Here is a 242,862-nt window from a genome sequence, read left to right as displayed (position 1 = left end):
GATGGTGGCAAACCCTCCCTCGAGGGCTGTGGGCAGAGAGGGACGGCTGTGGTTACGGGTGACGATAGCCCTCCCTCACATGAGGGCTACAAGTAGTGGTGACAAGCCTTTGTGCAAGGGCTGCATGTGGCGGTGCAGAGCAGAGGTAGTGGTTGATCCAACAAAGGTGACGACGGGTCTCAAAAAAAATAAAATAAAATTTATGAGAGACAAAATAATTTTTTTATATTATCAAGGGTACTCCATGGAAAAATTTCAAACTTAAAACACTATCTAGAAAAATTTTAAACTTCTAAACTTTTTTCGAGAATTTACCTATAAATAAAGAGAAATTATTTTAGGTTGAAAGGAACTTAGGTCTTTAATTGTCCAATGTATTATGCTAATTTTTTTTCTTTTTGTAAATAATAAGTAGTGATATACAATCATCAATCAATACCTTTACTAGCAGCTTAGTTAAAGTTTAATATTTTTTTATATATTTTAATTATATATATAATAGAAAGGATAAGTGATAAATGTGAAATTTAAATCTAGAATTTTACTATAATTTTTTAAAGTCTTTATTATTAAAATTAGACAACTAATAATATTACATATTATATCACTAATCAAAATAGTGTCACATGTAAATTAAAAAAAATAAAACCAAACATTTGAAAAGGAACGAGGTGTTCTTGACACATGATAGAAAACAGTAATAAATATTTAATATGAAAACAATTATTTTAGGATACATTATCAAAAACATAAATTATTATACACAAGTTGTCACAATTATGACTAATTTGAGTCAATAACGACACACCTTATATGAGTGTCGGCCAAATGTCATTGAAAGGTATAATGTAGAATATATTATTTAAAGTTTGTAAATTCATATATTTATATATATATTTTTATTATAGATTTGTACTACATGTACATGTATTGTATATTGATCATCCATCGTTAGAAGTCTATTCACATTGTACATGGTTTATACTATGCTTTTAGACCATATTTTCTTTTATTAGTGAGACAAGAAGAGCCCTAAAAATAATGTTGTGGAACTGATAGCGATTAAAGTCATCGCATATTGGTATAGCACCAATCCAACCAATAAACAACATTAATGTTTGATCAATGTTTTAATCATTGATTCAACTGATTTTAATGTCTTTTCAAAAAAAAAAAAACTCACAAAGAATTTTCTTTTGAATAAAATTAAGCATTTAGTTACTTTAATTCTAAACTGTCGATCACTAATTGGTCATTGGGATATTTGTCAAATAGTTGAATGCTATGTTGATGCATGGGATATTTGTCAAAAAAAATATATATATATTGACGTAGATGTGTCGAACTGAACTAAGTGTTTGACAAGACGTGATATGACTTGATTAAGTTTAAAAACAAAGGTTTTGACTAAAAAAATCTTATGGTATAAAATGTGTTTATGGTATATTTTTTCACCAATAATTTTTTTAACAAATTTGAACTTAATTGACGATAAGATATCTGATTATATATATATATATATATATATATATATATATATATATAATTTTGACGTAAAATCCTTGAGAAAAGGATCAACAGTTGATAAAAGAATACTAAATACTGAAAGAATGATGAATTAAAAATTCATAAATAATTGGTTGATTTAGATATATGCTATTGATAATAAGCATAATAAGACAAAAATCATTAACTATAGATCCCATCACGTCAACAAAGGCCTAATATTTGAGGTATATTTTTTTGTATCATGGAATATTCCTTGTGAACGACTAAGGGCAATCAGTATAAAAGGTAATTAAATAAGAGTATGATTATTCTCACCCAAGCCGAATCAAGACCAAATTGAATTGATCAACCACTTCAAGTCTACTATTAATATTTTTTTCTATTATTTTGGTGCTAACACGAGGGCCAACATGTCAAGCATCACTCATCAGACACCTCGAACGAATATTGTTGACTCGAGGGTAATCCAAAAAATACTTTCAAGGAAGAAGAGGCGGAGTACCTCAATGTCAAGCACCATAATGCTCTCATCATCTCTATTCAAGTGATGCATGTGTCGAATCAAATAGTCATGATCGACATAGGTAGTTCCATCGATATATAGTATTTTGATATCTTTTATTAGACTAATAATGAATAATATTACCCCAATGTCCTCATCCTTGATAGGGTTCACTTGAAGATTCAATTTGCCCCATTGGCATTATTAACCTCCGTGTAATATAGGAGCCCAAAACATTAGTAATGAAACTTATGATCATCAATATTTAATCGATGTACAATGTCATCATTGGTCAACCTACGGTGAATCTGTTGTTGCAGGCAATAGTGTCTAGCTTATCACATGTTTATGAAATTCTTAATGAGATCCAAAGTTAGAGATTTAAAGAGTAACCTCAAGGAGTCTCTATGTGCTCATGAAGTTCATATGCTACAAACATGATCTCCTATGCTCTTAGAAGATACTTTATAACCTCAATTGTCTCTTCACTCACCAAGATTTTTTTACTTTGGAGAGATTTTTTTGCTCAAAAGGTCTTCCAATCATCGACTTTTAGCTCAAGAGATTTCTCACTTGATATCCTTTACCTCATCGAAGAGGTTGACTCGCATCTTGAGTATTGATTGGCATGTGTTTTCTAATATAACTATCAAATCAAATCTTGTTATCAAGTAAACCACCTAAAAGAATATTATCTAATGTACTCTCCTCAGGCTAAGCATCATAGGTCGTTTAATGTACTCTCATTAGACTAAGGATTGAAGACCACTTGATATACCTTTATCAAACTAAGCATTAAAGACTATCCAATATACCCTCTTGAAGCTAAGTATTAAATATTACTTAATGCACCATCCTCGTACTAAGCATTATAGACCATCTATTGTGTCCTAAGGTTAAGTATCAGAGAACACATGATGCATCCTCACCCTAAGCACTAAAGACCTAGTGTGTCTTTGGGAGAACTCAATCATCCGCCAACAAACCATATTCGACCTTCCTTATTTTTGGTTTTGTAGGAGAGCACTCAAAACATATCTTTGTAGAAATAAATGATAGGAAAAACATTCTCCAACTAATCACACATATGATATCTTCGATAGTATAAAAAGACAAAAGCCCTCGATTAGATGAACAAAAAATATTCAAAAATATTTTTATTTTGACATAATATTCCTCCTAATCGTGAACAATTAGTGAGGATTGATTATAAAAGGTAAACCAAGATAACGTCTTCAGTATTTATCTCTTCTTACACTTACTTCCACTTCGCGAGTCTAATTTGAACGTCGAATTCTACCGATATTGATTTTAGTATAAGTGGATTCCATTAGGCATGTAAAAGTATATTTGATAAATTCAAAAACTCCTAGTATTAGTCGGATCATAACCGAATCTTATTTGTTAATTACTTCAAATCTAAAACTGATATATTTCCCTATCAACTACTTATATGTGACCTTTGTGTGATGGGGTTGAACTCAAGTCATTCAGCCAATCATACCCTCTTCTAATGCCCATTTATCTATCTGATTTGATCAAATTAATTTTTTGATACTTATTTTTCAGTCTTAAAAAATGGATGGTTAAGATTTAAATAGAAAGGTGAGATGATCCAATTTGCAAGCACCTTCAAACTTAGCCGCACCGCATCGAACCGGAATCCATAGCTTTGGACTCGCCGCTGCATCGATCGGGTCGATCCATGGAGACCAAAACCTGCTCTATACCATCGGTCCGAACTCCCCCGGTGCAGCGGCGAAGACGATGGCGGCGCTCGCCCGGTACCTCCACCACCCGTCACGTCGAAACCACGGCGACGGTTCCCGGCGCATCGCTCCTCTCGATCTCTCCGGCCGACGCTTTCCGCCTCGTTCGTTCACTAAACCTCTCGCTCCAGTTCCGGTTTCGCCTACACATTTCCACATCCTTTTTGCTTTGTTGGCATGAGGAGTATCTTCGTCCTTATTCGACGAATACAGTGCGTGTTTAGTGGTTTCCCAGTTATGGATCATGTTTTGTCGCTCCTTCTGTCGATCCTGGCGCCCTACATGATGTATCTGCTGTCGCTTAGGGTTTAATTTGTGGGTTCTTTTCTGTTCGTGTTATGCTATGTGGATATTAGTTGAATTTTGATACAGTTATGACGCTAAAGTTCGATTTTTTGAATGTGTTTATATACTTCATTCTGAGGACAGAACACCGTGGCGATTTAGTTTCTGAAGCAGCATGTCGATGATCTACCGATGGATATTAGTTTTAGTCAGTTTCTTCTCTTTGTTTGGGAGAAATAAGGGGAAAGAGGCACATCAAATGGCCTTGACGAATCCTGATTTGTTTGTTTTGTCCTGTTGTCATCGGCATTTCAATTTCTGGTTTTTGGGGGCAATGAATTTAATATCATGTAGAACCATCAATTTCGTTTTATGCTAAAACTGGCCCATGCTCCCACAACCATTCTTATCTCCTTTTCTTTCCGCAAGCCTTGATGGATATAGTTCATGTCTATCTGCACAACACTTTAATGGAACTTAATTTGTTTCTATTAAGCTTATTGGGCTTGATGAAATTTGTTAATTTGTGGGGAAATAGGAAAAGTGAGTATGTGGTTTGTGGAAAAAAGGTCATATCACTTTCTTTTGGAAATGGGATATGCTTCTAAGATGCGAGTCAAACAATACTATCACTCGACCAGAATTATATTAATCTATCAATTTGAGAATACTTGCATGTGCCAATTAGCGTGGCATATACATTGATTTGGCATTATCAGTTTTCCCGAAGGTCCATGCATAGTTTTCCTGATGGTCAGATAGGGAAAGAGAATCCTTTTAAAGAAAAAGACTTCTTCTGCTCTATGTCATAATCCTCATTATTGTTGTCTACCAATTAGGATTGTTTGAAAGTACAAATTACGAGGTGTTTGTCTGAATGCAAACATCTTGTAAAGTTCTCAACTTCCTCTGAACCTGGCTAAACTTTTTTCTGATGGGGAAAATGTCTTTTTTTTTTCTGTGCATCTGGCTTTTACTTTAATTCTGTGGTATGCACTATAGGTTAAAGCCTACTTTTAACAGTTTTTTCCCTCTCAAGCATCTTTCTGATACTAAAACTTCTCTAATCCAGAAATAGCTGTGGCTTTTTCCCAAATAAGGGAAAATGTGACCTTTAAGTTGAATGTTCATGTACCACACCATGAAGGAGAAAGTGCATTAAGCTGTGGATCCATGTATTCTAGGGAATGTGTTTTCCAGAAGACTAAGTCAGAACACATTGCTGTGCAGTTATCAAGATTAAGCGGTCTTCGTGGAAGCTGTATATGGCCATCAGATATCATGGTGAGTATTCCAAAAATCTAATTGCTAAAACAATTCTTGAGAATTGTTGGAGGTGAAACAAGTTCTGAATGACCTCTTCTTATCGACTATCAAGCAAAGATTACCAAGATAATGCTATCTTTGCAAGTATTTTATTAAACAATATTCTGTTCCTCCACTTCGGCCACCTTGGGTCATCTCACTACTTTCTTGTGTCCTTAATGCATTGGGTGCAAATAGATGGTGTCTAGCACATCTATTTTTCATGATACAAAAATGAGTTATAGACTTTTGTTCTCTTCGCATGATCGATTATGTCCAGCAATGTTACCCAGACTTCTAAATTTTGGGTCTTTCTGCTGGATACACACTTGGACCCTTAAAAAGATCTTGACACCATGCCAATTTATCACGTTGACATTAACATTAGATCCAAATCTCTTGATTCTCCTTCATCCATCATTTTCAAACATAACAATTTATAAGGCTTTATTGCCCAGCATATTTACATGATCCTGATGCATTCTGAAGTGATTGTGTCTGATTCTCTTGGATTCCTTGACACTTACTCTTGTTTAGTTCAACTGCCTTAGAGCATCAGAACCAGCTTTATTAACCAAGATTCTTTTATTATGGATCTCCTAATTTAGCACTGTCTCTTTGCCAAGAGGGAAAGTGAATTCATATTTTCATAAAATTCCTTAAAATGTTGATAGATTGCACTGAGTATCAATGCTTTTATCAAACAGTAATTTAATTTCTATATATTGCGAGTTTATCAGATAAAAGTTATTTTATGGTATATTTCCTTTAAAGAAAAGAAATACCTGGTTCTACCATTCTTTTGAAATTATTGCTGCAGGAAGATAAAATGTTTGGATTTCTGAAAGCATTGGTCTTCACAAATATATGGATGCTCACCCTGCCTCTTGAAGTCTTGGCTGGAACATGTGAGAGCGATAAATCGGTTATGAAAATGCCACTGTTATTTGCAGTAGCTATGATAGGTGCTGCTGTTGGCGGTAAGATAATATTGTCAGACCCTCTATTTCTAGTTATATACACTTGTATAGTTTTGGAAGGTGATTTTCTGCTGCTTCTCTGATTATTCCACAGAACTTTTCTCGTATCCTGTGGGTCTATAATTACTTGACTGAAACTTCTATAATATCATTCTAGAATTTCCGGAATGATTCGTTTTGAAGACCTTCCCACTCTGTCCTTTAATGTAAAAGGAATTTTTATGTACAATGCAGAAACAATAGTTGTTTCTTTAAGTATCTGTAGGTTTAGGTCCAAAACAATCCTCAGAATGACCTACATTCTTTTAACGTAAAGCTAGGACTGCTATTGTGGGGATTGCTTCGTCTGTTGTTCTGCTATGATTTTGTTTATACCAAACCTCTTTCTAGCTTGCCTCATGACCTTAATCTTAAACTGTGCTAAGTCAAACAGGTGAATTTAATGAAGATGTGTCAGTTACCTTCATGAAGAATAATTTTTAAACTATTCTAGAGCATGTTTTTCTTACACTTAGCTATATCGCAGAATTGTTATCAACCTCCATAAGGCCATTGAAGCTGGTTCCTTATTTCAAATGTTTATTATCTGAATTCTTGTGATCAAATTGTTTAAGAAACTATATCATAAATTTTCAACTGATAAATTAGTTGTTAAGTGCCTAAATAAAACCTCTTCTTTTCCTTTTATAATTTCTAGGACTGCTAGCAAGGAGGAGAAGAGACGAACTGAAGCGACTGAATGACCAGTTACGTCAGATCAATGAAGCTCTAAGAAGGCAAGCGAAGATAGAGTCTTATGCTCCCAGCTTAAGCTATGCACCAGTCAGCAGGATTAAGGAAACAGATGTCATTGTGGATCCTAGGAAGCAAGAACTCCTTGCAAGTTTGAGGACTGGGAAAAACTTTTTGAGGAATCAAAATCTAGAAAAGGCATTTGCACAGTTCAAAGAAGCTTTTGAACTTGCACAGATTATGGGAGATCACTTTGAGGAAAAAAAAGCTGCACGAGGACTAGGTTTGCTATTGTTTTCATGTCGATTGTTGTTTTTTGATCGAGTAGAATTACACAATGAGTTTCATTTTCTCTTTCAAGTCATGATTGTCATATCTTGCTCAATCATTTGCCGAGGGCAAAGAATTTCATTAGCCAAGATGCTGAAAGTTATCAGAACATGAGCATATCTCTTTGAAGGAAAGAGGGCAATAGAATATCAGGATAGAATTATTAATTATGTGGGATGATCCATGAATATTCAAGTTCTATGCTTCACCAAAAGAAAAACATTATAATCTCAAGTTCATTAACCACATCTTTTCCCCCCTTTTTCATGTAGGTGCATCACTACAGAGGCAGGGAAAATACAGGGAAGCCATAAAGTACTACTCCAAGGTTCTAGAGATATCCAAGAGAACAGGAGAGGATTCAGGCATCACCGAGGCTTACGGAGCAATAGCCGACTGCTATACTGAACTTGGAGATCTCGAACGTGCAGCCAAGTTCTACGACAAGTACATAGCTAGATTGGAAACGGACTGATTGGATTCCACTGTTTATTTCATTTCATGTTGCTTCTTTTAGTGAAGTGTGAATGGAGTACACGCGACAATGAGAATCTGTCCCATGAGGTGTGGAATATTTCTGGTAGAAAGACTGTTCTCAGAATTTGCTGCCAAATCTTCAATGTCACTGTGAGAACTTGTTTACCAGGGAAAGAACCCTAGCATGTGCAAGAGATTAAATCAGTATAGAGTTGTGTTATTCTCTGATGGCACAGGCATGCCTTTTGACCATGTTGTCTTTGTTCTCCATGCAAGCCACTGAAATGGGTCTGGCAAACCTCTCATGTAAAATACAACCATCGTTTTCTAATCGTATGGAATGGAGACCGTAGGCTGAAATGTTTGGTGTTCTGTACCAGATTCTTTGTCAGTTCCATTTGCTAGCAAATGGAACTTTGACACTCTAAGATGAGTTTCATATTCGGACTAATTATAGATTATTTTTTATAATTAGTTATCTTTAGTATCTTGATTTCTATACTTACATACTCTAGCATGTGTTCAGTGCTAAATTGTTAAATGATTCTCTTTCATAACTATATATAGATCCGAATGTAATTTTTGTGAGCCCCTTATATTCTTTGCTTGATGGAAGTCTAACACTTGAGTTTAGTCTTATATCCTAACTAAAGAGCTGGTCATCTATCACTTATCACTTCTCTCCGACACAAAATGATTAGGTGGAATTGATGTGCATGCCAACACCCACCTAAGCCATTGGCGACATATATAATGTATCGTCTTAAATGAACCTTACAAATAGGGGAGTAGAAGCTGATTCTTCTCACCTCAGTGGATGATATATCCACCTTATTCTAGTAATTCACTAGTAGATCGACATTGGCTTCTAAGGCTTTGCTCGTGTTCGGTTTGCTCTTGACAACTCTTAAGTCCGGTGGTTGCCCGGTGAGGTTCCTGATACTGAATACCAAGCTGAGCCGGGGAACTAACCGAGACGTGTGTGTGTGTGTGTTCCAGTAATCGTCATTGCATGATGCTTTCAGCAAATATGTGCTGCATGTTATGGTTCAGAGAGAATAAATGAGGAAGAAGGCCTCTCGGTTTTCTTCATTGTTCATGGTTGCTTGGTTGTGGCACTCCAACCACTCCATCTTTCTGATCGCTGTCTATCCCCAGCTAACAGCATCCTCTCACCTAAAAAAGACAAAGAAATTGTTGAAAGTTGAAACCTAATATAGATTGGATGGTTTCCTAATAACTTAAAAACTTTTTTTTGTATTATGTTATCAGAATAGGTCATAAATTTGAAACTTGTATTTGTCCTTTTCTATTTAATTTAATGTTTAATCAACATTTGTATAATGCGTTCTTTTCATCAAGTTTCGTAGAAATCATCCATTATTTATATTAGTACATATGAATGAATGGTAAAAGTATTTCATCTCGAGGAAAGGTGAAAATACAACTGAATTATATTTATATACTAGCTTGATAAATGTACATTTATCTCAAGATATATTTCTATGAACCAAATGCCATGGTTTTAGGAAATTGATCTTGACTTTTGTTACTGCAAGAGAACCTTTCATTTGATAACACTGTGTTCAACCTGGTGAGTCCATAAATATACAGCTTGGAAATTGTTTGGAAAACAGAGCTTTTAGATTATGACAGTCAATTTCTGTCTTAGATGCATTCTTTTCTGGTCTTTTAAGCTATACTTATCTGCCAATTAACTTGATCAAAAGAGTCAGTTATGTTAATGCCATTTCCATACTTCCATAATCATGCCTTCCACCATTAGAAGAACTCTTTTGTGATCAATTTTACCCATAGACATAGGCCTATTTGTCAAACCATTTCATCTCTTAATTTTGTGAGGTCTAATGTGTGCGCTATCGTTAATTTCGGTCTGAACATATGGTTCAAGTTCATCAAATTAATGAATTAGTTATCCCATCCAGCCAAAGAATGATTAATGCCCAACTGTGATCAAACATGCTTAAAGAGAAGATAGTTCAGGCATGCTATTTCAAAAAATATTGCTATGAAAATGAAGCTTTATGGAGAAACAAAAGCCATTAGATTTTAGCAGAAGAGAAGACATCACATTATATTTACTTTTTCTGTAACAACAAATAGCATTCAATTGTTCAGCAAGCAACCAGCACATATGATTCAGAAAATAACATGCCTGTAATATTGTTTTCAGGAGATGTCTGAGGAATAATACATTAGATTTGTTCTGTCAGAGAGCTTCTGTGCCAAATCAGTGAATGGAGTAAACAGAAACTGTGGATGACAGGGCATGTTAGAGATGTAAGCTAATGCTAATGCATAAATGGTTCTGTAAAATTTCCTGAATCAGTAGCAACAAGGTTGAATAACTGACAGCAACATGAACAAACATAAATGTTATGAAATACATCACAAAAAAATAAAAGGTTCCTGACACATGGAAAAACTAGTTCTTATGGATCAGCAGATTGGACATTCTTGGTCAATTGTCTGGCACTCATTATGCTGTTGATGTCACAGTGATACATCCCATGCTAATGCGTAAATGGTTCTGTAAAATTTCCTGAATCAGCAACAAGGTTCTGCAAAATTTCCTGAATCGGATAGTCTTAGAGATGCGAGCTCATGTTAATGCCTAAATGGTTCTGTAAAATTTCCTGAATCAGTAACAAAAAGGTTGAATAACTGACAGAAACACGAACAAACATAAATGTTATGAAATACATCACAAAAAAATAAAAGATTTCTGACACATGGAAAACTAGTTCATATGGATCAGCAGATTGGATAGTCTTGGTCAGTTGTCCGCCACTTGCTACGCTGTTGATGTCACAATGATACATCTCAGAACAAAACAGGATAAACATCGGAAAAACTAAGCACACTAGTTGATGTCACAGATACAGATATTAGTCCGTCCGTCCTTTTGTTAGAGCTTACTGAAACTTCTGAAGAATTTGTAGGCGCAGAATTAAGACTTCTCTAGATGGACACTATCAGTCCGTTGGTGCCCATTCTTTACGGATGTCAAAGGTGTAATTGATCTCCAAGTAACACTTGCCATCATCATCAACAAACTGATACAAGAAAGTAACAGCATTAGTAAATGAATAAAGACTCAACAAAGATGAAGTCATAGGGTACACACTACACAATGACTCCAATTAGAACGCTAGCTCTAAGGTAGCAATTGTGTAACAATTAAGGACACAATCTACTTATGGTTCTTTCCCCTGGTGTGCAATCTAGTTATCTAGATTAAAAGAGTCAACTAGTTGGATAAGTAGATGGTTGCTGTGTAACCTGGATATATGACATTTTCTAAATCAAAAAATATATAAAGCACATGATCATAACTAGAAGGCCAAACACAAAACTCCTCGCTAGTATTTTAATGTATCAGCACAAGAGCATGACCTTTCCTTTGAAATTAGGCAAAGAAAAATAAGAGAAGTAAACTAGTGGTACCCTTTGAATCTTTTGTTAAAACCACATTCTTGTTCACAATGGTTATGGAAGTAGTATCACCCATGGCTCAAAGACTCATTAGTCATAATCCATGAGCCAGGTTCAAGAACTTGACTCAATTCAGATAAAACAGTTACTTAGATCAGTCAAGGCACTTTAATGATCTCACAAAAAAGTTCAAAAAAAGGGATATGCAACCAGAAAAATAAGATGGTGAAGGCAATATTGATTCAAGTATATATAGAGTTAAGATTTTATTCAGTATAACCACAATAATGTGCTGAGTGAATTGTTGCACAAACAATGAACATCTACTTTGGTTCTAATAGTCCTAAACATAATTAAACATGGTTAATATACCATAGTTCTTGCAGAATATGATCCTCTTGCAAATAGACCAGATGGAGTGGTCTCTTCTGGTGTCTCATATGTGTAAGGCTCAAGCTGAGGACTGAAGGTACCTAGCATTTCTTTTGTTCGATCCACTGAAATGGAAATTGATCTTTTGTCAACATCATGCAGAAGGAAAGAAACTATATAACTTACACCAAAAGAAAGAAGCAGAATTGATGGAGACCAAAAGAGCAACCGCATCGTTAGTGTTCATAATAAATAGGATAAGAAGCTCCATGATAAATTAAAGTGGCAAACTCGGATAAGAGAGCTAACTTTTGACGCCAGTCTTCCATACTGTGTTGATGTATCTCAGACCGGAGACAATGTTGTTGCTGACGGAGAAGGAAAATTTCAATTTGTAAGGGCTGCCTTCCTTTAGAGTAAACCACACACCCTTGGAGTTTGGAACCATAGGAAGCGGGAGGACTATGTCAGCTCTTCCGGGAGAGATGATCGAAAGGCACAGAATCGTAACCTCGGGCTCTAAATTTTCTGTACGATCATGAAGAACAGAAAACCAAACTTAAGGCTCATCCTAAGCGTGCCAAGAAATTAATCCTCAAACATTTAATCAATAAAAATGAGTAAAAATTTCAGGATTTCTCTTTTTCTCTTTCCTTTTCTTTGGCAATTCAGGTAAGCTTTGTGAAGATTACAATAGAACCAACACAAAACCGAGGCGCTTAACAAAGACAAGAAGGCCACGAGAAGGAAAATGAATCAAAACCAGGACTTTCAGTTCAAGTTTCAGAACATTAGATGCCAAATGTTTCGCTTACTCGATGGAGGTTGAATGAATTGGACACCAAAACATAGGACTAAATAAAAGACTTACTAATCCATTTAACAGTTCGCTAGAAATGCCAAGATGGAGAAGGATGTCGAACGATAAAGGAGAGAGAACACTACCAGCGAGTATGTCGAACGATGATGACGAACAAAAAGTTGGCGAGAGAAAGCTCAGACTTACCGCCCACAGAATTCAAATCCACGCTTCCCAGAAGCTGTTCCTTCCACTTCCTGAGGCTCTCATCATCCTGCTCCCAAAATACGCACGATGAAACGGAAACGAAAGCCATGGGGTTGAAAGTTACGAGGAAAGGAATCGAAGCCAAACCTTGTCTTTCTCCAACTGGTCTTTGATGCTGACCTGAGGCCCCAGATCAAGCCCTTTGGCGCCTTTTCCATCCTCCTCCTCGTCGTCGTCCTCCTCCTCCTCCTCGGTGGCGTGGAGAGAGATCTCGCTCATCCGCCTGTCGAGGCCCTCCCCCCCCTCCCCACCGGGACGCCCATGCTCTGACTTAATTTCCCTTTCGCCCTCCCTTACCGTCAAAATCCCATTTTGCTCAGCCTTCCCACGCTTCTGCTCCAAACCCATGTCCCTCGAACCGGGAAGATCTCCAACGGCAGAAGACATATCAACCTCACCACATCCACAGCAGGAGACCCCAAGAAACACAGCCAAAGCAGGTCAAAAGGAATTCCCTCACCTGCCAACGGTCGGAACCACAAAAGAAGCATTAGAACCCAAAAGGAGAGACGACAAGGAGAATGGACACAAAAAGGAGGCAGCTTGGAACATACCTTGCAATGTGCAGCCCTGCAGGAACAAAACTAACGGGAGAATTTGGCTAAAGAGGGAAGAACTGCTGCAGCGAGCTTTCTCATTCGGCGGGGAGAGAGAAAAGGGAGAGGCTTAAATTAGGATTTAGAGGGAGATGGAGAGAAGGGGAGGGTGATTGGACGGAGGCGAGCTGCTCGTTTGACCCATTCTTCGAGCTTGTGGGGAAGTGATTGCCGATATAAATAGTTTATAGCGGATATATATTTGAAGTGATATCTATCGTGTTACTACTATTGCTGCATTGATGATGAGCAGACTACAGTACAGTACAGTACAGGATGTGCAGTATTGGTGGGGGAGGGAGATAAATGCCCGATTTGATGTCCAAGATTCCATTCCAGATGAGAAGATTTGGTGCCCTAATCAAGCTTGGAAACATGATGACTTCTCTCATACATATATTGTTAATTGACAATAATATAGATAGAAATTTTGTGACTCATATAGATATAGAAAATATAAATATCTTACTAATCATTTAAGTCAAACAAAATTGATAAACTAATTAGCTCATAAATTATGATTCATAATACCTTCATAGTTTATCGGAAATATGGATTGAGGATCTATTCGAAATGATTGAATTATCTGAAATATGGATTGAGGATCTATTCGAAATGATTTATTGAAAATTAATTTTAGCAAAGTCGAGAAGTTTATAAAAATTTTTCTGATTTTTTTTTTTGACAAAGACACTCCAAATGTAAGATTTTTAATATTTGATAATAAATATCTTAGACAAAAAAAAAAATTGAATCATTAAATAATTGAATAATGATGTTGGTCGATATAGTGTTTTTAACTAGCTTAAGATTACATAACCTGACATCACCTTGGTGATTCTGTCCTACTTGATAAAACACATATGTTAAGGATCTGCTAGAGAGGAAAGTGCCAAATATGAGTCAAGGATTCATTCCAAATGATTTGTTGAAAATCAATTTTATCGATAAGTTTATAAAAAGATTTTTGAATATTTTTATGGGACAAAGACACTCTAAGGGTAAGGTTTTCAATCTTTGATAATAAATATCTTAGACAAAATTTTTTTAAATAATTAAATGGTGTTGATGGTCGATATAGTATTTTTAACTAGCTTGAGATTATGTAACCTAAGATCACCCTAGTGATTATGTCCTAATTGATAAGACACATATATCCATAGAGATGGGGAGTTATGCCAAAAGAATCTACCAGAGAGAAATCATCGAATATGAGTTGAGCATTCATTTGAAATAATTTATTGAAAACCAATTTTAATGAAGTCAAAAAGTTTATAAATTTTTTTTAAATATTTCTATGAGACAAAGTTTTCAATATTTGATAATAAATATTTTAGACAAAAAAAACTTGAATCATTAAATAATTAAATGATGTTGATGGTCGATATAGTGTTTCTAACTAGCTTGAGATTAGGTAACATGAGATCACCCTAATGATTCTATCTTAATTGATAAGACATATATTGTTAGAAAAATTTATCGTTGATATTTGTATTAACACGACATGACCTTGATCTGAGTTCGAGAAGTCATTTGAGATGATATAAAATCTTCTACTCCTTATTGGTCTTTTGATGCCTAATCTTCTACTAAAGTCGAGAGGGATTCTCTTGAGTTGGTCTTTCGATGCCTAAGTTAAACGCCTTCTTTTTCTTTTAAAGCTTTGAGTGTATTTTTATACTAACCTTGAGGGAGAGGAGTAACCTATGTGGATCTCGTGGATGAAAAGTTTTTAGTGATATACCAATAACGAAAGATAATCGATCCGAACTATTTCCTAATCTTCTTGGAATATTCTGATATTTCGAAAAAGAAGTTGATTCATATAGTGGTAATAGCTGCATGTAGCGATAGTCGTGTTGTCATTGTAGACAATGGCACTGTTGCTACCTACGACCGAGACAAGTTAGCTATCATAAGGCTATCACACACTCTACGACACTTCCGCTATGTATGTAGCCATTGCTCGTGACTAGGTTGGTGATCACTAGATACCATCACCCTCAACACTATTGTCGTTGACAATAAAATGTCGCCAGTTGTCCATCAATCAAACACAAGGAACCTCGCATCGATTACAAGTAAGCGACAAGACAAACGAGATAAGAAAGCAAATCAACAACACCAACAATCATTGAAGTATGATAAATCAAAATCGAATAACATCTTTTTGACTTATGAGATTAAATATGTGCAAGTTGTGAAAAAAAAATAAGGTTAAATATTTTACTTTTATAAATATAAAGATACCAACGTAATGTTTAAAAATATAAATATTGAAATGCTTAATATAACTAATTACTTGAGATATTTATCTTATATGTAATTAGCCCGATATTTGATAAATGAAGTAAAGTTTCTGATTTGATGGGGACTGAGTTGAACCATCAGTGAAATATTCAAAGTTAGAAGAGGAGTTAAGTTTGGTTCGACTTTGAATAAGAAAACTAACAAAATTTATAGAAAAATGAATGAGATAGTTGAAATGAAAAATAAAAGAAAAATGTGTCAATATTTATATTACTAATAAGAAAAATGAAAGAAACCTCAAAGAGGAAGAAACAACTTCCCAAACTGAAGAAAACTAAAATGCTAATCTCAAAACAGGGATGATTTCTTTCGTTAATAGATAAAAGTGAGGAATATACCTTTAATATTAGATATAATTGTTAGTCTCTTTGCTCAGTGCATAGACAGGCAAGTCTCACTTCTTTGATAGGCAGACCATAAAGAAGGGCATCATATAAAAAGGCACCCGAATAACTTAACATTGGCTTAATGGCTATATCATGTATTTACCATACAGCATCGCAAAAATGCAACATGGCTTCATCTAACCGGGATACGACAATAGGCTTTTCGCACAAAAATTGGCTCAGATGATGGTTTCATTTATCAGATCGCGGTGACTTCTGATTCCTGAATTAAGCTGCAAGAATGATGATCACGATGAGTAGAACGACGCCAAAGATCACCAACAGCAAGCATGTCTGCAGAAGTAAACCTTGCTGAGAAATGGACATTCGCTGGCAAGCTGGATGCACAAATTGAAGCTAATATACCAGAGAAGAATTGGACTTCTGTGCTTTAGATGCTTTGGTGAGCTGAGTCTTTGCCTGTACGGCTGCTGCAAGTGAGTTATCAATGTGGGAATCTATGTCATCTGCAAGTGGTGTAACTGCTTCAGTCCGAGAAGCCAATGATGAAAGCTTCAATTGAAGATGCAACAAAGAAAATTTACCAATCATAGCTCCTTGATCATGAACTAGCACTGCAAGATCCTTGAAAATTTCGTCCACCTCACTGATCTGCTGTTGAATCTCCTGTATGCCTTGCTCTCTCTCCTCGATTATGGCCTCGTTGAAAACAATTTCAGTATCCAACAGAAGTCCTTCTTGTCTAACATAAGTACATTTTTAGTTGACATCGAAAAGTTCTATTAAGAACTTAACCAGTCTAAGACATCAACATTACTATTGTAAGTTCAGCAACAAGTTCAAGGAATGGTTACCAAGCGTGATATTGTACCCTCTTAAAGAAGATTGAAATTTGACTAATGCTAAATAATTCACACACAGACAACCAAAGCCCATCTACTGGACATGACATCAATGGTCCAAAGATTAATGTAAAAATATCTTGCGTGAAAGTTCCTAGCTGAATTTTAGGCACCATGTTCAAGATATCAATTCTATATACGAAGTTGATTAAAAAATCTAAATTCAAACAACAGCTTATTGAACGTACAATGTATAGTTGTCAAATGAAAATTCTAAAAATAAGTTTGTCAAACGAAACATAACCATCGTAATTTTTAGCAACTATCCAAGCCCGTAGATCTTAAGCAAACAGAAGTAAGCAATTTACTGACATCCATGGGCCCACATACCTTATGCAGAATAAATAAGTCATTTTTTTATGACTGATAAATAGATAACCAAAGCTCTATCAATATCATAGAAATGTATTTTCAGAATAGCTGAATTACAAAAACCATCACATAACTGTCACACGAAAGTTACTGTGATCAAGAAACTAATATAACAGTATGGTAATAGCTACAAACCATAGTCTGCTCAATGTGGGTGGTCCGCATACCGGTTCACAAGCGGACCAGTACCGGGCGGTACGATTTGAAATCGCAAACCTTGGTTTTAGTGCCTTAGCACTAAAGCCTTGGGCTTAAACATTTTGTGTATAGTTAGATGTTCCATACATATTAAAACATTGTGCTACTCAGATTGTAACAATTTTAAAAGCATAAGATCACAAGATTAAAGAATGAGGTTGAGTCCTTCTCTTACCTCCTAGATTCTGCTAGCATTGAGCATGCCTCAAATATTTTATCAGAACTACCATCTACCCCACTCGACGCATAGCTGCACAGCATTGATCAGGCCATAAGAAATAGTAATAAGGAGGTGAAGGTAGGATGACAACTACAAAGACTAAGAAACTTAAATGAATGAATTACAACATTCATATGGAAACCTCAAGTCAAAGACAAACATAAATTAGAAAACTTATGCCTAAAATTAACTATAAAGGTCTTGCTTTCAGTCATTATTATTTATTCATGCATGATGAAAGAAAACTACAGAAGCTACACATCTAAAAATTGTAATATGAACAAACAAATACAAAGAAAAAATTCATCCTTGAAATGTTGAGATGAAGAATGTGTCCCTCAACAATCGGAAGCTATCACAAATACCCATGAAAGACAGAATTTTGTTCTCTTTTTGGAACAAGATTCTGTCAGAAATACCCCTCAAAAGTGAAACAAGGATTATTATTATAAAAATATCACACTTTTTGAAAGGCATGCTTTTTTGAACTTTATCCAAATCATTTGTAGCACAAAAAATCTAAACTCAACTAAATTGATGAATAGGTTGATGCATGAAGATGAAAGAAAAATGACTGACAAAAATCAAACTTTAAAGGCATAAATTAGCTGATTGACCATATGAATCCGACAAATACCACCTTGATGGAAGAACTGCTTGGGGAACAAAAGGGATGTAAGCAGTTTCCCTCTCAGCTGCAATTCTTTGAGCTTTCTGAAACTCTTTCAGAATTGCTTGGAAATCTTTTGCGAGCTTTGCATCAGCAATCTTTTTGCTTGTCTGCAATAAAAAAAGCATGAGATAATAAGTATGAACAGAATTTAGTTATTCTTTGCCTCCAGCAATAAAGCATGAAATTAACATAAAGAGAAACAACATGTTCCATGTCCAACTTAATGGAACAGAAAGACATCACTGATTGAAAACTTCAGCTTATTATTGGCCAACAGCAGAGCTGATAATGTCTTAGGGCCACACTTGGTCTCAGGATTCCTCACAGCCACACAATATAACAACTTTCAGAGATAACTACCGAACATCGATTGCTGTAACTTATTGACAAGCAACTAACAATGAAGAAAAAAGAGAAAAAAAAGAAGTGTTTGCAGACCTTTCTGATGGACAACATAGCACACTTCAAATACACGATAGAACTTGATCAATAAAAGAGCTGTGCCTGCTCAAGCCTTCTATAATTTAATATAAATAAAATACAAATATTTGATTATGTAGTATTGAAGGACTTCGTTGGGGAACTGATATTGGCATGGCAAAGCATGGTTGACAAAATGGACCTCTAGCTTTGTTGTGAAAAATATGAAAACCTGGGCTGAAATCGCCAGCATTCATGGAGAGCTAAACCATATGTTTGGTCATCAATAGACCTTTGATGCTTTAATCTTTTCTTCAAGACCTCCAAAATTGATGATGATGTACAAGATCCGAAATCAAAATAAATTGAAGACCAACAGAAATGACAAAATGGTATATGCATGATACTATTTTAAAAAGAGGGTAACTTAACAAAATGAGCCTATTAAAGGTGGTAAATATGAGAAATCATGAATATTGATTTGAATGCATGAGACTAAGTGTTAACTTCATAACAAGTAGCAGATCATGTTCACTCAAGTAAAATTAGCCCCGACCAAAACTATCCCAAGCAGCTCAATTCAGTGAATTCTAACTAATATAAGCTCCAACCCAAAGTATTGAAAGCTGATGAGGATGCTTAGATCAATTTCTCACCTATAACATGTCATTGTCAGACCATGCAAGACTAACTCTGAGCAGCCAGGCAGTATTATAGTTGAAACTTAATAAATTGCCAAGAAATAGAAACAAAGATGGAGACAAACAATTATACTCACACTAACTTCAGCATGATGATCTGTTTCACTGGCTTGTTTAAGTTCGGCAGCTGTATCCTTTACTAATTGTTGAATATCTAGCCTGGTTTTGTGCCTGTACTAGGACATGGACATTTAACAACAGAAAAAATTAGAAAGGCAACTTGTGCAAATGCAACATCTTTCAATTAATAAAGAATTTGTCATAGCATTCAATGGACTTGTATGATATAAAAAATATGAAGCAAATCTATGAAGCTCATGCAGGGGTTTGGTGATGAAAAGAAAAAAAAGGTTATACAGCCCAAGGTTTACTTATGCAAGAGTGCTAGCTATGATGTAGCTAGGTCTTGTTTTCAGTATTGGCTCAGGTCTTTCTTGTGATGATGTCTTTTGGATTGATGAAAGAATTCTCTGATCATTCTGATAAAAGATGCAAATCAAGTTTCTGTAGTGGATTCACCCCTTTGCTGAAGTGACACCTCCGGGATGTTTAAACTTTAAAATGGTCTGACCATAATGATCTCGGACCAAAATAACTGTAGTAGAATTTTAGATTGATCTGGCCAACAATACACAAGATTTTAAAAGTTGATGTGCAGAAACAAGCTGAACAACTTTTCCTCTCAATGGGCAACTTTAAACTTATTATTTCAATATTTATGATCATTTCTAAGGTTAAGATGTTAAGACATGCAAATAAGAAGAGCCTAAGTGTCAAAAAAATAGATCTTGATGCCTCATTTCGTATTTTCCATTATATTCCAGACTAGTCTAGTTTATCAGTTTAAATTGTTTGAGAATGCTTTTATATCCACAAAGATAGCTCATGTTAAAGACATATAAGGGGCATTTTATCACACGTCACATACAGTTATTTTCAATAGTTTCTGACAAGATTCTTTTAGTGTATTTGGTCAGCCAACATTTCTTTTAATCCTAAACGTAATGGCCTTCATCACACTTTTAAATTGCATATGTATAAGGATCTAGTACACAAGAACTTCAGCAAGTGAATAAGAACAAAGAAAATGGTATTGCCTATGCAAGATATATGGAGAAAAGAGATTAAGATCATACTTAAAATGATCAGGGACATCCTTGCGAGAAGGCAAGGATATGATAATCAAATGCACTAATCAAAAACCACAAAATCCAAATTTAATTATTATAACACAGATCAGCCCTGGCCTAAACCAGGACTAACATGCCTTTGAAACCAACCAGGCCGGCCATGTGTGGGGACAAGATGAGACTGGTTCAACATACACTCAGAACAAAATTGTCCTTCAAATACCTGAACAGCTCAAGTCAAACACATCAGAGACTCTAGATTAAGACCTGGCCAACACAATAAGTGGTCAGCCCCGTCCTACTTGAGTTAGGAGTAGAGAGAAGCACAACCACGACTAACAGAGTAGGACTAGAAGTGGAGGCAGCTGGACAGTTTAGAGAAATATGGAGAGGAGAATTCAAGTGGAACAACACTTTATCTAGGATATTTTCCATAACAGGCACATACTTGTTGCCTCCTTGAAGGTTATGAGAGCTCTATTTAGGAGAGGATCATGCCACCATTGAGCCACAACCTAACAGTAGCATGTCTACATTCCACAAGCTTGATGCCTTGATGCTCTGGACAAAAAAGAATCTGCTCTACAAGTACTTCCAGTACCTTGCTAGGAACAAGGCTTTCTGGCCATCCTTGGAGCTAAATAATTCATGTCAATCAATTTCTTATATGCATACCTCTTAAAGCAAAAAATTGACTAAAAGCCTTGCCACTAGGACACTGCTGTAACAATTGAATTTACCCATCAAGCAAATGCAAAAGTGAAAGTGGAAAACCCAGATCACCATTCAAGAAGCAGGACAAAAACATAAGCTTCTCAACGACCAAACGAACAGTCAAACAGATTCCTCATGAAATTCATCTTTATTAAGAGAAACAATCACACTGCTTTTTAATGTATGAGAAAATTCTAATGCAAAAAGACTAGGTAAGTGCGACGGCCATACATCATGAGGACCTAGCCCACCTAATCGAGCAGGAACAAGATCAATCCCCTGTACAGTCCCGTACATTCTTGACATAACACGACTGCCGATCTCAGAAAAGACAAAAGCAAAAGGATAGAAAGAAACCATATTGCCAATGCTATCCAGCTAATGAATCATCAAATGCGCAACCACAAGCAAAATGAAAAACCCGGAAGAAGAAGAAGAAGAAGAAGAAACTCACAGCCTCTCGCGGAGCTCGGGGGTATCCTTGGGGGTGCCGAGGGTGTTGACGAGGCGCTGGAAGGTGGAGACGGCTGTGTTGATCTGGAAAACACCAGCGACTACCGCCTGGGTCGGATCCTTCCCTCCTCCACCTCCATTATGCATCGAATCTCGCCACCGTTTCCCCGACAGCGGCCGGCCCGACTCAAGATCCTGAAAGCTCATCTCCTCTTCCTCTTACACCTTCCCCTTTCCTAACCAAATACGAACCCTACAAAGAGAAGACATCCGGCAGCAGCAGGGGCGGGGCAGAGCGATCCGAAGCAGAATTGTGAGAGGAATTACGGTAATAACAGGAATTGATGAATTGGAATAGGGCTTCTTTTTTGTTTTTTACTCGTTCGCTGTAAAGGCTTCTAATCAAGCAAAGTCCAACCGAGCAAGGGAAGCAAAGGCGACCAGGAGCCGACGAGCCGCGGGGGGTTCGCACCGCACAAGCCCAACGCGAGAGAGGTGCATCCTTTCTTGTGAACGGAGGTGGAGCGTTGGGTAACGAAGCCCCGGCACATGTCGGTCGCTCTGCCGCTTATGAGTTACAAGGATGCGTGGAGTCCCGGCTGTTCCGGTTGGGTCGTGTAAGGTCTATGGCGAGTCGATGTTACGGTGTACTTGTTATTGGACTTTAAATAACCACCGCATGATGTTACATCTATGATGATCGGCCCAAGATTCGTTTGGTCAAATTTTGACTTTTGGATTGAAGTCAACAAGACCTGCTCCATCTTGACCTTTCGCTTCTGGATTAATTATTTTGACACTAACATAAATTACGACAATTGAAGATTCATTCATGCACGTACAAATGTAAATTATCTATTATTTTACTAATAATGTTTTTTATCTGGATACATCAAAACTCCAAGAATTTGATAAAAAATAAAAATTAATTACAAATTATCCTATATAATTATCGTTCCTAAACTTAAAAAAATTATAATAAAACTTTTATAATTATAAAAATAAAATAATTAATCTTATTTATCTTAATGATTAAATATTTAATCTCATCATAGATTTCACGAAAACATTTTACTGTAGTTAAACCTCATCTTAGATTTCAATCAATCGTGTGAGAATAAATGAGATTAAATATTTTATTTTTATAATTATAAAAATTTTAATATAAAATTTTAAAATTAAAAATAAAATATTAAAAAATCTAACCGGATAATTTCTAATTAACCCGACAAATAGAAATAAAGGTTTACTACAGATTTTTCAGCAGCTTTCTCCAAGTCTGTCCTGAGGAATCAAAATACTACAAATAGTATGTGAAGGGACGCTATCAGATATAAACCTTATAACTAATATTAATCAGAAGAAAAAACTTAATATACATATAGGCCAACTGAAGGCCAGAAAACAAAACTCTCTTTTGTTTAACACTGCCATAAGAGTCACTTGCTCAAGCTTTAGCTGCATTGCTTTGTTGATGAGGAATTCCCTAAGAACCAGCTGCAGTAATCCAGTAAAACATGTTCAGCAGAATCCCACAGCTCCATGCCCTATAGGAGGTTAGTTGTTGATTTCGATCTTAGCAACAATTTGAGAATAGCACTCCATGAAGTAGGGAAGCCAAGAAAGAAGAGGAACGAGTAATCTGTACAAGTCCACAGATCCAGACAGTAGCTTCCATGTTTGTCATTAGAGGGTACATCTGCAGCAAGAATAAGGGGACGATCTAGGTTGGACCACCAAACACTGGCCTCATGTACTTGTCATCAAACTTCCTCCAATATGCATGTATGGTATGTACTGGCCTCGCGAGCAGCCGTGACAAACTTCTTCTCGCTTGTTGAAGCCCAGACTCAGCAGAGTCCTCAGGAGGAATTAAAGAAAGGGTAATGTCATCGGTTTTAGGTTGTTGATCGCTGCCGTGATGCACATGATGAGGTAGTACAACATTTATGAGTGGCTTTGTCAGAAACCCGAACACCTGAGATATAAGGTAATCCAATCATGTGACTAACAACAGCTGATAAATGAACAACGGTTGGGCATCCTCAGTTGAGAAGAAATTCTGTAACAAGAACCAACCAAAAAGAGTAAGACTGCAACTTTATAAACTGATAATGCCAAGACTACAACGCAAACCTGGATTATGCAAATGACAGTAACTTCTGTTATAGGGACATCTTCGTTTTTTTGTTTCCTAATGTTGTCACTCTTACTAAAAATTGATAACCTCGATCAGAAACATGATACAATGCCTTTAGCCAAACCTGGAATCTATCAGTCACACTGCCTTTAGTTTTGGTGCAGTTCCCTCAGGTACCAAGAACAAACACCAATAACAGTTTGCAATCTAACATAACTAAACATTATATTAAGCAAGTGTTAGAATAATAACCCATGGCAAGATTTGCCGCATTGAATCAGCAGCAAGTATGTTAAAAAAAAGAAAAAAGGAGACAAACCTATAAAGTATACAGATCAGGTTAAACAGCATAAAATACAAATAATAAATCAAGGCATGATAGTTATGATTACACTAAAATGGACAAATTTAACCTTAATATTCAGATTGCAAATAAGGTAAATATTAGACTAACTTGATTATTACTGTTTGCATTGTTTGTGATCAGACATTTAGCTCATCTGATGCCAAATTGTACGAAGTTTAATTCAGCAGTTGGCCCTCAAAATGATAAACGAAAGAACAATTCAGTTTTTATTTAAAATATAATAATCTTCAAGAAGAAACTGCCACATGGTTGTATCTGCGTGCCTGGAATTTGTCAGCTTTGGTTGACGTATAGTATAATGTAGAACAAATGGGAACAAACAGGTGTACTTATAATATCTCAATATTAAAAAATAGTCACTTCCGGAGAAACAAAATTACATATATGAAAGTGTTCGTATGTGGGGGTCATGACTTACCAGAGTGCTGAAAAGCACAACTACCATTGTGCTGGTGATCATTGTTGCATAAACTGGATCCCATGTAACACCAGAGTGTGCAAACTGTAGAAGATGGAGATTTGAGTTGTCTCATACTGATTGATGTATTATTGTATTTAGAATAAAAAATAAGCTCACCTGACTGAATGCCAATGCAATAGACACAGCTCCCCTCGTGAGACCAGCCCACCAAATCACGACCTGGCAATTCAAATTACAACAATCATGCCGTCGTCAGTGGAACAGACAATGCAATAGATAAAATTTTATAAGCAAGATCATTCATTTCTATATCCAGAGACTTGGTGAATGTCAAACAAAGAAGAGTGAACATGTAACCTGGTGTCTGAGTGTTATCAGTGATGTTTCAGAATGCGAACTTATGTAGTTGGATAAAATAGAGAGAGGGAAGACAAATGCAGCACGGCCCAGCAAAACTAGAAAAATAATGACACCATAGATGCCAAAGCACGTCTTCAAACTGCTAAAAAGATGACATTCTTCAGATTGGAAAGAATCAAATTATAGATTACATTGCCAGATGATAATGTAGATAAAATTTGAATATAATCTTGGAAAAGCAGAATCAAATGATTGAAAAGTAACTTTGAACTTATTTTATTCCTACTTTCAGGAGTTAAGTCTGAGATATTATAGCACTGCAAAAAAGTAATTTTAAAACACCAAAGAGATCAAAATTTCCAAATATGGAAGAGTTTATGGTTTCAAGTAATTTTCTAACCAAATTTTCTGATAATCTTAGGAAACAATCTATTGTTGATTTAACTCACTAAGTTAAATTCAATAAACCTTCCTCAGATGGCACATATTCCATGATGGACTTATCATGCTGAAACCAAGAAACACTGCACACATTCTACTACTGCATTCTACTGCTGGAACCAAGTAAATTTCTAACCAATTTTTTCTGATAATCTTAGGAAACAATCTATTGTTGATTTAACTCACTAAGTTATATTTAATAAGCCTTCCTCAGTTGTCACATATTCCATGATGGACTTACCAAGCGGAAACCAAGAAACATTGCACACATTCTACTACTTCATCTCATGGTAGCACAAAGTTACAAAAGAGAGTATCGAAATACATCATACAGAAAGAAAATGTTATACATAGATCATAGAAACTATGATAACAGAATTTAGGATAACAGCAACATGTTCCATGTGAATAATTAATTAGTTTTCCACCTCTTATTGCAAACCACAACATGTAGATAAGTTTACAATCTGTATGTATCAAAATGGAGATACCTACTGACATTGAGGTTCCTATCAGAAAAGTTGGTCAGCAGTCTAACAAATGAAGGTTTTCTTATGAAGTCCAATGTAGAAAAGAAAATTTAAAAAAAAAATCAAAACTGAATACTAGACCTCAAAACATGTCTAGATTGCCCAAAAGAAGGCATCATATACCAACAAATCATACTCATGCCGCCAAGACAACACAAAAATAAAGCAAAAAATTATACAATGAAGCTAACAATACCTTGTTTTCATTGCCTTCCACTTCTCAATGTCAAGGGCATCCATTCCCACATAAAGAAAGATGAATGTTTCTGCAATGAATGACATGGTAGCAAAAATATGCCTGCCAAAAATAAGGCAAGTATCTAATGAATATCATTTTATAACATCAACAAGCATAAGAAAATTTTTTTTTACAATACATGCAATCAAGGCCAACATACTTTATACCATGAATCTAAATTTTTTTTTTATCAGGTAAGGCCTAGCCTACTAGTTTTAGATCATTGTCATAATTAGAGTTTTGGAACCCCTCCCAGGTATGATCCAAAGGTCAAGTATTTGTTTCCCTGATAACATAATTAACATAACTACACAGTAAATGTGCCTTCAACTTCTTAAATTATCCTATCAATCAAACTGAAAATAGTGGTTCCACTTCCAAGCACAATACATATGTTGCTATCTGATACTGGTTTATCAAAGTCAATAAAAATTTCCAAAAACTTGAGAATATTTCTACAAGAGAATTCATAATTATATTTGTTGACCAAATTATTGACTAATAATGTCCGATCACAAAAAAGTCCTGAAAAACCAGATTGAATCAAGTTACTTGTTTCCTTGATCAATTTGCAAATCCAGAAGGTTCCCTCACTACCTTTCATGTAACATGACAACAAGCCCTAACACTTCAGTTCTACACCCTGACCCAGCCCCTTTCATGCTTCAACTAGCAACTCAATGGGCTGAAATTTGTTCTATGTCATAACAGGACCATATCAAGCTGCTGACAATATAGAGTCCAGAATCAACAAGACAACCGAGAAGACACACATAAAATAGATGAAACTTATCTAATTAAGAAAAAGAAGATAATTGCCACATTCCAATTCTTTCTGTCACAAGCATTAACAGGATACCTTGTAGTGATCCTAGAGTTTTCAGTTACATTATGCCATGCATAATGGGACATGACAATCCCACAAAAGAAAACAGTCAGAATCCCGCTCAACTGAGACAGCTGCATGAACAATTTGTGTTAGAGAAATAAACTTATCCCTCACAACTGAGCAGTCACTTTGATATAATTGACCAACATTATAAACAGAAGTAAAGAAAATGGTATCTACATCATCAACTTGGCCCTGACTTAAAATTGAGACAGAATCAAATTACTTAATGTTAATGAAATAACAGCAAAATGGTGAGATGTCATAGACAAAGCAAGGATTTTTTTTTTCTTTTGAACATAAAAGCAAGGAAAAGATAGTTAAATAATTTATTTTGAACTAACCTCAGCCATCATGTAGGATAAATATGCCATTAGAACCATCAAAGCTATTTCACGGTCAGTTGAATGCCTGCTGACAACATTGTAGTCATAATGTCAAACAAATATATAAGGATAATGCCTTCTTCTTTTTTTCCTTTCACTCACCTACCAAAGTAAAGGGCCCTAAGAGCATAAGAAGTCAAAAGCCCAATCTGCAAAAACAAGGTACAACAGTGAAAACAAAACCATGAGCATAAATTATCAATTTGAGAAAACATGATTGTACTTGGATAACAAAATCCAGTAACAATAAAGCACAATGGCATGACTTCACTTAATAAGACATTTAACTGCATAAGTTATCCAGATGAAAATCATAAAAAGAGACTAAAGTTGTTTACTTAGATATTAACCAACCATTCTGACAGACAGCACTATTCTAATTCTTTGTACATATGGTGGCAAATAAAGCTTACAGCAATTCCCAAGATTGTGCTTGTGGAAAACAAGTATAGAAAATCTCCAAAAACATGTAATACAGCCCAGCCTTCTAGTTTAGAGACATCAAGCTTCTGGATTGTGTTGAAAAGGACAATAGATGTAGCATCATTTACAACTCCTTCACCAAACACCAAGCTGTACAGACGGGGAGTCTCATCTTGATGAAGTACCTACAGATTACATATAATTGGTCCTGGAAGCATATCTGACAATGACTGGATTAAAGCTAAATCTGAGAACTGGTAGAGAATTCTGGGGCACACCAACCTGTAACGTACAGACTGTATCGGTGGAGGAAAATATCGCCCCAAGAGCTGAACAAAAGGAAAAATGAAGAGACGATCAATTCAAAAAGATCTATTCCACAAGGTGAATATGAAAAAACAGTTGCAGTAATATTTTATCATATGTCTCCTCAAATATGAATTTGACAAATAATGAGTAATAACAGTGCTTGAAGTCATACCTAAATATTCCTGAATGCTCAGGCCTGTAAAACCAATTTTCGGAAAGAGCTTCCAGCTACCTGAAACAAACAAGTAATACAACAGATACAAGAGAATTAAGTTGCACACAGCATAAATCCACCAATTGTTTAAAACTTAAAAAAAATGATTTGAGGGTTTAGTTGAAATGTAACAATGAAGAGAAATGTATAGTTATGTGAATTTCAAAAATAGAAGCCTCACTTGTCAATTTATAATAAATAATTATTAAAAATACTACTGAATTTTTTGATTGACTATTACCCCAATGGATTATTTGGTGGTGTGCACCAACTTCATAAAGCACTTTTGGTCAAGTGAATTACTCATCATTAAAAGCATATAATTGCATGTGTTGTTTTGAAGAAGCATGTAATATAAACATGGAGACGGACTCAACAACACCACAACTGATAAACATGTATCAGATATGCATCTTGGTAATCTTGTTAATTAGGTTATAAATGAACAATTCAGAAAGTTGTGATCCATGATCAATAGTATATGTATATATATATATACACACACACACTTATACGTAAATCAAAAGAAGCTTAAAAGATTCTTAACGAATTAAAAACCTTTATAGTAAATACTAAATACAACCATTTAATAAAGAACTTCAAACTAATATACAAAATATTGAAGACACATTCTGCACAATAGGAAGTCAAAAATCTAAAACAAATACACGCTGGCCCTGAATTCAACATGTCTAGAAGTTTTTAGCAGTAAATATGTATTTGTCAAGGATCACAATCTTCGACAACACCACATTCCTATTGGCCAAGGGTAGATCAATTTAGTATGTTAGTATGAGCTGAGATTTTAGAATGTTGCCATAGACAGCTGTCAGGAAATAGTAAAGTGGGAAAATTAAAGGGATAGCATGCTTCAGACTGCCTTGTTCTTCTCAACCTTGTGGCTAGAAGGAAAATGCCTTCAGATTTAGGTTTGCCACCGCCTAATCGCTATGCGATGTCCACTACTCAGACTTGGAAAAAATTGGATTAATTGGAACACTTGACAAGCCCAGTTAGGTGTCATTGACACAGAAAACACTTAAGGGTTCCAAGTCCTCACACCTGGTTTGGATACCAGGCAGGAAAATGAATGGGCCACTACTCATTGATTTTATGCCAGATATACTGCAAAACCAACTTCCTTATACAGTGATAATATTTGTTCAGCTTCCTGTTCCTAAATAATCAGTCAGAGATAGAAATATACTAAAATCATCTCCACATGCCCTGCAAACTATCAAAAGAACCAGCCAAAAGAGATAATCTTTAGGAATTTTGAGTAACACCAGCATGACTTAAAGTTCAAACTATGATGTAAGTGTTTTGACACTAATATGTTTTTCCCAGGTAAGGATGTAAATATAAGCAGATATGTGGAAGATGTAGTTTCATTATCAGTATATGGAAGCTTCTTGATGACAGAAATTTGGCTTAGCGCAATTTGTTTATCAGAACAACTGTGACTTAAAAAGGTGTAATGTCAATTTTGCTACCATAGCATTTTCGCTTCTACTATTAATTCTATAGTTTAGTAAAAAACTTGTAAAACAGGAAAAGTATCACTGTTAATCTAAGCCTTTTTTCATTAGCCAAGAAAAACATTCTGGCTTCAGCAGGCAAAGCGTAATGGAGATCTCATAAGTGAGATCTGATGGAAAGTTTGTTGGTGCTGAAGAGCAAAGGATTTCCTGGATCTAACCAATGAGAAGGAAATGATTTTGTATCTTAGGACTATCAAAGACAAGAATTTATGACCAACGGTTCTCTATGACCATCAACAGTGTGCAGGTACTATAGAACATGATTGCACACAGAATACGAGTACATGTCCACATAGGTATCCATGTGTTGCACAGGATTTCCTCACAACCACTAGACAAGGAGGAGCGTTAGATAAGATGGGCCAGCTAAATTATCAATTTTGAGGTAGCAGCCACAGAACCAGGACAACTTATGTTATTAGAAAACAGAAATTGCACTCCACATCACCATGACATCAGCCTGCAAGTGCTTCAATTCCTTTAAGATCGGTGATGAGGACATGAAAACAATATTTTTTAGCAAGTAATACATTTTTTCTTGTATTTACCATCTTATTTATCATGATCCACAGTTGCAATATACAAGCAATTAGTCATAAACTTGAATGAAAGAAAGATTACCTGCTGAAATGATGACAAATGAAATGAAAATGCCAACTACTCCAAACAACAATATTGTCAAAAAATTATGGAAGAACTGTTTCTTCTTAACCTGAAACCTGAAGCAGTATAGCATGTGATTCAAGTCAATAAAGACATTTCAGAAATTTTCTACAAAGGCGATACTAGAAACAGGGTTTTAAAGCACTTACCCAGCATTGAAGATGATTGGTGGTAGAAGATACATGAAAAATAATTCCTGATCAAACCTGACAATGTGGGAATTTTTTCCTTTGCTAGCGACCAAGATTATGGTACCAACGATGCATCCCTAAGTTAGACAGGGAGTTTAAACCTTTGCCACTTGGAAAAAATTTCTGACAGGCTGAAATATATAAATTGCTCAAACATTATGGAAGTATTAACAATATCATTAAACGAAAGATATAAGCTAGGGAAGTGTATTTCTATAACGTTTGTCACTCACTTCTTGACCGCCTGAAAAAGTAATCTAAGTTTAATTTTCCATTTTATTCCAGCCCGAATTGTCAATGCACTCATTGTGCCTCCTTTTCTTCTCTTCCACCTTAAGGTTTGCTTGTTTACAGAAGATTGTAGGAAATCAGAGCATGAACTATACATAAACTTGTTCAACTTGTTATCTGCCTTTATGTACCAAAAGAAAGAACATTCTTACACTTCCTCTGGACAGAGCACAACTGCCCACGGATCAGGCCATTAAAATTCATTTTCACTATTTTTTGACCCTTTCTTGTTCAACTATTGCTGAAAAGTACCATTTTATCTACTTCTTCCTCTTCATAATCCAATAACGTACAACTCAAAGAAACTGAGGAATAGTTCTATCAAGTTGAAAAGAAGAATCCAAGGAACTGTGCACCAAATAACCAACCTTCAAGAAGCTGCATGTATAAACATCCTGTTCCAAATCTACCATTACATATCTTCTGGATAACAGACATGAATGCCGTCGTCACATGGACACAGATATTGTACCAAAACCCAGTTAGAAATAGAAAAAAGCAAAAGGCCGTGATCTTTTCCAACGAACATTTGCACTACGTTCAACTATTAGTCCAATGGGAATTTCGCACTTTTGGAAAGCCAGATGACACGTTTGCACATTTCATTCCACCAACAATAACTTATTCTGCTACTCAGCGGAGGATAGATCTTAATAAGGTTCTAATCACTTCATTCCACAGATGGATAGAAGAACTCTACCCTTTTTCACCTTGGACAATCGCTTCGGCGCATCTGACAAGATTAGCGGCTAAGGAAAAGTCAGGGATCAGTGCTTACGATTACGATGGAAGTGATGGACTCGTTGGTCCATCGGCTTTCTTCCAGCAAGTGCCCCACGACCATGCACAGGCAGAGCACGGCAACGAACATCGAGACGGAGACGACGCGGCCGCGATCGGCGGCCGCGGCGTTGTCGTCGAACACCATTCCCGCGAGGGGGAAGAGATCGAGCGCCATCTAGACGGGATCTCTATCGCATCGCCGGCGACGAAGGGGTTTGGACAAGGGGACGATCAAATGGCAGCAAATTTATGGCTTGGGAGAGATGGAGATGACGAAGAGAACAGTTTTGGTGGGACCCGGGAGGGGGGTTTAAGGAGATCGGTGGCAGCCACGTGCCGCCCCTATCACGGACAGACGTGCCACGTGTTTGAGTGGGACCCACGACAGGATCCACTACAAGCCGAGGTTGCAGTGAGTCGCTAGAATTCCGTACAGATTTATATTTTCTATTTTCTCTGAGGAACATCTTATTTTACCCTTAATAACCATCCCTTATGATTTGATCAGAGCAGAATTGTAACGATTAGCTGCAAATTAACTTTGCAGGGGATTTGAGCCCATAGCTGGTCGTTCGTCGTATTTTGAGAGGTGGCCAATTTCTTGTGGGCCGTTTGGGCCTCGAAGGATCTAAACTCGAAGGATCTAAACATGTAGTGCAAAGAGCCCAAAAGGCCCATGATGGACCCAGTGACTTCATGCCTTGTGAGAGCCAGACTGAGAAGTGATTACGTGTAACATAAATTTCATGTAAATATAAACTTAAAAGGACTTTGATCCAAGACATCATCATTAACAAAAGTATTTATATCTAAAAATCAATAGGAGTTAGTTTATTATATCGATCTATATGTGAATAATATTTTACTAACTAATAGTGAACTTGGTTTATTATACCAAACCAAGAAACTTTTCACCAAAAGAAATATTTTTAAAATGACTAGAAAAAATTAGATAAAAATAAATATTCCTTATATATATGCATAGTTAGAAGTCTATTATATATTCAAGTTTATACTAGGGTAGATTTCAATTTTATAATTAAAATATTAAGTATATATTAAAGTTGTTTAGGAATAATATACTAAAATATTACAAAGAAAGTATTAAGATATTTGAAGAGACGATGAAGTATATACTTATATACATGAAATTATATCAACTTGAATGATGATATTTTCATATGCTGAATTTGGAAATTATCTCTAAGAAGTTCACTTTACGTTTTATATTTATATTAGTTGAAGGAGCAATTTATAAAAAAAAATAAAGTAATATATTATTATATCATAAATAATAAAAGTTGATCTTGTGACATACTTTGAAGCCATTAATCAAGATTTATGAATGTGAAATTTTATCTTAGGGCTTTGTGTAGTCAAATTTAATTACTAAGTGATAGAAGATACTTTGTGACATATTACAATAATTTTTTTTCTCTAAAAATAACAAGTACTCTAGCAGTGCTATACATTATGGAATAAAGTACTTGATGGTCAGAAAAAAAAATCCATAAATAACTAATATTAATTAAGAACTTGAGTCCTATTATATTAATTGATAATCCATTCACTTAGGATTTATAGCCTAAAGTGTTTGAAAGAATATATTATTATGATTGTGTTTGTGAGCAACTCATAAAAGATATGATGATGCATAGAGTGTATATTATAACTGATATTTTTATTTATATAATTAAAATTATTTATTTTTACTATCCTGTTCATATTTATATATGTACATATTATGATTGAATACGATAACACGATTGTCTTTGCAAGATAGATTACAGAAGTTATTTTGAACTGTATTACAAAGGGATAATAATATTATAATTCATACAAGGAAGTATGATATTCATACAACCATTATAACTCATATTAGTAGTCATACTTAATGGTATTATATTTAATAGATTTATTGATCTATTTTATAAAATTTATATGCACGTGGTTTTATGTTTATTGGACTTATTAAATTATTTTATAAAATTTATATGCACATATAAAATATTTTTTCAAAATCCAATAAAGTACTTTCAAATAAATTTTTATTTTATTATTTTAAAATTTTTTATATTTTATTAATTAATGGCTCGGTAAAAGAATATTAGATTACGTGGCCCTCTCTGATTAGATAATATATATTATAGATATGATCGGATTCCGATTACTTTTATCGGTCAATAGAAAGGACTCTCGAATAATAAAATAATCATTCTTATATTTCTTTTATTTCTAATCTATCGTTCATGGTGATCCTGTGATTGTGAATGATAGGAAGAGATGAGAAGAAAGAGTATAGTTTTTTTTTAGATCGATATTATTATAATTTTCAGATCGATGGTGTATTTATAAATCAACAAAGACTTTCTAAATGATATTGAAACGTACACATCATAAATTTTATCTATTATTATTTTAATTTTTAATATTAAAATTTTTTTATGATAAAAATATAATGATTTTTATGCTTTCTGACGTGCCACTAGTCTGCGTGTCTCACGTCTAAGTGATGCTTATCACACCAAGGCAATACCTTTACTCGGTCACACTATCAAGATTTTGGATTTTTGATATTGGATTACTATGTGGCATTAACTTCGATATGATGTAGAATGAGAAGTAATTTGAATCATAGTATAATATATTAAATAATTTTAGTATGTTTTGATATCATCTGGCTGACTTACAGCATGTTTTAATAACATTATATTTTTTTGATTGGTTAAAAGCACCATGAAACTATAGAAAAATATTATAAGTGACTTCTCTTTAGTTATCATTACGAGTGATTATAACATCCTAATTAGTTCAACATTGAAAATGGATAATGATTATGATTAACTTATATGGGTCTGATAAGTATATTATGATAATTTCAGCTTAGATCCGTGGTTGAATGATAACTTCAGCTTGATCAATTAGCTTATTAGGCTCGTGTCGTAACAATTATAAAACCAAAATTACAATAGTCTCAATTTGGTTTGATTGAGGTTATGAATTCATTTATATCATTTATAGTGTTTTTAGGTAAGCTTTGTTATGATAGTTAAAATAGTAGCTAGTGAAGAAAAATATCATTATGGTTGGTGAAAACTATTTTAGGCATTATATTAGACATGGGACACCTTTTGAAACAAGCTAAAAAAAATAGACTTTTTTTTTTTTAGTGAAATCAGTGTGTCTACATTCCACCACTAATATATTTCAAAATAACCTATAAATTAAATTCTTAGGCAATTTTAATTAATCTTTCCGGATTACCATCAGCATGTCTATTAATAATAATAATAATAATAATAATAATAATAATAATAATAATATTATTATTATTATTATTATAACACATTCTTCAGGTTAAAGATTAGCTCAAGCCATTACAAGAAACAAAATTATTTATACTCTTAGCACTACGATTTTGGGTTTATTATTAGCTACATGACCATTAATATACATAAGTTGTTAGAAAGCTATCCAATTGATATTTCATTTTTATGATAGCGATTAAGCATTAATCTGAGATAATGATAACTCAACTAAAATCACAGGTTTGACGGGAAAGTCACGTGATACTGTCATAAAAGGAGTGCATTCTATAAATTGCTTCGTGCAACTCACCACTGCATCCTCTTCATGTTTGATCTCAACCCAATCCAAATCCAAAATTCTTTAATGGGAGTGCAATCTCAAAGAATTTAGCCAACATTTATTATATGTATGTAATAAAAAAATAAATATATATATATATATATATTTCCAGAAATACAATCAACAGTAAAAAAAGAACGATCTCAAAATAATAATAATAATAATAATAATAATATAGTTGACGTGGCAAAGCACAATGGTTTCCTTCCATGAATACATGACAAACATTAACATCATCAAAAGAGCACATTAATGCTTTACTGAGATGGCCACATATCAGGGGAAGTGATGATGCGTATGTAATCCAAGTTAGCTCAATTTGCGTTGCGACCATCTCGACATTGTTTAGTCCAGACGTTGGTGTATGGTCTACTATGGGACCCACAGCGGATCCGATCCTTTACGTACTTGGACTAATCCGACGAATAGCCAACCCCATATGTCTACTTCAACGCATTCTCGCAGTTGCCGAATGCGAGAACTACCAACGTCGCTCCACGAAGACGGTTGGTTACACTGCGTTCGCATCAGGGCGGTTGGTGCGCACGTGCTTCCCTTTCTGGATTCACGTGCTTAATATCCCGTCAACGCCTCCTTCCGTGGCAGATCAAACCCACCGAATCGGATGGAGGGCCTAGATTGAAGGCTGGATTTGTTTTGTAGAGCGTGGCCCCACGTGTCACCTTAATTCCTTCTCTCAACCATGCCCTCGTTTTCATTGTCGTGGCTGTGACCACCGGCGCCATTCATACTGTAGTACCATGATGCCCCCCTGCACACCGGTTAGGTGAAGAAGTTAGCTGTAGCAGGTGCGGGGCATCCGCCCCTGGTTTCTCCGCTCACGTTTGCTGCCAGTAGCGGAAGCTTCTCCTATATATGTACTGCAGCCTTCCTCGTTGGGACAGCAGCAGCAAGCAGCAGCCCTCTTGGAATTGTTCCGACGAGGACCGAGAGAGACCAGATGGCCACCAAGGTCGTGTCTGTGGCGCCCAGGGTGGAGATCCTGGCGAAGAGCGGCATCAACGAGATCCCGACCGAGTACGTCCGCCCCGAGTCGGAGCGGCTCGACCTCGGTGACGCGTTCGAGGAGGTGAAGAAGGCGGCGGAGGGGCCTCAGATTCCTGTGGTGGACCTCCAGGGTTTCGACTCGCCTGATGAAGATGTGAGAAGGGCGTGCGTGGAGGAGGTGAGGAAGGCGGCGACGGAGTGGGGGGTGATGCACATCGTGAATCACGGCATCCCGTTGGAGCTCGTCGAGCAGCTGAGGAAGGTGGGGAAGGAGTTCTTCGACCTGCCCATAGAGCAGAAGGAGCAGTACGCGAACGACCAGTCATCAGGGAAGATCCAAGGGTACGGGAGCAAGCTGGCGAACAACGCGAGTGGGCAGCTCGAGTGGGAGGACTACTTCTTCCACCTTATATTCCCGGAGGAGAAGATCAACATCTCCATTTGGCCCAAGCAACCAACCGACTACATGTCAGCTTCCGTCTCCCCGTATCCGTATTCCTATTTTTTCTTCTCGTCGTCTTCCTTCAAAGGTTTTCTCTATCCGTCGGTGCAGTGAGGTGACGAAGAAGTTCGGGAGGCAGCTGAGGGCGGTGGTCACCAAGATGCTGGAAGTTCTTTCCCTGGGTCTTGGACTGGAAGAGGGGAAGCTGGACAGGGAACTCGGAGGGATGGAGGACCTGCTGATGCAGTTGAAGATCAACTACTACCCTATCTGCCCACAACCCGATCTCGCCCTCGGCGTCGAGGCGCACACCGACATCAGCGCGCTCTCCTTCATCCTCCACAACATGGTGCCGGGGCTGCAGATCTACTACGGCGGTAGGTGGGTCACCGCCAAATGTGTGCCGGACTCCATCATCATGCACGTCGGAGACTGCCTCGAGATCCTGAGCAATGGGCAGTACAAGAGCATCCTCCACCGCGGGCTCGTCAACAAGGAGAAGGTGCGCATCTCCTGGGCGGTCTTCTGCGAGCCTCCCAAAGACAAGATCGTGCTGAAGCCACTGGAGGAGCTCGTGGCCGACGGGACGCCGGCCAAGTTCCCCCCGCGCACCTTCGAGCAGCACATCCAGCACAAGCTCTTCAAGAAGACTCGGGGGGACTTCAAGACCCCAAACTGAGATCATCGCCTGTGGTGCAACTGTCCTTTTAGTACATCGTCACGCTTCTACCGTCCCGTGTTAACCACGTTGCTTTCCGGAGTCCAAGTATGTGATTTAGTCGGTCTTCTCCTTGTAGCACCGTCCTCAAAGGTCCATGGAAATGCTCTCCAATAATATGCTATGTATGTTCTCTTGTTCAACCTCATGTCTTAGTCTACTTTGAAATCCTACTCACAATAAACATCATACGATCAGTGGCTGGATGTGTGTTGGAATCTCACTTTGGTCCGCCAAGAACATATCACTAGAGAATGGCCAACACTTTAAAGGAATTTGACATGCAAAGTAATTTCTTAAACAATACATAGCTTAAATTCGTTAATTATAATTGTTAAAGATAAAGATTCAAATTCTGCATGCCCCTTTTAGAAGACCTTTCACCCTATTGGATCGAGTAGTTTATCAAACATATTACTTACTATATTGTCGAAACAAATTTGAATTATGTGGATCATGATTTAATTTTATATTTGGAACAATGAAGATCATGGATTATTTAGATTTTCATCATTGCATTAGGGAAAGTAAACTCGTATTAAGTGCAATATCCTATTGAAACGTTAAATATATTTGTATCAGCTAACTTTAATTAATGGGGACAAGGAATGAGTCAAACTTACGAACTTATGAATGCAACCATTCTCTCTCTCTCTCTCTCTCTCTCTCTCTCTCTCTCTCTCTCTCAAAAATGACCTAATGTAACTCTTCCTATTCTACATCATGACAAACATCCCTTTCTTTTATAGTTTCTCACTTATTTTTTTGTTTTTTTCAAGCAAATCCCCCTCAAAATTTTAATTTTCTTCACTTTATTATTATTATTATTATTATTATTATTATTATTATATATATATATATATATATATATATAACAATGTTAGAAGATCTATTATTATTATTATTATTATTATTATTATTATTCGAAAGGTGCGGGGCCCATGCAACTAACGCCCGTCTCCTCTCATTCGTAACCCCCTCCGACTCTTTTTCGCTTCTCTCCTCTTCATGCTCGTCTCCGATCCTCACTCGTAACCCCCTTCGACTCTTTCTTCTCTCTTCTCCTCTGCTCTCTCTTTCGCATTCCTTGTTTTCTCCTTCCTCCACACTCTCTTTGCTTGGATCGATCTGCAACCGCTGATTCGGTTTGGTCTCTTCTCAGCTCCGGGGTTGGCTTTGGAAAATCTTTTGAATGACACACTTGGTTGCTTGAGAGGTCGTTTTGCGGTGTTGGGATTCGTGTGAAACGGAGAGGAAAGGGTCACCGAGAGGTATGGGACTGATCTCGGGGTTGGTGATGGGGTCGTTGGTGGGGATTGCGCTAATGGCCGGTTGGAGCCGCGTGATGAAATCCCGGAGCATCAAGCGCGTCGCCAAGGCACGAATTCTCTGATCTTCTTGGCGCTCTTTTTTTTTGTTTGATCCTTGCTTAATCGTCATGTTTTTCTGAAATTTGCGTAGGAATATGGCATGTTGCTATCGTGATGTCTTTTTTTTTTTTTTTACCGTAATGATGAGGCTCTCTGGATCTGGTCTGTTTGATTAGAATGCCACTGCTTTGGAGTTAAGATTGAGAATGGAATAGGGATTTTGCAGGCGGATTAGGAATTTATGATAGTAACTTGCACTTATATACTGGTTTGGTATGTTAGAGTAGCAAAAAATGTATTTGGTAAACCAACACAATTTAAATTTTGATCTGAAGAGTAGTGTGCGTTTTTTGTTATTGTTTTTTAGGTGGATTTTCTTGTTATTCTTGCAACTTATTTGGTGAATTATTTGTCATTTGTGTGTGTTAAATTTTACAAGGTGAGAGAAATCTAGGAATGGGTTGAAACCAAACCTTTCATTACCATCAGAATTTTGTGTTAATTGCAATTTATTTTTTTATAATAATTTTTTACTATATTAAATTGTGTATATGACACACACATGTGGACTCGAACATGAGACCAACCAATCACTTGTGCAACAATGCACTGATCATCGGTTGTCTCAAACTCTCAATAAAGACTGTAATTTATTTTTAAATTTGACCCTTTAAATTAGTATAAGAAGCGTTTATTGCTGATTTGACAAAAGCCCGATTGAAAACTTAATCCCCACCTCCCTTTTCTTTTCTGGCCATACAATTATCACCCTTGGTTTCAAATGGCAAATGAACTTTCACTAATTGATATCTGGCCATAAGTAACATCTTGGTATGACTGAATTCTTATACAGCCATATTTCTTGGATTTTAAAATTGTTGTTTGGGCGAGGATGTGGAAATTGAAGGATAGTCAATATATGCTGCAAGTTAAACTGTGTCAACGTAGAAGGTCGATTAAGTCTTATCTTGAAGCTTGAGATTTCTACCTGTAAACTTTACACTAAAATAAAACCAACAAATTTTCTTTTAGATGGTAGCTTATAAGCCTTATATTGTTCAACTTGTTTCTTGTATTTTTCTGTATATTGATATAACTGCATTTTTGTGTTAAATTTACAATGGTCACACTAGATGTCCATGGTTAGCTCAGCAGTGGTTTTAGTGGAATGGATATCTAATCCAGATACAAACAACATGCTTCTATCTCAGATGTCCATGGTCATTTTTATTAAAAGTTGAAACCATTATGCTTCTTGACCAAAAAAAAAAGACAAGGAATTGAAAAGGTGAGTTCCATGCTGTTGCTTATGTTCTCTTCTTTACAGGCTGTTGATATAAAACTTTTAGGGTTTCTGGGCAGAGATGATTTGAAGAAACTTTGTGGTGACAGTTACCCTGAATGGGTTTCCTTCCCTTTATTTGAACAGGTTAGCTCAATGGATCATTACCTTTTATTTATGACATGCCTGTTGGATGGATATTTTTAGTCATCAGGTACCTTAGGTCAGCTTCCACTAGCAGTTTGAAGTAGTCCAGCAATTGATTTTACCAAATATTTGAATGGTTCCTTGATAATGTTAGCAGAGTAAGAGAGAAAGAGATGCAGATGAAAACTAAAATTATATGGATTGACAATATTTTAATCACATTGTGAAGTAGTGTTTGTGATTTTGACTATGAAGGATACTTCAAAATTTTAGATGTCATAACACAATTTGAAATATTTTTGTTTAACATTTTCTTTAGCTGGATTAATTTTAAAACAAAAACTGTAGCCTTTATATGGACATTTGAATTTCATCTTTTCATACCTTAGTATGGTAGAAAAAAGCCTATAATGGTATAGAAATAGTAAACTTCACTTGCAACTGCATGCTAGAGAAGCATAAAACAGAGCTACGATTCTACCACAAAACTACTTTCAAACTATTCTTCGAAAACTTCAAAATCTGTGTTATAATTTTTAGATTATGTAAGTCATTGTCTATATTTTTTCAACTTGTGTCTTATGGAAGTTACTTTGATTATCGAAGTATTTTAGTTTTATTTGTTATCCAAATTTGAATGAACATGGTGGTTCCAACTCTACTTCCAAGAAATACCTAGGACCATTTTTTGTGTAAATAAATGTAATAGAAGATTAGAACAAAAACTTTACCACTAGATTACTTTTAGACCATTCCTTGAAAACCTCAAAATCTGCTTAATTTAGGGATCATGCGAGTTATAGACTATATATCTTTCATGTTTTCTGAAAATTAGTTTGTCTTGTTTGTTTCATGATTTTTATAGTTACTTAGACCGATAGATAATCTGAAAATCTTAAAGGAGACCATAGATGCTCTTGATTTAATTAGAGATCTTTCATTTTATAGATCTCATTGGTGGGAAAAGATGTACATGATATTATGGATTTTATTGTTGTAGTTAGACCGTGGAAGTTTTAGGTTCCAGTTTTCCACATGGTGCCAAAATATCCCTCATGTTTACAATTCAATATTCTTTTACATGGTTGACATTGGAAAATAGGATGTAATTATAGGAATTTTTTTAAAGTAGTGGATTCCTGAGGCATTATGTTCGACTTACAGTTAACTAAGTGAAAATATCGATCAAATTTTTTTTATGGCTTGACCATTTAGAGCATAATTGACTTCACTCAGTCAGAAACTAACTGGTTCTTTTGCTAATGCTTTAAATCAAGTGAAGTATAAAAACCTTTTAGAAAGATTAAGTGGTGCTAGGATGGGTAGTTGATCATTTTAATGGTTTTATGGAGGGAGAGTAATAAGAGGCTATTTAATGACTTAGCCATACAAACTTTATCTATAGCTAAAGAAGCTATCAGAATTCTTCTTTCTGAAGCCTGATAACCTGTATGGAATTGATCAACCTTTGAAGATTCTTTCAAATGCAATGCTCTTATCTTTGTGAAATCAGTCATAACAACTTGTGGTTGATTCTCTTTCTGTTCCTTTGATCCTTTCTCCTTCTCCCCCTCTTTCCCCTACCACCCCACCCACCCCCTCTTCTCTTTTCTCCTCTGTCTTTTCTCTGCTCTCTTGCAATTATTTCACCACTTCAATGAAATAAGCGCATAGTTTTCTGCCTTTCCCTTATAAAAGGTGTTCATATAAGGGAAAACTTTGTTCCCAATCTGCACTTGTCACATTTGATAAATTTCTTTGTGTTTTACTTAATTATAGTTTCTGCATTTGTTGACTTCAAAAAGTGGTTTTTTCTGTTTCATGGCTTCTACAGGTGAAATGGCTGAACAAGCTGCTGGGTAAATTGTGGCCTTTTATTGCAGATGTAAGCTACTTGTGGTTTTTTTTCTCTATCTGAATATTTTGAATGCATTAACCTATATTGCACTCTATTGACTAGAGAATATTTATAAATGCAACTTCATTCCCTTTTAATTCTTGTTTATTGGGCTGAGAAACTTTGGCTTTGGATGTTCCCAAAATGGATTGGATTTGGCTTTGGATGTTCCCAAAATGGATTGGATCAGCTTTCAGGCCCATGTCTCGTTTATTGGGGTGAGAAACTTTGGCATTGGATGTTCCCAAAATGGATTGGATCAGCTTTCAACCCCATGTCTCGAGGTACTGCAGAAGAGAAAACTGCAAAATCTGATCTAGGGATCGATTTGGCTCTCTCAAATTTTCTTTTAATGAAGCAAAAATAAAGAGATGTAGATAAATGGAAGGTTGTTAGAAAGAGAGAATAAAAATATCAATCAGACCACAGTTCCAATAAAGGGAAACCAAGGAACATATGTCTTCACCTGTAGATGTATATACCTGATGTGAGTCGACTTTAAATCCATGCATAACAAATACAACAACAACAATAACAAAGGTGTAAGTCCAAAAATCCATTTATAACAAATCATGGAAAAAATACAAATGAAGCATCATATCTAAATTAATAAAAAAGTCCAAACATGGTGCTAGTTAGATTGTGTTGTGAGCAAAAGAACTGAAATGGTGCCATAAAGGAAATATTTACCAAGTAACAAAAAATGGTGCTTTAAATCTACCACAAGTATGTAAGAGTCAAAGTTCCCTAATTTTCTTCCTTGAACTCCATTATGCTGATATGGTCACTGGTTGAACTTGGATCAATTCCTTGGGGTCAATGTGAAGTTGAATTAAGTCTACTGGTCATTAGGTCTAGTGTAGTTTATTCATGTCAATAAGATGGAAGTGATGCAATCCCAGTAAATTCATGCTTAGTTTCAAGCCAAAATCTGGATCAGTTTGAGGCAAGTCAGATTTTGGTTCATTATGGATCTTGATTCCCAATTTTGGTATTTATGGGTGGAATTTTTGTCACTTTTTTTATTAGTATTTAGAAGTTATAAATAAAACCAAATTGGTAACTTGTCCCTCAAATGATATACACTGTCAATCAATCTTTTGATCAGTTATTTTCTTTTCTCCCTATTCTTTATATCATTCTCCTTTTTTTTTAACTATTACATTGCTACTAAATTTAACTTTTTAAGTTTTTATAGAACTGTTATCTCTTTATTTTTTTCCCTGTTAGTAACAACCTGCTCTTTGCTCATTAAAGCTGCCTTATTGCTGGAATTCAACCTGATCATCATGCTATCTGAACCCTAAACCCTATTTCTTAGATGTATCCTGAATTTGCCACTTGAATTAAGAAGTTGTGATGGTTTTATTTCTTGAGATATTGGATAAGAAGGGATGTTTTAGAACAGATATGAACTACCGGTGGTATGATTAGTCTGACTTTGAGCAGCGAAGTAGCATATAATCTGCTTATGATTGAGATAATACCAAATGACCAGTTGTTATGTTGGAAATAAGATAGTAAATATGGTAAAAAGAGAACTCAATTGATATATATAAAGAATGAGGATGAGCCTTGGTATAATGGTAAGATTGCTCCTTTGTGGTTTTGCGGACCAGAGTTGGAATCACAAAAAACAACCCCTCTACTTGTAGAGGTCAAATTGCATACATCAACCCTTGTCAGATGTCACATTGGTGGGTGCTTGGAGCATTAGGTTTGCTCTTTTTAATAGATATCTATAAAGAATATTGACATGAAATAAAGAATAAAATAACAAATATATAGGTATCCATACTAAATGGAAGGTAGAGGAGCCTAGATATAATCTGAACAAATTTGGACTCACAAAGAATATACCTAAACTTTTAGAAATGAGGGGCAATGGAATAAGTCAATGAACACTTAGGAAATATAACAAAATTTCAGGGTAAATCAAAAGGTAAAATGAATTTTTGCATTTGAGTATCAGTTATTAATAAGAGGAATTTGTTTCTATTTTCAACAAGTATCGGCATGTATGGAGGATAATACGAAATTCATTGAGCACTTGGAATCAGGTACTTATAAATCAACTATCTACATGGTAGAATATTAATGTTTTACTTCCAATTTAGTGAACTAGTTCTTCAATAAAAGAAATAGTTCTTTGCTCACATGTTCCGTGCTCGAAAAATGAAAATTTGCAAGCACCATTTATCTAATACTCATATCCAAGAAATAATACATAAATATATATGTTCCAGAACTTGATCTCCTACCCTAGCCATGGACACTGAAGGTAGAAAAGTAAATTGACTATTCAATGTGAGTGCTTGCATACTGCTTTTGTCTTGTTTTCTTTTATGCAGGCTATATAGCAAATTCTTGCAGCTGCTGGGTAAATGATGTTTATTTGGTATATCAATTCTGCCTACAAGTTGGTTTATAGGTTTTTATGGTCTTAGGCAGCAACATTGGTAATCAAGGATACAGTTGAACCATTACTGGACGATTATCGACCACCGGGAATATCTTCACTAAAGTTCAGCAAGCTATCTCTTGGGAATGTGCCACCAAAAATTGAAGGTTTGTACAGGATGCAGTTTTAGTTTGCAGCTTCAAGTAGTTGATAATTATCTACTATGCTCATTAATTGTTGTAACTTTCCTGGTGCTTAACAGGTGAGATTAATTCAATTGCATTGGACCTTTTCTAGATTGCTTAAAGAATGAACTAAGCAATGCTATTTTAGCATCAAGATTTACCATGTGTTTTATTGAATCATTTTGAAAAATTGTGAAGATTCTACTTTTTGCAGCACTGGTGAAATTGTGCCTATTTATGCATGCAAGGGCATATATGACTATTTGCAATGCTTCAAGGGACACAACTTTGGAGGAATAAATACTAAAATTGATACCTTTCAGGAGTACATGAGAAAATTGCCATTATAGAAACAGTTTGTCATATACATGACTAATGCTCATACAACATCTTTTTTTTATCTCAGAAGAAATTTTTTGATGATGTTTATGGCTTGTGGATCTAGCCTTAGTTCTTTCCCATAGTCAAATAGATTTACTAAATATTTCTTTCAGTTATCCACTTTTGGCACAGCTTTCTACTTGTGGAGAATCAGTATTCTCATTGATTCTCACTTGTTTGCTTATAATGATGCTAGTGTTGTGTTCATAAATAATTATTGAGTTTTGTCAAAATGTTCCTATCACATTCCAAATTTCAATATTGTACATATCTTTTGTTAATTCATGAAGAGGAAAAGGTTAATTCTATTGCTCACTATAGAATAGCTGGTTTTCTTATGTTAAATGATACATTATATTTCATGTATTTGCCATTTTGCAAAGGAATCCGTGTTCAAAGCCTCAAAAAAGGACAACTTATAATGGACATTGATTTCCGTTGGGGTGGAGATTTAAGCATAATTCTTGCAGTTGAAGCACTTGTTGCTTCATTGCCTATTCAGGTTAGTTTGTTTGGTTGTAACAATTACTTGATATATATTTAAGCAGATGTATCATACTCAGTTTACATCACAGTTCGGTATTGATGAGGTTTTACATGTTACTTTATATCTGTGATTACAGTTGAAGGATCTTCAGGTCTTTACTGTGATACGTGTTATATTTCAACTTTCTGAAGAGATACCCTGCATTTCTGCTGTTGTTGTTGCGCTTCTGGCTGAGGTATGTTTAGGGCTATTGCTTGTTTCTGTTGAGAAATCTAATCTATACTGATATAGATGTATATGGTCTTTTCCTATTTTTATTACATAAAATACTTGTGACGTATGATTAAAATGTTGGGATTATTAAAACCAATGAATTGTTTGTTATGATAATCTCATGTTTTTTTATTTGCAATGAGGGGATAAGATATATATTTAGGTACCATACCGGTATCTAAATAGAACACTGTTTTAAATGATCGAGTTCATTGTGAATTCAGTGTTTGGTTCGAGTGAGTTGAGAAAAGAGTTGATATACAGCCATTTATAAGGTAAATTTATTTGGAAATTAGCCAATGTTTTAATTTATCATTGATATTTGAACTTTAATCCTGAAATATGGAATCATATTATACCATGCTAAAATCACTAGAATGCTAATCAGTCATTCAATAATACTTCATGCTTAGGATTCATTAATATATTTATTAGTTGCTTATGCGATAGCCGCAAAGTTGCATATTCTGATCCCAATAAAAGTTGTGGCACGTTAACTTAAGTTTACGAATCACTAGTATGATCAATAAGCTTTAGTCTATGACCACTTCTGTAATGATTTTTGTTATTCTACTAGGCTATCTTTAGTAGTTTTGTGTTGCTAGCCACACAGAACTTTGAAGAACTTGCTGGAAGTCAAGTGACAATATAGAGTTCCTTGGAATTTATATTGTGGCCATATTACTCCATATTACTTGATTGAAATGGTCAAAATATGACTTCAAATTTTATTTTAAACTTTAAATTTTGAATCAGGAGCACTAACAACATATCTAGTCTTGTACAATCTTCAAATTGGTGAAATTTGGATATTAGATAGATAATCATGTGCAAAATATTTTAAGCTACAAATTGTAGGTATTAGTCACAAAATTATTGCCATATCTTGTCATCTATCTTCCTAGATGGCTTCTAGATATTTGAGTTTAACCAATATACGCAAATAACAGTTCTCTTTGTTCTGGCATCTGAATTGTTTTATGATAGCAGTGATGCTTGGAACTTTTTGGTATCCAATATTTGCAATGATAAAATATTTTTCTTTCAGCCAAAGCCTAGAATAGATTATACATTGAAGGCTGTAGGAGGGAGCTTAACTGCTATTCCTGGGCTTTCAGACATGATTGATGTAAGTTTAGTTTGATAACTGTACAAATTTTCAATTAGTGGGCTATTTGATGCAAATTTATCTAAATCTTGTTATATAGGACACTGTCACCTCAATAGTCACTGATATGCTTGAATGGCCACACAGAATTGTTGTTCCACTTGGTGGAGTGGATGTCGATACAAGGTCTATTTCCGTTTCTTGTACTTCTGTTATGATGTTTTGGTTTCAGTAAAGAGAGTTAGTTTGTATGTTTGAAGGTTGTAGTAGACATATTTTAAGCTGGTCTTGCAATGATTATCTCTTCTGTACTTTCTAAAAGGAATCTATTATTTTCATCTTGAGATTATTTAGAATTATTTAATTTCTATAAACTTATTAACAATTCATCATATCTACATATATTGCATCATGGAACTATTAAGATATTGAAAAGTTATTGTCAAGATTTCCAATTTCAGGTACCAGACCTGTGACAATTCGTAACCGGACCAGCATGAGTCCAGATACCAATGGTATGATATAACATACAATGGTACAAATACGAGGGGAGGGGAATGGGGGAGGAGGTGGCGAATGATAAGAAGAAGAGGAGGTGGTGAAGAAGAAGAGGAGGAAGTAGAGAGGCGCTAAACAAGGGCTGGGAGCAGTGGGCGGGGTCCAGAGGCAATGGGCAGCAAGATAGGAGTTAGGTGTGAGTAGACTTCGTGAAGAGAGAAAGAGACACGCTTTGGGGTGGCTGTGTGGGTTTGGTATTAGGGTTAAAAAATTAAATTATTAAATTAATAAAAAAATCAGGCTTATCACTCGGTTCACAGGGCTTACTGGTCAGTAAGCCTGTTTAAGAAGTAGATCGCCCTGTTTAATATTTGCTTCTCTGAAATTTCATTAGTCAAATCTATTATATTGTGAAATGCACTTAAAATTTTATTTTGTTACCAAAAGTATTTCCTAATTGAGTTGCTTAAATTTTGAAGTGCTAAATAAAGAAAAACTAAAAACAGTTTGAATACGAGTGTTCACATTACCATTGACCATCTTTATTGTCCATTTATGGGATGATAATGCATGAAGCATATAATTTAGCATTTCACTATATAAATTTGTAGTTGTACTGTCCCTTTTGCTGGCACTTATTAGTAACCACAAAACAAGGATTTAAATATCTGTTTGATACCAATTTCCATAACCTTTTGGTTTGGTACGATGCCAGTAGGATGATATATCAATCCATACCTTCTGATATTGGTTAAAATAATAAAAAGTTAAAAATGAACTGATATATACCAATATCAAGTTACACATTTCAATGTCAACACCTGGTCGGACGGGTAAATAGTAGTAGGTATTTATTCACCAGTCTGATTGATACTCAAAACTTTGTACCAAACTGAAAACCACCTGCACTTTCAGATTCAGATGTATGATAGTAGATGATTTAAAAATAGGTTAGGCATTGACCCAGCATATGAGTTATATGTTCTTAGTGACACTTTAATCCCTATTCATGAGGTTATTTTTTTTGTTGTTTCCCATAATGAAGTTTCTTTGTTTTCTTCTCTTTTTTGGATTGTTTCCATGTCTGAAGGAACCAAGGTTCGCAATACCGTATCGTACCGGAGTTTCAACCTGGGCTCGGTACCGATACGGTACGGTATACTGCTCGGTACACCCAGGTGTACCGAGCGGTATATTCAGGCGTGTCGAGCACTGTAGCAGTACTACGCTGCTACAGTACTGCTACAGTACCGGACCGGTAACAGTGCTCTTTTACCGGTCTGTACCAGGCGGTACGGACCGGTACTGCAAACCATGGAAGGAACTTCAAATTGTCTGCATGTAGTTGATCTTTTTTACTTCCCCTATACTGATGGGAAAGGGCTCTTGTTTAGAAATGCTGATGACTCTTCATGTAATTAAGCACTCTTGATGTTTTCATCTTTCTGTTTTGGTGATTACAGTCTAGTCCTATCCACATCTATTGTGTTTAGGTAAATTTAAAAAATGAAATTTCATCTTCAACTTTATTATTCACCCGAAAATTTGACTCTGTTTTTCAGATTCTATCTCCTCTTTGACAACCTATACTTTATTTATTGTGTTGTGCAGTGAACTAGAGCTTAAACCACAGGGAAAGCTCACAGTAACCATAGTGAAAGCAAATAATCTGAAAAATCAAGAATTTGTTGGAAAATCCGATCCGTATGTGGTTTTATTTGTCCGCCCTGTGTTCAAGGTTAAAACAAAGGTAGTTGATGACAATCTCAGTCCTGTATGGAATGAAACTTTTGAACTGATTGCTGAAGACAAGGAAACACAATCTGTTACTTTTGAGGTATGATTTCGCATCTGACTCTTCTTCTATATACTTGGTGATATTTACATCATAATTGCGAATAGCCGAATATAGACATGGGTATTTAACTCATATGCATGTCCAAGCTCCAGTTTCTCAAGGTGATGAAAAGGAGATAGATATGGAGATGTGTAGTAATAAATATTAAATAATATATTATGATATTTGTTAAATTATATTTTAATATGTGAAAATGTGACAAGCATAAGATATGTTAAGAAGACTCAATAACCCAAAAATTCCACTTCGTAGTAGGATGACCTTGTTGTTGAATGTCCACCAGCTACTTAATATTTAAAATTGACAGCCAAAAGTTCCAAAAGAAGTCCAGTTTATGAATATGCATTCTGTGGACATGTATCATACACAAATTTCCGGGGTGGGCTGCTGGCTTTGAGGAAACAATATACTTTTTTTATGAACAATTCTTTTTGTCATTTGTAGCAGAAGTCTCTTGATCTTTCACTTAGCCGAGCATTTTATGGAGGATTTTTTAATATGCTTTTTGCTGCTCATGGGAGATTTGTCATTTTAGATCCATTCCAACAATGAATTTGAGTTTAATCATTGTTGATTGTCTCTATATATTCTTTTGATTTCAAAGTGTGGCTCTATATAGATGTGAGTTGTATTTTTCAGTTGAAACAAGTCTAAACATGAACAATGTGAACAAAGCTTGACATTGGAAGCTAGCAATGCATAAAAAACTATTAAAGACATCCATATTACCATTACTAGTGAAGGAAAGGCAAATATATTACCACTTGTCTTCCATCACAAGTATGGACATCACATTTGCCATGCTGCCTTTAGTTATAGTCTATTGTATCTTTGAGAAGTAAAAGTTCAGTTCTTGTTCAATGTGTTAGTGTAGCCCTTTGTTTGTGAATTAAAACTTTTCTTACACTTGATGAACGTTAGGTAGATTTTATTGACATTAGTGTTTGTTGATTCTTTTAACAAAATAAATCTTTTCAATTTAAATTATGACGTTTGACAGCTATTGCATCAATCTTACTACTGCTACTTCATATGTTTTAGATGTAGGTCGGGTTTTAGGTTAATCCTTCATCCATCCTGACTTTGGGATCATGATGGAATATACGAGTCCCAACCCCAATCCGTTAGTACTGATTAGGATGGCTGGGCTGATTTTGCCAGAATCGAACCAAATCGCAGTCCATCCTTAATCGCGTTTAAGAAACTTATGTAATTGATTTAGTAACATTGTGTTTGCATCCCTAAGCCTACCATTTGTGAATGCAATTTGGCTTTGTTGTGAGAAGCAAGAGAGCTGCCAATACAATGTGAAACCAAGGTTAGAAGTTACCGGCTTGATACAAATACTAAATTTGATTTGAACCACTACAGTACCCACATCAAGCCATAGTAGGTGCTGGTATGGCTAGGTATTGACAGATCCGGTCGACATCTATGTTGGACTGGTTCTTTCCTCTCTTATCTGCTGATATTTGTATGATGAAAAAAACATAAATCAATTTAACTAAAATTCTAAAATTAGAAAACATTTTTAATAATGAGTCATATATCTATAATGAATAGTATGTTTAATTTACATGAGATTACAAACTTTGTCCATAACATGTCTTACTGTCCCTCACTAAATGAGTGTTTGTGCTATCTCAGGCACTGCCTGTGACTAGAGGTCATATATTGCTCCTAGGTCATATGCTATTGGTAGACATGCTAATAAGATGAACAATATCAACAATGGAACATCAGTCAGGTAGGGATCTGTATACCTTTATATGATGCTTTACCCCAACAGAGTTGGGAGGAAAAGATATGGTAGTAGAGGCCATCCAGACATTGGTTGTTGTAAATCTTTAACTCAGCTCATTAAAACTAGGTTTCAATACTATTTTATGGCCCATGAAATAAATGCCTGTAGAAAGATAGTGAACATGAGTAATAGCATACTCAAATTTTGGTAAGGCTCTCCCTAATTTGTCAAGGTAATAAATAGCCTTTCCTAACTCTTTCCCTTCCTTTCATGAACTCTAGTGGATTGTTTGGTGCCATGATATTGATCCTAGGTGGCGTGAGTAAATATCTGGTCCTCTATTCACATGCTACCACTTTGGATCATGGAATAAGATCCTTGCCATGGTAATTATTGTTAATATGAAATACAAAATCCTTAGTTCAGTTAGGTTTGACTGTCACTGGTCGATGGCCGATCGAGATGTGGACCAACCCCATTTTGAGCTGTCCACTTTGAGTTAACAAAATCTTAGGGCTCATGGATGAGCCCTCCATGCCTGCTCGTGAGCTTGTACTGTTGCTCTCTCACGTTGCCCACCTGTTGCTGTTGCTCACTGCCATTGCCTGTCATATGTGGATATCTCTCCTCCTTTTCTTCTCCTCCTCTTTCTTCATTGTTTCCTCTTCCTCCACCTCCTCTCCTCCATTGACTCCTCTTCCTTCTCCTATGTCGCCTCCTCTTCCTCCTTTGTCTTCTTCCTTCTTCCTCTTCTCCTTCCACCCTAAATTGTTCCACAATATATGTATCAACATACGGACATATAGTATACTGATATGGTTTGGAACCGTACCAGTTTGAGCCAGGATGATACGGGTCTGGTACCTGAGATTTTGATCCTTTATTGTTAACAACATTATTGTCATTGAACCAAAACTGACCTGAATCAAACGGTGAGGCTTGCTATCCTTAAATTGTTGATAAGCCATCTTCTAACATTGTCGTCACTCCTTGGAGGACTTACTTCTCGTAAGACACTCAAATCTTGCATTGTCATCCTCCCCATTTTGAACCGTGAAGGAGGTTGAGATTTGGTCTTGTTGGTCTAAGAATCTAAATCTTTGTTCCCCCTGATTTGTTCAACATTGAATTTAGATGGACGTGGTGAACCTCTTCCCTTGTTGAGCAATGGATAGTCCTGATTCTTCACTATGCATCACTAATCTAGCATAGCATGTATTGCATTCTGCATATAATTGGAGTCTACCTTGGCCTTCTCCCTCTCTTGATCCTCAATGAAGTACTGCAGACATGACACATATTATGGTAAAATATACTAATTTCTCCAAGATTTGCATAAAAGACAGTTTTTCATTCATTCATGGACCAAAGAGAAGGTCAACCAATTTCAGTGACATCGACTTGGTGATGTGTTATACATTTGAAACCACATAATATATTTTTTCAGATGAGTTGTGTTATACAATAGAAACCACAAGTTTCTCAAAACAGATGTCTCATAAAGGTACAATAACTCAATTAATACCACATGTATTGTCAAGGATGATGACTTTCAAACATGTCGATCATGCCTTCATGCTAGGTTGACACTTTGCTATGATATGGTATCAGTTCCTGGGAACATTGATGAGTATGCTTAGCAAACATATTGACATGTAGATATGACTAATGCAGAGCTGGCCTAGATATTTGTAGACTTTGGTAGGATCCACATTGAATATGCACGGATCTATGCCTAGATGTACCAGAAATTATCTCGGATCCACATGTGTAGAGGTTGGATGATCTACCTCGATATAATTTAATAGGTCTAGCCCTGTTCTAGGCTAGATTGGTGCCAATTCTGATACCAAAGCGAGGTCACAGGTCTAGGCTGGATTCGTGTAGATCTGTGCTTGATCTAGTCCAGAATTATGATATATGTCAACATTAAAGCTTAATGCTAAGTCGATAAATGAAAATCAATGCTTTTAACAAAAATCTTATCTTAAAATTCGATGGTTTGGAGTGAGAATATTTCTATTGAGGATGCAGCATCACTGGATCTTCGAAACAGAGCATGAAAACAAGAGATGGGAAAAGAGGGCTGTACTAGAATGACAAGAAGATTTCTTGCCTGAAATCTTCTGCCCACGGGCTTTCAAAATGATAATAAGATGCTATATATTGGGTGGTAAACCTAATCCTCCAGCACAGGGTTAGCAGTATGTCTTGTATTTGATAAATACCAGTCAGTAAGCTCAGTTACAATTTTTACCAACTGGTATCGATGGATCCTTGTACCAGTTTGGGCTTGGACCAGAAAAAACCAGTTGATGCTTATCAGTGTGAGCAGTTTTTAACCTTCTGTAAAACAGTGATTTAAAAAGCACTAGGCGTCAAAAAGCACCAAGATCCATAAACGCTCGAGGCGCTAGGCGCTCGCCCGAGCGAAGCGAGGTGCTAAAATATTAAAATATATAATATAATTATTTAACAGTATTAAAATCAAAATAATATATCATTAATCTAATAAATACAAATACATTACTGTTACTAGTATACTGTTAACAGTATACTTTCGAAAGAGGAGAAGGAAGAAGAGTGTAAGGGAAGACCGAGGGTGCAGCGATAGCGGTAAAAGTGAGCAGTGGCAGCGAGAGCGACGAGCGGTGACAGTGGCAACGACATTGGCAGCGGGAGCGGCGAGCGGTGACAACGGCAGCGGCAAGCAGCGGCAGCGGGAGCGGTAGTGTGAACGAGAGCAGGGTTAGGGTTGGGTAGTGGCAGTTGATATCGGTGCTTTAGTTGGTTCGATTGAACCAACTAAAGCACCGGAGACTGAACCAGACCTAAAACGCTAGTTCGGTTGCCTGGTTTAACCCAAGCGCTCGCCCGAAGCACCAGGCGGTGCCTCTTTAAAGCGCGCCGCCTGGAAGTGAAGTGAGACGCTCAGGCCTCGCCTCGCCCGAGCGCCTATTGAAATCACTATTGTAAAACAAATTTTATGTGAATAATAACAACAAAAATATGTTTAAAGATTGCATCCTGTATTGAGACCTGAACTCTAGTGGTCAACACGAAACAACTAGCATCTCAGCATTTAAGGCCAACATCAAGGGCTACTCCTGTGTGTCAAGGGCCTTTTTATTATGCTTTAGTTTAGCATAGCTGTAGTTGATAATCTTTTATGACTTGTCAAGGGCTACTCCTGTGTGTCAAGCATCAAAGATTAAAGTCACAGAAGCGGCCTATGCTTGCAGAACTAAGGCTGCATATGTTGAGCATTCCTTCCTCCTTTCTGACAACTCTGCATTAGCAGGAACGTCATGCATTTGGTCATCCCTTTTTGATAATCACTAATGCATTAGTCCTAGTTTTAGACGTACCCTGCATTCCATAATGTGAACAAAGAAGTGCTTTCTTCTTTGAAGTATAAACTAATTCAGATTTATGATTGCTGGTCCTTTGCACAGGTATATGATGAAGACAAACTTCAACAAGATAAGAGAATGGGCATTGCAAAGTTATCTTTGAATGACTTGGAACCTAAAACCTTGAAGGAAATTGAGCTAAGCTTACTGACATCATTAGATACACTGAAGGTTAAGGATAAGAAGGATAGAGGAACTCTTACGATAAAGGTCAGTGGTTTATATTATCTCCCTCCATTTATTTGTTCTCTGTGTATGTGAGAATTGTGTGCAAGAGATTATTCACGATGCATAATAAAGATGCTATGGTTATGAATCTATTTAGTATTTTATGTCATCAAATAAAAATTTAGAGTTAAACAAGGCTACTTGAAGAATGGCTTCAAAAACTGTATTCATGCATTTAGTTCATTTTGATGTGCATGGTTTGATTGAGATACACAGATGACTCTTTGTTTTAGCAAAATTGCCTAAGAGAACCTACATGTAGTTTCTACATATTTATTTTTTTATTGATCAGTTACTCTACTATCCTTTGAATTGATTCACCATTCTGTCTCTTATTTCCTTCTGTAGCCAGCCTACTTAGCGCATGCCTACTGGCTCAAGATGATCTAACAGTGTAACGTATATGAAGGTTAAAACAGAAATTTGAACCCTGTTTCAAAGCTTAGCATGAGGTCCATATAGTGCATTAACTCTAGAATTGACATGGCAGCTCACTTTACCTTGTGATATGGAAGTTGCATTATTTAGATTGATCCCCTATTGGTATTCGTTGATGTGTTGCTTGTTTTTTGGATTTTATTCTTGTGCAGAAGATTCATTGACATTAACAATTGCAAATGTCAAATATTCTGACTTAATTGTTTCCTTTCTTCCTTTAACATGATTATAATAGAGTAAACTAATTGCTCCATGCTAGAAGCAGTTGTTAGTAGGGTTGCGCATTCTATGACGACATAATGTTGAATCCTCTCATGACTTCAATTCTTGAGCAGCATTTATTTCTGTAATTCTTTTACTTATCAACAATAGAAAACTTGCATACTGTTGCATGTTGCTTAATTATTAAGTTGAAAGATCATGGCATTTTTCTAATATGTTTTTCTTTTTCAACCAAACAGGGCTCCTTTGAGAAAATAAGTCTTCTACAATAAATTTAATTATGTCTAATATTCTATACAATTTTTTTTTGTGTGTGTGTGTATGGTGGGTTGCAGGATCATTGATATCTTCAACTAAGAGATGAGTTTTACCAGGAACCTTGGATAAATAAGTTGGTTGGATCCATGGATGAGATTTCCTATGGACTGCCATAGGGCACTGCTTTCTGAAACATGCATTTCTATTTTCATTATTCAACTAGAAAACCATGTTGTGCGATTCTTTCATAGGGTGAATGGTGAAGAAAATTACTTCAAAAAATATATACAATTATATTAAAAAACCGAAAAATAAACAGGTAAATGACCATGGATGTGCAAGATCTTCTTGCCATCTGTAAATACTGGTACTGGTACTGGTGGTAGTGTGCGTGCATCCCATAGTATATACGATGAAGTTACTGACGATCCTTGCAGGTGCTGTATCACCCATTCACCAAAGAGGAACAGCTAGTGGCCCTAGAAGAAGAGAAGAGAACCGTAGAGGAGAGAAGGAAACTGAAGGAGGCCGGAGTTATCGGGAACACGATGGGCGCGCTCGGTGGGGCTGCATCCCTGGTTGGTTCAGGGGTGGGGATCGTCGGCACAGGCCTGGAATCAGGTGTCGGCATGGTGGGCACAGGCATCGGAACCAGTGTTGGTATGGTCGGATCAGGTCTCGGTGCTGGTGTTGGGATCGTAGGAACTGGACTCGGTGCTTTCGGCAGTGGTCTCAGCAGAGCTGGAAAGTTCATGGGCAAGAGCGTGACAAACCAGTTCAGCAGTTCTAAGCGGAACTTTAGCGGCCCCTTCCCTGCCGTGCAAGGAGATGGAAATGCAAGTTAGCTTAGTTGTGTTTTGCCATTTGTATGGTTTACTTCTTCCCCCTATGCTTATTGTTTCACTTGCTTTCGATTGTTCGGTCTACCTTCTGTGGACTGTTTGCTTCTTGCCGCATTCATCATCTTTGAAGATTGTAGCTGATAAAAGCAAGGAATTATGTTATTTGTTGTACTACATAAATCATCATAACCTTGTTATGTTGGATTATTCGTGTCTAGATAGACTTGGAAAAGAAAATACTAGTAAAACCCAGCAGTACATATAAAGGTTACCTATCCCTAATCAGATTCTTCTCATCATAGTTTGACGGGAGCTACGCTTTCTCTGGTCAAGCTTTTGCAAGAACACACTTGATAAAGCATTGATTTGATGAGAACATCCTTCCATAATTTCCTGATGCCCCATGAAGATTACTACTACCTTCAAGAAATTTGAATGTCAAACCAACTTTTAAGAATATTTGATGCATATGAATCATCAACCAATCTGGCCTTAAGAGGCCGACTTACCAACAACTACATGCTATTTTCTAGGCCGAAACCTGAGTCATTGCTCATAAAGAGTGTTCATGAAGTTCCATTATCATGCTGCACTATTTGAGGAGTATTATTGAAGTATAACGATACAACTTTCTCTTGTGATTTTTGTCATAAGTCATTCATTCGCTTCTGTCAATATCGATGTCGATGGCAAGACGGTGGAAGATGCAGCTAGTGGCTCATGAACTACTGAGTTGGTTGAAACAAACACAGGGTTCCCCTCCAGTTGCAGCATGATGCTCCCAAGAATCTCCGTCAGTGTTCTCTTGAACCCTGCTTCCTCCACAATTTTACCATCATCTCCTTTTACCATACCGATCGCCTCATTGATGATAACATCAACCTGCAACATTACAGATGGCAAAATGCTTTACGCTCTGAAGTCCTAATTCAGCCTAGATTGACTTGAGATCATAAGTTGTCATGATTTCTAGAAGTTGTCGTGATTTCGGAATAATCTATGCATCTAGATCATAAGTTTACACGATCTAGGCAGTTGCATTACCCGATCAACAGCGCTGTAAGGAGGTAAACTTGCTGATGCAGCCATGCGATCGAGTGCAATTCGAAGGTACTCTTTTGAGGTTTGTTGATTGTGATCTTTCGGTAGGTCTCGCCAGACAGAATCCAGAAGCTGTATCATTAAGTAAATGAAGAAATTAACTGAAGGGTAAGATAACAATCTGCCAACTTCTTGGAATCAGTGGATGTATAAATTAACTGAAGGCTGAGATAGTACTTTGCTAAAATCTTTGCATCCGCCAACAATGACATAAACAAGCTTGGAGTAAAAATAACTCCAGTTATGAGCCTATCTAGTAGAATTTTTAGGAGAGTCTTATGCATCTCACAATGTTGTCTTCTCCATCTACCTCCTCATAATTTGTTATGAATAATTAAGAAATCAATATATGCATAATTAAATGCATAGTCACATCAGGCTTTGTTATCTACATTCTTTAACAGAACTTGAATATCATGCCTCTTTTCCTGCTCACCAAATGTTTACGATAAACTGATTACTGCAAAACAAAGCACATATTTGTAGATCTCTTTTTTCCTATTTATTTTTGGGTAAGTTGTAAGTACCATTTATTTCAAAAGCTTTAGTTGTAAAAAATAATATATATATATATTAGAGTAGCACAATTGAACAATTCAGAAACCATGCATTAAGGTCTGGAAAAGAATACAAAATTCAATAAACTGGACAGCGACTGACCTTATCCAACTCAAACTTGTTCGAGAGAAGTCTCTTGATGCCACTTCCATCAAAGGTGTTCTCACTGTGAGCAACAATGACAGGGTGTTCCTGAAGTCTTCGAATGACATTACCCAAAAGCTTTTTGAAGTTCTCCAATATGTCTTGAGAAGCTGGTTGTTCGAGCAGATCAGAGGAAAAGGATTGGAAAGATGGTTCCACAATATTAGTTATGACCTGCAATCATGAGAAAGCTTGAATCATATTCTTTCTATTCACCAGTAAATGAACATTGCTCTATCAATTCACCATATAAAATATATCATGCATATGATGATTATATCAAAACTAGAATTACCCAGGAGTCTGAAGCAGGTGGCATTCCATGTTCGACAGTCAACTGTTGGAGAGCAGTAGTCAAACACTTTCTCAAGGAGGCATGGGCTGATTCCATCCCTGAGAACATCGAAATTGCCTCTGTTTCGAACAGAGGGCTCTCAACAAACTCCTTTAGATCTTCGCCATCGATCCTGAGGATAACTATGGGGTCCCTGTTAAGCCCAGCTGCCATGCCCAAAAGAATGTCTGAGAGTACCTCCTTGAACTCAGATTTGCTTACTTCTTCTTGCTTACCATGAGTGAACTCACTCAAGACCTTCATATAATGACAACAAATCAATCAAAGATAAATCCGCAAAAGTTAAATATAAGTTTGAAAAATGTTATAGACCAAATGGAGGAGAGCCTAGAAACCTGTTCATCGCTCATTCTTCAATCAAGCAATTGTGTCTTTATATCAGTTAATTCACCTTTTATCTTTAAACTAGAGAAAATTATGGTAACCCTCATAATTCAAACATAGAGACTATCATTTTTACAACTAAAAATGGCGTTAGTGTATTGTGCTATACACATCACTCTCCCAGTTTTTTACATCATCAAGATGTCATCTAAACAGACTCCCAAGTTTATCTCCTCAAGAAATTCCCTGAGCAGTTCGTAAGTAGTGTGCTAATGACTTCGGCTGTCATTCTAGTGTATTATAATAAACCATTACATACTAGAAAGAAAAATGGTGTGCATGAGTCTCCTTCTCACTAAAGTTGCAAAAGAACAACCTTTGTGGCATCATTGCTAACCTTTAATTACAAAACACTGCATACCAACACTAAATAAATATACAAGAAAGAAATGCTACATTTTACTACAAGGTTTAGTTAAAATAACTGCTCTGATCACATAGAAAAATGATATTAAATGATTTTTTAGTACTCAAAATTCATCTTTGAAGCCAATAAAGGAATCACTTTTGATGCTTTAGAATATGTAAGAATTGCTGCTATTGTAGGTTATATTGCTTCTTCCGATGATCATGATATACGTATGTCAAGCCTAATCCTAGTAGGAGTAGGAGACTTCAGCATGATCTTCCTTTATAGGGACACAAAACTGCATCTTAGGTATAATCCTATTTTAAGAGGCAATTTTAGAATGTCTGTCTCTAAAGTTCAACTCATGATCTAATTAGTGCCAAAAAAACACTCCCGAACGCAATCTAAAAAGCTTAAGCTCATTAAGTTGCCTGCCAAAACCAAAGTAAGCCATCTGAGACTCCTCTTAGTCTTATCTCAGTCTTTTACTTATCAACCAAAGAAATTCATAATCTGGCTTACTTTGCAGCTTAACTTGTCAGCCTCAAACAATATTACTGAATAGAAAGTTTCTATAACCAGTCTCAAGCTCAATCACTCTACTGAAATCCATGACAGTATGAAGCAAAGCATGACATCATTACCAAGTTGACTGTGCACCCTATGGAGCTGTTGAATCTTTCTGCCACTCTGGTGCTCCATGTTCTGCCCTCACTCCGTTTCCACATTCCATGGTCAGTAATGCATGGTTAAAATTCTACCAAGGAGATCAATGTTATACTGCACAGTCTGATAGGTTAACCTTGCAACCCAATCTGCCAACTCGGCCTCATCTTCTTCCCCAAGACACTAACTGGGGGAGTGATGAGGAAAAGAACAGGAAAAGAGGAACCAAGTAACCTACAGAGAGAAGGGGCTCACCTCAGAGTAGATGTGGTCAGATTTGGGGGAGCTGCCCGGTGCCGGAAGCCCGATCGCGGCGCCAATATCGCTCACGGCCGGCTGGAGCTCCTTCACGGAGAGCCTGCCATCGCCGTCGACGTCCAACTCCCGGAACTTGCTCTCCACGAATCCGCTGAACGTCGCCTCGTCCTCCACCAGCTTCTTTATATCCGACCCATCCAACACTACCGCCTTCCTCGTCTCCTCCTTCCCTTTGCCTCCGCCACTCTTATTTCTCCACCCGAACCACCTACCACTGGCCATCCTGTTCACGTATCACCTTCCTCCCTTCGTTTTCCACCCAAAAAGGGAAATTAAAGAGCAATCTTTCCCGTGACGCTCTCGTGACCGTGCTCTTCCTTTGGCTTTATAAGGGGTTCCCGATCGCGTCCCTCTCTCACGATCCACTTGAGTCAACTCCGTGAGGGAGAGAAGTGTGTGGAGGGGATGGGGCGGAGGAAATAGCAACCGCCTATCCGCCACCCACCGGCCTTGAGTTGAGACACGTGTGGTGTCTGGCTTTTCCGTGTCTAGATTTTTCATCTACGGAAGAGAGGTGGGTGGATCGCCGCTTTCGCCACCTCCCCTGTCCTTATCTGCTGCATAAAACCTCCGATAACGTCAGAATGCTCCGCCAATTCATCCCATTGCAACGATCATCGTCATGCTTCACGGTAATCCTGTGCCTAACTTTACGTGTGAAATGGGCGAGGAAGAAGATGACGATCGTCTCTATCGGTACTCCAATTCTCCGATTGTTCTACTTCACAGAGCTCAGAGCTTTGTGTAGCACTGCGAGTCTACGACGAGCGCTGCAATCCACGTGGCGGACAGGATGAGGAAGGGACGGGACTGATGGGCCCCTGGGGATCTATGGGGGAGTTCGTGGACAGAGATGTGGGCGAGAGGAGGAGGAGATGGGGACGACACACAGACATCCTTTTGTTGTATTGGTGTCGTATGCATTCATTGTTGACTCAGTCAACACTGATCCTTTTGTTGTATCAGAAATATATGGAATGCGAGAGGGTGTTTTGGGAAATAGCGATAATAAATATGTTGGAAATTATCATCTTTCTTTCTCCTCTCCTCCTTTAAAATTTAATCTAAAATAGTATTCTTATTCTTCACACCATCTTCATATATTTAATTGATTTCCATGAACCTAAAAAATATATAATAAAAATAATAAGAGGTCAAATAATTAGATCAATATAGAAATAATAAAATATGAAATAACTATTGAAAATATTTAACAAGGAATTCTAGAAACAATTTTTTTAGGAGCGTGAGGGCCATAAAAGCAAAATATGGTTGGATGCTTTAAAAAAAAAATCAATGAGAAATGTTAAATTTATAAGAGAGTTAGAAAACATGGTAATAAAAAAATAAAGCTTTTTTGTAGAATAGCATTTGATATTTTTTTACATGAATTTAAATATATTTATGTACATATTTGATGTATTTCAACATTATTCGAAAATTAGTGCAGCAATACTCAATTCAATTATACCTCACACTTTCACCATAGAGGTAATAAAATCCAAATAACAATTCAATATTTGTTTATGTTTTCGTGTAAACTTAAGGAAAATTATATTCAAAGATAGAACTATTTTAGTATGATTCTGAAAACGAGTGCAATTGGTAAAAATATTATCTATTTTATCTTATACTTTCACCATAGAGGAGCAACAACATAACTATATCAATAGCGTTATACTTTTTGTGTGAATTTATGTATATTTTTTATAAAAATGGGTTCAATGATATTCGTTTATGAGTGTAATACTATTAATTCTATTAATTCACCGTAAACTTTGACCATTAATGAGTAACTACGTCTAAATAATAAATCATTTTTTTATTTTATATAAATTTTAAATATAATTTATATTCAAATTTAATATATTTATAATATGAATATGTAATTAAGTATAATAATATTCATCACAAGGAAAAGCAAAGAAAGACGATAAGGAATCCTTTATTGAAAGAATCAAAATTATAATAGAAAATAAGATGAGTGAATAAGACAACGAAGAAAATTGGAGAGAATGAGATGATCATCTCTTGTCAATGGGAGAAATCGAAATCGTTCTTAAAATGAAAAGGACGACGATTGAGGCAACATAAAAAGTCAAAAATTTCATACAAAAATAAGAGTTGAGTTTTTAAGGACAAAAATGATATTTGGAAATATATATATATATATTTATAGATAAATTATTGAGAAGAGAATAATTTTTTTAGAAGAATTAATATATTATTTATTATTTTTAATCTTTAAAAAGTGTAAAATGTAGAGTTACTAAAAATAATTCCTAAATAACGACGCGAGAGTTGAGAAAAAGGTAAAAGCGAGGGATTTTTTTGGAATTTGATTCCCAAACCAAAAGATTGAAAAGCGGCGGCGCAGCCATCCTTCTCGCACTCCAATAGTGAGAGGCCGGAAGACACCGCCATGGTTTTAGGGTTGCAGCACTTCGATGACCGCGTCGGCGACGAGAACGGCGGTCCCCGACTGGACTCCGACGCTGGCGAGGAGCTGATGCTCGTCGAGCGTGGCGTCGCCATCGCGCTCGGGTCTCGACCTCCGGATTCCCCCGGAACACTCTACATCACCACTCGGTGTGTGGCCCCAATCTCTCTCTCTCTCTCTCTCTCTCTCTCTCTCTCGCTCTTATTCTTTCCTTTTCTGTAGCCTCTCTTGTGTGAGTTTGATGGAAATAGATTATTGTTGATTTATTGGTTCGTAGGAGGGTGATTTGGTTGAGCGACACGGACAAGGGGAACGGATACGCGGTGGATTTTTTGTCGGTCTGCCTCCATGCCGTGTCGAGGGACCCGGAGGCATACTCCTTGCCCTGCATCTACACTCAGGTACTGATCCAATAGTGAGTTGCATTCGTTAGGGTTTGGATATTTTTGAGCGTTGGGCTTGTTTCCGCCGCAGCACTTTCTTTTGCATATAATAGCAAAGCTTTTGAAACTGGAACAGTAGAGATTTTGAGATAGAATTATCTTTCTGTGCTTGGGGAAATTCTCATGTTTTATGCTTGAGGTTGCCGATATAATTTTTTTCTTAGTTTGTTTAAAATTTTGTCTAGAAATGGTAGATTTGCAATAATATTCAGGAAGTCTAGAATTCTGAGGAAAAAACTTCAGTACATGACTGATATAAACAATTTTCTTTTCTGACTGTTGCTATAGTGATTTTAGTTTTTTTGCTGAAGTGCTAATTGTTTGAACGTTTTTAAAGATCGAGACTGAAGATGGTGAGAATGAGGAGTCTGAAAGCTCGGATTCAGAAAGTCATGGTGATTTAGAACTGTCAAATGTCACTGAAATGAGACTAATTCCATCAGATCCTGGTCAATGTATCCTTGCTTTTTAATTTCTATTGTTTTCGTTTAAGATGAGAATCCAAGATTCAACAGTTATGCTGCATGTGTGCATTTTGTGTTTTTACTTCTAGCAAATGTTTGTTTATATGTCATGTTTGCATCCTGAAAGGTTACTCTTCGGACATGGTTTACATGCTGAATGTATATATTATCTCTTCTTTCTGGTCTTTCTATTGCATTGACCATTGAGCCTTCATCAGGCCTTTGTGTTCATGATTATAAAAAATATTTTTAAAATTCCTGGCTATAGAACCTCTTTAAGTATTAGGAAAATTTTTCGTACTTATATTTTAAAAATTCTGAATGTTTTCCTCTGATAATCAAATACTCTCCATAATTAAATAAACCTTAGTGATGGATCTGACGGTGCCTTTTGCCTTTTCTTTCAGGTATTAATAATATAAAAATTCTGCACACCATGACCCAGAGAGCCGCTTAAGGCATGAGCCAGACATTGCATACATCTAGGACACTGCCCCCACCACACCACCCCCATCCATGCTGTCTGTTACTTATGTATTAAGGCACACATTTCTCCATAGTTCTTTGCATTGCTCTGATTATATGTACCAAGATGATAAAATATGTCTCTACCCATCAGTTTGCAAAATCTCAGTACCTCAGTCAAATGCCGCGGAGTGTGTTCAGGACCATAAGAGTAAACAACACATTATAGGTAAACTAAACATTTTTATACTTACGACTAAAGTTGGGTACACTTGGTTGTCCTAAGTCTATAACGTAGTTATGCCTTTTTAATTGCCAACCCTTCTTTCAAGTTCATATTTCATAGACTAGGATCAAAACTTTTGTAGGTTGCAACATCATTAGTTGTACAATCCATCTCATTCTACTCTTAGTTAAAATGGAAGCTATACGTGGGAGTTAATTTGTCACAATTGTATGCAAGTTCATTAATCAAGTGACATATTTGATTGTGGCACTTGTGATGCTTATGGATGTTTATGTTTGGTGTTGATCATTTTGCTCATGAATCTCGTGAATTTGTTGCCTGAACCAAATTCTTTTTATTGTTATTATTATTATTATTATTATTGGACACTTGACTAGGCTTCATAGTGGATACTCTCTTTGGCATATTCTGTCAATGTGCTGAACTAAATCCTGAGCCTCAAGAAGGTAATAACAATCAGAGTATTTGCTTTTCACACTGATGCATATATGTATATGTATATTATACACATACATACATATATTCTTCACTAATAATATTGTTTCTGAAGAAGAGGAAGAAAATAGCTGGGTTTTTGGCAATGAAGAAATGGCTGATGATGGTAATTTGAATCAATATATCAGATAAAATCTTTTGCAGTTTTTATTAATTCTATTGTTTGATTAAGCAATACATTCTAAAGCATTTTTTTTTTTCAATTGCAGGAAGTGATTCGGAGTGGCAGCTTTCAGAACATCATGCCAATCCCATTGGTTATGCAAATGGAGATCATGACCTTGCTTGTACGGTGCATGAGGTTTGTTTACTGTGCTATGATTTTTGTTTTTCCTCTTTCTTGGTTGTTGTTGGTTGCAGGATGTTTGCAAATTTAGTTAAGCAGTGTGGTCATGATGGATAGTTTTCATCAGAGGATAATGTTCATGATCATCAACTACTTCGTGAAACACATATATTGAAATTGCTACCATCAATATTGGCTACTAAAGGAACATGAGCTTTGATTTGCCTAAAAAAATAAAAATTTGTGAATTGCACATGCTGTCATGTTTTTCAGTTGCATGATATTGTTATTTTATATCTGAAGTTTACATTTGCTTGATTTATTTGTCATCCAATATTACAAGCAATATAGTCATGTATTCATTTTCTACAAGGTTCCTATCATGCATCAACATTGAAAGGTAACTTCGCCTGCTTACAAGGAATTACACATTTTTTCAATGTTGTTTTGATCATTTGTTCATGTACTAACTTTTTTTTTTCTTTTAGTGTTCCTTTTTCTTTTGGTGGAAGTGCACACAGGCTTTTTGGTGGAAGTATGCATTGCATATATAGACATGATGAGATATGGATAAATTGACATGACAAATCTTAGAAAAAAGTAACATGCTATATGTTTTCAACACAATATTTACTAAATATGTTACATTTATGTAACTTCTAAGATTTTGTATAAAAGGGTGGTCTTGGTATCATGGTCAGTTCTGGTGATTTGGTTCTAGTTATGAAAATAACCTTTATGCTTATAGTGGTAAGGTTGCATACATTAACTTTTCTCATATTCATAACCTGATTTTTTATAAAGTAGGTGGGCCTTTGTGTCGTGGTAAATCTGCTGTGTAATTTAGGAGATAAAGGTTCGAGTTATGAGAATAGCCTCTTCGCTTGTACTGTTGCACAGTGAAGTTCATGGGTGCTCGCCTAGGCACCCAGGTGAAGTGAGGCACGACTCGCATGCCTGGACCCAGGTGCCTGCCTGATTCAAATCAGGCAAGAGTGAGCCAAATCATTGGATCTTGGATCTGGGCCCAACCAAGTTTACTGTATCTGGTTTGATCGAACTCACTCCGGAGAGGGAAGGTGGAGGGAAAGGAGGAAGGGGAAAAAGTTCTTTCTGCAGGCAGTAAGAAGCCACCATTCACTTGCTGCCAAGATTTGCCAATCATTGTTGCAGTGGTTTGCAGCATTGCCTGTGCCTTCGGGGAATTATGTGTGTGAGAGAGAGAGATACAGAGAGTTACCCTCCCCTTAGCAATGAAAGCCAAGAATCGCTGAAAAAGGGTGTTTTTGATGTTAATTTGATTCATTCAGACTGAGACAATTAATAAAATTCATGCCTACCAAATGGATTTGAAGCCACAATTTTTTTTAAAGAATTTTTTGTGCTAGTCAATGTAGATCTTAAACTCTCAGTTGTCATGATCCATGTCTATTTGCATGGAGGCATGTGACAAAAAGGTGTGCTTTATCAATTAGGTTCATGTGAATTGTTATTTTTTTTTTTTTCACATTTCATACAAAAGATACTCCTGAATTTGAGATTGCTCTGCATATTTCATGAGTACCCTAATTTGCAGGCTTTTCCCTTTATTGCAGCTTCGAATCAACGATCAGCGGTTTGAAGATGCAGAGGAAGTTGAAAGTGCGTCTCGCAATGGTCATCAATTCTCTGGTTAACGACATTACCATCTGTGATATTTATGGTGTCATTTCTGCTGTTAACTCTAGTTAGTAACATCTTTCTGAGGTGTCCGACTGCTGGTTTCTAAACTTTTTTGGTCACTAAAAAGTGAAACTAGGTTTGTTCAACCTACTACCAGTGCTTACGATCCAACTGGTGCAGGAGTTGTATGATGAGAATCTTCTTGGAAGGTCTTGCTATTGGTCAAGAATGTGTCTTCAGTAATGATGACTCCAAGAGTCATATTGTCTTTGTGATTCAATATCAACTTGGAACTCATGCTTGAGAGAAGATTTCCCCTAACCAAAAGCTTGGCAACTTGCAATAGATGTAACAACTCTTAACCTCGATGCTTGCGACACATTCTAGGCCAGCAAGGATCTCGAGTAGTAATTTCCAATTGTGCATCCCAGATTAAAGCCGAGGGTCTTTACGTTTAACCTCTATATGGTTGCCATGATCGAGATGGAGCTTATCTACTTTGCACCGGCATCCGAGTTTTTTACAGGTTAGTTTGTCACTGCCTTCTCCGATGATTGTTTTTGGTTGTGTCATTTACTGAGAAGAATGTTCGGTTATTTAAATTGTGGAGATCATAGATGTGATATATATATATATATATATATATATATATATATATATATATATATATATATATATATATATATATATATATATATATATATATATATATATGGACTTGGCATACTTATGTTAATTTCCTCCTGCATTGAGCATTTTAGATTTTGTTGGGGAGGTTGACTTCAAGCACATTTTTGTTTTAATAGGTCATTAGATACAGAAACTGTATGAACAAACTAATTTTTTTTAACTAAAAAATATTATAATATTAAACTTTAATGAGTTAATAATTTATTTTGTAACAATGTGAGCTTTGGGTAAAAAAAATAAAAAAGTGAATGAATTATCTTGGTTTTTTTTTAATATGAATTAGTAACTTGGTATTTGAAGCCTCTTTAATAATAGAAAAAGTTCAGTTGATGTTTGTAAAGTATACTATTTTATAAGGAGGAGTGATTAATAATTCCAAGCTGGGTGTAAATGCTTTGGAACTGCCAACTGTGCACGTTAAAGATGACGAACGGCTTGCATGCTTAACAAGCCTGGATATGATAGATGATCAAACAGTTGTTGATCTCAAGCCTTGCAAAGAATTAATATATATTAAGCTAGTCAGAATCTTCAAAAAATAAATTTTTTTTTTTTTATCTTCCTAGATTTTGGTTATTTGAGCTGCGATGGTAATTTAGATCCAATCGAGGTTTATTCTAACTCAATCTTGGTCCGATCAGATTAGTTAGACTAGTTGATCAATACTCAAGTGAAGTCGTATCTATCTTGGAGAGTGTACACACCTTTTATGTATGATTTTAGAGATGATTATACTTGGGATCACGGATGATTGGAGGGGAATGTGTAGAGTTTTGGGTGAAGTTATGTCGTGACTGGTTGCACCAATCATGGGGTTCGGCGGTCAATCGTTTGGCTACATGTTGTATCGCGACACCCGATAAGGTTCTAATATGGGATTCTGTCTTTTTATCTCATCTCGAGATCGTGGAGATCGAGTCTTATCCCCTCACACACGTTGGAATTCGACCATTGTCATCAATGATACTGGTGGAGAGTTGTCCTTAAGTCTCTGGTCATGTTGTCTTCAAGAATCACAAATAACATCATGGAGTGATGGCACCATTAGTCCTTTTCTCTCACTAAAATTGATTTGATATCTAAAAGGTTTCTCTGGTCAATTAAATCCTAATTTTTTTTTAGTATTTTGCAAATCGGCCATTAAGTTCTCCCGTTTATACTAAAATACACAAACAAAAATCAACCTGCTGCCACTCCAATGTATGAATAGCTCATCTCAATTCAAGATCCGAAAGATAAATAAGTAGAGGAAGATTGGTCCATTTCATGATGTATTCGACTTTGGTTCATCATCTAAATATAAGCATCTACAATCTTGAAAACTGTTTTCTGCATGACCAAGAAAAGTTCTGCTATTAAACATAGACAACTTCTAAAATTTTCCTATCTCAATAACCTTTCCTCTCTCAAGTTATCTTACCTTCACACAGTATTAGTGTTGCAAGTGAAGAGTGAAAGGTGCAGGAGAGAGGGTTGCAGAACAGCACTACAAGGCCAGTGGTTTGCATGTACACAGCTATTTCGGGTAGTTCCGACAGGACATCGACACTTGAGAGCTCTGGCCTGTCAGTATATTCGACTCCTTGCAGCGCAGGCATTCTTCTCAAATTCTCCTCAGAACATGAAGGTACCGACGATTATCTCTATCTGACATCACCATATTATAACTACTGTACATCGAGGTGTGGCTTGGTGGGGTATTCAAGCCCTCGTAGAGCTGGCATTCTTCTCAAATCCTCCTCAGAGTATGCAGGGATGAACCAGTACCTCTTATTTGTTCCGAACACCTGATTCCGAAAAATCAATTATATGCTTAAGCATCACATTCATACTATAAGAAGCACAAGAGAATAGGAGAGTACCGTGATAATAAAGAATATAATGAAGAGATGAACTCAAAGGCATGAAAAACATCACATGTACTACAAGCATTTGCTAACTGCGGGCATTACTTCAGAAAATCACTTCTTTGCTTAACAAATGACTACTATACCTCTCCTATCATTTGTCAAGTTTGTCATCATTTGTAAGTTTGATCTAGTTGCTGTACCATCATGTTCTAACTTCTAATCTAGCCTTTCAAACTCCATAATTATAAAACATGAGAGGTACTGAAATTGCCATCATGCATAAGGACTAACCTGCTCAAAGTTCTTCTTTCGGCCCAGATCAAACTTCCATTTTGGAGTTGTTTTCTCATATGCCTGATGACAAAAGGATATGTTTGTCTTTATAATCATCAGGTTTGATTAATATTATACTGGTAAATACGTACCTCAATAGTTGTAGTATTTCTTGCCACCAAGGTTATATGCATGATCAGAAATCCAAGAACACTTAATGCAAAAGCCAAATTCAGCACTAGAGCATAAAAAGCCATTATCAATGCACGACATAAAACAATAGTTGCTTTAAACACAAGCTTTTGTTTAAGACGAGGAGCACACATACCAAATGCGAGAAAAGTAGTTGCAAGCTTTCCCGGTGTTCCAGGAATCTCCACATCTTTAAAGAAGGCAATAAAATGGGGAAAGAGAGAAAGAGTAACAAGAGTTGTCTCAAGAAAAGTGTAAAACTGCATCAATAAGAAATAATGGTGTCAAGGCTCAAGGATTACATTGCAATTATGCAGAGAACCATATAACTGCATAACTAAATCAAATGTTTTGATGAAGTACTTGCATCTAATTGATACTCTCAGATACAGGTACAAATGGATGAAATAATATTGACAGTTCCAATGATTCAAGCACAAATTCCACGACTGACAATACCAAAAATATAGTACACTCAAACATTTGAACAAATTAATGAATCACAGTACCATCAAACTGGACACATAAGTACACACAGAACAAATAACATCAATAGTTCCACCAATTCAAGCTTCAAAACTAATTTCACAACCAAGAATACCAAATAAATGGTATGTGATACTGAATTCTGTTTAAACAGTTAAACCAGGTAATGATTCACAGTACACTAAACTGAAAATCTGGGGAACAAGCTCCATAAAGGTGAAGCTCCAATTGATCAGAACCATCTCCATCCAGCCTTCAATTTGACCCTTCCCTAATCAAAATCCAAGAACTTAAAAGTCCACATCCAAGTAAAATTTATTTATGGTGCGGGCTGGATGGTAGAGGTAAGTGAAAGATGGTGAACAAATGCTTCCACCCTCACAATAGATAATCTTTGAAGAGTTGCAGAATGCAAAATTCAAGGAAAAGAGTATTTAGATCCTCCACAATTCTCTCAACCATGTCATGTTCATCTTAAGTTCATAACATACAAGTCACACCTGTTAGTTATTTATCTACTTTATTTGCCACTGCTAGTTCGTTCTACCACACTATCCATAGACTTTTATGTTTCTTTACCTTGAAAAATAAATTGCAACCAAAATAATTACAAAGATACATTTATGTGTTTGGGAAATAGTACTCTCATCACTTCAACCATCTTTTGTCATACAATAGATCCATAATACAAATAAACTCATGCTTCTCTCTTGACTCTTTCTCAGTCGTTGGTTCACATGATTAGTCAGTAAATTGTTGTTACTACTTACTAGACAATGGACAGTTACTATACAAATGACCACTTGGTGGTGATAAGCAAACTTCACAATTACTAGCAGACTGAGAAATGAACAATAGCCATCAAGTATATGATGAGTTGGTGATCACCAATTAGTAATAGACCATAACATTGGCAAAGCAAATTGATGATAGCTAACCACTAGCAATCCATGATATTGGAAGATAGTAAGCCACCAATAAATCACTAATGGTGATCATTAGTCACTAGCAAATCACTATCAGATACTGGTTGATCTTTAACTCTTGAGGGATCGTCCATTGTTCCATCATTAGCAAACTATCAATCAGCAATCACTAGCCATTATCTAACTGAGGTGTAATAAACATATACTGACAACTAGAGGTGCTCATGGTATTTTAGTTAACTATTTTTGTGGAACTGGTGCAAGCCTATTGCTTTGGAAAAAGTCTAACCTGAAGCCAAATTGATTGAACCATGTTGATACTTGGATTTAAATGGAACCACAGGGGTGTGATGTGATGATGTTGCTGCCTCTGCCAATCTGTTAGCCAACGCATGGTTCCATGGTAATAATCAGTTAACTTTGTGTTTCAGGCATGTAACTGGGTACTTTTTTATTCTCTAGCTAGCCATGAGCCTAAATGTAGCTAGCTGGTTTACAAGTGCTAGGTTGTGGTTGCATCATTTGGACTGTCAGATGCATAACTGAACAATCATCTATGTTTGGTCAAACTCAGTTGTAAATAGTCATCTTTTAGCCTTCTTCCCATGCATCATGTAATTGGACCTCTACAATTCGTGCAATTAGTGATTCTTTTGCAAGGAGGACCAATATATTGGCTGATCTATACTTCACCAATCTTCAATGTCCAACAAACCCATGATGGAAAAGAAAATCATGGGTTAAGGCTTAAGGCGAATTTAATTATTTAAATCAACCTATCACTGGGACATCCGACATTGGTATATAACTGCCCAAGCATGCTCGACTAGGAATAACGAATCCGGTCTTAGGTTAGTGTTTCTCGAGTATTCTCAATTAAAGGAGAAGCACTGACCTGCTGAGGATGAAAGATAATAAAAAGCCAATACCAAAATATAGTTTCTACAGCTTACAACATATCATAGATAGTAAACTAAGACATCTTATGAAAGAGAAGTCTTATTATAAAAAAATCAAAGAATCTAAAGACACGTGTAAAACACTCTCAGCAAGATTCTTAGTGGCTTAAGGACTTACCCACCCCTATCTATATCCTAAATAGGACTCTTTAGCATTAACAAATGGTCAAGATAAAATCATGATTTGCCTCATTGGTCTATACCGGTGTACCGACCAATCATCGGTATGATATATACCGACATATTGACACATGGTACAGTGGGGTGTATCGACAAACTAATATGTACCGCTCATATCGATTCCTTATACCAGACAATATGCCACGGTACGGCAAACCTTAGGTAAAATGATAACAAAAAACTGAATAAAAATCACAAAAGAATAAAAAATTTATCCAAAAGGCACCTTATCTATAGCTAGACATAGTTTTCAAATTTGGTTGATTCCAATCTACATAAACTTAATTCGGTCGAGATCAACTAAAAGTGGTCTGATTATTCCAGAGAAAATCAAGTATATGCCAGTAATTAGTTGGAGTCGAGAATAGATCGGAGAGGATTGGCTGATTTTGGAAAAAAAAAAATCAGGTGATTCTGGCCAATTCCAACCAATTATGGCTGATCTTGAAAAATTCCAGCCTGGAATCTTTCCATCCAATATGTATTCTGACCTTTCAACCAAAATATAGTCAGTAAGAGAATCATCCACTTTGCATTAGGATATATAAGTTTGAACAAATAGAATACAGGTGAAAAATAGTAATCCAAGATCAATAGAAAAGACACCCTCTCTACGACTATCAGTCTACCAGCAATAATTTCCGCGTAACTGAAGGTGCATGTCTCCAAATATGCTGGAAAAAATTGAATACGGTACACTTACCAGAAAAAGAAGAAAAAACTTATAATTTAAAGCGCCCACACAGTTTACGACCCATATGCAGTGATGATCCATCTTAAGTACACATCTCCCACCTAAAATAAGAAAAAAGGATCAAATGAAAGAGGCAGACAAAAGAGAGACCCATATACTCAACATAGTTATTCAGATACATATAACTTAAGAAGCAAAGCCTTACAAACAGAACAATGATGACAGCGAGGTGGCTTCAACTGGTTGCACTTCCTGCAGTATCTTATCATTTGACTTCCAGTGTCTTCAAGGCGTCCTAGTTGTTGCAAATTAAGAATATGATTACTGAACTCCAAGCTGGTTAACGGAGCAGTCTCTCCTCTCTCTTCATCTGCAGGAGGCTTCCAATTTGATGGGACCCTGCCAGGGTCTCGGAATACAACAGAGAAATAGCTCCACAAAAGCAATCCCAACTGTGTAACCATACACAAAAATTAGACAGAGTCATGTACAAGATGCAACAGATAGACTGCAAAAACGTTCAAACTCCTTTTTCCTTTCTGTCCTACCTCCTTCCTGCATCAGCTTTGTTTTCTCCTAACTGGTTCTAAGCTAATATAATTCTGATCATAATAAGTCAACAAAAAACAGTAGAAGATGGTTAGATTTCTAACCCAGAAGGCTCTTTTTTTTTTCAGTCATTGATGGTTGTTCCTAGATTCTTAAACTAAAATTTGAATTGACCAACAAAGATCTTGATATTTACAGAAGGAAGAAGAAGAAATGCACAGATAAAGTTTGACAACTAGATCACCTGTTCTAAGAGTAGAGAAATTTGGAAGAAAAAAAATATGTCAATTTTTCTGACAAAAGAAAAAGGATATTTCCATCTAATGCAAGAAAAGAGGAATTTTAAGGGTCCGCACAGCTCAAATCCACATCCTGAAGTCGAATGCCTGATTGATAAATCATGAATCAGATGACTGGGGGGCGGTTAGAGTTCCACCAGGAGTGTTTTGTTCGTCTTTTATGTTCCGAAACAAAACTAGGCGCTAGAAGAAAGGAGAAAGGTGTTGGATCGAGTACCAGGACATGGAAGGGCACCAAGACGGCGAGGGCCATGAGCGAATCGACTCCGCCAACACTGAGGAGTACGGGGCCATAATTAGCGGCGACGACGGCGTAGTAGCTGACCCCCACGATGCCAAGGACGAGAAGAATCATGAGGGATCCGAGAGCCCGCAACGCGGTGCAGAACTTGAACACGTTCCACGCCATGACCACCGCCACCGATCTGTGCATCGGCCCCTTGCCCTCAGGGCGTGAAGAGGTGAGAGATGCCTTCTCTCCTCTATTCGCCTCGTTTTCCGCCTCCCCTCCCTTTCCCTCGACGATCCAATATTTAGGGTTTCACTGCAAGCACGTAAAAGGAGCCAGCGGTAGAGATGAAAGGAGATATCATCCGAAGCAAGATATGATCTGAAAGAAAGCATGGCTTCTTTTCTCGTTCCGTTTTCCTTCTTCTCCAGTGGGTAATTCGTAGACTGGTCGTTTTTGCGGGTTGGTAATATTCTTTTCCAGTGATTAATATAATATATAGCTGAGGGTGGCAACGCATTTAAAACGTGGTTTTAGGGATCAATCCATGTGAATTAATATTTTTAGAAATATTTTTAAATCATATTTACTTTAAATATTGTATTATAAATATTTAAAGATTAATACTATCCCAGCAATGTTAACATTTATAAAATATTAATATAATGTTTAAAAATTTTAAGATACCTTATGATATCTAAAATCACTTTTTTTATTTTATTTTAAAATATTTATTTTTATCTATTTAAGTAATTATATTATTTATCTATTATATATCTAGGTCGTACCAAATTTTATACATTCATTTTTAATTTATTTATTAATTTAAATAAAAATATACATTTATTTTAAATAGATAATAAAAATATTTGAATGATAAATTTATCACGTAATATTCATGTGTTACTTGACTCTCACCTATTTTGAACTATAATTACCATGTCAATAGAAGTAAAAATAATATGTATATATTACCCTCATTTAGTGATGTGATTTGTGATGTCTATATTTTATAAATATGACAAATGACATACTCATATTTTCGACCATTGAATTACATGTTTTCTAAAAATGTCATTCTCAGTATTATATGAAATATTAGTTGAACATGGATAAATATTAATTTTTATATTAAGCACAGTACAACAAACCAAAGTATACTAGCATATGAGGTTAAGTTATTTAATAAACATACATATAGTAACTATATGTGGTAATTGAATTTTAATCATCATAAGTGAAACTTAACGCTTGAAGGAGTTTGATTATAATTAAAATAAGATGTATTGTATAATGAAGTAATAAAAAACTAAATGCATATGTATTTATATATTTAAGATACATAAATGAGATTGAAGGATGAGTTTAGATAAAAATGTTCTTTGTCAAATCAAATTAAGCTCGGTACAAGTTGTTGTAATATTAAAATTATATTAGTAAAAGAATAAATGAAAAAAAATAAAAGTATAATTATAAATAAGATATGATGGGATTGAACAGAAGACCTCAAGTTAACCTCTTAAGCACTTTTATCTTAGTTTGGTTTTATCTATTTTATCCATGCCCCTTTCTCTCGTATTTTTTTATGGAGGCTACGAAACCTTAGCTCTAAGGAAGATTGAGATAAAAAAAAAGTCCAATTCTTCCCTTGCTATACTTAGGGTTTTAGTTTTATAAATTATAGACTAATTTTTTAATTGCTTTTGCGTAACCTAGACTTTGAATTAATATTTGATTTTTAGATATTTTTGTATGATTCTCTTATGGTTATAAGGCATCGTCTAGTATGACCTTAATATCAATGCATAGAGTTATGATTATCCCCAATAAAAAATACTCAAGATCTCCTATTTTCTGATAAGGGGTTTTATTTGATCTAAATTGACTACCTTAGGGATATGATTAGGTGTTGTCCTAGTGATATATTTTAAAAGTTATCTTAGAATTTTATAAGATTTAAAATTAAGTAAATACCATATCTATCCACTAAGATATGAGGTTTATAAGTTCAGACAGTCCTAACCCAGTTTCAACAAAATTGAATAGGTATTGATAGTTGAATTAGGGGATAGTTTAGCCTTCAAATGATTCCATTTTAATGTAATATCTGGTATATATTTTATTTTATATGTCCTCTAGTTATATAAATATTTATAATAACTTAAGATCATTTGATCAGTTAGAATAGTGAAGAAAATTTTCTTCATAGAATGGTGTGATAGTTTGATTAATATTAACTAGTTCATTTGATTTTAGATTTTAAAGTGAATTGTTAAAAAATTAGTTGTGAAATCTAGATGAATTTTTAGGTTACATATAATTTATTTTATAAGAGATTTTATCAAACTTATTCTACGAATTATTATAATAAATTATCATTAATCAATAATTCAAGAGGTAGGATTCTTAATTAAGGGATCTCATGACCTTATGCTCCTAATAGGTGTATCATTTTTTAGCACATTCAATCATTAAGGAATATGGTCTTTCATTAACATCTTCATTTTTTAGTTCAATCAGGTAAGAATTAGTTTAATTCACTATAAAATGGAGTCTTATAAATTATCGTATACATTAGATATTTTAAAAAATATATTTCGATTGATATAATCATTATAAGAAAAATATGAATATATATTTTATAAGTATAAAAATATATAAATTATGATAAAAATATTTTATATATATGCATATATGATGACATATAGTGTGGGAGTACACAAATATGTTATGATGTACAATACACGTATATGCTATGACATAAAATGTTAGATTATATATATATATTATGACGTGTGGTGTAGGAGTACATGCATATAATATAATGTGTGATGTTAAAGTGCATGTATATATTCCGAGACATACAGTGTGAGAGAGTGTATGTATATGTTATAATATGAAATGTAGAAATCCATGAATTTATTATATTTCCTACATATGCATATAAAATATTTAAATTATTTTAACATAGAATTTTACCTCCTTATTGTGCGTATATGATGTTATAGGTTTATGATTGTTAAAGAAATCATAAGATGAGAAATCTACCATTAAATATATTATGTTAATGATTTTAAAATATTATATATATGACATAATGTAATCTTACCTGAATAAAGCTATAATGGCTTATACCTATGAAGCGATTATCTATTATAGATCATGTTTTATAAGTAAAGATACTAGTACCTCGCAAGTGATTAAGTGGGAAAATGGGCATATGTAAACCTATGTGCATTTATAGATGATGCCTTATAGAAATTATATATATATAAAATTTGGACCTGTTATATTTATATTTTCTTTTAGTTAAATGATATAAGTATGTACAAATGTCAAAACACACTATGTATAAGAAAATTTATATTATTTTATTTAATAATTAGTATGTTTTAACTTTAAGATTACCTTTTTTTTCCACTATACTCCTATTAATAGTAATAATGAAAATTTAAAATTTGATATCGTTACAATTCAATTTATTTAAGAAATATAATTTTATCAAATAATATTGACATCAATACATATATAAAGTATAATTTTTATTTTTTATTTAACAAACACTCAAATCATTTTATAATTACACATTCACTAAAATCCCTTTACATTGAAAATACAAATGTCTTTCCAAATACAACCTAAATTAAAATATTACACCTTGTGTTCTTGGAAAAAAACTTATTTAATGAAAGAAAAAAATATAAATTAATATTATAAATTAATAAAAAAAATAAGTTAATATTCTTACAATGAGTCATGATTTATGTTCTATAATAAATTTATTAAAATATTATATAACTATTAAAAAATATTTATAAAGCACTTGTATTATATATAAGAAAATATTATATTTCATAGAGTTGCATCTAGAACAAAGACATAAACAAAAGAGCCTCGTTACATTATAATAGGGTCATAAGTATCGTTGACTGATGAGTCGACTCGATTAGTTCACTATCGAAGATGTAGACTCATCTAGGGGCCTCTCCTTCGCTCACATAGGAGACTTGGTGATGTGAGACTGCATAGGTTACTCAGTTGGAAACCATTCTACTGGTGAAGACCTGGTTTAGGACGACCAAATAGGCAGACTAGGATCTTCCTAGTTGTAAAGTTCCTCTCCTAGGGTGCTAGTCATAGGTGTTTTACAAGCCAACCATGTAAGTGATGACACGTGTGATTACAACGTAGTGATCTAGTACGTCCGTAGCCGATGAATCAAGTGAATTATTATGAAGATAATAATTCATTAAGTTAAGAGGAGTTATGATAAGTATGACTCATGACTAGCTCGATATTGGGTCTAGAGGGTCACACATATATTGTAGGTGTTGTAATGAGTAAAGGTTCGAATATGAGATATCCGCTGGAGCTTTAAGTCATTGAATTATTGGATTTTGTGGATAAGAGCAAATGAGAGATTATTAGGTAGAGATCTACTAATCCAAGTGGCTTGGGTAGTTGGTTAGAGATCCAATACCCAATATGGTAGGATCCATTAGGGTTAAATTGATAGAGATCTATATAAATAAGAGGGAACTAAAGGAGCATAGACTAGACCCCTTTGGCTACTACCTCATGTTCTCTTTCCTCCCTCTCCTCCCAGCTAATAGCTCTAGCTTGAGGCGTGTGGATAACAAGAAGGGTCGACCCCTTCCTAATCACGTGGTGCACGTGGAGAGGAAGATCATTTAATGATTTGAGGAACGTCTTCGCCATAACTATCATGTGGATCACTACTAAAAAGGAGGACAATTGACCTTCTTCATCCACTCCTATAGATCTGAGATTTTATAGGGATATACAATCTTCATATGTAATAAATCTCACTTGATATGTGTAGTTTTGATTTTGTATTTTATTTTAAGCACCAATCTTAGCACAACGATAAGAATATTTTTCTTTTGAAAAATTTGAGATTTTATTTTTCTATTTTTTTACTGCATATGTGATGCTCCATCTTGGTTTCCCAACAACAATTGGGGGAGGCCATTGAGGAAGGCAAGTAGTTGAGGGAGCGATTATCAACCAACTCTAATGAACCGTGTAAGGAAATTTAGGGGCAACATCATATGCGTAGTGAAAGAACATTAAAACAAAAATCTCAAATTTCTCAAAAGGTGTTCATCGTCATGCGAAGATTGGTGTGCAAAAACACGCAAAACTGAAAACCACATGTGAGATAGTTGTGTTACCCAGAGAGATCCTATATGCTAGTTATAGGTGCCCTACAAGCCCATAATGCGAGTGATGACACATGTGACATGACACACTCTTTTTGTTTATTATATTATTTGATATTTTATTATTTTATATTACTTATTATATATATGCATATATATTGTGATATCCATGGATTTGTGCAATAGAAATCGGATCGTGATAAGATCACGATAATAAAATCGATTTACCTTTAAACATAGACCCTAAATAATCCTAATCATAGGTTGCTCGAAAGGAACATCGAGATAACCGGACAGACTAGTGTGTTGTATACCCATCCATATGATGGATGTCCTATATGAGTAATCCAAGGATGTTCTGATCATTGGGAGTAGCCAACCTTACTTGGTCCTTAGACTTGAGACACCAAGGATGTCCTATATGAGTACTATATTCTTAATATCAAACTTATAGACCGGAAAGTTCTAGATCTAGCATAACTGATCATGGGGAGTAACAACTAACCTTACAAGATCTATTGAGTATCGATAGATGATCATCCACTCTTGCTATTATAAGAGGAATATCTCATATGTTCTTGCTCAAACAAATCCTTAGCTAGAGTCATTCGAATTGAGAGAGAAAGATTTCTCTGGGAGAATCCAATTAGAGCGAGACTCAAGTAGAAACCGTATGGGTTTGATAGCACCATGCCCGATGTATGGTCTCTCTCTCGCCTTTTGCGTTAATAATTTTGACATCAAAAGTCTTTCTAAAACACAACACACGTAGTTCAAAACTAATCTTTCGCACGAATAATCCAGCTCTGATACCACTATAGGAAAATCTAGGGGCGACATTATATGCACAACGGAAGAACAAAAAATAAAAATCCTCAAATTTTTAAAAAATATGTTCATCGTCGTGGGAAAATTGGTGCACAAAATCCGTGAAACTTAAATCCACGTGTGAGATAGTTATGTTACATAAGGAGATCGTATATCCCTAAATCCTTATAGATCTATAAGAGAGGATGAAGGAGGTCAAGCGTCCTTCTCTCTAGCGGTGATATACACAGTAGGGCTACGACGACTCTCCTCGAATCACTGCCTAAAACTTAATATCTACTATCTGAGGAGGAGAATGGGAGAGGAGAATAGGAGGTAGGAACCAAGAAGCCTCTAGCCTATGGGTCTTTGATTCCCTCATATTTATAGAGGTTTCATATCAACTTAACCCTAATAGATCCTACCATATTGGATATTAGATCTCCATCCAACTACCCAAGCCTTTTAGATTTTTGGATCTCTATCCAATAATCTCTCGTTATCTCTTATTGAATCTCATCCATATGATCCAATAATTCAAGAGCTTATTGGATCTCCAACAAGATATAACATCTACTCGTCATAATGCCTACCATATGTGTGTGATCCTCTAGACCCAATATCGAACTAGCCGTGAGTCATACATATCAAAACTCCTTCTGACTCAATGAATTATTATCTCAATAATAATTTACTCGACTCATCTAATATCTCAAAGACCGTATATCAATCATGGTACTATTTATATTTTATAAATTCGTCTAAATCAAGACTGCTGGTCTCCAATACAATAAGTCTTTCAGGTCTTACCAACATGGGGTGGGATGGCTATATGTTTTTTTCTCTTACAGGGCATTGTAGATCGGAAACTGATATGCAACAGCCTGATTGGAAAATTATCTTGTTCACATCATATCCACTGGTGTACAAAAGATCAAACTAATTTGACGCATGAATGTGGTGATGGTGATATAGGAAAAGTACTCAATTATTTTTCTTTGTTATTCACCACATTCGAACGATGGCGGCACTTCAGAATCTGCCCTCAGAAGACCAACCCTTCTTCTCCAGTTCCGACCGCAGTGCCTGACGCAAATGACAAAGTAAAGGAATATGAGGAATATGAGTGAATCTGCAGGCTGCGCTAACAACATCGAAATTATTCACTGGAAAATGTTTACCTTTATCCTCTTCTTATTGATGTCGAAGTCAAAGTTTCCGATACGAGACGCCGATCGGTATTCTACAATGGATTTTTTTCCCGGTGGAAACCAAAACTCAACATCATCTACAAACTGAAGCCAAATATTCATAGATTAGGCTCATCGTTTGATGAGTTTAACTGTGTTAAAGAATGTCTTGGTGGAGTAGTGACAAACACCCCCATTATGGGACTCTCGTATTCGACTCGAATGTAGTCTTCCCTTCTCTCTGCTACACGAGGAGTGAAATTGTCAGGCTTCAGTGAGGTCACCTGAATACACAAAACTACAAACAGATATAGCTCCTTGATGAGAAATTATATGCACACAAACATTGCTACTCTTTTCTTGCTTCTGCATTTTCATGCTTGACCAAAGATGATCCCTAGTGCATTTAAGATTTTGGATATTTATCTCTTTGACTCACCACCTGAAGAAGCTCTGCTATCGCTTCATCTTTGTTTATAGGCTTTTTCCTGCGGCCATCTTCAGGATTGTAATTCCTAGGATTCAAAACACTTTCAAAAGTTAGAAACTCTCAATTTCCATGATCAAAGTCCCTTCTACCCCTTCAGAAAGATTATTGTGGAAGATTGTGAATTACAGAAGGTAGTATTATTGGAATGACAGCAGCAACTATGTAGGAGAGGGCATTAGATGGAAGAGCCAAGATCCAACTCTTATACGAACAATATAATTAAGATTTTCAAGAAAAAATTGTGATTGTTTAGATAATTTCCCAAAATCAGTTCTACAATTGTATATCAATCGCCAGTGAAACTGCACAAGAATAACTTATTTCAGGTCAACTCTTATTTCATAAAAGTGATAACAAACATGTATCTACAGATTTGCAAAAGAATTAAGTAGGACTAGTCAAGATCTTGCCACTAGATACATACATAGTGAAGCCTCTATTTGGTTCCTTATCGAGAACCAATTATAGAAGTCACTCTGATGAGTAGAAGTTAGCTTACCATGGGGGAGCATAGTGGTTGGCATCACTAATCTCCTCTGAAGTAGATATGCAGTTATTGGTTGCAGGACACAATGCTAGAGATGGAGGGTTCTTCTGAATGCCGAGATAGCTGGGCTTTGTTCCACTATTCACCTCGACCAAATTGTAGAATAACTTAGATATTTTACCTTTAAGAAACAAGATGAATGCACAATCCAATCTTAATTAATGAAGAGATCTCACTATAAATTATTAGAAGCTTCTTGATCTATGCTCTCTTTCCTTATGATATAAAGAATATTCGATAACAAGGAAGCTATAAGTAAAAGAAAACATGCTAGAGGCTATGTTAATTATACAGAAACGAAACAAATGAAACTGTCATAAATTAATACTTCTTCTTGCACTTTAAGCTAGCCAAGTTTTTAATGCTTTGATATTCTCTCCTACATTAATAAATTTCATTTATGCTTTGCAAAGATAGGAATTAGAACAATAATTGGTAGCCTTCTCTGTTTTGTTGGGGTTGTAAATAATGTGTGCAAATCAAAGAAACAGACTTCGTCAAAAATTCAAGGGCCTACTTCTTTTCATTTTCCTATTGTCTTGGAACTTCCTGTTAATTCATACATGCTAAATTGAAATTTAAATTCTCAATTAAAACACCGAGATGACTTGCTCAAAACCTAGATATTGTCTTTCTCAGCTACAAGTTTATCTTCAAGCAAATAATTTTGTTGATTTTGTTCTTCTTACTGAATTCATGATTTTCCATTTATACTCCAAGTCATGGAGATCTTAAGTCGAAAGTGTGGAACGAATTGACTTCAGTGGATTGCAGATTAGCTTCCTAGCGCTTGAATCCAAGAAAAAAGCATGATGATAGTACTGTCTTATTCCAGTTAAAACATTGGCATTACTTTAAGCTAAAAGAACCTCAATAAAGCAACAATTATGCATATCTCCTTTCATGTTTTACTTCTACTATAATATTCGTTTTAGTTATTTTGACTTCCTAGGGAACCAATGTGGTATAATTAACCTTTGTCAACAATTTTCTTTGTGTGAAAAAAATAAATGAAGAATGTGGAGAATGCAAAAAGAAGTTCCTGGAAAAATGACATGCCATTTATATGGCCGAAAGCTACCAAAGAAAACAAATTTTACTTTTACTACTTGGTTTGAGAGACAGAAGGTGTCTTGCATTTAGGACTTAACTTTATCATAGAAAGTGAATATTCATTTTTCTTGATTATTGAGATAATTGAATTGATAGTGACTCATCACAGTAGTAGTTTAGAAAATTTTCACATAGTTTTTACATAGCTCCTGAATATTTGTTGTTATACATGCCCAACTTGCGACATGGTCATTAATAAAAACTTGGTATAGAAAGTATCCTAGTAAATCGAAGGTATAATTGGCATATTCAAGCCAATCTTAAATTGCTTTATAACCATTCCCACCTAATATTCTCTTTTGCACAGTGAGATTTCATTTGCAGGAAGATACCTCAAAATTCGGACAAAAAGTGAGAACAACTTACTTTAGTTGGATAAAATTGGGTGGTAAGAGCATCTCTGCAATACCATAAATTTTATGCACACAAATCAAACTCTCTCAAATTCTAATTCCTCTTTTGGTCCCAAATTTTAGCTGGTTCCCCATCAGCCCTATGTCAATTTAACCCAAGTTTGCAGTAGGCAACCAATTCTCCGACTGAATCATATTATGGTGAGGCATTTCCTGAGTCATAAGCCATCAAACAGTATCTTGTTCTCTTATAATTCGCCTTGATCGAATAATAAGCTCACATGGACAAGCTCCCTTTAATGCATTTTCTTCCCTCCTGTTAGGAATTCGTATTCTTCTTAACAGAGTTGTATTGTTTTCACTATGATCGTAGCACCATGGTAAAGTTGCTACCGGGACACAATATTAAATACATTTAATGATCTTCATGTTGAGATTTTTAATTAGATAAGTATGTGTTAAACGGGTCAGGGCTAACATACATACATGGGATTAGACATTGATGCAACACAAAGTTTAAACTTTTCTAAGTTGGTAGTCAAACCCAATACATGATAGGTGACTTCCGATCTTTAATAATACGAGACTATTATCTATTTAGTCCTCTGTTCATGTTAATCTCACACATAAATAGTTTCCTAACAGCCGTAGGGTGGTCCACAAAAAGAACATCTGCTACCCTAAATGCAAAAGAAGTTTAACATACCAAAATGACCAGAAAGCATTGCAGGCAATCTGAGGAGACGGGGTCCAAAATGCAAGTAGCGACTACAGGAGTTGGTACAGTAGAAGAAGAGTACCTGAAGTGGAAGATAGCAGCTTCGCTGCTTCTCAGCAACACCTCCCTTGCAACCATACCCCACACCACATCGATCAAAAGGCAGTCCAATTACAACAAAGAGAGGGCAAGGCGCTCTCGGTGGAACGATTTGCAACGGAGGAGAGGATCGTGTTCGACTTTCCGTACCTTCTGCCTGGTCTGGGCTCGATCGAGTTGCTCTGAATGGGGTCGGTAATGGCAAATCTCGGACGCGGGCGAAACGAGCAACCGAGGACGAGTGCCTGCGGCGAGCCCATCAGCAGCAGCCTCGGAACGGTGGGATGGCGAAAGAAGAGGATGAGAGATATGATCCGGTAACGACAAAATTACATATCTATACTCTTTATTGACCTCTCGAAATTTAAGTTGTTCGTCGTCCATATATATATATATATATATATAAAGTGTCAGAAAATATATTATTAGTTAATACACATAATTATCATATGAAATCCTCGATGAAAAAAAAAAAATTTCAGTCACTATCATAAGATCCAAGGTCGGTCTAGATAGTTCAAGATTATCTCCCCTTTGTCACTCACGTAAACAATAGGTCGAGAGGGGTAGAATATTTTATCTTCTTGAATATTTTATCATTTTATAATCAGGTATAAAAGCTTATTTTTACTACGATAAGAGGGAGCTTTACTCATTTTGACTACTCGAGTCCACACTCGTACACCTTAGGTTACTAACTTGGGTGTTGAAGGGACTGAGTCAAGAAACCTCTCTTGACCTTTGTCTTCATGCGGTTGGCACCTCGAGAGCTCGGTATTTTCATCTCAAAAAGCATCTCGGATAACCCTGCACATACAGGTCAGGATCGTGTCGGGCCGACAAAGACAATGACATTTTTCTTTATCATCTTAGTGCTAGAAGGAGGGTCCGATGTCACATAAATGCTCACTCGTTAACCCTCTCAATAAATGCTCAAGCGATGAGGGTCTACCCTTGACCCATAGTACTTTCACTCAAGAGGAGTAACAACTACCGTTCATGCACATGGATCCATCCAACTTGACGCAAAACATTGATACGATACTGGTGCCTATTTAATGACCTAGGCCTCTCACTCATTGGGACGATCTTGAGTCACTTATTCATCCTTACTAAGGTGTTTTTGAACCTCACCGAGTAGGTGCAGATGCTAACGAGTATGATATAAGTCATCGCCTCACCTTTGCCCTATCTAGCCCAATAAGCGACGTCGCTGACTCAACCACCATCATCACCCATTGAGGTTCCCCCACCTGACGTGGTGTTGTTAGCCATGACCTAACTTACCATCACTTCATTGCAGTAGCAGGTGTCAATCAAAACCTCTGAAAGGGAATGCTAGATTTGCTTCATCACTGCCAAATACAATGACCCACGATAGTACTGCTCTAAAGCCACACCATCGCCCTACACTTTCTGCCCCTCCTATAAAACCTCTCATCTCGGTTGTAGTGATATATCGGGGCTCAATTCTGATAGGTCGGCTAATTGTAAAGCCACGAAGGGCAAGGGCTTGCCCTTGCATAGCTCAAATATCAACCTCTGCCTTTCCTCTCTTTTCCCCAAAGAAGATCTGGAATTTCGAGGACCCTTTGAAGGCAATGATGCTTTAGAAGTAGGAGGTACTTCATTCGGTTCTTCCTATGAAATAAGCTCCTTGGGTTCCTCATCCCTTCGGGTGTAGATTCATGCATACAAAGGATCAGAACCATAAGGTTGCAGTTGATCAAAAATAGAGGTAAGGTGAAGTGATGGGGTGTTTGGGTCGTACCCCAAGGAGTTGGGCTGAGGCTCGCGTCGATCAGCAACTATGTTACATTACTCTACGGGAACAAACAAGTAAAGGGTTGAGTCAGCAGTGACGTTAGCAAGTGTTGTTAGTCAATTACGAAAATTATGCACATCTTTCGGATGACCTTGGAGAAAGAGAGTATATCCTTCAATCAAACCACTTGACCTGCCTCCTCATTCGACAAGAGATGACGGGTGTTATCTATATAATGTGCCGACCAGGTGAGATTGAAACCTCAATCCCAACTTGAACCTACGAAAAGAAAGCGCTTCTTCTAACCCTTGTGGTTGGTAGGGGCACTATGAACTTTGAATCCTCCTTGAGTAGCTAGGTAGTAGCCACTTTTCCCCTTGTACGGTCGAAAACAAGCAGTAAAAAATTTACGAGTCGAGGTAATATCAATATGCTAGCATTATCCGATGAACACTATTATGCAGCACCATGAGTTACTCTCTTTGAGAGGGCGATATCGTCTACCATTGAAGGCGAAAACCTACTTGTTGTAGAACCGATGCTGGGGCTACAAGGGACTCGATGACTTACTTGCCCTGTAGGGAACCAAGACGAAGTAGAGAAGGCTTGACTTGGAGGTGAAGCAAAAAGCTTCTGAGGAGGCCTTGGAGGCTCAAATGAAAGAATAAGTTTCACTCCATATGGTAAGGGGAGACTTATAGGGAGGGAGCCGATCTCTCTCCTCTCACAATTGAGACAAGTGTCACCACGAAGGTGTAAAGAAAAATATGCCCGAGGCACATGAGTCGGAAAAACCCGACCTACATGAGGAGAAACCTATCACGATAGAGACACAAGACAAAACGTGCCCGAAGTGTGTGAGTCGGGAAAACTCGACCCGCATGAGGGAATCCCAGATGTAGTTGTATCGAATAAACTAAATGTCACACTTCGAACCCCTCTTACAAGATCCCTGAAGCATGCCTTACGAGGGTAGACAAATGATAGGTCCACTATCAGCTAATCATCATCCGACACATAATCACTAATGTGGAGTCCTCGATGGGAGGAAAAGGTCCATTCACTATCCACCTATTTGCCCACATAGATGAGAGTTCAAGACAAGCCTATGGGAGGTAGTTCGGGTTGTCGCTTACGTGGACAAAAGGTCAAGAGAGGACCGTTGGGGGCAGTTAGAAGCTGCCTCCTCACGAAATATTCTACTCCTTTGTGACTAGATATAAAAGCTCATCTTCACTATGATGAGAGGGAGACTTGCTCCTTTTATATACTCGCATTCGTACTCATACACATCGGATTACTAACTTATAAGCTAAAAGGACAGAGTCGAAAAATCTCTTCTGACCTCGGTATTTATGCAAGTGGCACTTTGATAGTTTAACATTTTCATCTCGGAAACACCTCGAACAACCCTACGCATATGAGTCCGGACCATATCAAATTGACTAAAACATCAACGATATTTCTTCCTCAACAAAAAAAAAGGATATGATAAAATTATATAAATTAACGTCATTGTGTTTATCACCAACCAATAATCTTTATATTCGTACTAAAGCGTTTCGAGAAGCTCATAATAATGATTTTAAAAACATTTTAAAAAAATTAATTTTTACAATAGTTTTTCATTGTCTTGGTAGAGCTTATAGTTTACTATGCTAAAGGAGGATCAAAATTGGATTTAGTTCCATAAAATACACTTTATATAATATACAAATTATTTAGGGATGGATCCGATTAGCACATATGGCAAATATAATTAGTTCACTTTTGTGCTGAAAGGAAAGGGTAACACCTGTTCCTATTATCCACCGACTGCCACTAAATATAAATTAAAATAATTCTAGAAATATTTAAAATTTTAAAAAGATCTTGTTGTATTTTTATTATTTTGAACACAATTCGGTATATATATTACATGACGCCCACGTTGAAAATGAATTTAGCATTAATGTACTGTTTCTACCACCCACCAACAAGCTATAAAAACACATGAAAGCACTTATAAAAGTTTATAATAATAATTTTAAGAATTTGCATAAATTATGCAGAAAGAGTATAAACTACTTACGATTTTGGGGTTGATATTATGTAAAGGGCCATATATAATATTTAAAATTATATTCATAAATGGCTTGGACAAGAAATATACGACTTCATGACAAACACTAGCTGAACTCTCTGTTATGCAAGTGTTATTTGTGACCCCTACATATCACCTGGTTCAGATAATGGTATCATGCTATGCTTTGGAAAAGAGATGCAGTCTATGATCCCTATCGTGAGTGCTTCATTCAATTGTAAAGGTAATTATTTGGCAACATATAGATGGACTTTGTCTAATCCATGCACGGAGAGAAGCTTTTAAATGTTACATTATTTTATCTAATGCATCTATCTGACAAAATTTTCCCTAATGCTACTCGAGGAGGATGAATGATAGGAAAACCCTCAAACTCTATTGGTTAAAGAACAAATAAAACACTGACATGGTTTTTCAACCATGTCAGTATAATTTGTAGTCTTCTCGGCATAAAACTGGAGTCTGGTGATGATTTGAGTCCATATAATAGATTGCCACAATCATTTTATCAAGAATGATGTGATTCTCAAATTGCTTGAAGCCCCGGAATCCTGAGTACAAATTCCTGATATATTTCTCCCAGAAACTTCCACAGATTTTGTGCGCATTCAATGATCCCACAATTAAGTATAGGTGCACTTCATCCTACTTAAGAACCAAAATTGAAGTGTAAGCAAAATGTTGATCTTAATTACATGGAATAATTCATGTGACGATTCGACGGTTTGAAAATACTAACCCATTGATCTTTAATCCATGCTGCATTGATTTCCTGGGGATCAAAATATTGAAGACTTCCTACGCTGCTGTAAAAAAAGATTAAAAAAATATAATTGACAAAACTAAAGTATAGGTTGGAAACCAACATCATAGATTTGCATCATGACAGACAGATACCTCTGGATTAATCCCAACTGCTCCTATTCCTTCTAATTGCCTTCTTCTGTGAGAGAGCTTTTTTGCTCAGCAACCTCTTCTGTTCTCCGATTGAGGCCCTTCAACAAAAGAAAAAGGAGTAAATCTTGCAGCTCATTTATTGATGACCAACTTATTATGGCTATAGTAATGGTCTTCAGAATTGGAAATTTCATGGGCAAACATTTCAGAAACATCACATTAAATGTTAAGAATAGGACTAGAATTTTTTTTATCAGCCTGAAGCAAGGTGATTGAGGCATTCATGAAAAAAAAAAACAGGTAGATAACACAAACAAACACATAAAAGGGAGGTCATTTAGGGTGGGATGCATACAATTTTTCAATCCTTTTCTTTTTTTCTTCGGAGGGGGGTGGCGGGACATATGATGCAGCATCAATAATTCCCTTCATGCAGAAAGGAAACAAGATGTAGTGTTTAGAAGTGCCAAGAATTTAGAGAGAATGATGGTAAAACTTGAAAATTATTGTTTATTGTAGTACAAGAAGGCAGGAACAAGAGGCTACACCTGCAATTTCTCCAAGGCATCGTCAATGTTACCCCTAGGGGAAAAAAAAATCCAGAATTAACAATCTGTTGTGGCAAATAGAAAAAGAAGGGGCAAACAAAATAGAAATCAATTAGCATACTTCTGTGTTCTAGTCTTGGTAGAGGATATCACAAGCTCCCCATCTTTATTTATACGATTCTTTTCCTGTTATTATGTAGCACGATGATCAATTTGTGCATTATCGAATAAACACTAACAGCATGAAATCAAAAGAAGCATTGAATATCCATTAGCAAATATGTAAGGAGACAGGGAACCACAAAGCTAAATGAATAACCATTTGAAGGATTCTGTCACGGACTCTTTCGCTCAGCCAATATGCCTTCTTAACATTGAAGCGCATATCTACCTTAGTGTTCACTGCAACAATTGAGACTACATTATGAAGATATCCAGACACCTTGTGAAACGGCAACTAAGACAACAAAGTGACCATTTCTTAGAGAAAATTGGAAAGAGGAGAAAAATCAACTTATTGCCATCAATAAGATTTGCATGTCCAAGTAATACATATTTGCCTCAGTAAACCTTAAAAGTAAAAATAATTCAATGCAATGATACTGACGATTAAGCACCAAATTCTAGAAAGGGAGAATTCTTCAGTAATTGAAATTCCAAATGCACTTGTACATTTAATTCATGAATTCTTGGAGTAGTTTCATCCATCCCTTGAAAATGTTCAAAAATTCAGATTTATTCTTTGAAATAGAGAAAGAATGAGCCTCATATTCCTCCAAAACTCGGAGAGTAATCATCTACATCACTGCCAGGGATATTCATGAAAGACCATAGATGCCTTCCAAGTTTTAGAGGGAATTGGGGCTTCTTCCAAATTTTTGAGGGACAAATCTGAGCTATTTTTTGCGAGATATGTATGAAACTATTATTTAAAAATAAATTGCAACTGGAAAAGATAAAATGGAACAAAATAACACAGTTAGTTGTTTCTCAATAACGAAAGAGCAAAGTAGCAAAGCAAGAATAAAACAAATGAGAAGCAATATGTATCCACATACCTTTGTTCACATTCTGCCCACCGGGGCCCCCACTTCTTGCATAACTAATAGTGACATGTTCTGCAAAAATAATTTGATCAAGATCAAATAAGGACACTCATGTGAATACACACAGAAAAGTTACAAGATGCTTCATTTCACATATATTATGAAGAATATAAAATCTAAGTCTGCATTGTTGACTGGTACAGAAAGTAGGCTGACAAAAGGGACAAACCTAATAATATGTATATTTCACCTAGAAAATTAGTTGATTGCAAGACAAAAACATGGAAGACAGAACAGGAGTTCACTAAAGTGCTCAAATATAATGCATTGAGTACATAATAATCTAGGAATATCTATTCAATTCAGTCGAACAAGATGAGGGAAACTTGACCTTTAAATATGAAGTTTATGAATAATTGAAGATCGTAGAGGTGGTTGGATGCATTCAATGAGGAAAGAAATTGACTAGAAAATGAAAGTGTACAGATGTGATCATTTATTTCTTCTGGACAAAACTTGGTCAAACTGTGACAACCATAAAATAAAGGAATGAAGACCTTCAGCAGCAGTATTCTGTCCATTGTATCACATCAAGAAGTGAATTGCAAGTGAGTGAAAATACTGACAATTCATATTATATTGTCAATTTTTAGTAAATTGGGATAAGGCATTTCTGGCAGGAACACAACTATGCTTTTTTTGTCTGCTGGTTAGGATTAAGGATAAAACTCTGAAGTTATGATCTGCAATTCATATCATTAAGAAGATAAATGCAACAGTTACACAAAGAAAACAACAGTATTTGAGTTGCAGTTAAAAAAAATCTAATGAACTAGAGGGAAAACAAAATAAATACACTAATTTTAGGGTTATTTAGCAATTTCGATAAAAGAAGATTAAGATATATGGTGGTTAAAAAAAACTTTAAGGTTTAATTAGCTAAACAGTGTATACAAAGCCTAAATTAGAGAGAATTTGCAGACAAGGGTGTTTGTAATAAAATTCAAGATTATTAAAGGGAAGGCTAAGAAAGTCAAAGCCAAAAAAAGTAAGAAAGAGAATGAACTAGCAACAATAATATAACCCTAAAAATCTAGAGTTACTTTAGATCATGTGAGAAAATGATAAAAAAACATGACATAAGTCTTCGGTCCAGAATATCCAACAAAATTTATACCCAGAAAAATTTAAAATCAATTTATATGAAACACAGATATTTTCAGTCAATACAGAAAATGTACAAGGATAAAATCTGATAATTTACATCAGAAACCAAGAAAACAGAAGTGAACAAGTGAAAGACAGAATCTCCTATAAAGTGAAGACAAGGTATTAAAAATGAGAAGAGAGGTGAGAAAAGAGATGTGCACTTAAGTGCTGGAAAAAGAAAAAAAAAAACCTTCAATATTTTTCATATGTCCATCAAAACTAGTATTTACAATACCCAAAATATATATACATCCTAACTGAAACCCAAAGAAAACTGGAAAGGAAGTGGCATAATCATCCACATGAATCATCAATGTGAGTTCCACCAGCCCAAAGAACCAATCACAAAGGAAACTGGAAAGGAAGTGGCATAATCATCCACATGAATCATCAATGTGAGTTCCACCAGCCCAAAGAACAAATCACAAATCCCATTTCTTCACCACACAAATAAGAGTATCCAATTTTACTTGTGTTGCAGCCACCTAAAGTAGCTTGTTGATCCTTGACTTGCTCAAGTTTTATTAATCTGAGCTACACATTACATAGAACCATTAAAACTCCTAAATAACATAAGAAAAAACTAAAAAAATTCTGATCCTGAACTTGATTGAAGGCTTTGGGATCAAATCTGATGCCTAATTAATTATTGGGTTGCTCCCCTTAGAAGACTAGAAGTAATATTCAGGTGAATGCATCAACAACTTTCACCGCATGTGACCAGCTGGCCCTTAAATTATGTTGAGAAACATCTGTCTCTAGAACTAAGATGCATATGTAATTGTTTGTAAGTCTGCAAGAAACCTTTATGACTATATATTTACTCTTTCCAAATTGAGGTTTTCTTGTTGGCTCTCTGATATTAATTGGATAAGGATGTTGCCTTCTGTTTTCTTGATGGTCTAGATGTTTGTGTCTAAGTGGATAGCATCTCTGTCAAAGATATAGGTAATCATGCCATGAATCCCATCCATTTTAAGTAGCAAAGAGCAGTATTCTATGATAGAATTGCCTTGGTTTTCCCATCTTAGCAGCATATACATAAAACATAGACTACAAAAACTGTCTCAATCTGTAATAAAAGCACAGGGGTGAATTTTGACATAAGAATCTAAAATACTTTTCAGTGATTGGTCCACTCATCATATAATCAAGGATGATTCTTCTACATGATCATCCATATTATATGTAAAAGTATCCCTCTTATCATCTCTTTCCTCATCTTCCTCACCATCATCTAAGAACTCTTGCTCCTTTACGACAGCTATAATGGTTCCCTTTCCTAGACATAAGCCAGCAAGATGGCCTGTCTTCCCACAATGATAATGAGTAACTCCCGAAATCTTCCTTCCCTCAGACACTCACATGGTGTTGAGGAAGAAAGCAACAGCTGTTTCAGATTGTAAAGTGTTGAAATTTACCATTAACTTTATTAAGAAACAATTTAGTATAACAAAGAAAAACAGTCAACGCTTTCAATTAGACTCAATCAGGATCTAGGCAATTACATCATTTTGGAAGAAGACAAAGAAAAGAAAGGGGAAGCTGAGGCAAAAAAAAGGAAAAGAACTATGACCATGAATCGGAGGAGTTGCTGATACTATAGTGTTTGTTATTCACGACAGCCATCAGATTTGTCATTTGCCAACATTGTTATAATGTTCGAGCACTAGCAAAACAGAGAGTAAAAAAGGATAAAAATAAGAGAAGGGAGATGATATAGGATTCACAATTAATCTCAACTTCCAAATCATTATTTTCTCACTTATAATCCAACACTTACCTAAATGGCAATTAAAGAAGCATCAGAGCTATGCTGAAGTTAATCGTTCTTTAAATCTGAAAGCCTAAGTAAAGCTTTTTCTTCTTTCTTTTCATCGTGGCTGAAGGATGACGATTGTTAAGTACCGGTATACCTAAAGAGATCTTAGGGGTGGGTTCGGAGCCGGCGGAGAGAGCACGCTCCTCGGCGTCCCGCAGGACCTGCTTCATCAAAGAAAGGCGCGCCGACGTCTTCCCCTGGGACCCGCCGTCGCTCGACTGAGCCGCCGCGCAGCGGATGCCACCGATCGCGATGTGGGCGGTGGTCGAGGGGAGGACGGCTGGAGGAGCACAGCCGCTGCGTCTCAGGAACGGAGAGAAGAGACATAGCTCTCTCAAGAACAGATTGCTGCGGATGCCGCTGCCCATGGTCGCCGCTCGGTCCCTAACATAAGAAACGAGTCTTTTATGGGGGCGAAACGCTTCGCGGCGGAGGCGAAAGGAATAGTTTGTGGAGAAGAGAGAACGACGTGTTGCTGTTCCCAAAAACTAATTAGATGGGTGAAAATTGCGCTACTTTGAGATGCGTGATCGAGATTTGATCGACGCATCTTGGGTTTGCCCAAGTACCCATGAACGGCAGGGATAAATAGATAATTATGTGAAATCATGCATCATCATTCAATTAAACAAATGTATATTAAATCATATCAAAAGCTAATGGATTGATATATCGAGTGAATAAATATTTGTTTTAACACTGATTAAACATTGAACCCTCACTCCATCTAATCAAAAATATATAATAGTCCCTATAAATTTATTTTTTTATATAAAATATAATATTACTAAATAAGTGTTGAAAAGGAGGTATTTGAAATAGGCCACCATATATTATAGACTCGACCGAAGACCTCAAATATTTATTGTTAATTTCTTTTCTTTTTTATTTTCCCTCAAAATTTCTGGAAGAGTCTCAGGGTTTAGATTAGCAAATCTATGGCAGAAAACACTCCCTCTATTTAAGGTTCACAAATAAAGTAGTAAAAGGAAAACTCCAGAGTCTAATACATGTTTTAAATATAAATTAATATTTAATAAAATTTTAATCATATCTGACTTGAATATTGCATTGGAGATGCTCGAATGACATTATGATAGGATGTTAATATATTTTTTAAATTATAGTTATTTTATTTATTAATTTAAATAAAAATATATATTTATTTTTGAATAAATATTAACAAATATTAGAATGATTAATTTATCATAAAATATTTAATAATCTTTTGAAATATAATTTTAGCAAGCAACACTTTTATCATTGCACATTTAAATTATAATTTTTATTTATTATTTATCAAGCACTTAAAGTATTCCACGATTCTACTATATTCACTCAAAAATTTTCTTTAACTACATATCAAAAAATATAAATATATTCCGTAACACAATCAGTATAAAATAGAGAGTGAAGTAGTAGACATCAATAACAAGAGAAGAAGCTGTACGTGTCGAGAAATATAGAAAGGGGAAACCGAGTCCAGTATAAACAAGCCCATGACGAGAGTAGAGTAGTAGTAGACATTAGACATCAATGAGAAGAGAAGAAGCTGTACATGTAGAACATTTGTATCACAAAAGGGATCAAATCAAGGTCCCCACATATCCTGGATGCTCGAGTGGAAGTAGACCATCACGAGCAACAAGACGAGGACCGCGGCGATGCCCCACGGTGAGCTTCCCTCCTGCGGCTGGTTGTAGCCGTAGTAACTCGGACGACGACGATCGTACCGGAACAGCCCCCGCAGCGTATCGTCGAGCCTTTCGATGGAGGAGAGCCACCGGATGACGAGGATCAGAACGACGGGGAGCGTGAGGAGCACCCAACTCATCTGCTCCTCCGTCTCCTCCATGAACGACTCGTAGTCGAAGAACCATGATAGGCTTAGCAAGAGGAAAACCATCAGCAGTATCAGCAGCACGGGGTATGGGAGAGGTGAGAGTGTGAAGGCATCAAACAAAGAGGACCTTCTTCTGTCATAGGCCATGAGGGAGAGATAGAGAGGTACCGAGGCCGTGGAGAGTGATGACTGTGGTGGCTTTTTGTTGTAGAAATGGAGGTGCAACCTGTCCTTTGGGGCAGCATAAAGAGTGAGATGCTGGATATGGTGGGTTTCACACGAATCTAAAGAAATCAATGAGCACAGAAGCGTGAGGTTTGGAAGAAATCTGCTTGGTAACGCGTAATTGAAATTTGAGAATGCTGGATCCAATCAGAGAGAAGGGTCGGTATAAGTCATCGTCATTCCTCGTCATGAATGCTACAGCTCGATGTTCGCAGTGAACGACGGTGAGCCACGAGTCCGTGTCCCATGCAAGCATTAAGGTGTGGTGGCTTCTTGTTTTGGCTGTCTATGATGATTGAGTGGAACACAATTATTTGACAGTCGGTTCAGCTACAGTAAGCCATATGAGAGAAAGTTGAACTGCAAAACAGTCGTGTGGAACACTGAGAGCAACACTAGAGCTATTAATTTGTTGTTTCTTATTTTCCAGTTAATAGTCCCGAGAATGGTTTTAAAATATTGAGAACCGAGGAAATGTAAGCTGAACAATTTGTTAAGCTTTTAATTTTGAAACCAAAAGAAATATTTTCTGAGAACATATCTAAAGACGGCCTATATGCTTGGGTATTTTACACTGATTTATTGCAAGCCACAAAACTGACCATTGAACATGTTATATGGGGCAAATCAGCGTTGCTTATTGTTTTGCAATCACTGTTTCTCTCAGAGTGCACAAGTTTGAACAAGAATGAAAAAGAGCAAATAAATAAAAAGAAAGTAGAATGAATGTTATTCGACGTGCTTACAAGTCAAATGTCATAGCTGAATGCTACTACTTGCATTACCGGATAAAACTTCAAAAGTGCCCTATACAATGATCTTTGATATCTTCCTTACTTCATATTAGGTATATTTGACACCATGAAACAACCATTATCAAATAAGCAAATGGTTGTTTCCGAGAGATATATATGTATATATACAAGCAACATCAAGTAGATGGCCGTAATTCAGATCATCGCACTTCATAAACAGGCAATACCAGCCACCAAATTCCAAAGCTTCCTTGTTCGCCTTCCAATCTTCTGCATCTTTTTCATGACAAATGAGACGAAGGAGTGGGATGGAACAACAACAGAAGAGCTGCCATTTGCTAGTTCGATGCTGCTGCTTTGTGATGTTAGGTCACTGGCTTCACCTGCGAAGTGGAAACTGCTGCTTCTGCTGCTCGTCCGAAGATAAAAATTCCTGCCCCCAACTTCACTAATTTTGTCACTTTTGCTTAAGCCTGCTAACACAAATGATTTTTTCCTTGGTAAGATGCAACTCAATACAATTTTGTCAAATCATATAAGAAGTTAGATGGAAACCAATCGCTAATTAGTTTCATGGAACATTAGGATGATAGAAAATATAAAATTACTCAGAAAAACTACTCAGATAAGTCCTTCAATTATGTCAAGATACCTAACTGATCATTAATTTGTTAAGTCATGATTATGAGATACAATCTTAATGAGAATGCATAATTTGGGTATATTTTTAAACATCATAAAATAATTGTCATGCTATAAAGTATCTAGTTCATAGAAACAGTCTTAAGTGATTAGATGATTACTTAAGTCGTTCAGCTATTGTCTTTATAGTTAAATGGCAACTATATTTGTCAGTTAAAATCAACGGAATGCAAGACAACAAATCACTCAACGATTTATTTGTGAACAAGTGATATGAAACAACTTCCGACTATATGGTTTTACTTTTACCCTCTCTACATCTTCTAAAGAGAAAGTGACATAACCAACAGGACCACTGATTAGCCTATCCAAGAGAATTAAGATTCTTTATGTTAACTGATGGATGAGGAACTGATCACATGGTAGCATGAACACTATTAAGCATATTGTAGGGATGTTGTGTAAGAAATGTTCACAATCTTGTTCATGGTCATACTGCAGCTTGTCTTAAAACTTGTGTGGGAGAAACATCCAAAAGCCACATATAATTCAAGGAAATAAAGTGTCCTTCAAATTTTCAGCTACTGACATATAGTCTCCTATATAGAGAAAAACAATGGCTTGAGTTTGGTTGTTAAATTGATATATTGTAAGAATGAAGTATAGTTACCTTTCCATTAGACAAAAGACCACATATTGAGCAAAAAAGTTTACTTCAATTTGGTAAGCACTGTCTTCTCATATTTATGAATGATTATATTGAAAGTAGGTGTTCTCTTAAATGAAATCAATAGATTTGTATCCTTCAAAGAAGTTTAAAATGTGTGAAGGAAACTCAAGGGTTCATTCTAAGAGACTTTGAAAATACTATGAAGAATATAATCTTCAATATTTCTTCTTTGTAATCTACCAAATAAAAGAATGGTTATGAAGATAAAGACTACTGTGTTGCTCAGGATGGTCGGAGGCATGCCAACAAGTAAAAGATTGTCAAAAAGCAATGGACAGAATTGATGGATTGTCTAATTTATGTATTAACCTATGCCCTACATAAACATAGATATTCCCATAAGAGACATCAAGTGGATGCCAAACTATATATGTATGTGTGTGTGTGTATACATACATATACATGTATACATATATGTACATATATACATATATATACATATACATATATACATATATATACATATATACATATATATACATATACATATATATATATACATATACATATATATATATACATATACATATATATATATACATATACATATATATATATACATATACATATATATATATATATATATATACAGGGCATTAATAATGCTCACATACCTGAGTAGAGATAGAGCAAGTTTGATGATAGAGTAAACAATTATATCTTTTTGGGTGTGATGCCTGTTTTAAAGATGGTAAATTATTTGGTGTCCATGACCAAAAATAACAATTAGAAATGATCTAAAATTTGATATGATGAGAGTTTGAACATGCATATGGGAGTAGAAGAGCATTGCGTTGAATATGAAGTACCACAGAGTTTCATAAGAAGATACATCAATATAATAAAAGACCACAAGTCATTGCAAATCCTATGAAACAACTGAAGAATTAACAAAGTTTTATTATTATCATGAGCTTGAAGGTTTTGAGGAGATCATGCAAAATAATATGCTAGAAGTGTATTGATGAGAACATCAATGTCAAACCACAGTTCTAAACCAATTATTATTTTACCATTGACTAGTATTCTCCTCCTAGAATCCTTTCTGTTTTCCTGTTCTATAAGCCAATTAGCAATCCTATTTAACTTGTTCTATCATATTGTTGGCTCAAAGATAATCTAGATCAGACTGGTTATGACCAAAAAATGTAACCAAAGCCAAGACTTATGTTGACATCCAATCCAACCTTACAAGTTAGTTATAGCTTTATTTATCTAAAATGCAATTTTTTGAGAATTGCAAATATCCATTACATGTTAAAACTTATAAGAATAATAGGGTCAAACTTTGTCAACTCGGCTCAGATGAAATACTACGGCTCAGATTAACAGGCCCATGGAATAGGCCCTAATGGTATTCACAAACTCAATTAACAGACAACCAAGAACTACTCGACTTGCATTTGTGTTGCAATTTACCTCATTTACAAGTAGAAGAGCACTACCAAACACTCTCTTAATGTTCTAAACCTACATTGTGTATAAAAGTAGAAGATATCTAAGCTACAACAACTACAAAATTAAGAAACATTGTGGCCCACCACACAAGATCAGTCTAAAAAAAAGTGACAATTCTAATTAAACAAAAAAATGTTTCAGTGCACAAAGGAGTGACAGGACAAGCCCAAAGACTTCAGAGGTAACAGCCTCAATTTGTAACATTAATGCGAATCTCTCTCGATGGACTAACAGACATGAGATTGAAGATTAATCTAACCTAAAGGTTTAAGTTTTCATGAATCAAAATCATATCATCTGACTCTTTCAATCCTTGACAATATCAATGTACCTCAAAAACTTAAATGGTCAAGTTGAGGGTCAATCCCAACAAATACCTACTCTGCTAATTCTTAGTTATTCTTTAGTCTTTTTTCCATCTTCATCACACATAATTATTTCTTAACACTTACTATGACTATGGTATCCCACGACACAATAAGTGAAAAGGAAATAAATATCAAGAACCACCAAAAGCTTCAATACACCAGCAAGAAACTGATCATCCAGATGCTCCAGGTCTATTCTAGAGCAGTATCCCATAAATCGCAAATGCCAGAGAGAAATCAAGTACGAGCATTACAACGTCAACAACTTAATTATTAGCCACCTAAATCAGTCAAAATTGATAAACAATTGTATATGAAAGAGGCGAGGGCGGAGAGGACGACAGCATACGTACTCTGGAGGCTGAAGTGCGAATGGTGGAGCTGGAAGGAGGCAGCGGCCTCTCGACCCAGAAAGGGAGTCCGCCCCTCCCTGCTGTATTTGTCCACCACGGCGGCGATCGCCTCCTCCACGCTCGCCCCCGTCCTCACCATCGCCCTCACCGGCCCCGGGCTCCCCTCCACCGTCACGCTCACCACTACTTTCGCTCCCTCCTTCAAATCATCATCATCATCATTACGACTATTAAAGAGTAAAAAGGAAAATAGACAAATAATTATATCGACCCAAAGCACCACAACAAACCAACAATTACTTACATCAAACGACAGCCGCGAATCGAGACGCGGAAGAGGGGACGGCGCCTCGAAACAAGTTCGGAACCGAGGAAGGAGAAACGCCGATCGTCCAATCCCAAAATCACCCCCCAGGCTCTGCTTGATTTCTTCCGCGCAAAAGGGGACAGTCCGAAGGACAGGCTCGGAGAAGGAGCGAGGGACGACCTTGACCGGTTTCCGGAATTTAGGTCGACGAAGAGGAGTCGCGGCCCCGCGGCGAAGGGCCGAGGGGGGATTCCGCGGCCGACCACCATGATCAACGGTGGTTGCGGCGGCTGTTCGGGGACAGCGGTTGCTTCTTTCGGCCATCGCTTTGTCCAAGGCAGGGGTAATGCCTTGGACTTTATTTGCGGTGGGGTTGTTCCGACCCCTCTACCGGTCCTCGTGCTTGCCGTTGAGTCACGCTGTTGCCCGAGAACAGTAGCCAGCGTCGAAGGGTTAACACGTCAACGGCGTAGAGCGGAATGCACTCCTCAACGACCCCACTTTCCAGTATACTAGCATTAGTGTCATCAGCATGCACGGGGCGGTCGGTGGCGCAAAATATAATTATATTCGGCAACGCGGCCTCATTGACGCTGAACGCCACCCACCACTGTTACTCTTGGGGCCCACCTTGTTTCTCCGTGGTCATGCGAAATGTAATGGTGGGTACGTGGACGGATGGATGATTCACGACGTGGACATTTTTTAGTGCCCGTGGGCCCTGACGAGAAATTGCAGACGTGTACCTCGATTAATCCTTTTCAATTAACTGTATTATCGACGATATCATTATATGAGAATATATTTTAGCGGTTAAAGCAGATTATTTGCAATTAAAGGTTAAGATTCTGTTATAAGTGTATCGTATGAATGTGCGGTGTAAAGTTAGTTTGAAAGAAGATAAGAAACAAACGGATGAGATCAAATGCCAAAGTTCACAAACGAGTTGTCCTCTTCTTTTACACAATTTTTTTTTTGTTTTATCTATATAGAAATTATGTTTATGTGATTGTTGTTCGAGCAATTTCTCCTAGAAGTGAGAACAATCTTAAGCATGCCATTCGGTAAGTTGGGTGGCTGATTGATATCATCATCTACTTTTAGATTCCTATCGATTCATCAAAAAAAAAACTTCACAAAATATATTTAAAATTATAATTTAATTATTTTTTAAATATCTTATATTTCTTCTGATTTTGATGGAGAGCAAAATGTAATAAAATATTTTGAATGCTTATAAATTTCTCTTATATATATATATATATATATATATATATATATATATATATATAGTAAATCAAATACCTTAATAAATTCAAAATATATGAACCATTATATATAGTTTTCTGATATGAAATTTTCTTCAAGGAAAAAATTAAAGATCATGTTGAACCGGTCGATCGAATCGGATTAATTGGAAGCTGATCGGCCGACCGGTTCGACTCTTAATTATAACCGGTCGGATCAGAACCGGCAAGAACATTTGATCGAACCGGGCCGGTTTACTCTTTGTCATAGAAAACCAACCCGATGTTTTCTTTCCGATCGGCACAGATGAAACAGAATCGAGACCGTCTTCTTTCCCATCGTCTTTCTAGCCCTTTTATCCCTCGGTTGAGATCCTCCGCCTTCGTCGCCGATCGCTCCAAGTCTTCCACCACTCACCAGCCATAAGCCGCCGCCATCTTCTTCCCTTGCGACAGCAGTATCCGCTAGATGAAAAGAATCTGACATCCCCTTCTACGACCACGACTTAGTTTGGTTTTTCTCGATTGATTGGAGAACCGACCACGCATCAGGAATCGATGACGGGTAGGTAGCTACTTAATATTGATTCTGAAAATCGATGCTTCCCACCTTTTCTTCTCTTTTAGCAGATTGATTTATGGGTGTGGGAACGATTGGGTTCGCAGGTGGTGGTCCGATGATGATGCTGGAGAGGGATGATAAGGTGTCGATGGAGCTGACGGATGAGGTCTTCAAGAGCATGGAAGTCGGCATGGCATTTCGAGATTACGTAATATCCCGCCCTCGTCCTTTACCCTCCAAATTTTAGTGCCTTCATTCATTCTCTCTTCCCATTTATGCGTCTACAAGTATGTTGTTGATTACCCAAATATGTATTTTTGCGTTCGATATCATGGAGTGAGTTCGAGATTTATGATGCTCGTTCTTTTAGCGGTCTGTTCAGACTGTCCGAATTAGGGGTAAGAGAAAAAACAAATTGTTTTTAGATATATTTTAGCAAAATCTGAAGGCTAATTTCTTTAAATAAAGAAACAGATTGGACTGGGATTGCAAGAAAACAAGCTAAGCAGCCTAATATGATTTGCATTGATAAAGGTTTTCACTTTGAATTTGAAACAAACATTAGTAGATATCCCTTCAATGCCATGGGGAGTCCATTAGATTATCTTAAACTGAAAAAAAATACTCCTAGACCATAAATAAGCCTATGTAGACCTACTGTTCAGCTGTCTACTGTGATTTTTCCAATAGCCAGTGTGGAAGATTAGTTAAATGGGGTAACTCTCAGCAGCGGGAGTTATGCAGCAAGAGGAAGTAAATCATATAAACTGGGGATATTGAGACAAAGAAACTGATACAACAAATCATGGAAAGGGTTTGATTATTTTGAGAATGCTGTTCCACACGATAAGCCTTAAGCTAGAGTTCATATTGGTTAGATCGATATGGTTTAAGAGGAAATTACAAAGAAGGAAAAGGGATTCATTTTATGGGAGCCTTAAACCCAACAAACCAAATTATAAGCAAAAACTGAACCAAACTGAAAACATCTATTTTGGTATAGTTTTAGTTTGACAAAAAATAGATTCACATGCTTTATTAATCATACAAATTTTTATCTTGGTACCAATCGAATGACTTCTCTAATTATTCCAATAACAATAAGAAATAGTGAAGTACTAGATCTTTGATAATTGCTTAAGTGTAACAAGCTAAACAAACGAACCCTCAAATTTACATATTTGGGGTTTTGAATGAAGTGTTCTAATGGAGGAACTTGGACATACATGTGATTGAAGAACTGCTATTGTCAGTTATTGTTCATCAGGAATATTATTTGTTCAAAGGTATTGATAATTAAATTAAGGAGAAGAATAAGAGGCCAAGGTGCAAAAGAAAACAAAGCAAAAGTCTATCTAAAGTGCTGAGTCCAGGGAAATGGAAATAGTTGCCTATTAGAATAGTCAATGTTGCGTTACCTATCCTCAATTTCTCTGTTTGGGATTTTGGAAATCCAGGAGATATGTATGTGTTTAAGTTAATGTGTACTTACCCAGTTCTTGAGTCATTCATAGAAATTAATCGAGACAGATTTTTTATTTAAATCTGCATTCGTTGGTGTTCATTCTAATAGCATTGACATATTATTTTTCATTCCAGAATGGTAGAATCAGTTCAATGGATTTTCATAGGACAGCAAGTTATCTGGTAACAGCAAGTGATGATGAATCAATTCGCCTTTATGATGTTCAAAATGCTCTGTAAGTATTGTCTTGTTGCAATTCTTTATTCATAGAACTCGTATATTGGTTTCGAATAATTCTTTGCACCAGTGAGATACTTGTGTATTCTGATTATGCAGTGATACTTTTCATGAGGACAGTTCGAGCAGTTGAAGTGTCATCTTAGACATGACTTAGTATTGCGACTGGTTTAGATGTTTCAAAGGGAAATTTCTATAAAATTTTAACACCATGAATCACTTTTGCTTATTTGTACCTAAGCAGCCAATATTATTTAGTTAGTTAACAAACATTCACAGTGTTAAGGACATACTTGTCTAGGTCATGAAGAATGAGTTCTAAAACTGTTCAATACAGTGTGCATCTTGCAAGACCATAGACACAATGTGTGTTATGTGACTAAAGTTCTTTTGTGGATATCTCTATGAAGATCTTATGTGGTATCTTCCACAAATAGGATACTATATCCTTGAACTTGACAAAGCACTTGTTTCTTTTCCTTGAGAAAAATAATGGCAATAGGCGAACAAGCTTTATTTTGTTCACTGTCATGTTAATTAAATAAAGACCACATACAAAAATCTGCTTATGGGTGGGATAGCAACAAAAAGAAGAGAGGAAAGAACTGAAGTGCCAGGCTGACATCTCATGGGATTACCTCCTACTTTGCAAGGAAAGCAAAATTATTGATATGGGAACAACAAAGTCAGCAAGCATCTGAGTTCAGTTTCACAGAGGAACGACAAAGGGGGATTTTCAACTATGCATGTCTCTTAAGGAGAATGCCTGGGTTTCAAGGGAAGAAGATTGTACTAATACACCTAATTATACATTAAGACTACATACTGTGGATAAATTTCTACAGTCCAGGCTTGGTTTTTGACCCAACAGATTGAGAAATCACAGTGAGTGAAGATAAGTTTTAGGAATGTTTTTTTCTCATTAATAATATTCCCATGTTATCAAGTTGCTTACCGTACAATAATGAGGTTATTTCATTTGATTCTCCCGTGTATGCTGTCTTCCTCTGAAATATCAGTCTGACTTTTTCTGGTTCCATATAATAAACATTACAAAATTTTGCTACTCCAGTTAGTGGGATATGCTATTCCATTGAATGATAGTAGAAATTCAATCCAGATATCTTTTTAGTCTGCACTTCCACTTTTTTCATTTCATGTTATACTTGATTTTCCCCTTCACTACCTTATTTGGTATATAATAGCTCTTTGGCATTTGTAGTTCCTACTTTATGCTAAATATGCTACTTGACAATAATATTTCTTATCAAAATAAAGTATCTGTAGTCACTCTTGCTTCTTTAGTTAGATTTGCAGCTCTTTACGTGTCCATTCTCTTTATCTCATCCTGGTACTTTCTGCAGTTATTTTTATTTTTTATGGTGAGCTTGTTGTTGTAGGTGTTTGAAGACCATCAACAGCAAGAAATATGGGGTTGATCTGGTTAGCTTTACTGATCATCCGGCAACTGTTATATACTCCTCGAAAAATGGTTGGGATGGTAAGTTCAGTCTGGTGAAGTATTTCTGTTCTCTTATTTGGTCCTTAGGCATGTATTCACTTTAAAAAATTGTGCAGAGTCTTTGAGGCTTCTTTCTTTAAATGATAACAAATACTTGCGGTACTTCAAAGGTCACCACGATCGGTATGCAGCGGTTTTCTTTTCTTGCCGCTTAACACAACAGTGAAGTATGAAAAAAAAAAAATAATGTTCTTTATCTTTTACCATTTTTTTAGGGTTGTTTCTTTATCATTGTGCCCTCGTAAGGAATACTTCATCTCTGGTTCTCTTGATTGGACTTGTTTACTATGGGATCAAAGGGCAGAGAAAGCTCAGGTGGGTGATTTGGATTTCTAATACATTAGAAATTCTGATGATCGCCTTAATGTCATAGCTATTTTGTTGAGTGTTGCAGGGCCTTTTACGTGTTCAAGGCCGGCCAGCAGTTTCCTATGATGACCAAGGCTTGGTTTTTGCAATTGCATTTGGAGGTCGTATTCGATTGTTTGATGCTCGGAAGTACGAGAAGGTTGATAATCCTGGATTGCATTCCTAACATCAGAATTTGAACTAGGAATTTTATTGAATTTGTTCTCTTTAATTAGGGGCCATTTGATATCTTTCCTGTTGGGGGCTTCGATTCAGAGACCCATGTTGTAAAATTCAGCAATGATGGGAGGCTTATGCTATTGACTTCTAAAGATGGGCATGTCCATGTGCTTGATTCCTTCCGAGGCAACGTTGTTAGTACATCCTAACTTACATTTTTTACTCAGTTGTGACACTTGAGACTTGGTTTTCGGTATATTTAGGACTTAATATTGTTTATTAATGAATTTAGGGCATGCCAAATTAGTAACAATGTCAACCCAGTCAGTCTGAAGGGGTATATTTTCTGTTCTGCAGATTTCCACTTATAATGTAAAGCCAGTTATAAGCAAGGGAACATTAGAGGCTTCTTTCAGTCCTGATGGAATGTATGTTGTATCAGGTGAATCCATTAAGTTTCATGATGTCATTGGTTTAGAATTATCGTCACCTATGTTTGACTGCACTGTTGATCTTGAGCCTGTTGATAGTCTCTATCTGATTAATCAAAGAAATACTTTTATTTCCACTTGATTATATTTATAACTGTTTAATTGTAGTTAGCATTTGTTTCTGTCATCAGGTTCCGGTGATGGCAGTGTCTATGCTTGGAATATCAGAAGTGGCAAGGTATGGAAATACTGTTTATAAAATTTGGTCCAATGACATTATCAGTAGTGGCATTTGGCTGTCATATATATATATATATATATATATATATATATATATATATATAACACGACTAGTTTAGATTCTCCTATGACATATTTGAATGCCCTTTTTATTTTAGTTATTTTACCTTCCTTGATATAGTTACAGTAACTTCCCATTATAATCTGATGTCCAGGTTGCTTGTTGGGCTAGTACTGATACTGAGCCACCACTCATAAAATGGGCTCCAGGAAGTCTTATGTTCACAACTGGATCATCTGAGCTATCTTTTTGGGTACCTGACCTATCTAAGTTAGGATCATTTTCTGGTGTGAAATAATAATGTCCATCATATTCCAGTAACCCTATTTTCCAAGGTTCGTGTTTGCCTAAGTTGTTGCATCAGACTCCAGTTTGTTGATATCAATCAAGTCTTATTCATTTGTTGAACTAACCTCTTTTTGTCAGCTCTTCTTCCTTCACTATGTGCAGTTTGGAATACCATTGTTTTCTGGTATCCTTGAATGAAATGCTACACCTGCTGACCGAGGAATCACCTTCTTACTATTGATGAGGGATAGTTATCTGCCCGTCTCATTCTTCCTTCATGAAGCCATGTGAAAAATGAACGTATATACTCACCTTATCTGTGTTTCTTTATCATGTCTTCTGAAGCCTCCGCCGTGACGGGCTGAGAATTTCTAATGTCATAGGTTAAATGGCTAATCTTTTTTGCAGGTAGTAGGACAACTAAATCCATGGGAAAAGCTTTATTTTTTCAAAATGCTAATTGTATGTTTGACCAAGTTCTTGCAAGTCACACAGTTCCACATCTTTCATGCATTGAGCTAGGATGATCCCTGAGTTGTTGCTTCTGGATTATGTATGGTTGTTAACCAGTTTCTATGAAAAGAGTATCTAAGTTTGAATGACCAGCCTCATAATAAAACCTTCTCAAATAAGCTGAAGGTCCAAGCTCTTATTATTATTATTATTATTTTATTGAAGAATCATTTGTTTAATTCAAAGACCTTGAGGGCAATCAAAATCAGAGTTGTTACGAAAGAGCTGAGGAGCGTTACTTCCGCAGACATGATGGGAGTTGCTTGCTTCCTCTAGCAGAATTGGTAAGGGCTAAGTGCTATTGATGAAGGAGAAGTTTAAGTTTGACACTTGAGCTGTTGTGTCAAAAATAGAATGTCAGATGCTCTGATCTTGGACTCCAAGGGACATCATTTGTTTCATTTAGTCAAATTGAGAACTTCCAAAGCATCAGATTTAACCCACAAGGTCGGTAATTCATCTTCTTGGTTCTATTTGAGGCATCCAAGATTCTACTTAAATGTTTCTACCTTGAGAAGCTATATTTTCTTGCAGCTATAAAGTATATTTTGGATATGTTCAAAAGGACACAAGTTAATAGTAGTATCCAAGTCTTATTCCCATGTCGGGTTTGATTAGCGTCTTATAAAATTGGATAAAAATAATTTGTCATGGTACTCACTTTCATCGTAAAGAGTAGAATCGACAATGAGAATTATGGTGAAATATGTGATCCATAGAAACCAGAGAGAAATACCAATCACTCCTTAGTTTTTTTTGCACCTTGCTTATGAAGATCTTGTCTCTCAAATAACTGATAACAATAGGGCTAATGGGAAAAAAAAAATTTTAAGTTGTACTGCACTTGTCGCTAACTAGTTGCGAATAATTATAAGCATAGGTGCAAGCCCTTATTACTCATTGCATTTGTTTGCAGGAAAAAAAAAAAAAGCATGTGTTTTGTAGGATCAGCGTCATAAATTATCTTCAATAGGCTGCTGGAGAAGAATGTCATAGTGAGTTTGCATTATAGATACTGATAAGATCCTAAAGGTCTTATCGTCGCTCTGATACCAAATGATAAGACCCTAAAGTCTTATCGTGAAAGAAAGGGAAGAAATGAGGATGATAATGATTGCTTCGAGGGGGATCGGCCTCCTTGATCACTTCAAAGCGATCATTATCATCCTCATTTCTCCCCTTTTTTTCACGATAAGACTTTAAGGCCTTATCATTTGGTATCAAAACGACGATAAGACCTTTAGGGTCTTATCATTTGGTATTAGAGCCTACGATAAGACTTTAGGGTCTTATCATTTGGTATTAGAGCCACGATAAGACTTTAGGGTCTTATCATTTGGTATCAGAGCCTACGATAAGACCTTTAGGGTCTTATCATTTGATATCAGAGCAACGATAAGACCTTTAGGGTTTTATCATTTGGTATCAGAACCTACGATAAGACTTTAGAATCTTATCATATACCTGAAAGAACCACTTCTCAGGTTGTGCAGTAGGTACCTATGTTTTTCAAGTACCACATGTATCAAGGTCTTGAGGCCTACATAAGATAATCTAATAAGAACGCCTTGGTTCTCTCTTGATATGAATCATGAAGCAAATTATGCTGATATAACAGGAAATGTAGACAGAAAGTACATGAAGTTGGACCCAAAGAACCCTAGAATTGCACTGCACAGAATGTAACAATTCCATTTTACAAAGAATTAGCATTTGCATTTCATCTGTCAAATTACATGAACATTACTTCCATGAAATGTAAACCCCGGGAATCAACCATCTAGATGCAAAAATTAAACAGTTACATGAGATTGCTACAAAGTGAACTAAAAGATGCTTAGACCAGAAGAACCAAGGCTGCAACTCTTCTCAACGAATCACAGACTTTATGGATGTCCGTCTCCGAGTGACCTGCTGAGACAAATAAACGAATGCCAACCGGAAGGCGGCATTTGTCCAGAACTGACCTCTTTGTGCTCACAATGAAAACAGAATCTTCCTTCAACACCTGTTGGAGAGCAAGAACTGTCAAGAGTAGTTTGAGATGCACACCGCTTGGCATCTACCGAAGGACACTCGAGCAACTTACCCGATCAGTAATAACGTTAAGGAGCTCTAAGTCACTCTTGGAAGAACCTGTTGATTTCTTTAGCTTTAAGTAGACGATGGGTGATAAGGGATGGCTTGCAATTGCCAGTCCTGGTATATCTGACAATCCTGCATTCCCATGGATTAAAATATAACTTCAGCCCCATACAATTCAAAGCAGGGTTATAGATATAAATGTAGGCATAGCACATGGATACAAAATCATGTAAAGAAATTACTGACTATGAAACTATCGATACTTTACAATCTCAACGTCCAACCACATGAAAAAGAAAGAAAAGAAAAATCTAAACCATCATATGCTGCACCACTTCATACTCTTTAGTCTTGCAGAGAAGCATTCAGAATGAACTAATGGTGGCCTGATTAGTCATGTCAAAACTGTAAGGAGAAGAAATTATGATAATCAAAGTAATGAACGGTGGCCTGATTGGTCATAACAAAATGATTTTTTTTTCTTTTATTTGTTTATTGATATTTTAGTGGGTGGATATACATTGTTGGGGGTATAATACTATTTACACTATAACAGGTTACAGCTTTTCTCCCAGTTGCCTTAGAATTCCATAAGAAGCCTTTAAGACTGAAAAAGGAGAAGGGAGAAGCAGGAAGGAAGAAGTAGGAGGAAGGCAGAGGGAGCTAACAGTATAATTGCAACACATTTAGCACCCATTAATTATATCATTATGTAAAATGATCTACAAAAATAATTATATGGCCAGCAAAGGGACTGTACAATCATTTGCAGATAAATAGAGCTCACCTTTTTGTAACAGGTCAATGTTTGCAACACATTTAGATCTACAGAAATATAAATAAAGCCAGCAAAGGGACTCTGCAATCAATTGCAGATAAATATAACTCACCTTTCCAAAGCAGGTCAATGTTGCTCCTCAGTTGTGTAAGTAAAGAGGGATTGCCCTCCAAGTAATTGACAGCAGAAATAGCAGCACTTGCAAGATAGGGAGGCAAAGATGCAGAAAACACATATCCAGAGCTACTGAGACGCTGCAAAAATAAATTCCACAAGTCAGTTGAGTTAAACCATAATTGTGCTATTCAAATGTCCTATCAGTATGTTCTCCTACTTGGTGGTCAACAACTCTGACACTTCCAGTGCAAAAACCTCCATCAGTTGCCAAGGCATTCCCCATACCGGCAGTTATTATATCAATTTTCTCAATCTGTGATATATATCAAATTTAAAGGTCACAGCAAATAAACATGCAGAATATTGACAATTCAAATATTCAAACCAAGACTTACAGGAACTCCATAATATTCAGCAAGACCTCGGCCAGAGTTTCCAAGTACACCAAATGAATGACTTTCATCCAATATAACCCGAAAACGATATTTCTCCTTTAGCCGCACAATCTCATTCAATGGGGCAATTTGACCAGAATTCTGATTTTATTCAAAGACACAAAAGTCTTTTAGATGAAAAAAAAATTGAATAATACAGATCCTTTATCATTTAAAAACCCATATGTAGCTTGCAAATTGAAGACCAAAATAGTCACTGGCTGCAATCAAATTCTTTCTCTAAATAGGCTTCAGAATTTAAAGTGAGGTAAATCATATTCAACTTGAATGAACAGAGCAAAAAGTCCAGTACAACAGCACAAACAGCTACTAATTGCTTCACTTAGTTATGCATACCTGGTATATAGCTTCTACAACAATGTAGCGCCTAATCTTTTCAGCTCGCTTATTTTCACGAGTCAATTTCTCCAAAGTGCTCTCAAGTGATGCCATATCATTGTGCTTGAAATAAACAACAGTACTTCTTGAAAGATAAAGCCCATTTTGCACTCCCCAGTGAACACCCTCATCTCTAAATACCAAGCAAACATAAGAAAATTATTCAGTCATGCACAAATAAATTAGCCATAAATTAAAGTGCTAAATCATGATCGGAATAATACAAATCAAATTTTCAGTTGATTGATACAAACAGGGAAATTTGAAGTATATACAACATCAAAACATGTGATTCATCCTTGTGAATGAAAAAAATCTAGGGTCAATAGTTTTATTATGTTCTTCCTCTGTAAAAAACACAATCCAGTGTAGAAGGCTCCCACCTTAATTAGACCAACTAAGATTAAGACTGAATATATGATGCATAATTAGTAAAGGAAAACAGACCAAATTCCTAAAAAAGAAAGTTTAGATATCATTTGCACTCCTCAATGATCACACTCATCTAAAAAACAACAACCAAAATTAGTGCATTAATATACATTCACAAATAAATTTGTCAAACATCAAAGCAGTACATCAACGTAGGAATAATACAAATAAGTAACTCGGTTGGACTTACATAAACAGACAATCTTGAAGTCTATAAAACATCAAAATATGTAATTCTTCTTTGTGAATGAAAAAATCTAGGTCATGTGTTTTATTATATTCTGTACTATATGAAAATCACAACCCAATTTTGGAGGCTCCCACCACTAATGGATGCTAGAGAGGATTAGATGTATAAAGCCTTATATTCACACCATGCGAGACAATTCGTGGGTACCAATGAAGATATTGTTTGTACAAATCAATGCATGATCTCCTCCTATCATGGAGCAACCTTAAAAATGAGAAAAGCCCCACATTGGTTGCAGACAACAATATTCATACAGCAATTTGATAATTGGTTTCTGTTCATATCTAAAATAAGAGCTCATCTGTGCTTATTGTTAAATCCTTTTCTTTGTCGATCAAAGCCAAAAGAAAGGAGGATTGAATTAGGTAGTGTCACTGTGAAAACACTAGAAACTACAAGTTTTAAATTACGATTAAATCATATGCATGAGGTGTATTTCAGTAATTCCAAAGAAAAAATGAGAGTTTAGTTAAGATAAACAGGTTAAAAATTCCTAAAAGTGAAAGTTTCTAATATCTTGGATTTATCATATGGTAGTAAGGAATTCATTAACTCATTATTGATAAAGTAAAGATAAGATGACTCTTACCCTAAAAGTAGTTCAATGTGGGAAAGATCTATGTAAGTGACCCCAAATAGTTGGGATATTATAGTTTATTGTTGGTCTAAACTATGGCATATTATAGTTTGTTGTTGATCTAGACTAACATTGGAAAAGAAATGTCAAGATCAAGGTAAATCACAAAAATTTAGAAGCTAGAAAATGTCAATCAAAATGAAAAAGAGAAAATGGATTGGCAGTCCACACTCTTGTATGCCAACAACATGCACATCTAGAGGCAGTTTGATTAACATTGAGACAGAAACAAACATATACACAGAAATTTTATGTGGAAACATTTAACTTACGCGACAATAATATCTCCTTTCTTACAAAATGCTGGAATAACACTGAATATAGTTGAGATCCCGTAAGAGTAGAGGATTGAATCTGGGGTACCCATAAACTTTGCGATTCTTGTCTCACAATCAAGGTGCACATCTACAAAGATGCAACTTTGTCATCTTAGAACAAAGATTTTAGTGAATTCAAAGGCTAAATTACAGCAGAACATATAAGAATACTGATAAAAGAACAAGACATACCTATTGTTCCATAAAAGCCACGAGGACCACAAGAACCAACACCATATTTCTCCAATGAACTGATACATGAATCCTGAAATAGATACTTGTTAATGATAACTTCACATAGAAATAATAACAAAAAATGGTGCAGAGCAAAATGTCAGAATTGATTCTCACAGCTATCTTCTCATTCCCCAGTAATCCAAGATAATTTGCTGAAGCAAAGTTCACAACTTCTTTTCCGTCAATAACTGTATGAGGCCCAGCAGCACTGCATCAAACAATATCTTGTTAAAAGGAACAAAACAAGTATACACATGATGCTTAAACTTTGAAGTCACTTAAGCTCAATAAGGACAACAACAAACTCAATTTGTAAGCAAAAATTAAAAAAACACTTAATGTAACTTGTTCATTTTAAAAACCCATCTGAAAGAATAATGAGGTCAAACTGAAATAGAAGAAACTAGAATCTTTTGCTTTTACATAAACATCATTTCTTTATTGACCTAAGGCTAAATCAATAAATAGGCATCAAACCCAATCAGACAATATTTTCAATTTAAACAAATATATACATGTTCTGTATGTACTTACACACGAAAAGAATAGAAAATGTTATGACGAGAGAATGTTAAAACAAAATGAGAAAGAGAGAGATGTAAGACAGAGCTCAAATACTCAAAATTTTCAGCTTAATGGACATTCTATTAGAGAATGATCAATCAGACAATTCACTACCCAAATTTGTACTCAGTAAAATGATAAATAAATCTTTTCTTAAACTAGAAAATTTGGTATCCCACAGATCATACAATGGTTTCTTGTATGAATCAAATATGCAGTTATGCTTTTCTAAAACATGGATTCTTATCATTTACTTCATTTCATATGTGCTTAAAGTGCTAAAGTATCTCAAGGTCAGTTAATATCTCTATTGTGAACAAAATTAAGAAAGAATATGTAAAAAACCTTAAAATGTTTCTTTTTTAACCTACAAATCATGTACTATAATGCAGAAAACTTATTATACCATGTGATTCTTTTAGATTAATACAGTTTATCTCATGAACTTCCAAGGTAGTAATTGAATAAGTAATTCTTTACAATCCACGAATGTCGGAAATAAACTCAAAATTCATTTTTACCTCTCCAGGATTGGGGGTTCAGCCTTCATCTCTTCCGTGATAGGTGGGTGAAGGGGTTCAGGAACCCATTCCTCACAAAGATCATCTATTTCCTGCATGAAACATAAGATTCTCAAATTTTAGTGATTTGTTTCAGATTGGCTAAAAACAAACGCATTAACTGAACAATATAATATTTCAACATTGGTTAACAACAAAAGAAAAAAAAAACGAAAGAATATGGAAACATATTTTTTTCTACATGTACATAGGTAGTTTAGAAGAAGCACACAATCTAATGTTTACACAGTTGATTCGTACAAGAAACCATTAAATTGGATTCCCAGTCATCATTATTGCAAGACAGCAGATATTCCACAATAGTAGACGAACCTTCTCCGTTAGTGGCTTCTTCGGAGGCTTATAACTTTTCCTGGTCAGCTGGAACAGAATGACTGCGACAAGTAGCACTTCAACAACTAGGTGCCCTTCAATCACAAGTGAAAACCAGCATAAGGGTGACGTGCTACCACTTTATTGAACTCAACGAAATGCAAAATTATAACAAAAAGGAAGAGGATTCAATTTTCATCGCAGGAAGAAGAAAACCAACCATCTATATGAACTCCAAAAACAACCGCTCGGGCGAGCGGAGCATCAAAAATCACCGTTACCCAATCCAGTGCTGCCGTTGTCATGTTCATGACAGCCGAAGCCATATCTTCCACCTTCAACTCAATGGAAGGCAAAAGACGCCAAGACACTCCCAGTTCCGAACCACCAAGAACAATTTGGACAAAAAGTAGTGAGGGAACCCTTCACAGCTTTTTCTACCGGCTCCCCGTGGATCTGGAGACTAAAACAAGGAACGTTCATTAAACTTAATTCACCACTGCAGCAAAGTATTCTTAAATCCACCTCCAACAAAGCAAAAAAACAAAAAAGCGCTTTTTCATATAGAATGGTGAATGTCTCTATTTAATTGCTCGTAAATCCCGAAACAATTCATACATTTACCTACAAATCAACATACGTACAGATTGTGTAAAAATAAAAAATAAAAAAAAAAGCTGATTTTGGAGAATGCATCGATCCAAAAACGTCAAATAAGATAGAAAAAAAAGGTGATCTTGAAGGAACTGGGGAGACCTAACCCTAAATCGAATACGAAGAAGTCGACGTCTGAGATCTAAGCTCCGTAATTCGGCTGATATATAAAGAGAAGTGAAGAAAGAGACATCATCGAGGACGCAAATAGGAGGGATGAATTGGGGAAAGGGTCGCCCGTGGAGGGCTCGACGACGATTTGAAGGTCAACAACGGATGGATATTCTTTTTCTTCTCTCAAGCAAACGCCACTCGTCTTCCTTCCATTTGGCCGAGAACGGACCGCATCGGCGGATGGGGCGAGGGGCATTTCAGGAAGCTTGCGAGGAATGAACCGGCTTCTAATTCGACGTCGTTTCTCCTACGACAACGTCGCACGCGCTCGGGGGGCGCCACCGATGACGTGGCGGGACCCACGGGCGGAGTCGATTGACTTCCACAAAGGCTTCTTTTTCTTAACGGAGCGATCCGTTGACCGTGACTGAACTTTCACGGCGACGACCGCCGGTATTAACGCGTTGACTATAGTAAGTTGCAAATGACCGCCTGACTACAGTAAATTACTGCGCTGGTCAACTACTATCGTGTTTATTATTTGGGTGGCTGAAAGAGTCAACAACCACTGCTTCCTATCACAGTAAATGCCTCGCAAGCCTTCGAGTTAGTCGCAAACGAGGAAAGACCTTTTGGGAGGGATGATTGGTACGTAAATACTGTGATCCAATTTGTGTTTGGGCTTCCTTAATACTGCTTTAAATGGAAGACTCAATTATCATCTTATAGATATCATGAAAACTACCAATAACTTAAGATTTCTAACGGTTCCTTGGAAAAAAAAATTCAAATGATTTAGAAATTAAATCATATATTTTTCTTAAATCAGTTAAGGGATGCATGATGATATAGAATCATTAAGTCGAGGAATGTAAATTATCCTTAAGTTGAGGAATTAATTCGTGAGACGGCTATATAGAATCTTTGATCGTCATTTAATCGTGTGGAAGTGCAACAAACTATGAAGTATTAACTCAACTCATAGAATATAAAAGAAGAAATGTTAATAATACATTTAGGTCCAAATTATTATCTCTGAATCAATCAATTAATTGCTCTTGTTCTATCAAATGATTAGTTACAAGACTCGAGATTAGGAAAAATATACATCTACTCTCTCTCATGGATTCACAATAGAAAGTAAAGATATTAGAAATGTGTGTGATCAATTATTTTTTTAAAATTTTACATAATTCAATTGTATGTATGACAAATCTCTTATAAATCTATTTTTGGCTAAAAGTTTTTCTTTAATTTTTTTTATTTCAAGTAATTGATTGGTTATGTCCCAAATGAATTGGCTTATTTGAAAAAATTCTTATTCTTTGCAGCATCTATATTCACATAAATAAGAAACTCAAGATACTATATCTAATAAATATAATCTCAAATCACATCTCTATATCATTACCAAGAACCTCCAAAAATAGAGTTGATAGTATAAACTTCATTTATTTTATTTATGGAGAGGAAGAGAGGTGATAGAATATTCACGAGTATCCAAGAAACCATTATACAACGGTCAAGTAAGTGCACAAACATTTTTTGATCAAAAAATTAAGAAAAGCACATTTCATACACATAATATAAATAAATAACAAAGGATGACCTATATACTTTGAGCTTGCATATATCAATATGGTAGCAGATTTATAATAATTATAGGGTGTATTATTGAAAAAAAACTCGTAGCTTTAATTTTTTTTCGTATAACGAGTCTTTTTTAAAAATAATTATTTTACTCATGTTAATCACCATGCTCCGTTGTGTCTCCACCCGTGGGCGCTCCCCGTGATCGGCTACAACTCTTGCACAAGGAAGGAGGGGTCGATCGTGACCCTCACACGATAGTTACACCGATAATCATCGACTAAAGAGGAGGGAGAGGAGTCTAGAGAAAAAAAAGGTGGCAACAAGTCCAGTGAGGAGGGAGAAGGCCAACGAGGTTTGTGGAGGAGATGATAACACTCTCACATCCCCTCTTACTTGGTGTAAGGGTCAAGGTCAATCACAACGAGAGCTGATGGGTGAGCTGAGTGTTGACGAAGACGTAGCTAGGGTTTGAGCTATAAGTATTTTTTTTAAAATATTACAATGATAATGATCTTTTTACGTAATCAAGCACGTCTATGAGATTTTTTCAAATTTGAGATACTTTGTGAGAAAAATTCAAAGTTTAAGAAATTGTTTTCAAGAATTCACCCATATGTGTGTGTGTGTGTGTGTCATATTCTTTTTTTTATATAAAAAATTCTGAATTAAATGGCTAAATCCAGTATAACAAATGTGTGGAACTAAATGGCATTGCACATGTTGGATAATAAGTTTATCATACAAGGGTACTTTTTTTATAATATTAAACGATGTGCCTTTTATATACATAATATATATCTATTTCCATTTAGAAAATAAATATTTTTTGTTGATATTGTCAACTCAATACATCAAGATTGATCCAACTTTAATTATTTTTAGTATTATTGTTGATATTGTTAACTCAATACATGGAGATCGATCCGACTTTTATCTATTTTTAGTATCATTGCATGTAGAACACGTAAAAATGCCCTAAGGAGATATGGTTTGTGAATCAAGAAAGAATTTCTCTGAGAGTCAAAATAATTTATATCCCATCTTAATCGATTCCTACAAAACTATTATACTAAGGGTGCCCGTTAGTGCATTTTCATTACAGATGAATATGAATAGATCTCATAACTAATTTAAGTATTAGTGTTAACTTGTTAAGTTTGGAAGGAGAACATATATGAAGATGTCGTTGTATACAATACTTGTCTGACTGATCTGTCAAGTATGCTTGATCTAAAATAGTGATCAGATCAACTATTATTTTTATTTAATAATTAATTTCTTATAAAAGATAAATAAAGGAATATGCGATTCAGTCGCATGACGATAAACTATCAATGTCTTTATCAGCTAAATTATTTATTAATCTTATGCATCGTAAAACATAAAATGGCATTTCGATCCCTTAATCCTGCAACATGGGCTCTCTGAATCCAACATAGTTAAAGTGGTATCTAGATCTAGTTGAACATCAGTTTATTTAACATCAATGTTAGATTGATTGTCTCAGTATATAGGAATTGGACCATCTTCTTAATGTTGTTAATGCCCTCTGGATTTGATTTGCCCAACCCAAATCGTTTCACATGTTGCTTTAGTTATAGAAAGACACTTAGCTTCATAGGATGATAATAATGGCTATGAGTAATTCATCGTCGGAAGAGCAGTAAATGGCTCATGATCTTAGGGTTACACAAACATGCTATTACCACAAAATTGTATTCTATTAAGTGTAGATAAATATTGAAACATGTTCGATTTGATGCTCAGATCATTCATGGCTCCTCCCACCTGCTAATGAGTGATGCCATGGATAATAGATGGATCATGAAGTCTAATTTCCAGTGGATCTACATAGCCCATAACGTTTTATATGATCCAGTCATTGACCATTCCCAGTGGAAAAGATAGATTTAAACCATCAGCTTGTTATGTGAGTGAAATATATTTCTCGAATGAACGTATCGATCAAATTCATCTAGTTGATGCTCCTGAATAAGAACATAATAAATAATGGCGTCTACCGACCAACTTCTCTCACTATCCCTTTTTCTCTTTCTTATTATTTACTGACTATTTAAGCATCAAATTATAGAACCAATGATTGCTTATCTCGTTCTGCAGCCACATTTTTATATCAGTTGAAGAGGATGTCCACAGCAAGTTCTCAGTTGAAGGAATCTTTCCATGGCGAAGCCGCCCTAATGCCTGGGTTAACTAAGCTTCTCAGGTTTGCGTGCTGCTTCTATCTTCCTCATCAACCTGATTCGTTTGGCACGGTGGTCATGAAGAATACCGTCAAAGCTTCCCAAAGATAAGTAGAGGTCCGTCAATGGAAATATCGAATTGCCTTGTGCAAATTAATGTATTTCTCAGTCGTCCGACATGGACACGTTATGCATGGCATCTTCTCCTGTAGATGGACAAAGGAAGACCAGATGCATCATATCAGGACCCAGCTCAACCGATCGAAGGGCATATTAGGTGAGCCATGAATGTGTTGTCAGCAGTGAAACGGAGAAGAATATGGCATCACCACACACTCTCTCTCTTTTTCTCTTTTCTGAAACCTACTTTGGATGCTGGTAGTTGATGAATTGATTACTAGTATGATGCATGTGAGACAATGTGGGAATGCTTCCTATTGCCTGAGAGGTAGGGATGGATGCATTGCACTCAGAAGCTGCATTGATATATGCGACCCCCCTCGTATTAAAACACATTTTCTGCAGGAAGAAGGGACAGGTTTCACAGATCATGACTCCCTTATGGAAAATGACTGTCATCATGGAGCAATATTATAGTATGACAAGTGACACTGTTGGCAACAAGGGCACCAAGGTATATTCTCGTTATCTTTCTTCTACCAGTCCTGGAGAGAGAAACTTCATTATTAGTGCTCGCAGTAATGGAAGAATGCATGGTGAAGCTTTTATCCGGGGGAGGTGGGAACATAATGTATGTATATTAGGGCTTCTTTTAGATGCGCATATGTATGGCTCTTTGTATACAGGTGTTTATATAGGACCCACCGTGTTGGCCCAAGTGGCGGACAGCCTCGTGCTCCCGGTCCGTGCGGGGCCCACTTGGCTGGCCACACAACGTGGTCGCGTCCTGAAATGGGAGGCGGGACCCATTCATCAGGCGACGCATCACGTAGATCACTTGGTATGGGATCTACGTGCATGGGGGAACGTTTAATGTGACATATATATATATATATATATATATATATATATATATATATATATATATATATATATATATATATATAAACTGCTCGAGTAAAAATATTTATTATGAATTTGTATTAAATATAATAGTAATTCTTCCAACGAATAGTGATAATAGAGAGCATTATTATGTGCCAACAATGGTTGTTGCAATGATCAGGTGGCGGCTATGCACTTACAGGAATACACTGCAAGTCATAACTTACGTACTCTCTCTCTCTTATATTATATGTATGTATGTGTACACTTGTAATTTTTGTTGCAACATTGTAAGCGAATGGAGGAAACAATTCTTATTGGAAGCAAATGAAAGCAAACACTGGTGGACGTCTTTAATGTTGTTGTCATCACTAACCCATACGCTATACCAAATGTGGACGGTGTGAATTTAATATCGATGATGATCAAATGAGTGACTTGCTTTGTCGCAGCAGATGTATAGATTAATTTTTTTCTTTGATTAAATAAGAAATTCCATGACTAAAAACATTGGATCTGTCATTTAAAAGTATTACATGATTATTTTTTTGAAATCAGTTGAATAAGATGAACATTTTCCGATCAATACTATGGCTTGCGTAGCTATAAGAGCAAACAAATTCTATGGGTCAGTGATTAAAATTTCTATTGACAGGGGGAAAAATAAAAGCCAAAAATAAAAATAAAATAATGAAACTGAATCGAGTACATAAAAGTGGATATTACATGCATCACTAACTCAGCTTTACACTATTATCCCCGATTTAAATTCACATGTAGTGTCACATGCACTTATAATTAATATTATTTTCATCGACATAGTCTTCTGTTTTCACGTGGTGTCACAGTGTTTGAAGCTAAGGAGACTTCCATCTTATATTCGTATTGTACAAAGATACGTAAAGGTATATTAGAAGAAGTTGATAAGAAAAATACCGATGATATCCAAATTAACTCGATTAGATTGAGACTCGTGTTCGTAAAAAATTTTGATGTGATCGATAAGGTGGCTCAAATACTCTTCGGGAGTCGAGTGCATGCTCTATGATAAATCAGCATAAAGATTTTTTTATGCTTAAGTTAATAATCGATGATGGTATAGTAATTTTAATGAATGGTTATCGAAATTAATTTCTATGACCTGATGAACTTTTTATGATGAGCTAAATCCTGATTGGATTACCACATGTCAAACACTTATTAGAGCAAATATTTTTAATATATTTTTCTTAAAAAATATATCAAATAAAATTGTTATATTAATGATTAATTTATACTTAAAATATTATCTAGATGGTATATCAAACCAACAATATATTCTAAAGTTGTTTGCTACTTTGATGGTAAAAACTTTATCGTATAATCAAATTTTTTTTATCATTATCCTTTTAAAAAAATATAATTAAATATAATGTAACTTTTCTCATCCAAAAAAAATTATGGCACTTACTTGTTATCCTCCTATGTTAAGGAAGGTATCCCTTTCTCTAATCCTTCCCTTAGCATGTAGGAGCATAACTCCATAAATTATCCTACAATGTTTAAATGACAAATTAAGGCCTTCACTTAATTATGAACTACATTTTAGAGAAAATTAATGGGTATCATGTAAGGTATTACTGTAGACTTTTTATTTAAATTTTAAATTGAGTCCCTAATCATTAACAGATTAAATTAGGAAAAATATTTATAATATTGAACGATGTATAAGAGCTCACACCAACTCGAATATCAAATCCATCAACTGTATAATAATATATTAATCATTAATATGTCTCAAGAAACACTCATCAAAAGAGTTCATAAGCTCGAAATTCGCATGAATTATAGTCAAAACATATCTAAAGATATATAGGTTTTTTCGCATGGTGACAAGTAATCAAAACAAATAATAATTATGAAATGACTGTACGTAATGAATGACTGGATACTGCGAACCATGGAAACCGGTGCTGATCTGATGGGGATGAGAGCCGCACTTCCTGGAAACAATGGCTGTAATCTTTGGTGTTACTCTAAAATTGAGAGCCGCTTTATGACCCAGGAAACCAATATCTGAGGTCGGCGTCGTGTCTGTGGTGATGTCCGGTCAAATTTCGTGGCCTAATACGGCCAATAAATGGGAAGGACTCGATGTGTTGACTTACAGGACTTTACTAAAGTCAAACAGTTGCTGACAAAGGAGAGGCTCCCAAATAAGAGAAAGATTGATCTATTTGGTGCTTGATTTCTTTGCATTGTTTAGTACATGCTAATGAAATGAACTGGATGACATAGCTAGGAGGATTGTTATAAGTTGCAGAAGTTGTATATTTGTGCATTGCATGTATTGATTCCTTTTTAATGCTTGATGTAATTTTTTAAGATTTATTATATTAGTTGATAGAAATAGATATCGAAATAAAATATATTTATAATTCGAATAATTAAATAATGAGAGTGTTTGCTAACTTAGAGAGAGAGAGAGAGAGAGAGAGTGTGTGTGAGTGTGTGTGTGTTAAGTCAGATACTAAGTTGGAGAATATGGAGTAATAAATGCGAAGTAGGGAAAGGTTAGAGAGAGTCTGTAGGATTCTCATGAATTTTACCCTAACGAAGCTCATAATTTTTTACATATCTGAACTTTTCTGGTCATTAAGTATCATAATCTAACATACATATACATACTATTTGGATAAATATGCTGCGGGAGAATATGTTGTGGAGATATGACAAGAATCCAAAATCCAACGGTTCACTTGTGTTTTTATTTTTGGGGGACATAATTAAAGAATCATGATATATAGTATAAGCTACCTTAAGATTATATATTTATTTGATCTCCGAGCTCATACACATTTATAGAGCAAATCAATTACTCTTTTGGTGGTTGTTGTAATGGAATCAAATTATTCTCTTCCAACTAGCTAACTTCTTTATTATTATTATTATTATTATTATTATTATTATTATTATTATTATTATTATACTTTTTTAGTTGCTAAATATTGTCTTCTTTAGCCACAAAAAAAAAGGGTTTCTCTTAATCAACCTCTTAAACAAACTATTTTGTCTTGAGTTATCTACAATGTATCACAACAATTATTCTTATGTTTCAATAAGCTTATATATATATATATAATTTAACCTAATATAGTATGATTTATAATATTTTTATTTATTTATTGTCAGTTTAAAACTATTATAGCATCTTCATTGGTCTTATTGAGATATTGAAAACACTATTAATGCTATTGAAAAATACTGTAAATGATGTTATATTATGCATCATTGGTTATAAATCATTACAATATCAAAATTTTAAGCTTATAGTTGACTTGGTTAAGATTATGAGTTTATTTGGATTATTTATATTATTTTTGAATAGGTTTTATATTGTTTTCATTATTAACCAATCAAATTTTAATTTCTATTTGGGTAATATTATATATATATCTATTTGAATATATATATATATATCATATGATTTCTATTATGTTTTGATTCTATTTGGCTCATTTATATTATTTTAAATAAGTTTTAAAGTATTTTTATTGTCGTGATCAAAACACTATAATAAGTCAAAATAATGAAAAATAATTAAAAGATAATTTAGATAATTTTAAATTAAGAGAACTATTTTAAAAAAAAAATAAAAAAAATATAATAGATTTAAAAATATCTAAACTATAAATATTTTGTAATAAAATCGTATTTTTTTTATTCAATTTTATTTTGACTACAATCTACGTAAAGATCCCTCATGTACGGCCACGTGAATATAAAACTCAGCCGGTCTCACCTTCTCTGAAACTGTCATTAATTGTAATGGTGCATGGAAACACCCGCAGATCCACCAGATAAGAATAAGGAGGAACGGGTCGTCGACCAAAGTTAAAGCCGCCTCTTCTCGCCCTTTAAAGCCCATCTCTCTCGATCGCCTTCTTCCCACTCCGACATCCACATGGATCAAGAGGAGAGGCTAAGCTTCTTCCCCCCGGACTCCTACTCCGACCTTGACAGCAGCTTCACCAGCTCAACGACGTCCGCCTCCACCTTCAGTGCTCGCAGCAGTCTCAGCTTGCCCTCCTCCGCCTCGTTCGCTCTGAAGCCCCTCCCCCATAACTGCTCCGATCCCCACTGGTCCGCCCTCCGCGCCACAGCCAACCTCTCCCCCGATGGCCTCCTGCACCTTCACCATCTCCGCCTCATCCGCCCTCTTGGCTCTGGTCACCTCGCCCGTGTCTTCCACTGCCGTCTCCACGGCTTCGACGACGGCCATTCTCCTGCTGAATTCGCCCTGAAGGTCATCGACCTCGATGCGCTCTCCCGAACCTCGTCCGACTATAAGAAACCGGATGATTCCGAGTGTGATGAGGAAACCGGCGAGGGTGGCGGACGGGGGAAGATGTGGCACGTGCGGGCGGAGGCGCGGGTGCTGGCGGAGATGGACCACCCGTTCCTCCCGACTCTGTACGCGCGGCTTGACGCCGGACACTACGCGTGCTTCCTCATCGACTACTGCCCCGGCGGCGACCTTCACTCCCTCCTCCGCCATCGCCGAGGCCATCGCCTCCCGCCGGCAGCAGCCCGGTTCTATGCAGCCGAGGTCCTGGTCGCCCTCGAGTACCTCCATGCCCTCGGCTTCGTCTACCGCGACCTCAAGCCCGAGAACGTCCTCCTCCGCTCCGACGGCCACGTCATGCTCTCCGACTTCGACCTCTCCTTCCGCTCCCACGTCTCGCCAACACTACTCCACCGTCGTCGCCGTCTTCCTCGCCGAAGGAGTGGCCTCCTCTGCTGCCTCGTAGGCTGCAGCGCCTCAGGCGAGGACGAGGAGCTCGAGTGCGTGGCGGAGCCGTCGTCGGCCTTCTCGAGGGCATCCGTCGGGACCCACGAGTACCTTGCTCCGGAGGTGGTCAATGGCAGTGGCCACGGCAACGCCGTCGACTGGTGGGCGTTCGGGGTATTCCTTTACGAGCTCTTATACGGGCGAACCCCCTTCAAGGGCGCAACCAAGGAGGCGACGCTGCGGAACATCCTGACGCGGGAGGTGAAACTCCCAGACACCAACGGCGGCGACGTGGTCGAAGGGGGCGACATGGCGAAGGCGAGGGACCTGATCGCGCAGCTCCTGGTGCGGGACCCGGCGAAACGGATGGGGTCCGTGCTGGGGGCGGCCGAGATCAAGCGGCACCCCTTCTTTGCAAGCGTGCGGTGGCCGCTCATTCGGTGCGCCCGACCACCGATACCGTGTGGCCCAGCCACCGGGCCCCTGGTGCCGGCGACCAATGAGGGTAGCGGGCGGTGGTGGACTGCTGGGAGAAAGAACGCCACCCTCGATAGCAACCATAACAGCAGTAACGATCATAGGAAGACGACGAAGAAGAAGAAGAAGAAGAAGGGAATCAAACTGGGATTCGGGGCTAAAGCAGCAGCACCTAACAATGTAATAGTGTAACTTTGACTGTACAAAGTAGTTTCTGTAAGTACACCAAATCTTCCTCAACTTCTCGTGTTCTAATCGGCGACAGACCGACGACGACCTGAATGGATCGGTCGCCATGTTTCTTGATAATGAGATCTCAGATCTCCACACAAGTTGTGACGGAAGGTGGTTCTAGTTATTAGAGACGGATCATTTCATTTCCATGTCCGACATGCGTTGGCTTATTAGCAGCATCGCTGTACGTACAAGCTGGGAGAAGACCACAAACTTCATTCAGTTCACTCAAAAATATTTATTATTATTATTATTATTATTAATTTAAACATCGAAGGCATCGAGTTAGAAAATCAAATTTATTATGCACATAAATTCAAATCAAATCCAACTGATAGATCTATCACCGATAGTTTGCAAAGCTTTTTGCTTACACATGAATCTAATTCTAGGTGATAGTGTAGGTGTTCGATGGTCCAATCAACTCCACGTAGCAACACAAAGACCTCTTCTTTAAACTCACCGCTGAATCATTCATTCAAAGGAGAGAAAGGTTGCTTCGTCTCAACGCACAAGTCTTTGCTTTTGTTTCAGCCTTTTAGAAGAAATTGACAACTGATACCCAATAATGGTTTCGAAAAGTCCTTTTTGGATGCGAAAAAATAATGTAACGATATCTATGAGTAATAAAATACTATACATATTAAATGCATATGACTATTTCATGCAATCCTATTGACTTCAAGCGTTACTTATCCTTTTCATGGACATTGAAACGACATCTGATTTCACGTCCATTCGACCGACGTAGAATACGTGTTGATGATAAAATAAATGAATAAATATGAAAATAAAAATAAATTATATTTAATTGTGTTGTTACAGCTAATTTTGTCGCATATAATTAATTTGAAATGACACATAATTCTTTTTTCATTCAATATGTTATATTATATATTGCGTAGTTATCCATTCGAATCCTACCAATGGAATTAAATATTGGCATTTATTTTGAAACTGGTTTATTCTTGGATTTGGCACAAAGATAAATATGTTTAGAACAATGATCAAATTTTGCTCTATGTCTTGTGATGAGGATATAGCATGATTGTAACAATAGGTGCTGAGATAAATAAACTAAGACCTGTATTCTTAGTTATGGTTTTATGTATTCATTAGTGAAAATGTATTAAAAAAACAATGATTTGTTTTACATTTATTTATCATTTTATAACTTTATGATTTCTAATATATATAAAAATTACATTTACGATCTTTTTTTATAAAACGAGTAAGAAAGCATATTTTTAAATTTTAGACAAAATATTTACATTATGACTAGTTTTGCTAATGTAAGTCTTAGTGCATATTAAGTTTGGATGGACTAATATTCTTGTTTTACAATTTTTGGATCTAGACATCATAATCAATAGGATATTTTGAACATCTTAAAGTATCACATCGTAGATCTATATATAAATGTTAGATTTTTTTTTCTTTTCTCTTCGTACTTTTCATAAGACCTCTATAATTGATGTAATAGGTCTAAAATGATATAAAGATCATGATAAAGATAAATATAAAATATTTTTTATATACTCTAATTCTCAATTAATGTATGATTTGATGATCAATCATTGATTTAAAGATATGATTTGAATGCATAACTTGAGTGCATGATTGAGAAAATCTCTCCCTTAAAACCTGTATAAATATACATTATCATAATAATTTATATCATGTCTTTTATAATAAATTCTTCATAGTATTATGATCCTATTGCTTTAAGCAAGACTCTTTCTTCCTCTCTCTCCCTATTGCTGCTTTACAAGTTTTTCTACTTCTCGCTTTCAGATTTTGGCATTGCACTAAGGATAGCACCCTCTAGTGATCGACTTACTTCTCTAACGATTCTCTATCACTATTCAGGTCTAAAAACTTAGTGAGTTTACATTTTGCTCCTACACCAACAACTACTACCCAACATCTTCACCAATGTCATCCCCTTCTCACTAATCGTCAAACTCACTGATGCCTCAAATCTACGATTAATCTCTCAGCGATAATTTACTGCCTTCCACCATCCTCTCGACTACACTATTAGTACTTATGATCGAGAGAAGGACTTAGGAGGGGAAGGAAGAGATCACCCTTTTTGAACATCCTAGATATATAGTTTCACAGATATGATCTCCTTCAACAAATCAGATCTCCACCATTTATGCATTAAAATCATATTATTAATTGATTCTAGAATTTTCTTATCGATCACAATATCTTCCCAATATGTCTTTCTCCTTTATATCTAACACTCCAATAATTGTTTTTATAGGAAACAATAATTCATCTCAACCTATAAGGCTTATGTTTTATTAATACAATAACTCTAATCTCCTTCAAACTCTTTAAAGGTGACAACTATGCAACTTAGTGAGCACAATTCACCAATCTTCTCTTTGTAAATGACTCTCTTAGTTGTTTATTAGAAAAGATTCAAATATCAATAGAACACATCTCAATAGTAAATCATAATCATAAGTTATGACTATGGAAAATATTTCTTATTCTATAAGCTATTCAAGCCTCGGTCACTATAGCACCACTAACCTTTTTATGCAACATTATAATAGAAGCATGATCCAAGTTATAAACCATCTTTGTTAATTGCTCTCGAACTCGTATACTAAGTCTTTTATTTACGTTGAACAACACAAGTGGGTACTATTATTGTTGATTATATACAAAATCTAAAAGTTATTATATATGGTTTAGCTTTAATAGATCATCCCTCTAGTGATAAAGAAGTCATTGTTTATACTTTCAATGACTTATAAAACGAATATAAGAAATTAACGGTAGTAATTTAGGAATATGATTCACCAATATCATTTGAAGAAATGTATAATAGGTTGATTAATCATAAAACATATATGAAATAAGAAGAGACAAAGAGGAGACTATCATAACTCAATTCAATAAAAAAATATAAAGAAAAAGATAATTAAAGCAACAAGAAATTTAATAAATGATTGAATAAGATGCCTTATGGACATATGGACAATAGATAGAGCCATCATCCTCCATTACATTATCAACTCTCCAACCATGATGACAATTTTAATCCAAATAATTCTGAAAATAACTTCAACAATAATCACTACAACTATCAATAGTTCTAACGTCATAATAATAATAATCAGCAAAAAATCATATACTAGTTTTATGATAAAATTGGAGCCATAGCAAAGGTTTATCGATCTCGACCCAAGCCTATTATTACACCCAACTAGTGTTAAACAAATATAACGACTACTTCGACTACTTTTCTAATCAATTAGATTGTTGACTTTGGTACTTCTTATCATATCACTTTTAATCTATAGAATTTGTCTATCTACACTGATAATGTAGGTAGTGAAGATATGATAATCGATAACGATAACAGAATCCCTATCACTTACATAAATTTCATAATACTTAATTTATATATAAATACTTTTATGCTTGATGATATTTTGTATGCACCTCATATAAAAAGAAATATTATTTCTTTCTCTTAATTTTATAAATAAAATAATATATATATTGAGTTTATTCTTAACTTGTTTCTTATAAATGATCTGAGCATGGGAGCATTCTTGGGCTGAAGCTAAAATAAAGACAACATCTATGAGTTATCATCAACTTCATAAATCACTCAACTAATCACTCTTACTTTAGTTGTTGCTCTAGTTGATGTGTAGCATCTTCGTCTTAGTCATTTGTCATCCTTCATTCAATAATAATTAATTTCTCATGACTCTCTTTCAACTTTCAAATTAAGTAAATACTTGTGTTAGTAATAAAAATTATAGACTATATTTTTAGAATATCATTCATATCCTACTCCAAACCATTTGAAATTATTTACCTTAATATTTGAGGCTTTGCCCCAACCATGTTTTTTGATAAGTTTTAGATTTTGTATTATTTTCATAGATTATGTACATAGTTTTATCCTCTGAAACATAAATATGAAGTTATGATAGTCTTTACTCATTTTAGAAAAATGATCAAGAATTTTTTCTAGTCTATGATTAAAATAGTTTACTCTAAAAGAGAAAGTAAATACTAAGCTCTAACAATTTATCTCTCATTATATGGTATGCAACATCTCACGTCACCACCACATGTACTTCAACTAACTAGCTCCGTCGAATTAAAAAAATCAATATATAGTTGAAACTGGTCTTAATCTCTTATACCAAGCCTCTATACCATTAATCTTTTGATCAATAACCTTTTAAACCATAGTCTACCTCATTAACTACATATTCACCCCAATCTTATAACACTAGCAAAAAATTATTTTACAAAACCTCAAACGTTCAAAAACTTAAAGTATTTGATTATTTATATTATCTCTAACTATGCATCTATGCTTTACACAAGTTAATACCAAGATCCAAACCTTACATCTTCATTGAATACTCCCTTAAATATAATGTTTTTCAATGCTATAATCCTCAAAGTCAAAAGAATTTTATATTACATCATGGTATTTTTATTGACTCTACTTTTCCTTTCCAAAATCTTGTTCATTTAATAATACGAGCCACTACAATAACTATTCATCATTAGGTTCATATGAGTATACTTTAAATCCCTTAAACGCATCTCTTACCACATTAACCAATAGTTCTTTTCTAGACCTATACTCCCTTATTACTCTAATTCAGTCTAATCAAGTACGTGTCACTAACTCTTCACCAATTCTCATGCCTTTAACATAACCCAATAATACCACCGAGCTTAAATATCACATGATAATACGCTTCAAAAATTACATCTTCAAACCATATCAAATCCTTAATCTCTATGCTATCGCAAGCTCTCTACCTGACCCTATTGAATCCATAACTATCACCCAAGTTCAAAAATCTCCATATTAGTACAAAGCTATGAGGAATATTATGCCCTATTCTATAATGTCAAATAAACTCTTATACCATCTCTACTCACACAAAATATTATTGGGTGTAAGTGATATTTTGAATTAAGAAAAATCCAAATGGATCCATTGTTAGATACAAAGCACGTCTAATGGCTAAAGAGTTTCACCAATGATCAAGTATTGATTTTACAAAGACTTTTAGTCTAGTTATTAAACCAATGATAATTCGACTCATCATAAGTTTGACTATCACTCAAGACTAGCATGTATGCCAATTAGATATTAACAATGCTTTCTTACAGGGACCTTAACTGAAGATATATTTATATAACAACTATTGGCTTCATCCATCCTTAATATCCAAGTAATATTTGTAACTACAAAAAGCTATTTATCGACTTCGTCAAACTTTAAAAGCCTAGTATACGGAATTTGGTTTGTTTTTTTATGTTAGTCGGCTTTGTCAACTCTAAATCTGACATCTCTTTATTCCTATGATAACAAAAGGAATGTACTATTTATTTACATATCTATATAAATCATATTATTATATAAGTAATAAGTCGATTGAGATCAAGCAATTTTTTAAGTAATTAATAGACCAATTCACTATCAAAGACTTAGGAACTTTAAGTTATTTTCTGGAAGTAGAAGCAACGTTTACATCTTTTGGGCTTTCTCTATCTAAAAAAAAAAGTATATTCGAGATATATTATCAAAGACAAGTATGTATACCGCCAAAAAAAGTCATCGACCCACTTTCTATCAATGAGTCACTTAAATTATATGATAATAGCTCTACTACAAATCTCATATAGTACCAACAAGTACTTAATTTCTTATAGTATTTATCTCTCACACGTCTAGATATTTCATTTATAGCCAATAAAGTATCACAATTCATGCATCAACTTTCCATTATGCATTAGTCTACACTAAAATGTATCCTTTAATATCTTAAAGGGACTCTCAATCATGGACTCTTTCTTCATAAACACTCATCACTTCATCTCCATGCCTTTGTTGATACTAATTGGATAGGCAACACTAATGATAGAATATCTCTGTCAACCTACATTATCTTTCTTGGAGTAAATATGATCATTTGGAGTTCCAAAAGGCAGAACACGATTGTAAGATCCTAAATCTGAATACCAAGCCATTACTACCATCGTTGCAAAATTCAACTGGGTCACCAACCTACTACATGAACTTGACATCATCTCTTAATCCACTCCTATAATATATTGTGATAATATTAGTGCCACCTACCTATACTCTAACTCAGTAATTCACGCATGAAACATAATGTTATCGACTTTTATTTTGTTAGAGCAAATTGTCATACGTCAACTATATGTTTCTCATATTCATGCTTCTAACCAACTAGCAGAATCCCTCACAAAACCTTTCACTAGCAAGATATTTTAATTGTATTAATCTAAGATTAATATTCTTAGTTCAATCTTGTGGGGCGTGATAGGAGATCATGATAGAGGTAAATATAAAATGATAACTTTATATTTCCTACATGATATAATCCTTAATCAATCTATGATTTGAGGATCAATCATATATTTGAGTATATGATTTGAATGCATAATTTGAGTGCATAATTAATATATCATCTCTTTCATAATGAAATTTTAAGTTCTTTATAAGAAAAGATAATTAGAAAAGTTTGATATCTTCTAAGATTTCTAAAATAAGTGAATATTCTTTCCATTAGTTAATAACTTTAATTAAAATTTATTAGATCCTTAATATCTTTATCCTAAGTTAATTGAATAATATGATTAGCAATTAAAGAGGAAGGAGAAGGTTAGCTGAGGAAGACAACAGGGAGAGAAAATTGAGAGTGAGCTGGTATTAGAAGGGACACACAACTAAGAGAAGGGTGTGAAGGGGGTAGTAAAGCTCAGGGTGGAACAAAAAAAAAGAAAATGACAGAGAGGGAAGGAAGAGGATGTATAGGATTTAGAAGGAAGAAGGGTTACAAAGAAGAGTGAGAAGAAACAAAAGTTAAATGACATTTACTTGGTTGTTTGACTCATTAACATTTATCTATAAATTTAATCTTGATTAGGTTTTAATCTAAGAACATCAAACTATTATTTGATTTAACTATGGTATTATCAGATATGTTAATTAGCTTTGAATTCATTGAAACATTGGATAAATCTTATCAGATATATGCCGTCGTACTGTCTTGGAGTTCCCTTAATTTAGAAGAGTCCAGCATTAAAAGTTGAAGGGTGAGACACAAAGGAACAGTTAGTTCGGTCGAACCGATGGAAGTATCTGACATGACCATAATAATAATAATAATAATAATAAGAACCTATCAATTTTGCCCTATGGAATTGAGGATCATTCTACACACTAACAAGTTTAGAATAATTTTTTAAAAATATTAATATAAATTAGAGTTTGAAATATTCTAAATTAAGGATAAATAATGAAATTAATTGATTTGGTGGAGAGTATATATGAAATACAAGTTTGCAGGGAAAAAAAAAACCATTTGATGAAAGATAAATCGTAAGGTAATATTTTTGGGGGGTTTTTAACTTTTTGGAAGAAACACAATAAGAAAGGAAACAGGGAGGTGAGACCACGGAAAGGCCGGCCTAAGCACCGTCTTCCGTTCCGTGCTTCAATTAAAGTCCACGTTCCTGGTCGCATGTGTCGTGCCATCAGCTCCGGCGACGACGAGACGACGAGACGACGAGGCGGACAAAGATGAAGAGAGAGGGGGCATGGCCAACGGGCAGTCGGCTGACACGACTGCCCACTGTTCCCCTGTCACGAGTCCATCGGATGCGTGGCCCTCCTCCCACGTGGAAGTCGGGCCCACCGTGTATAGTTATCCTTACCATCGAATTACACGCTAAATAAAAAAGATAAAATATAATTATATTAAAAAAACTAAATACTTAAAAACTAAACCAATTAAACTACAAGATATCGTCCACTGCAATCAAGTAACAGAATCGTCTTAACCTTCTGAGACGAATGAGCATACATTATATATTTATGCATAAATCATATTTATGAGGCAGAGCATCAAAATAGTTATGTCTTGTCACTATAGCATCAAAATTAGTTCCTAGTTGTTTGATTCAGGCAGTGATAGAAACAGAATTGCCAATGGTAAGAATGCTATCAGTCAACCTAATTAAATGACAACATTCTGCTGTTGACGAGAAAGAGAACAGAGTCAGTCACTGATTCTTAGTTCAAAATAGATAGATTTCAAGATGATGCAGTCAGTACGTCGAGAGGCATCAAATACAACAAGAAATAGCAATTCACAGTAGGCTGATCTATTCTGATAAACCACAATTGATAGTACGTTACGTAGCCATTACAGTTTCACGAGGCAAGCAGAAACCAGGAAACAGCCATCCTAAGCAAATACATCAAGGACAAGTTATGCTACCAACTGAAAAGAAAGGAGTGCAAACAGATTGACATTTTGGGTCCCAAGTCAAATCCAGTCAGTTTGATTACACAAGACAACTTGAGAAAATGAAAGCTCAAACTACGACAGAACCTGATTTATCCAGTCCCCATGGGGTTTATCAATCAGCTGCAGCACTCTAAGTTTGCACTGAGTGATCCAGGTAGTACAGAACTGGAGAACCAAAAAGCAGTGGTGATTATGATGAATTAGATAATACAAACATATCCCAGAAGCCAATTTTCTTTTTAACGTTACTACTATTATTTAACAACAATCATATCCATAATCCCCATCTGAATAAACTGGTTTTCATTATGTTCAACAGCAGTAATCAACTTCATCTAAATGCAAAACCAACTGAAGGAGGAAAGCCTAGATGAAACAAACTGTCATCAGAGTCTTTCACAAATCTCAACCCTAGCATTTATCCATCGTAATTGATCCTGAGAAAGTGTACGACCTCCATATATATAGTTAAAAAAATTGAACAGTTTGTGTTTTCATGTAAGCATGAAAAACATCAGGGAAACGGGCTGTGCTTTCTATTACAGATGCATATAATAACAATTTCTAGGAAGGCTAAAGAAGAACGACATGGATAATCCTGTTAAATCAACCTGACTTAAACAGTTTAGGTTCATAGATTGATAGATTGGAATGACAGAGGACTGGCTTCTGGAACTTAAAAGAACTCATAAAGAAAAGTATCCATGAAGAAAGCACTGAATGAGATGTTTTCTCATTTAACTACACATTTTGATGAGATCTTTCCTACCTTCCTATGTCGTCACTCCCTGAATCAGTTGATATTGTCAGCCTCCGTGCCGTTTTCATGAACTCACTGCAACGATACCATAATAAGATCCATAAGACACATTCTTTTAGAATGAGACCATAGGCTCAAAATATTTAAACAAATGACTGCCGCTTATGACATAAAGGCAAACTAAAAGTGCAGCCAGACCAGAAGGCTGCAACCATCGTGAGATCTGAGGAAAGTAATTACAAGTGAAAGGTGTAAATTTTAAAGTTTTTATTTGTGATGAAACCCTTAAAAAGAAAGAAGTGACAACCAATTAGATTCTCATATCTATCACATAGTTCACAAAATACATGTTACCTAAAATTTTCAATGGAGTGCTAAACAGGCTAAATTTTCTCAGACATCTGTAAAAATCATAACAAGATAGATTTACAAGCAACAGTAACCACCCATATTTGCAAAACAAATGTGAAGTTGTGACAACTGAGATAGAAAACCTTGAAGTTGAAGTCACTGGCTATAGAATCAGATCATGGATTAGAACAGGAAACACAAAGAAGCAACGTGGATGATAGTAATAAAGTAGACGGAGGACACCAGAGCAATTAGGCAAAAAGACTCGATATAAGAAAGCTAGATGCAAATGAGTGGTATGGTTTAAAGATATAAATGCACCGTGATGACCATCTAATACCATCACAAGTTGTTTGTTCATGCTAAGAATGACCCAGATTCTAACCTGTAAGGTTCATCTCCAGTGTGTTTAACTGCACCTGCTGCATCATTGTAAATCATGTGGCTTCTAATCTCTGATTTTCCAATCCCAAACATGTCAGCTAGCTTTGTGTATAGTTCTTCATAAGATTCAAACATGGAGAGATCAAGGGTGCGACCAATATCAACTGATTCCATAAAAATCTTGCAATGGCCAGTCTCCAGTCCAAGCTCTGATATATTGCGGTACCTGTGCCTGTCCCATTTGAATAATTCACAAGATGAACTGTCCACAACTATATTCTGATTCATTGCAGAGCCAGAAACATCTGACATATTTGTTGTCTTCTCAAGATTCCCATCAGCAGAACTGTTTCCAGTAGCACCAGGGAAAACCATATCCCCAGAGTTGCTCAGAGATATCTGATCCTCAGTCAGTATTGTTTTCCCAAAGAGCACTAATTGTGGCGGTTTATCATTGCAGAGCTTTTCTGTGCTATGAGAAGCATTGCCAATTGTTAACAAACAAGAGATGTTATTACGAATGGCAGGGTTATCAATGAGGAGGCCAGTCGTTATTCTTGAAGGTGGAGTGGTCTGATCAAGGCGGTGAACGCCAGCATGGAACAGACCTAATTGCAGTTTGTTAAGGTGGATATCTGATAAAGATACACCAAAATGAGCATGCCTGGCTCCCTGTATGCCTGCAGGAGCACTGTCTGGGAAACAGCACAAAGGACTAGTGCCATAACCAAGGGGGTCCCTGAGGAACATAGGCAATGGAGGTTGACCTTCGAGGCAAAAATCAGGGTATTGGGAAATACAAATCTTCTTCTTCGGTGGAGAGAAGGGTGCTAAATGGATAGTTGGCATGTTTGAGACCAGTTCAACCAACCATGGGTTCACACACTTCACATTTTGTAAAAAATCTGGTTCATCCCATGTAACCTGCAAACCCATTATAAATAGTGATCGCATTTTGACAAGGAAGCAGATACATTCATAGAGAAGGAAAATAAGAAAAATGAAGTGAGACATTTGTAGTATCACAAGAACATTTCTGAGAAATATAGCAACACAAGGAAAACCTGGAAGACAAAAAATAACTTGCCATAAGCAAAAGAACTGGGGAAGGTGTAGAATAGAATTTTGGTTCACTCCGCCATGAATGGATTTGTATCTTTTTGTAATGGTTAATAAACGTTGATTTTTTGTCTTGGAGAAAAAAAAGAAACTGCGGTAGGTGCAGAATATATGAAACCACAATGGATCTGCTTTTCTTGGTTCAATAAATTGGAAGACACTAAATCTCTCTATATCAGTCCCCCTCATTGACGACATAGACTAAATTGCTTTCCAAGAAACAGAGTCAAACAAAAAAGGGCCAGTCTGATGCTAAATATTCATACTGATATATCATTTGTCTATAAAGACAAACAAACTTCCATTTATTATTCTTGTGTTGATATCAACTTTATACACAATCATACTTGCCATGCCTCTGATGAAAGTAATATATGCCATTCAAGATAAATTGTTGACAAAATATCGGAACTAGAAACAAATATCATAAATGCATTTTTAAATTTAATTATGCTTGATAGCCAAGGAATAAAATTAAACGACTTTGAAATAAATCAATCATCATGTAAACTGTTGAAGGGACCTAATTTGTCATGCCAGCAAATGACAAACATGACAAAAGTTCCAGAAAATGGAACTCCATCCTATGGCATACTAACATCAATAGCAAACACAGGTAAAAATTTAATACCATGTGCATAAACCATGCGGAAAAAAAAAAACAAAGGAAAAAATTATTTTTTTAAAAACATTATCTGACACACTCATTGGTATTTAGATTTGCTGCACCTGCCCATCTAGTATTTCTTCATTAGAACAGATATCTAGAAGAAAACAACCGACCACAAGCACAAATAATAAGAAATGGAGGCAGAAAGCATGATAAAAATGACACGAACTTTGGGTTAGCTTCTGTTATTGTTGATCAGAACAATGATTTGTATGAATTTAAAAAGGAACATGACGACATCAACCAAATTGACATCGGGTGCGGATATTATATGGACAAGTCATAAAAGATGAGAAGAGGTGCAAGCAAACTAACACCATAAAAAGCAAAATACTGTATTATCTTAGACTCACAAAGAGCATACATGCTGCATGGAAAAGGTACCTGAAGAAGTCTCCAAGGCGAATTAGGCCACTGCACGGGATCTGCAATCTGAACAGAAGATGTAGTTCCCATAAACCAACTAATCCTTGAGGAATCCTCAGTTTCGAAAGCCATCTTAAACCTCATTCCGGAACACCATTGGATCCTCATTGCAGCTTTTACTGATGCAGCCTTCACACAGAACTCCGGCGTAGTCACCCTAGGGTAGTACACCACCTCAAAAGGTTGTCCTCTAGCTGCAAGTGTTGCTGCCTCAATGACAGAGTCTGCCTTCACCCTACCTCTTATCCTCATGCCCCGACTAGTTCTTAAACTACCACCATTTCCGTTTTCCCTCATTAACCTACACTCTTCCCCCCTTGAGAAGACAGAGAAGTTCCCATAGCTCGTCATACAATTCCCATTGGGAAGGATCCATCCTGAAGGAACCTCTGGCCCGCCACCAATCCCACCTCTTTTAGCCCGTCGGATCCCCATGCAAAGATCCCCATTCTCGGTTCTCAAGAACACAATCGAATCCCCTGCCACAAGCTTCTTCTGGTTAACAAAAGTGCTCCACCCAGTTGTGAGCAGATGTCGGCGAGGGGTTCCCCTATAGATGTGCCTAAACTTCCAAATCTCACCATGCACATCCTTCACAAGCACAGTCTGCACCGGTGGATCCACAGTGTAGTCCAACCTTGGGAAGATGGTCTCAGCGCAGTATCGTGGGACAGAGAAGCCCCCACCATTGTTTGCATCCGATTGAGTCAGTGTCTTTGCAAAAGATGCCAGCTTTTCTTGTGTGTTGCTTCCATCTATAACAAGTCCCAGTGCGTCATCTTGGCCACACTCCAGCTCATCGACCGTTAGTGGAACCATGCGGATCTTAGCGAAGACTTCATCAGTCTCTGGTTCAGCCAAAAATTTCACGGCAGTCACAGTGGCAAGGATGAGAGGTGGGATGCGCTGGGAGGTTCCAAAGTCCACGCTGCCTTGTGCATGCTCTGCGTGACCCTGGGGGAAGTAGTAGACCTTGGAGTTCACTGCCGGCATCTGAACCATTCCACCGGCACAGGCATGCCATAACTGGGAGTCGAGGCACTTGTTGATTTGCTTCATCGATTGATTCTTTGGTTTATTTGTCAAATATGAGAATCGGAAGGAGCAGTTCCAACTGGGTTTTGAAGAATACTGGTGTTGTAAGAAGAAATTGCTGCTGATTTCAGGCACAAATTTACACAAGCACTACACGTGGGAACAGAGAGATATCCAGCAGCATTAGCGAAAATTGTTACCTTTTAGCGAACCAGTGCAAGTATCCAAACCAATTACTTCCTTCAAGGGCTCCTGACGAACGTCGTCTTAGAATCGATGAACTAGAAGAATAACCTATAAGTATATAAAGTTGGGATTTTGACACCAAAGAAAAAGGAATAAAACTTCAAACTCCCTAAAATATACACTAATTTATAAACTGATTCGATTTCTTACCTTTCCCGTGAAGAACTGCGTCAATCAGGGAAGGAAGAACAGAAACATCAAAACAAAGTAGAAATACGCCGACTCCATTTCATTCCAAACTTCCATCTGAAGACCCCTCACAAGATCGTGGAAACCCCAAACTCCGGCTCAACTCCACTAACCCTAAGGAAACGAAGATCCCCCGGGAGCTCAGTTAAATTCCCCGACACCACTCCCAAACCCTACAAAATCCAGTTAATGACTTCCAAAATCCTTTTTCTAAATCGAAATATCTCAGGCTTCCCAGCAAAATACCACCATCATTTCTTCACCCATTACTCCAATCATCCGCAAAAAGGACATACCACCAGAAACCGCAACAATCATTCCTTCCAGCTGCGGATCCAGCAGATAACACGTCCCGTGGTGGAATCTCTCCCCCTCCTCATCTCCTCTCCAGGCTAAGATCCACCCGATTCCAGATGCAATTCAGAGGGGCTTCGCCGCTGAATTCGTCGGCGATCAAAGTGGGGAAGAGAAAGAGAGAGAGAGAGAGGGGAGAGGGGGGACATGAGACACTCCGACTGTTCTCCCTTTCAGATCTTTATATGAATCCGCTGTGTCTCTCTGGCAATAGAAGAACCAAAAAACACAGCAGATTAAATATTTTGCATATATACCCTTTAAACGAGAAAATGAACAAAAGTCGACAATACTTAAGATTATATTTTACACATGTACCCTTATCAGGGGCTTATTTAAGAATTTATTTTCCGAAGAAAGATGACTTCTTCTATAATTTAATTTTTTGTGAGGGGTCAAACGAAAAAGGCAAAAGCTTTACGAAGGAAATGGGGAGGAATTATTGATGTGATGTCGCGGTTACTGAGACTGCGGTCGTGGCAGGGGGAGGTAAGCGGAACAGGAGGAGGATCAGCTATTGGTGTCGTCGCAGCGAGATTGCGATAGGGTTCTTGTTGGATGCCACGTGCACCACAGAGGTCTGGCGCTTCGGACGACGGTTCGCCGATTAGTCGCCGATTCGAAGCACTCGGAGAACCCCACGGTGTCGGATGGATTTGGTTCACTTTATTTGGAATTAATTGATATTTTGAGATGGTTGTGTGTGAAGGGAAGCATATTTAATTTAATTGATTTATAATGATTTGATTTTAAAAACTATAAATGGGGTATCATTTTTTTCATATGATTAATTGGTTCAAATCAAATTGAATCGATTTTAATTTAAAAAATATCAATATGTTATCATAAATTTTTAACTAATTTCATAAATATTATAGTATCGTCCAATCGGATCAAGATTAAACGATCTTGAATCAAATCAAACTTATTCGAACTAAAAAAATATTCTTATTTTAATCAAATCAAAGTAAAAAAAAAATGATTCGAGCATTAACGATACCGTTGAATCGATTTGAGTACCCCTATAATTCAGCATAATAAATTTGAAGAAGAAAAAAAAAACCTTTCTCTTCGTTCCATTCCATTCGGTTGCACCATACTCAATATCTTTCCACCTCATTTGTTAAAAGTTCATATAGTTCGTTCTTTTATTATAAATAATTTTTTATTTGAGTTTTGTTGTGTTTTATTATAATTTTTTATTATAAATAATGTTAAAAGTATCATCTATTGTGTTTTGTTGGCATCCCTCTCGGAAGATCGCATGATTGATCGAAGAGGAAATTTAAACTAATAAGCATTAGAATGGATCTGATCGGCGAAGAAGAAGAAGAAATCGATGCCCCATCACATTCAAAAGAAACATAAATCGTAGAACCAATCACGTCATGTCGAGTACGGAGTGGAAGGATTACCTTTTTCTCTTTCCAATCGTTTTGAGTTTTTGGCAACGATGTGTGCCGGATAAGAACCACAAGCCCAAATCCATGAGACGCTACATGTCGTTTTCCTTTCTTTCTCATTCTATTGGCTTCCTCACCATGAATTCAGCTCATAAAGAACTCAATGAGTTGTCAAGGATCTTAAATGCTTCCACATAATAATCTTATACTTTGTCGTCAACCTTCTATCATCAATTTATTGCTCGGCGTGCAACTTTTAAACACGATAAGATCTAGGCAAAGAAAAGTCGTTAGGTTAATTTTGTTTTTTTACTATTTTAATTTCTTTTTAGTAGATTCTTTTGTTACTTGTAGTTTTTAGATAATTTGTAATTTAATTTATGCGATCTTAATAAAAAAACAACAACATATATACGAGTTGACAAACATTTAGTTAAGGCATGATGTAAGAAGAAACCTATGCATCCCAAAAATACAAACAATATAGTAAATCAATACGAATAACTCCCATGACATATAAAATAAGAAAAAATTAATAATTATATGATAAATTAAAAACTAAAAGAATAAACACAAAATCATTAGGGTGAGAGGGCTGTTTTTGTAATTTCATATTTTTATATTATTATTTAATCAATTATTACGTTGTTAGATTGAGGTGGCACGGTGGATCCCAACACACGTCATTGGAGCGTGGACGACTTTGGACTGATGTGAGGGCGGTGTGGTGTTGTGCAAATCTTTTGCATTTAATGCTGATAGATGTGAAGTTTGATCTCAAACTGTAGTGGTGGCTCGTGCATGTCCTCTTCTTGATAAGATCGTTGACGGTATCATTTCGCCACCATTATCAAATGGTAAGTTGACGTAAAATAGTGTAATATTATTTTTTATCTATTTTATTTAATTTTTAAATATTGATTCAATCGATATACTACTTCAAGTCTATCTTAGAGAGAAGTGATGTCGGGTGAAAGAGATCTTTAGGACTAACCTTCCATTAGGACGTACGAAACAAGACCCATTAAGTTAGTTTAACTCTTTGAGGATTCAACTAAATATCAAATCTATTAGAGAATAAATATTATGAGAGAGTTCAGGTTTTTGAAAACGTAATTGAGTGATTGTTATATTTAAGGTCATGATTAAATATTTGGAATAGTTAGTGCATTAGATACGACTATGTATAGCTAAATACGAAGGACATAATATAACAATTAGATTCTGTGTACTAATTTATCATCTAGAGAGTGATATGTTAATCATATGACGATGAGTGAGACATCAATTATATGATGATGAGATAAGAGTGAAATATCAATAATCATATATATATATATATATGATTACATCAAAACTATCATTAATATTATTTATTAACCATCAATAGCGAAGACTAGATTTTTGATTCCATGAACTCACTATCAATAGTCACAATTTTAATGAGCTCAGGGAGATGTCGTCATATTAAAAAAATTATCAAACGTGGTCTCAAATTTGGTATTATATTATTCACATTTATCTCCAAGTATAATTAAACTCATCATGTATTTGATCTATTTCTTTGAATCATCATGCTTATCTTTCATAAAGCACTTACTGATTAATTAATTGCATCACACGAAATATAAATTATTTTCATATTTTTATTTCTTTCTAGTTTTCTTATCTAATAATGTCTAAGATTTGAACATATGCATAAACTAATTTGGCCAAAAAAAGAAGAAGAAATATGATACAATATCTCTTTTATATATTTTCATATAGTTTACATACCTAATACGATATTTTTTAAAAAATATTTAATTACAATACTTGATATCGAGCCATATGAATCCATTTCCAACATTCAATCAAAATATGAAGTGACAGCTCTAACACGTTTAAGTTTGCAATCCATTAACCTCTAACTTCTTACGTACACATCCGTACGCAAATAGTCGAAGCATTTAATCGGATGGAAACGTTGTTTCTGTAGATGCAATTATGAGAGGTTGACTAAGACGACGTGTGGGATGATGATGTTGTTTAGGATTGCACCAATTTGTTGTGGCCGTCCATATGGACACATGAACAACATTCTTTATAGAACCGAAGCTCTCGTGTGCTATTTTGATCATGCAATTATATTTGCATTTTGCATTTGGAATTAGGTTTTTATACCGATATAAATCGTTGTGGATAAAGAGAAATGTTAATCGCATCCATTTGTCAAACGCCAAGCCATACATGTCCTGCTGCCAGATATAAATGTGATCAAATTATTTCTCTAACGTCATCATATCGTAGTATTTATTACATAGCATAAATAAAGCACTCCTTAAGCTATTGATATTATACTTCTTCTAATAAGTTTCGCACAGCATAAAATTTTTTACATAGGCTAAATGAAAAGGAATGGGGTGGAAGATTTGGAGCCATTGCGGAGTTAGAGAAGGAAGCCAACTCTACAAGTTTGCATGGCGAATCGTGTGCTTAGAGATACAAGGTTGGGATTACAAGGTGGGCTCTCAACTAATGCATTAATTTCATAGCCATATATTTTGCTAAGCCTATTAGATTATATGATTCTATTATAAGATATATTATGGATATGATTGGATTTGATTATGATAATCGAGCAATAAAAAAATCTAATTATGTAAGAATTTTTTAGGAGATGATTTTGATGAGAGGGACTATCTTAATTACTTATTTTAGACCGTATGCTCTCATTTATAAAAGGATAGTACCTCCTAGAAACTCAGCGTGAATAATTGGATATGCAATACCCAAATAAACTGATACACAGATGTATGGATATGTAATATTATTGTGAGATTACAAATCTTCTCTCATCTTCCCTTAGTCACGTGAACTAATCAATGACATATTATAACTCTTCTTTCATCTTAATTTTGTCCTTAAATCCATCACTCATAGCAATCCTGTAAAAGATAGGAAGAGATGAGAAGACATGTCTAGTTCTAATTCTATATTGATATCATAATAGACTTTGGATCTGATGATGGTGTGCTTATAAATTAGATAAAGACTTTCTAAGAACCATCGAAAGGTACACATCATAAATTTAGATATATTTTTATTTGATTTCAGATTTTAATATCAAAATTTTAGCATATCAATAATATATTATGATTTTTATGCTAACAATTGGTATTACAATCATGGTTATAAAATCAAATACTTTAGATCTATTTTTTAGCACCTTTTGCTCACGAAAATGTGTTAATCAATTTTTATTTATGATGTATCAACAATTCGTCTATAATGTCGATATGCTTTTCTATCAAGCCCATCCTATCGCTTGCTTGCAAGCGATATAAGGTTCTTTATGCTTAATCGATGAACCATTATCGATAGCTTACTATCGACGATAGTATTATTTGAGGGTGGCGGCTTACGGTGGTTGCTAGCTAAATTGTGAGCAGTGGTTGCGTACCTAATACAAGCACTATAGGTTGCGATAGCCTTATGATGGTTGCGTGGTGTCATTGTATGTGACGATTGTAGCAATGCCACTGCTCGTTATGTCTATGGTGGCTACGTACCTGTGTGTGGCGGCTACAGTAGCACCATCGCTACTTACAACGACTATAACGGTTGCAGCAATGCCATTGTGGTGGCATCTGCTAGTTGCAATTAGCGTTACTAGATGCCAAAGGTCAATGGGGTCATTGGGTGGCGTGTGTGTGCACAACCATGTCATAGTGACTATGGGGGTCACTCAATGGCGTGCACACACAATCGCACATGGATGTAGAGGCTATGGGTAGGCAATGGTTGCAAACTATGGTGACGGTCACGACCACAGTAGCCGTGGATGGTGGCTATGATGCCTCATGCAAGTGGCAACCGTGCTTCATGCTGTGACTGTGCACAACGATGGTCGTGCCTCACACAACGATCGCAAAAAGGGAGTGACATTTAGGGTTTTTTTAATTAAAATTATAGTTTTATTTTTATAAATTTATTTAATTCTAATTTATATCCTTTTAACAGTTCTACCCTTAGAAATAAATTTTTTATTGTATATCCTAAATAAAATTATAGTTTACCTTTAAAATTTTAAAATTTTTGATTTATATCCTTAATTATAAAATTAATTAATTTGATTTATTTTAATTAAATATTTTTATCGAACTTAATCATTATTATATTGTGATTGCTCGACTAGATTTAGATTTGATCAATCAAGTCTTGATCGAATTTGAAAAAAAGTCAAATTTTAGTCTTAGTCAATTTTAATTTTGACGGGCCTACATGAGTGAATAGTTTAGCCTAATTTTGAATAGCCTAAATTCTAGGCCTACCCAATTAAATAGGGTTGATTGGTCTAATTTAAGGTCTCATACAAAATTTTTAAAAAATATAAATTATAATTTTCTTTGCTAGTTTTCTAATATGACATATTGATAACATTTTGTATATGATGAATAAAATTTTAATTATTATTCTTGGATATTTATTTTGTTATTCACATATATATATATATATATTTTTTTTAAATTATAAAATAATATTTATTTTTCATATAAAGATATGATTTATGTTTCATCATGATTATAGTTATCATATGAGTTTTTCTTTATATTAATTAATATTCAATAATTATTACAGTTATTATTTTGTTATTAAACTATTTCAACATAAATTGGATTGAAAAAAATTGATAAATATTATTTATAACTCATATCTCTAAGTTTTATCTAATCGATAACTACCAAAGTAGTTTGGGAAGATATACTTATGAGATGTAATTTACAATAAATAATTTATTATTTTAAAGATATTTTAAACTATATTTTATATTATTGTATTGGTTTTATAGCAACCTAAGTAGCCTTGACCTAAAGAAAATAATATTCACAATAGCACACATTATGAGGAGATTTAGATAATCTCAAAAAGGAATCTATTTTGAATAATTATGTGATGGGATAAGATGATACTGTTTTGGATATTCTTGTAGTGTATGGTTGTATACCTATCCACGAGGATAGTATCAGTTTTTCATAAATATTTTTGTATAAATACTATATATATATCAATATTTAATCTAAATGTGAAATAGAGATGCTATCAATAGTTTAATATTTATTAAAAAAATTAAAACATTAATATTATAGCGATATTTCCTTCATTACATCTTGATAAATATCTCTATAGTTTCTGAATTAAATTATTATGAATGACCTAAGTATATACAATTTATACTAGGTGTGTATAACCTTGATTAGATTAGTTGAAAGGATCATATGCTTAATTATTAAAATTTTTATGTAATAAATAATTGAGATAACTGATAACAAAAGATATAAAGGACTTAGTTTTATGATAATTACTAATAATATTTAGACTTTATTATAGTTTACAATTAATGTAATAAAATAATTTAAAGATTAATTTAAATTTACTAACAAGTTATTAGTTGACACCTTAATGAAAAAATTGACTCAAATTCAAAATAATAGCATATGAGAAATTCAAGATTATATCATCAATACGATTGACAAAATTGTAAGTTCAAAAACATTAAGCATGAATGTAACAATAAAAGAAAGTTGAAGTGTAAATTACTTGAGTTTATAAATACTTTATAAACTCATAAAAAGAAAATCTTCATAGTAAAGTATTACATGAAGTAGAATTATAAGGTTTGGTTTGAAAGAGAAAGTTATAAGTTTGACATTTGTATGTTTCAAATCAAACATTATAAAAATTTTTTTCTAGTATTTGATGGATTGATTCTGACGCTTCAACATATATTACTAATAATAAAAAAAATATTTATCATTATAAGAAATCTTTGAAAGCGAAAGTGATAGTTGTAGGTACTTATCGCCTATGCCAAGAGATGATTTATTTAATAGATCTTGAAGATATATGCTATGTTCTTACAATTCTATAAATTTAGGTTCTTTGCCTAGAATTGTCAAGATATTATTTCTCTTTTTATGGTTGTAAACTCGGTATGATTTAATAAAAATTAACCTTTGAATTATGTATAATAGTCTATACAGAATTAATGTGAATCTTGAGTTTACAATGATCTTGTAATTAAATATTGGGATAAAATATAGTTTCATAAACTCATTGAGATTATATATGCTTATATCTATGGGTCACTTTATATTTTTGTTTTAGTAAAGAAAGACATTTTATCACTTTTATAGATAACATGTTGAGATTTAAGTATATATATCTAATTCATATAAGGTCTCAAGCTGTCGACGCCTTTAGGTATATATAAATGAAGTAGAGAGAAAATTAGATAGAAAAGTCAAAATTATTAAATCTGATAGAGGTGATAAATTTTATGATAGTTATGATATATCCGATCATAATTATAATTCTTTTGCTAGATTTCTAAAAAGAGTAGGGTATTTATGCTCAATACGTTTTATCAAATGTGTCATAGTAGAATACGATGCTAAAAGGTGAAATCAATGTGATGTGAAGCTTTTAAGGATGATTATGTATATTCAATTCTATTAACTTCTTTTGAGTTATAGACTTGATAGGAAGCCAAACTTAAGATATTTATATATTTATGATTGTCTTATAGAGATAAGGGTCTTAAATTTATATAAAAAGAAAATAGATTTAATGATTATTTCTAGATATTTTATTATTTAATTAAAAAAATAAAAAAGGTATATATTTAATTTCCCTAATCATAGTACAAGAATAGTCGAATTTGATAATGTAAGATTCCTAGAAAATAGTGAATCAACGAGAGTGAAAATATCAAAATTTAATCTTGACATTAAGGGGATATAGGTTAATACTAGCATTCGAGATATTATTATTACTCAAATTATTAAATGATATAATAAAGATGAATAATAAAATAATATTAGTGAACTCCCACATAATATTGATATCACTGCTAATGATATTATAGAATAACCACAATTGATATTTTTGATAATATCTCAAAGGAAAATGAGACTTATTATTTTTTATTATTATGTGATATGTATATAAGAATTAGATTATGATATAGGAATTAAAAGGAACTCTTATTGTTTTTACAAGAAAAGTAATGATTTTGAAAAGTGATATGATGTAATAAAAGAAAAGTTAAAATTAATGATCAAAATGATATCGGAGACCTCGTTGAATTGCCTAATAATTATAAAAGAGTCTATTATATAAACATGACTGAAAGGATAATATCAAACGATATAATAACCATACTTATGGTTTAAGGTTTTACTCACAAAGAATGAATCGACTATAATGAGATATCTTTTTTTTTTTAAATGAACTTATTAAGAATCGTCATAACATTAGTGACTAATTATGATTTTGAGTTACATCATATAGATGTAAAAAATAAATTTTTTGAATGGGGATCTAGTTTTATATAGGTTAACTTAAATGATTTGTAGAGAAAATGAAAGAAATTCAAATTTTAGTATGTAAATTTAGGAAATTTATTTATGACCTTAAATAAGGCTTTAGACAATGATATATAAAGTTTCTTAATATCATTATTTTCTTTAGATTTTAGAAAAATATTGTTGATCCGTATTTATATTTGAAGATCAATGGGAACAAGTTTATTATATTGGTCTTATACATGTATATTATTTTGCTTGTAAATTGTGATCTTAATTTATTATACTAAACCAAGAAATTTCTCACAAAAAAATTTAAGATGGTCGATATGAATGAGGCATTTTACATTATTAACATTAACATATTCAATGATAGATCTCAAAGATTACTAGGACTATCTAAAAAAGGATATACTAACTATGTCTTAGAAAGATTTACTATACAACTTTGTTTAGCAAATGATAAAAATAAAAAAATTAGTCAAAATAAGTATTTTTAAAATGGCTTAAAAAATCAAATAATGTATTATATTTTTATACATATGCAATTGGAAGTCTATTATATGCTCAATCCTATGCTAGATTAAATATCCGTTTTATAGTTAAAATGCTAAGTAGCCATTAGAGTTACATAAGAATGAATATATCTAGAAGATATCTAGAAGAGACGAAGGATTATATGCTCACATATATGATATTAGATCAGTTTGAAATGATGATATTTTTCAAATGCTGATTTTATAAATTATTTCAATAATAGGAATTCTATTTTAAGATTTATATCTATATCAATTGGAGAGATAATTTATAAAAAAAATATAAAAAAATATATTATTATATTATTAATAATAGAAGTTGATTTTATGACATGCTTCGAGGTCATTAATCAAGCTTTATAATTACAAAATTTTATCTTATAACTTAGTATGGTCAGACTTAATTGTCAAGTCATTAAAAATACATTGTGACATATCATAGTAGTTTTTTTCTCTAAGAATGATAAGTACTATTATATCTCTATGCATTATAGTATAAAATACTTGATTATTAGAGAAAAAAAAGTCTATAAATAACTAATATTTAATTAATAACTTGAGTTTTATTATACTAATTGTTAATCCATTCACTTAGGATTTATAGCATAATGTGTTTGAAAGAATATGTTTTTATGATTATGTTTCTGAGCAACCCATAAAAAAAAAATGATGATGCAAGTTTGATTGGACATTATAATTGACATCTTGTTTACATACTTAAAGTTATTTATTTCTGCTATCTTGTTTATATTTATATATTTATATATTATGGTTAAATATGATAGTAGGATTATCTTGATAAGATAAATTACAATGATCATTTTGGATTACATTTGAAAAGGCTAACGGTGTTGTAATATATAAAAGGAAGTATTATATTGATGACATACAACTTTTATGACTCGCATTGCTAGTTAAACTTAATATAGTATTATTATAATTATTAGATTTATCGATCTATTTTTTAATTCATATATATATAAATAAATTTTAAAATACAGAATCCAATTGAGTAAAATTATTTTTAAATAAATTTTATTTTATTTATTTTTGATTTTAAACCATTTTTATCTTACAAATTAATTAGTTAATTGAGAAAATATTAGATTATATAGCCCTATCTAATTAGGTAAGATATATTATAGATGATTGAATTCTAATTACGAATATCGAGTAATAGAAATGAAATCCAATTATGATAGGATTTCTCATGATATTACCTTAATGAAAGAGATTTTTCTAATTATTTATCCTAGACCCTCTGCTCTCATCTATAAAAGGACATGACCTCTTAGGGACTTAGCATGAATAATTAGATACGTATATATGTAGATAAGCAGCTATACAAATGTATGGAGAGATTATAAATTTTCTCTCATCTCTACTTAGTAACGTGAACCAAATAATGAGATATTACAGATCTTTTTTCATCTCCTTTTAGTTCCTAAATCTATTCCTTATAGCAGTCCTGTGAAAGATAGGAAGATAGGAGAAGACAGTCTAATTTTTCTTATATATCGACATTACTACAGATTTTAAATTTCGACGATGGTACACTTAAAGATTAGATAAAGATTTTTTGAAAACCTGAAAGGTATGCATCATAAATTTTGATCTATTGTTATTTGATTTCAGATTTTGACATTAAAATTTTTTAAATAATAATAACATATTATAATTTTTGTACTTACATATTGTTTATATAATTAATCTTCAATACATAATAAGCAATGAGGCCTCTTAGAACTCTAACCATGAGCTAAACAGGGCCTAATGATGGGTGAGTGATGGATAACCTTCATCCCGAGGATTACGTGATTCATGATTACAACATGGATTCCTCACCATGATTTCTATGCATCATTTGGAGAGAGATCCCAAGGCAAGGCAAATCCTCCTTAGATGAAACAACAGCGAAGATGCAGGTAGAATTAAATCCATGATAAATTTTCATATCGTTTTAACTTTAGAGTCTTTTGCCTTTTGTGGGTGTTACTTCAACATTTCATACCTCATCGAAGGGGTAGAGATCCTCGTTGAGGACGAAAGTGATAATACGCGTATAAGGCACCCAATAAGTGTTTGATCCATGAAACGAACAACTTATAAAGATTAAAGTTATTCTTTTGGTTTTATTTTATATAAAGTCAATAAGATGGAGTCTTAAAAAAATAAAATAAATATGAATATGATAAGATAAGATAATTTTATCGTAGATCAAGGTGATGTGATATCTTAATAAACTCAAATAAATTAAAGTTCAATAGATTTTTCTATTTCTATCTTGGTTCGTTGTTTTTTTTTTTTTTTTCTAGTTTTAGATATTAGACTAGTAGTACCATGTTACTATTATTTGAGAAATAATTATGATTTGTGATCCTTTTTCTTTAATATAATTTTAATTTTTTTGTTGACTAAGATTGTTGTATATGTTTTACTAATTTTAATATTATAGGTCTTATGATACAGAGAAACTCTTTGAATATTCAAGTAATCACGATGGAAATGTGACGATCTCTTTTCAAATGCAAAAGTTTGTTTGATCACTTTCCCTCTCTTCAAGATAGTGTTGGAACGTTTCAAACCCATATACATATGCGCCAATTCAATGATCTCTTCTCACCTCTTACGTAAATAGGATTTGTGGCCAAATGTATATTAGGCTAAATTTGAAAGCTAAATATCATATGTCATAATATTTCTCAAAAATGTCTTATTTGCGTATTGATAGGAGGGCTAAACACATACCTACAAATCATTATCTCAATAATAGATCTACAAACTCGATTGACAATATAAACGTGAAATCGATTTGACTCATTAAGCTAACTACAAAAATAACTATGTCGAACTTTAGTCATTTGCCTATTTGGAGAGCTATAACATGACTCTGTGTCGATCTATTTCATAACATCTATAAGAGGATCGCGAATGTGTCCAAAGAAGATCCAAGGACTATTTTTTTGATTTTTTTTTATATCTTTGATTGACGTAATTATCAATCAAAATAGCCTATCAATAGGCCTTTCAAGTCTCTTTTCTCCTTCTTGTCTCTTGTTTGCTTTCTCTTTAATCTTAATCTTTCAAGGGTATGTTGTTACATCGATATATACACAATCATCAAGAAGTTGTGATTGTCTTTTACCAACGAATTATGTTGTTTGAGGAGACAGATGTTGAAACTATATCTACATTTAATCTTTTAATATTCGTAAAAGTAAAACTTAAGATGTGACAAGCTCTTTTGTTGGTTACGTTAATATTCTATGGCTTTGTCACTAGAAGATGTGTTGTTTTTATGATTCCCTGGCTTTGTCACTAGAAGATGGAGATAGATAATTTAAAATTGATCTCACATTGCTAAGAAATGATTTTTTTTCTATAGATAGATATAGGCAAAAAGTATCTAACCATTTTAATTTAATTTTTTTTTCTGATATGTGTTTTGATTATTAATCTCTGAAAATTCTTTTGGTTTGAAGCATTCTTTCCCTCCCGACAATAAGAACATATATAATCCACATTTAGATTCCTAAAGCAGGTTTCGATCGTTATTATGTTTGTCATTTAGAACTTGAATATCTTTTCCTTCAATCATATAGTTAATGAGAAACAAACATTTCTAATTAGAATGAGTTGCGTCAACATTTCTAATTAGATAGTTGCGGATACACGATCCTATTCCTTTGGGCAGCCGCTGGTAATTCCATTCCATTCCATTCCATTCCAACTAAGAAAGTAGTAATACATGCAAATAAAATTGCCTCAGACTCAAATTCCACATGGTCTTAGCATAAATCGCAATGTCATCCAGCTTAAGGTCGATGCTTAAATCCAACTATATCCAACTCAAGACATAAACAAGTTCATTTCAATCCAAATCCAAACTCAAATTCCACTCGCCTAATTCCTTATATTAATTAATAGGTTTAAGCTAATATTAACCCGAAACTGATCACCGATGATAGGAAAGACATGCATGATCTGATCCAAGTCTAAAATAGGTAGATGAACTAAGATCAATCCCGACCTAAATAGTAGTGCTAACTATCTCATCAACTATATCAATGACTCTTCTTTCATTCCATGAATTTTTAAAGCTGTTGTAAATAACATCAAATAGCTGGCTTCCTCCTTTACAGCCATTTCCTTCATTTTTATTCCTAAATTATCAAACTGTAAAGCTTACTGACCAGCTTTTTTTCTCTCTCTCTCTCTCTCTATCTCTCTCTCTCTCATTTTTTAATAATAAAAGTTTTTTTTAAAAGAATGAGAGAAAAGAAGATTCTATTTGTTTGTGGGTGTTACAATATCGTCCCAATATTAAATTAGCTATAATACCAATTATTATGATGTTAAGATTTCTTAATTTTAGAGATTTGATATTATTTTTTTTATTTTTTATTTAATTTTGAGTTTTTCCTAATTATGGTAGAAGTAGTTTGATGTAGCAAATTATGTTATTTTTATTTATTTACTTTGGTAGAAATCCTAGTCCTACTTGACTAAGGATTAAATAACTATATATATAATATCTTTGATTATTTTTCTTAAGCAATCAAATATAATTCAAAGCTTTGGATTAGTTTGGAGGTTGATCGTCCATCGAATCACTGTCTTATTCTTAGTTTTCTTTTTAAATTTTTTATTTTCTTAGATAAAACTTCATGATTTTAATACCTGGTATTAAAACTTTGAAGGAGCCCCCTTGCTTCTAAGCAAGTGTTGGGATCTTTTTTTGAGCTTTTGAATAATGTTTATTGAGTTTATTTAGTCCAGTCGTTTATTGAGTCTGTTTAGTTTAGTTAGAATCATGTAGAGGTTTATTTAATATTTATTTATTATTAAGAGTCCAAGTCCTTGGGGACTCTAGATGGAACTCTATAAATAGTGATGTAACCCTTTTTTTTTGAAATCAATCAATCCATCAATCAATGAAATGTTATTTACTCTATGGACAAACCCTAGGAGACCGATCCCCTCAAAGTGATCAAGGAGGGTCGATCCTCTCGAAGTGATCAAAGAGGGCCGATCCCCTCGAAGCGATCAAAGAGGATCGATCCCCTGTACCTATAGACTCTGATCATGAAGGTACCGATAATGATGATATTATTAAACCTACCACACATATTGTTCATATAGTAGCTGACTATTCTAATCCTCAAACTATGAAAGTTGAAGGGCTTTTGAAACATCAATATGTTATTATTTTGATTGATATTGATAGCACTAATAATTTTATGGATGATAAGATTGATGCACAATTGGCCTACCACATTGAACGTTATGATGAGTTAGATGTGAAGATTGTTGATAGGGAAATTTTAATTTGTGATAGTAAGTATTCTAAAGTAAAGCTTGTTATATAGGATTAAGAGTTGCTTGTATATTTTTTACCATTGAAGGAATGTGAGGTTATGCTTGGAATTGAGTCACTATTAACTCTAGATAATATTTCTTAATTTTTTTAAATTGATTATAATTTTTTTGTCAATGAAAAGTAAGTGATACTAAAGGGAAAGCATGACAATAAGGTCACAACTGTTACTAGCCATATAATAGAGAAGGTTTTTTGAAAGGCACACCATGAATTTTTAGTATAATTATGGAGCATTGAAGAAGAAGTTGTAGTGCCTAAAACATGATGAAAATATTCAATCATTGCTTGGAGAATTAATGGATGTATTTGCAGAATCACTAGGACTTACACCTCTTCGATCATATGATCATTGGATTCCGTTATTGCTTGGAGTGCACCAACTAATATTCGACCCTATTGATATTCATACTTTTAAAAGACAAAGATCGAGAAAATTATTAAGGAGATGCTTGAAGCAGGAGTCATAAGGTGTAGTGTCAGTCTATACTCTTGTCTAGTCTTATTAGTAAGGAAGAATGATAGTTCTTGGTATATGTGTGTAAATTATTGAGCACTCAATAATATTATAGTGAAAGACAAGTATCCTATTCCAGTGGTAAATGAGCTACTTGATGAATTGGGAGGTTCATAAGTTTTCAGTAAACTAGATTTTCCATTTACATAAAGAGGACATTCAAAAAACTACTTTTAGAATACGTGATAGTCATCGTGAATTTTTTATAATGCCTTTTACGTTAGTCAATGCATTATCTACTTTTTAAAGTTTAATGAATAACATCTTTCAAGTTCATCTTCATAAGTTTTATCTGATTTTCTTTGATGATATTCTGATATATAGCCCATCTTCAAAAAGTCATTTATTACATTTACATGTTGTCTTTACCCTTCTTCATGAGCATTATCTTTTTATCAAAAAATCGAAGTGTACCTTTGCACAATATGAGGCATAATATCTTGGCCATGTTGTTTCTTAAGAGAGTATTACATTTGATCCTTCTAAAATTTAAAAGATTTATCAATTTTAAAATCAATTAAGATTGGATTCTTGGGATTCATTAGTTATTATAAAAAATTTATGAAGAATTATGGGAAAATCAATACTTCTTTGACATCAGTTTTGAAAAAAGATGTATTTAAGTAGACAGAAAAAGCTACTCAAGCTTTTATTTTTCTTAAGTATGCAATGAGCTCTTTCACTTGCAGGGTATTCAGTTGAATATAGTATTGTTTATCACCCACAAATAGATGGGTAAATTGAAGTATTGAATAGATGCCTATAAAATTATCTCAAATGTTTTACTAGTGATAAACCAAAAGAGTGGATGAAATAGCTTCCGTGGGCAGAATGATAGTACAATACTACTTATCAATCTTTTATCAAAATGATTCATTTTGAAGCTGTTTATGATCGACCTCCTTCCATGATTACAAAATATATGTCTTGTTCTTCTAAAGAAAAGGAATTGCTTGATAGGGATAATATTATTCAACTTCTAAGAGATAATATTATAGTTTCACTAGCTAGAATGAAGCAGCAAGCTAATAAGCATTGTAATGAGCGCGAGTTTGCAATAAGCGATTGGGTTTTCTTTCGACTTCAATCTTATAAGCAAACTTCTATAAACGTTTGGTCTTCAAACTATCTCCTTGATTTTTCGGGCCTTATAAGGTGTTCGAAGGTATTGGCTTAGTTGTTTATCACTTGGACTTACTAGTAAGCTCTAGGATATATTCGATTTTTTATGTTTCTTACTTTAAAAAGAAGTTAGGGGAGGATGATGTGGTGCAACATCATTGGCTAGATATTTCTTCTACTAGCAAGATTTAAATCTTGTCTTAAGCCATACTTGATCGACATATTATGATGTATCATAAATATGCATCAGTAAAGTGCTTGTTCAATAGACCAACTTATTGATTGAAGATGTCACTTGAGAGTTTTACAAAGCATCGATGGAGAAGTTTTCAAAATTCATTGCTTAGCTCGGCCTGAAGGATAAGACTATTTTACAAAGGCGAAAAATGTTAGGATTTTTAATTTTAGGGATTTGATATTAGTCTTTATTTTTATTTTATTTTGAGTTTTTTTTAATTATGACAGGAGTTCTTTGATGTAGCAAATTATGTTAGTTTTATTTATTTTCTTTGTTAAAAATCCTAATCCTAGTTGACTAAATATTAAATAACTCTATATATACATAATACTTTTGGTTATTTTTATTATGCATTCAAATACAATTCAAAGCCTTGGATTACAAATACAAATTCAAATACAAATACAATTCAAAGATTGATCCTCTCGAAGTGATCAAATCCCTATCTTTGGTTTTTTTTTTTTTTTAATAAAACCCTAGGATTTTATCATATGATCATAAGGTTAATTGACTTATTAACTTCAGTGAGTATAAATAATTAAGTTAAAATATGTTATTCTAAGTTACTAGTACTATATGCATTAGACTCTTATACGTGAATAATATTAGTCTTAACATACTTCTACTAACTCAGAGTATTACATCTCCCTATCAAATTATTTGATCCTTCTATACTTGCAGGCGTGGGGATGAGAATAACTAACAAACTGAATCAAATTATGCATTAGCTGCTCTATGATTAAAAAGAAAACGTAAATAACACAATAGCACATGATATATTGGAGTGATGCATATACAAAGCATGTGACAACCATCTATCGAAAAGTTCAATTTAGATCATAGCAATAATCTACAGCTTTTGAGATCTGCAACCTTCCTCTTCCCAATCGAGCCAGTCAAGCAACCAGCAGAGCAGCTTCCCTAGTTCTGCAGCAGTCATACTCCCACTTTAGGTTCGATTCAGGAATTGCAAGAACAACAATATTTGTTCATTCTATCGAGTAATGTAGAATCATATCTGACATAATAAATTTTACTTTATAGTCATTAAAACTTGAATAGCACTTGGCTCAGTCATAAGGAGAAAAGGATAGGTGAAAAAACAGTAGAGGCATGAAAGCATTATAGAAATGTTGGCTGAAACTGTGAACAATGAATAGCTTATCCATGTTAAAAGGGGTTGCATTTGATCCAATGGGCACTCAACTAACCAGTCTCTCTATAAATTAAATACTGTTGGCTATGTTCTTGTTCAACCCTATGGGACCATATGATGTGGCATTCCTATTAGCCATGGTTTATATAAGAGCTAATACAAGCTCAATTTCAAATGCAAAGAAAGTAACAAGTCGAATCATCTTTTTGTCTTCCCACCTATTCAAATTACACGTCAAACATGGGTTTGGTTTGTCCAAATATCATCGACCGATGAGTCAGTTCGATTGGTTTATTATTCAAGATGTAGGATTCATCCTGATGTCTCCTCCTCGTTGATCTGGAGTGTTGACGTGACGAATCGATGAGGGAGGCTCGCTGGAGATGATCTAGCCTTGAAACGGAGAGGCCAGATAGAGGAGCACGGGTCTCCTTTGCTACGGGTCATCAACATCTTTCCTTTAGGGGGGGGAGTAAAGGATTCATGATAATGTATTAAAAGTTACATTAGAATAAAATACTTTTGAATCAATATCTCACGAAAAAATATTATACATTATTTATACGATAAATCATGACAATTCTTGTATCGCATGTTCTTACAGGATCAAATTTAATCTGATATATAAAATTCATAAATACAATTACTGATCCAAATTTGTCCCAAACACTGCTATGTAGTCTTTAAAATATTTAATTGAATTCATCATATCTATAAAAAGAAATCACACTATCTTAATTATGTCATACATACAGAAAATTCAATTTGCTCCGAGGACACAAAAGAACCGATCATGGACAAGTTCGTGGCAGATCTCAAGTCAAAGCCAAAACACAAGTTGATTCTTGCAGATGTTCTTACTCTCATCTCATCTAGTATGGTACTGCTACAAGGAATCACATGCTTCTACATCTTCTCTCTCTTGTATTTAGGTTGTGGTTGGTGGTGTGCGTGAGAGAGAAGCCCCCAACTACTGCATGCAAACTCCTCCTTACCTACTTCTTATTAGATGCACGTCCATCTCGGGTGATTTGATGGTGATTGTTTGGTTTAGTCTGTCAAGATAAAAGGATGCAGTGATGCTGCATGGTGGTGGTCGTTTCTTCTCTATCTTCTTGAGCTTATCCATAGGCACAAATATCTACTATATGATAAATATGAGATGTCCTCATGCATTATGTGGACTTGAGGCTGGAGTTGGTGGTTCGTGACAACACAACTAGTCGTATACATTTGTCCTTCTTGCCTCCATATTAGTGTAAACTGTGTGCTATCAAGTTGGATTATGCTCAAATATATGATTTGTTGTCTTCTACCCTATGTTTTCGGGTGAAAATTTTACTATTTTTGATCGATCAAAATTTGACATATGGAGCTCACTTAGTTTGAAGATGTCAAAGAAAAATCAGTGTGATATGTAAGAAAAATATTTTCTTATCAAATCAATAATTACAAGATCAAAAGTATATAGGTATGTTTTCATTCTGAACTCACTAAATAAATATTGAACTCCCTAGGAGTGTTTTACCAGAGTAATGAATTAAGGAACATTAACTTTATTGTCTGAATGATTTTGTTATACATATCTTCATCATAAATTTTTACAAGAGTAGATTAAAACTAGATAGAAATATGAAATACAAGATACAAATGTTTTTATATTCTGATTAAAGCCGGATATGAGATGTAGAATATGACTTTGTATCACATCAATTCAAGAAGATATTGTTTGACTCAGGATAACTCAAAAAACTAATGAGTTCAAATCAATTTTACCTTGTTAGATTGACAGTTAAAATTTATCCCAATGCCATTCTAAGAGGAAAGAAAGAAAAATCAAAGTGGACCAAAAAGAGCAACCTAGCATGAAGTTCCATTATTAAATGTAAAAATTATAGTCAAAAGGATAAAGTTTGGTTGGTGTCAGCTCGTCAAGGCCTGCATCACTTGGATAAAATGAAATGGGTTTGGTGGAGACCATCCCACACCAACCACCCATAATTGTATTGAACGCAGTTTTGTGACGCCGAGGAAGCATTCGCGACGTCCCATTGCAATTGCCTTCCAACTATGTATCTTTAGGTCGCTCGACGTGGGGTTGGTGGGAAACGACTCCTCCCATATCTACCAACATTGTTCAAAGGTGCAATTATTGAAGTCGTAATTATTGAAGTCGTGGTCGACGGCTGCAATGTTGCTACTACTTATTGTTTATTGTGTGGCATCACATATTGCTATCATAGACCATATGGGTAACAATATGATTGTTTAATCTTTTAATCTTTTAACAACATGTGGATCGAGATTTAAAATCTTGATTTTTATAATTCTAAGAAAAGATTATCATTATATGATTAGTAAAATTTTATCTTAGTTGATAAGAGTTTAGGTAAATTTAATCATAAACCGGAGATATGAAGATAATCTTTGAAAACTAAATATTTTAGATTAAGTACCATTAAAATTGAACATATAATATATAAATTTAATAATTTTAAAAATAGAATATAATTAAATTGAATGGGCAAGAAACTTTATTAAGTAAAAGCTTTAGATATTTTGGATTAATTATTTAATAAGATGGAGAGATCGATTAAATATTATTCATAAAGGAAAAATATGATTGTTAAAATGGTGAAAGGTGTTAGAAGTCTTGTATGATCATCGAATACCCTTAAGATTAAAAAAACTTTATAAGACATTTGTTAGACCAACAATATTTTCTAAATATGAGTATTAGATAGTTAAGAAATAATATATATATATATATAATTTGTATTGCTGAGATAAGAATATTGAAATTGATGTGTATAGTTATTAGGAAAGATAGAAAAAAATATTTTTGTTCATGAACAATAAGATATTATTTTGATAGAAGATAAGATTAAAGAAAATTATTTAAGATATTATATGTAAGTGCTTAAGAGACCTGTAGATGTGACGATCGGAAAAGAGTGATAAAGGAAGACGTAGAAAAATTTTAATAGAAACTATAGATAAAAACTTAAATATTCTAAACTTAATTAAACATATAATTTTTTTATGCATCTTAATGATGATAAAAAAAATTTATATAGTGAATCTTAAATAATTAAAACTTATGATTTTATTATATTGGTCTATATGATTAACAAGATTTTGACAAAAACTATTATGTGCATCTCTTTTTGATTTTTTTTTTTCCTACTTAATTCAAGAGCATATGGATAGTCTTCATTAATAGTACTTCCCATTGAAAAAAAAAGAAATTTGATGTTTGTCAAAATTACATATATCTAATATTATGGTTAATATTCGTCAGTTGACTATTAACTTGATGACTTTAAAACTCAAATTGACATTAATATATCTTAAGAAACTTATTAATCAAATAATTGGTAAAAATTAATAAAAGCATTTTAGGTTATTAAAATATGAATTATTGGACATCTGTTACATATGAAAGATTTAAATAATTGCAAAGTCTAAACTTTTTATAGACTTGTATATAAAGACTAAAATAAGCGAGCTTTCATACATAGCCAAAATTGCTTTATCAGTACAAATAGTAATGGCACTTATTTCATCTGTAGCAACAGCATATACAAGCATTAATCCAATATATTAGCACAATAATTTCTCTTTAGTATCATATATTCAAACATATACCTTAACAACCACCCACAAAATAAGATCACTCAAGAAATCCTTCTTGCATGCTAATGCAGTTGCTTGTGCCGGCAACACCATTAATGATGTAAGAAATCAAGGTCTTAAAGAACCCAATAAACTAGACTTAGTCCAACTGTTGAACTGTTCTTTGAGTTCTTCCCATCTTTTTACTCTTCCCACCTGCCCACGTGGGTACCGTCTCTCCACCTACCAAAGTCTACTCGCTAGTCAAAGTTCCATTGTCGTAATAAATTTTTTTTTATTTTCAAGAAATATATTATCCTTTTGACATGCTAAATTATATATATATATATATATATATATATATATATATCACAGAATAACACAGTGTGTGGGCTGCATCAATCCTGTTGTCCACGTGTCATTCATCCGCAACGTGTAGGACCTGCTGATCCGGCCGGCCACAGCGCTGCCCAACTACCCCTCCCTCCACCAACCACCTCCAACTAAACTCTATATAAACCCTCCCTCGGGCGTCTGCTCTCTCAGGGAAAAGGAAGCAACAATCGCATCTCCACCTCCACATCTTTTTCCCCTCGAAGCCCTTTGCTACCTCCTCCTAATACCTGATGGAGTTCGAGCGCAACGGCCACCACGCGAACGGCGGACTGTGCATCAAGGACCCCTTGAACTGGGCAGCGGCGGCCGAGGCGCTGACCGGGAGCCACCTCGATGAGGTCAAGAAGATGGTGGCGGAGTCCCGCCAGCCTCTCGTGAGCCTGGAGGGCACCACGCTCAAGATCGCCCACGTGGCGGCCGTGGCCGGGCAATCGGGGGCGAGGGTGGAGCTGTCGGAGTCGGCGAGGGGCCGGGTGCGGGCCAGCAGCGACTGGGTGATGGACAGCATGACCAAAGGTACCGATAGCTATGGGGTCACCACAGGGTTCGGTGCAACTTCTCACAGGAGGACCAAGCAAGGAGGCGCCCTTCAGAAGGAGCTCATCAGGTGATTGCTTATTGCCTCCCTTATTTCAAGCAGTCGTCGGTAGATTATGGGAGGTGGCCGTGGATTGTTGGGAGCAACTTTTGTTTGCACCCCATGAAGTCCTAGTTTGGTTTGGTAGGTAAGGAAGGCATATTTAAGGAGAGTATAGTAAGAGCAAGTGCGTGGCCTCATCACTTTAATGGATGAGTGCTCCCTGAGACAAAAGTCAGCAGGTTTGGCATTCGCGCGTTCCAGGCAACAAACTCAGCCCACCGACTGAAGACAAAGTGCCAAAACATGCATTTCCTCCCAGCTTTCTCCAAGCTTGGCAATATATTTCAGTTTTGGATCACTCTAAATGAGGTCTTGAGAATAGATGCATGATATATTACATTTCAACTTATGATAGATGCATGAAATATAATAGATGCATGATATATTATATTTCAACTTATGATCACTCTAAAGGAGGTCTTGAGAATCTTCAAGTACTGGTTGTTCTTCGGATTGAAATCGAAATCTTATGAGCTGTTGTGCTATAACGGGCTCACACGGATTCTTCTTGTGTTGCAGGTTCCTCAATGCCGGAATCTTCGGCTCCGGCAGTGATCAATCGGGGCACACGTTGCCGCCGCCTGCGACAAGGGCGGCCATGCTCGTCCGGATCAATACCCTCCTCCAGGGTTACTCCGGAATCCGGTTCGAGATCCTGGAAGCCATCACCAGCCTCCTCAATTCCAACATCAGCCCCTGCCTCCCTCTCCGCGGCACCATCACCGCTTCCGGTGATCTCGTCCCCTTGTCCTACATTGCTGGCATTCTCACCGGCCGGCCAAACTCGAAGGCCATTAGTCCAGCCGGGGAGGCAATCGACGCGGCTGAGGCCTTCCGCCTCGCCGGAATCCCCCACGGGTTCTTCGAGCTGCAGCCCAAAGAAGGCCTTGCGCTCGTGAACGGCACCGCTGTCGGTTCCGGCCTGGCCTCCATGGTCCTCTTCGACGCCAACATCCTCGCCGTCCTCTCCGAGGTTCTCTCTGCCATCTTTTGCGAGGTGATGCAAGGCAAGCCAGAGTTCACCGACCACCTCACCCACAAGCTGAAGCACCACCCGGGCCAAATCGAAGCCGCCGCTATCATGGAGCACGTCCTCGAGGGCAGCTCCTACATGAAGATGGCGAAGAAGCTCCATGAGCAAGACCCGCTCCAGAAGCCAAAGCAGGACCGCTACGCCCTCCGCACCTCACCGCAGTGGCTCGGCCCCCAGATCGAAGTCATCCGGTCGTCCACGAAGTCCATCGAACGTGAGATCAACTCGGTGAACGACAACCCCCTCATTGACGTCTCCCGGAACAAGGCCTTGCACGGTGGCAACTTCCAGGGGACCCCGATCGGTGTCTCCATGGACAACACCCGCTTAGCCATTGCTGCCATCGGCAAACTCATGTTCGCACAGTTCTCAGAGCTCGTCAACGACTTCTACAACAATGGGCTCCCCTCGAACCTTTCCGGTGGAAGAAACCCGAGCTTGGACTACGGCTTCAAAGGCGCAGAGATCGCGATGGCGGCTTACTGCTCCGAGCTCCAGTTCCTGGCAAACCCAGTGACCAACCATGTTCAGAGTGCAGAGCAGCACAACCAGGATGTGAACTCCTTGGGACTGATCTCCTCCAGGAAGACAGCCGAGGCAGTAGACATCCTGAAGCTCATGTCCACAACATACTTAGTCGCGCTCTGCCAAGCCATCGACTTGAGGCACTTGGAGGAGAATCTGAAGAACGCCGTAAAGAACACCGTGATCCAGGTGGCGAAAAAGACCCTGACGACCGGTGTGAACGGGGAGCTACACCCATCCAGGTTCTGCGAGAAGGATCTGATCACGATCATCGATCGGGAACATGTCTTTAGCTACGTCGACGACCCATGCAGCTCCACGTACCCTCTGATGCAGAAGCTAAGGCAGGTGCTCGTGGAGCATGCACTGAACAACGGAGAGAAGGAGAAGGACCCGAACACCTCCATCTTCCAAAAGATCACTGCCTTCGAGGAAGAGCTCAAGGCTGCCCTGCCGAAAGAAGTGGAGGCAGCAAGAGCGGCGGTGGAGAATGGCAACGCGGCGACCGCAAACCGGATCGAGGAGTGCAGATCGTATCCTCTGTATAGATTTGTGAGAGCAGAGCTAAGCACGGGATACCTCACGGGGGAGAAGGTGCGGTCGCCGGGCGAGGATTTCGACAAGATCTTTGCGGCCATCAACAAAGGGATGGTGATCGATCCCCTTCTCGAGTGCCTCAAGGAATGGAACGGTGCTCCCCTACCCATATGCTAAGATATAGATCACATGGAGATGGAGGTTTATACCTTACCACAGTACTAGTTGGTGATGTAGTTGCACTAGCAACAGCAGGCATGAGACGTCCAAGTTCTGCTGCTGCTTCTGCTTTCGCATGTTCTTTCTTCGTCTTCCCCATATTATTCCAGTTGTGTGTGCTTATGCATGAATAATTGCAACATATTTACTGAAGCTGTTAATTACGTATTGGTAAGAATTCTATAGGAATTGTCCTTAGCAATATACAAATCAAAGGTTTCCAACATGATAATATATGGTGCTTGAGGATTCTTTTCCAAAGACAACATGGCTAGCCGACATGAACGGAGGCCGATGACAGAACTCAAAAGTCTTCTTTATTAATTGCCTTAGCTTTGTAAGATCAAGTTATTTGCTACTGACTAAATTTAACTTCTTTATTAAAGATTTCAGACTAAATCTTTAACAAAGATCAAGTTATTTGCTTCACAATAGTTGCACAAACGGTGAAGTAACCCCCTTTTGTTTTGAACATTCATATAAAATCTTACATCGTATGTACTCTTGGCAAAACAACTTTCTGTCCCCCCAAGCTGATAGAATCACTTTAATCAGCTTTATCGTCAACTCAATCCCCATACATTCGCACTTGGTGTCATATGAATGTCGACTATTATTATCGATAAAATTGAACACATCATCAAATGCTTTCTTTGGCATGCATTACATTTCTTGGAATATTGGCACTTTGGCCAAGCAACTTGGGGGATTGGGGGTACACAGTATGCAGCTAACTAAAGTTGGCCTCTATGCTAAAAGGGTTCGAAGATATCTATGTCAAGATAACAGTCTTTGGTTCCAGCAAATAAAAGCAAAATGCGGTGACCATTTACCTTGCTGCCTTATAAGCCTTGTAGTATCGGTTGGGCTTGGCATCTCTTCCTTGATTCAATATGATATTTCTAAGTTAATTGGGAATGGGACATCTATTTATGTTGTTGAAGACAACTGGCTTTGTCATATTCCTTCAGCTAGAATGCCCATTTTTCTTAACACTACTAATCGGATTATCTTGGGTTTCGATCTTATATCTAATGGTTATTGGGGTAAGGACAATCTTCTTTTTTTTTGGCCTCATTTTCACTTATCAAATATTAGCGATTGACGTTTCTTCCCAACCATATGATGATGAATGGGCATGGAAAATAAATTCTAATGATCTCACTTTTTCTTAATCTATTTATCTCTTTTTTTTTCTTTCTTTCTTTCTGATCTCTACTCCTCCTGTTGACCTTTGGGAGGAGTGGCGTGAGTTATGGATGTAAGAATAAATATTTTAATCATGTTATTTTTTAAAAAAAATAATATAAAAAAATAAATTTAAATAACAATAGAATGTATATCTTTTAATATCATTAAAAAATCTTTATTTGCTCTGAAAATATGTTTTGTAATTCAGTCAACAGGTAGCAATAGCACGTATCTATAAAATAAACTAGACTCTTATTTTCTCTAATTTGGTCATTCATAAGATCATTATAAATTATGAAAATAGAGACTAAGGGGAGAGTAAATTAGTTTGGATAAATGAGTAAATCCATAATCTATCTTGTATCTTATCACGTGATGAATCCATACGAGGTCTTATCTATTTATAGATAAAAGTAGAGAATTTTGGATAAGTAATTAGGAAGATTTCTTTCATTAAAATCATATTCTAAGGAATCCTATCATAAATAAACTCTATTTCTATTAGTTGATAATCATAATCAAATCAAATTTATAATATATCTTATTAATTAAATAGAACCACATAATATAATATTCTTCATGTAATGCATTAATTAGTAATATATAATTAAAATTAAATTAATAAATAAAAAATTATTTAAAAATAATATTACCTAATTGAATTGTGAACATTTTAAAAAGTATTTTATATTGATTATAAATTTTATAAAATAAGCTAATAAATTTAATAAATTTTATAATACTATATTAAGTTTGGCTACTAATACGAGTTATAACGATTATATGTCATTAATGTCATGCTCTCTTTTATATACAATAATACTATAATCTTTCTTAATATAATCTATAATGACTCTTACAATTTATCTTATCAAGATAATCTTGTTATTATATTCAATTATGATATACATATATATAAATATAAACATGATGATAAAAATAAATTATTAATAAAATAAGTAAGAAAAATATTAATAATAGTATCTACTTTATACACCACCTTATTTTGTATGAGTTAGGCACAAACCTCATTCCAATAATATATTTCTTAAATATTTTAGATTATAAAGCTTTAGTAAATAAAATAGTAATCATTAAAGTAGTGCTTAGGATCTCAATTGACACTTATTTATTTTTAGACTATTTATCTAACCATTAAGTACTTCATCTTGCTTAGAATCACTAGAGTACTTATTATTTTTAGATTAAAAAATTACTCTAGTATTATCATAAAATATCTTCGGCTTGACAATTAAATTAACTACACTAGGTAAAATTTCACAATCATGAAACTTAATATGTAGTCTTAAGGCATGTCACAAATTCAACTTCATTATTGATGATGTAATAAATAATTAGTTTATAGTTTTTTAAGAAATTATCTCTCTAGCTAACATTAATGTAAATCTTAAAATGGACTTTGAGGTAATTTGCTAAATTAGCATATCAATATCTCATCATTTTATTTATTTTTTAAATATTTTATTCTTGGATTACTTTGGTATTTACCTAGTATTCTAATTATAAAATTAATATATGGTGTCAATAGATTTGAACATATAATTGACTTTCAATTAAGTATGTATAAAAAATATTTTTCATTTAATTTCTTTCTAAGTCATTCTTAGAACACTAACTTTGACTGAATTTTTTACCTATAGTAATAAGTGTATTATTAGTTGAAAATAATTGCATACTAAATCTCTCAAAGACTTGATCAATATCCTTAAATATTTCTAAATTTTTGAGACAGTTTTAATAATCTTTAATATATATCCCTTAATATCTCAATACTAATAACATAAACTATTTCATTCATATCAATCATTTGAAAATTCTTAATAAAAAATATTTTAGTTTTATATAATAAATCGATATTACTATTGATAAGCAAAATATCATCTACATATGAGACTAATATAATAAACTTACTCTTATTGATTTTCAGATATATACACTTATTAATAGTATTTTTCTTATATTCGAATGAAGTAATAGTATTATGAAACTTTATATATCGAAACTTATTTTAGGTCATAAATGAATTTCTTATGTTTGTAAACCCAACTTTCCTTTCCGTTACCTGCAAATCATTCGGTTTATTATAGATAGATTTTCTCTATTGAGAGAATATTATTTTCACATTCATCTGATATAATTCAATATCATAATCAACTACAATCCTCAATAATTTTTTTTTAACTATAGAAAAATCTTGTTATAGTTAATGTCTTCTTTCTTAGAAAAATATTTGGTCATAAGTCTGACTTTATATTATTTAATATTATCATTTGAGTTACATTTTACATTAAAGACCCATTAACATTTGTCTATTTTACAGTTATTAGGTAATTCAATAAGTTCTTGGATCTATGGATTTTAGCTATTCCTTCACTGCATTCCATCTTTTATAATCACTACTTTTCATATCTTACAAGGGGTTTCTTTTAATTCTTATGTTATAATATATTTTTTTAAGATATACCATATAATTATTAGAAAAAATAGTTTTCTTTTTCCATTGTGATCTTCTCAAAACTATTGTTTATGATTATTTTACAAGATCATTAGTAGACACATGAATATCATATGAGAATTTATTAATATTATTATATTATTCATCCTTATCAATTCATTCCGTGATTTGAGGAACAACTTCTTGAATAGGATATAATAAAGAAGCATTAACCTATATTTCCTATATATTAAAATTAATCTTTTACTATTTTTCACTTACTATTATTATCATTTTTAGAAATTTTGTATTATCATATTCTACTATCCTTATACTATGATTAGGGTAATAAAATTTGCTTCCCTTAAATTTTTTAGATAATCAATAAAATACTTAAAATAATTTTTGGATCTAATTTTTTTCATATGAATTAAAAAAATTTATCTCTACAAGACAATTCCAAATATGTATATGTCTCAACTTGAGTTTTCTACTAATTCATAATTTAAATTGGGTTGATAGAACTAACTTACTAGGAACCTTACTTAAGATATATATAGTTATCATAATGCTTCATGCTACATCGACTTCTAATCATATCCATCAGAGTATGACTTTAACTTTTAATAATATTATTTTGTCATGACACATTTAGTAAGACTTACTAAGTATAAAATCTTTTTTAAAAGAATATGACAAAAGGATTAGGATTTTGACCTAACTCATCATATCTGTCATAAAATATATTACTTTTGTCAGATTTAATAATTTTAACTTTTTAATCTAATTATCTTTTAACTTTATTTTTATACACATCAAAAGTATCAATAGTTTGAAACTTTTTATATATTAGATATACACAGTTATATCTTAATAGGTCATCTATAAATATAATAAAATATCTTAATAGGTCATCAAAGTCACAAAGTCAGATATGTTTTGCTAATTATGCCTTGATCATGCACTTTACAGAAGGTGTTTTTAACTCTTAAGTAATACATGACCATACTTTTAGGGAAATTATTTGTTTTCTAAAGTGTAAAGAGAAATTATATCTTGAATTGCAGTTCATCCATTTTCTATTGATGTACTAAGTAATGCTGGGAACAGTTGAGTAAAGGATATTTCAATTCTACTTTTTAATTTTGCTATTCTTTAAATGGTGGGTTTTGTCTATGCACCCAAGCCCTCTTTTAATTGGGTGAATAGTTGGCACTTGGCAGCACCAAACATTATTTTGTTTTCCCTGGAGCTTTTTGTGTTAATCTTAAGTTGATAAGAGGGAGAACTATGTGTTGTGTGTAATGCAGTCAGCTATCATTCACTCAAGTGCTCACTCTTGGTGAGAGGTAAACATTTAGTTATGTCTAAGATTTGAATTCTTAATGTTTTAAGTATGTGTACTTGAAATTTGTGTCCAGTCTATTCATTCACCTTTTCCCCTTAGTTTTCAGCCACATCTTTTGCACTGTGAGAAGCTCCAGTGATCTTGACGCATGCAGACATGAAAATTTCTACCATATGGCTTTCTTTCTTTATAATACGACCTTTATGAGCGTGATCAGTGATGTCATCGGTTCAGCATTAACAGTGAGATGAAGGAAAGAATGAACATGGACAGATCGGGTCGCAGATGCAAGAAATCATTGGGGCTAAACTATTTTTTTTACAGATCTTGGTGGCTTGTATTTATTCGGAAGAAGACGTTGATGTATACAAGGAAGAAGAAGGAGAAGAAGAAACAAGGAACGAGATATGATTGTTTATGGAGCAGGTAGTGCGTACGTGTGAGAGGATTCCCCCACCACCTGGAAGGGATGAGATGGAGAAAGAACGGTACTGCATCTGAAGGGGAGCTCAGCCCCATTCTTTGTATGTGTCAGCATATTTTAGTTGTCATCATCATATGATGATAGCATATCACCAAGTTCTTCTAATCCGAGCTTGCAATAATGGGCATGAATCATGATGGCACATACTCCACAGGATATCATCTGGAGCTTCATAATAATTCAATTATTTTTACTTAATTATATAATATATAATCCAAAGCCCTTATCTTGAATTCATTCATGGATGGTATGTGTCGGACAGTTTGGTAGTTTGAAGCAACATGTCTTGTTAGGTACTACGTAACACCATGTGCTCTCCTTTGTCTCCGCTCGACAGAATGGCATGGCATGGCAAGGCGAAACCACATTGACGTCATCCTGCTGTGAGGTGCTATCTGCATTATGAGCCACTGAGAAAGCAAGGCACATACAATTTCCACTGGCGGACAAGAAACAGGTGTACCAATCGCATGCGGCAGACACTCTACAGCATCTGGTTTTGGAGACTTAATCCTGTGGGCAGAACAGATATCTGTCCCATTAATTGTTTAGTCGTTCAACTGCCACCCAATTCAATAATCACGATTTAATTTTGATTCTAAAAAATAATACTAATACAAATGTGTCAATGCGACGAGGATTTGAATGGAGACCGCCTGTGGACTGCCACTGGAAACGCATGCGCGGTGACAGCCCGGCATGATTTGACATGGAATATTAGGCCCGGTGCCGTCATTACCAATGCATCGATAGACGTGCCCAAAGGTCTCCCGCATGCGGGGGTGGGGGAAGCCCCAGTTTTGTGTTGCGGTGTGTAGTAAGTCGACAGCAGAATTATTGAGAGTAAACAAAGGGCCCAACGACAACCAACAGGACAGCATGGGCAGGAGTCGCAGTCCTGTTGTAATGGCACATTACGAATGTAAGAGACGGCAGCTATCAGGTAGGAAAGGGTTCTCTTTATTTTTATACAAGCAGATAAAGGAGATGCAAATTCTCACGTCTTCCTCCTCTTCATACGTCCCGACGTCAACGAGTCAAACAGACGAGTAGAAGGAACATCACACGACGTATGGGGGGAGGCTTTACATTTTTATGTACACTCCAGTGGAGAGGAATTCTCACACATCTCTCGATCTCATCGGTTCTAAAATCGAACCAAGTGACTGTAAATGAAAACAAGATATGCCGTATTTGTACACGGTATGCGCTATGCGCAGAGCCCAAGCAGCGAGCCTTCCGGCCTCTCCATGGACAGTGAAAGATCCCGGGTTGTCCCCTCCACCGGACTCATCCCTCCGTTTAAAATCCAAGGATGCCCTGGTCATCAACAAAGAATCATCACTGCGTTAAAATCCCTAAATCTGAACAAAAAATGAGTTCTTGGCAGAAAGAAAGATCCAGAAACAGAACGATTAGAATCAAATAAATCAACAGTAGGATTCGACAACACGACGGTCTGGTACTGAAATCAAATGGGATAGAATCGATCAAGATGAACAGGACAACTTACCGAGGATTTGTTCGGCGGAAAGCCTTCTTGCGACGTCCCTGCAGAGCATCCGCCGCATCAGGTCCTTGGCCGCCGGCGACAACGAGCGGAAGACCCTCGACGGGAACCTCAGGTTGGCCCTGGCCACCGCCTCGAATGTCTCCACCGCCGTGTCCCCGTAGAACGGGGGCGCCCCGCCGGAAAGCATCATGTACATCACCACCCCCACGCTCCACACGTCCACCTTCTCCCCGTACGCCCGACCCGCCACCACCTCCAGCGCCACGTACCACGGTGTCCCCACCAGCCCCCTCATCGGCGCCCATTCCCCGTCCGCATCGAGGAAGCACTGAGCTGACCCGAAGTCGGCCAGCTTGAGGTGGCCCAGCGCGTCGAAGAGCACGTTGTCCGGCTTCACGTCCCGGTGCGCTACCCCCCGTCGGTGGCAGCCAGCTAGGGCCTCCGCAAGCGCCTCCACCACAGCTGCCGCCTCCGGCTCGGGGAACGGCGTCCCCCCCCGGGCGGCGATCCGGTCGCAGAGGTCGGGGCCCTCTAGGAGCTCCACCACTAGGTGCACCCAGTGGTCATCCTCGTATGCGTCGTGGATCTGCGTCGCGTAGGGGTTTCCGGCAGCAGCGACGCCGTGGACCTTGGCCTCCCGCGCCGCACACTCACGGTCGACGGAGTCCGCGAGGAGCCGCTTATCGACCGACTTCACCGCAAACTCCTCCCCCGTGGCCACCGACCGACACCGCCGCACTACCCCAAAGCGCCCCCGCCCGATCTCGCCTCCGATCTCGTAGTCCCTCGTCAATGCCTCGCCCATAGCGCGTCGATCCGATCTGAACAATCTAGAATTCCCGTCTCCACTCTCTCACCACCTCCCTCTTTTGCCATTGAATTCCAGTGTCGCTTGGAATATTTATAGATAGATAGGGAAACCCTACGACCCGGACGGCGGATTCCATGGTTCTTCTAATCGGACGGTTGAACAGAATCTTAACTTCTCCTGTGTTGTATGTTTTCTTCGGGCCGACGGCATCCTCTTCTCCCATCACAAAGTTACCCTTAACCATACCGCATAATTACTGACATCAGGTGGAGCGGACAAAGCAACTTATTCATAGATAAGCTATTGCATTCTTAGTTTTTGTATTCGGTAAGTGAATTGGGCCCGTCCGATTCAACTTCGCCGGATGCTTTAGGAACTATGGGGTTATAGTGGTTTTTAGCTGGTACTCGATTATTATTGAGCCGTGGCACTGGGCCCACCGTTTCGATTGGGTGATTTGGACTCTTTCGGTGATCACCTCGCCAACCGGCACCGTCGGATCGGATGGTTCGCCAATAATGCGCCGCAATGGACGGTCAGCTGTTGCTTGAATAGGCCCGGGCTGGGGACCGGGAAAAGGAAACGTTACTTTTTGTGGGAGGGTATTCGGCTGTCCCTGTCGGTAGACGTACAATTGGGATAGCAAACCAATTGGAAGATTACACGTGTAAAAAGCTTGGAGACAAGAACCAATGGGAGAGCAGGTTGACGATCGAACTGGACTACTGCGATTGCCGTATTAAATAAGGAAGAAAGGGACTGGGCGAGGCGTGAAGTGGACTGCGATTTCCACTGAGTTATCGTGTTCGCGTAGGTGATAAGCGGTTGTCGTTTGACCGTTCCGGATGGGCTGCCCGCGGCTCCCCCCATTGTTGGAGAAATAATAGGCACGGTGGCTTATCGTGTCCAACAATTGAATTAAAAATAGATCATGTCATGTCAGGATCTTTGAGATTCGTGTCGAAGTTGATCTTCTGTAAAAGTCCAATAAAGGCTGGACTCGATCAAAATATTTTGACTTTCTAATTCCATATTCTTTTTCTTGCTATTTTTTTTTCTTATAATATTTTAACTAAAAATATACAACTTGACACACACACATACATATATATATATATATATATATATATATATATATATATATATATATATATATATATGAGAGAGAGAGAGAGAGAGAATTTCTCACTATCACGCAAGATAAATGAGCTCCTTCCTGCACTCTATTGTGCACCGATCTGTGGCAGAATAGAGAGCGTTGCTTTCATCCGGCAGCCAAACCAAGGACAATTATTCCTTCAAGACATAGTCGTTGTAACACGGTGGCAGGAGCACGTGATAAGGTCCCAAATATCTGCACCGATCTGTGGACCTTTTCTATGTCGTTCCAAACAAGCAGGATATGGAGGGGCCATGAAATGGAACGGCCAGCTACCAAAGCCCCAAAGCCATCGTGTTGGAGCACACTCACGCCTGCAGCCATCATTTCTGCTCCCTACCTTTCTTACCTCTATCAGCACATCTACTCTACGCCTGCCCAATGATGCATTCCTTGAGCTGTTGTTTATCCTTTCGTTTTCTGAGTTCAGATAAGATTATGATGTTGGGATTTGAGAGGGAGAGAGAGAGAGAGAGAGAGAGTCAGGGAAGGAACTTATTCCTCACAGTTGCTTTGGCTTATCCATTGTGTTGTCTTCAGCTTGAGGAACTTGAACCTGACATCTCAAACTATTATAGCATCAAGTACTGATCACCATACATATTGGCCTTGTTTTCTTCATCAACATCCAAATCATGAATCCGCCTTAATAATTATTATAAAGAAGAATCAGATTTAGCAGTGCAATAGTTTGGCTATAGCACTGGCTATGATTGTGGAAGATAAGAAGCGAACCATTTGGAAGAACGTTTCTTTCGGTCATTCCGGATCAGTAAAGTACAATAAAAGTGGCTTTCTTTGTCCAATAAATAAATAAGTTGCTTTGTATTAGCCAATGTTTAATGGTCACCTCATAGAAGACGACAGCTCATGTGACTCTACCTATTTATTCCTAATCCTACTTTCTCTTTACCAAACAATATTTAATGATCGTTTTCTTTGAGTCATGTTCTAGGGATTCCATCGTGAGGTATCTCAAAGCTAAGCCATCTCATTGGAATGATAAGCTAATTAGATTTTGGTTCTCTCTCTCTCTCTCTCTCTCTCTCTCTCTCTCTCTCTTCTTTGCTCTTTGAGGTTCTACAAGTTTGGCAATGGTCGCCAACGATGCAAACAAGTAATTACATCTACCTTTAATCAACGACGCAATAATTTAACTAATTAATCAACTTTCTTTTTGTGATTGAATGCTAAAAATTAGACCACCGAAGGAAAAGAATTAAATAATACACCATATTTAATGCATGTCAGATAAGTTAGATCAAAATCATATCAAACATCATATATATTCTTTTATCTACTTTTCATATCATATGTCGTATTATATACATATTTTTTTTATTCAAAATAAAAATAAAAATTATTATGAAACTCAAATAAATCAAGAGAACCAATCTTATCCTTGATCGACTTAAATGTCATCCCATATGTCAAATCATAAATTTATCAATGAGATGTAAACCTATGATAAGAAAACTATCAAGATTCTAACCTAAAATTAAAATTATATATAATAAATATTAATACTCAATCACATATGTCTCATGTCAACACTGCATTATTATGCATCATTAAGAAAAACCAATACATGATTCATGATTTTTGATACATGGAAAATAATAAAATAATAAATCATTTTAACTATTTCATAATACATGAAATAATAAAATAATAACATCACATATCAATAAAAAAAATTAATACTTTAAATACAAGATTCATCATAATTAAATAACTCATTAAATAGTAAAAATTTTAACAGCTTGACAACATTAAGCCATTCATACTTCACGTTAAATAAATACTTAGGCAGATGCATGAGTTATGAATATTCATTAATTAATTACTTAATAAGACTAAGAATGTGTGGTTGAAATTTGTGTTCAGTCTATTCATTGACCATTTTTGCTTAGCTTTCATCCACATCCTTTGCAATTTACTGTGAGTTGGCAAGCCATTTCCTGATTACATTGCTTCACATTTTCCTGTTGGCATTAGGACAATGCATGAAACAATGATATATATATATATATGTATATATAAGCTGTTCATAGCAATCACATAAAAGTTGTGGATATAAAGATAGGATCGGAAAGAAATAAATTAACTTATTTACCCCCAATAAAAATTAAGATTTTATAGATATGCTACAACAAATGCAATTATTGGTTTAGTCAAACAAAATAAGGTGATTTGGAGTTGTAGTACAATTCAACATAGAAAACAGTTCTTGTCAAATAATTGTTGCCTGCATTATCCATGCACTGTGAGGAGCAGCTCCAGTGATTTTGACGCATGAGGACATGAACTTTTCTTCCATATCGCTTTCTTTATAATCCGACCTTTGTGAGCGTGATCACTGATGTCATCGGTTCAGCATAACCAGTGAGATGGAGGAAAGAGTAAACACGGACAGATTGGGTTACAGATGCAAGAAATCAATGGGGCAAAACTATTTTTTTGCAGATATCGGTGGCATGAATTTATTCGGAAGAAGATGTTGATGTATGTAGAACGAAGAAGAAGGAACGAGATATGCTTGTTTATGGAGCAAGTAGTGTGAATGTGAGAGAGGATTCCGCCACCACCTGGAAGGGATGAGATGGAGAACGAGATATGCTTGTTTAATTGTCATCATATGATGATAGCATATCACCAAGTTCTTCTCATTCGAGCTTGCAATAATGCGGGCATGAATCATGACACATACTCCACAGGAATCATCTGGACCTTCCCAACTGTGGATTGAAGCACTGAAGTAGAACATGGTTTGATTTCTAGGATAAGCAACTCGTGATGATCTAAATTGCTACAAGTGTCGGATGCGTGGGATTCATGATCTTACCCCCAGCAGGACTTCACCTCATGGTGGATAAGCCATCATTCGCCACTAAAATGAAACCGTGCGCGAATGGTGGTACAACGCGTGCTCCAACAGTGTCACCATATCATTGATTCCTCCAATTCGAGTGTTTCACGCAACTCACCACTGCATCAAAAGTGTGTCCACATCAGACCCCACTAAAACTCATGAGTTAATATGAATTATTTTTCATAATAATTCAATTATTATTTTTACTTATTATTTAATATATAACCACAGGTCCTTATCTTGAATACTTCGGGATGGTATCTGTTCGACAGTTTGGCAGTTTGAGGCAGCAGGTACTGCGGAACACCATGTGGTCTCCTTTGTCTCCACTCGACAGAACGGCATGGGCAAGGCAAATCCACATTGATGTCATCCTCCCGTGAGGTGCTATCTGCATTACGAGCCACTGAGAAAGCAAGGCACATGCAATTTCCACTGCCAGACAAGAAGCAGGAGTCCCAATTGCATGCGGCAGACACTCTACAGCATCTGGTTTTGGAGACTATACTGTGGGCTTGAGATCTGTTCCACTAATAGTTTAGTCGTTCAACTGCAACCCAATTCAATAATCACGGTTTAATATCGATTCCCAAAAATAATCCTAATGCAAATGTGTCAATGCGACGAGGCTTTGAATGGAGACCGCCTGTGGACTGCCACAGGAAACGCATGCGCCGTGCCAGCCCGTCATGATTTGACGTGAGAATCTTGCGCGGAGCCGTCATTAACAATGCATTGATAGACACTGCGGGGTAGGGGGAAGTCACTTTTCTGTTGCGGTGTGTAGTAAGTCGACAGCAGAATTATTGAGAGTAAACAAAGGGCCCAACGACAACCAACCGGACAACATGGGCAGGGCACATACGAATGCAGAGACGGGAGGAAATAAGAGACCGCAGCTATCAGGTAGGAAAGGATACACTTAATTTTTATACAAGCAGATACAAAAGATGCAAATTCTCACATATCTTCTTCCTCTCCATACATCTCCACGCCAACGAGTCAAACAGACGAGTAGAAGGAACATCCCACGAGGGATGGGGAGGCTTTACATTTTTATGTACACTCCGGTGGAGGAAACCTCATCATCTCTTATCTCATCGGTTCTAAAACCTTCTTCGAACGAAAGTGACCGTAGAAGAAAACAAAATATGCCGTATTCGTACACGGTATGCGCTATGCGCAGAGCCCAAGCAGCGAGCCTTCCGGGCTCTCCATGGACAGTGATGGATCCCGGCTTGGTCCCTCCACCGGACTCATCCCTCCACTTAAAATCCAAGGATGCCCTGGTTATCAACAAAGAATCGTCACTACGTTAAAATCCCTATATCTGAATAAAGAAATGAGTTCTTGGCGAAAAGAAAGATGCAGAAACAGAGTAACTAGAATCAAAGAAATCAACAATAGGATCGAACAACAAGACCGTCTGATACTGAAATCAAATGGGATAGAATCGATCAAGATGAACAGTACAACTTACCGAGGATTTGTTCGGCGGAAAACCTTCTTGCGACGTCCCTGCAGAGCATCCGCCGCATCAGGTCCTTGGCCGCCGGCGACAACGAGCGGAAGACCCTCGACGGGAACCTCAGGTTGGCCCTGGCCACCGCCTCGAAGGTCTCCGCCGCTGTGTCCCCGTAGAACGGGGGCGCTCCGCCGGAAAGCATCATGTACATCACCACCCCCACGCTCCACACGTCCACCTTCTCCCCGTACTCCCGACCAGCCACCACCTCCGGCGCCACGTACCACGGTGTTCCCACCAGCCCACTCATCGGCGCCCATTCCCCGTCTGCATCGAGGAAGCACTGAGCTGACCCGAAGTCGGCCAGCTTGAGGTGGCCCAGCGCGTCGAAGAGCACGTTGTCCGGCTTCACGTCCCGGTGCGCTACCCCCCGTCGGTGGCAGCCAGCTAGGGCCTCCGCAAGCGCCTCCACCACAGCTGCCGCTTCCGGCTCGGGGAACGGTGTCCCCCCGCGGGCGGCGATCCGGTCGCAGAGGTCGGGGCCGTCGAGGAGCTCCACCACTAGGTGCACCCAGTGGTCATCCTCATATGCGTCGTAGATCTGCGCCGCGTAGGGGTTCCGGGCAGCAGCGAGGCCGTGGACCTTGGCCTCCCGCGCCGCACACTCGCGGTCGACGGAGTCCGCGAGAAGCCGCTTATCGACCGACTTCACCGCAAACTCCTCCCCCGTGGCCACCGACCGACACCGCCGCACCACCCCAAATCGCCCCCGCCCGATCTCCGCCCCGATCTCGTAGTCCCTCATCAATGCCTCGCCCATAGAGCTTCGATCCGATCTCAACAATCTAGAATTCCCCACTGCTCTCTCTCTCCCCACTCCCTCTTTTGCCACTAAATTCCAGTGGAGCTTAGAATATTTATAAACAGAAAGGGATCCGCATCTCACGACCGACGACGTGGACGGCGGATTCCATGGATCTTCTAATCGGACGGTTGAACAGAATCTTAACATCCCCTGTTTCTCTCAATTTTCTTTGGGCCGATGGGCGTCCTCTTCTCCCATCACCAAGTTTACCCTTAACTGTACCTCAAAATTACTGACATCAGGTGGAGCGGACGCAGCAACTTATTCATAGATAAGCTATGGTATTGTTAGCTTTTGTGTTAGGTAAAGTTCCAGTAGTTTATGTATCGTTATGCTCTGTTTAAGGCGACGGATGGAGCCTACCCTATACACTAAGTTAATTTATACTCTTTAATGAATCGGAGAGTGAATTGGGGCCGTCTGATTCAACTTTGCCGGATGCTTTAGGAACTATGGGGTTTAGTGGTTGTTAGCTGGTGCTCGATTATTATTGAGACGTGGCACTGGGCCCACCGTTTCAATTGGGTTGATTTGGACTCTTTTGGTGATCAAGACCCCTTAACAATGCCTCGCCAACCGGGACCGTCGGATCGGATGGTTCGCCAATAATGCGCCGCAATGGACGGTCAGATGCTGCTTGTTTAGGCCCGGACTGGGGACCGGGAAAAGGAGACGCTACTTGTGTGAGAGGCTATTCGGCCGTACCAGTTGGCAGTCGTACAACACGGAAAAAAAAGGCCAATTGGAAGATTACACGTGTAAAAGTCCGAGACAACAACCAATGGGAGAACAGGTTGACGATGGGCCTACGAACTCGTGTACTTTTTGGATTGCCGTCTTAAATGAGATAGAAAGCGACTGGGCGAGGCGTGAAGTGGACTGCGATTTCCCATAACTTATCGTGGTCGCGTACGTGATAACCGGTTGTCGTTTGACCGTTGCGAATGGGCTGCACGTGGCTCCCCACATGGTTGGAGAAATAATAGGCAAGTTGGCTTATCGTGTCCAACAATCACAGCAGAAATAATCATGTCATGTCACGATCTTTGAGATTCGTGTCGAATTGATCTGCTGTAAAATTTAATCAAGGACCTGAATATGTGACTCTGGACTTGATCAAAATATTTTGACTTTCTTATTTCATTATATATATATATATATATATATATATAAGAGAGAGAGAGAGAGAAAATTTCTCACTATTATACAAGATAAATGAGCACCCTCCTGACTGAGAAGTGAGGACGAAGCTCATGGGATGACACTCAGTTCTTCTGCTGCTTCTGTGCTCAATTGTGCACCGATCTGTGGAACAATAGAAAGCCTTGCTTTCATCCAGCAGCCAAATAAAGGACATTTATTCCTTCAAGACACAGTAGTCGTAATAGGTGGCAGGGGCACGTGATAAGGTCCCAAATATCTGCACCGATCTGTGGAGCTTTTCTATGTCGTTCCAAACAAGAAGGATATGGAGGGGCCATGAAATGAACGGCCAGCTACCAAAGCCATCATGTTGGAGCACACTCACACCTGCAGCCATCATTTCTGCTCCCTACTTTTCTTACCTCTATCAGCACATCTACTCTACGCCTTCCCAATGATGCTTTCCTTGAGCTGTTGTTTATCCTTTAATTTTCTGAGTTCAGATAAGATTAGGATGTTGGGATTTGAGAGGGAGAGAGAGAGAGAGAGAGAGTCAGGGAAGGAACTTATTCCTCACAGTTGCTTTGGCTTATCCATTGGTTTGTCTTCAGCTTGAGGAACTTGAATCTGGCATCTCAAACTATTATAGCATCAAGTACTGATCACCACACATATTGGCCTTCTTTTCTTCATCAACTTCCAAATCATGAATCCGCCTTAGGAATTATTATGAAGAAGAATCAGATTTAGCAGTGCAATAGTTTCGCTATAGTGCTAGCTATGATTGTGGAAGATAAGGGGAGAACCTTTTGGAAGAACGTTTCTTTGGTTATTCCGGACGAGTGAAGTACAATTAAAGTGGCTTTCTTTGTCCAATAAATAAATAAGTTGCTTTGTATCAGCCAATGTTTAATGGTCACCGCATAGAAGAAGACAGCTCATGTGACTCTACCTATTTATTCCTAATCCTACTTTCTCTTTATCGAACAATATTTAATGATCGTTTTCTTTGAGCCATGTTCTAGGGATTCCATCGTGAGCTATCCCAAATCTAAGTCATCTTATTGGAATGATAAGCTAATTAGCTTTTGGCTATGTGTGTGTGTGTGTCTCTCTCTCTCTCTCTCTTCTTTGCTCTTTTTAAGTTCTACAAGTTTGACAATGGTCGCCAACGTTGCAAACAAGTAATTACATCTATCTTTAATCAACGACGCAATAATTTAACTAATTAATCAACTTTCTACTTGTGATTGAATGCTAAAAATTTATATTTATATTTAAATCCTTATCAACTAATAAACTATATATATATATATATATATATATATATATATATATATATATATATATATGAAACAAGTATCCTTGGCTTTGATTTCAAGTTACATGAAGATGAGCTCATCAAATATTATCTCTAGCGAAAGATAGCTAATATATGTGTCGTTGGCTTTGATTTCAAGCTACATGAAGATAAGCTCATAAAATATTATCTCTAGTGAAAGATAGCTAATCTTCCCTTGTACTTCAATGTCCTCAAGGACATCAACGTGTACAAGTACCATCCTAACAAGCTTGTTGGTAATGTTTACTTCATCTCGGTGTATTGTTATGTCTTTTAATATCATCAAATTAAATGCATATTTCATGGATTACTGACAGAGAATTACCGACAATTTAGAGAAGACAAGTGGTACTTCTTTATCTCTCAGAAGCGCAAGTATCCCAATGGGTCACGATCAAATCAAAAGGCCATCGATGGATACTAGAAAGCCATAGGAGCTGACAAACAAATCAAAGTTCATGGCCATTGAATCGAAACCAAGAAATCTTTGGTTTATTGTACAGGAAAGGTGGGAAAGGTGAAAAGATTGATTGAATCATGCAGGAATATATGAACTATGATCCCATCTCACAACCTCATCAATTAGATGGCAGCATAAAGGTTCTAACATTATGTTCATGATCTCACGATCTTTATTAGTGTCATATTTTAATGCCGCTGATACTTTGTTTTGATCTATAGTTTAATTCCTATGTGTTGTGCTTGATTCAAAAGAAGCATGGAGCTCACAAGAGTATCACCACTTGTTCAAGTTCTTCCGATGAGATCAACAACCCTTCCCACTAGAAAGTTCCTCAGACGATCACCAGCAACAACCCTAGAAATGCCATGATTAGATCACAGGTTATCCAAGAGGAAGATGGTGGATTGGCATCAAGCAATCATCAACTTCAACCCAGGGGACTGGGTGTTCTTGTAAGCTCCTACCGCAGTAACTTCGCACCTATAGATCCTACCAATCTTGTACCAAGCTACCCAGGAATGTAAGCATACTAGGTTTTTGCACCAGTTCATACTAATCCATCAGGAACTGTATACCCACCGATTCATACTAACTTCACACCTACATATCCTGCCAATCTTGCAACAACCTGCGTAGGAGTGCAAGTTTATGCACTAGTTCATATTAATCCATCAGGACCTGTATACCCACCAGTGCAAGTCTACCAATCATAATCGATCCCTACAGTGCAACCACATCCGCAACAAGTATATGCATTTGCACCAGTTCATGCTAATCAATCAAATCCAGTATACCCAACAGTTCAAGTCTATCATTCACAGTCGATCACTACAGTGCAAGCCCATTGCCAACAAGCATATGTTTATGCACTAGTTCATACAATCGACCTACATACCCATCAGTACAAGTCTACCCATCACAGTCGATCCCTACAACGGAAGCAGTCCCGCAACAAGCATATCATCATGATTTCCCTACACTCTACAATGTTAATCCCCAGAAGTGGATAACCACCTAGCATTGAATAGTTATTTGGTAGATAATGGTTATGATTTTGTGGGCGAAGATTACGTTTTTACTTACGAGGACTTGAAGATTTCATTCTCTGATGAAGTGCCATAAGGGCCTGCAGGCCTTTTCGAACAAGACCCGAGAGATGATGTTCCAGGAAACAATCCAGTTGTGCCACCAAGTGATAGTTGTGGTCTTCTAGGAAACAATTTTACTGTGCCTTCAAGTGATAGAGGTGGTGTTCTAGAAATGAATCCTATGCCTCCAACTAATCTTTGGCATTATACGCGAGATGATCTCAGCTTCCTTATTAATTTTCATTATCGTCCTCGCATAGATCGTAGAAAACCTTAAAGCTGATTGTGGAGATTGGTTTTACTAAGATTAGAAGATGAGTTCTATAATGATAGATAGTGCAGCTGCATTTATTATGCTTCGGTTACCCAAAGCATAGGCAATAGGAGTTGTCAACATTTTATATGAGATGTATATTTATTTATATTCAAACTAATTATTCTGATTCCATCACAATTAGTTTTCGATCAACTTGTTGTTTGATTCATCAAAATTGATAAATTTTCTTTAAAATTTGAACATGCTAGATTTGTGTATCTTTGTATTGAAATAGATTCAAGGTGTGTGTACTGTGTACTGGTAAAATACTTGATGGGTTTTTTCAAATTGTTCCACATGAAAATCTATCTTTTATTTGCTACACTTGTAGTTGTGTCACAAGCAAGTTGATTGTCCTTTTAATCTTGGACGTTGTTTTAGCCCCCTTCAGGAAGGGAAGAAGTACATCTATCTTCTTCTAATATCTATGGTGGAGGAGATTCTAAAAATTAGGATAATTATCTTCCCTATTGAAGCAAGGAGTGTGGATTGGTAAAATGCCTAATGGGTTTTTTCAAGTCGTTACAAATAAAAATATATCTTTTATTCATTTTCGCTTGTGGTTGTGTTATTTGTTTGGCTTATGATTGTGTTGGCCATAGGCAAGTTGATTGTCTTTCTAATTTTGGATGTTGTTTTAAGGAAAGAAGTACATCCATCTTCTTCTAATATTTGTGGTGGAGGAGATTCTAAAGATTAGGATACTTTGTTTGTTCCTTGGATTAAAGTTCAACAATGAGGATAATTTCTTTGGTCAGTAGATTAGAGTACAACGATGAGGTTTATCTAGGGCATCACCATCATCGATGTTCATATGGTTTGTCATGTGACCTAGTTGCTAACCTTAATGAGTGTGAAATTGGTGCTGGTTCAAAGGCTTTGGGTGTGTAACAAATTGATGATTCACACCTCATCATCACCTCATTAAACATTACAACTCATCGTCACGTATGATACCAAAAATAAGTCAACATTACTTTAGGCATAACATACATGATATCAAAACAATAAAATTTTTCATCATTCACCATTACTTATTGCTTCTTCCCCTTTGTCATCAACAAAAAGGAGAAAGTGCAACAAGTAATTGATCATGCAAGGTATTATTTGAGTAAGTTATATATTACTTTAGAACATGCAAGCTAGCAAAATTTTGAGATATGCCGTTAAGTTCTTAAGATGTGTAAGATAGCAAATTTTGCTTTTTGATATGGCAAGTTAGCACTTCTCTTTAGATGCTCAAGTACTTTTGATTCTTTTGAGATGTGCAAGTTAGCATTTTTACTTTCTCCCCTTTGTCATAAAAAATAAGAAAAAGAAGAAGAAGAAAAAATTTCATTCATCACATAAAGAAAAGAATCAAGTCATAAATTTTGAAAGTCCACGAATCAAAGTTCTACTTTCAAAAATAGAAAGAGGAATGATTCATAGGAAATAATTATCACATAAAATATCAAGTATACCAAAATTCCATGAATAAAATTTCTACTTTCGTAAATAGAAAGAGGAAGGATTCATAGGAAATAATTATCACATAAAAGATCAAGTATACCAAGAGTCCATGAATCAAATCTCTTCTTTTGTACATTGCAAGAAGAAGGAATGATAGGAAACGATCTTGATTTCAAAAGAAAACTGAAGTTATAAAAATCGAGAAATCCAAAAGATGTATAAGAGGAACTCATGCATTATTCTAATTCTCTTCTAATAAAATCAAATTATTCTTTATTCAATTATTTTATAAAAATATTAGCTAAATTGATGTTTTGCATCAATAAATTCTAAAGATAAATCATGGTTATTAATATGATCTCTAATAAAATGATGCATAATATCAATATATTTAGTTCTAGAGTGTTGAATGAGATTTTCTATTAAACATATTGCACTAGTATTATTATATTTTATAAGAATATTTTTTAAATATAGTCCATAATCTTCTAAAGTGTTTTTCATCCAAATAATTTGTGCACAATATGCACCTGCTACTATATATTCAACCTTAGTTGTAGATAATATAACTGAATTTTATTTCTTGGAAGACCAAGAAACAAGTGAATAACCTAAGAGTTGACATATTCCAAATGTGCTTTTTCTATCTATTCTACATCTAGTAAAATCAACATTGGCATAAGCAATCAATTCAAGATTTTAAATTTTTAGATACCATAATCCTAGATTAGATATCTAAAAATCTTTTTAATAGTTTTTAGGTAAGATTGCTTGGAATTAGATTAAAATCTAGCACATAGTCTAACACTAAATATAAGATCAAGTCTAGTTGCTGTGAGATATAGTAAACTACCTATCATACCCCTATAAGTCTTTTGATCAAAACATTTATCCATTAATATCCATATCTAATTTTATAGAAATGCTCATTGCTATATTAAATCCTTAGCACTATCCATATTAAATCATTTTAATAGATCTAATGCATATTTAGTTTGACTAACAAAAATTATATTATTAAGTTATTTAATTTATAAATCTAAAAAAAAGGTTAATTCCCTCATTAAACTCATTTCGACGTATTATTGACAAAAGATTCATATAAAGATTCATTTGAAGATCCAAAAATGATATAATCAACATAAATATGAATAAAAAAAAATTATTTTTAAAATATTTAATAAACAATGTAGTATCGACCTTGTCTTTCATAAAATTATTTTGAATAAGAAAAGAACTAAGCCTCTCATACCAAGCCCTAGGAGCTTGTTTTAACACATAGATAGTCTTAGATAACTTAAAAATATGATTAGGAAATAGAGCATTTTCAAATTTAGGTAGTTGTTCAACGTAAACTTATTTATAAATAAAATCATTTACAAAAGTACTTTTGACATCAATTTGAAATAACTTAAAATTGTTACAATATGCATAGGCAAGGAGAATCCTTATAGTTTCAAGTCAAGCCACAAGAGTTAATTTTTTTCATAATCGATACCTTCTTTTTAGTTGAAACTTTTGACCACTAATCTAACCTTGTTTCTAATCATAATACCAAGTTCATCTTGCTTGTTTCTGAAAACTCATTTAGTACCAATTACTGAATAGTCGCTAGGTCTAGGAATAAGCTTTCATATCTCATTTCTCTTAAATTGATTTAACTCATCTTGCATTGCAATAACTCATGAATCATCTTTTAGGGTTTCATCAATGCATTCTGGTTCAATTTAAGACAAGAATGTCTCATTTGCACAAATTTTTTTTTAAAAAAGAATGAGTTTCAATACTTCTTGATGTATTTCCAATGATTAGCTCTATGATGAGCATCTATATACTTCCATTTCTTATATAAGGATTCATTAGAAGAAGATGCATCTAATTTACTTGTGGGAAGAGAGTTTTTATTCAAATTTAAAGCATCAAAATTATTTTTTTAATTCGAGAAGCTTATTAAAAATAATATGAATGCATTCCTCTATAAATATGATAATTATGATAATTGAGTTAGTAGGATTACTCCCTAAAGTAACTCAAACTGACACCTAAATATGATAATTAAGGCTAAAACAATTATAATACTAGTAATGTTCTTCCGAACTTCCGATGAACTTCCAACGAACTCCCGATGAACTCCTAGTGAGCTTTCGGCGCATCGTCCAAACCTTCGATGTAACGGCTGATCCATCCATTCTCGACGCATTGTCCGATTCTTCCGACTCGATGCCCCATCTTTGACTTCGACCCAATGTTCGATTCTCTAATTATTTTACCTTTTCATGATCGTAGTTAATCTTGTATCACTTTTCTCAACACATAAATTAGATCATAAATCAATTGTTTTAATCATCAAAATCCGAGATTCAATAAATACTTCTTAGTTTATATATTTTTAAAAGATCTTATAATTTTTTTTATACTTCAAATTTGTCAAAACTTTTACATCTAGAGGATAATTGATACATCTTCGATTAGTAAAACTAGACATATTAACCATAAACATTCATAACAATATAAAACAAAAGTGAAAAAGATAATCAATTATTGATCATAAAGAAACTACACAATAAGTTATAAATATATTCTTATAATTTTTTAATTAAATTTATCATATTCATAATTATAGACAAAATAATATTCCAGAATAAAGGATAATAAAAGTAATATGTTAAACTTAATAGAAATTATGTCAAATTTCATTCATATATAATTTACTTTAAATTTATAACAAAATTATATGAATGAATTTTGGGTCCACATGAAGATATGGTCAAAATAAGAAATGTTATAAGATTCATGCAATAAACTTAATTTACTTTATTTTAAATAAAATAAAATTTTAAATTTTTCATAGTGAACATGATCATCATATAATATTTCTAGTCATATTACCAAAATATTATTATTAGTTTGAAAAATATTAGATATAAATCTAATATATGCATCTTCATGAATAACTAAGTCATTGATATTTATTTTTTATTATAAATATATCTTAAAAATAATACATTCTATAATTAAATTAACAACACTTATCTACTTTTCAAAATATGAATGGTAAAATTATATTCAAAATGTAAAATTTATGAGAGTTCCTATGAAAAAGCATTACAAGACATATTACAATTAAAAAAAAAACTAAAATTTAACCTTTTACTCAATAATGTCAGTTTAAGTCATTTAATAAGATTCCCTCTTAGTAACATTTTTAATTAATTAATTTATTATTAAAAAATAATCATATTTAGCTCAATAAAATATTCTTAATCTTTTAAAATCATAGTTGTGTAATTTTCAAAATCTAAATCTAAAAAACTAATTGGGTCATCTAATATTCTAATCCTAGGATCCCATATTTTGAGTATTCTTCTCAATTTCTCTTTTAATTGTTGAATATTTCTGTCTTTCTCATTCTCAGAATATCTATTCATAGAAATTAAATCATGACATATGGATGTTGCAAAATACCAAGACATAGTTCTATGCCTTTAAGTTCATACATATCTTTTATCTGGTCCAAATACTTGAGAATCAATATCTTCACTCAATGCAATATTGCTTAATAAGAGTTCATAATATTACTAGTGCTTACTGTCTTATTTAATGAAAAATTAGGAGTAAGTAAAACACATCCATAATGAAAATTTGAAGTGAGATATAATTGTTTTTTTTTTGTTTTATCCTATTTTTTTTCCATGAATAGTTATAAAAATATCACCCTTAGCTAACTCTTCTTATCTTCTTGCTTCATAGTAATAAATAGATCCACATCTTCCACCATCTCTTGTTTCAATGAATCAGATACTTGTTTCCATGCCTTCAAATTTAGTTTGACTGCCAAAATCTCACTCAATAATCCCTTATGAGGTCGTACAATTTACTTATAGCTAACCTAACTACAATATGCTCTTTCAAGTACAAAACTCTATGCATTAGTCAGGCAAGTCTATCATAATCTTTGTTCTACTACTATCTCAATAGAAGGTACTAATATGATTAAGATAAAGTTAACAATGTAATGGAGTGATTAATCACATACTTTAATTTAAGCTTCCTTCAGTATGCATCTCAATTGAAGGCTCCTATCTAAATCTTGACCAAATGTGAAATCACATATTTGGTTCTCTCACAGAAATGCTAAATATATACACAAATTGGAATATGTAAATTAAAGTAAAACTAAGAGTATAAACTATTTAGTATCATATCATATGATATATATATATATATATATATATACACACACATTCTTCGAAAAAATCAAATCTTTTATTTTATAAGAATAATAATATATAAAGAATAACTAACTTTTTTTCTTGAATTAACTCAAACCAAAGCTCCAAGTGGCTTCTACCAAGAAAAACAAAATGAAGTTGTTGATGTCAAAAGATTAATCCAAATAATAATAATATTTATATTATTCAGAACTTTTCACATGCATCCATTAAGAAAAATCAAGTCCTCCGAGACAAAATGAATTTCAAAATTATTTATGTATCCTCTTATATAAATTCTAAAAAAAAAATTCTCGACGTCAAAGTTTTGTTGTACATGAATTTTTTTTATACTCCAACCAATATGAAATTATTGATGAACTCGTTTGTAAACATACATTGATCTCCCAAGACCTCACATTACATTGATGGAAGACTTATTAGGCACACACTTTCGATTAATGCATGCATCATATGGATACGAAGATAAATAGACGCATAAGGGAAGATAAATTAATGCACACTTCAAAATAATCTTCGTAAAGGTACATAAAGTTGGTGAGTATAAATAATAGGGATATTAATAAATATTAAAATTATAATAATCCAACCACTATGATTTCAAGAATATTTTATTCTTCTACATCAAAGTTTTTTTATGTACTTGAATATTTTTTATACTCCAACCAATATGATTTCAAGAATCCAAAAATTATTTATCGTTGATCTCCCAAGACTTCACATTGATAGTAGGAGCCTTTGGATGCATACTCTTAAAAACACCTTTGTAAAGGTTAAAAAAATGGTGAATATAATAAATAATAGGGATATTAATAAACATTAAAATTACAATAATCCAAACAAACAAAAAAGAAAAAAATTCCGACCTGCCGGATTCGAACCAGCGACCTAAGGATGTCTGAACCGACTACAGTCCTCCGCTCTACCATCTGAGCTAAGGTCGGTATTGTTATTATATTCGGCGCTTTTATTTTAAATATATAATTAATAATATATAAAATATATAACACATGATTATTCCACTTGGTAAATATCATAATATATATATATATATACATCATTATGATGTTATTATTGAATCAAACATCATTATTTTTTATTATTGTTATCATCATTATTGGGCCTCCTTTGACTTACTCATGTGCTCTAATACCATTTGAACCATGTGACATATAATAATACAATGTTCGTAAGCGAATAGTATAATGGGTCAATGAGGCATGCTTTGGCTTCATGTTTGTTTGACTAATATGATTAGTTGAGATCACAATTGGTTGGGACATTTAGCTCATCATCGAGTAATATAATAAACAATTATGATAATGTATATTATATATATATATATATTTATATTTACTTATGTGACTTCTGTTTGGTATTTATGCTAATCTAGCATGTGGATTCCTACAATACAACCAAATTAGTCATCAACTAATCATTGGACTCCATTGAAATGTTAGATCAAAATTTTTCAAAGAATCTAATTGACACTTGAAGACGACTAAGAATAGTTTGAATGATTGGGCCATCCCGATAAACGTCTATTTTTGACTATCCAAACATCATGTCATATTAAAAGTCTATTATCAATATGATTAGTATTAGGATTGATTGATTTCTATAGTATATTACAATGGACACCCTTCTTTTACCTCGATATAAAATATATTATACATTCCGATTTAAACATAAATTGAGAAATAGACTAATCATATCTCTTATCATTAAATTCAATCAATAAAATAAATAATAATAATTTAATATATTTAAGACTTACGCCGAGTTGTATTCATCAATATACATCACGTCAGGTATGTTTCCAATCTTTCTTCACTATATTTTTTTTTCCTTATACTTTTATCTTTCTCCATTGTCATATATTTCATCATTAGTATATATCATCAATATATCATATACCATTGAAATTAATCGGTATCATGTATTATGATATCAAATTGATCAGAGTTTAATTCTTGATTTTCTTTTCGACTAAACCGTATGATCTCAAATATTGTTTGTGGCCTTATGAAAGTACCTAATTAAAAATAAATAAATAAAAAAAGAAGATGACGAGGCTATTATTAATGGGATTGGTCTTAATTTTCTAGTAAGATGGCAACTCAGAAACGAGAAGTATGACTCACGTGCGGAACGTGTCTCGAATGCGGAAAACCTAATTAAATGTGTGGCAGAGCACCGAATGATTCGAGTATGGGAAAAAGCACGAGTACATGGGATTCTGTAGCACGACAAGATCTTGATGTTGGTGGTCACAAATCTAAGTGCAGCAGCACCGATATGAGCAGCCCACACATTAACCCAATTCTTTCCCACCATAAATCTTCATGCGGGAAAGCTCCGGCATCCATTTATTGACTTGCAATGATCATGCCAAATCTCTCTCATCATACCAATCCAATCTTTATGTCGATGATGTCAAACATGACGCACCCACTTATCTCAGCAACCTCTAATAATTTATATGTGGATTTTTAACCTTATGATATTTCATATTATAATTTCTTTTATATATATATATATTCACTATTTATTTGACAATCCATACTAACTAACTTCCCAATAGCTTTTAAAGCGGTTATTAATTCAAGTATTATATATATAACTACATGTTAAACTTAAACTTTTTTTTTGAGATTATATATATATTTTTTGTAATAAAAACATGCTATTAATCCAATGGATTCCACCAATGAACTAAGTCTTTCTTATTGACCTAAAATCTTCACATGCGTTTGACTACAATGGTTTTGTATGTTTGACGAGGTTTACATTTCAGAGAGAGAGACAGAGAGTGTGTGTGAACGCACTGACTGATGTGAATATTGACTTGACCCCACCACATGCTTCCCACCCATTCAGACGTGAACGTGATCACCCCGCTCCCCCACGTTTTCGTTGACCATGAACACGTGGCAGAAGCACGACTCTCCGATCCATGATCATCACGATGTCAGTCAACCTTCCAATGTTCACGTCGCCTGTGGCGCCGTAGTTACTGTTCAGAATGTGGACCGAATGCGTGGCCGGAAAATGACTTTTTACTTTTTATCCGCCGTGCGATCCATTCACATTGTCTTCTTTGGGACTACGTGATGGCTTTGTCGCATTTCGACCGGTGACGTTTGATTGCTTTCAAGTGTGGGTTCGGATTGAGAAAGCGACAAATCAGCTACGTTCATTCAACAGTCATTCATTCACTCGGCTTTCTCAAAAGGTCTTTCTTTTTTGCGTCATATATGACTATCTACCGGCGAGTAGCCCGGTCACAAGCTCGGCAGGCTGAACGTGTCTGGACTTTTAGCTGCGGTTTAGCCATCTGACTTAGTCAACTCCAAGACGGGGTAATGACAAGAAAGCGATGCCTTTTTGTGTTATACGAGAGGGTGCTGCTCGCTGTGAGATTGTTTCACGGAAGGTGCGGAAGCCACATCACCACGGATTCGTTCGTTCACGTTGGCAATTTGGTGCCCATATAAAACTGGCTCACGCGGTGGTGGGAGGGCTCATTCTGTCCTGCGAAGCCTCTTGAACAAGTGACACAGCGAGAGAGACTGGGAGGGCAAAAGGAAGTAGTGAATCCATTCGCATCATGGTGAGGGCTCCTTGCTGCGAGAAGATGGGTCTGAAGAAGGGGCCATGGACACCGGAGGAGGACCAGGTTTTAGTGGATTACGTCCACAGATATGGCCATGCCAACTGGCGAGCCTTGCCGAAACAAGCCGGTGAGTACAGACTGCTCCTCCCTTGGCTAGGGTTCTTTCTCTCTCCGGAAAAGAAATCATCGAAATCGGGTCTTCGATCTAATCTCAGTTCGTTGCTATGCAGGTCTCCTGAGGTGTGGGAAGAGTTGCAGACTCCGGTGGGTGAACTACCTGCGACCCGACATCAAACGCGGGAACTTCACCAGGGAAGAACAGGAGACGATCATCGGATTGCATGGGATGCTCGGCAACAGGTAACAGCTCCAGCTACTGGATTTGGATCGCTTTCAGCGAATCATGCATTCTGAGATCAAAGCAAGATTTTGCATGTGAGAGTAACGAAGAGGAAAGCAAGTGTACTTCATGCTTATTTTCCTCTGCTCTCGAGGATGGGAAGGGAAAGTTCCAAGAGACCGACCTCTTGGGCTGCCTCCTGTGGACCACACGCAGAAGCTACAAATCATACCTTGTCCCACATTTTATCACCGTGCACACGCGAAATCTTTCTTCCTGCCATCAATTACGTGATTTCGACTGGCGAGTCTCTCACACGCGGTACTGTTCCTCTTGTCGGTAGGTGGTCTGCCATCGCTGCCAAACTACCTGGAAGAACGGATAACGAGATCAAGAACGTGTGGCACACCCACCTGAAGAAGCGCTTCGTCGGCCCCAACATGTCTTCCTCCGGATCGTCGAAGAGGAAGACGACCGGTTGTTCCAGGACTGACAGGACGGTACTGTCCCAGCCATTGTCCACGCAGCTGGAAGCAGATCACAGAGGCGCAAGGCTTGCGTCGATGTCACCGGAGCAATCATACAGCGACTTGTACTCCTTTGCCACTGATTGGTCGGGGGCATCAGGAGGGATCAGTAACGTCAAGGAGGAAGGATGTTCTTCTCAGGAACTCCAAGAGATTGATGAGGGCTTTTGGCTGGAGACTTTGTCGACGGATGAGCCTGCTACACTAACAATTCCTACTACTACTCCTCCTCCTCCAACCAACGACCGGTTCGACCTGTTCACCTCATCCGACATGGATGACACGGACTTTTGGCTGAACGTCTTCATGGGAGCTGGAGATCTGCAGGAACTGACGCAATTGTAGGAGAACATGACATTCTTCGGATTTTTTTATAGGACATTTTGGCGGTGGTGAATTGACTTATAGAAGATTGAACCACTGGATCATCAAAGCTTCATTAATGGTGGGTGGTGGTCTTCGAGAGATAGACATGCACTCTTCTTCTCAACGGGAAGGTGGAAGAAGAAGGCCAAGGCAGAGAATATACATACTTTCCTTGTATGTAAAGAGAGGAAAAAACCTGAAAGTGTGGCCTCTTACGTGCTGTCAAAGGCAACAACTTGTAGTTCACATATTTCCTTGTAGTTTGTTTTCATTGCATGAACACATGGTTTATGTGAGATATCAAAGGAGATCAACTCCTTCATTCCTAGTAGTTTTGAATGTTCCAAGTTATATGCTATTGAGCACTACTGCATCGAGTCATGAAAGACCCAATCAAGCAGGCTATTGACAAGGCTCGGCAACTTTGGCAGGCAAACAGCTGACACTAACTCTAAAGATTGACTCATTCTAAGCACATCACAATCAATCAAGTTCGTCTTTGCAATAATCACTCTCTATTAATGAACTTTGGCAACTTCTGGACTTCCGTATCAATCGATAATTTATGTGCACAGTGTTTGTATGTTTGTCGAACTTGGGTGTATGCCAACTGCATCTAGAGGAGCTGATAAGAGAAGAAGAAGAAGTAGAGTTTGGTGGTTTTGTGAAGGTTTTAACAAGTCATGAGACCTTTAAATATGATGATTTATCTTGGCCCAATTAGGCTTTCCTCGAATAAAAAGTGCCAACATGATATAATATATTTGAATAAGAGAAATGATTTTAACCCTGATTGAGATCATAATAATATTAGTCCATTCCTAATTCCTTTCGAATATCATTTTTCACATATGGATGGATGGGTGGGGCTACCATGTGAAGGCTTCTAATTAATGGCAAATACCTGTATATCATTTGTATGTCCACAATTAATAACATATTTAGATGTAACCATCTAATGTGCCTGGTCATCCTTTTTTTTTTTTTTTTTTAATCATAGTTGTTGGGTTTATTGTATTGTATGGGTTTGGACGGCACAGGAAAGACAAATTGGACGAATATTATTAAACTCAACCCTGTGAGAAAAGATATTTAAGAAAAGAGAAATCTAAAAAAGCAAACAATTTCGTTTAGAAGAGTTGTGCAATGAGTCTTCCATCACATAAAAAATGTTTCTTGTCTTCCACAAGGATGTTTGGAGATTTCGTACATTGTAGACCTCTATACACTCATTGTCGTTGAACAATGGATCTAACATGATGATATCTCATGGTCTTTGTTTCCACATTGTGTTTCTTTCATAATGGTTTTTGTTTGGTGTGCATTATATTACCCTCTAACCAAAGAAGGGGATTTCGAAACCAGACCAATTTGTGCACTAAATAGATCCAACCCAGTTAAACCGGATTCGATCAACTTTAATTGGAAGAACGAAGCGAGTCAAAGATACCCATCTTGAAGTCCACACTGCACTATGCGTCCCAAGGGTGGGGGAGAAAAAACAAAAAGGACTCCTTATGGTGAAAAATATAATGGTGTTACTGTTCAACGCCAGACAGGGTTGACCTGAGTAAGAAGACGTTGAGTTTTTGCTAGCACCGACCAAGAGACTCGTTCCTAATGTGGTTTGAAATCCAAATGCAAGGCACCAATTTCATGGTTGGAAATGTTCTGCAACAATCCAAATGTATTGTTTGGAATGAAAGAGACATGATGAATTGGTTTAGTAATTTTCTCTGCTGGCCGTGACTCGATGTCATAAACAAGACAACAAAATATGCTGCTTCCTATATTTAAACATATCTATATTGACATGGCTCTTACGACCAAGCATACATTATTGACATGTAGAAAATCTATACATAGAATAGGATATAAAGTCTAAAGCCAATCTAATCTATCACCTCGTGGATACAATTAACCAGCCTAAATTTGTCTTGTTAAGGTGCGCCTATGGTTTGGATTTATCCTGTAGCAACTTCACAAAGGCAAATTTCTTAGGGGGGGGGGGGGGGGGGGGGGAACAAAGATAATGATGGCCTGTCCAGAGTGTCTTTGAACATTAGTTTAAGAAAGAACATCCAAGAAAACAGGAGATGACAAATCAGAATTGGATTCAAAATTCTATATATATATATATATAAAACACAAAGCATATGCATAAATAATTGTCAGACTACACAGGTCTTCAAAATCTACTGTCATGGCACTAGGCAATTTCATTCGGAATTACATCATAAATTAATGTAAAGGAGATACTAAAATCATAAATTAAACAAATCAATGAAAAACCATTGTACAATTTAGTGAAGTAACTAACACATTTTATATAGCATTCCTCAGAAAATGTTCAAGATTAGATAATATCAGCTTCATGCCTTGTGATGAAAACAAGACGAACATTGTGCATCACATCTAAGTTATTCGAAGATAGAGTTTTACAGCAAAAATTCAGTAAAAAAAATTAACTAGCAAGTTTATTCAAATCTCGATCTCCATGCAGTTTGAAAAGGTGGCAAAATAGAAACCCACTAGTAACTCGAGGAGAAGCTCAAGACAGGCATGAATACGCAAGAGCCTTCTCCTCCGTTAATTCCTTGGCTGTTGCATCCATTTTCTTCCTTGAGAATTCATCAACAGAAAGTCCTGACAAAATTGGAAGCCAATCAATTATTTTCTTCCATTTTATGTTTTATTATAACAGCAAATACTCCAGAATATCAAAAGAATTTTGTAATTGCTGCAGCAACAAATAATCCAGTGCCAACTCTCCAACAATAGTTTGTAATGTTAATAATTTAAGAACAAGGTCATCCACAGAGATACCCGATCAACAATATATTCACTGTTTGATTTGCGAAGAAGGCTCTAACACGATAAAATAAAAAACAAAAATAGACAACTCATAAAAATGGCCACAATTTGAAGGTTCTTTGCTACCAGCACTCTCTTTTCAAGTTACTTCATCTTTTCATATAAGAACCTGTGCAGTATGATCTTTGGATAATTTGGAAACACAACTTCAAGGTCTTCTAATTGAAAAAGCAAGTTCTAATTGATGAAAGATGATGTTATGTATTCTCATTATGTTCATAAAATGGTATAGCATGCCAAGCAACTATCATGGTGTCAGGTCTTCAGTCCAACCTATTTTAAAGGAATATTAAAATATGCATCGCTGCAATCTGAGTTGACGTATTATTTTGATTCAATTTTGGCTGGGAATATTAAGAACAGATGGGCTTAAGTCCTTGATAACCATGGAAGAGCATCTGATAAAGTCGCTATAATATCTTGAGGCAAAGGTACCACCATTTTTTTCAGGAGTTTAATCAAATGGCCATGTGGAAATTTCCAGCACATAAGATTAGCATATTCTTTAGAAACTTGCTCTCAACAGACCTCCCTTGAGGGAATACCTTCAGTTGTTCATTCTTACTGATTCTGGCTGCCCTTTTTGTGGGTTAGACAATGAATCCTGTGGCCATATATTTAGTTGGTTAAGGGGAGTGGCTATGTCAGTGAATGTAGAAGTCCAACCAGAAGTAACAAAAGGAACTCAATTGTAGTCTGATTACTACTGATTACTGTCTCTGAAAAACACACGATGACTAAGTGTTTAGCAACCATCAATTTCAGAGAATTTGCAGATCTATGCCTATGGAGTTTTATAGGACTTCAGGTTTAGCTGATGGGTACCAGTATAAACAAACATCTGCTTGAAATATGGGAACTAACCCTGGTTGAATAGTCTAGTGGTTGGCCTTCACTATTAAGTAATTCTATGATGGCATATGGCAGTGAACAGAGATTCTAAGGTGTCCAAGAAAAAGATTTGAGAAGTAATTAGAAGCCCAGAGAAATCTTGCAATAGAAGGAAAGCATGAGATCTAGCAATAAATATACTCAATATACTATTAAGAAATTATCATTGACTTATTGAATCATTAAAGTTTCAAACTAGAGTCCTATTTATATCACAGGCTTCGACATGTATATCCTTATAAAATTTAAAATAAATATGTAACCTTTATTTTAGTATAGCATGTGACTAAACCTCCACAAATAACCCTCCCATTAACATCAATATAGACCACTCATATTAGCCACATCTAATAAGGTCAACATTAAGATGATTTGTGGTCTTAAATATCCCCAAAAATTTATATCTAACTAAACCAAATACTTTTACCAGCAAAATTTGTTTTACAATGTACAAATGCCAATTAGATTTAAACTAATATTTAAATGATGGTAAGTATGATTAACCACAAGGATGGATATGTAAGCTTTTAGAATTTTCGGGTATATATATTAAATCTAAATTTAAAGGAAAAAAAAATATGAAAACCAGTAGCTTTAAAAGGATACATATGTATGCAATTTTGCCTTCATAAATTATGCCAATGAAAGAAAAGAGGATACAAAAAGTACAGAAATTATTTACCTTTTTCCTTCATCATCTTTCCAATCATAATCTTCAATATTTTATTATATAATGGCTGATCTAATAACAAGGATATTCAAGCATCTAGTTTGAAAACTAAATAAAGACGATATTCAAGCATTTTAACATTCAAAATCCTAAAAGAGCAGGGACATGTCCAATCATCAGCAAGTACTAGTTATGGCAACATATTAACGAGTAGAAACCGAAAAGCATAGATTCTTTCTTGAGGTAAGCATTGCAGATTCGAGGTATGTCATGTATAATTTTAAAACAAGTACTACCATGCTTGCTATAAGGATTCACATCCAGATTAATACCGTGTACTTAACTGTTATCTGAAACAGCATTAAAAATTACATATGTTGAGCTACTCCTAAGAAATGCAACACAAGTACAATTTCCAAGGAACTTTGACATTTTGTTCCATCTACAAATTAGATGTTCTAATGGCAAGCAGAAAGATAGAACATAATTTGTCCTGAATATTAATTTAAATGATTCTTGCAATGCTCTGTTCAATTTATGGGCCATCTTCTCACCAAAAATCATGAAAGCATTACTATTTTCGACCAGTCAGTTATGCATTCAAGTATAAATTGTTGTATAAAATGTCACATTTTATGCACCTTGGACAATGGTCCACTCGGCAGCACGGCATGTGACTGGAAAAGAGTAAATCAGCCCAGCTGGTACATTATATGAACCATCCGAGTAGACACCCATGGAAACCCAAGTTCCCTGCCACAAAGGAGAGAAAGACTTGATACATTTAGCCAAGAAGCATATGAAGTTTAAAAAGAAGAGATATGAAAAGTAACCTCAGGGGTACCAAGAACCCAATCACGTATGTGATCACAAGCAGCACTGGCAGCAGATAAAGCACTAGAAAGCTTTCTTGCTTTGATTATTGCAGCACCACGTTGTTGAACAGTCTTGATAAATTCTCCCTTGAGCCTGTAAAAGTAAGATATAGCAATAATAAACTGGTCTAATTAGAAAGTCTTAAGAGGATCTGAAATCCAATGAGTGCAAAAGTAAATTTTCAAATGTCAACCTACCAGTCATCATCAGAAACAAGCTCACGAACAGGCTTTTGTCCACTTGGAGTTTTAATGGTTGCATGACTTACATCAGGATACTGAGTAGAAGAATGATTTCCCCAGATGATGACATTCTTGACATCACTAACTTGAATGTTTAATCGCTCAGAAATCTGACCTAGTGCCCTGTTGTGATCCAACCTTGTCAAACAAGTTATGTTTTTTGCAGGGATGGATGGAGCAAACTCTTTCAGTATAAGAGCATTAGTGTTAGCAGGATTAGCGACAACCAGCACCTGCAAGGAATCAGAAAAATGATTCATATACAGTTAAAGAAAATAAGAACATATAAATCTGAAGCATTTCTAATTGAATCGTATAAACATAAAACTTTGCATCCAATATTCCAAATCATACTTTGCAATTTGGAGCAGCATGTGCTTCTAAGGCAGAAGCTTGAGACTTGTATATGGAAACATTCTTTGACATCACATCCTTTCTCTCCATTCCTTCTTTCCGTGGAAAACCACCAACCATAACAGCTACATTGACTCCAGTGCAAGCCTCCACAGCATCAGTTGTGGCCACGACACCTAATTTATAATTGTAAGAGCAGTTGATTTGAAAAACTAAAGAATAAGAACAGACAGTGGAATTATGTACATGAGGAAAAAAATACCCTTAAGAAGAGGAAATGCTGCATCAACCAGCTCCATCTTGACTCCATTGAGTGCTTCTGCAGCAGGTGGAATGTCAAGCATGTGCAAGATAACAGGCTGGTCTGGGCCAAGCATCACTCCCCTAGCAATCATTGGTACAAGTGCATAACCAATTTGTCCTGCAAATATGAATTATGACAAACATTTTATAGTTGCTGAAGATAACAAGAAAATATTAAAAGACCAATTTCATAGAAAAAAAGGTATCTAAGACCAACATGTTTTGACTGCTTTGCCTTGTGACTAAAGTTCCATGGAATTACAGAATATCTTTAAATTATTTGTGTGGTAAGTACAATAATTTACCAAAGAGTACTCCATAAGCAATAAATATAATGCACTACTGATTTTTTAATGTTTCCATGATGTTTCTTATGCAGTTCACAAAAGCTTGATTTACTATGATTAGATTATCGTTATTCCAATATAACACCAAATTGTATGCAATGTAGAGAATCAAAAGATGCCATGGATTAGTTTTGAAGAATCACATAATATATATCTAAGAAATTAATAAAAGACACAGAATCATAACCAAAATAATGAAAAATACATAAATATTACTATCCAATTATACATAAATGATAAGAGCATACACAACAGGGAAACACAAAACTCATGGGAATGAAGAAAGCTCCATTAACAATGTATTCAACAAGGTTTAAGAACTTTAATCATGGAAATGTCTTTGAAGTTACTACTCATTCCATCTTAATCAATTAAAAAGTACAACAAACCAAAGTTAAATAATCATGTCAGACATCTGTTTATAGCACAATAAAAGCTCCAAGATGTCTCTCATATTGCAAAAGTGATAATGATTTTTTAAAAAAATCACACTAGTGCGTATAAACCACCAAGTCATATCCTAATCTTTATTTTCAGTTACGTTTTTGACAAAGAAAAAGGTGGACAAAAATAAAAGCCTCAATAACATGAAGAACGCACATGCCTTCAAGAGAATGTTGAAGCATCAGTTGCGATGTCTCATAATAGTGAATTTGAAAAGGTAAAACAAAAAATAGACTACTGCATGATGATTCTTTCAAACCATATCTTGTGAACAACAGAAATGTTCTACATGGACCATTTAGTTTTCTCAATTTTTCATGGTTTCCGCTAAATCTGAGACCACATGCAGGTTATATACATGAATACAATCAAGTGTAATATATACAAAAATACAAGGAAAGCAGTGATTACTACACATGGTAAAGAAGAATTTAAGGATTTGAAACTCAAGTGAGCTCTTCACGCCTATAACTAAATTCCAGATGTAACAGAAAAAAAAATTAAAGATTAACACATCATAAAGGTGTCACCAAGAAAATACTATAATAATTAACATCACATTATACAAAAGCTTAGCTTGGGAAGGAAAAAAAAATCTCTCATTCAAATGACCAACTTTGAAGTGAAAATCTATCTAAACAACCTTTGCCAGCTTTTGAAGAACCATCATAGGAATTTTATCTTACTAAATAAACCAAAAGATATCTTTATATAAACAAGGACTTGATGAAATATCTAGAGTGTCATGAATTCATAAAGATATATAACCACATATTTGTAAAGAAATAGACAAGTGATCCCTTTCTTAATGGAAGGTAAAGCGTTATCATTCAGGACAAAGGGTAGAACCAAACATGATCTTCTTTCCAGATGTGCTAAACAAGACTTTCTAAATCAAAATACCACTAAAAATGGACAAGCTTTCCGGATCGACTAAGATCAACGCCAGTCCCAACGAAAAAGAAATAAACAAAAGATGAAGAAACAACAAATAACAGAAGAGTAAAAGAACTCCCAAAGCATCTTTAAACACCTACATAGCATGCCAACCCAGATCGATTCAGCACATCGTAAAACAACAAATCATAAAGCAAAACGATCAATATAACAAATAGAACTTGAGATTCTTCAATAAATAAAGAGCAAATGATCGATATAAAACCCCGTCTCTGTTCCAAATCAGTAAACCGAAAGCACCAATTTAGACCGAAGGCGCGAAACGAGCCCATTTCACAATATCGTCAAGTGATTCAGAAACCCAACGAAGATCGTAGCTGCAGATGCTACGTAGGTTCAGATCCGACATACGAAATCAGATCCGACCTGAGATCTGTGACGAATGAATCCAAGAAACACTAGACATGAAACAGAACAGATCATTAGATCGACACCTGCAGCGCCAGTGACAAGAACTCGAACCGGATCCTTCGCCATCTCGACGACGATAAAAGGCGTAGAAAGCAAGAAAGGTTATTGCAGAGCGGTAGGGAGGAAGCGATATGAGGCTCGACCTCGACGAGTAGCGAAGGGGCGACGATGGGATATTTATAGAGGAGAAATGTGGCAACAAGCCAATTGGATGGACGGATATGCTCGAAGTTTCCATCACTGTGAAAGGAGATTCCGCCGTACGGCGTATGGTGATTGATCATCACGATGGATGGACGGCCGGGATTTCTTCTGTTGTACGTTATGGTGTTAATGTCCTGATAATATTATATTATAAATATAGTTAAAACATATGTCGACTATTATGAGCGAAATGTCCTCTTGACTTTTTTTATACTCTTTTATATTTATCAAAAACTACATTGCATTCGCATAATCTTGAAATATTCTTAATCATTAAAATCACATACACTATCAATTAATAATATTTTTAAATAGATTTTAATACTTCAAATGCAATTTAAGCTAATCTTCATTGATTTATAAATAAAAATAATCAAATAAGAAGATTTTTATTAGTTATAAGATTTGTGATTAGGTTTAGGATATTTTTAAAATATTTTATATCTATTCAAAAATAGTATAAACCGATGAATTGAACCGATTCACCTTATAAATCGATTTACTCCATGGATCAGTGAAAGGTAAGAATTATTTGGAGACACTAAATTTCTTGAATTTTTTTGTATTAACATATTCATAATGGTATTCAAATTGTTTTTGGTCACCTTCCAAAAACAAATTAACTAACTGCGGATTAGTCTTTGGATTCCGAACTCGGTTGCAAGACGCTGCATCGCCGTGGTTTTAGCGTCCCGCTAATGGATTGGATTATATTAATTAGGAACATTAACTATATTTAAATCTAAATTAGCACTTAGCAGTCAGCTTTAATGAATGTTTTTGTTTTCCGTGCCCGACTCAGCTACCTTCTTTACCGTCCGGAAACAAGAACTGCAAACCACTAAGGGGTTCGGTGCTGCTGCTAATGACGAGGGAGGTACCTTTTAAGGTATACCCGAACACGTAAGGTAGTTTTATTTGGACGATGTTTTAATTATAAATACAGATCTGTCACTCGGTAATTTTTAACACGATGATGCCACGTGTTGTTTTTCCAACTCCGGATGTTCTTCGACCTGTACAATCATCACGATTCTTTTTTATCTTTGGATCTTTTACATATATATCTTCGCAAAACTATGAAATAATATATTTATCATAGAAAATAATATATTTATCATTGGACCCCGCACTCCTGCATCGATCCCCATCCGTTGATCTCATTCTTCCGCCAACCTCGAGACCCCAAAAAACACTGTGTACCAAATCCGAGCGGGTCACCGACTGTAATTATCGAACGTCAAATCGGTTCGAGTTTAGGCCCCAATTCATATATATATATATATATATATATATATATATATATATATATATATGCTACGACCGCCCCCAATTCGTTCTCATGTGCGAACGGCATCAGCGAGACCACGCCGCTAGGTATCATTCGTTCTTCCTCCTCCTCTCTATTCTACCACCGTCACCGCCACTACTCTTGCGCATGGATTTCTGCCAACACTTACGCACGCCCTAATCGCAACCCTAAAACCGTTTAAAAATCAGGATCGAAATCATTATTACTTTTTTCTGGTTTTCTTTCGTCTCCTTAGCAAGATTATTTGGTTTTAATTGAAAATTTTTCGGTATGTAATTTACAGGTTTAATTTGGAATCCCTTGTTAATTGGACCAAAGCTGACTGCGCGTGCCGCTCATGGCGACGGCTTCGGGTAAAGCATTGTGCCTTCCCTTGTTCATCTTCTATTCTTGTGGTGGAATCCCCAGACTTTAGGTCTGAGGGCATCGGATTTAGTTGTGGTGTTTGCTGATTGAAAGTATTTGGTGACTTGGGTTATGTGGTTTTGGTTATCGGTGTCGGTTATATCGACTTGGCCTGCATTTAGGGTTTCGCGTTTGTGGAACTCTGCATCTTGAATTTATATCGCTGAGAAGAATTATAATTTTCTCTAAATTTTTTGAAGAAATTCTGCGTCATGTTAGATTTTGACTCGGAAGTAGTGATTTAAATACGAAAATTTATTAGCATCAGGTTGTAAAATTGCTACTTGATGGCAATTTTTTCCTCACAAAAAAGTTCTTCCTTTTTTTTTTGGTCTGCTGCAGTTTCCAATTTCAGTTTTCCTGCGAGTTTGTTGATGTTGAGTCGTGTGGTTATATTTTGGGGTGTGTATACACGTTGATTTAGTTCGTGATTAAAGTTTTTTTTTTTAACATCTGGTAGAATTGTCTTTTTCACATGCTTTAAGAATAAGCTAATGAACTCTACATGGTTGTTCCTCTTATAGTTGTACTTAATGTAGTATTTGAAGGAGCACTTCGCTTAGTTGATTTTCTATAGAATTGAGAAAGAAATATGTATGAGGTTTCTGTTTCCAGTTGCAATATATTAGCTTAAGAACTTTCTTATCATGTCTGTTTAGTTTTCTGAGAGATATCTACTATATATGTGCATTCTAAGCAAGTACCTGCACTGTGACACATACCAACAGTGGATATTTGATGAAATATGTTGGTCTATAAGTCGTAGTTGAAGAGGTTTGCTGGAGCAAGCTCTCTGGATTTTTGGTTTATTCATGACTGTTAACTCATTGTTCTTATTATTTTTACCTCATTGGAAGATACGTAGAATCAGAAAAGAAAAGAGACAATAATAATATGCCCACAGGAAAGTTAATAAAAAGAATTAATGTGAAAATGAATTAATCCTCCAACTTGCATTTACTGGACACTTTTATCCAAAAAAAATTTACTATTCAGCCATTTGTAGGTTGTTTTTCACTTAAATCAGAAGATGCAATGGGAGCTATTAGTATCTAAGTTGGCTTATGTATTTGTCATGAGAATTGAGCTATTGGAGATCACCTATTATTCTTGTCATATGGTTACCCCTTGCTATGTTGCTATTTCAATATTAGATTTTTTCTGCAAAGTGTGTCTGATGTCTATTAACATTCTTATTCAACTTAAGTTTACATTTTTCTTATAACTTAAACGTCCAAAGATAATCAAACATTTTTCTCAATATTTGAAAACATGTTTGCACTGCAAAGAAATTTGAAGTAGCACTAAATATTAATTCGACATTCATTTGCTTTTCTTCTTCTTTAAGGCTTTATAATACTTTGAATATGCATTTGTCTTTTTAGTGGAAAAAAAAAAACATAGCGTCCAGAAGATTTATAGTTAATAACTTTTTAGTACGTTAATGATAGGCACAAGTTTGGTGATCATCAGAAGCTACCAAACACAGCAACAGCCAACACATGTAGATTAATTGAATACACAAAATAAAACAATTAGAAAATGTATCATAAAGTGTGATGATATCCTGTTATTCTTGACCAATTTTGCTCAATTTGTAGCATTTAGTTACGTGCAATGACTTATCTGTTGGCATGAGTTGGTACCTCTTTTGGCATTGAATGAATTGATGCCATAATGTATCCTATTGGCATAAACCAAAAGTAGCCACCAAAAATATGGTGACCTCTGAGGAAAGAGTTGCATGGCATGGTGCTGATAGTTTGTTGGCATGACAGTACGTTCTTGACCCATGTCGATGCATGCTGATCAGAACAACAATTTGTGAACCATCTATTAGATAAAGTTTAACGGAATTGTTTCTCTTGTCTATTTTTTGTTGATGTAGAGGTGTTGACATTCTTTGTTTACTGTACTGCAGCATCTTTCAAATCACGAGAAGATCATCGGAAACAACTTGAATTGGAAGAAGCACGTAAGGCTGGACTTGCCCCAGCTGAGGTTGATGAAGATGGAAAGGAGATCAATCCACACATTCCTCAGTATATGTCATCAGCTCCCTGGTATCTTAATGCTGAGAGGCCAGTAAGTTCTATCGTGAAAATTCATTGTTTTCTCCCACTTACCTGCTCTGACTCAAAAAATCCATAACATGTACCCACTGTATTTTACAGAGTTTGAAGCATCAGAGGAAATGGAAATCAGATCCCAATTACACCAAATCATGGTATGATAGAGGTGCCAAGATTTATCAAGCTGATCGGTATAGAAAGGGTGCATGTGAGAAGTAAGTTTGTTACCTTTAGTGTATGTTTTTCTCTTTAAGTAGTACAAAACCTTGCACTGTAGACTATCATGCTATTGCAATAATGTCCTGGTTTTTCTGGAGTCATGAAATCTCGGTACTCTGATTATTGGTGCTTGGTACTTCGTAGCTCTGGCTAATGTTGCACTAACATCAATTCAGCAATGCTTTCTCCTGGTATACCTTGTAATCGCTTGATGTTTGATTAATTATTTTCTCTGTTTCAGTTGTGGGGCAATGACACATGACAAAAAGTCCTGCATGGAGAGACCTAGGAAAGTGGGAGCTAAGTGGACAAGCATGCACATAGCTCCGGATGAAAAGATTGAGACATTTGAGCTTGATTATGATGGGAAACGTGACCGTTGGAATGGCTACGATGCTTCCGCATATTTTCGTGTAATTGAGCAGTATGAGGCTAGAGATGAAGCCAGGCGGAAGTATTTGAAAGAGGAACAATTGAAGAACCTAGAGGAGAAGAATAACAAAAAGGATGACAAGGATAGTGGTAGCGATGATGATGATGACGATGATTTTTTAAAGGTTGATGAGGCTAAGGTTGATGAGAGCAAACAGATGGACTTTGCAAAGGTGGAGAAACGTGTGCGTACCACTGGAGGTGGAAGCACTGGAACTGTCAGGTATTTTAACATCAAATTGCAGGATCTCCATGAGCTAAGTTTTTGAACATCTGATGAAACTTTTTGTTGTCAAGGCATTGAATTTCCTGGAACTTGGTGCATAATTGTAAACTTTTTGTTATGTCAGGAATTTGCGTATTAGAGAAGATACAGCAAAGTATCTTTTGAATCTAGATGTCAACTCTGCGTACTATGACCCAAAAACTCGTTCTATGCGTGAGGATCCTGTACCTGATAGTGATCCAAATGAGAAGTTCTATGAAGTGAGTTTTTTTTTCTCTTAACACATGCTAAGTTTCTTCTTCCTAATTTTTCATGTTGTTTCTACTTCACAATAGATAATTTGTTCATTTATGGTACACACTACAGGGTGATAACCAAAACAGAGTTAGTGGACAAGCACTGGAGTTCAAGCAGCTCAACATTCATGCATGGGAAGCTTTTGAAAAAGGACAAGATATCCACATGCAAGCTGCTCCTTCTCAAGCGGAACTATTGTTTAAAAATTATAAAATCATCAAGGATAAATTGAAAAACAAGACAAAAGATACCATTATGGAGAAATATGGGAATGCAGCATCTGAGGAAGCACTACCTAGGGAGCTTCTTCTGGGACAAAGTGAGAGAGAGATTGAATATGATCGTGCTGGTCGAATAATAAGAGGCCAGGTATGGTATTTCGAGTGGATTGATATATTTGTTATTTTATCTGTGTTCTTATAGAAATCAGTAAAAGAAAGATGTTATCCTTTTATAATTACTCAAGGTCTACTCAAACATATATAGAAATTTGCTTTGGGGTCTTTTCCCTCTTCGATGAGCGACTTATCTGCTGCATCTGGTCGATTTTATTTTCTGCATAATGTTTGGTCTTGTTTTATGGTTTATTGAATTTGGTTTTGTCTGCAATTTAATAATCAAAGTTTTGTAGCTAATTCAGTTTATAAATGTTGCTTATTTCAAGGAAGCTGCCCTTCCTAAGAGCAAATATGAAGAAGATGTTTATATAAATAACCATACGACAGTTTGGGGTTCATGGTGGAAGGATCATCAGTGGGGCTATAAGTGCTGCAAGCAGACTATCCGTAATAGCTACTGCACAGGCTCAGCAGGCATTGAGGCTGCCGAAGCTGCAACCAAACTTCTGAAGACTAATATGGCTCGTAAAGAAGCTACTGATGGTTAGTAATTTATGAAATTTCTTGCTTCTGTAATCGATTTTTTAATGAAGATAATTTTCATTTTGTCATTTTTGCCCATCTTTGTGAGTCTCATAGATATGTTACCACCAAAGGAGACATAATACATACACGATGATGTCATTAATTAGATTAGTCCTATCATCAATCATGATATAATTTAATGAAATATACGATGTTTGGTGTATCAAACTGCGGCCACAATATTCCTCCAGGGAGCCTCCTTTTAATTTTGACCTCAAGTTTCTGTTCATTTCAAAAGGTTAGGTTTATAAAGTTAGATTCTTTTTAAGAGCTTTTCATGTCAAAAGAAGAGTGGGGGAGAGGTGTCAAACTGTCAACTACATGCTTTGCTGAGGAGAAACTGGAGTGTAAACAATAGAGATAACAGTAAGAGGAAGAGGATGAAGTAGTCAAAATCAGAGGCTAGAGAGATCATAGTCTGTTTTGGCATATTGTGTATATCATATAACATATTGGGGTTTCATTTTGTTGGCTTACGTTCTCAGACATCTCAGTGCTAAGCCATCTCAGAGTTGTGGCAGATTGTTTTTCCAACCTAAGCCCTGTTCAATTTTATCTGCTCTATGTTGGGTTGATTTGGTTTGGCTCACCTAGTATGGACCCTAGTTTTAGAGAGCTGGACTCTTCTATAATTAACCTGCACCATCCTTTGTACTATGAAACTCATCGTGGAGAAGTGCGAAAAGAACCGACTGATTAAGACTTTTTCTTCATGTACTCAATGAAACTGTCTTGATACTTTTACCAGTGCTTGCGGGATTAAAAGCACAAGATAATCAATTCTAGCTCAATTATTGGTTATTTAATTGTGCTTTGCCTCTTGGCTTTATATTCTCGTAGGATACTGTGCTGTCTCTACCTTATTGTATACTGTTTAATTCATGTCTCTTTTTTTTTTGTTGGGAGCGAGTTTATTTCATTGATATTTTTTGTATAACATTCAGTTTTTGATAGAAAAAGAAATTTACCTGTTTTAAATGGGAACAGAAGTTACAGAAGTATTAGGAAAAAAACCGAAAGTTCATATTCAACTGACAGCTCCCATCTGCATGTTCCTCTTGAGTTTGAGGAACAAAACTTAATAGAGTTGACTAATTAAATAAAAGTACTTTCTGCTTGATATAAATTTGTTTTATAAGTTTTGGCTTCTTTGATGGAAATTATATTATGTTATTGAGACCCACTGTATAAATTTATGTCAAAGATTGTCAATACATGCCTGCTGTTGATATCGCTCTTCTCTTCATGCAGAAGTGCAACAATCTATGGGGCTTGTTTTGTTTCAGAATGTGTGAAGAATATGATTTTGTGCTTTTTTTTTAATATATACTGCCGATTTGAGACTTACATGTATTTTTCTTGATGACTTGGGAATAATGCATTCCTTTGTGTCCTTCAGATATGCCTGTGCAGCACGAGGAAAAACGGCATGCCACCTGGGGAACCGAGGTTCCTGATGATTTGGTGCTAGATAAAAGACTACTTGCAGAAGCATTAAAGAAGGTACATCAGTAATCATGTATTTTGTGTTAATCTGTAGATGCTAAAACTAGCTTTCTATTCGGTACAGGAAGATGAAAGAAAGAAGGAAGAGAGAGATGAAAGAAAGCGGAAATACAATGTCAAATGGGAAGATGAGGTATTTATTCATATTTTGACAAACTAGTCCTTGTTCGTTCTGTTGCATTTAATTCAGAAACAAAAGATCCTAGAGTTCCATATAGACTTGAACCTATAATGGTTCATTTGGGGGAAATAAAATTTAAAAAAACTAGGTCCATTATTGTCAAGCTGTCAGCAATTCCCAAAATCAATCATTACATGTGACCTTATCATCAATCATTATTGACACATGATTGGAAAAAATGTACAATTATGATAATGTTTGTTTACGAAGCATGTAGACCGGATTGCTGCCCCTTTTAGGATATGGTTCTTGATGGCTTTATGTCCATGCAGATCACCGCTGAAGATATGGAGGCCTATCGGATGAAGAAGATCCATCATGATGATCCAATGAAAGATTTCCTCCACTGATTACTCTAGTATTTTTTTTGGCTTATGCATCATGTATGTTCTGAAATTATTACAAAAGCAGTTGGAAGTTTTAAGAATGTATGTATTTGCTATGATGTTTTACCCACTTTAGAAACTGCATTTTGTTGGTCAAATATGTCCCCAATCATTTACGGTCCCATAGTACAAATCTTGTTTGTCAAATTGGGTATTTAGAGGGGCAAAAAAAGCATATAGACCTTCGTAGGAAGAATCGTTACGTTGAGAATCAATTTAGCGTTGACATGTTAAAGTCTTTACTAACCAGTGCATACGATGTTTTTTTTATTTTTTTTGTGGAGGGCTTCACTATTTCTTTCTGTTTTTTTCCCATCCTCCTTAGGATAGCATCTAACATCAGAAAATTATGTGTGTGTGTGACATGTTAAAGTCTTTGCTATCCAGTGCATTCGATTTTTTTTTTTTTTTTTTTTTTTGGTGGAGGACTTCACCATTTCTTTCTGTTTTTTCCCATCCTCTGTGTGTGTGTGTGGGGGCGCGCGCATGCGTGCGGGCGTGCGTGTGTGTGTGCGCGTGCGTGCGTGTTACTTTTTCCAATCAGGGCAACCTGATGTCCATGTTCACCAGGTAGTTCGTGGGTGTGGCACCGAGATCGTGGACGCAAGAGGTGGACAAGGCCTTCGAGCGAGCCTTGGTGGTGTAACAAGAGGGCACCCCAAACTGATGGTTTACCATTAGGTGTAGCTGGCAAGGTGGAGTTCTGCTAGTGCGTGGGATCGCTACCAAGCCCCGGTGGAGGATTGCGACATAATCGAGTAAGGGATGATCGAGGTGTCGGATTGCTAGGGTGAGGCAGATGGCGGTGGGAGCAACAACGAGTTCAATAGTGGCATACAACACTGCTAGCAATCGACCGCTCAGGGCAAACGAGAGGAGTAAAAGCATGACATCCCCTAAGCTAAGTACTGGAAGGGAGATTGGAGAAACATCCTGCGCTAGGCGAAGAAGAAGAGAACATCGACACAGGTCGCCAATAACAGAAAAAACATCCATGATATCATATAAAAATTATACAAGAAAGGTGACCATACGAGTTTACATCCATGCATTCTTGCTAACGCCAAAAATTTATATAAAATTATTTTTTTACCCTTTCCGTTCACGACGAAATTGACGACGTGAGGAGAATTGAGATTAAATATTTCACTTTCTAAGTATTGGGATCCCAATGTTACTTTTTAAAGTATAGAAACCGGAATACTAATTTTATGTAACTAAGAGGGGTAATATGTAATTACCCCTCATAAAGTATATATAGTCACAAAAATTTTAGCACTACAAAGTTTCATATTTTGATGCACCGTCTCTGTTTCTTGTTAGAATCTTAAATCTCACGGCTTCCTAAAACTATTCCCAGACTCCCGAGCTTGGAACTGAAATAACTCACTCAAACCTATAATTTAGGACGACCATCTTTAGACGCAATAAACCAAGACAACATGAGAAACCTCTTTGTCTGAATGCCAACCTCTTTCGTTGCTTTTGTGGGCACAATTAGCAGCTAAAATAATTTAAGGTCACGGAAACTCATGGGAATATAATGCAGGCCCTAATGAAGATTACTTTTTTTTGTTTTTGTTGAAGCCAACAAACATATGAATCTCTAATGTATCAACCATGGTATGTAATTTCGAATGGTACCATCCGGTACAGATGGTACGTTTCAATCCGATGGTATACCAGTATGCGGACCGCCCACAACCGGTATACCAGTATGCGGACCGCCCGCAACCGGACAGACCGTGCTGATACAGTAATACACTGTAGCAGTACCACAGTGCTACAATAAAAGAAAATAGCTCAACCCTGATGTACCATTCGGTACGCTCTGGTGTACCACTCGATAAGCCAGTACCGTAACGTACCGTACCGAGCCAACCTCGAAACACCGATACGATACGATATTGCATACCTCGGTATCAACCAATAGAGAATAAGCTGTCATATCAGAGCCCAAAAAGTACAATAGTTTATCAAAGAAAAAAGTACATACATAAAAGATTGTTTTAATCAAATTAATTCTTCTCTTGAACTTAAAGGATGCAGTCTTCCGGTTCCTCTGTCCATGCATTATCTGCACACACTCGGCAAACCAGTCCTCTTTTCTATAATTGTTGATTTTTTTTTTTGCTTTTTGATTTTTGCAAAGGGATATATGGTAGTAGTAGCAGAAAACAACAGACAGAAAGAATACTTGGACTAGGGTTCATCAATAAAGAACATTAGGGTTCAATTCTGAAAGGCTCTACCAGAGATTTCCAAATGTTCTTGATATATCATTTAATCATACTCTGATGCAACAGAAATATGATAAAAACTTAGAATTAAAAAAGCATAATTCAGTCCATCCCTCCAAAAATAAAAAGATTAAAAGAGACAAACATAACACAATGAATTGCCCAAGACAGAGAAGGAGAGAACATGACCGAAAACACAAACAATGTTAAGCCACCGACTGTTTTGGGCGAAATATAAATCCTTTCTGCAAATGAGCTAAAATAAAGCTGAAATTGAATGTAAGCCAAATAAATTTCAATCTGTAAGTTTAGGCTATCCTAAGGGAGCAACCAACTACTAATGCAGCATTTAAGACAGGATTGAATCATCCACATAGAACCACTAGACCAACAGCATTATAATTAGCTTGAGAATTCTCTATAAAGATAAGTGTAATACCCTACCAATGCAGACAATTTAAAGTACAAAAGTCATTCTTTTAACACCATAAACACATTAGTCTCTTCTGAGACATCATTAGTGCATTGTTGCATAATGTTTCAGTCCATGTGTGAGCATCATTTACACCATTTAATGTAATAAAAATGCTTTCCAATTAAAAAACAGCATAAATTCATTCTAGATCAAATTCTTCCAAATAACACCATAAATTCTCTATAACAATAAGTGTAATCCCCTACCAATGCAGACAATTTCTAGGTGCAAATTCATTGTTTTGACACCATAAATTCATTCTAGTGAAAATTCAGCCAAATGACACCATAAATTCTCCATAAAGATAAGTGTGATCTCTCCCAATGCAGACAATCTCTAGGTGCAAATTCATTCTTTTATCACCATAAGTTCATTCTGGTGCAAATTCAGCCAAATGACACCATGAATTCTCTATAAAGTCAAGTGTAATCCCCTACCGATGCAGACAATTTCTAGTGCAAATTCATTCTTTTGACACCGTAAATGAGTTCAAATGACACATACCCATCTATCAGCTCCTAATTCAGTCAATACATCACAAAGTCATCTGCAGCAAAAAAGATGAAATGATTCTAATAAACCACCAAACCAACAGTAAGTAGGTGGAAAGAAGACAATTTCTACGACAATCAAATGGAAGCTAAGTAACTCCACAGAGACATGATAGTCTGAATAGTCAAATACATAGCAAAGCTATAGCCCCAACTTTGTCTTCAAATCACAATCCATGATAAAGATAAAGCACAATTTATTACTTCTATCAGCAGTCAACAAAATCAATAGGCAAACAGTGTCCAAGACTACCTTAGCCGCAAGTTTCTCACTCCCCGGAGGCCGAAGCTGGAGCTGAAGCAGATGTACCTGCACTTGCAGAAACTGCATTCTTTGCCTCCACTGAGCAGCAGCCTCCACGGTGATGGTGGTGGTGGTGACCATGGCCGTGGGTATGAGGCCGAACCTTGAATTGTTTGCGCATGTCATAAGCGTCCTCGCCGTCAGCGTAGTACTTGGCCTCGACGTCGTGAATGAGGTAGCCGAGGGTGGAGGTGTAGAGGACGAGGGCGGCACGGTTGCTGCGGCGGACGTGGAGGGAGACGTACTCGGCGCCGAAGACGGACTCCATGGCGTTCTGGGCGGCGGTCATGAGCTTGGTGGCGATGCCGAGCTTGCGGTGGGTGCGGAGGACGGCGAGGGAGGTGATGTGGCCGTGGCAGGGCTCGGAGGCGTCCTCCTCCATCTTGGCGAGAACGTAGCCGACGATGCGGCCGCCGTAGTCCTCGGCCACGAAGAGCAGCTGCGGCCAGGAGAGGATGTGGTAGAGGTAGTACTTTATCTGGTAGTTCTCCGGAAGGCATAGCAGGTTGCAGGCCTGCATCGCCAGCAGATCCTCCACCGTCGCCTGCCGTATGCAAACCATATCCTCCTCCAATTAACAATTCGATCGACCGATTGATGGATGGGTTTGATCGGCCGGCGGAAGGAGGAGAGATCGGCTTCTTCGTCTACGCGTCTCTCTCGACACGTTAGGGTTAGAAGGAGCCGATGATGCTGATAAGAACTCGCCAACGTCTCAATCCGCCCCCACCTATGCATTGAAGTCAGTGTGAAGGGAAATTTGGAAATTAGGAAAATTGAGAAGAAATTTTTTTTTTAATTTGAATATATATATATATATTTATTTATTTATTTTTCAAATGGTACCTTATTTTCGATAATACCAAAAAATATTCACCACCACTCCCAATTAGACCAAAATTTGATATATTATAATATTTTTATAATCTAAAAAATATTATAAATTTTATTTTAAAACACCATAAAAAGAATATAAATGGACCCCTAAAACCAAATCAATCATTTATCATATTCTTCAATATCTTTATGATATTTTCAATATCTTAACAAAAATATTATAACGTTAAAATATACTATAAGTCATTTAATATATCATACTAGAATTTAAATAAGTATTTATAATATATCACACAAATAAAGATTAAAAATAGGTTTATATTTTTTATCATTATATAAGAATATTATAAATGATCCAAATTGACTTTTAACCTCGATCAAACTAGCCAGCCACAAGTCTCCAAATGTAATATCATACATAATGACTTATAATATTTTTTTCTTAATAATTTTATAATATTTTTAAAATATTATAAATAAGTCAAATGAAAATACTATAATAATATATCCAATTAAACCATATGGATTGGTCCGAAAACTAAAATGAAAAAGAATGGTCCCATAGGGTGTCTCCCAAAATAAAAAGGAAAAGTATCATTGTGGCAAGTGAGGTATTTTAGGCATTATTCGGAATAAGGATAGATACCATTTGTAAAAATAAAAAATGATCCATTAAATTTTATAAAATATAAAAAAAATTATTTTTTGATTTTATATCATGACTAAATATATAGGTCGATCAATGATTTGATTCGATTTCATGAAATTGTGAGACTCAAAACCAATCAATTTAATTAAGATTTAAGTTATATGGTCGAACAACCGTATCAATTTCTCTATAATCTCAATTCCTTTCACACGACCTCTTAGATTAAATTATTTAAATTATAATCTAATAATATGATATCGTTCATTAAAAATATATTATATAATATAATTTTGTCATTGAATTCCCCAACTGCATCTGTCCTATCCAAATCAACCTAATGATGCCATACATTGGGGGATTTGATCCTAAGAACCACTTTAGATTAATGCCCTTACTTAACCCTTAAGTTATTTTAATTTACATTTAGTAAGGAAAGTTAATTAGAACTAAATGCTCTCACATGGCTCGTCTCATAAACACCTCAACTATCTCATAATCTCTCCTTCTTCTTTTTCCTCCTTTTTTTTTCACTATTTCTTGTGTAAACGAGCAAATTCCGGAAACAAATTGATCGTGGCGAGGCATTCAAAGCAAGAAAGATAAAATTGTAGAATTAGTGTAATCCGAGAACAAACTTTGAATCCTCTTCAAGCCATAAATGATATCAAGTGCATTTGATATCATTTATGGCTTTGGTTTTATGATTAGATTATTCTTTAATTTCACATTTTTTAGTCATTGTAAGATATTACGTGAATCCTTGGATTACATGGGATTTCTTATGCCTAATTTTTGGTGTTTGTAGATCCAAAGTGTCCATTTGAGAGAATTTATTTGTTCTTTCTAACTCTAAATATATTATTTTAATTTTAAATTCTTGTGTCCGAAAGGACTACATGAGATCTTTCTCTGATGTAGAGATTTAATAACTGAGAGTTCTCATTCACCTGAGTTTACTTGTTGTACTCACAACTTCTCAGCTGCTTGTGGGTGTAGTCCACAGACCAGTAGTCAACCAGAAGTTAATGCCTTTTATTTCTGGTTGCTGATCCACTCTGCTAAGTGCAGAAATTGAAGAGCATGTGAAGTTGAGTTATTGAATGTTCAATGAACCCCAAACTTGGCCATCTTAGAGCTGACATGAGCATGCATGATGCAGAACAAGTGTGTGGACTTCTTCTTGTGCCAGATATGAGATTGATGGATTGTGTGATGACCTCATTTCTAAGTTATTTAGAGCTTGTGAGGGAGCAAGTGATGCATTCCTAGTCAGTTTTTTCTGTGGCTCTTTGGGAGTTGGGCTTGTTGAAGAGCTTGTTTATGATAGGCTTTTGAGAATTATTAGCTCCAACTCTTCATGCAATTCATGGTCTTAATTTCAACATGAAATCAAGCACAGATTTAAGAAGAAGAAGAAGAAGAAGAAGAAGAAGAAGAAGAAGAAGAAGAGAGTGAAAAAGAAAGTGCCTTTGTAGGTGACAGCTCTCAATTAAAAAGCTATCGGATTCTATAGATCGAAAGGGAACAAAGGTGATATTTAGTAGACATGTCAGCATCATTGAAAAGACCATATGGATAGGAATGATAAGAAAGTGAAAGAATGTGTTGGTCCAATAGAAGTGAAGCAGAAAAGCAAGCACCAATCAACAAGAGAGCACTACGAACAGTCCGAATCGGAACTACTGCTGCAAGTAGAAATAGAATGGTGGCGATTGAGAAGAACAGTTAGGTGGAAATGGATCAGCAAGATCAAGTTGTACCTGTAAACGCACAAATCGTGCAAGAAAGAAGAAGAATATATTGTGTTTATGTTACACGAGGATCATAAATTCCACTGCAACCTTCGTTTGGTCCAAATACATTCTGAGATTTCTTAGGATTCCGATTCTTGACGCGTTCACTTCCCAAGACATGGAGATGTTTCATAGAATATGGCTTCAAAGAGACGAGCAGGCAAATGTCAAAGAGAAATATTATATATATATATATATATATATATATATATATAGCTGGAACGAATCAGCCCTGAAAAGATCTTTGGATGATGTGGTCTCCTGCGGACGCATGCGGACCCACACAACGTCATCCCTGGAATTCTCCACGGCTGATTAGTTCACTCATTCACGACTTTGCTTGTAAATTTATACTATATATATATATATATATATATATATATATATATATATATATATAGAGAGAGAGAGAGAGAGAGAACAGTGTAAACGTCAAAGTCGCATCAACTATTTGGGTTGGGTCGGCTGTATGATTCTTTTTCCTTTGATCATGATTGAGGTCCTGTGGAGACAACTCGCCAAATCGCGAGCCTAAAAATGCCCATGCTTTGGTGTGCGTACTAAAACTAAGATCCGTGAACTCCACGTTGTAAAGCACCGAAGTGAATATTGCAGCACTAAACACCACCGGAGATGGAGATGGAGATGGAGATGGAGATGAAGATGAAGAAGAAAAAGATGGGAGGAGGGAAATTATGCAGATATTATTGCCATAATACTACAGTGGATCGTCAAACCCCACCATGTTCAATTTTTATCCTGTCACATCACCTTTCATCCCCACTGTCAAACTTTTGTCTCCATCGACACAGAAAGCCCTAACTATGCAGCTATGTGCTCTCTCTCGCTCCCATTGAATTTTCTCATTGGTGTACAAAACTCAGCTCTCCCAGAAATTGAGCAGCATCCTCCCTCCGCTTTAATTATCCCAAGCAAAATTTCCACAAACTCCTGAGCTCCTCCACCCTGCGCACAGAGGCCATGTACGCTCTCGGAATCTTTTCTCTCACAACCAGACAGACATCAGGCCACTGGAAGCTTGAACTCAGCTCCCCAGGGAACAACAGTAAGCTTCTTCCACCTCCCTTTAATTCCCATCCCTCCTCCTCCTCCCTCCTCCCTCCTCCCTTGCTTCCTCTTGCCTATCCAACTCCTCCTCGGATCCTTCCTCGTCTCAACTGTATAGGTGAAGTCCATGCTGAACCGAGTCGGATCTGTATGTATATACCTAGCTTTGTTTTCTCTTGCTTCTCTACTAGTGCCTCGGACATAGCAATGGAAATGGTTAGATCATCTTGCTTCTCCGGTTTCTGGAAAGGAAAATTGATAGGAATAAGACTGGCTACGACCGCCAAATAGATCATCATATTTCATGGACGTCATCACCGTTATCCTTTCGCTTTTTTTATGGGCTGTGACTTGAACTCTTATGCAGGCTAAGAGGAGCTAAGGGAATGTAACGAGAGTTGGAAGATCTCAGAATCAGAAGAAGAAAGATCTACTGTGCTTCCCCATGGAATTGGTACCAAATCCGGATAGCCCCCACTCTAACAATAGCGGCGGGAGCAGTCCGAATAACAGCCCCCAGAACTTTAGCTCCTCGTCCTCGGCTGCCACCGCCGGTGGCGCTGCGGCCTCCTCTTCGCCTCCATCCTTAAGCCGCTACGAATCGCAGAAACGGCGCGACTGGAACACATTTGGCCAGTACCTAAGGAACCACCGCCCACCGCTCTCCCTCTCGCAGTGCAGCAGCGCCCATGTGCTCGAGTTCCTCCGCTACCTGGATCAATTCGGGAAGACCAAAATTCACACCCACATGTGCCCCTTCTTCGGCCACCCCAACCCCCCGGCGCCGTGTCCGTGCCCTCTTCGGCAAGCCTGGGGCAGCCTCGATGCCCTCATCGGCCGCCTCCGTGCTGCCTACGAGGAGAACGGAGGCAAGCCTGAGACGAACCCGTTCGGCGCCCGCGCCGTTCGTCTCTACCTCCGCGAGGTTCGTGAGGTTCAGTCAAAGGCACGGGGCATTAGCTACGAGAAGAAGAAGCGCAAGAAGCCGCAACAACATGAACAGCACCATCCTCCGCCGCCTCCGGCCGCCGCCTGATCTAAGCGAAAAGCCTCAGCAGTATCCGATCCAATGACGTACGAATGCCGAGCATGCGGAATCTTTGAGGTGCCACCGGATATGCATTAGACCTTTCTTCCGTCGATCAATATGAAGTAGCTATGTGTGAGCTTTTTTCCTTCTCTATTTGCTTATCATCATCATTAGTTCATGTGCTCTTTTAATTCCTACCTGAATGAACATCTGAACAAGTTGCTACTGCATATTAAATAGTATCATCGTCCCATGTTGGTTTTGCTTTAGATAAGCAGCTGTGTTTGGATTCTACATTAGATGATGCATTGATAAGAGTACACTGAGTAAGTGGTAGTGTTATCAATATTTGACATGCATCACTGGGAAAAAGAGGGGAAGGAACATAAGTACAGTACGCTCGTGGAGGTAAAGCAAATAGGGAGCTGCAGAGAGACCTTTGGTCGTGGGGGTGGGGTGGGGGTGAGGAGGGTAGGACTATCTATGAATGGTAAAAGAACAAAGAAAGAGATGGGTTCACTATTGTAATTTTGACTGACCTCTCACTGCTGCAAGGTGTACTTAGATTCTTGTAATGGCAAGGTAATGCATCTGCTCTCATGCATCAATTTCACTCACTCAGTCCCACTTTTCTTCTTATGGTATCAAAAGCTATATATGTTAGTGGTGACCTTATAATAGCTTGTCAGTCAGTACCCATTTTATTGTATCTTTTCCTCTCCTCACATTTATGGAACTGGGAGTCAGTGCTGCAATTCTGCAGCCACTTTTGAGTTACTTTTGTCATTCTAATAACATTTCCCTGCCTCCCTATCATCTCCGCTTGGACCGCTTCTTTCTCTTCTCGCAGGAAGGAAGGATAGAACTGATCACAGGATCCTTCCCTTTCCGATCTCTTTTTATAATCTGACACTTGGGCTTCCTGTTCTTCCATCATCTTTTACGCTTTCATTCTCGTGCTTCCACATGAGACCCACAGGTGCCATCCATAACAAGGTAGTGATCCAGATTGCTACGAATGCATTCACTGCATTTTGGGGACTGGTATGCATTTTTAAGAGGGAAGGGTACGAAAAGCTTAAGAACTAGTGGAATATGATATGATATGATCCATATTTTCGTAATCATCTGGCCGACAACCAAAGATTGTGGTCAACAGTAGCTTGCTATGATTGGTTAGCGTCAAGGACTGGATTTGGAGATATGGCAATCCTCTTGGTCCTGCCCACTTGCAATGTGAGAATACAATATCCCTTTTATATTCTAGACCACTAGCTGGGAATAGTTTGAGGTGTGTGTGTGTGTATATATATATACTGGATTGATGCTACTCGCGTATCTTTGGAAATTTCCCTTCCCCAGTGAGCATGGCCACTAAATAAGATGTTAAACATGGTAAAAGCATGCAACTTCGAGCAGGAGATGTGGTTCTTGAGATATATGTCCGTATAATTTTGAGTTGCATGATCAGCAATTTACTCATTCAGGCATTACTAGATATGCGATACTGCAGTTCTTATTGTGTGCTAGAGATGGGGCTAAGTTGCAGCAATCCTTTCGTTCTTTGTAAAGCAACGAGATGGATTTTCTATGATGATATTTTCTTTATTTACCGTAATCAGCAAAAGTTCAGAATCGCAGAGTGATATAAGATATTCTCCATAAGGAACAATGCTTCGACAAAAACCAGTTTGAAGATTTACTGTATGACACTCCATGTCCATGCATGAAATAAGAAACAATAAAGGTACCTAAGTGACTTTTTGCTCAAAATGTTCATGCTTTTCTTGCATATTTCTAGGTTTGTATAGCTTACAAAGATGGTTATTGGTATTTAAATGATCCAGTAGAACCTAATGGTTTCTGATTTCAATAATGTGCATAGCTGACTTTTCTGGATTACAACTGCTTTAGTTCATCTGCATGTAAACATCCTCCTTGTCTCAGTTTCTCCAAATATGATTTATGCCTCATCATTCCCTTAATTTTATAGATACTTCTCCAGGGATGATTGTCATCACCTATTCATTCTAGAGTATTTCTTCATCATAAATATGTCAAAAGAATCATGTGGTGAATCCATTAAGCTAAACATTTTTCTCAACTCAAGGCAGTAATTAATTCCAAAGTTCCCTTGCAGTAATTCTGGTTTCTTTTCTTCTTTGGGTCCAAGTGAAAACTGGATCTAAGTTTCTAATGTTCGTCGCAGAGAAGAAAATGGAGGGCTGATCATGCTTTCTTCTCTACAAATTAGGTAATCCATACCTTGTGGAATCTGAGATTAGATTAAGAAGGGCATTTTTCAGGTCAGTTCTAGCTTAGATCCAATCTTAGAGATAGGGGATGTTCTTGAGTTTTGTTTTGTCTAATCAAGCATGTGTAAATTTTAGGTTTCACCACAAAAACAACCCTAGAGTTTGAACTTTAAGATTTATGGTCTGAGTTATATGATGTTCTTTTTCTGATTCTGAATTAGGTAATCGTAAACAACTTCGCCATTTTATTCTTTAGTCAAGCACTAAAAAATGTTAAGTATTTTCCTTTATATTACCTTCTAATAGACTCCTCTTAAGAAAACATGAAACCTAAAATAACTCTGATGGTTGAATCTATACAATTTTGAATATAATATTTTTGATTAATTGAAGTTCAGAAGAAATGTATATATTCTGACATTTATAGGAGGATGCTTTAAAGGAATAAAATGCTTCTAATCCATACAATGAAGGCGGTATTCTCATACTATTACTTCGACTTTCCAACTTGTGTAGACAAAAATGCATCATGGCAACTTCTATTATGTGTTCAACTAATTATGGAAAGTGAATGCCTTTAGTTACTGTAGTTAGAAGAAGATGTCCACAAACACCATCTTGAAAGAGAATTAAGATATTTATGTTTCTTTTAGGGTGAGAAGTACCCATTCTTCAACATGTATTCTTCGTTCGATTCGTCGGGTAGAACTCAGAAGTTATACTCAATTACATCAGCTTTCCAACTTAGGAAGAAATTTTTTTTTTTCTAGCTTTTATTATTCACTTACAATTTGATTGTCAATGCCATTTCTAAGCCTTCTCATTATATTTATGTAAAGTCTAATTTGTTTTCTTTACTAGATGAATCCAAATTCAGAAAACAATCTTAAGCATCCAAGAAAGAACTCCAGTTAATGATACTTCTATGTATCAATCTTAACATTTGCTGTGTCCAACCTCATCTAGGTTAAGTTCTTTCAATTTTTTGATTTCAGCTGTATGCATTTCATTCTATGGATTATAGGCTTTCTCCTTTCTCAACCAAAGATATTAAACAATATTAATCTTAAGCATATTAGAGAATGAAATCCTCACTGGATTGTTTTAGTTTACTGGTTATTTCTTAAGGTAGAAAATGTTGTTTCTTGCGCATTCGGGCATGGATTTTGAGCAGAACATCTCTTTGTTTCATCCTTTCTTAAATTCTTGATCACCTGACCGTAACATATATGCTCAAAATAATTCATATTATTAAGTCGTGGCAATCAGAAAAAAAAACTTGAGATGGTATGAGGACTTTAATGAGATCCATTGATTTGTACACTTTGATCCGATCAGTGAGGATGAGGAAAATACACCTATCTATCTGCTCAAATGAAAGAAAGAAGATAGAACATATGATGCGAAGCTAAAGAATTAATTATATGATCTGCAGAAAAAAGATGGAAGGCTAAGTTTCTTTTTATCCTCAGTTTGATGCCTCTCCAATCTGATCTAGTTAGGTCTATTTTTCAATATCGTAAAATGTCGCTGACGACTCAAAATTCATAAATCTAAATGAATTTGTCTTTGATGCCTCAAAAAAAATTCTACTCAAATAAACCAACCGATAAAAATCAGTCAAAGATTTTCTAAAAGTGATACAGAAAAGTCTGAGTGAAACCAATCCAAAATAGTTGCATGCATCATCGAAAGTTTTCGGTCGATCCTGAATGTGTAGATGTTGAAATTTTCTTCAAAATCAAATATAAAAGTAACATAAAAAATGCACATTGCATGAAGAAGAAAGTCATATAACATCTGAGAGTTTGCAAGAACAATTCGACCAGTATGTGATTTATATCTCTCTGTCACTGATCAATCTCTCGCAATCTGACCAAATCTTCTGTTGATTCTCTGGATCACTTTTGTAGCCAATGGCATGTGCATGAGTTAATTTGCATGCACTGTTCCTTATGCAATTATCCTTAACTTGGCAATGCTAGTCCAAATTAAGACAACTCCTTCAGTGTTCTTCTACACCATCTGTTGAGCACCCAATTTGTTCATTTGAATCGAAGATAAAAAAACATCAATTCAATTCGTAAAGTTTCGTAGCGTATTCTTTTCCTTGTTTATTTTAGGTAAACCATTACAATGGTATTAGAAAATAGTAAATCATCATTGGTATGATGCAATACTATAAAGAGATTAAGATTTTATTGTCAACTATGATGTTTTCACTTCAGAATGGCATGAGTGCTTAGTGTTTCTTAGATCTAAATGTTCTTGGTTGAAGACAATCAAATGTAGAACCATATAATAGATTAAAGGTTTAGTATGAGCCTAAGTCAGGAGTAATCTCAACATATATAAACCTCTTAATGTTAGGCTTAGCCATTTGTCTATGGAAACAGTAATCACAATCAATCAACACAAAGGATTTAGGCCTACATAAGCCTCCAAATGTAAGATGGAATAAGGTACCATGGATACCCTAATCCTAAGCATCAGACAACACAGACAAAGAGGGGAGTGAATGAGGTCTCAAACACTGACAACAGTGAGATACTAGCTAGCATCTAGCAATGTCCTTCGTGCGTCAACCATGAGACATTTACTGCACTGTTTTTGGATTAGATTTAGAGTTGGTCAGCAATGCGTATCCATCAATATATATAGAGAACAGTGGGTGAGCAATGCCTGCATTTATCTGACCATGTGCCCCTTGTCACCTATGATCATATTCAAGCTTTCTGTGCAGTCTTTTAACAGCTATCTCGGCCACAGTGGACTTAGGGATCGTTACCAGACAAATACATGGAAAGCAATAGTCTCCCTCAGAGATGAACTGTTCTTTCTGGTTTCATACGTAAGATTTCCATCTGCCTCAAAGGAATAAAGATTATTGTGCTGTCACTGTTGTAGCTTATGTTTCTTCTTCTTCTTCTTCTTCTTTTTCCTTTTTATCTTAGTGCTTATGCTCATATCATCAGTAACAAGAAAAAGTAGGAAAGACCAACCCACGAACTCATCTATTAGATTGGTCTCATTCATTGTTTCTGACTCAATCTAAACAGAGATTCTGGATTATTATTTGAAAAGTGAGATCACTGGGAAAGAGCTCATTGAATTTTGCTGCAAGAACTGAGCCTATAAAGTCGACAAAAAAAAGGAACCCAACAAATGAAATGGCATCAGTGAGCTTATTGAATTTTGTTTTATGCCGAATCAAGTCGTCTTCAAATTACCAGCTTTTCAATCGGAATTTATTGAGAAGAAAAAATATATATATGTTATGGATTCGTTCATATTGTTCTTTCTGAGGGTTGGGGTGGGTGTGTTCCCTCTCAGGAGCACAGGTTTGTGCCAGCGGGGCGTGCAGCGGAAAGGGAGCTGATATTATTCTTGTGACCCGATGTGACGCCTCGGAAGGGGGACCAGCGGGGTGGTGCCGCCCCACGAGGGTTGCCCCCCACCCCTCGGTGTCGGCGCCGGCCGCGGCACGCACCAATGGCCGACCCCCGGCGCGGGCGTACGGAGGAGGCCAGGGGGGTGTGGGGGGGGGGGGGGGGGGGGCCGGTGTCCCGTCATCACCAGTGCGCTCGTGGGTTCGCTGCTGTGTCAGTGCCTTGCGAGGTCGTGAACAGGTGGCGCGTTGGCGGTGGGCCACTCCGTGCGTGGCCCCCTCTCTCTACTCTCCTTTTCTCTGCTCTTCCCCTGCTCAAGAACATTCACGGATTTGACCTCCGTACGCAGGCTGAGGTGTTGAGCATTGGCTGGCTTAAAAATTCTTCGTTTGTTGGATATGATATGATATGATATGATATATATATAGTCTTTTGTTTATTTAAAATAAAGTTTATCTAATTTATTTATGTTTTCTAGTGGTAAAAAAAGTATAATATTGTCTTTAACCGAATCTAAAAACCACTTGCTTGAGAATAAAATCTTTTTTTTTAGAAGCTCATCTAATTTATTCTTAGATAAAGAAAATAGATGCCTTTATGAAAAAAAAAATAATATTAGGATTTTTTTTTAGAAGCTCATCTAATTTATTCTATATTCATGCAAAAATCAGACATCCATAAAGTTATAATGTATATTTAACATCAAATTTTGCTTCCTTTCTTTTAAACTTCCTTCACGTTTCACAGTCATTGCTTTGATGCTCTGATTTGTTATATTAAATATGAATTTTGCCCTCTTTTCTTTTATAATTTTATTTTTGTTTTATGATTTTTTTAAAATAATAATTATTATAATACTAAAAAAATTTATAATTTTTTTTACAAATAATAAATTATGAAAGTGAGATTCAGAATCTTACCATATATTATCAAAGTTTTATCAGCTGATACCTCTGAATTTTTACTACTATTCTGATAATTACACATTAGAGATCTCTATACCAATAAGATCAATAATCCATTTAGTATTTTTTTGGCAGGAAAATAAATGTAGGTGCAGTTTCTGCGTCTTCGCTAGATCACCAAACACGGAAGGATCTCTTCCCATATGTTACTGTTCGTGGGTCCCATCGACTTAGTCGCGCAATTCTACAAACTTGTGTGTTCGGTCGCTCAGCATTTATGGGGCTGCGCTCACAGACGTTGTGCGAGAGAGAGAGAGAGAGAGAGAGAGAAGGCAACAATGGGTGAGCAGTTACCGTGGCCCACTGCTGGTCCCACCGATGCCTCGCTCCTATTGGCCAACGCGCTTGGTTGTGGTGTGAGAACAGTCATATGATGGGAAATGACGTGACAAGAAAGCGGAGATTTGAAACAGGGAACATGTGAAGGGGTCTCCCACTAAATCTCGACAACATGGATCTACACAATGATGCCTATTAGTCGTGTGTGAGGGTTCAACTCATGTCTCTATAGATGATAGATATCAAAGTGTGATTTGGAGCCCACCCCCCCCCCACCCGAACTCGCACACCGAGAATACATCGTAGTGGAGGATCCGAACATGCCGAGTGGGACTCCACACCAATACCTGTCGTGGGCCCCCGTTCTTCTAGCCTGTCAGAAGGAAGAGGAAATCAAACAGTAGTAGTATCGTAGGTATGAATTTTACTCTATTGGCTTCCAAATTTAGATCCGGTTAAGAATGCTACTTTTCTTCTTAATCTGATTTTATAGTACAAATTTAGTTTTTTTTTCTAATATAATTATATTCTTATTATAATTATTCATCAAGTTTAAAATTATGATAGAATTTCTTAGAAGAAAATATAATAGAGTGTCAAACACTGTCCAACTATAATACCATTCACCTCAAGTAAATGCGTGCAACCTTAATGTGATTTCAAAGAAGATAATATGAAGAAAATTATAAGTAATTACGGGGATACAAATCATGTTTGTCTAGAAAGTATAAAACCATCCTATCAAATAGGATAAATTATAGGATAGTGTTTTCAAGTAATTCAGATGATGATGGGGAAACAAAACAAAAAAAAAATTAGTGTTTTAAGAGTAGAAAAACTTGTATATGATATCAAATTTGATATGTGAAAACTGTCCCACAAGAACAAAACATAATAATAAGCATTTAATAGATATAAAAGATGCAAGTTGTATAACCTTCTTATCCAAAATTCAAACAATTCTGTAGGACCTCAATCATGGGATAAAAATCCTGCGATTCTTCTTCTCTGCAGCAAAAGGGATGTTTGAAATAAATGATAGAAAAAAGAACTCGACAGACATATTGGCAAAGAGAAATGGGCTTCTATTACATTACTAAAAAGTGTATCAACTTATGATCACACTGTAAGTTGAAACCCTAACAGGCAGTAGAATTCACAATAACCAGAAATAATGTTTCAAAGAATTGTATTCGAGTCTACACCTGCAAATACAAAGCTGCAGACCCATGGAACTTAGAACGCCAAAAGAAAGCCTCCGTCTCTACTATCGTCACAACTTATAAAATACGTAAGCATGCAATGGCGAGTATAAATTATATTTTTACGTGAAAAATAAATATTATTTATAATTTTAAATATATACACGTGAATAGTTATATAAATATCTAAAAATAATAATTAAAATTAATTATCATAAGAAATTTTTTTATCAATATGTCATATGAGAAAATTATAAACAAATCATAATTTATATATTTTTTAAAATTTCGTATAGAACTTTAAACTAGACCATTACGTCAATCAAAATTAAAATTGATCAAAAGGTTAACTTTTGACTTTTTCAAATTTAAGCAAAATGAGATTGATGAAACCTAAATCTACTCAAGCAATCAAAATATAATCTGAATCAAGTTTGATCAAAAGAACAAGTCAAACTAATCAATTTTATAGTTAACAACATCAAGTCAACATTTGGCGAAACTATAATTTTATTAGGATATATTAAAAATATCTAATTTTTTAATAATAAAATTATTAAAAGGGTAATAATTGGAATTAAAAGAATACATAAGAGCAAAATTATAATTTTAATAAGTAAAACCCTAATTTGTGGTTGTCGCGACGTTCTACTATTCGTCGTGCAACCGTTGGGAACTAATCATTACTAGTAATGCCATCATAATCTTTGTGAACTACGACATATCTACTATGTAATCGTTGGTCAAAGATAGTAGGGCTATTATCTACGTAGTTGCACGATGTAATCATTACCATATCACACGACCTCTACGACCATCGTCCTAGACCACCACCCCACTTCGGCTTTGCTACCTATGGTAAGATCGATAACCACAATAGGTCATTTCCCTTTGCTCGATGCCCACCTTTGCAAGCCATACGACCAATCGTAAAAGCATCAACTCGACTATGACCTACATCAACATTGCCCTTTGTCGATGATTGTTGTCCACCAAATGTCTTCGTCGAGTTATATTGCTCTAGTCATTCTTTCCTGCTATAACATTTTGTCATGACAACTCTTTCCTCTCATAACCCCTCGACCCACAAGTGACTAAAACCAACCTTGCACCGATGTCTGCTACTAATCTTAGTGGGTAGCACTTTCCATTTGTGATTCCACTCGTGTAGGCAAGAAACCTTTATCGCTCATAAGCAATAGAGTCACAAAACAGACAAGATAAGAAAGCAAATCGACAACATTAACGAATTAACGAATTATTTAAACATCATAAAATCAAAACTAAATAATATCTTTTTTTTGCAAACGAACGAAGCTAAAAGATAGATCTAAATACAAAATACATCTAACCTACTTTTACGATCTAAAGTATTATTTCAAAACATGGTTATGATATCAATTATAATAATGATATAATATGATTATCAATTTTAAACTATAATTATATTTCTATTATGTAAAAAACATTAATACTAGAATTGAAATCAAATAATAATATATTAAGATCAAGATGGCATACCTTTTGATACTATTTAAAAAATATTTATATGAACTATTAGTGTATCACTATGGAATCCAAAAGTTACAACGATGTTGATATACAACTAGAACTAGACTCTCATTCTTATTTCTTGTTATCCTTCACAGGAACGCTATAAATAATGAAATAAAAACTAACGAGAGATAAGAGAAGATATATAATTTTATGTATAACGTAACGTAACGTAACATAACATAACATTACATATTGAGTTCCTTGGAGGTACTATATATCTACCGGAGTAGAGGGTCTTGGATAAATATCCTAAGGAATCCTGTTATGATTGGACTTCTTTTTTATTAATCGATAATCATAATTAAAATCTAATAAGATCTATAATATATCTTATCTAATTAAATATTACTTTATAATCTAACATAAATACCTGAAGACCCACCGTTTATTTTATAATCTAACACAAATACCTGAAGACACAGTACCCATATGATTTGTCTTTTGACATAATCAGAAATTTTCACAAGTAGTGAGTTTGCAAATCATGTTCAACTTCTACTCATAAATTACCAGCACCAAACATAGTTACCAAAAGATTCAAGGGTGCTCCTTCCTGGAACCTCTTGGAGGTTCAAGTTTCATCATCAAACACAGCATCTACTGCCTATTGTGCATTACAGATTCTAATTTTTTGTTCAAGAGCATAATCAAACAGATAATAATACCCTCAACAAGACATCTAATCCACAAGTGTAAGATGTTGATTTAAATATTAGTATAAGATCTCATGAACCGAAGTTCCTGCTTCCGTGGACTAAACTTAACACCTCTTATCCCATCACAAGCAACAATAATATCATCATCAATAGTTAATAGTTGAGTGAAACCACCGATTGCTGTATGTAAAATTGCAGTTCATATTAGTTACAAATTGATCAGCCAACATTTTTTGGTGGTGACATCGAATCACAAACATACAACTATTTACTTGGTATAAACTTTAGTTCCATGGCGGTGACATCAACGCTCCTCGCAATTTACCTCAAATTGACGGCCTTGGAAGCTGCAATTTCATACAACAAATTAAGTCTGAAAACAGAAGGACAAGAAAACACACACACACACACATCAGACACCTCCTCTCTCCCCTACCTTGGTAAAAAAGACTCAATCAAAACACGAAAGAAAAAAAGAAGAAGAAGCAAACAGACACTATATCTACATTAAAATTTAGGCATTAACGCACTAAAGAAAATCCAGAAATAGGAAAGGATTGGGTAGTTGATCGATGATGGTTACACTAGTTTGGTTTGCTTGGTTTCTCGAACCCTTTAACTATAACAGGAACATTTGTCTGAATGAATTAGAAGAGAATGATCTAATCCACTGCGGCTTCTCGCATAAGATCTCCAACATTCTATCCACACACACACACTCACTCACTCACTCTCTCTCTCTCTCTCTCTCTCTTTTTATATATATATATATATATATATATTCGAATCTAGAAAAGCTTCTAGTTTTGAAAAGATCATTTTACTCACCCTTACTTTTGTAGATCATATTATTCCATCAAATTTGTTTTTACACATTTCATCATTGTCGTTCTTGTCTACAAGTGACCATGGGCCCTAGTTACCCTAACTCTCATATGTTCTACTTCTTTGAACCCATCCTTTTTGCACCTTGCTCTTGCCTATGGCACAAGCGTATATAGATTGAGGTGCAAGCTGAGGGGATTGCTAACGAGGAATGAAAGGGCTGTAATAATAATTTTCAATATATTTACAACATACTATGTAAGTGTCAAAAACACTATAAACCTATTAAAAATATAATAATTAATATAAAGTCTCTCTATTTTATTTTTTTATTATTACTAAACTAATAAGGATACATGCTTGAAATATTATTTTTGTAGATGAGGTGATTCCTATTAAGTTTTGAGTTCATTTACCTCAATCATAATTTCTAGTTAGGCTTAAGTGTTTTAGTGGAGGTGCTAAAAATGTTATAATTTTATTCAAAAACACTATAGTTCATGGTATAAATTATCTTGTCAAGCAATATTTAAAAAAGTTATGATAAATAGAAAATTCCATTTGACAAATATGAAAAAGGAACACCTCATAAGAAAATCTCAAACAGATTAGTTTTTCTATAAACTTATCATATATATATATATATATATTATCATCTTATATTTTTTTAACATCTTATCATTATTTAAATTATTATTCTTAATTTTTTTTTGTCATTTTGAAGGCATATTAGTTTAAATTGGAGTTTCAACTATCTCGGTTGAAGATTAACTATAATAAAAAAAAACCAATAAAATTTTCAGATTTATAATAATATATGTTAAATTTAAATTTAGAATTATTATTATCACTACCTTCGGAGTGATTTGTATACAATTTCACCTATATATTATATTTGGTTAACTCACCTTAGGACAAGTCACTTTTTAACTGAAAAAAAAATATAACATTTATCTCGTCAATCGAACAAAAATTAACCTATATTACAAAATAATTTACCAAAGTTTAAATATCATATATCAGATCCATTTAATTAAGGGTTTGTATCATATCCACTTACCAAATTTGATAAGTGTTGTATAGATCCACTTAGTTAAGGGTTTATATCAAATCCACATATCAAAACTTAAGGGTGTTCAGATACCATAACTTTGCCTAAGATAATTGTTGCATCAAATTATCATAGTATAAATATTTAAAATATTAATCATATAATAGTTTTCCTTGTCTGTCCATTTATTTGGCATCCAAAACTTCATTTGATAAATTTTTATACTTAAAACATTTATTAATATTATTTTAGTTAAAAAATAAGAATTTAAAATATCATCCCATAATATTTATACATAGAATATTGATATCATGATAGTCAACATATTCACCTATCAAAAATTGGAGTTTTGAAATATCATCCCATACAATTTTCAAGCATATCAAATAATTTAATAAGTAAAACTTTTAACCTTTGGTAGCAATTTCCAGAGTCTCAAAAACATTAATAATAATAAGACTTAATAATCAAAATTAAGTATACATAATTATAAATACATCATATATGCTGGAGCTGTTTGCTGCAACTTACCAAACAGCTGATCCAGCAAATCACCCGCGTATCACTCGGCGCATTCCGTCCTCCCGCGGCGTATTATATCCGTCGCCCCTTTCGTCGAAAGGTACTCCGAATTCTTACCCTACACAGATTCTCGTTCACCCACTTCCACGACCTACCTCGGGATTGCTCGTTCCGCGGGACCTGCCGACCAGACTTACTAGGGTGAGCGACGTCCGGGGGTTAGATTGGCGGGTATATCATTCTCTGGATTTTGGGAACTCGGAACAGGTTGATTAGCTACATGTATTCGTTTGATTCCTCGCGACCGCAAGTAAATCTTTATAAAGACCGTCGCGGCCGATATTTGGATCGCTCCCTTTTCCCGATCATCTCTCCCTCCCCCAATTTTGATCCGCCGTCGTCCAAATCGTTCCGAGGAGATGAATATCTTCGCCAAGAAACCCACCGCCAAAGGTCGAATCGAATCCCAACCCTTCTTCACTTTCTTCTCTTTGGATCTCTTTAACGAATCATATGCTAGTTTAATTGTCTCAAAAAATTCCAAATTGAATGTACCCTTAACGGGAAAATGAAAAAAAAAAATCGACTGGGGATGAGTTTTGATGTCGGCAGTTTATATGGTTGAATTTTGATGTTTTTATGTTTCATTTCATGTGACCGCATTCTTATGATGAGCTCTAAATATGTTGTGACTGCAGAGTCTCTCCGAGCAAGCAAGAGGGAGATGACGACCGCCACCAGAGGTATGGTCTTCTTTGTTGTAAGATACTGCAAAATGTTTAATTTACTGGTGTTTGATTTTTGTATCTCTTGCAAAAAAATGTTTTTTTTTCCTAAATTATGATTTATATGGTATGGAAATTGTTGATTACTTCATTGGAATCATGAGTATTGACAAGTTCAGACCAGTTTAAGATAGACTGGTAGTGAATTGTGATCTACCCCAATATGGGGTGAATATGTACATGGAAATTTGTAGTGAATTGTGATCTGGATATTAATTACCATATGAGGTGAATATATACATGGAGATGAGTGATAACCTAAATAAGTTCAATCACATGACTCTTTGAAAGACTAGATCGCAGTCCTTTTGTCTCCCTTATTAATATTAAGAGTGCATGAAATTAATATTAAGAGTGCAAGCTACTGAAGTAACAGAACTGGGTGGTTCAGTCTAAGGAGATGGCAGCTTCAAAAGTTGGTAATCAGCAGGCTGAACCTTAGGGGATCACCTTCCTGTCATCATTTTACATTTGCACCAATTCGTTTGCCAATAATTCACTTGAAGAAAGATTATTCCCTTGGTTTCCAATTAGTTTCTCTGTTGAATCTAACTAAATGAATAATTCATCAATATCTACAATTAAATTAATAAGTAAATGAGAACTCTGGATTTAGGATATATTATCCTTTTGTCTAAGATGAACACTATATTTGATCAATAATGCAAAGCAAAAGGTGATGACAATGTTGTTTTGTGTTTTTCTTCCATTTTTTTGGATGTGTATGTCCGTTTTTTGTTCAAGATCTCATGGCCAAGTTCATCTGTCTTTGTCTTAGTCTTGTATACTAGGCAGTTGGAACTTGGAACATGGCAATGGCTGCACAATTCAGGAAGCCCTCTCAATAGAAAAGCAACACTGATTGGGCCAACCACACATCAAACTGTGGGACCTTGTGCCAATCCATTAAAGACCTACTGTTATGTTAAATCAACCTAAACTAAGCAGTCCAAATGAGAGGTTTGGGTAATTATGAATAAGCAGAGTATATGTCTTTTAATTAGACCCAATTCCTTCTGTTTGGGTTCTTTCTGATGTTAAATTAAATTAAATGTTAGTGATTTACCCCTCTGATGATAATTTCTGTTTCCATCCTCAAGGTAAGCACCCTAAATCTTCAAATGTGCAACTCAATTAAGATATTAGTTGTTGTACCCTCAACAAATCCAGTAGCCAGATGCTCTTTTACCATATTTACTAAAATGACTTGTTGTGCTGCTTCCACAAGTTGGATATACACTGTTTTTGCACCACATCTATGCAACATTTGAATTTTATCCACTTTTCCTTGGTAATGAATGATACATTATTGTAAGTCTGAACGCCACACAACAAAATACCATACAGTAGTTTATCAGCCACGCTATGAAAAAGAATAATATGGTGAATGAGGTACCCATCAATGTGATATTTGTGGAGTTATACGTGTGCAACCTTACTCGAACATATATGAAGCTTATTTCTATAATTTGAATCATTGTAACCCAGGTTGTAATAGGACAACCTTGTTATTTTGTCAATATAAGAATATAAATGTTTCTTTAGAAGTCGTTTAAGGTGGTAACTACTAGTTTTTTTCTTTGAACTCTGGCTATGATTCCACCATATTACTGTCATGCGTAAGAGCGCCCAAAGATGATCATGAATAAGCAACAAAACACATTTGTTAGGTGGTTGTTGTATACATAGTTAATGATCTCTTTATCTCTCTTTTACCTTTTAATGTGAGAAATAGATATGTGCATGCAACTGTGATAAATATGAGGCTAAAGCTAGAAGGTGATCATTTCTGTGCTTGTTATGAAATTGATTCATATTATTACTTTATATACTTCTCTTCTGGCTGACTGGTATTAAAATATGACTGATGTGGTAGCAATCTAGCTATTTCCGGTCACTTTGATCAAGAACTTGAGATAGCAGTACTCCCTACGTAAGTCACAAAAAGAGACAGCCATAATTGAATTACCATAGCATGGTTTTAGTTTGGGGCTTTTGCTGCTTCATAGCATTCTTATGTGATCCCTAAGAAGGGACATGATAAGTCTGTAAGTGGCAAATATAAATTTTCAAACAGTTCTTTTTTTGTGTGTGTATATTCAAGGTTGCTCTTGATTTATTTGAAGTCTGAAAGTGGCAAATATAAATTTTCATAACAGTTCTTTTGTGTGTGTGTGTGTATGCATTCTTGCTCTTGATTTATTTCTACGGTTTCAATTCTTGCATTTTATTTTCTGCGAAGCATAGTCTAACAATTTCCATTGAATTTTATGTCACTTTCTTAGGCATCGAGAGAGAAATTGAAGCGCTGCAATTGGAAGTATGTTCATATACTGCCATAACTGAAAGATAACTTCTTTTAACTAATTGTTTCTGCTACAAGTAGCTTTTCATCTTTTGTTGGCATAAACCGTTGACTGTACCTTTGTCCTATTACCACTGGCAAAGTTGTTGATCCTAGTATTTGATTATCCACAATCGAGTTTGAATCTATCTAACAAATTCTGGGTGAGGCATGCATGCAAGCAAGTTGACAAGATACCAAATGTTAAGTTTAAATCTAGTTGTCCAAATTGGATGCCACTAGGAGTCAGCCAGAGCTCTATTCCACGTCTATCTCTTGAATGACCGAATCCAATAGATGCTGAATCCTGCCAGATTGCATCAGGAGTGTGCCCGACAAAGTCCCACCAATGCTTAAGTTAGCTTAGGAGTTGAGGTGTTAGCGAAGCGCTGAGAGTGGTAAAGCTGAAGGCACTAACTAAATGAGAGCATTTTGTTGTGCCATGAAATGCACCTGAGGGAACCTTTTATAGTGTGGCTTTAGGACCATTATGCTCGCAGATGTGAATTGATGACGAGACGGTTTCACGTATTTCCCGATCCAAGTGGAATTGTGTCGTGTCGAATATGAGGAGCATGGGATAGACACGATGTAGTCGGTATCGTCTAGTGAGTGTTGCCATGTCAGCCACTCATGGTGGAAGTGTTGGCCACTTGACACCGAGGTGTCGGCCGCTTGGCTCCATTGTGTTGGTCGCTTGGCATTGAGGTGTCAGTCATCTGGCACCTTGGTGTCGACCACTTGGCACAAAGGTGTTGACCATCTAATGTTGAGGTGTTGGGCTTGTTGGCCACATCGTTATTTCCTATCACCAAATAAGATTGATGTTAGTAAAAATTATTTTTTTCTAATAGTGTGCTTGAAGTCATAATCTTAAGTCTTAACCATAACCTTCCGCACAACTTAATAATTGATTATGTATCAAAACCTCAACTGGATGATGTTTTTTATCTAGCATATGATCAGTTTCATCTGAACCAACATTAGTGTAGAAACCAGTGATTTAAAAAGCGCTAAGCACCAAAAGACGCCAAGGTCCAAAAACGCCCGAGGCGTTAGGCGCTCGCCCGAGCGAAGCGAGGCGCTAAAATATAAAAATATATAATATAATTAATAAATATAATTATTTAAAATTTTAAATAAAAATATGCTATTAAATTAAGAAAATCTATTAACAGTATTGAAAATTAATCATTTCAAATAAACTTAATATTAACAGTATACTGTATACTGAGCCTACTGATTGAGAAACGAGGAAGCAACGACGAGCGGCAATAGCGGCAACGGCGAGCGGTGAGCAACGGCAGCAGCAGCAGCAGCGACAGCGGGAAAGGGAGCGGGAGCGACGAGCAGCGGGAGGTGCGAGCAGCGACAGCGACAGCATTTGTGAGCAGCGACAGCGGCGAGCAGCGGCAGGCGCGAGCGGTGACAGAGGCAGCGTTTGCGAGCAGCGACAGCGGCAGCGGCAGCGGGAGGTGCGAGCGGCGACAGAGGTAGCGTTTGCGAGCAGCAACAGCGGCGACAAGAGCGACGAGCAGCGACAGAGGTAGCGTTTGTGAGCAGCGACAGCGACGAGCGACGACAACAACAGCGTTTGCCAGCAGCGACAGCGGCGAGCAGCGAGATCGAGACCGGGATGGGGATCGGGAGTGGCAGAAGCAGCGACAGCGGGTTAAGGTTGGGTAAGGGTTAGATCGGTTTGTTGGTTAGATTGAACTAACTAACCAACTGAACTAGGACCGAACCAGACCTAAAATCCTGGTTCGGTCGCCTTGGTTTACCCAGGCGCTCGCCCGAAGCATCCAGCGCTTGGGCTCGGGCGAGCGCCCAGGTGGCGCCTGTTTGAAGCGCATTGTCTGGGAGATTAGCGAGGCGCTCGGGCCTTGCCTCACCTCGCCCGAGCGCCTAGGCAAGCGCCCGAGCGCCTTTTTCAATCACTGGTAGAAACTAAGAGTACACTGGCACAACTTCACCCAGAAAAGAAAACAGAATTTATCCAGGATCTGAATGAAACAATTATGCATAAAATGTCATTCTTTGGATTTAAATATGCAGATAATTTACTATGTAAGGCCGTATAGCCTAGAATATAATCAGATTGATATTAGATATCAGTAATATTTTGATATACAGAAGAGGCAATTCTATACAAATGTGTATGAAGTTCTAAAATATTCACCTCCCCCTTGCAAAGTTGTGAAGTTAATGTTACCTCAAAACACCAAAAATTGCTCACCCTTTTCGGTCATTGACTTGAAATGTTTTTAAACACAAAATTATCATATCCATGATAAGGCTATTTATAAGTATTTTCAAGCTTCAAGGGACTCATATGGAAGTCTCAACTATGCTAGGATGTTAGTTCTTTGTTATGAAAATTTTCCTTACCATTTACATGTGCATTATTTAATGACAAAGTGGAAATCGACTAAATGCACGCAATCATAAGATTTAAATCTGATTAAACACCTATTTACCAATCCAAAAAGAGTCAATTTAGTATCTAAGTTGTATTCTAATTATATGGAATCTGCATTTCTATCCTTTGGTGTAAGAAGATAGTCTCGATCAAACACCAAAATGCTATAGAATTCATTTCTTATTTTAACTCCTTATACCAATTATATATCCTACGGCTTATTTGTTGTTGTTGTTGTATACCAATTATATACCTCTAAAAACTACTTATTTTATTTGTGAAACCTTTTTCTGTAGCTGCACAATACAAGTACTAGTTTTTGATTCATTGATTCACTAGATGGATAATGGAAAGTTGAAATGATTGATCTCACATAGGAATACCAAGTGAAAGAGAAACATGGATCTTATGGATTGAGGTGTTGGTTCATGCTATTATGTGTTGTGGCGTATACTATTCTGGTGCCTTAACACCTGTTCAGTGAACAGCATGCCCAATATATAGAATTTGGCACAACTTTACACTTGCAATTTGAGGTCAGAATCATGCCTATGGCCAACTAACAGGTGCATGACATTTGGTGCCTTAATTCAAAGATTTGAGTTCTGGTGGCAAGGTCTGTCAACCTCAGAATGGCTACTTTCAGGAAAATTTGCTGAGCCGGCATGTGCCTCCTGAATGTAAACAAAAAATAAAGAGTGAAAAAATATTTGAATTATAAGCAGAATGCTAGATACACTTACCTTTGCAGCACCTCTCCCTTTCTGCTCAATGCTGCCAGTCTCATGTGAAAGCAGTGGTAACTCATCAGGGCAGCCAGCCGAATTGAGCACCTCATTTTCCTTTATTACATCTCTCCCTTTCACCACTTTCTCTGTTTCTCTGCCTCTCCTTTCCTCTCTCTTCCCACTTGTTTTGGCTGAAACAGCTCAGAAGTTGACTATGTAATTCTTGCCTTAATACATGGTATAGCTAACGATTAGCATTTTAGTGGAACATGGTCTGAAGTTTGAACAGTGTAAATTTATAAGAATACATAAAATTTATCAGATTATAGTGAAGTTTTAAAATTCAGGAACCGTGTAGTATCATATTTTCTTATGATAATTAAGTCAAGGTGTCCCGAGTGACTTATAGTGTCAGAATTCCAAACAGTTGATATCATAAATCATTTAAAGGGGCATATATCATGGAAAGACTAGCATTGGACAACTTGGAAGCTTGCTAACTTGTAAGAGAACAATTCCAACAATGAAAACTAGAATTTAAAACAATGTTCAGAGTTACGAGAACTTGAGAAGAGATAGAGTGTTGTTATTGTCCCGTCCATAGTATATCCCACTTAGTTGTTGGCACCACTCCACTTATCTCCAATATAATGGAAGATGTTGCAGCTCCAGTTTTACCAGATGTACAACAGGTGACGGCACGTATGATGATTTATGATCAAGGAGACATGTTGTATAGCAAGGTTATTGTGTGGGTTATTTGGTGTGGTGTTTATAGGTTGTAAATGTAAGTGGAAGGGGTCATTAATGGATGAAAATTGTCTGGACAACTTGATAAATTGTTGGTCTTGTGGGGGGTCTGCTTGTATAAAGATGTAAAATGACATATCATATATAGGAGAGAAGTCGGGAAAATAGGTAGATGAGGCAAGGGAATGAGAGAAGCATGGAAATGGTGGTTAGCTTGGAGTCACTCCAAGAGGAAAAGGATGGTGTCACAGGATTGGCACAGATCCAACTTTTTTAGTTATAGGCACACCTCTTTGTTTATAATGGTAAAATTGTGTACATGGACACCCCCCAAATTGTATTAACAGGAGTCTCAGCATTGACACCCTTTTTCAAATGTAAACATGAATCATTTTATTTGAGCGTAATTGTCTTTATTGACCAAGGAAAAGCTAGGTCATGCTAGTCACTTAAAAGTCATTGGGAGCAAAATTTTAATACTTGTTATCTACAGCTTCTATTGTCAGAATATCTGATCACCTATAAATAATTATTGTATTAATTTTTCTTGTGTTTTACTGAGTTATAATCCTGCAACCTCTATTGTTGCTTCTGACTCTATAAACTATGGATTTGGTATGCACTGAAGGTGATGAAAAATTAGCATTTCAGAGTTCTCTAAATTTTCCAATATTGTTGACCACAAATGTCCTCACATTAGCTGGCATGATGACAGGAAAAGAGGCTTGTTGCAGAGATAAAACGGACTGCTAAAACTGGAAATGAGGTGACGTATGCTATTTACTTCTATCACAAGCTCTAAAACATGCATTATGCATCATCCTTACATTAGTGTGAAAGCATTTTCTTATGACAATCGGTATGATGATTGTATTGCTTTAGCTACACACTAGTTGTTATCGTTTGCAGGCTGCGACTAAAATTTTAGCCCGTCAGCTTATCAGATTAAGGCAACAAATTTCAAATTTACAAGGTAGCCGAGCTCAGATGCGGGGTATAGCTACACACACACAAGTAAGCAAAAATATATAGTCTGTAATTTGTTCATATTCTCTGTGTAGGCAACAATTATATTGCTATAAGTTTCTTGTTGACTTGTCAGGCGATGCATGCCACCACTTCAGTGGCTGCAGGCATGAAAGGTGCAACCAAGGCAATGGGAGCAATGAATAAGGTCAAGAAAAACCTCTACTGTTTTCATGACATTTGTTGGAAATTTCATTGTTTTAATTGTTATACTTAGAATGTATTCACTATTGTAACAAATGTAGCAGTTAAAGGACAAAAACAAATCTAGCAGTTTATATATTCTGTAGCATCTAGAAGGGCTTTTATCTCAATAGTATGTGATGTGTTGTTTGCAGCAAATGGCACCTGCAAAGCAGATCAAGGTTATGCAAGAGTTTCAAAGACAGTCGGCACAAATGGATATGACAGTAAGTCCATTTCTTGTTTACCATTGAGATCCAAGACAGCTTGAATAATTTAAAAATCAACTGCTACGTATGTCATTACTGCTGGAAGCATAGTTGTCATTATTAACATTACTCAAGTACTATACGAGACTTTCTCTTCTGTTCTGCTTTTGTCTAGAATTGTTTCATCTTAGAAAATTTGCATGGTTAGAAACTTCTTGCTGGTTTTCTTAAATTTACTGAGAATTCACACATTTGAAGTTAATATCTCATCCCTTAAAGTTAGGCTAGCAAAATCTTGAATTTAACATATTAATGCCTCAACTTGTACATCTGTTATTTTAGTGTAGTTGTGTCTTTTTTTTCCTTATTTTCCAATACTGTTTTTCATCCTAATTTTAAGCATCTTCTTTTCTTTATGCAAGCATTTTGTTGTATTCAAAGTGGTTATTAGTGTATTTTTTATGTATTGTAAATTTGTTATACCCATTCTTGAAATCAGAGTGAGCTGATGTCAGACTCGGTCGATGATGTTTTGGACAATGAAGAGGCTGAAGATGAAATTGAGGATCTTACGAGTCAGGTAATAATTACTTATAGTCCTTTTCGGGAAGTTTATTTGGAACATTTGCAGTCACTTTGAGAAGAATTAAGTCCAAAAGATATTTGTATTCTGAATATGTCAGGCCATTAGTATCACTAATCACATACTTTCCAAATTTCGTTATTCTTTTTTAGGTTCTGGATGAAATTGGTGTCGATGTTGCATCACAGGTTTGTACCTCCTCTAAGCTTGAACATTATTCATCTGCAATAGTTTTTCCTTTCTGTAGTTGCGATTTTGATGTTGAAAGTTCCTTGTAGTTGTCATCTGCTCCAAAAGGAAGAATTGCGGGAAAGAATGTTGGAAGTGCTGAGAGGTTTGACCTTCTTCCTTCTTTATAACCATTTATCTCCAACAATATATGCTTATGTTGATTTAGTGTATCCATAAAGAAAACATGGTGATAAGTTATAGGCTGAATCCCATTTGAGACTATTTTCACATCGCACTTGTTTTTGTTTGTGAAACACAAAAATTATCTATACAGGGTTAGCATTAGAGTAAGTTAATTTGGTGCAAGCTCGCATTTTTGATTAAAAGTAAAGTTTCGCAGGTTTTTACTTCCTTTTATGAATTTGAATATCACATGCACAATGTGACTGCTTCTGACAAGATCAGGCTTTGGTCCTTGATGGCCATGAGAGTCTTCTACCATCTTTTTTGTCAACATTTAATGCTTGTTAGAATTTGCCTGCTGCTTGGTACAGTTATGTTGCTTCACATTCACCTCTGTGCTAGTATTTACAACCACATAAAACTAACGCTTAGTTACTCATTTCATTCTGAGATTTGTGGGATGAAATATTGTCATATGACTAGCAAGATTTGAAACACAATTTTAATCTTATGTTGTTTCGACTAGGTATATGTTTGCTCAGTTGGAACTAAAGACTGGTTTACTTCAAGATCTTAGCATCATATGTCTTCTAATGCACTCCAAAATCTTGTTTTGCAGTTCGAAGGTTGATGAACTCGAGGAAAGATTGGCGGCCCTTAAAAACCCATGAATGATTACTCCATCCAGATTTCAGGTCTTAATTTCTTCCAGTTCCAACTGATCTATAGTATTTTTTGTACAAAACAACGGACAAAGCGCTTCAGATATTATGTAAATATTTTTACCTGGTTGCCAGAACTAAGGAGTGGTCTATTTGACAACTTTTACCCCAATTAAATGTGAAATCCATGTTTGAGGTTTGGTACTATACATCAAATTTAATTTTTATGAGGCACTCTTAATGTTTATTTCAGTACTGTTGTTAATTTTTGAACAAGTTGTGTGGCACAAATCAACTTAAGAAAGATATTTTCATCATTTACCATTATATTTCGTTATTGTTCATTAAAATGGCAATTATAGAATGTCTGTGATACTCTTTATTTATCTCCATTTGATGGAGATGATAGTGTGAACCTTATCGTCGTTTATGAAACATAGGAATGTTGTTTCATCAAATTTGATACGATAAGTATCCTCTTCTAATATATGTATATTTATATGGGATAATGTTTTTAGAAAATATTTATATTTTTTAATATTTTTTTAAAATGTACTCCTCTTTTGTTTTTTAATTCAAATAATACTTTTAACTTAAAAATACTTAAAATATTTTTCAAAAGTTTTTTCATCAAATTTTCTCATCAGTTTTGTT

The 242,862-nt window shown here is 35.8% G+C and overlaps 26 protein-coding genes and 1 non-coding gene across 58 annotated transcripts; 11 read left to right on the top strand and 16 right to left on the bottom strand.

Moving 5' to 3' along the window:
- The first annotated feature begins 3,654 nt into the window (after positions 1 to 3,654).
- On the top strand, positions 3,655 to 8,122 carry LOC103983893 (protein FLUORESCENT IN BLUE LIGHT, chloroplastic). Of its 3 annotated transcripts, none has more exons than XM_009401234.3 (5): positions 3,655 to 3,884; positions 5,296 to 5,349; positions 6,191 to 6,350; positions 7,048 to 7,365; positions 7,685 to 8,122. In XM_009401234.3, exons 1-5 carry the CDS (start codon positions 3,717 to 3,719, stop codon positions 7,885 to 7,887), a joined length of 903 nt encoding a protein of 300 aa, XP_009399509.2. In that variant the 5' UTR covers positions 3,655 to 3,716; the 3' UTR covers positions 7,888 to 8,122. The 3 variants fall into 3 exon arrangements, with proteins under 3 accessions (XP_009399509.2, XP_009399510.2, XP_009399508.2); XM_009401233.3 differs by having other exon boundaries at positions 3,657 to 3,884; positions 5,138 to 5,349; XM_009401235.3 differs by lacking the exon at positions 5,296 to 5,349 and having other exon boundaries at positions 3,656 to 3,884.
- Positions 8,123 to 10,505: 2,383 nt separating this feature from the next.
- Positions 10,506 to 13,507, bottom strand: LOC135673006 (rho GDP-dissociation inhibitor 1-like). Its single transcript, XM_065181659.1, has 6 exons — positions 13,338 to 13,507; positions 12,871 to 13,243; positions 12,724 to 12,790; positions 12,027 to 12,245; positions 11,718 to 11,842; positions 10,506 to 10,966 (listed from the first exon to the last, which is right to left on the bottom strand). Exons 2-6 carry the CDS (start codon positions 13,168 to 13,170, stop codon positions 10,886 to 10,888), a joined length of 792 nt encoding a protein of 263 aa, XP_065037731.1. The 5' UTR covers positions 13,171 to 13,243; positions 13,338 to 13,507; the 3' UTR covers positions 10,506 to 10,885.
- A 2,614-nt stretch (positions 13,508 to 16,121) lies between these two features.
- LOC135673005 (syntaxin-22-like) lies at positions 16,122 to 22,398 on the bottom strand. 3 transcript variants are annotated; one of them, XM_065181655.1, is made up of 8 exons: positions 22,147 to 22,396; positions 21,821 to 22,072; positions 19,600 to 19,693; positions 18,369 to 18,508; positions 17,684 to 17,758; positions 16,621 to 16,778; positions 16,442 to 16,542; positions 16,122 to 16,369 (listed from the first exon to the last, which is right to left on the bottom strand). In XM_065181655.1, the coding sequence occupies exons 2-8, from the start codon at positions 22,024 to 22,026 to the stop codon at positions 16,304 to 16,306; spliced, it is 840 nt and encodes a 279-aa protein (XP_065037727.1). In that variant the 5' UTR covers positions 22,027 to 22,072; positions 22,147 to 22,396; the 3' UTR covers positions 16,122 to 16,303. The 3 variants fall into 3 exon arrangements, with proteins under 3 accessions (XP_065037727.1, XP_065037728.1, XP_065037730.1); XM_065181656.1 differs by having other exon boundaries at positions 22,199 to 22,396; XM_065181658.1 differs by having other exon boundaries at positions 16,122 to 16,308; positions 16,384 to 16,542; positions 21,821 to 22,398.
- Positions 22,399 to 23,052: 654 nt separating this feature from the next.
- On the bottom strand, positions 23,053 to 32,263 carry LOC135673002 (sodium/hydrogen exchanger 4-like). Of its 7 annotated transcripts, none has more exons than XM_065181648.1 (14): positions 32,002 to 32,263; positions 30,891 to 31,009; positions 30,700 to 30,797; positions 28,496 to 28,555; positions 28,297 to 28,343; positions 28,005 to 28,199; positions 27,694 to 27,740; positions 27,550 to 27,619; positions 27,176 to 27,276; positions 26,275 to 26,376; positions 25,105 to 25,249; positions 24,904 to 24,966; positions 24,745 to 24,828; positions 23,053 to 23,797 (listed from the first exon to the last, which is right to left on the bottom strand). In XM_065181648.1, exons 1-14 carry the CDS (start codon positions 32,179 to 32,181, stop codon positions 23,543 to 23,545), a joined length of 1,566 nt encoding a protein of 521 aa, XP_065037720.1. In that variant the 5' UTR covers positions 32,182 to 32,263; the 3' UTR covers positions 23,053 to 23,542. The 7 variants fall into 7 exon arrangements, with proteins under 7 accessions (XP_065037720.1, XP_065037721.1, XP_065037722.1 ...); XM_065181649.1 differs by having other exon boundaries at positions 25,105 to 25,246; XM_065181650.1 differs by having other exon boundaries at positions 27,550 to 27,616.
- A 4,263-nt stretch (positions 32,264 to 36,526) lies between these two features.
- Positions 36,527 to 37,965, top strand: LOC135673001 (leucoanthocyanidin dioxygenase-like). Its single transcript, XM_065181647.1, has 2 exons — positions 36,527 to 37,130; positions 37,216 to 37,965. The coding sequence occupies exons 1-2, from the start codon at positions 36,616 to 36,618 to the stop codon at positions 37,781 to 37,783; spliced, it is 1,083 nt and encodes a 360-aa protein (XP_065037719.1). The 5' UTR covers positions 36,527 to 36,615; the 3' UTR covers positions 37,784 to 37,965.
- Positions 37,966 to 38,821: 856 nt separating this feature from the next.
- Positions 38,822 to 57,041, top strand: LOC135672999 (calcium-dependent lipid-binding protein-like). The gene is made up of 11 exons (XM_065181642.1): positions 38,822 to 39,200; positions 40,520 to 40,621; positions 42,456 to 42,506; positions 44,966 to 45,086; positions 45,869 to 45,987; positions 46,109 to 46,207; positions 47,294 to 47,374; positions 47,454 to 47,539; positions 49,463 to 49,688; positions 54,909 to 55,076; positions 56,450 to 57,041. Exons 1-11 carry the CDS (start codon positions 39,096 to 39,098, stop codon positions 56,855 to 56,857), a joined length of 1,566 nt encoding a protein of 521 aa, XP_065037714.1. The 5' UTR covers positions 38,822 to 39,095; the 3' UTR covers positions 56,858 to 57,041.
- A 178-nt stretch (positions 57,042 to 57,219) lies between these two features.
- LOC135673000 (uncharacterized) lies at positions 57,220 to 61,350 on the bottom strand. Of its 4 annotated transcripts, none has more exons than XR_010513199.1 (6): positions 60,667 to 61,173; positions 58,953 to 59,249; positions 58,616 to 58,831; positions 57,899 to 58,027; positions 57,364 to 57,736; positions 57,220 to 57,274 (listed from the first exon to the last, which is right to left on the bottom strand). XR_010513199.1 is itself a non-coding variant. In XM_065181644.1 (6 exons), exons 2-6 carry the CDS (start codon positions 60,471 to 60,473, stop codon positions 57,509 to 57,511), a joined length of 954 nt encoding a protein of 317 aa, XP_065037716.1. In that variant the 5' UTR covers positions 60,474 to 60,502; positions 60,667 to 60,806; the 3' UTR covers positions 57,236 to 57,508. The 4 variants fall into 4 exon arrangements, 3 of the variants coding, with proteins under 3 accessions (XP_065037716.1, XP_065037717.1, XP_065037715.1); XM_065181644.1 differs by adding an exon at positions 60,390 to 60,502 and having other exon boundaries at positions 57,236 to 57,736; positions 60,667 to 60,806; XM_065181645.1 differs by adding an exon at positions 60,390 to 60,450 and having other exon boundaries at positions 57,236 to 57,736; positions 60,667 to 60,806.
- A 1,742-nt stretch (positions 61,351 to 63,092) lies between these two features.
- LOC103983886 (chloride conductance regulatory protein ICln) lies at positions 63,093 to 67,540 on the top strand. 2 transcript variants are annotated; one of them, XM_009401220.3, is made up of 7 exons: positions 63,093 to 63,318; positions 63,447 to 63,570; positions 63,950 to 64,067; positions 65,175 to 65,234; positions 65,342 to 65,389; positions 65,493 to 65,584; positions 67,165 to 67,540. In XM_009401220.3, the coding sequence occupies exons 1-7, from the start codon at positions 63,152 to 63,154 to the stop codon at positions 67,243 to 67,245; spliced, it is 690 nt and encodes a 229-aa protein (XP_009399495.2). In that variant the 5' UTR covers positions 63,093 to 63,151; the 3' UTR covers positions 67,246 to 67,540. The 2 variants fall into 2 exon arrangements, with proteins under 2 accessions (XP_009399495.2, XP_009399494.2); XM_009401219.3 differs by having other exon boundaries at positions 65,339 to 65,389.
- Positions 67,541 to 69,165: 1,625 nt separating this feature from the next.
- Positions 69,166 to 74,949, bottom strand: LOC103983885 (probable protein S-acyltransferase 14). The gene is made up of 7 exons (XM_009401216.3): positions 74,547 to 74,949; positions 73,687 to 73,933; positions 73,491 to 73,582; positions 70,373 to 70,496; positions 70,197 to 70,282; positions 70,063 to 70,125; positions 69,166 to 69,708 (listed from the first exon to the last, which is right to left on the bottom strand). Exons 1-7 carry the CDS (start codon positions 74,760 to 74,762, stop codon positions 69,589 to 69,591), a joined length of 948 nt encoding a protein of 315 aa, XP_009399491.2. The 5' UTR covers positions 74,763 to 74,949; the 3' UTR covers positions 69,166 to 69,588.
- A 6,325-nt stretch (positions 74,950 to 81,274) lies between these two features.
- Positions 81,275 to 85,418, bottom strand: LOC135672998 (uncharacterized). Of its 2 annotated transcripts, none has more exons than XM_065181641.1 (7): positions 85,209 to 85,418; positions 85,042 to 85,086; positions 82,728 to 82,853; positions 82,181 to 82,253; positions 81,930 to 82,022; positions 81,730 to 81,843; positions 81,275 to 81,634 (listed from the first exon to the last, which is right to left on the bottom strand). In XM_065181641.1, exons 1-7 carry the CDS (start codon positions 85,316 to 85,318, stop codon positions 81,581 to 81,583), a joined length of 615 nt encoding a protein of 204 aa, XP_065037713.1. In that variant the 5' UTR covers positions 85,319 to 85,418; the 3' UTR covers positions 81,275 to 81,580. The 2 variants fall into 2 exon arrangements, with proteins under 2 accessions (XP_065037713.1, XP_065037712.1); XM_065181640.1 differs by having other exon boundaries at positions 82,178 to 82,253; positions 85,209 to 85,410.
- Positions 85,419 to 89,375: 3,957 nt separating this feature from the next.
- On the bottom strand, positions 89,376 to 94,879 carry LOC135672997 (uncharacterized). Of its 8 annotated transcripts, none has more exons than XM_065181631.1 (9): positions 94,523 to 94,878; positions 91,410 to 91,469; positions 90,671 to 90,753; positions 90,473 to 90,537; positions 90,352 to 90,385; positions 90,159 to 90,229; positions 89,804 to 89,901; positions 89,646 to 89,712; positions 89,376 to 89,554 (listed from the first exon to the last, which is right to left on the bottom strand). In XM_065181631.1, exons 1-7 carry the CDS (start codon positions 94,794 to 94,796, stop codon positions 89,811 to 89,813), a joined length of 678 nt encoding a protein of 225 aa, XP_065037703.1. In that variant the 5' UTR covers positions 94,797 to 94,878; the 3' UTR covers positions 89,376 to 89,554; positions 89,646 to 89,712; positions 89,804 to 89,810. The 8 variants fall into 8 exon arrangements, with proteins under 8 accessions (XP_065037703.1, XP_065037705.1, XP_065037704.1 ...); XM_065181633.1 differs by having other exon boundaries at positions 89,376 to 89,551; XM_065181632.1 differs by having other exon boundaries at positions 89,646 to 89,709.
- A 983-nt stretch (positions 94,880 to 95,862) lies between these two features.
- On the bottom strand, positions 95,863 to 96,598 carry LOC135672996 (uncharacterized). The gene has a single exon (XM_065181630.1). It carries the CDS (start codon positions 96,416 to 96,418, stop codon positions 96,020 to 96,022), a length of 399 nt encoding a protein of 132 aa, XP_065037702.1. The 5' UTR covers positions 96,419 to 96,598; the 3' UTR covers positions 95,863 to 96,019.
- Positions 96,599 to 97,203: 605 nt separating this feature from the next.
- LOC135672995 (uncharacterized protein At4g22758-like) lies at positions 97,204 to 101,634 on the bottom strand. 2 transcript variants are annotated; one of them, XM_065181628.1, is made up of 3 exons: positions 101,107 to 101,634; positions 100,803 to 101,001; positions 97,204 to 97,727 (listed from the first exon to the last, which is right to left on the bottom strand). In XM_065181628.1, exons 1-3 carry the CDS (start codon positions 101,431 to 101,433, stop codon positions 97,462 to 97,464), a joined length of 792 nt encoding a protein of 263 aa, XP_065037700.1. In that variant the 5' UTR covers positions 101,434 to 101,634; the 3' UTR covers positions 97,204 to 97,461. The 2 variants fall into 2 exon arrangements, with proteins under 2 accessions (XP_065037700.1, XP_065037701.1); XM_065181629.1 differs by having other exon boundaries at positions 97,204 to 97,724; positions 101,107 to 101,629.
- A 1,030-nt stretch (positions 101,635 to 102,664) lies between these two features.
- On the top strand, positions 102,665 to 108,295 carry LOC135672994 (protein ANTHESIS POMOTING FACTOR 1-like). 2 transcript variants are annotated; one of them, XM_065181626.1, is made up of 13 exons: positions 102,665 to 102,921; positions 103,023 to 103,126; positions 104,518 to 104,618; positions 106,021 to 106,121; positions 106,199 to 106,265; positions 106,358 to 106,457; positions 106,537 to 106,650; positions 106,727 to 106,864; positions 107,028 to 107,112; positions 107,293 to 107,339; positions 107,557 to 107,737; positions 107,853 to 107,990; positions 108,099 to 108,295. In XM_065181626.1, the coding sequence occupies exons 1-11, from the start codon at positions 102,915 to 102,917 to the stop codon at positions 107,698 to 107,700; spliced, it is 1,008 nt and encodes a 335-aa protein (XP_065037698.1). In that variant the 5' UTR covers positions 102,665 to 102,914; the 3' UTR covers positions 107,701 to 107,737; positions 107,853 to 107,990; positions 108,099 to 108,295. The 2 variants fall into 2 exon arrangements, with proteins under 2 accessions (XP_065037698.1, XP_065037697.1); XM_065181625.1 differs by having other exon boundaries at positions 107,829 to 107,990.
- Positions 108,296 to 109,847: 1,552 nt separating this feature from the next.
- On the bottom strand, positions 109,848 to 116,329 carry LOC135672993 (long chain base biosynthesis protein 1b-like). 2 transcript variants are annotated; one of them, XM_065181623.1, is made up of 13 exons: positions 116,108 to 116,329; positions 115,567 to 115,809; positions 115,347 to 115,441; positions 114,975 to 115,066; positions 114,004 to 114,097; positions 113,845 to 113,917; positions 113,608 to 113,740; positions 111,975 to 112,149; positions 111,579 to 111,719; positions 111,401 to 111,496; positions 111,179 to 111,320; positions 110,293 to 110,420; positions 109,848 to 110,211 (listed from the first exon to the last, which is right to left on the bottom strand). In XM_065181623.1, the coding sequence occupies exons 2-13, from the start codon at positions 115,670 to 115,672 to the stop codon at positions 110,041 to 110,043; spliced, it is 1,446 nt and encodes a 481-aa protein (XP_065037695.1). In that variant the 5' UTR covers positions 115,673 to 115,809; positions 116,108 to 116,329; the 3' UTR covers positions 109,848 to 110,040. The 2 variants fall into 2 exon arrangements, with proteins under 2 accessions (XP_065037695.1, XP_065037696.1); XM_065181624.1 differs by having other exon boundaries at positions 115,567 to 115,802; positions 116,108 to 116,324.
- An 8,401-nt stretch (positions 116,330 to 124,730) lies between these two features.
- Positions 124,731 to 126,547, top strand: LOC135672992 (serine/threonine-protein kinase WAG2-like). The gene has a single exon (XM_065181622.1). It carries the CDS (start codon positions 124,860 to 124,862, stop codon positions 126,354 to 126,356), a length of 1,497 nt encoding a protein of 498 aa, XP_065037694.1. The 5' UTR covers positions 124,731 to 124,859; the 3' UTR covers positions 126,357 to 126,547.
- Positions 126,548 to 134,575: 8,028 nt separating this feature from the next.
- LOC135672991 (auxin response factor 18-like) lies at positions 134,576 to 140,409 on the bottom strand. Of its 7 annotated transcripts, none has more exons than XM_065181615.1 (6): positions 139,885 to 140,409; positions 139,689 to 139,782; positions 138,412 to 139,606; positions 136,240 to 137,162; positions 135,513 to 135,578; positions 134,576 to 134,908 (listed from the first exon to the last, which is right to left on the bottom strand). In XM_065181615.1, exons 3-6 carry the CDS (start codon positions 139,510 to 139,512, stop codon positions 134,860 to 134,862), a joined length of 2,139 nt encoding a protein of 712 aa, XP_065037687.1. In that variant the 5' UTR covers positions 139,513 to 139,606; positions 139,689 to 139,782; positions 139,885 to 140,409; the 3' UTR covers positions 134,576 to 134,859. The 7 variants fall into 7 exon arrangements, with proteins under 7 accessions (XP_065037687.1, XP_065037686.1, XP_065037688.1 ...); XM_065181614.1 differs by having other exon boundaries at positions 138,412 to 139,584; XM_065181616.1 differs by having other exon boundaries at positions 138,412 to 139,567.
- Positions 140,410 to 162,132: 21,723 nt separating this feature from the next.
- Positions 162,133 to 165,101, top strand: LOC135672990 (phenylalanine ammonia-lyase-like). Its single transcript, XM_065181613.1, has 2 exons — positions 162,133 to 162,590; positions 163,143 to 165,101. The coding sequence occupies exons 1-2, from the start codon at positions 162,214 to 162,216 to the stop codon at positions 164,893 to 164,895; spliced, it is 2,130 nt and encodes a 709-aa protein (XP_065037685.1). The 5' UTR covers positions 162,133 to 162,213; the 3' UTR covers positions 164,896 to 165,101.
- A 6,256-nt stretch (positions 165,102 to 171,357) lies between these two features.
- LOC135672989 (phosphoenolpyruvate carboxylase kinase 2-like) lies at positions 171,358 to 172,812 on the bottom strand. Its single transcript, XM_065181612.1, has 2 exons — positions 171,929 to 172,812; positions 171,358 to 171,735 (listed from the first exon to the last, which is right to left on the bottom strand). The coding sequence occupies exons 1-2, from the start codon at positions 172,731 to 172,733 to the stop codon at positions 171,626 to 171,628; spliced, it is 915 nt and encodes a 304-aa protein (XP_065037684.1). The 5' UTR covers positions 172,734 to 172,812; the 3' UTR covers positions 171,358 to 171,625.
- A 4,858-nt stretch (positions 172,813 to 177,670) lies between these two features.
- LOC135672988 (phosphoenolpyruvate carboxylase kinase 2-like) lies at positions 177,671 to 179,118 on the bottom strand. The gene is made up of 2 exons (XM_065181611.1): positions 178,251 to 179,118; positions 177,671 to 178,056 (listed from the first exon to the last, which is right to left on the bottom strand). Exons 1-2 carry the CDS (start codon positions 179,053 to 179,055, stop codon positions 177,947 to 177,949), a joined length of 915 nt encoding a protein of 304 aa, XP_065037683.1. The 5' UTR covers positions 179,056 to 179,118; the 3' UTR covers positions 177,671 to 177,946.
- A 10,878-nt stretch (positions 179,119 to 189,996) lies between these two features.
- Positions 189,997 to 190,080, bottom strand: TRNAY-GUA (transfer RNA tyrosine (anticodon GUA)). Its single transcript is given in 2 exon segments — positions 189,997 to 190,032; positions 190,044 to 190,080. It is a non-coding gene; the product is annotated as a tRNA-Tyr (tRNA).
- A 2,576-nt stretch (positions 190,081 to 192,656) lies between these two features.
- On the top strand, positions 192,657 to 194,313 carry LOC103983871 (transcription factor MYB4-like). Its single transcript, XM_009401195.3, has 3 exons — positions 192,657 to 192,879; positions 192,983 to 193,112; positions 193,436 to 194,313. The coding sequence occupies exons 1-3, from the start codon at positions 192,747 to 192,749 to the stop codon at positions 193,962 to 193,964; spliced, it is 792 nt and encodes a 263-aa protein (XP_009399470.2). The 5' UTR covers positions 192,657 to 192,746; the 3' UTR covers positions 193,965 to 194,313.
- Positions 194,314 to 196,287: 1,974 nt separating this feature from the next.
- On the bottom strand, positions 196,288 to 202,520 carry LOC135672987 (malate dehydrogenase-like). Its single transcript, XM_065181609.1, has 7 exons — positions 202,378 to 202,520; positions 200,155 to 200,313; positions 199,893 to 200,068; positions 199,494 to 199,771; positions 199,254 to 199,389; positions 199,062 to 199,173; positions 196,288 to 196,631 (listed from the first exon to the last, which is right to left on the bottom strand). The coding sequence occupies exons 1-7, from the start codon at positions 202,418 to 202,420 to the stop codon at positions 196,537 to 196,539; spliced, it is 999 nt and encodes a 332-aa protein (XP_065037681.1). The 5' UTR covers positions 202,421 to 202,520; the 3' UTR covers positions 196,288 to 196,536.
- A 1,341-nt stretch (positions 202,521 to 203,861) lies between these two features.
- Positions 203,862 to 210,615, top strand: LOC135672986 (pre-mRNA-splicing factor SLU7-like). The gene is made up of 11 exons (XM_065181608.1): positions 203,862 to 203,935; positions 204,154 to 204,223; positions 206,197 to 206,360; positions 206,450 to 206,562; positions 206,808 to 207,221; positions 207,349 to 207,484; positions 207,591 to 207,890; positions 208,186 to 208,402; positions 209,844 to 209,947; positions 210,015 to 210,083; positions 210,404 to 210,615. Exons 2-11 carry the CDS (start codon positions 204,208 to 204,210, stop codon positions 210,479 to 210,481), a joined length of 1,611 nt encoding a protein of 536 aa, XP_065037680.1. The 5' UTR covers positions 203,862 to 203,935; positions 204,154 to 204,207; the 3' UTR covers positions 210,482 to 210,615.
- A 3,251-nt stretch (positions 210,616 to 213,866) lies between these two features.
- On the bottom strand, positions 213,867 to 214,796 carry LOC135672985 (N-terminal acetyltransferase A complex catalytic subunit NAA10-like). The gene has a single exon (XM_065181607.1). The coding sequence runs from the start codon at positions 214,647 to 214,649 to the stop codon at positions 214,053 to 214,055; it is 597 nt and encodes a 198-aa protein (XP_065037679.1). The 5' UTR covers positions 214,650 to 214,796; the 3' UTR covers positions 213,867 to 214,052.
- Positions 214,797 to 218,201: 3,405 nt separating this feature from the next.
- Positions 218,202 to 219,763, top strand: LOC135674901 (protein G1-like4). Its single transcript, XM_065185162.1, has 2 exons — positions 218,202 to 218,432; positions 218,802 to 219,763. The coding sequence occupies exon 2, from the start codon at positions 218,880 to 218,882 to the stop codon at positions 219,468 to 219,470; it is 591 nt and encodes a 196-aa protein (XP_065041234.1). The 5' UTR covers positions 218,202 to 218,432; positions 218,802 to 218,879; the 3' UTR covers positions 219,471 to 219,763.
- Positions 219,764 to 232,460: 12,697 nt separating this feature from the next.
- On the top strand, positions 232,461 to 242,460 carry LOC103983865 (vacuolar protein sorting-associated protein 2 homolog 3). The gene is made up of 11 exons (XM_009401188.3): positions 232,461 to 232,618; positions 232,864 to 232,908; positions 235,236 to 235,270; positions 239,907 to 239,957; positions 240,101 to 240,205; positions 240,294 to 240,365; positions 240,556 to 240,627; positions 241,109 to 241,189; positions 241,345 to 241,380; positions 241,471 to 241,526; positions 242,166 to 242,460. Exons 1-11 carry the CDS (start codon positions 232,585 to 232,587, stop codon positions 242,215 to 242,217), a joined length of 639 nt encoding a protein of 212 aa, XP_009399463.2. The 5' UTR covers positions 232,461 to 232,584; the 3' UTR covers positions 242,218 to 242,460.
- Positions 242,461 to 242,862: the final 402 nt, after the last annotated feature.

Source organism: Musa acuminata, chromosome BXJ1-5, assembly GCF_036884655.1.
Source record: "Musa acuminata AAA Group cultivar baxijiao chromosome BXJ1-5, Cavendish_Baxijiao_AAA, whole genome shotgun sequence".
Taxonomy (NCBI): domain Eukaryota; kingdom Viridiplantae; phylum Streptophyta; class Magnoliopsida; order Zingiberales; family Musaceae; genus Musa; species Musa acuminata.
The sequence above is the reverse complement of the archived record's forward strand: the minus strand, read 5'-3'. Positions and strand labels throughout refer to the sequence as shown.

Coding starts and splice junctions, on each gene's coding strand:
- LOC103983893 (XM_009401233.3), top strand. CDS start 3,779: ATGGCGGCGCTCGCCCGGTACCTCCACCACCCGTCACGTCGAAACCAC. Junction 6,351..7,047: donor GATAGGTGCTGCTGTTGGCG/GTAAGATAATAT, acceptor TATAATTTCTAG/GACTGCTAGCAAGGAGGAGA. Junction 7,366..7,684: donor AAAAGCTGCACGAGGACTAG/GTTTGCTATTGT, acceptor TTTTTCATGTAG/GTGCATCACTACAGAGGCAG.
- LOC135673006 (XM_065181659.1), bottom strand. CDS start 13,170: ATGTCTTCTGCCGTTGGAGATCTTCCCGGTTCGAGGGACATGGGTTTG. Junction 11,843..12,026: donor ATGGAAGACTGGCGTCAAAA/GTTAGCTCTCTT, acceptor TTTCCATTTCAG/TGGATCGAACAAAAGAAATG. Junction 10,967..11,717: donor CATATTCTGCAAGAACTATG/GTATATTAACCA, acceptor TTCTTGTATCAG/TTTGTTGATGATGATGGCAA.
- LOC135673005 (XM_065181655.1), bottom strand. CDS start 22,026: ATGAGCTTTCAGGATCTTGAGTCGGGCCGGCCGCTGTCGGGGAAACGG. Junction 16,543..16,620: donor TGATCAAGGAGCTATGATTG/GTAAATTTTCTT, acceptor CACCACTTGCAG/ATGACATAGATTCCCACATT. Junction 16,370..16,441: donor AGAAGTCCAATTCTTCTCTG/GTATATTAGCTT, acceptor TTACTTCTGCAG/ACATGCTTGCTGTTGGTGAT.
- LOC135673002 (XM_065181648.1), bottom strand. CDS start 32,181: ATGGCGCTCGATCTCTTCCCCCTCGCGGGAATGGTGTTCGACGACAAC. Junction 27,620..27,693: donor AGGGCCCTTTACTTTGGTAG/GTGAGTGAAAGG, acceptor CAATGTTGTCAG/CAGGCATTCAACTGACCGTG. Junction 23,798..24,744: donor TTGTGCTTTTCAGCACTCTG/GTAAGTCATGAC, acceptor CTTATATCTCAG/GTGTTCGGGTTTCTGACAAA.
- LOC135673001 (XM_065181647.1), top strand. CDS start 36,616: ATGGCCACCAAGGTCGTGTCTGTGGCGCCCAGGGTGGAGATCCTGGCG. Junction 37,131..37,215: donor AAGCAACCAACCGACTACAT/GTCAGCTTCCGT, acceptor CCGTCGGTGCAG/TGAGGTGACGAAGAAGTTCG.
- LOC135672999 (XM_065181642.1), top strand. CDS start 39,096: ATGGGACTGATCTCGGGGTTGGTGATGGGGTCGTTGGTGGGGATTGCG. Junction 49,689..54,908: donor CACAATCTGTTACTTTTGAG/GTATGATTTCGC, acceptor TCCTTTGCACAG/GTATATGATGAAGACAAACT. Junction 55,077..56,449: donor GAGGAACTCTTACGATAAAG/GTCAGTGGTTTA, acceptor CGATCCTTGCAG/GTGCTGTATCACCCATTCAC.
- LOC135673000 (XM_065181643.1), bottom strand. CDS start 60,951: ATGGCCAGTGGTAGGTGGTTCGGGTGGAGAAATAAGAGTGGCGGAGGC. Junction 58,832..58,952: donor CACCTGCTTCAGACTCCTGG/GTAATTCTAGTT, acceptor TCATGATTGCAG/GTCATAACTAATATTGTGGA. Junction 58,028..58,615: donor ACAAGTTTGAGTTGGATAAG/GTCAGTCGCTGT, acceptor TTAATGATACAG/CTTCTGGATTCTGTCTGGCG.
- LOC103983886 (XM_009401219.3), top strand. CDS start 63,152: ATGGTTTTAGGGTTGCAGCACTTCGATGACCGCGTCGGCGACGAGAAC. Junction 63,571..63,949: donor TGCCCTGCATCTACACTCAG/GTACTGATCCAA, acceptor ACGTTTTTAAAG/ATCGAGACTGAAGATGGTGA. Junction 65,585..67,164: donor TTGCTTGTACGGTGCATGAG/GTTTGTTTACTG, acceptor CCTTTATTGCAG/CTTCGAATCAACGATCAGCG.
- LOC103983885 (XM_009401216.3), bottom strand. CDS start 74,762: ATGCACAGATCGGTGGCGGTGGTCATGGCGTGGAACGTGTTCAAGTTC. Junction 70,283..70,372: donor AACTACTTTTCTCGCATTTG/GTATGTGTGCTC, acceptor TTTATGCTCTAG/TGCTGAATTTGGCTTTTGCA. Junction 70,126..70,196: donor GAAATACTACAACTATTGAG/GTACGTATTTAC, acceptor TTTTGTCATCAG/GCATATGAGAAAACAACTCC.
- LOC135672998 (XM_065181640.1), bottom strand. CDS start 85,318: ATGGGCTCGCCGCAGGCACTCGTCCTCGGTTGCTCGTTTCGCCCGCGT. Junction 82,023..82,177: donor TAGCAGAGCTTCTTCAGGTG/GTGAGTCAAAGA, acceptor TTGTGTATTCAG/GTGACCTCACTGAAGCCTGA. Junction 81,635..81,729: donor TCAATAAGAAGAGGATAAAG/GTAAACATTTTC, acceptor CATTTGCGTCAG/GCACTGCGGTCGGAACTGGA.
- LOC135672997 (XM_065181631.1), bottom strand. CDS start 94,796: ATGGGCAGCGGCATCCGCAGCAATCTGTTCTTGAGAGAGCTATGTCTC. Junction 90,230..90,351: donor ATGCCTTGGAGAAATTGCAG/GTGTAGCCTCTT, acceptor TTCTGCATGAAG/GGAATTATTGATGCTGCATC. Junction 89,902..90,158: donor AAGAAAAGGATTGAAAAATT/GTATGCATCCCA, acceptor CTTTTGTTGAAG/GGCCTCAATCGGAGAACAGA.
- LOC135672996 (XM_065181630.1), bottom strand. CDS start 96,418: ATGGCCTATGACAGAAGAAGGTCCTCTTTGTTTGATGCCTTCACACTC.
- LOC135672995 (XM_065181628.1), bottom strand. CDS start 101,433: ATGGCCGAAAGAAGCAACCGCTGTCCCCGAACAGCCGCCGCAACCACC. Junction 101,002..101,106: donor ATTCGCGGCTGTCGTTTGAT/GTAAGTAATTGT, acceptor GATGATTTGAAG/GAGGGAGCGAAAGTAGTGGT. Junction 97,728..100,802: donor TTCGCACTTCAGCCTCCAGA/GTACGTATGCTG, acceptor CATTTGTGTTAG/CAGGCTTAAGCAAAAGTGAC.
- LOC135672994 (XM_065181626.1), top strand. Junction 106,266..106,357: donor TTCAAAGGTCACCACGATCG/GTATGCAGCGGT, acceptor CCATTTTTTTAG/GGTTGTTTCTTTATCATTGT. Junction 106,458..106,536: donor AAAGGGCAGAGAAAGCTCAG/GTGGGTGATTTG, acceptor TGAGTGTTGCAG/GGCCTTTTACGTGTTCAAGG.
- LOC135672993 (XM_065181623.1), bottom strand. CDS start 115,672: ATGGCTTCGGCTGTCATGAACATGACAACGGCAGCACTGGATTGGGTA. Junction 112,150..113,607: donor AAAGGAGATATTATTGTCGC/GTAAGTTAAATG, acceptor CTTGGTATTTAG/AGATGAGGGTGTTCACTGGG. Junction 111,321..111,400: donor TCAGAGTTGTTGACCACCAA/GTAGGAGAACAT, acceptor TTATTTTTGCAG/CGTCTCAGTAGCTCTGGATA.
- LOC135672992 (XM_065181622.1), top strand. CDS start 124,860: ATGGATCAAGAGGAGAGGCTAAGCTTCTTCCCCCCGGACTCCTACTCC.
- LOC135672991 (XM_065181615.1), bottom strand. CDS start 139,512: ATGAAGCAAATCAACAAGTGCCTCGACTCCCAGTTATGGCATGCCTGT. Junction 137,163..138,411: donor CGCCTTGGAGACTTCTTCAG/GTACCTTTTCCA, acceptor ATGGGTTTGCAG/GTTACATGGGATGAACCAGA. Junction 135,579..136,239: donor ACTGGAGATGAACCTTACAG/GTTAGAATCTGG, acceptor GTATCGTTGCAG/TGAGTTCATGAAAACGGCAC.
- LOC135672990 (XM_065181613.1), top strand. CDS start 162,214: ATGGAGTTCGAGCGCAACGGCCACCACGCGAACGGCGGACTGTGCATC. Junction 162,591..163,142: donor CTTCAGAAGGAGCTCATCAG/GTGATTGCTTAT, acceptor CTTGTGTTGCAG/GTTCCTCAATGCCGGAATCT.
- LOC135672989 (XM_065181612.1), bottom strand. CDS start 172,733: ATGGGCGAGGCATTGACGAGGGACTACGAGATCGGAGGCGAGATCGGG. Junction 171,736..171,928: donor TTCCGCCGAACAAATCCTCG/GTAAGTTGTCCT, acceptor GTTGATGACCAG/GGCATCCTTGGATTTTAAAC.
- LOC135672988 (XM_065181611.1), bottom strand. CDS start 179,055: ATGGGCGAGGCATTGATGAGGGACTACGAGATCGGGGCGGAGATCGGG. Junction 178,057..178,250: donor TTCCGCCGAACAAATCCTCG/GTAAGTTGTACT, acceptor GTTGATAACCAG/GGCATCCTTGGATTTTAAGT.
- LOC103983871 (XM_009401195.3), top strand. CDS start 192,747: ATGGTGAGGGCTCCTTGCTGCGAGAAGATGGGTCTGAAGAAGGGGCCA. Junction 192,880..192,982: donor AGCCTTGCCGAAACAAGCCG/GTGAGTACAGAC, acceptor GTTGCTATGCAG/GTCTCCTGAGGTGTGGGAAG. Junction 193,113..193,435: donor CATGGGATGCTCGGCAACAG/GTAACAGCTCCA, acceptor TCTTGTCGGTAG/GTGGTCTGCCATCGCTGCCA.
- LOC135672987 (XM_065181609.1), bottom strand. CDS start 202,420: ATGGCGAAGGATCCGGTTCGAGTTCTTGTCACTGGCGCTGCAG. Junction 200,069..200,154: donor AGCATTTCCTCTTCTTAAGG/GTATTTTTTTCC, acceptor ATTATAAATTAG/GTGTCGTGGCCACAACTGAT. Junction 199,174..199,253: donor GGGTTCTTGGTACCCCTGAG/GTTACTTTTCAT, acceptor CCTTTGTGGCAG/GGAACTTGGGTTTCCATGGG.
- LOC135672986 (XM_065181608.1), top strand. Junction 206,563..206,807: donor AGAAAGGGTGCATGTGAGAA/GTAAGTTTGTTA, acceptor TCTCTGTTTCAG/TTGTGGGGCAATGACACATG. Junction 208,403..209,843: donor TCGTAAAGAAGCTACTGATG/GTTAGTAATTTA, acceptor TGTGTCCTTCAG/ATATGCCTGTGCAGCACGAG.
- LOC135672985 (XM_065181607.1), bottom strand. CDS start 214,649: ATGGTTTGCATACGGCAGGCGACGGTGGAGGATCTGCTGGCGATGCAG.
- LOC135674901 (XM_065185162.1), top strand. CDS start 218,880: ATGGAATTGGTACCAAATCCGGATAGCCCCCACTCTAACAATAGCGGC.
- LOC103983865 (XM_009401188.3), top strand. CDS start 232,585: ATGAATATCTTCGCCAAGAAACCCACCGCCAAAG. Junction 232,909..235,235: donor GATGACGACCGCCACCAGAG/GTATGGTCTTCT, acceptor TCACTTTCTTAG/GCATCGAGAGAGAAATTGAA. Junction 241,190..241,344: donor TTGAGGATCTTACGAGTCAG/GTAATAATTACT, acceptor ATTCTTTTTTAG/GTTCTGGATGAAATTGGTGT.